This window comes from Calonectris borealis, chromosome 2 (genome assembly GCF_964195595.1).
Source record: "Calonectris borealis chromosome 2, bCalBor7.hap1.2, whole genome shotgun sequence".
Lineage (NCBI taxonomy): Eukaryota > Metazoa > Chordata > Aves > Procellariiformes > Procellariidae > Calonectris > Calonectris borealis.
Genome location: NC_134313.1, coordinates 155,255,409 through 155,543,766, shown reverse-complemented (window position 1 = coordinate 155,543,766; position 288,358 = coordinate 155,255,409). Strand labels below are relative to the sequence as shown.

General features: G+C 40.4%; 2 protein-coding genes across 6 annotated transcripts; both read left to right on the top strand.

The window, feature by feature from the left end:
• The first annotated feature begins 64,345 nt into the window (after positions 1–64,345).
• On the top strand, positions 64,346–179,097 carry NRP1 (neuropilin 1). 3 transcript variants are annotated; one of them, XM_075144050.1, is made up of 18 exons: positions 64,346–64,522; positions 64,772–65,238; positions 68,535–68,709; positions 111,907–112,088; positions 116,790–117,017; positions 124,671–124,826; positions 127,360–127,526; positions 144,968–145,123; positions 147,946–148,090; positions 149,694–150,025; positions 154,624–154,768; positions 157,725–157,808; positions 160,872–160,931; positions 168,115–168,252; positions 171,598–171,869; positions 172,371–172,464; positions 173,985–174,044; positions 175,318–179,097. In XM_075144050.1, exons 2-18 carry the CDS (start codon positions 65,172–65,174, stop codon positions 175,605–175,607), a joined length of 2,751 nt encoding a protein of 916 aa, XP_075000151.1. In that variant the 5' UTR covers positions 64,346–64,522; positions 64,772–65,171; the 3' UTR covers positions 175,608–179,097. The 3 variants fall into 3 exon arrangements, with proteins under 3 accessions (XP_075000151.1, XP_075000149.1, XP_075000152.1); XM_075144048.1 differs by having other exon boundaries at positions 157,725–157,829; XM_075144051.1 differs by having other exon boundaries at positions 171,595–171,869; positions 175,318–179,090.
• A 55,531-nt stretch (positions 179,098–234,628) lies between these two features.
• Positions 234,629–283,015, top strand: ITGB1 (integrin subunit beta 1). Of its 3 annotated transcripts, none has more exons than XM_075144047.1 (16): positions 234,629–234,820; positions 253,848–253,917; positions 254,167–254,252; positions 255,809–256,031; positions 258,022–258,192; positions 258,502–258,740; positions 260,072–260,227; positions 261,204–261,299; positions 262,240–262,329; positions 263,071–263,211; positions 263,341–263,543; positions 265,560–265,798; positions 267,314–267,536; positions 268,785–269,017; positions 271,144–271,310; positions 277,513–278,712. In XM_075144047.1, the coding sequence occupies exons 1-16, from the start codon at positions 234,812–234,814 to the stop codon at positions 277,576–277,578; spliced, it is 2,412 nt and encodes an 803-aa protein (XP_075000148.1). In that variant the 5' UTR covers positions 234,629–234,811; the 3' UTR covers positions 277,579–278,712. The 3 variants fall into 3 exon arrangements, with proteins under 3 accessions (XP_075000148.1, XP_075000147.1, XP_075000146.1); XM_075144046.1 differs by lacking the exons at positions 234,629–234,820; positions 277,513–278,712 and adding exons at positions 238,938–239,767; positions 282,599–283,015; XM_075144045.1 differs by lacking the exon at positions 234,629–234,820 and adding an exon at positions 238,953–239,767.
• The last annotated feature ends 5,343 nt before the right edge of the window (positions 283,016–288,358 follow it).

Genomic DNA, 288,358 nt, shown 5'->3' with positions numbered 1-288,358 from the left:
AAAACAACCAACTTTTATTTGGGGGAATAAAAATAGTAATGCAACTTTTCAAATAGGGAAAACAAAGTAACCAAGGACAAATGAATAGGATTGGGTTTTGTACACAACCTCTTTTCTCATCCACTACATCCTTGCTTCCAGGCAACTCCTTTACTATGGAGTAGCAACAAACTCTTCCCTGTATCCTTTGGGTCCTAGGAAATTTATTTTCATCACCTTTAAGGCCTGGCTGGCTTCTCTCAGCACCATGCCACAAGCCTCCAGCTCCCGGTTCCTTTGCCAGGTTCATCCTCCACTTTCTCCATTACATTGTGTCCAAATGTACTCATGGGCCTGATGTGGAGGAACCATCTCCCCTTTCCCCAAGCCCAACATGACCCAGCCACTCTCTTTAGGGAAGGTATGTATAATTGTGAAGATACCAGTAAAGCAAATGCCATCCAAAACAAGCCTCAATTAACTTTCATATATCAATGTGGCAATACCAACCAGACCCAGGAACAAGGATTTAACCGTGCCGTCTGGAGCAGAGAAGAGAAAAGATAAAGCTAACGTGTGTCTGCACACTGACGGCAAGTTAACCAGGTGTTCCTACCAGCACCTTCAATAGCTTGTTTTCAAGCTGAGCAAGAGAAACAGAGCAGGATAAACTCTTGCAAAAAAGTAGTTCTCAGAGGAGGGAAACCAACAGCCTGACATGACTCACTAGGGCTTTCTCTGGGTAAAGAATAAGATCAGGCCAGTGCACACCACTTAGGTTTATAAGTATTTTAACAGTATCGCATGAACAGCCAAAGGAATATTCATAACTGCTCTGACTTCATCCATCAGTAGAGGAAAAGTCATCTGCCAGCTAAACAAAGTCAGTCTTTACATAATGCCCTGACAGGGAGCTTTAATTATGTATATATATTTGTATTATATATCTATATGTGAGTGTATACACAGATAAAACGTGTAATTTCTGTCTCACTGTGACCTTGTCAATAAGCTTCATAAAAAATTAGAGGGCTAACAAAAACCAAAGCTGGCCAACCCGCCCACCCGTGTCTCATTAACACAAGCCATATCACTGCTGTTTTAAGCAAAGCTGCTGGCCTGGGCTTTTGAAGTAACTATTCCATTTACACAGGACCTAGTGCCTCCTGCTAGGATTTAATAGCTGTGAAACTCTTGTTTTCAGTCTCCAAGTCATGGCCCAAATGTCACCAATCTCTTCACTACTACACAGAGCATGACAAGGACAAAAACGAAGCAGAAATATTGTAACATTTCTGCTGGGAAAATATTGCACTAGCTCCATAGAGACGATGTCCATCTGAAAGCAGTCTGATTTTTCTCACAAGTATCTCACATCAGTAATAGAGTAGAGCCAGGTAGGATTTTCCTCCTAGATATCTATAACTTAAAGCAACCAGGGGATGTGGTAAATCCTATGGGCAAGAAATCTCTTCTTTGCTTCCAATGTTGTGGTGAATTAGAGTTTTTACCACATTTTTGCTGCAATCAGGTAGCTTTTGCTTGACAATCCCCCAGTGAGGGCTCTGCCTGCTTTCTGGGCCTCTGGAACTGCTCTGGATCATCCCAATCAATGTGATCTCCAAGGGCAAAGTCATGGAGAGGGATATCTTGGAGTCAACTGCAGGTCTAAATTCATCAATAGAGTGCCCATGGGAGGATAAATTAACTTTCTCAGGGTCCAAACACTAGTTTCATCTGTCTTTTAGAACAAGCCATCAAAACAGGAGTTCAGTGCTGACAGTAGAGCCGTGACCAAATTTCTGATTACCAGCCCAAAGGGAAAAATACACCAATGTCCAAACCTGATCTTAGGCCAAACAACTCAAAGACTCTTCAGACTCCAAACAACAGCTACCTCGCACCATTGGCTGCCGGAAAGCCGTACACCATAGCGAAGCAATGAATCAGAAAGCTTCCCAACTCATACCCCCCTTTCTCCTGTGGCTCCTCTTCTGCAGAGACTGAATGAGTCTCTAGCCACCTGTCAAGCTGTGCCTTACCTCCTGTACTCTTGGCATCTTGCTTTTTTCTTCCTTCATGTCACTCGTGTGCCAGCAGAGCTGGCCACCCAACAACTTCTGCTGTGAGTCATCCCTCTGAAAAATACTGCAGAAGATCCCCAATTCTTCCAATCATTTTAAAGAATCCTTCAATAGTTTTTACAATTGGTGGTATTTTTTTAGAAGTCATGAATTTTTTTGTCTGTTGCTAATCTTCAAGGAAGGTTAAAAACTCTGTGAATATATACACTGCTGAAATTTCTATTGCTGGTGTATGCTTAAGTTATCACAAAGGCCTGTGAGAGGGGAAAGTGTCTCAACTTCTAATTGCAAACGCAAAAATCTTCAGAAGGGGAGCAACAGAGAAGATCAAGGAATTTGATCTTCAGTGTATATATTCTGGAAACAAGTGATTTTCATTTCTTTCAAGGGTGAGTAAAAAAGAAATATTAAAGGGGAGAGAAAAAAAAACTTTTACAATAACTTTAGAGGTTATACCTTATCCTGATGTTTCAGTAATCAAATACGTTATCAAGCAAAAAGAGATTTTAATTTGCTATTTTAAAAGATCCCCACCTGGAAATAGTCTAATCTCTAAAGGAAGGAGTACCAGATGCATAGGACAAGAACAGTAGAAGCTCTAACCCAGCAGTCTTCCTCTTATCTTCACTCGTAAGAGGAAATTAATGAGTCAGCAGATCAGAGAGGGAGGAATGGAGTGCGTCGCTCCAGTAGTTCTAAAACATATGAAAAGTGTCTGAGTTATCAGGCAAACTTTTAACATTAATAAAGAATTTCATTGGAAGTCAATGGAAGGATTTTAAGTTTGACAGTGTAATAAGCCGGAGTTTCTTTGTACCAGTCATTATTTTGGATCTTGGTTTAGTAATAACACCTAGTTCTCACATAGCATTTTTCATCATTTGATCAGAAACTGCTTTACCAAGGGGTTCAGTATTTTTACTGCTATTAAATTGAAGTAAAAAAAAAAAACTAAAAAAAGAAGTGAATCTTGTTTGGCAAGACATTTCAAGAGTTACAGGACAGTGTCATGTGATGTAGACTAAAAGAAAGAACACAAATGAGTTTCCATATTTGCCTTTGATTGATTAGATTGCTCTGTTCTTGCAAGGATAAGCATGTTAACTGAGATTGTAATGTGTTTCTTAAATGGCAGTAAACTGTCAAATACGATAAGATTAATTTAGCATTGAAAAAATGTTTAAAAAGAAAAGCATTCAAGGAAAGAAATAACCAAACCCTGTTCAAAGTAAAATTCCAAATGTTTCAGAAAATTTTAGATAAATATTCCATACATTAAAGGGTCGATTCCGTTTCTTTTAACCATCAGTCTGATTATAAAGGTGCAAATCTCACAAATTCTCACAAGATTTCAAATATTAGTTGCTTTCACACAATCTGGAATGTTCTCAAAATACAAGTCTCCTTCAAAGTACTTTGGTATTTTCACTTGTGGTTATAGATATATGTGTTAATTAAAAAAATTTGTCCACTCTGGATTAAAGATATTGGCTAAACCACGTCAAGCTTGTTAGGAGAGTTAAATTTTTAAACCCCCTTCTATTTATTTTACTTCGCATGGGTAGAACCTATGTAATGTATTTCTGATGACCTGTATATCATAGGTACCTAGAATGAACCCAGATAAGGACTTTTACCATTTTCCCCTTTCCCCACAGTAAATATCTTGGGAGACTCTTACTAGTTGACCAACTACAACAATCTAAACATCATAGGAGGTTCTTTCCATTCTTAATTTCATATTTTAAATGGTACTCTCTACAAGAAAAAAAAAATTACAGAAGATAAAAAGAGAATAGTCCAAATTTAAAAGGTGGCTTCGTGAGGCATGCAGAATTTTTAGCTTTCTTTGGTAGCCTGTGAGAAGCTGTAATGAGACACCAATTGTTTTCATTTTGCTGTGGACTGGTTAGAGAAGTGTGGCCCTAGTATTTAGAGCATGTGAATTGCTTTTTCTGAGGAGCTCTGACATACTGCACACACGAGAGGAGACATCCCACACCCTGTTGTTATACAACCAGGCCTCAGAGATGTAGGGTGATATTCTCCTGCTCTGCAAAGGTCTATCAGGCTTTTCCAGGACAATTTTTTCAAGTGCATGTAGTGGAATCTGTTACCTACAAAAATAAGAGCATTTATATCTCAGCTTGTTTCAACCTTTTGCCCAAGATCTCGTAGCGATCACAGTAGTATGCACTGTGATTGCATTGACATTGTGCTCTCTGAGCATGGATTCCTGTCTAGTTTCACTGGAATCACACTGAGCAGATACGTTTCCTTTTCATAATGAAAATATATAGGCCCACCGCCTCCATGGTGCTCACCAGGCAGTAAAGGGTGGCTGTCACGGAGAGAGGATGCTGCCTCCCCACACGCCCTGCTCCTTTCTTTGCTGCATTTGCTTGACTTTCACTCTCACTGGCAAAGTCAAACGTGGAAAGCGTGGACCCATTAAGACATTATTCCCCAATTCTTAGACTGAGAGTCATCAATAAGCACGCTTGGAGAACCATTTTAAAATAGCAGTTCCTGGACATGCCATTGCCAGTAGCTAATTCTCATTCAAAGGAAACAATATGAATGAGAATCTCGGCTGCTTTATTAGGAGTAGAATCACTCAGGCGTGGCGTTCAGCTTTGGTCCAAAATGAGCTTTCTCTAACCGAATGGCTTGCTTTAGCAGGGTAAACAGTGACCACCTGCTATTCTTTGAGCTGCAACCAAAGCACAAGGAGCACTTTTTTATTTTAACTAGCTTACAGCCTAAGTTGCATATCCCCATGGATATTAATCAGCAAATTTAGAGCTGTAGTGCTACCAAAAAATGTAACATTCTAAATTTATTTTCAAAAAGTACAAGGTCAAAGTGAATATTAATCTTTAACGTGATGAAAATATGTCATTTCCTTGTGGGAATTAAAAAGTAGACATAATCTATAACTGACTTATAAAGTAGACAATAAGGCAGGCAGGCAGCTTTACCCAGGAATAAGATAGTTGGCATTTTAGAAGAGTATTTTCTATGAATTATTTGAAACACAGATAGAACTATGCCTCGGCTGTGAAATTATTTCCTGGCATTCGTCAAAGCTCTTTTCCACTAATTAACTAAATATCTTCAGTCAGTGATTTCTGTGTTTATTTATTAAATAGGCCACAATACACTGTAAGCCACATTGCCAAGTAGTCTTTTATTTTAAAGAAATAGTATTTAGCAACCAAATCCAGAATTAGAATACATGCCTCTGAACTTCAGGGTGCCATTCAGGTATTAGTAGAAATTACTTATCTCAGTATTTATATCTTACTCTTCTGCTACCTGTGGTGTGATTCCCACTCTGGAATTCAGTATATTCTCTCTTAGAGAGATCTCTCTATTTACAAATTTCTTTTTATGAAATTTATTCACAAAACATGACATTTAAGTGCCTTACACAATTATTTGATTGGTAAGTGCTTTTCTATAGTTTGGTCTTCTTAAAGTGAAATAGGCAGGAAAGGTTAAAAGTATCTGTATTTCCTGTAAAGAAAGAGAACATCAGTCCTGACATGTACTAGGGCAATTCTTTTTAACTTTAATTGTATTATGCAAATATAAAACTGGAGTGGTAGCGCCAGTTACTTTTCCTCATTTTAATTATGATTTAGGTGGAATGATTGATTCAGGATTTGCTAACGAGATGAAATGTTTATGAGTTGTTATTAAGATAATACTTCAAAAGTTCAGAATGCTGCACAAAAATATACGCTCCTGCACAGAAATCACTATGTCCTTTTCGACAAATAATAGCCACTTTTTGGGTAAAGACAAACCTACTGTTCAACAAGGCACAATGCTGTTACACAGTAGAATAAGAAAAATGGGGGGCCCAACTCTCACTCCTATGAACAAAAACCTGCTTTTATGCCCCTTTTGTGCTGCCTATGTGCCTTCAGCTAAATAAGGTTCATGTCCAGATGTTCACAGCTCACCGCTGCTGTGGGACTTCTGGTGGGACTTAGGCTGAAGAATGTGATTTTTTCTTAGGGTAGTAACATTAACCACATTTTCTCTGACTCTCTTTGTTTCATATACATGGTTGAGAAAGTAACTGTAGGTGTCAGGGAGCTGTAGAGGGGCCAGGAGCTGCAGGGGTTCCCCGGGGCAGGCAGGGAAGGACCTGGCAGCTGGGGCCCATCACACCAGCCCAGCCAGGGAGCAGGACAGCCTCCCTGGGGATGGGGACGGCCAAGGCTGGGCAGGACATCAGCCTGTGAGGGGTTCCCGGTTGGGGAGGCCAGGCAGGGCATAGCTGTGGCAGGGCTTGAAATGGTATCTCATGGCTGGGGCATGGACTGATGGCCCTGGGCTGGGCTGAGGTGGGGCCGGAGGAGAAGACACTAAGACCCGTGGGTGCCCTCAGGGCCCTGATTGTATGGAAGATTGCTTGTTACAGAAAAAAAGGGGATTTAAAATTATAATTGTGTTGTCAGTTGTCTTTAGAACAAATATTTCTATGATGTGGAGCATCAGCAGAAAGGGAACGTGGGGGTGAAAGTCTTGACTACCCAAGGGCCACCGCTCTGCTTTGTGCTGGCTGTAAGACAGTGAGGGGTGTTTCCAGGCATCCCATTCCAGAGGTGGGAGTCACAGACTAGAGACACTCTCATGTGCTGACCGTCTTCAACCAGAATTTGGAGAAACACTTTGGAAAACAGATAAAGAACCTTAGTGCACATTAGAAAGTACACATCTTCAAGCTGAGAAATGACTGGATGGGCAGACATTTTTCAAAAGCAAGGGCATACCTATCTCAATTCAATACGTACATTTCCGTCATTATGGAATTATGTACATATGTAATTATATTATTAACTAATGATCAGCTTCTGTTTCCTTATACCTTATTTCTTTAAATAAGCAGGATACTTTTCCGGCTTTTGGGTAGGTGACCTGAAGTGTTCTTGACAGCTTTACTCCTTTTTAAAAAATTGTGTAAATTACTCAACTTAAAGAGAGAAACTTTCTTCCACAATCTTGTTTTGCTCAATCTTCTATCTACCTTTTTCACTATCATTGAGTATTAGGTTGATGCATTCAGAAAATTACCCACAATTATTATATGTCATAAAAGTATGTTTATAACCCATGCCTGTGTACCTGGACCAAAACTTACTTTTTTGAGCACACTTCCCTGCTCTCACTGACATTGAATTTTATATTGAGATGTTAAGTTATTCTCTAGTTGTTCATGACTGTAAGATAATTTTGTAGCTCTTCAGTGTCAACTTCAAAACAGACTATGCCAAAAATGTCTATACAATATAGAGACTTAACAGTGACTGACAACACATTCATCCTCATTTTCAGATTCAGACTATGCTGAACTTATATATGTCTCAGTACTGATCTTAAGAAGATTTTGCAAATTTTTGGGTACCTAGCCCTTCTCCATTTCTCCACTGTATAAACATGTCATTTGGTTCTAACCTTCTTTGATCACCCATTAATCCATAAGAAAAATTCCTCTGTTATCCCATGAGTGCTTATATTCTTTAAAAGAGATTTTGTCAAATGCTTTTTGAAAATCTGCACGCATTATATCCTTTGGATCAGCCATATCCACATGTTCATTTATCCTTTTCTCAACTATAATAAAACTATGGCTTTCATCAAAAGCCTATTCCCAAATATGTTATATTCCTCACTGCATTACTAAATTTATACATTATTAAGTTTTTTCATTCGTACTGTTTTGTGGAAATCAGATTTACTATTTCATATTTCCCAGGATCATGAGCGGAGCTTTTCTTCAAAGTCTGATGCCATGTTGCCCATCTGCTTTCCTCTGACAATAAGACGGATGTAAACAATAATCACAAATGTCAATTAGCAGTTCAACAATTTTATATTTACCTTTTTTTAGAATTTTAGAGACAATGCTACTAAGTTCTAGTGATTTGTTATTCTTAAGTGTATTAACTTATTTTAAAACCCTTTCGTTGACGCATCAGTCTGAAACATTTCCTCAGGCTCATTCCCTTTAAAGAATGACTGTGATATGGGAATGATTCAGTCAGCCTTTCTGCAATCACTATATATTACACAAATATGCCTATTATTTCTTAACCATATATTGAAACTAGACTAGATTTCTTATTCTGATAGGTTTGAATAAGAAGCAGCTTCTGTATCTAACTAAAGATTAGTATCTGAAACTAAGGATTAGTTTCTCCAAATCTTTTTGGCATGTTTTTTGTGATTTTGGTTTTAACTTGTCAAGGATTATGGTCCTTTCTAGCCTTCTTTCCTGGACATCATTTTCGCTTTTTAGTTCTGAGACACGTTCCAGCCTTTACCCATACACTTGTACTTTCCTTTTCCTTTACTCTAGCTTTCTCCTTTATTTTTAAATTAATTCCCCTTTAAAACATTCCCTTTAGTTGCCTTTTTTAAAACTTCCACATTACTTAGAAATTTAGAAGGTGGGGTGGAACTCTTTCTCTCTCACATGTGGAATTTGAACACATACAATTTCTCCAAGAGAAAGGAGATCCTTTAGGGTTTTTACCTGAGCAGAGAATACATCAGCAACAGGTTTATTCTTTATGTCTTCAGGTACGAATGGAGTACCTTTAAACAAGACTTTAATACATTTATGGAAATGAATTAACGGTAGGTGGCCTTAAAATCTCATTAAAAAAACTCAAATCTTTGAGCTGGAACTTAAGAGTCAAGCCACTTCTAATGTCACATGATTGTTAGCTTTAAGAGAGTGGGACCTTACTCATCCCTAATTTTCCCATTCACCTAAGCCTACTTAAATAGTCAGGTTTTTATAATATTCTGTATAATTTATAGCCTGATAGTTCACATGTGATAAAACTGTAGAATTAATATAACTAACATATATAATGGATTCTCTGATTAATAGATTCCCTATATCTCTGGCAATATTTAGCAGGCAGCAAATAATATACTGCTTTTTAATTAGCGCCTACTGAGAGAGAATTTTTTCCATTTCAGATTATTATGGTTATTATTCATATCATTTTTAGGGACGAAAACTTCAAAAGGTTGAGCAACCTTGTTTTGCAGGAACCATAAGATTACCTGAGAGTGTCCCAGTTTTTTTCCAGTTCTTCTACTACTTCTTCTCCTCTGTCATGCACTTCTCTCAAGGGAGATTGTCCTCCAATCCACCAAGATTCTCTACTCTGCCTTTGAGCACTAATCTATGTCCTTTTGTCATATCTTTGATTTCATCTTTGACCTTGCAACCAGCTGTGTCTATTAGTGGAATTCTAAATTCAGTAAGCGTTTTGGCTAACTCATGTAGGTTCTTCCAGTCCCTTACTACCCTCTTTTGAAGTTCTCCTTTACCCTTAACCTCACACACCTTCAGATAAACCCCACTGAGCTTCTTATTTTTGTCCCACCAAACTGTCTGTGCAACAGTAACACATGCTGCAAAGTCTGCATAATAAAATTGAACCTGTATATATTTTGGCCTAGATCACCCAGTGCATATGACATTGGACATCAGCAGCCAGCCAAGAGCTGATTCCCCTTTTGGCCAAGGCCCTTCAACTGAAGGGTGAAATATCAAGAGAAATGTCTGGGGCGGAGGGTAAGTCAATTGTGGGAGGTAGAGTCAGAAAATTATTCTTACTGAGGCAGTTATAGAAGCTGGAGGTTAAAATTTCTACTTCAACTTACGCCTGTGATTTTTCCAAACTAATTTGTCCCTCCCTAATTAATACCAAGAAATAGTCATGAGCAACATTAGAGTGCCACCACTTAAGATAATGCCAGTATCCCCTCAATACAGATTTATAAAAATTCACTCTCGGCCAGAGGTGCTTAGCCTTTTGTGCTGCAAAATACAACATTTGCAACTCTGACAGCCTAAGGGTTGAGTTTAATTTGCATAAAGATTTAAATACATTTACATACACTTGTCCTGCAAATAAACAGTAAAACCCAATACTTGTTATTAAGCCTTAACTGAAAATAGTAGGCGAAGGTTGTATTTAATGACAAAAGAAAGAAGACAAGACAGAGAGAAAGTTATGCTACCTATAAACCTTATGAAATGTTCTTTCACTGAATATTTTATTTAGAAATGAATTCTGGCTAACCTGAGGATGAATCCATAAGGAATATCCATTATTCAATTCCAGATCAAATCATTTATGGCTTAAAATGGACTAAAATGTACCTATGTTACTAGAGGTATGTTACTAGAGGTTGATGGATTTTCAATACTATTCACCAATTCTATACCAAGTTCTTCTTTAAGTGACCATTCCTTCCAGAAAAATACAACAACCAACCAAACAAAAAAAAGCAAAGGCATGAAAAAAGAAATGTTGTCTTTTTAATTTTATTATTCTCTCTTTCCTTTTTTCCCTCCCTTACCTTCTTCCTCCTGTTTCATTTTCACTCTTTTGTTTGAAACAACTCTCACACAGTTGTTGCAATTTCAGCATGAGAACATATTGACATTCCTGGGTAACCACAAGAACAGTAAGAAGAGAAAACAGCATCTCAGAAAAGCAAAGCTCATTATAACAACCCATAGTGAGAGTTGGCAAGACCATGCCCTAAGAGCTGCATGTGAATGGCTCTTCTGAACATGGCTTTCTTCCTCCTACAGGGAAAGGCCACTTTCCAGAAAGACGCCTACAAAACAGATTTGGACTGGAGCTTAGTCTGCAAACAACAGGTCCAAAGGAATGTGCACTGGTGGCTTATGAGTTTTGTGGTGGAAATGTAATACAGATGGATAATGTAATACACTGTCCCCATAACCCACTGCTTTACACATTTGATGATCCCTTAACAGAGGTGGAGGTATTGACGTCCTGAGGGAAGCCTGGAGTTGTTTTGAAGAAGGTTGGTTATGCTTGATGGTCAGTGATTGGTGCTTGCTATAGCATAGATATCCCTGTCAGATGAGTTTGTTTCCGAAAGATGTGGGGTAGATCACTCAGACTGTTCCCCAAAAATAGGGATGTGTCCTGCTTTCCCAGTGGAACAGTTTTTCTTATCCTATTCCACAGATTTCCTCATGGGAAAAGGCAGTCAAAAAAAGTGCCATGTCTTCAAGCTTCATGTTCTTAATACCCCTTTGTTTTGCTTTAAATGTAATTTTAAGATATAGGTGTATATTTACTTCTATGTAGGTAAATATATCTGTAGAGTGTCAGCACAATATATCTGTACAGTGCTGCCAAGATGCTCATAATAACAGTACTGTTTTATCTGTCTCGGATAGCCTATGAATTTAGTTGTGGCCTTTATTGTCTTTAACTGATAAATGGCCTCTTCCATAAATATTGCTTTCATTATATCAAGAATCCAAGGCTTAACCCATAACACTGACATTGTCATACAATGGAGGAGAGCTATTTCACTTTTAGCAAGCAACAAAGTTTGTAATTTTGTTGGTGGGACCAATTAATTTTTTTTTATATTTATGTTGCGACTGAGGTATCATGATCTGGAGATAATTGCTGAAGCCAGTCAGTTTTATTTAATGTTCTTTAAAGACAGTCAAGGGCATCCAGAGCTCGAGACTGGCATTTATTTTGTTTTGTGTGGGTAGAAATCTAAGTAAGGTAAATTCTCTTCTTCTATCAGTGTAAATTTGGAGTAATTCCACTGAAACCAGCAAAGTGAGTCAGATTTGTACAAGAACAGTAAAGGCAAATTCAGACCTCATAATTTCTTCATTTCTATTCCCAATGCCATGCTATGAACTTGAAAAAGATAGATGGGTCTCTGTTTTTCTTAGTGGTAGCTGACAGCATCTTCAACAAGCATGTGCATCTCCATGAACATTTCCATACTTCAGGTAAGAAGATGTCCGTATTAGCACTGGAACTTGAAATTGCCACAGTGTGCTAAGTTATCTTTCCAAAATATTTCACCATTTCAATAGTCACAAAGGTTTTGCAAGGAAAATGTTACAATTCTTCAAAAATTTTGTTAGCGTTTTTTGAGGTTTTTTAATATACATTTTGGCAGATACAGGAACTATTCAAACCCACATATATCCTTCCTTTCCAGCTGGAAATTTTGCTCAAGTGGAATTTGAGGACTGTGCACACAATCGGATTAGAAACAAGATTTCCCATTGTCCGACAATTAATCAAGTCAGAGCAGCAGCAGAGCAGTATGGAAATCCTGGCTATGTCCACAGCACGTATGGAGATCAAGACGGCGGCACATGCATAGTAAGAACGGCCCATCCAGATAGCACTGCACCTCTTGCAAATGTACAGACTAGTTGTGGGAGCACACAAGCATAAATCACATAGATCAGCTGCTGCCAGGACCCACTGGGCTTGTGTACTTCATCCTGTCTGAGAAAACCTGGAAAAGGGTATGCCAGCCAGTCCTTATCTGCATTCCCATTGCCAAGGAGCAAAGCAATGGACTCTCACCGGGAACTGATCATCTCTTTCTCTCTAATACAAAGCACAGGCAGTTCCCACCAGGGATACAACCTTTTGCATCCAAATTCTCAGAGACTGGAGCACAGGATGTAGGAGAGACTGTTCAGTGCCTTTCTCAGATGGAGATTATTCAGACATCTATTTCTCACCTCCCAGAAGGGTGTCCTAACCATAGAACTAGAAACGAAGACCCTCTGAGTCCTTAATTCAACAGCCATGCTGGAGCTGTATTAAAGCAAGCCCACATCTGTCTCCATGAACAGCAACAATTGCGATCAGACTGTTTAGCACAGTTTGACAAGGTGCCCAGATTTTAAGATTTAGATTTACAAATGCCTCCTCAGGCTTTCTATGCTTCCCAGGGACCTAGGGGACTGTGTCCCCTAGGTCCCTGGATATCACTAGGCATCCAGTTCCCTGCTCCAGCTGATGTGGCTGCTTGTGTGCGTGTGTCAGTCTTGTATGTCTGCAAAACTTACCCTGTTCTGGAGAGTGAGATGGGGTCTGGTATTGAATATGCATCAGGGACACATGGATCTGAGCCCATGGCAACCTTCACAGGAGTCCTGTGGAGCAGACAGAGAGGCTGTCAGGCTGACACAGCCGAGTGCCTTGCATATTATAATCTGTTTCTTCCAGTCTCCAGCTGCCTCTGTTACTGATGGTGTTTGCCATTGGGGTTTAGATTTGTGACCAACTCTCCCTACCCCACCCCACTTTAGTCTTTAAATCTGGATTTATGCAGCCAGTTTAGTAAAACTGTATTAAATAGCACCATCACACCTCACACTTTCACCATTCCTTTATGTCTGTAATAGTTTAACCAGGGTCAATAACATTTTTTAAATGACATGCAGCAAATGTGGTAAGTACTTAAACAATAGACTCCATCAGTTCCAGAGAAGCTGTTTTATTCTACTAAGTCAATTATCAGTGGTTTCAAAAGTCCCTAAATAAGTAGTTGTCTGACAGATCATAATGGCTCCTTCTGTTACTCTATGCCAACTCATATACTGCTGCAGAATAATTTGTCTTACTCTTTTGTTTAGGATTTGAAAAACAATCATGTTGAAAGGAAACAGAAGAAAAATTATAAGAATAATGGAATAAGAAAACAAAAGCAATTCTGGGAAAAATAAACTTCCTATTCTAAATATTGCTGGGATCTTTTAGCAGTGTATTTTACCATATGAGCAATGGATTTACCAACGCTCTCAGTTCTCTGGCACTCACATTAGTGTGCCACAGTTGCATTGGCTGAAATCATCTGCCCCTTATCCCCATCAGATTCAGTATTCACTGCCAGCCCCTTTCACAACTGGTGCTGAGCCTTGGGGAAACCACCTGGTTGCCTGTGCTGTAAGGGAAAAACCTCACTTCTTGGATCTCTTTTACGCCAAAAGCATCGAGACTGGAGGTAACATTGCCAAAAAAAAAAAAAAAAAAAATTCAGTTTTATTAATGGGCTCCCTTCAGGTATCCTTTCACTTTCCATAATTGCTTTAGGGACCGAGCTTTGCTGAGTGTTCACAGAGGCCGGACTTCAGGTCAGATGTGCAAATGGCTATGGTGCTTGATTGTCTAAGGTTAGCTTGTAGGCTGTCCAGCCAAGGAAAGAAAATAATACTACAAGATCAGTTGTGACTATCCAAACTAGGCAGCATACACATTAAGAAAACCCTGTATGATCACTTGCCAGACATTCCTTGGATGATGTCTGCAAAGCTACAGGATCCCCTTGGATGTCATGGACTATGGACAGGCAGACAGTCTCTGAGATAGCAGCGACCAGAGTTGTCAGCAGCTTCAGGGATCGGGGCCAAGGGAGGGAAACGCTGAGCAGTGCTGAGGCTGCAGCAATGTGCTCTTCGTAGCCTATGGCAGCAATAAACTGAACAAAGTCTTTGAAGTGTTTTCATGCGCTGTCCTAGATACAGGAAATTTCACCAACAATGGATGGAGATGCTGATTACATGCATAGCCAGGGCTAAATTTTAAGCTGGGAAGAAGCCACTGATTCCCACCTGTAGCAAGAAAAGATAGAAGAGGTGAGGTGGTTCCCTTCCATTATTCAAAAGTGTCTGGGACTAATGTGTAAGAGAAACTCAGTCATTTAATGAATTGAGGTACATACTCTCTTTTGGCTCCTTATCCAAATCATCCGCCCCTTTCAGCCAGCATTATTTCAGTCCTGCATGTATCCAGTTTGAGCCACTGCATCTACAGTCAGTATCTGCAGGCAGTGTGAAAATGTGGTAGGACTAGTGCACAACATGACATCCATTTGGGTGAGGATCACCTCGCTTCCAAATACTGTTTGTATGGACTTCTACTATCTGCCTTTTAGTCTGCAAGCACCTGCTAATTCCATAAACTTACAGGTGATATAGTAACTACTATAAAGGAAATTATAAAATAAACTGAGATGGACAAGTGGAGACCCCTTTCCAAGCAGAAATCCCTTTCCAGTGGAATAAGAAAAGAAAAAATCAGCGCAAAATATAACCATAAATCTTCAAAGAATAATTTAAGTTGGCTTTACCTGTGCTTTTTGCTGAGCAGATAAAAGCAGCCCAAAATTGGGCCTAGTGTTATTGTTTAGTTTATACTTCATATCTAGTTCACTATTTGCCTTCATACCATAAAAACATTTTCAGAAAAGCCTTTCCCTCTCTGTGCATGACATATATTACTACTATCCCATGCTTGGCTGATTTCCATACACAAATCCAAACATTTTTAGCAATTCCTGGGTCAATTTGTGGAGAAGTTCTTGAAAAACCATGCATTTACAGGTTTGCTTTCTTTGTCCTCAGAAATTTTCCCTCTTTCTGTGTGTATTGTGATAGGGGGAAACTGGAGGAAATAATCTGTCCTCTTCATTAGAATTCGAAAACAAAGTTTCTTTGATGCTTTGCTCATTATTTTTATAAATAGCCATAAAATAGTGCATTCTTTATCCATAATTTAACAGATCACTATGTTTATTTCCCTCTACATTTTTTTTCCTGCAAACTGCAGATAAGGAGTCACTCATATGTGGCATAAAGCTCTTTTTTAAAAAAATTAGTCATGGTGAGTAATAGTTGGAATCTTTCAAACTTCTGGCTATTCAGCTACTAGCTGATTGAGATGCAGAATCAAAATTTATAAGAAATATCAAAAACCTTTTGTCAGACTGAGAAAACCAAAGGAGTATGAAGTTGTACTACCTCAGGCTCAGCAAGATGAGAAACAGTGGTATCCCCCAAATGAGAGGTTTTAAAAGGTTTATCACACAGTACTCAATGAACATTGCTTTTTCTTAAGACAAAATTAACTGAAATAGTTCGGGAACACTGCCTAAGTTTACCTTTTAGGGCAAAAAAAGAGGGGATATTATGTATTATTACTGTTGTTTTAAATACATTTGACCACAGGCCATTGAAGCAGATGATAATGGGTTTTTTTAGCATGAACATGTTTTCCATGAATAATAAGTAATGATCAAAAATGCATAAAAAAGGAGTAGTCCAGTGATAGGAGACTATTTGTGGGTTTTCTCCTGTAATGGGAAATGGACTTTTATTACTTCTCTGAATTTATATTAAGGAAGACTATTTTTATCTACTTGGATGTTGCAGTCCAAGTAACCTCTATGTGAGAGGCTGTGCTAATGATGTCCACATAGATCTCAAAACATCACTCTCTGGAAGAATAAGTCAAATTTACCTTGGAGATATCTGAGACACCTCTCTCCTAATTTTTTTTTAATGGACTTGCCAGCCACACTGAGTTGCACGTAGTCTATGAGAACTGTTGTCCATTGGTAACTAAACAGGCTAACACCTTAGATGCCCTCCTACCTTTTTGACAAGACTCAAAACATAGCTTTTATTCTAAGATGAAAAATGCTTCCTGGGAGAACATTTGAACCACTATCAGGAGACTATTTCTACATTTTCTGAAAGCTTTTTCTTTCAGTCACTGGGATGCCTTTCGTGGAAAGGTGTTGAAATCCTCAGAGTTATGTCTCATGAAACTAATCCTGTGTCAGAGGAAAAAAACAAAGAAACAAAAAAAAACATCAGAAGAAACTGCAGATTTATATCTTCTGTGCCTTACAGGAAGCCGCCCAAGATATGGTGCTCCCTGGGTTTCCCTGTCTGGAACCTCTTTGTACCTCCCTTAGCAGCTTCTCTCTGCATTGTGCACAGCCTTTCTCAGTCCAGCTCACTTTCAATCTTCTGTTCACTGCTTCTCCTATTGGTTCCTCCATAATATCACTATTTCTAAATCTGCTTTCAGGATTTTACCTCTCCATCACATTCTTCCCCCCACCCATCCTCTTCCTTTGTTTCAAGGCACTTGTATGACTCTTATTTTTCAGGACTCTCACCCATCCAAATCTCCCCTACTATTTGCATGGCTCTTTCTTCTTAGGCCTACAGCCATCTTCCAGCTCCTCATTAGGTCCAATATTTTAAAAGCATGAACGCTCTTCTCTCTGTATCATCATTTACCTCTCGTGTTTGTCTCTCCTTCCTTGTGCTGCTCTGCATACATTCACTGAGCAGCTGCAGAAAAGATGAAATGGCCATTCACTTCCTTGCCTAGGGGCAGAATTTATTAGATGCTGAACCTCAGAAGGCTTGATTCTCTCAAGATAGTTCAAGACGCAGGGCCAGATTCTCAAGAAATGGGTTTTATGGGCCAGACTACACAAGAGCAGTGTTCAGGCAGGCAGCGTGGGAGGAACGCAGAAGCAGCATCTCTCACCTCCTGCAGCTGGGTGCTTGCAGTGCGAAGCAGAGGGATTGCACTCTCTTGCCTCCTATCTCAACTAGCCCTGTAGCAGGGCAGGTGCAGGTTTCTCTGCTTTAACTGTTAAAACTGTTTATGAAGCTGTATTGTACCCCTCCAGAAAGTGTAATACCAAAAGCCTTGGCTTTTCTTTCTAGGACAGTGCAACTTTCTGCATTCCCCTGGCAGGCAGTGCTGTAAATACCCCTGACTAACCCAGTCAAAGCATGATATTTCTGTATGCAAACCAATGTTTTAGAGTTCCTGTGGCTAAAAGTCTGTTATCTGAAGTCTATTATCTGTATGGGCACATCATCTGCTTGCAAATATACTAGGCAGGATGGAGAAAAATATGACCCTAAACTAATGTTCAAATTTAGATTAATATTTCCCCAAGCACTATTTCCATTAGTGCTAATACAGGAATGCGTAGATCGTAAATTGTCCTTTCAGGCTGTGACAATTCTAAATTTAGTGCCAGTGTTAATTAAGCAAGAAAAAATTAGGCAATGCAACAGATTTGGGAAGCAGGCAGTGGAAGGGGAGAGCTGGGTCATCAGTTTGAGGACTTTGGGTGGTAATAATTCAGTGCACAAACAATCATGAGGATAGACCTGGATATTTCAGTGCTTTTAGTAATTTGTAGCATTTAAGGACAGCAGATTATCTTTGAATTATTTAGATTCCACATGAGTAGAGAATAATCTTGATTCACCCTTCTCCCAGCCTTTTCTGCGTTGACAGAAAGAGTTCATTTGTTACTCTGTCATACGTGCTAATTACTATACCCATATGTACATACTGCACATTTTATTGACTACTGTATGAGAGAGATTTCAGCGGGGTTAATAAATGTCAAAAATCTTACGTAAACATTTTCTTCTCTTTTCTTTCATATAATAGAGGAATCTGTTTAATAAACCCAAAATCAGTATAAGGTCACAATGTGTTTGGCTTTAAAACTGAAGTTAGGGTAAGTAATTACAAAGGTCCACTGTGTTCCTTATTTAGTTGCATGTAACACAGAACTGAATGGGATGATTAATAATCATGTTCAACACTGAAAGAATGTAATTTATAATAGTTTATGTAAATACAGCAGCAGTATTAGTTGTTCATTTACCATTGCCATGTTAGCACGTATGGGAATTCTAGCATTTCTAGAAAGCAACAAAGCCAAGATCCTCACAGGAGTTCTGTGCTTAAATACCTTTGAGAATGTGGGCCCAAGGTACTAAAATAGCTTAGCATTATTGAATGTTTAGTTAAAATTAGACAGAATACTGGCACGTGTAGCAATGTTTGCGAAGAAGTCTGGGTTATACTGAGCTATGTTGGCAGTAGAGGAAGACGGGAGAGAATTAAAAGCTTTTACAAGATCACTGAACTAAAAAAGAGCAAAATAAATAAAAATTAATCATCGACATAGCATAAATTACATTTTAAAAATGAAAATAACTCAGAATCCAGTACAGGATGTTCTTTTAATTAATTAATTAATGTCAAAATTTCAATATAAATTATGATTTTTTTTTTATGAGCATGATCTATGAGAAGCCTGGGAAAAAATGAGTTCTCTCCAGCTTTGTCCGTAGCCCATGGTGCACTCTCATGACAGTAGTGAATTGGTACTTACCTGCAGCCTTTGACCAGCAGTGAAATCAACAGTAATGTTGCTCTATCACGTTTCTAATAGTAAGCTAGGTCATGAATTTAGAGCACACCAGATACATCTCCCTCACCTTCTGCATGGATGCTTTTATTACACACAGGTTCACTGAGGCTAGAAAGATTTTGGCTCCTAAGTATCTTAGTGAATCCAGCAGTTAGTGAGCACTACATGCAAGGTAGCTATTATCTTTTGAGAGAGGAGTAAAACTTGCTTCATCATGTCCTTATGAAGACCTGGTGCTAAATAGAAAGTATTCTATAATTTTCACTTTGGAATACAGCATGGTTAGTCTTTTATGAAGATGATCAGGTCCTGGGTTGTACTATGCTTTAAATTCATTATACTTTTTACTGCTATTCACAGAGGTTCATGTTCAGGAAAAATAGCAGGTTTAAATCTATTTGTGTTTGAGATCATATTAAACTCTTAAACATGGTGCATAAATGGTGTGCTAAACAGGGTTACTTTCTTGTAAAGTGAAAAGCCCTGGGTAACTAATTGACCAGGTAATTAATGAAAAGTGCTCATATTCCATACTGCAAAGGTTGGATCATGCACCGCCACGGCCGGTGGGAGTTCTGCCATTGACTTCAGTAGGAGTGCAAAACGAGGCTGTTTTGTTCCTCATTCAGTTTGGTTAATAAGGTTTGTGCTGCAGGCCCTTTTCACCAAAACGCTGGCAGGCTTCTTATAGCATTACTGGAAACTGGACTCTATACAAATTACTAAGGCCTTTTGTATTTTAATGTCTTTTTTGTAATGATATTCAGTCCTTCGGGGCAGCTGCCTAAGAGAGACATTTGTCAACTTCACTTTGTTTTTAGGACAGATGAGCCAGAGCCAAAACCATAGACCTGAATAACTTGAAACTCCAGAGGAGTTTGGATCCAGATTTGAGCCCCGCGATTTGAGGCCCTCACTAATTAGCGGGCGCAAATTTCAGCCTCTCACGGTGTGCTGTGCATTAACCACAAACTGCGCTTGTGCTTACAAAGGGGCTCAACATTTGCTTCTGGCATCATCAGTGCAGTAACCCAGCGGTAAGAATACCAAAACCAACTGAGCAGAGTCAAAACGAAAGGCTCCCTAGCACAGCGTCCTGGCTCTGACACTGTCCTATAGCCATTGCGTATAAAAGAGTACAGAAACAGGGCAAGCACGTAGTGATACTTCCCCGGCACAGCCTCCCCATCTTCAGCAGCACACCGGGGTGGAGTCTTTGCGTTGGCAGAGAGAATGTTCTTTGTTAGCACCAGCCACTCCTTTCTGAATTATCTATCACTGTTCCTGCTCCTCTTGCTCCCGAGGCAGAGTTAGAAGGGAGAGCTTGTGAAATCCCAGTGCCGCTATATATGCACGTGAGAGAGCTGAGAAGGTCTGAAATATGGGTCATGGGGAAGAACGTAGAGAGGCAGAGGAATGGCTGCAGAAAGTCTGTGGTTGGAAAGATTCAGATCCTGGGCTCTAGCATATCCATGACAGTTTTTTGCAAAAGTGTAACTATATCCAGTTAGAAAATGGCTGGAGTTAAATCAGTACAGCATTCTTGCCTAGATAAAGCCATAATTTATAATGCAATTCTGCATTTTTAGGATAAATTACATGCACACAGACCAAAAAGTAGTGATAGTAAGGGCAAAGTGTTTGAAATGTTGTCTGTGAAAGGCATGTGCAAAACTAATTAACTTATAGATGGCATTGTCCATATCCCCCATGTGATGCACTGAGAATCTCTCTGGTATTGTAGAATGCAAATGCTTTGAAAAGAAATTGCCGAAGGGATTGAATGTCTTTCTCTTACATTGTTTTTAAAAGGAAGAGTTTCTCGCACTGTGTTTATTTGCTGCTAAGATACTGTTACACTAGCACCATCGCAGCCTGTTTCTCACTGCAGTATCCCATAAATTAGATTGTTGCAGGGAGGATTAAGAATGTGCATACACTGCCTGACTAGAGCAATTTTATCTGAATAATGTTTCGTGACCTTTCTTGCAACAAGGTCCTGACTAGAAAAGCACAGATTTACCAGGCATCCTGGCTGTACTGAAAGATTGTAATTACCATTCTATTTTATCGGTATTAGTAGAGAGAGTTCCTGCCCTGACATCTCCTCTCCAAACACAAATGAAAAGTTGGGAAGCTCTATGACTCAAGTAATGAAGTACATTAAATCCAGGTACCTGTTTCAAATCCAACAATTGTGGAAATGATGGAAGAGCCATCGCCATCAAGATGACTTTCCAATAGGCTCAGTGAGATGGTTTTATGGCCTCAGTCCAATTCTTAATGGACAAGAGTCCACATTACAAAAAGCAACACACAACTGGCAGTAATTGATACTCTTTTGGCACTCAACAGAGAAGCGAAGTATTGAATGAGCATGAAGAATGGACTAACCTTTCACCTCCCCCTTATTCCAGGTCAGGGATGAGACATCTGATAGAGCCAAATAGGAAGCTTGGACTGCTGCTCTCTGTGCCACCCTGTGCCGTACCCGAACAAAGGACTTCTTTCTCAACAAGCATTGGGCTGACACTTTTCATGAACTCTAAATTTATGTGAAAAATTTGGAGGCTTTGAAAGTTAGTGTTTAACCTCAGGATTCTGCCTAGAGAGTACAAGCTACTGCTCCACATAAAGCCTGTCTTTCTGATTGCCAGCTGCATTAAAAACTATTACACTAATTCCCTGTTATACATATGCATATATAATGTGTATGTACATGTGTAGCAGGAGTAAACCTATTCGTTATCCATGTATGTGTATACATAATAGGAGAAGTAATGCCTTTAGCTAAGATTGGCTAATACTTATTTAAAAGAACTTACTTTCAATTACTTATACAGTTTGCCAAAATTTAAATGTTACAGCTTAAATTTTCCATGGTGGCTGTCTGTCTCTAACTGAATTGGTTTTGGAAAGTTTTCACTAAAATGGCTCAGATAATTCCAAGAACATAGTTAGTAAAAATACATCCATTTAGTCATGTTAAGAACTCTCACAACCATCACGTTGAGAGGCTCTATCATGTCTGAGCTTTGGAGCTAAAGTTTGAAACTCCGTAAGGAAATTGCTTTGATGTCAAGACTTATCTTCTGTCAATCCTGTGGAAATCTAATCCAGCTGTAATCTCCTAAAAAACTAAATTCTCACGCGCTCATGTTCTGTTAAAATGTAAATTCTCTAAATACTCTATTTGCAGTAAGCATGCTGTCTTTTCATACAACTATGACATCTTGGGCACAGTGTATATTTGCCTTCTCTGTGGAGAATACCCACACATATACATATATATAAAACAATATATAGTCCAAGGCCACTCACAATGTCATTCATACACATTGCATAAATCAGGCATGATAGCCCTATAGACCCATCTATCTGTAGTATTATAGTTCAGTTCTTCTCAAGGACAATGTAGATGATTTTAGTTACAGCAATGAGGACAGAAGCACTTGCAACAAGGATCAGGAAGCACCTGCATCATGGATCAGTGTGCTTAAGTCTATTCTCAAGACAGCTCTTCATCTCACAGAGAACCTATAAGATATTGAATGCCTAGGGTCTGAAAGAGAACATGCCCAAAGACAACTGGGGACTGCCCTGATTAGTCTGTATAACTACAGCAGCCAACTGCTTTGACCTGAACTTTGCTAAACCCTCTGGGTGGATTGGATATGGCTCACAGGGTCCTTTACAAACAAGTTTAAGGAACTGCATAGTAAAAAGGATGAGCAGTAAACATACAGAAGGGTCATTAACTTCTGAAGGATTCAAAAGTGAGGAAGTGCTTGAATTAACATTGTTCTTTCAAGAAGCCCAGTTTGAGGGAGCGAGGTAGAATTCTACACTTTTGTAAGCACTGAAAATGAGAACTAGAAGCCAAAGTATCTCAATGGGCTCTCACCCTCTGATCATGATATAAACACACAGGAGGAAGTGTAATGATTTTGTTGCTGATAAAGGTTTGAGTAGTGTGTATTAAAAACAAAAGGCTTAGAGACATCACAAAGGGAATTGAGTCAGCTTAAAAAACCATCAACATCTAATTCCTCTTCTGTGAGCTCTCTGAATCCAGTATATTAAATAATATGAGGGCCAAATGGAAAAAATAAGTTTAACACATGTATCAAAGCTCTGTTTAAATGCATACTCAGGGGAAGGACAAATTAAGGTTATATAGACTACTTGAAATGTAGTATTTCCTCACTTTCAAATCCTTGCTTTGGTTAAAAGAGTTGGAAAAGATGACCTTCAGAGGTCCCTTCCAACCTCAACCATTCTATAACCCTGACATTCTCTTTATATATTTTTTGGTATGATAGAGATATGTGTTTAATCTCTGGATGGCCCCCCAAAAAGGGTCATCTAGAGAGACTATATACAAAACTTAATGTTTTCTTCCCTTTCTGTGCCATATTTTGAATTTCTTTTGTTATGCAAGCTAACCCTCAGGTTGCAAGCACTTTCTCACTTTGCCAGCCAAATGAATATGATGAAAGGACACCTGTAGGCATATACGGAAGCCAAGAACATTCTGTACATCCATTATTTATTTAGTTCTCTTCTTTAGATCTTGTTTATCAAGAAAATAAAAAAACAACAGGTAGAAACAGGAAAAAAATTTCATCTGCTATATAGTTGCAGTAAGAAAAAGCATAGAAAAGAACTAATTTTGTTACCTTGGCAAATAAAATAAGAATGTTCTCCACTCCACAGTCTCTGCAAAAAGAGTCCCACAGGAATTATGCAAGCACATTCTCATTATGATAGTTATGATTTACGTTGCATTACAAAAGTAAAAACAATCATTCAGATAGGCTTGGGTGCAGTGATTTGGAGAGAAGCTGCCACTCTGCCAAACAGAAAAAGAGAGTGAAGGGGTGGGGTCAAGGGAAGGAATAAATCCTGCCAAAGTGAACTCATGCGAAGGTGAAGCCAAAATGCCCAGAGGTACAGATTAAACGCTCTTATGAATGCCCCAAATGTGTGTAAGCAGACTGCCCAAATAAGGTTTTGAACTGAAAGCTCAGGCTTCTGCTGGGAACACCCAGAAACACACAGATTAGATATTGTTTGAAGAAAAGGATTCTGGTTTGGTTGTCTTGAGCATTTGAAAATCACACGTCTTCTGACCAGAGCACACTTTAATGCAACAGAAATGTTTCCAGGCTTTTTCAGTAACTGAGAATCAGCCCTTTAGTAATTCCACAACACGAGAGGTAGAGTACCACAGAATTTGCTTCCTTTTAGTTCCAGTTGTTCTCCGTTTGGGTTTTTTTAGTTTGATGTCTGTAACGGCCATTTTAAAAAATTGAATCATTCAGATAATGCTTTATTGGCCCCTGACTTTAATGAAAAATTCACAGGAGAAAAAAGTTCTTATCTTAAACATAGCTGCTGACTTCCGATATCTCATTTTTCTCTCACAATAATCCCAGTGTTCAAAGTAGGTATTGTATTTATCATCTTTGTATGGAGCTGAATTTCACTTCACTTTTCTTTATGGTCTTATCACATCGTTTACAAACACTTTATCTCTGTAACTGAAAATAAATGAAATCCTGGGCTTTCGATGAAATGCCATGATGAAATGGATGGTCCAAAAATCTATATTTAGATGACTGACTCCTGTTTGTAGAAGACATGATAAATGTTTCATGCATATAAACTGAAAGATGATGGATTTAATGATCATAGTCTAACGGGGAAATGTTATTTTCGAATAATTAAGTGTTCTGTCATTTGCAAGTCTAAATAGTCCGTTGTTAGATTGTGCTTTTGTCTGTCAACAAACCATTCCATTTTGTAAGGGTTATTTATCATTAAAACAATTGATGCAATGGAAACACACCACCAATATGTGTTGTTAACAACACATTTTGTGAGACCTTGATTTGGATCCATATTTCAGGGATAGTTAATTGATGTATATTTCTGTCTTACAGAAGAAATATATGACAAGAACATTGAAGGATTGGAGGTAGCTTTCTCACTTGAAGTGTTACATGTGAATTGTATTTGTTGTCATTCCTAGAAATATTTTCAAAGTTAAAAATATCTTGGTTTTAAGGCTCACATGTGCAAGCAGTTTACACTGGGGTGTACTGCCCACTTTCCAGCTGTTTCTCCAAAAGGGTGTAAGTATCTGCAGATCATGATCTGTATCTGCTGGCTCTTATAGCTGTCCTGGACACCTCAGATGGTATCTCAAATGGGCATCTCTGTTTAGGTTAATCTTGCCATGAAAAATACCTTAATGGGAAGTACAGTGTGCCTATGCTATTTTATGATTTTAATATCTGTACCAACAACTGCACTCAAGACAGTTACAGTGGTCTGATTTCCCCTGTTGTGCACACACAATTGTTATTGACTCTGTGTACAGAACCGAATACAGTGCCTTTTTTCTTGACATTCAGTAGCAAAGAAAATAATAAGAAATGTAAGTGTTGGGAAGCAATATGAAAAAGGGAATTATTTTGACCAAAAAAATCAGTGGCTATACATTTGGTTGTGTGAGAATAGTGTCTGATATTTAATATCTGAATGATTGTCACAGCATGGGAAAGTATAAACAAAAGATTAATTTGTATTTTAATCACAAACACTGTTTCCTGGGCTGCATGATATTTATAAACATTAGATCACTTCATATATCTTCCTGTCTCCTGATTCTAATAGCCAGCTACTTTCTACCGCTCAATCCCAAATCAGTTTTAAAAGCATTTGGTATCTTTTCTTCGTGTTATAGATTAAGGACTGAAGCATATGAAGGCGAGGTGATTTGCTCAGCAACACTGATAAAATTTAACCAAGGGCCGCGATCTCCTGGTTCCCCACTCCAAGCTCCGGTCAGTGGTGGCTCTGTGAAATGTCCTTTTACACCAGTTTCTGTACTTTGCCACAACTTTTAACACAACTCTCAGAAGAAGTAACAGTTTCTCCTTTTAACTGGCCAGTAAGTACACAAGTCCCTGCTCTTTGCATTCATACAGCCGTAAGACTTGTGAGACCTGCTAGTGGAGTAGAAATCTCAGCATGCACAAGTGTGGAACAGATATATCCGATCATCGACGATTTGCCCTGGGCTGCGGGCAGAAGTACCGAAAGTATCCCCATAGGTCTGGAGCTGGGATCAATGGTTCAGATCTTCACAAAACTGGCTGATACGTTGTGGCATATATATTTAAGTCTCAAAACTCTTTAGAGATCCTTCTAGCACTTTTCCCCATGAGAGAGTCTTCTGCGTCACTGCTTTTCAGGTCATTTTCTTAATCCTGGGTGTAGACAGTAAAGAATGTCTTCAGTAGACCCTTGAGTAAAGGAAAAGGGGAGGCAAGGGGGAAGCACGCCTACTCCAAGAGAACTTTGAAGGTTTTTTTTTTTCTTTTTTAAGAATAAGCCTTTTTTGGAGTTTTTGTACTGAAGGACTTTTTCCTAGTCCTAAAATATAGCCTGATATTAATCATAAGTCTTGATTTAATAAATGGGTGGAATTTATCAGGCCTAGGTTACATATTGTTTCTTAAAAAGCATTTTGTCACGATATTGTTTTAATTTTTCTACAAATGTATGTAAAGTTAGCAATTATTTAGATGCATTGTACTGATGAGACAAATACCCTGGAGCTTCAACACTGCTTTCAGTACATAATTTCATTACAATATAATTCTCCATTTATCTTTTTTGCCATAATATCCATTCCTCATTAATATCAATTCTTTATTTATGGGAACAATCTATTCAATTCTATGCTCCATAGCCTAATTACCTAACAAAGATAAACTTTTGTTCCTTTTGAAGCAGACTTCCCTGAGAGCCTGGATTTCAATTCCATAAAACCAGCGCAGTTCTATAGAAACCAGACGTGCTTTGGGGGGTATCACCCTGAACTCAGAGCCATTACCTTGACATTAAAGCCAGTAAGGGAGGCTGCTCCAACTGTCAACAAGCAGAGTTCCTTAGTGACAATAGTGCAGGATAAAGAACTAATGAGGCAACGTCTGATCTGTCCCCTAAGCCCAGCCTGGTCGTGCTGAGGCTGTTCCTGGATACCCAGGGACCTGAGCAGAAGCCGACTGCTGCCAGGGCATTGCTCAGCTCCTTAATTGTCCCAGAATATGGGCCGTCATGCCCATCTTCCAGCCAATGAAAGAAAATGCCACTTGCAAGGGAAAAAAATTTCTAGTCTCTCAAGCAAAAAGTAGTGAAGTATTGCTATTGTTTCACTCATTGCTAGCACTCCAGCACCAATCACAATTTAGATAAAGTAGGCGAGGCCCAGAACAGCCCCGATGACCTCGGCCTATACAGATATGAGCCTGTAAATATCGAAGCAAACAAATAACCTTTGAGTTCCATTAGTCACAGAAATTAAGAGGCTGCAATGCTCAAGTGCTTGCAGAATCTGATGTTTTGCTGGTAGTGTCCTCTAAACATGGCATAAAGAGTAGGTCTGGAGGAGTGATTTCAGTAACAGTGAAAAGCTTACCAGCAAACCCATCAAAATTATTTTCATGGCACACAATGAATACTTTGAATATATCAAGTCAAGGTTTCAGTTAAATATGTTCATATGGTGTCAAGCTTAGCAATTTTGTAGAGAATCTTTACCTAATTTGATGTAATTGATGTTAAAGCCTTTTTTCCTTTGCCTAAATATGCTGTTCGTGTATTCCTTTTAAATGAGGATAGGAAGAAACGGATTCGTAGAGGATGTTTTTAATTGATTCCAAAGGGAATACCTACCATGGAATCTGCTGACGAGTTCTGTGGGGCTCTAGACTCCAATCATTCAGCATCCATATTTTTAATGACAAGATGCTGCAATGCTTAAAAAACTGAATTTAAATTATAAGCACAGATAATTAATGTCTACTCTCTCCTAATGTCTTATCAATAGGAGCAAATCTCCAGTTAGGGCAGGGACCTCTGCATTGTCTTAGAGACCCAAACTGCATAAAAAGCCAATGAGAGTAGAGCTACTATCAAGCTCCTTGAAAGCCTCAGTCAGACACTGTGTGTTAAATCCTTGATTTTCAGTTACAAGATGGTGAGATCAGCACAATATATACAACATGCTGTATCATTTGCCACCCCTGTTTATTTTGGCATTTGTTCTTCCTCAGTTTTCACATAGGTTGATATTCCTTCAAAATTAAATAGGGCTAATCCTTTGGCCAGCTTCATGGTAGTCATCCTCTTTGTGTGAAGAATCCCACTAACTCCTGGAGAACTAGTTGTATGACTGAAGGTTGCTCAAAATTAATAATGATCAGGCTTGGCATTTGTAGGGTGAATTAAGGCTAGCTTCGGGCAACAGGAAGCAAGACTCTCGCGATGCTGCTGGTATTGATTCACTGTGTGACAACTGGGCAAGATTTCTGTTTAACAACAGAACTTTACAACAAAAACAGCAATGATGTTAGCATCACATAGCTGTGGCATGATTTAGTGAACGCTCCATATTACATTCTGTAGATTCATCTGTACAAACTGTATGTATTTTATTAGGATATGAATGCGTAAGCAGGAATGTAGCCTATAGGATACATAAAGTAATCCGTCACTTCTCTTCAGCAATGACAGGGACTTAGAAGAAGTATTTCTTCTAGTTTTGGCTGCTACGCTCCAAAAAGAGGACTAATTGCAGAAAGCCCCGAGGAGAGCAAAAAAAACAATCAGAGGTGGAGAAAATATGATCTATCACGAAAGATTGACAGAAGAGGGGATGTACAGCCGAAAGCAGAGCAGACTGAGATGCAACACAATAACAAGCTTCAGGTGGAAGTGAAGAGGAGACTAAAGCTATACGTGAGTAAACAATGTTCTAGTGATATACAAAACAGGGAAATGCAACAGATTTCTGTGTTGTATCACTGGACTTCTTGAAGGAGACACCTGCCAGGAATGGCAAGTATAGTCAATGTGGTCTTTGGGCAGGGACAGAGTAAATGAAACTTCACACTGCTTCGTAGTGCTACAATTCTACAGCTCCGTGATTGAAAGATGTTACATAAATGTAAACTGCTTTTGTGTTATTACATTTTCACTGTCCCTTATCAGGTAGATAAAATTACTGGAGATATAGGCATCATCTGTACGTGGGATCTATAAAAATAGTCCTATGCACTCTTCAGTTGCTATGCCAGGGTCCCGCCTATCACAGCAAAGATATACTGTGGCTAGAGAGTCCCCCAGAAAAACACAGCAATTCTATGTCTGTAGCTTATAAAGTAGGGCAAAATATTCTGCTACTTCCACCTCGGCAAGGACAGATGGAGATGCACTCTATCCACACAGGCATGAGCAGAATAGAAGTGACCTGAAGCAGAAGGCCTGTTCAGACTGTCTGGCTGTGAGGTCCCAGTGAAATAACAGTTCACTTCTTATTTAACTCCTTATCTCCAAAACATTTCCAAGGCCTCAAGTATTAGTCAGGTAAAGATCAGACAGAGTATGCATTTAAAGGGTGAGCAGATGGGCGCATCTGTTTGTTTGACAGGAAAACGTATGTGTTGCTTGACCCGGCAAACATTTCTTGGTGCAGTGGAAGAATTGCACAAAGTATCTCAGACAGTAACTTAAAAGCATGCCCCAGAAATAGCTCGGTAATTGGGATATGATGGTACAAAGCCTACAAAAAAATGAGTTTGGTAGTTCTAGCTCAGATAAAGGAACATTGTTCAGCTTGATAACTCTGAAATTAGCTGTGCTACCTGTGCTAAATGACTCTGTCTTGCTGTGTTACTCATGAGAGCTGTTCCTCTGTTTTTTTTCTTTTCAGTGGAACAAGTTGTATGAGAATACACTACGACAGAAGCAAACCAGAGCCAGCATTTTCAGAAAGGTGTTCGACCCATCAGGGATTTTCTGTTTGTTCCTTCCTTCTGTCTCTGATGACGATTTTAGCAGGTAATTGGGCACCTTTCTTGCCAAAGTGATACTGCAGAAGTTAGCTCTTACTGACTCAGACCTAGCAACATGCCTCCAGTCTTAGCTTTCAGAATCATATCATGAAGTTAGTTTCAATCTAAACCTTCATTTAAAAAAAAAAAACCCTATTCCTAGCCATCATAGTTCCAAAAGAGAGATTTCTGTCCCGTGTCTAACACTTGCAGTGAGATCTGCTGATAGCCTTAGTATCAGTAGCATCATTGCTTGGCATCAGGCATTGGCACAGAAAAGGAAGGTATCTAGCCCTATATCCATCAGAAGAGACAATCTTTATCCTCTTTCACAATGAGATCCTTGAGCTAGTACTGGCCAATCTGGTATAACACAGCTCTGATTTCTGTTGGAAATATTAGCTCTAGTCCTAAAAGCTGTATAATTACATTAGCGTTGTTCCATGCCCGAGGTAATAAGCTCTGCCTCGCTGCTGCGTGACCAGCTGAAGCTCAGCGCGCTCCAACTGCTGCACCTAAAGTGGTACCCGGTGCTGGCTCAGCAACAAAAACCTCACCCAGAAGTGTTTCTACAGTTTTCTGTTGGTGACACATTTTGACCCACAAAAGAAACAGACTGGGTTTTTGGAAGTCCAGAGTACCCAACTCTCCTTGTAAAATCCGTAGAAGCTTTAATATTGCTGAAAACCAGATCCAGTGCCCATATCATGAGGGCATCTGGAATGCTAGTCACGCAACTCTTGCTTACTCACAGCACTGTCTCTGGATATTTTTACAAAATCTACATTCTCAGCAATAAAATATGTGTTGCTATGGGGCATCTGTTTATGTTTTTATGTGAACTGATAATTACACTGGAGTTCCTTCTGTCTGTAAAAATGGTAGAGTTTTTCAGTGAGCCTACAAACAATTATCACTTAAATGTAAGAATACTCTCAATTTCGTACAAGAAAAAATAATATATGGGATAAATCGGTACAAGGAGTTATCCGGGCAATTGCAATTACAATGACAATGACAAAATACAGCTTTGCCTCTTTATAACCTTGTAAGCTCAGCTCTCCTCTGAGCTCCGAAGCCATACCACTGTATTCACCTGTCAGGTCTCAGACCTCACAGCAAACTATATGAGGCTGGGTGGATCTCAGCCTGCATTTCTCTGAGCAACAAATGCCAGGCAAGTGTCAGAAATATGGCATCATTCAAAACAGATAGGTGGATAGGCAGATTTTATGTGTTTCAGACAATTCTCTTATGACATTCCCAAACCTCAAACACTGCAGAAATACAATACTTACTGTGAATAAAAGAGCAAAAGGAAAGTAAAATAAAACAAACCGTAGTTACACTTAGCTCACACACTGCAAACATTAACCTGTGAGGCAAAATCCAGAGGAACAGAGAGTCTCTTACAGTCCAGCTTCTTAATCTGTGTTTGATCTTTTTGCCCCAAAGACACCCTGGCACTACCATGGCCACTGGGACAGATGCTACTTGTTAACTGACCCCTCGCTTACATTCCTTTGGTGAACGCAGTCATACTTTTTCATATGAAACTTGTCTGCCTCCATTGGTTCTCCCCTCAAATACACTCACATAGAAGCTCTCTGAAAATGCTACCAATGGTCTCACAGTTATATGAGCAATTTGTGATCCTAGATTTTTGGCCCTGTGTCATGGAGAGTCCCTCTGAAACTGAACAAGGATAATGCCTTTTCTCCAGAGCTGGCTTCCACATTTTATTTCCATCTGCCCCAGGTTCCTGCCTTAAAAAAAATCATGGATTTACAACCTACTTACTCTGGTTAGAGGCGTCAATTTGTGTCCAGTTCATTTTTCCTTTAAAAAACGATAGGGTTCATGTTTTCTTACAGCTTCCCAACTTTGTTCTGTTCTGTGTCCGATGTAATTGCTGACAGATTAATGCCCATCTGTCACAGTTCCACACTGTTCATTTTTAGTGAAAATATTCTGTACTTACTCTTCTGGGTGTTACAACCTGAAAAGAACCAAATCCAAATCCATAATAATAACATTACCAGAATTAGATAGATATCAACAACAACTCAAGGAAGTATTACATATGCATATACATATGTGCTTTGAAACACCATGATTGGGCAGAGTAAATTACCAGTGGCTCTCGGATAAGGCTGTGTGTGACAGAAAGCAACCACAAAGCTGAGGAGCAGAGACCTCGGAAATATGGGAAGAGGAGGGGGCCAGAGACCCAGCAGGCAGACACGTAGATGGTCATTGATACAGACGTGTAACAGCCTAATGAAGCTGCCCATAATGGATCGCATAAGTGGAGTGTCTTTAAGGTCTATCTATAAGACAGCCACAAAAGCAACTGGTTGCCTTTATCCCGTCAGAACCAGATGTGCAGAACATATGGCTCAGATCCTATCCTAGTGCTATGGTAGTAGCATGGTAGTACTTAGTACTATGGTAATACTGTCTTACTACCATAAACATAACTGTGTTTTGGTACCTCATTGTGCTTGACTGATCTGGTTACCAGTTTTTGAGGACTGGGTGTTAATTCTGCATGCAACAATTGATGGAGGATGTAGGCAAGCTAAGAAATTGAGTACTACTGAAAATCTGCCACGAAGAAGGAAACATCCTCTGTCTTGCTCTCACGATATAGCTGCAACTCAGCCTCAACAGCCTAAGTACCTAACTGAAACATTTGTCTTTTCACCTTCATCATTTGGTGATAACAGTTTTAAGTATACAAATAGCCTATGTAATCTGGAATGAGTTAGCCAAGAGGTAGTAACCAGACATGCAACAGAAAAAATAGAGCTCTGGATTGAAAGGATCACAACTTTTTTCTCGTCATCTCTAGGACAGGGGAAAATGAATTCTCAACTAGAATCACAGATCTCACAATGGGGTCCAAATCCATGGACAGAGGATGTTTTGCATGGGTCATTAGAAAATGTGGAATGAATTCTTGATGTCTAAGTGTTAATATGAAGTGAGAAATTCAGTTACAAGAATCCAATTAGTTCAAAAGATGAGCCATTTGGGTATTGCAGTGTACAGGAGAAGAAACCAGAGGTAGGATAGAAGACACTGAAAATAAAACCAAAAAAGCCAAAGAAACAAAAAATGGGATAAAAGAATCCAAAAAAGTAGAATAAAAGAAGCTGAAGATTAACCAAAGAAGATAAAATTAGAACCAAAGCCCAGAAGACGAACTATGGGAGTTGAAACAGAATGTAGAAGAAAATGAACCCAGGTAATGTAACACAGAAATATTCTGAGCAGCAAAAATGCTGAGGTTTCTAGAAAAAGGAACATAATAGAGAAAAAAAGAGTAACCAATTCCCATAAGAGGAAGAAAGAGCTAAACCAAAAATTAAGTGAAGCCCAGGCTACTTTTCAAGTTGTACTGGAAGATAGAAAGAGGAATCAGAGGAGAAATCCGATCACATGCTGTGTTACCAGGAAATGCGACAGTTTAAAAACATTATTTAAAATACCAGCTTTAAAAAACAAGCAGCAAAAATAGGCATTGCAACAGCTGTACAAGTGGGGAATAATTTAACTTGAATGGAGTGTCTGGTATGACCCAAATTTTGTAGGACTTAAGAGAATTCACAAGAATATAATACTCTCTTCATTAAGAAGAGAATGCAAATTAGTAACATTAAAACAAGCACAAGAAATGGTAAAACTAGTGATCACTAAATTAATTTCCAAACCAGAAGGAGCAAAGGACAAGTGAACAAATCACTGTTGAAACAGAATTGGACAGCAATCATGTTAGAACAACCAAAAAAGGACTTAGGATTCTTAAACAGGAAAAACATATAAATTGGCTAGTAGCACTGCAGAATATCCAGGGTTAAAGAGTGAAGATCAAACTTGAAATGATCAAGCAGCCCCAACAAAGTTTGGCTGGGCTTTACCTACTAGAAAATGCCAAATAATTGAAAGGGTAAAAGGATATTAAGGAGGGGAACTTGACAGGTCTGACAGTTCATTTATGGTGCTGGTAAATTGTTGGTAAGTTGTTTCACACTGCAGAACAAAGAGCAAATTAAAATGGCCAAGGGATATACACAAGAAAAGAAATTATTGGGGACTGCAGCCAGGTTAATGACTGAGAACACTGGGGAATATTTCAATATTTCAAACTAGCCATATATGAAGGCCTAAACCAGACTGAGAAGATGACTAAGCCCAATAAATCCAGCAACCACAAAACTGGAGAATTTTGTAGATATTATTTGAAGAGCTGAAGAAATTTTACAAGAAGGGAGTGAGAGTTAAAAACCTACCAGGCTAATAAGGGGGGGGGGGGGGGGGAAACTGTTCAAGTGGTAACCTTCTCTAATCAATGACTAAAGGGTCAAAAAAAATCTCACAAGTAAACAGGATCATGGGTAAGACTGTAATAGAAACAACTATGTATTCAGAACCAGGGTGAAAATGTTAGCCTGGTCCTAAAGGACACTGCAGAAAAAAGCATGGGATGGCAAGAGAAACAGGAAAGGAATAGAGTGAGGAATCAAATGATTGATTGTTATTCTTGAAGGGGTGTGAAATCAGTGGACAGAAGCCTACATATTTGAAGCCACCACGGAAAGCTGAAAGGTTTTTCAAGTTTAGAGTAAGGAGTTACGTACCGCACAAATCAACTTAAATATTCCTTTGAACACGAATTTTTGAATTGTCAACTGGAACATATCTTGGGCTAAACCCATGCAGGCAATGGATTAAAAAATATATGAGTAGAATAGAAAGATAGAGACCTAAGTGCTTTATTGAGAAGTGTGGGGGTAGTGAGTGGAACATTAAATAGTATAGATCTCAGATCCATATCTAATGTGTTTGCATCTATCACTGATGGGCAATCACACGATGAAAGCATTCCTACAGGGAAATGTAAGTTTACACATTTTAGAACATAACCAAGGAGACCCATGTTCTTTCTAACATCCACTTCTTCATTAGTTTCAAGTGTTATAAAAACAGCAGAAGAATCCATCTGGATTATTACCTGGCTTGTGTGATATGGTGGTATGCAAAGTTTGTTACAAAATATAATTTTCCAAGGCTTAAAAGAAGTGAAAATTCAGAAATGTCTGCTTTGGTAAGTTTTATTTCAGAAGGTTGCACACCCTTACATGCAGCTTTACAGCATTACAATTGGGAAAGAGGACAGTTTCTGTAGTGTTATATTGGGAATATTTTAAAATAAGTATGTGCAAGTTAATGGCCTCACTTTTGTCTGAAGAAAATACTAAGAAATGGTAGAGGCCATAAATTCCCTAACTGTGGAGATATACTGATAATCAAAACACTACAAATCTGTATGATATGCAAGCATGTACCAATTTAGTAGAAGGATACTTTTGTTTTCAAGGAGCTAATACAGTAGCTTTAGAGACGTCCAACAATTGTTCTCCTGCTTCAGGAAAACAGCAGCAAATATCAATCACCATGAAGAATCAATGCAAAAGTTATCTTTTTTGGTCTGGAAAAAGCACACACTTTATGTACTTTGTCATGTGGTATCTTGGCAGTTAGACCACACTTTGTAATTGAAAACCAAACTTTATCCAAAGATGTTTGGTGCTCTGTGCACTCAATCAGATGGATTCAAGTGCATAATCAAACACACAATTCTGCCATTACAGTAATTGAAAATAACACACAGCCTTTACGCTGATTTAAAACTTTACTTCAACAGGGCCAATGGATAGAAGAAATTATGGAAAAAATACCTATGTCTACAGTGAATTCCAGCAAAATTAAAAGAAGATTGAACAAATCCAGCAAAATGTCACAACATGGGCATCACTTGATCACTTGAAACAATATATGGTGATTTTTTATGGGATTATGTATTTTACAGTTCCACAGCATCTAAACTATCACATGTATTATTTCATCCACTTATTTTATTGTTAATAATACAGGCTGGGATCCTGCTATGTATCATTATAATATTTAAGTGTTTATTGAAAACATTTGCATATTACAGCAATGTTATTTGCAAATAATTATCAAAAAGTCAATATCTGATGAGGCAAGGCCAAAGCACTCAAAATACACTGTCCAGTCAGCAGGTACATAGCAATAACCAGCCAATGCAGGTCAGGGAGTGCACGGTTTAGCCAACTGAATCATAAGACCACAGTTACCTGAACATGTCCCTGTAAAGGAAGAGATGGTTGTAACCTGGACAGAACCAAATTCAAACCCCTTGACATTGCAATAATGAGATAAATAACTATAAATAAATGAAAATAATATGTTGTATATGTAAATGCTTCGAAACACTGTGGTTGGCAGAACAAATTACTGGTGGCTCTAGGATAAGGACATATGTAGCAGAAAGCAATCAACAGGCTGCGGCAGAGACCCCCGAGAAGACCAGGGAGCAAAGACCTTGGAAGTACAGGAAGCGGAGGGGGCCAGAGACCCAGCAGACAGACAACACGGCTGCTGGTTAATACGGACGTGTAACAGTGTAATGAAGCTGCTTATAACAGGTAGCATACGTGGAGTGTTTTTAAGGTGTATTTATTATAAGACATAAAAGCAACTAGTTGTCCTTACCCTGTACTTCGGAGTCACGCATGCCCGCTACATGGGTAAGTATTGTCTGCGTAGTACCTTTCAAGGGACCTGTGTTTTGGTGTTTGGTCTAATGTTTTTTTAATTGTATTTGGCTCATTTGATTGTATGCTTTTGAGGACTGTCTGTTAAATTTAGATGCATGGGAGATAACTGGCTAGGAGAGAGATTAAAACTCTGCTTTTTTGTCCTTTGTCTTTGACATTTGCAGTTTTTGAGGCTGTGTAGATTAAGAAATTCAGAGTTTTAAGTGTGAATGTTAACCTCAGAAGGCTGGTCATATCAAGACAAGGACGGATTTGAAGGGTTCAGAGGGCAATGCAAATGAAAACATGCTGTTTTAGTTGTGGTGAGGCCATTGGCTTTGGCACTATTCATTTAAGAGTAATTTGTCATCTGTGTTAGGAACACTGTGTTGCTGGAGTATTTAATGTGATTGCAGGGATGTTTTAAAACAACTCCCAATATGAAATGGAATCAAAGAAGCTTGTGGAGCTCTTCAGCAGAGAGAAATCCCTACTGAGTTGTATAGAAGTGTGTTCTAAATGAATATGGGGTGTCTGAGCTGTGACCAAATGTCCATTGCTAGCCAACTTTATTTTGTGGTGGATTGATCTTTCTTCTTCCAAAGCTCAGCATTCATAAATTGTTCTGGAAAACATCAAAGTTATTTGAAAAGGTCTACAGCAATATAAATTTCTCTATGCAAAATGGCTGTTTAACAAGATTGCCTCCTTGAACTTTTCACATGATTGTGACAGCCACTTTCATTTACTAATGGAAGTTTTATAGCGGATTTTCCCACTACTCCCACATCTCTGTTTACTATTATTTTATGGAGAATACTTTACACATTGGGTCTCTGACACAAAGGAAGAGACGTTTGGTGACATTCCCAGACTGCTATGTGGCTTGTTAGCAGGGCTGCCCAAGAGACAGTATGCAGGAGAACCCCAACTCACATGGGCCGCAACGTTGGGCTGCACATTGGGGAAGAGTGGCTGGAAAGCTGCCCGGAGGAAAAGGACCTGGGGGTGCTGATTGACAGCCGGCTGAACATGAGTCGGCAGTGTGCTCAGGTGGCCAAGAAGGCCAACGGCATCCTGGCCTGTATAAGGAATAGTGTGGCCAGCAGGAGTAGGGAGGTGATCGTGCCCCTGTACTCGGCACTGGTGAGGCCGCACCTCGAATCCTGTGTTCAGTTTTGGGCCCCTCACTACAAGAAGGACATGGAGGTGCTGGAGCGTGTCCAGAGAAGGGCAACGAAGCTGGTGAAGGGCCTGGAGCACAAGCCTTATGAGGAGCGGCTGAGGGAACTGGGGTTGTTTAGCCTGGAGAAGAGGAGGCTGAGGGGAGACCTCATCACGCTCTACAACTACCTGAAAGGAGGTTGTAGCGAGGTGGGTGTTGGTCTCTCTGCCAAGTAACTTGATATAGGACAAGAGGAAATGGCCTCAAGTTGCGCCAAGGGAGGTTTAGATTGGACATTAGGAAAAATTTCTTTACTGAAAGAGTGGTCAGGCCTTGGAACAGGCTGCCCAGGGAAGTGGTGGAGTCACCATCCCTGGAAGTATTTAAAAGACGTGTAGATGAGGCCCTTAGGGACATGGTTTAGTGGACATGGTGTGTTGGGTTGATGGTTGGACATGATGATCTTAGAGGTCTTTTCCAACCTGTATGATTCTATGATTCTATGATAATGGGCCCATCTACATGGGGGTTAATTCAACAGTCATTACGGTCATTGCTGAGAAGCTCCTTTTGATTTAGCCCTGTTTAGATTCAAATTAGGAAGAACAGAAGGTTCATGAGGAATTGTTCCTCATTATTCATGGTGCAGACAGCAAAAAGATGGTGTGTGTGTAGTTAGGTTTTACATTGATAGTGATCATTTAAGTGAAAAAGGAAGAGAGAGGATTAAGGAGTAAGTGGTTAGGAAAGCATCTGAGGCTTCATGTACCCAACATCCATCATATTGTAGCTGGATGAGTTTTGGAACTGATCAGGAACTATTTTCTCAGCTCACCATGCATAGAAAGCATTCACTTGGTATTTTAGGAAATGTCTCATGTATTCCATCTGGAGAATCCCTGGGTAATTTTACGTTAAATAGTTGAATTCCTTCAGGGCAAGAAGTAAAGATGTTTTCAATTGCTTGATGAGAAAGAAGAGAGTAGAAAGGAAGAAAAAATATCTGGAGAAAAGAAGAGACAGCTAAGTGTAGAGTAGCATTTAGAGAAGCAGAAAAGAAGTGTGAGTAACAGAACTGAAGGAATGATTTATTTATCTTTTATTTTTCCAAGTTATATGTCTTAGTGAAGCCTCTGTTGCAAAAGACAAACCTCGAGTTTGCCTGATTTGCCATTTTTCATTTTGTGAAGGTTCTTTTTTTTTCAGAGAAAGACAGTAATATTTCTCCTAGCAACTAAAGACTTTTTTCTCCAATAAGTTATAAATGTGAATTAAAACAAAATTGTGAAGTGCTCTGACTTCACACTTTGGTGAAAAGTCTCATTTTTACAGGCAAGTATCTTCTTTCAGAGCAGTAAAAATAAAAAGATATTTAGAAATATCTTTTTTATTTTTTTACCAGAAAAAGTAGCTTTTGTTCTCAGTGAAGTTCCAATACTTCACAGAAGCTTTAATTTTTTTTTTATCAGTCCAAAAGAATATTTTGCACATTCCTAAATGTGACATGATGAACACTTCTCAACTTTTGAAGCTGGGTCATCCTTCTGAACCAGGGTCATCCAAGGTCAATGCGCTATCCTCAGCAGTGACAGTGTGAAGCCTATGATGAATCATTTCTCCACATGGCATGAAGGCATTAGACTGCATTTTTCTTCCAGATCCACTCATTGAATCACACAAAAATTAGTGGGAAAAAATCAGTCCTGAGACACACAGAATGTCATGGCTCTAATTGAGATGGCTTGTGCTTACTTCAAGATGGAATTTGATATAATGGTTGTACATTGTTGACTGAAAACTGTTTTGATTCTGGCTGTGTGGTTTCACAGAAGCAACCTTCACTTTAATGCATACTGGCATCACTGTAATTAAATTGAATTCATAAAAGAAAGCTAATTTTAAAAACTTCTACTTTCTTTTTGTTTCTATATAAATGCTAACATTGAAAATTTGAAGCACATAGTAGGAACAGCAGGAGCCAAGCAACTAAATATGCAGTTCTACCTCCAGATCCTTTAAATTGCTTACTGTTGAGGCACATCATCTACATCAAAAGGACAGAATTCCGGCAGAGTATGTCCTCATTTATTACTGTGGCAAGTGAGGAGATGCACAATCAGATTACAATTACACTATGTAAATGCAAAGGATCAGAATAGGACCTCAAAGACATATACTCTGGGCTTCTCAAGTAAAAGAGTTCCTAAATGTTATGCAAAATAATATGTGGCATTTAATCTTCCAAGAGATGTAAAGAAAATGTCTTCTACTTTATACATTTAAAGGGAAAAGTCCTTTGTTCATCACATTGGACAGAACTTTTATCCTTAAACTGTCAAGATGATAAAGGCATCAGCATACATTTAAATTCCTTGCCTCGAAAGATGGTAAATGATGTATGCAAAAGAAAACCAGAGTGCATGAGAAATTTCTTTACACGGGGTTTGTACCATGGAAGAAAGTTAATGTAAAAAAATAGATGTGTTTTTTTAAGCTACTGTTAATGCATGATGAGGTCAAGTGGCAAGCAAATCCAGCCAACTACAGGCTTTTTTTTTTTTAATAAGAAAAAGCCTTTTTTTTTGAGATAGAAGATTATTTTTTCTTTGCTTTTTTTTTCCTTTGCTTTTGCTTATATTGATGGACTGTGAAGGTCAAGAAGAGATTGATCCACCAAGAAGAGAGACCAGTAAAAGTTAGAAGTAATTTAATTAGAGTTGTCCAAATCTGAAATATCTTCTAATCCGATTATATACTTATTTCTTGAGGGACAGTGTGTGGGTATCTATATTTGCTATAGAAAGATACTTTTTTGTAATCTAAAAGGATTCAGTTATCAACTCTTTTTTAAGAAGCAGAATGTGTCAAGAAAAAAATTCCCTGAGTATTTTTCCATAGTTAAAAAATAGAGTAAGTTTATATTAGTTTATATTTCAAATTAACTGTATGTATGTGTGCGTGTGTGTGTATTTTTGTATATTATATCTACATTACATAAAATAGTCTTGTTGAGTCCGAGTAAGCGGAGGCACTGTTGGTTAGATGTGTCATGTGAGGATCCGTTTTAGTGCTGTGCTACCTGCCTTATGTAGCTGGTGTGATTCATCATAATGAAGGACATGCTCTGGGACATTTAAAGAGATGTGATTTTGTCTAACCGTCCTAATATTAAATAGACAAAATGCTTTTTGTGAAGAGGAAGACTGTCATCCATCAAAGATTTTTAATCCCTGCTTTGCCATGGTCATCCTTTTAGGGTTTTAAGGGTACAAAATGTACATTAACTGTAAGTACAAAACCTGAGGTGACTCATAACAACTGTGAAAGCAAATGAGGCATCATGTGAAGGTGAATACACTGCAAATGAGAGCAGAGAGGCTGGGAAGCAAATTGTAGTATCTGTTGAAGGGCAGCACAGTCTGCCTCACAGAGCCCTGAGCTGCAGAGAAAGGTCTTCTTCCCACCGCCCCAAAACAGTGATGCTACAGAGAGGTTTCTAAGGATGCATCTCATCCTCAGTTAAGTAGGTATTGCAGCCTTTCCTAGAATAGTAGAACAGGATTTGCCTGAAAAGTGTTCAGTAGAAATCTTGAGGTAAAGTAGGTTTGGATGTACAGAAAGCACAGGAGTGTAGGTGAATTCCTTCCTCTCCCTGTGTCTATTTGTAGCACCAAAACAGAAACAAAGGGGGTTTTTTAAGACATTGGGTTATATCTTTTAAAATGTCCCTCCCTTTCATTCTTGAATCCAGAGCCAGAAATAGCAGTGCTGAAATTCTGTGAGAAAGACCATTCTTGCACTTCTGGGAAATACCATCGTTATCTCTATAAAGTCTGTTGCTGTGAGATTTGGAGATGTTTAACCGACTGCCGAGATCTGGATGTTCTTCAGATAAAGAATTGAAAGTTTGTCTCATTACCAGATGCAAATCTCCACTTTAAGGTCCACCCATTAACAAGTTATATTGTTGAAGTATAGACTGAAGTATAACTATCATACAAATCCGGTAGAGTCTCCTTGACATGAATGTTTGCAACACTGCTTTCAAAAGATTTACAAATATGGATGGACTGGTGATGTTAGCCAACATGATTAAGATGCTCCCTAAATCAACGCTACCACCGAGTTGCCCACAAATGGCACAGAAATTGTTTTATTTTGATAAATAAAATATCAGAGAGAAAAAGCCCTGTGCACTGAGTGCTTACCTCCTCAGCTTTTACTTTTTTACCTTAGATTGAGCAACTGACACAAACAGCAGTTAAGGGCTTACTTTAAGCAAAAACTTAAGTTCCATGTGCTCAAGTGCTTTGCCAAGCAGGAATGAGGTTACTCGTATACTTAAAGATTTGTCTTGCTATTAGACAAATAATTCAAAATTTGAAATTTATATCCATGCAAATCCCATCTGCATATAACAGTTTTGCAAATCAAGAAATGAGCTGTGCTTTTCGGAGCTTGCTGCATCCTGGAAAACAGAGAATATATTATTCTGTCTCACTGGTTGTTTCACTGGGCAATCGAATTTCTTGAAGAGTATTGGACAGACCATGCATTCCTAATGATAAATATGCCGGCGTGATGACAACTGGTTTTACCTTGAATGTTTCCCTGGGTAGTGAATTTTTTCTAAGCTGCTAATAATATGGCTCAGTCTCCCAGAGGGGGAAAAAATACTTTCCTAGGAGCTGTGTTAGTCCATGCTGAATGAGGGCTCTAAGAACAACCCCAGTGAGAAGTCACACGAAAGCTTTTTTAGTTAAAAAAAAAAAAAAAAAAAGCTGGCCTAAAAGAGTTTACACAGCTGTGAGTGATAAAATATAGCAGCCATGGCAACCCACTCTCCAGTATTCTGATAATGCATCAGAAATGAGGCTATTAGAATTATTAATTCACATTAGTGGCTATTAAAATTACTACCTGCAGATTCACAGCCTGAAAATCCTTTTCTATTTCTAAGAGAAGGTTCAATTGCAGAAGGAACCTTTTTGCTAAATAGGTGCACTGTATTGTATGCTAGACATTATGGGAAGTCCAACAGATAATAAAGCTCACATTGAGCTTTATGTAGCTGCTTTATAATGCAAGGGTAGCAGATGTAATACTTTATTCTTTTAATGATGGCAAAGAACCAATACAGCCCCAATAGCAGTAACAATAACTGGACTCTTACTGGTTCCTTGGAAGCTGATACTAGAAATCCAACTTACTGTAGGGTATTTCATTAAATAGCAAGTGACATACAAAATATTCTATTTTGGTAGGTAATAAACAAAGCCAACAGAAATCAGCAGAAAAACTGAGCCAGACCCATAGAAAGGTTTTGTAGAGATGCTGCGGTGAGACTCAGGGAGTCCTGTAGAGATTTGGCTACATCCTTTCCATCCCCCATTAACTTAACTCAAAATGCAATTGCATGCTGTTTTAAGTAAAAGAAGAAACACTATTACACCAAGGCCACAGCGGGAAATAATCAGGGGGAACAGCAACATGGCAGAGAAAGAACATTTTATTTATGGAAATGAGCAGAAAAAGTAACACATGAGCTAGAAGCAGCCAAATAGGTACCAGTAAAAATAACAAACAAGTAAAGAACATGAGCTTGGATCACAACCAGTTTTTAGGAATTCACATCACAGTCTATCTCCTTTAAGATCCCATGTACCAAAAATGGATATGACATCCAGTGTTCTTTCTAAAAATTATCATTCTCAGAAAGAGAAAAGAAAAACAAGGGTGACTGCAAAATGAAATTTAGCACGTCTCCACAGACTAGACACAGCAAATGACGTAGGAATATACAATGGGGCTTGAGCAGCCTTTACACTAAATGCTATTCTGAATTCTCTTCCCCTGGTTGCCACCTAACTCAAGACCAGCCTGAATTCCTTAGAGACTTTATTTTTTTACAAAGTTCCCTCTGTGCCTACAGATATTTCTTTCTATGTGTCCATTTTTTATTTCCTGCAAAAATCTATCAGTAATGCCAACAGGTACCTGGAAGTAGACATTTATCCACCTAAGCTTCCTTTGAAGCGTGGAGTCAGGCTCTCAACCAAAAGAGACACTGTTCTTTTCAAACATGGAGGCAATTACTTTCCTACCAAATAAAAAGGTGGTAATAGAATTAGAAGACCTGGGTCTGATTTCTTCCTGGGGATGTTTAAACTGATAAACATTGGATGTCCGGATGGCAGTCTCCCTAACACTCTTGAGGCTTGCCTAGAAAAGTTTGTTCAGTTTAGCTATGCCACCAAAAAAATACCTACCGTGGGTGCACTTAAAATGTTAAGAAGGTGAATGTAGAAATCTGTTTTAGTCCAGTTTGGTCAGCAAAATCAAAGAAATATTAGCTTATTGGGCATGCCAGAAGATGTTACCGATAGTCCTCACAAGAGATGACCAAGTAACAAAAATATTTGTCAGTGACCTTATTTGTAAAATTTCCAAGGACTACAATTCTGTGGTATCAGTACCCTGCCCTTTTCCCATTTTTCCTCAGGCATTCAGACAAACGTTGGTGGATATGGTATTATTCGTACAGATAACAGTATCCCTGCACAACCAAAGGGCTTCATGCATGAACAAAAGTATTTGTTGTTTCTTTTTCACTATCTGCTGTTCATCAGCTCAAGTTCATGTCAGCAGGATGACTCATGTGCTTCTGTTTAGCACGTGCTTAATGCTCAGCTGAGTGAAGCAGAGCCCGCCGTGGCCTGCAGAGCCCAGCTTGCCAACGGGAGAGGAGAACGGCTTGTGCCCATGGACAGCTGCTACGCGAGCAACTAGCTGAACTGCCACAGAGGAGGTCCAACACCGCTCCACGTGATGGGGAGCGCTCTCCCAAGTACCCTCAGATACAGCCACACTTTCTTAGGTCACAACAGTGTCAGAGAAATATTTTTGCCTAAGAACTTGCTGTCTCACAAAAACCTAAAGGTCTGGCAGAAGTAGTTTGGTTTTGACAATGTTGTGACAGAGCCCTGAGCAGGTCTCATAGACCTACCTGCCCGCCCAGTCTCTGCTGACAATCTCCTTGGTTTCCTGCCATTGCAGCTGCTCAGCTTCTCCGTAGCCACTGCAGGGCATGGAGAGCCTCAGCATGACCCCGGAGGAGCAGGGCCCATCACCAAACATCTTTTCTTTCCTCCTTTTGAAAAATCTGATTTTTTTTTTGCTTTTTCCAAGTTACAGCTGGAAAAAAAAAAAAAATTAAAATCTTCTACAAGGCAAAATCACCTTTCTCTGTACAGTTTGTGTGTAATGGACTAATGAGCAGGCATTTTTCTCTGCATCGGAAAGGAGATTTTTAGGAAACATTTGAAGTGAGAGACAAAAGAAACTTTGCAGGGACTGGCTGGGGAGATCACGTGAATCAGAACAGGCAGTAGAAAATGATACAGAGTCAAGAGTAGGCCAAAAACACAGGTGGAGACCCCAAAAAGCAGACTGAAGGGGGCAGAGGAAATAGTGGAGGTTATAAAGCATTTCCTTTTTTCTTCTCACACACCATGAGTACATTTGCAGAGATCATCAGTGTGACATAATGAGCCCCCTAAAAATACACTGGAGTACCTATCCCAGAAAGCAGCCCTGTACTGGAAGAGGAGGAACAGCTGAAGTATTCAAATACATTATTATTCCTTACAAAGGGGTCCACGGTTTAAAGAACGAATCCAGTTTTATAGTAAAATTTAGGTGGACAAATGCTGAAGGATACATTATGAAATTCTTCAGTGGGTCAAGACAGACCAGCTCAATGAACGCACGGGTCGTTCCAGCCATGACTCCTGGGAGATGCTCCCCATGCCCCGCACGTTGCTGCTCCAGAGCAGTTCTGCGGAGGGAGCAGACACTTCCACAGCAAAACAGGCTTTCCCCAGGAAACTATTTCTACTAACAGTATCATCTGACAAAACCAGTTAAAAATCATTTGCTTCTTTCTATTTTAGTATTTTCTGTGTGTTTTCCTTCAGATCAGCCTCTTCTAAGCCACCACAAAGGCTCAGCTTCCATACATTGCCCATTGACTAAATGACTGCTGCTACTTTTAGTCATTTTGATTTTAACTTAATCTCATATTAAAATCTAAATGAGGGATGATTTCAATTTCTTTTTGGAGGCTGGAAGGAACAGCAATGTGGGACTGTACCAGCTGCAGCTTTAGAGCTTTATTTGGAAGGCTACAAGGACACACTTTATTTCCTTATGGATCTCAAAGGCCTGGACTAATTAGTACTTATTAGAAAACAAATTAGAAATGCATTTTATTTCTCCATATGGTGAAAGCAGGAGCTACAGTAAAGAGATAGGATATCAAAAGAGCTGAGATAGTGATTTGCAATGCATAATTTATTTGACTAATTTTACCTTTTCTTTTATGCCTATGCATTGTCTGAACAGGTAACAACTTCCTTGAATGTATCCATTGTTCAAAACAATTTGTCAAACAATTTTTGCTACGTAGCTCATCTGTGAACAATACATTGCATGTATTTGATCACTAAAATTCAAAACTGTAGTGCCAAAATATAGATATGCGGGTGACCTGATAATTTTTTTATTTGATAATGTGAATACCAGTATGACCTTTTGTATGTGAATGTGCTTGATTTGAATTTTGAATTTTCTGTTAGCATAAATTCTTCAAAATTAACTTAAAACTGTTGGATTTCCAGTAAAACTGCTAGTGAAGAGAAAACAGGCACTACCAGGATTAAGTAGAATTCACAGGAGCTTAGAACTTACCCTCACTGTTTTGTGAATGTTTCTCCCATTATGTGCTTTATGCATATAGAAGGTGATCCTGGCAAGTGGGTAAACACAGTTAAAGCAATTTAAATTTTAAAAGTTAATGAATACCCAGAGAAAAAAGAGAGAAAAGTGATCCCAGTAGCTACTGTCAGAGACATATCAAGTCTGTCATAACTGATACACTATTTTTATGTTTGTAAAAGAAAGGGGCTTTAAGTATTTTGAGACTGGAATAAAGAACTAACTGTTCATTACCCCTTGAGTACATTAGAAACAGGAACACCGATCACTTTGGTGATCTCCTCCAGATACTGTTCAGCAACAGGTCACTCCAGCACTAACTCCTGAAGAACAACACCACACAGGTGGCTATGTCCTGGTGATGGTGGTGGTCAGAGCATCTCAAAACCACAGCTCTTACCTCCCTTTCTGGAATAGGACATAGTGGCCACCAAGCTAAAGCCATGCTTCTCAGACCAAATCTTGACCTCTAACCTAGTTAAGGTATTGAAAGATGTTCCTTTCCACATGCCCAAAGTTCAGGTCTTTAGTTTCTGAGTAGACTACTATTCAGTAGGCTTTTACATGAACTGTTTCTAGTAACTTCCCAACCACATTTGTTGTGAAAGTCATGTTGTGTGGAAGTCGGTATTGCCAATGTGCTAGATGAGCTTTCATCATGCCCGCCTACAAAACAGGGTGCCTTAGGGGAGAAAGGGTAGAAACGCCAGATTTGTTCATCCCAAACAATTTCTCCCATTTGTCTGCTCTGGGCAATTTAAAACAGAGAAAATTATGCACAGATAGAAGTGAGCAGAAGTAATTATGTCTATATGCATGCTGACCATGCAATTGCATGAACAATTGATTCCAGATATTCTTTTTATAGCCCCTACACCTGGCTGAATCTAAACTGTCATCTTTAGACCCCTGTACATGGAGAGCACGTGCAGCCTAGTCCCATTAGTAAGACATCTAAACCCTTTGGAAACAACCAAGTACCATTCACACGACTAAATACTCCAAGAAAAGGCATTCTATACATCTACTGGTAGAAAGAAATGTAAAAAGAATCTACATAAGCTTGACAATTTGGGGGAATTGATTTTATCCCTGGATTAAATGTTTTTGTTCACTATTTGTAGATTCCAGTCAGACATAATCTATTTTATTCCACTGAGAGGAAAAGGATAGGAGATCTGTTATCTTCCTTAAAATGTTTTTTGGCTAGAAAATGCTTCTAATTTGTATGATACATTACTCCATCGATGTTATAGAACTACATGCTTAATTTATACAAACGGTAAGTATGCATGGATCATATATAGTTTTTCAAATTGTGAAAGACTTCTTGACTTCTTGTTTTTCTCTGTTGATTTCCTTTACTGACAGGACAGATCTCACCTTTCAACCACCTCTTTTAACAGCACTTTGCTAATCTATAGGTAGTTTATAAACTCTTTTCTCTCTTTGAAAATGTTTTCTCCAATATGTTCCACATTCAGAGCTGTATTTCAAAGTGCCACTTTAATCCTTTTTATCTTTCTGATAACTTAGAGTGTTGGTCATTACTTGGTTATTCTGGTCACATTTCACTGTTCTTCACTGAAATCTCAGTAGAGAAAGAATGCTTTAGGCAAAATGAACTCTGAACTTTTGTGTCATCAAAATCTTAATGTAAGTATATTGAATACAGCCTGCACAGCTTAACCTAAAATCATAAGAAACACATTCATATTATAAAGTTTGCACCAGCACACAAATGGAAGTTTTTGTGAAGGAGAAATTTCATTTCTCAGTGTTATTTCTTACGACACTGGGTACTCACTAAATCTAATAATAAAAAAAGTTTGAAAATATTTATATAAAATCCAAGAATGGCAATGTAAAGAAGATAACAATAAGAATTTCCTGCTCCCTCCTACACAAACCATAATGCTTTTTACTGTCCATAAACTATTAAATGGTTTGGCTTTCTACAATTACAAAGCTAGGATATTGTCTTCATGTGCCACATTTGAATACTTAAGGGTCATGATGACACCATAAAAGTTAATGGGCATACTCTTTTTTAAATACCATTACTACTCCAAGGAAGTAGTGCCTATCATAAAATTGTGTTTAAATTAAAAAGAGATATTAGCATGAATTAAAGTGTCCTTTTCTCTTTCATTCTTTTAATACTTCATCCCTCAGGGTTTATCAGAAAACTACTTGTTTTCAAAAATAGCCATTTCTGACATAGATTCTTCGGCTCACACTTTTCACATATATCCCCACATCGTTGTTACATTAAATCACCATTTCTGTAGAGGATTTTGTCTTCTCCACTTCACCTTCTGCATTAGTTATCAAACATGCTGCTCCCTTCTGGTACAGACCAATTTCTCACAGCTTAATACTCAAATTATTATCTTAAAATTCCTAAAATGCTGCCTCACCATGGCTTAGCCACTTTTGCCACTTTTAAAATCGCTACTTATTAATGTTAATCATGTTAGAATGCTGGATTTTCTTAACTAGTATAAGAGCTTAAGTTTTTAATCTGAGTCTTTTTTTCCCTCACAAATTTCCAGAAAATTGCTAGGATTAAAATACCATAAAGATTTTCTTTCAACTCATGTAAGCCTGTAGCCCAGATTGCTTAGAAGAGACTCTTTTATCCAATTCAAAGGACATATGTGCAGACTGATGTAAAACACGATCTGTAGTACATGTGTGTCCACTCCATCAGGACATTTGCACGTCTTGCACACTGCAGTTAATAAAAATGTAAGAACTGAGGGAACTGTGTTACAAGCAACTATTTCTTCCCTTCAACTTCATCTTGTATCTGTGTCATCACCCATCTTTTATACACCTTTTGAGTGTCACCCTAGGTGAAATATATAAAGCTTTTAAGCTGTTCAGACCCCAAAGGGTAGTGAAAGCTGGGTCTCCATTCAGAAGAATAAAGGTGACCCTACAGGGGAAGCCAAGCCAACCTACTTCATTGCAATTAATTTCCTAGAGGAAAGGAGGTGAACAAATGAACTCTTCAACCTCAGAGCTCTCCAAGATAAGCAGTGTCTGGTCACACAGCTGGGACTGGAAGAGATAAATATGACCTCTTCTCTGGTAATATGTCAGCCAGTTTAAGCAGCAGCAATTTTGAAGTTTGAAGAAGGACTTCATTTTGCAACCTGGATTTTGGAACCAAGTTGAGCACAAATGCATTAAATCAGATATTTCTGATTCCTCATGAGAACTAAAGATAGCATCTTTGCAAAACTATATGGCCATTGGTTGTCTTAAAAAATGCATGTCTCGGTACTTGCAATTCTGTTGTTATACATTGCTCTACAATCTCTTTTCTAAGGGTCTTCAAGACCCAAGAAGGAAGATGAGTCTAGATGAACCAGTCTGGAACCTTAACCTGTCCTTCATCCTTTTTTTTCAGGATAATTTGAGTTAAGAGAATAGCACAGAGACTATTCTAGTCTCACTGACTCCCTAAAATGGTCAAAACCTCAGATGTCTCTTAATTTCTTAGATCAGTCAGCAGGCTTTGATACCCATGGTCCTTGGTTGTGATAAACAGCATAGCTTTTATGCTATCACTCACTTGAGTGATTTTGTTCTTTCCTCTCCAAATGTCAACTCCAGTTCCCACTGAACTCAACTGCAAAACTGCTTTAGGCTTCAACTAAAACAGGTTTGGGCCCCAGGAGATGAAAGAAAGTGATTTTGATCAATTGCTCATCTGCCCAAAGAACACTTTCACACAGGTTCTGCCAGGCTATATTTTAGTGCCCCTCCTCTATGTGATGCTGAGAGAGATAATAACACAATTTGGGCTGTTGTGCTATCAAGATGCAGATGACACGCAGCTCTATGCCTCATTTTCATCAAACCCAGATGGTGCGGCATCTTTGCTTTGCCTGTGCCTGGCAGAGATTAATACTTAGATAAGGGCAAGCCGACAGAAGCTTAATTTGGACAAGATGGAGGAGGTGCTATTGTGTAAGGGAAAACAGGGGCAATCTTACTTCTTTTCCACTTCCCATTTGGGAGGGTTTCAACCTGCAGTGAGTTTGGATTCCTATTGCTATTTGAAATCAGAAGTGGCTTTGAAGGCTCAAGACAGCATTTCATATCTGCTTCGGTTAGACATCTATCACATTTCTTCTTGGCTTCGGACAGTGCCACCTCCAATCCATGCCTTTGTAAATTCTAGACTTAATTATTGTGATGTGCTCTATATGGGGCTACAGATGAGGACCAACTGGAAACAATAGTGCGTGTTGAAACCAGCTGCTTGCCTGGCTGCCAAGGGGAGCCACTGAGCACATACTAGATAGCTTCTCTGGCAAAAATTCTGTCTCCCTCCCCACCAAAGGGATGGTTCCCTCCCTATTGAATCTGGCTCCTACACTGCATTAGTGTTAAATGACCTGGGTCCGATCTTCTTGAGAAAACATTTCCTGCCAAGTGAACTCTCAAAGCAATTTCTGACAATATAATGTTAGAGCTCTAGAATTAAACAAATAGGAGGCAGTAGCAATGCTTTTAAAACAAACAGCTCTCAGCTTCAAAATTGGCTTCCCCAACTACTCCAACAGAGCCCAAATGTGTTAAGCTTGGCACAGTAAATGACCCTTCAGTTTTCCCTGGCTTTGGATTATCACCTTGCTTATCACAAAGGACTGGTTTGGGAATCTCATAGTAATTGCATCTGTATTCATGAGCTTTTTAACAGCATCATTAATATTGCACTAGAGTTATGGGCTCCCCATGAAAGTACACTAAACTGACACCAAGAACTCGATCTAAACAGCCTTGAACTTTGGATTCTTATTTTAAAGATTCCATCCGTGACCTATTGCTCCTCAAAATGTGTGGTTCAGATAAGCACTCACAGGATTCAATATTTTTCTGACCTGCCTCTTGGGTCAGCAAAAGTGGTTTGGAAAGCTTAAGAGAGTAGCCTTATTTATTACATTTCAGCACTTCGTTTTCTAGTTCTAGCTAAAACCAGGACCTACAGAGAGGAATTCTTAGGACATTAAAAAACTCCTTCAAATTCCAGAAGGACTTTATGTTTAGTTCTAAGATGAGAAAAGCCTGTCACTTCTTATTGCAGCCAAATCATCCATTACAGCGGAAAGCTTAAGTAGAATACCGCAGTCAGAAGTTATGCGGCTATGTATTTAATGCAGAATACTGAAAAATCTTTTCTTTCAGACAAATTTTGTTATCTGTATCTATGTCAGATAATGCTATTCTCCATCAGTAGTGAAACTGTCAAAATGGTGTAAGTTACCGAAGACTAAGCTACAACTTTATGAGAGTAACAGTGGCAGAATCTGTTTTTTATGGCTTAATAGACCAAGAATCAAATTTGTTCCTCCGTTGCTCCAGCTGACCACTTCAGACCTTGTCATCTGAATATGATATCTCTGTCTCAAATATTCTGAGTAAATGGGATTTAGATGTAATTTATATTTCTTGGAAAGGAAAATACTTAATTATTTCCTATATAGACTACATATACCAATAATAATTTAAATTCCTAAAGATATGCAGGTGCTTGGATGGAAAAAGGAGATGTTTCAATTCCTTGGTCTCTACTTTGCTTAATTGGATTTTACTGAGCATTTTAAGTCAGCTGAGACTTTTGATCAACTGCACATCCACCGTCACTTCCAAGAGCTTTCACAACATTACAGACCTGAATATCTATCTGACAGACATATTTCTGAATCTACTAACAGTTCCTTACTAAGATATTTTCATCAAAAATGTAAAACCTTATAAAAAATTCAAATGTTTTGGTTCAGTTGGGGCCCTCAGCTAGAATAATGTCATCTCATGTCTATATGGCATGGTGTTGTTTTTATTTGGGGGCTTTTAACGCTACAGTGATAGTGATTTCAAAGGTTCTAGCTCCTTTTTAAGAGATAACTGCACTATTCTTGATTTTGATCTGTCACCACCTTGCCACAGTATGATATTCCAGGTTTCTTGTTTTGAGTAAATGTATTTTTTTTATCATTGCAGCTTGATAAAACAGAAGCCCATTTTGAACAATAAAGCATAAGTAATGTATTTCTATTTTTATATGTTTTCTTGGATATGATTGCAATTTATGAGAAAAACCACTATAATTATGAATGCAAATCATTTCACAGTTACTGCAACAGATTTTGTTTATATATGTTAAACTATGCTGAGAAAGAGCCGGCTTTGATCTGGGAAACTCATTAATGTCTTTGCAAAACAGCAATCAGAACATGAGGTACAGCAGCGATAGTGACCATGGTTCACCAGGATGTGGCTCAAACCATGCCAGCTTTGAAATTCAGATACCTTCTTGTGTCAGCACACAGAGGTGGATCATAGGGAAGCTGGTAAGGCTTTTTTAATTAAATGGTTTAAAAATTGTGTTTCTAGCCTGATACTAATAACACTGTAATTTATTAAAGCAATAGAACCATGGTTTCTACCAAGGAAAGGCAGAAGTTCCAGTGAAGACTGACGGTGCATACCCACACCCTGTGAAATTAAAAAGGGCGAGTGCGCAAGCTCGAGCATTTGGCCCTTGACGTCCGCACTACATTCTCCTTTGTAGTGGGTTGCACTATTCCCCCTACATCTCTTCAAGATGAAGCTTGGGTTCATCCTGGGGTTAGCTTCCAGCAAGGAGCAGTATGGATGAGGCCATACCGTGTTTAGCTATCTCCATCTGTCACCATCCTCCAACATTAACCCAGAAGACCTCGTACTCTCACATGCAACCCAAAATATTCACACAACACTCCAGGGCATGTGTATACTCTCCACATCACACTTCTTAAAATCCCACTCTTGAGGCTGTAAGGCAGTCTCCTCATTAGCAGCCTGGCCTATGGACCCAGTCCTGACGACAAGTCTTGTTAACACCACGTCAACAAATGTCTGAGGAGCACTGTGGAGCCAGCCTGGGCCTCACAGAGAGAGGAACCCTCCTTTCAGCATGCAAAAAGAAAGCCCAAGAGGGGAGGGCCGGCCAGATGCCCCAAAAGAAACATCAGGATATTGCACTATCCACAGGCCATACTGATAGCATCACACAAGTTCAAAAAACAACAGTTATCCTGAAAATACCCCAAAGGCAACATCTAAAAGACATTCCTTGCCTTCACCTTGCCCAGTTTCCTGATATCTATCCACATTCCAGTGTTTAACTCATTCATTGGCCCAGGTGAGCTTAGAAGGATCTAGCTATGCCTTACACAAGGCATAAAGTATATCTGTGGGTACAGGGGATATACAAGTATATACAAGTATATCCAGCGTACAGGGGCAAGATGGAAGAGGAAGGCAGGAGGTATGGCGTGAGAAGGGTCATCTCCCACTGCCTTCAGTGTTTTCTCAGAACTCACCATCACACAGATGGGCTTCTACTGTGTGATGAGAACATATGCATGCCCCTCTTACAGCAAATGTGAGATCCACTCCTGGATGTGGTGGGGGAGCAGACTGGCACAGCAACATGGGGTGGTGCCCCTCTGTCCCTCTCAAAGGCACCCTCCTCCCTTCAGTAGGGCATTTGAAACTGTAACAGACACTGGACCCACTCCCCATTGCCAAAGAGCAGCTCACAGGGCTGAATGTTGAAACACTTCCTAGACCTTCTGCTAGCCAGAGCAGTTGGAAGCCCTGTGCACCCTGGCCTGGTGACACAGAGAAATCTGGGCTATCACCTAGTAGCTGAATAATAGGAATTTGGATGGGGGAAGGATGATGAATCCTTTGCATGTCCTCATCTCAACACCCTCCCAGAAACCCTGTTTCTGGAGCATCTGCAGGGTGTCATCCCTAGGTATCAGCACAGGGACTGCTCTCCACACTGGGGAGCTGAGCAACAGGTTGTAGTACCTAGGGTCACCCTTCACTTTGATTGCTTCCTCTCCACAGCAAAAACATGTTCCCCAAAAAAGTAGCCCTTCATTTTGATTAACTCTTACTTTGATAGTTTTCCATTTGCTGGACAGCACCAGTTTTTGCAAAGATGTAGTAATTGTCTGTGCAGCTGCTAAAACTACGTCTATGCTAGTTGATGAAATGGGTCAAGGACTGTGCTCTGGCCTGATGGCAACTAACCCAGTCTCGTTTACGCAGGACAGCTTCGTCCAGACTCTTTATGGGGAATGATCCCTGGCCCATGCTAACTCCCAAACCTCACCCAGGCATTGCCTGCAAGCACCAGCTCACATTGACCAAAAACATACTGAAATTATGCTGGCAATTATCAGCAGTAGTGCTCAAGTCCACACCGCACTCTCATTAGTTTATCAGTCTAACTATGGCCTGTTTAGTTAACTAAAATATGAAGCTAATTCCAGTTGCTGTAAGTTACAGAGCAACACTCTTTCCTAGTTCTATCCTTTAGAAAAGTAAACTTTTCTTTGGACTCAAAAATAGGTTGACAACTGAACAAAATTATCCTAATCTGTTTTAATATATATGTTTAATATGTTGAACTTCATTGTCGTGGTTTAACCCCAGCCAGCAAAAAATAAACTCCACGCAGCCGCTCGATCACCCCCCCCCGGTGGGATGGGGGAGAGAATCGGGAGGGCACAAGTAGGAAAGCTCCCGGGTTGAGATAAAAACAGTTTAATAATTGAAATAAAACTAAGTAGAACAGTAATAATAACAATGAGAACAACAACAATAACAGAATACACAAAGCAGGCGATGCACAACGCAACCGCTCACCGACCGCCGACCGCGTGTCACGAACGGGGGGCGAGCCCCCCCCACACACCTGGTTTTTATACTGAGCATGATGTCACATGGTATAGAATACCCCATTGGCCAGCTGGGTCCACCACCCCGGCTGTGCTCCCCCCTCCCGGTGCGAGCACCACCCAGCAACAGCCAAAGCATCAATGGGCCATCAACGCTGCTTTCACACCGAACCCAAAACACAGCGCACCCCCCAAGCTACTGGGAAGAAAGTTAATTCTGTCCCAGCCAGAACCAGGACATTCATGAAGACAAAATTTTCCATAGGGCATAGGCAAGCAGCAGAGCCTCCCAGCAAAATTGACTTATTTCAATGAGTATTTCTGAGGTAAATCTTCTGATTAGTTGCCAAGGAATTGTTTCTTTTCAATGTTTGTAATACCTTACTCTTCAATGAGAGCTGATCATGGCTTGCAGCGTTCTCATTCTGGGGCAGTAGGTCAATAGGTTAATATCTTGGCTAAAGGACCTGAGTGTGCTTCACTTGGCAACGCCGCAGCGTGCTGCCAGGATGCAGCAGCAGACGATAATAGTGAGCTTAACTTCCCCAGTAATGTTCCTTTTCACCAAGGGAAGCATTACACACACATATCCCCAGGCTGCTTTAAATACCTGCTACTGTCCTTCTGCTGGGTTTTAGCATCTACATGCAGTCTTGCCACCATGTCTAGAGATACTAAACTTTTAAGCTACGTTTTTTATTTTTGAAAGCAGCCAGTGTATAAAATGTTCACATTTCATCTGCAGAAGTGTGGGCCTTTGGAAGGATAAGCACCAGCTCGTCTTTGGTCTTCTTTACCCATAAAAAAGATAACATTTAAAAGCAAAAATTGTTTGTCAATACTGTCTCATCACAAACTTCATATTTTTTTCCCCAAGTACCACATTTACATAATTAAGAACCATTCATACCCTTTGTTTTTAAATTTTAGTTCACCTTAAACTCTCTAAAATAGAGTGTCTATACTTTACTTGAATGGAGAGTTGGGGAGATTCTGAATATACTGATGAATGCAAAATGTATTACATTTATACTGATTGCATCAGGATCATAAATGTATGCCACAAAATTATCTTGTAAGACAAAAATCAAGGCAGTAAATATAAAAGAGGCATTTTCAATAAATCCAGTAAGTTCAGATCATTCTCAAAAATGATATTTTAATTATATTCAGGGAGTGATACTGCACATGTCAAAAAATCAATTTCATTAATTTTCTAATGTTTCACCCAGATACTGTATCACAAAGGTCTGGCAGCCCTTTTCTAATTATGGGTAATTGGGTGAAAGAACATTTGAATTTATATTAACATGTGAACTTTCTGCATGAAGGATACAGAGCTTTCCAGCAAGGTGCTCAGTGTTTTACTAAGGAGCTGAAAAAACATCCGCTCCTATTCCATGTTGTATGGCAGCTGAAGTTACTCAGTCTTTTATAAGATTGCTTGGTATCTTGCAGGATTAATTTGAAGTGGGGTTCTTGGCCATTGGTCACAGCATGGTATTTTCTGACTAGCTGAAATCATCTTCATTCCAGTCAATAAAAACCAAGCACCTTTTGGATTCGCTACATGCAGTTGCCAAGCCGTTAAAGTGGGCTTTGACCTTTTTCCAGTCTATATGTGGTACCTGGTTTTTGTCTGTTTATTACTCATTAAGATCTTTGTGATGGAAGAATTTGCCCCAAAGGAGGAGAAAATAATTGAAGGTTTTATGATATGCTATGGCATGATGAACAAGCCATGAAGGAAATCTCAAAAACAACATAACATATAAATGTCAGGGAGTTTCCATTCAAACACATATCTGACCAGAATAAATCAATGACTTTTACCAATCAGAGTCTGAAATAATCTTAAAGAACAAAGGTGTGTGTAAAGTTATAACTACAGGGGTGAAAAAGGAGACAATGTCATGTTTGTAAATTCTGCAATGGTGACAAAGAAGCTTCAACACAGGAAAGCCAACAGAGCAGTTGAGAACAAAAAAGCAATGTCTCTGGATAGATTTAGAAACAACATTGAATTTAATTTTTTTTTCACAGCAAACAAGATGTTCTCTGGCAAATGATATGAATCCTTTGTCAAGGCTGTCCAGATGGCCTTTGCGAATAAAATACTGCACACAGCAGTGACATACTTGTTGGACAGATAACTTACAGATTTGGAAACAGCCTGTTGGAGAGCTTCTTCATTAAACTAATAATGTTTCTGGTTATTTGGTTACAAGAAGCCAAGGGCCTGGTGATAATTTCACAAAAAGGAAAGTTTTAGCTGCTATGACAACCTGGACAACCGTGTTTCTCCTCATGACAACCTGTCTGAATTATATAAAATCATGAACCCACAATGAAAACTAGATTCCAGAAAGGTCTCTAAGAAATGTAAAACCATACCTGGGAGATTACAAGAAATCTAACACAATGATTCTGTTACCCTTTTCATGAAATAAGATTGAGAAGATTGTGAGATGTGTTGAAAACGGATTTGGTTATTGCTTAGAAGCTTCTTTAGAAAACATTTTATTTTTCCACAAAGTAGGTAAAAACGATTAAGTCAACTTTCCTCAAAATAGGAGTTCTTCACTTGACTTTATTGGCAACTAAATGTACCCAATACAGGTAAAAATGCAGTAGAAAAGACAAGAGGGACAAAAAAAGACAAACACAACAAATTTCCAAGAAAGGTAAGGCCTTTTAAAACATAGTTTCCTATTCAGTCAGTCCTTGTTCAGGCTCTCTTTTACTTTTTCTAGTTATATACCAGGGAGTCTGCCAGTCCAATTTTCTATCACCCCCATTATGTTTCTCTGACATCCCTCTACTGCACCCTACAAATTCAGTTTTTAAAAAACTGCCCACCCATATTCCATAGTCAAAATGTCTTTCTGTTTTAACTGATAAAGTAACAAAACCAAATATTACTCTGTGGGTTTTTTTCAAAGCAATTTTACAAGATACAACATTTCAGAGCAATTTTTCTACAGACGTAGCAATAAGGAGAAAATAATGAAAGAAACCAACATTCTGAAAATGAACTCATTAGATCAGACCAGTTATATTTCTTGCTTTCCACTTTCAAGCCCTGGTACGAAACAAAATTTACCCACGTAGAGCCTAAGAGCTCCTTCCAGATCTCAGTCCATATTCTTAAGGTGCAAGACCAACAACAGCAGACATATAAGCTAATTTATTAGGGGTTTTATTTATTTATTTAATTGATTTGAATAATACTTCTATCATTACATGTAATCACCTGAATAAAGATCTGTGTGTTCGGGGTTGCTTCCATCTCCTCCAATGAAGCTAACCGACTGGAGGTAATCCATTGCCTAAGAGTTAATCCCTTTGAATACGATTCCCTGAATTTCTAGTTAATCCACTACAGCCTACAAAAGGGTTCTCCATTTCATGTACAACATCAAAGTATGCCAATGTAAATGTTCTCTAGTTAATAAATAACCCAAACAAGCATTTAGCTGAAAAGCCATTTAACATCAGCTGTAATAAGTGACAAAGAAAATTATGGTAGAGAACATCTCTTGAAGAAGATGAGAGATGACTGAGAAAGGGAATCTGATCTGTACTGAATGCGGTACGACTGCTTGTTTACAGTGATTGCTGCATTGTAGCTAAAGGGGGTGCATGACAACCATGCAGTGTCGCTGTGACAGCTTCCATTTCCCTAATAACATCGCACCCTCCCTAGTATTATTCTATCAGATGTAACACGTATAGAGTAGTGCATATAATTTTCAATAATATGATATAATCCTATGGGCCTTTACAGATGAATAGATTACATGAGCAGGACACTAATTTTCCAGCCAAAAATAGAGCAAGACAAGAAATACAAAGATACATCTAACACTATTTTCACCTACTTCTTAATGATTATAGACCTTCAGTCTGGCAAAGCCTTACTTTGAAAGGAACTGCTCTTTTGGCTTTTTGGCAGTTATCTTAGTGTAAACACAGACATTGATACACTCATTGTACAACCAAATGGAAACAACTGAAGTTGATAAAAACAAGTTTATAATCTAAGGGTCCATTATCATTATACAGGGCCTGCTTTTCTCCTTTGAAGTCAGTGGGATTTTGTCATTGCCATCAATGGAAATATCATCATTCTTAGTCCATATGGGTGGATTTGCTATGTATTACTGCCTTCATCACAGAAACAGCTACTTCAGAACCTCTTGAATTGATCAGGCATTATTATTAAGGACACTACCATAAATCATATGCTGTGTATGTCCCCCACTTCCTATTTCAGATAAAAAGCAGATTACACTGAGAATATACAAATACTACTGAAGAGAAGAAAAGAAAAGGAGTGGGGCAATCTGGAAGAACATGGTGACCATGCTTAGATTTTGGCAGCTGTAGCAATGCAAGCAGAAGAGGAATTAGGCCTAGGAGAGACCTGATGAGCTTGTTGTCAAATTGGAAATAGGAGTAGAATGATAGGTGTGATGATTTGCCTTTGACACAGATGAAAACTTTTGACTTTTGATAATCAGATAATCAGCTAATAAAGCCTTGGGCTGTGCTAATTTGTTGGAGTGGAATGCGTTTAGACAGGATGATGAACATGTTTTGATAAGGCATTTGTGAGATGGCACAGTTGTGATTCCAAGGAGTTTGGTAAGATATTTGTGAAGTCACTCTAACCCTAACAATGTAGTCAGTGTGGAGATGATGTAAATGCAAATGAATCTGATCTCTAACCAATGGAGTATAGGATCTGAGTGTATTTTGCAATATATGGCCATATGTAAATTTAAATAATGTATAAATCAGATGGCATCGTTTATAAAAATACATGTATTTGCAGTGATTCTTTGGAGAAGGATAAGATGTGCAGTGAAGGAAGAAGGATCATTTAGATGCATGTGGCTGTGTGTGGAAAAGAGGTGTAACGTGAGAGGACAGCGTAAAAAAGCATTGGGTGTGAGAGACTGAGTGGGAGGATAAAAGATGTAGGAGATAAAAGGGTTGAGAGAGGAGAGATATAGACAAGGGAAAACGTATGTCTGATCTTAAAGATAAGGGTTTGGTTCAGTGCAGTAAATAACAGGAAGCCAAGCAGTGATTCATATGGCCAAAGCAACAGGAGAGGAGATGACACAGAAGCCTAATTTTGGAGAGATTATTGGGAAGATAGTGAAAGAAAAGGAAAACATTAGAGAGAAGGTTATAAATGAGCACCAGACTATATATGAAGATATTAGTAGGTACTAGTCATAAAGCAAATATATTTCTATTCTCCATTAAATATTGGTAGGAAGTCTCCATTTTCAGGCATTTAATATTATGGATGGGTTTAATTTGTTGTGTTTCTTTTTCAAAATAATACTAAATAAAGGTGTCTTCAGCCATGGATTAATCATTTGCCAAACTTAGTTTTTAATTAAATGCATTACTGTGCTCTATGAGAGCATAAAGGAGTAAACATCAAAGTTGCTCTGTTCTGCTATTGTTAAAATGGGAAAAGTGTTTTTTCCTTTGGAATTTTAAGTTTTATATTACATGATTTAGCCCAAGGCAAATATTTTTTATGGCTGAATTATAAAGTTCTTGAGAAACAGGTTTATAACAGAAGTGCAGACAATCTTCAAAAAAGCATTATAAGCATCAAGTCAAACTATGAAGCAAAGATGGGCCTGAACCCAAACCCCAAAGCTAGCCACTCCATTAACTTTTACATACACAGGATTCAGATTCAGCCTTTGTTACACTAACGCATCCTTGCCATAAAATCCCATTACTGATGTGAAAATGGAGAGCTGAACAAATGTGTAAGCAGTTGCAGGATCAGGACCTAAAATGCCGTGACTAAAATGTGAGAAGTGGATTATAAAAAGAGACTTCTGAATGTTTCATTTGATGCCAGTTTATATTCAAGATGATTAAAGATTAAACATTTTCAGATAAATATGTGTAAACCAAGGATAGAATGTCTTTACTCATCATTTCAGGGCAATTCATACATGGAAGAAACCTGCACCTGTATCTGTGGACTAGAGAGAAAAAGATGGGTAGAAAAACTAGACTAATGCCATTCACGTTATGATAGGAAAGGACGTTAATGTACCAGACTCTGCTATATTTCCTAGGCTTTGAGCATTCAACAGCAAAAAAAGTCCTAGTGTGAAATCCAAAATGCCCACAGAGTGCTGATGAAGGGCAGAAATCCTCTTCCATGGGCCATGTTAGCCACAGCAGAGGCCATTCCTGTTGCAGCCTGGTGCACATCCCTCTCTGTGCAAGAGGAAGCGCTGATATTTGAGCCATGAGCATGTTGAAATAAACCTTGGTATATGGATTAGTGGTTACAAGGTAGGCTGAGGTGATAAAAGCAACCTTCATCATTAGTCTTGCAATTTATCACATTGTACCATCTTCACTAATGTACATGTTCTGTCTGCATTTAAGTGTTTAATTTTTCTTTCAGAGAATGGAATTTCTTTAGAATACACTAGCTGCTAACACACTGTGCCTGCATCTGCGGAAAGTGACTTTTTAATCTGATAGGAAAACAAATGGAAAAAAACACCACGGTTGGTTGGTTGGTTGGTTGGTTCGTTCGTTTGGAGCATCTTTACAGCATACAGCTGGGAATGAGTATTTCCTCTCTGCAGATTCACAGAAATTACCTGACGAACAATGCAAATCCCAAAGCAAGAGAGCCATCATTGTCATGCACTAAGGTGTAATTTTTGATATATGTGCTCTCTGGGTATCTGCTTACTACTTTTCACTTACAGAATTAATCTTGGATTCTGAGACTGAGTTTTTAAAACAAACATGTATATGTATACACTTCTGCAACCCCCCCCAGTAAGCTACCATCAGCAGGTAATTTCTGTTTTCAAAAACAGATGTACTTTATTTTAAAACCTATAATGTCTCTCAGTCAGTCGCAGACTACGATGTGCTTCAGGACAGAACCAATTTATCTCAAGGACTGTCCAGCAGCATGAGAGTTTTAATAATCAGAAAGCATTGTTAACTCTCCCCTTCCCCCTTGTTCTGGGAACTTCTCTAAAAGAAAAAAAATAAAGGGGGCTTAATGTGCTACCCATAAAATATACATCCCAATCAATCAAGGAAATGCATAAGTATTGCATATGATGATCCAGAGACTGCCTAAAGACAGGGAAATGAGACTGAACCCAATAACTCAGTCTGACTAGTTCCAGCCTGCGCGGTTTCCAGCCTGCCTGCAGACACGGGCATGGGCAGGAGCAGGGGCAAGGGCAGGGGCAGGGGCAGAGACAGAAGCTAAGGAAGGAAAGAATGAAGTGTACAGAGTATAACAGGATCAAACTGCACTTTAGTACATGGTATTACAGAACTGCAATCATGGAAGAGAAGGGGAGTGTCTGGCAAAAACTTGGAAAGTAGTGATGAGAGAGTGTGCAGTATGAAACCGGCAGACAGATTTCCTATGGACTTAATCTCCAGACTTCAGCTGACCTTAAAGTCAGGGCTTCAAAAGGGCAGCAAGGGAGAGCGAGAGTAGAAGGCTCAGACTCGGGGCTGGCGACAAAGGGATGGAGGAGGCTGAATCTGTGTATGATTTCTGAACACAGATGTAATACATTTGTAGTTAATCTGTGTGGCTGCAGACTTACAACTATGTTTGAAAACTATTTCAAACATAGTTACATCTTCAGAGTGGACAGGGATTTACTGCTGCGGCTGCACTCGGAGGATGACTCTGCCCCCAGCAAAACCCAACTCTTTTCCCTGGGCATCCTTCAGAAAGACTCCTTGTGGAGTAGGTCTTCTAACAGGCCTTTTTCCCAATGAAGCGTTAACAGAGTTTGCCTCGACTGTGCACCAGTAACAAATTGTTTTCAAACTCTGCTCTGGGAGATGAGAGTGGCTGACATCCACCGTTGGCCACAGGTCATTTTCCTAGCGCAGCCCCATCTTTGGGGACTATTTAACACTGTGTTTCAGCTTTGAGCCTTAGAGCTCTTCCTCTAACCCCTACCCCAGCGACTGCATTGCCTTCACACAGAGGGAGCTCAAAGCGCTCCACATAAAAGAAGCACTCGGGTTCAGCTAGGTAATCACCCCCCAGGCGCAGGGACAGCCTGTAAGGCAGGGCAATGGGGCAAGGAAGGGACAGGCCCCATAGCTGGTGAGCAGCAGACCGTGCAGTCAAAGCAGCAGGATTCAGAGCCCGCTATGTCCCCGCTTTGTGCCTGTCCCCTGGTGCCAGCGGGGGCGGATTGCTCAGAATGAGACACACAGTCCCCAGTGGGGATTTCATGCCGCATAGCCTCCATGGGGAACGGAGCTGGCCCTGGGGGATGCCAGCAGCTCCTCAGCCCCCCAAGAGGCTTCATGAGAGATGGACAGACTGGGGGGCCAAGCAGCAAGAGAAGCTGAGAGAAGTGGGAATTACAGCCAGGGTGGGTGAGAAGGGGCATGGGAAGAGGGTCAAGAGGGAGAGGGTACAGGAAGGCCGCCCAGAGATGCAGAAATGCAAAGGTGGCAAAGGCGGTGGGTCTGGGTGAGCCTGCTACCTGGGGTTCCCCTCACGGGGGGTTCCCACAGCTCAGCCCACACCAGCGTGGCCAGCAGCCCCTAGGATCACAGGGGATGGTGGTGTCCCACTGGGGGACCGCAGGGACCCCGAGGGACACGCGTGGGGCCGGGTGCTTGGCTGCATGCTCGCACGAAACAAAGAGTGGTTGGGGGGGTGAGGGGAGGCGGCAGAGGGGGCGGCCCGGGAGGGGACGGGGCAGGGTGCCCGCGGGGCGCCGGGCACCGCGGAGGGAGCGGGCCGGGAGGTGGGCAGGAGTGCCTATGTGTGCGTGTCTGCGTGTGGGGCCGGGGCGACGGGGGCGGCAGGGCCGGGCAGGGCACGGCAGGGCAGGGCCGGGCTGCGCGGGGCCGCGCAGGAGCCCGCGGGGGCGGCGGGCTGCAGGTGGGTGCCTCTGCCTGGATCGGCTCTACCTGCCGTGGCGGGGGAGGCGGCCTCTCGTCCCCCCGCTCCCCCTCCGCGTCCCCCCGAGCCAGCCCCCGCCTCGGCTGGGTGTCAGGGCTGGGGCTTGCCGTGTTTGTTTGTTGGTTCTTCCGCGCTGCCGATGTCTTGGGGGGCTGAGGAGGAGGAGGAGGAGGAGGAGGAGGAGGGCGGGGAGGGGGAGGGGACTGGGGCTTGGGAGACGGCGGCTCCTCGGCCTCTCTTATTGCCGCTGAGTTGCGCTCCTCTTCCTCAGGCTGCGAGCAGGAGCCGCCCGGGCGCTTCCCCCTTCCCCGGCCGGCCGAGAGTCCCTGCGGCGGCAGCGCGCTAGCTCGCCTCCCGCCGGGGCAGGTGAGTGCGGGGCGCCGGGCACCGCCGGGCATCGTCGCCTCGGCCGGGCACCTCCGGGAATCGCCGGGCACCGCCGGGCATCGCCGCCCCGGCTGGGCATCGCCGCCCCGGGGCTGCCGGCCCCGCGGGAGCCGCGGCCGCGCCGCAGCGGGAGAGCGGGGCAGGCGGGGGGGACGCAGTTTGCCAAACTCCAGCGCCCGGCTGGTCCCCGCTCACGGCCGCTTTCCCTTCCTTCTCTCCTCTCCGCAGAGCACCCCCGCCCCGTCTCCCGGAGCCCGCCCCGGCAGAGCGCTCCCGAGGTGCCAGCAGCCGCGAGGATTTTTGTCTGTCTTGTTTGTGTGTTTGTTGTTTTGGTTTTTTTTTTCCCCCCTCGTTTTCCTTTGGCTTTCTAGTCTCGCTGGGAATGGCAGGGGCAGCGGCGCCTGGAGAAGGAACAAGTGTGGGGAAAGGGAGAGGGAGCCGGAGCTAAATGACAGGATGCGGGCGACTTAAGGCACAGAAAGAAGCCAGCCTCCCTCTGCCCCCGGGACTGTCCGTGCGGACCGTGCTTTCTGCTCCTGACTCCGGCTGGAGGATTTAAGACCTAGGAAGAGTTGTGCGTGGAGGACATTGGGTTTTTTTCCTCCTTTCCCTGCTGTCGGAAGGGAAAATGGATTGGGGACTTCTCCTGCACTGTGCAGCCCTCACCTTCACCCTCGCCAGGGCTCTGCGAAGCGGTGAGTGTCACGGGGGACGTCGGGTCTCAGCCTGGGCAGGCAGCTGCGGGGCTGGGCTCCGGGGCTGCCAGAGCGCGGGGCGGACAACGGGGCACGGCGGACGATGGGGCGGGCACCGACCTGAGCACGGCTGGGGGGAACTTTCTGCCGGAGGAGGGAGGCGGCGCGGTGCTCGCCCGAGGATCGCCGCCCTGGCATGGCCCTCCGACTTTATTTTCCGCTCTTTTGGGTTGTGGTATGAAGCAGGCTGCTCGTTCTCACTAGATCAGGACAGCCAATTATCTTAATAATGTTTCCTCCCATAGGCAATTAAATAAGTCTCGCCTTCGATTTCTGAAAGATAATGAACACTTTAAAGGGAAAGCTTTCTCTCCCCCTCTTTCTTTTTCCAAAGCGTAAGATTTCATATTATCGTGCCTTTTACTAGCTGTGTGTCTACCTGCGGGTAGTCTTCAAACGGAGAGCTCTCTAGACTACCCCTTTCCCAAGTCTGCAGTTTACATGCAACTTGCACAGTGCCAAGAGAGAAGCTGAGCTTCTCTGTGAAGGCTCAAGACTCCCTTCCAAGAGAGAAATCCCGTAAAAAATGATTGATGTAGCTAGTGTACTATCAGGCAGCCCTTGAAAACACAACTAATTAAAAGCAGCGTGCTCCTCCTTCCCCGAACAATGCCAGGGCACCGTGAATATTTCACTGCATGATGCATTTTTAAAGACGGTCTAATTGTGGGACTGCTTGACGTTTAGCTCTCGCACATAAAACAGCTTGTGCGAGTTTTCCTTTCCCAACAAATCCTGAGCAATTATTATTAACTAATTATCAAATTTTTACTTTTGCCTGACTGGGTTTTCAATCAAAGTAATTAAAAGAAGAGAGCACCCTCCATTTGCGCTGGTATATTGTTTTAATAAGGGACCGCAAGTGGAGTGTCGTGGAAGAGAGAGTATTAAAATCGCGTGGTTTATGATGGAAGTTAATCTCTTTCCCAATATGTTTTGAGGAGGCTGCTTAATTTAATCAGGACGAGTTGCCTCCTCCAGCGCCGTGGTGCAGGAGCAAAGGCGCTAGAGGCATGCGCCAAGCCCGGCTTGGGGATGCTCCATGAGGTGCACTTTGCTCACCCCCCCAGCCCAGGTGAGGACTGTGGGCAGCCGCCTCCCTGGCTCCCACATAAACCAGGACTGCTCCTAGTCGTGTACCCTCTGAGGGATGGGAGGGGGGCACCCGGTGCTCTTGGTGATCATTTCTCCCCATTAAAAGGAGGGGAGTAGGGCGGGTTGCTGGGCAGAAGCCTCCACCATGAGTGGTTAATGTGGTGGCCCTGCTGGAGTCACCAAGGCCATTAACCTCCTCTGTAACCTACCAGACCTACTAATGCCACCTTCACCTACGAGCAGCACTAGTGTCTGCTAAATTAATTCATTAACCTTATTTAGAACTAATGGTCCAAAGTCATTAGAAACTGCTCTTCTTAATCAAGTGTGAGAGAGATTGCACAGAGCCAGGGAGTCTAGCAGACCGCATTATCTTATTACACTGTCACTTTCCCAGAAGTCGCAGATTAAGGAGCGCTGGTGGTAGTGAGTCCACCTCAGCGTCCTCTGAAGTGACTCTGTCAAGTGACTAGAAGCAGCACTGCTTTATTTCAGGCATTTAACAGATGCCAGACTCTGCCATGTTGTTTGCAGGGCTGGAGTGGGCTTAATGAGACAGGATCACTTTCCGAGTATGCTTACACAGGGAGGAAAAGGCAAGATTCCCTGAGAGCCCCAGACAGCGGATTAGCAGGATCACCAGTGACAGCTTTTGAGCTTTGAGCTGCAACGCCTTTTGTTCTGGTCAGAGGAAAACAGCCTGTTTTGCAAAGGCAAAGCGGAAATAAATAATAAGATAGCCTTTCCCAGCAACACGTTTAGCAATATCTGGGTTTTGACCATACAGCTGAGTACATATCATCCCCTTTCTCCTAATTTATGGCAAATAATTTCTATAAAGAGTGTAGCTTTATGCATTTTTGATGTGCACTTCCTCATTCATTTCCATTTGACCTGTTTTTCCTACAATAAAATCCCGTACATTTATAAATTCATGCTGAGAGCAAGGAATGCCATTTTGCTTTCACAGGGAATGTATTAGATACAACACTGCAGCCTGTATATACTGTTATTGGGATGTAGTGATATATAGTCTTGCTTTTTAGTGTGGACACTCTTCCTGTCTCTAGTTTACTGTCATATTTTATTGCTCAAAATTAAACCATCAATGTGTGGGGAAAGTTTTTCCTCCCTGAAGATCTATAGAACGAAATCCATAGTAGTAAAAAAGTGATAACACAAACCTGCACTGGACAGTGAAGTGAGTGACCGTGTAGGTTGGGTTTCTTGTCCCTTTTTATTTTTCCTATAAACCTTAAAATGCAACCCTGACAATGCTGGCCAAAGGAGCAAGATGCAGCATACCACATTTCACAGTCACACTTGGTAATTCTGGAAACTTTTGCAACTATTTTGCTTTTAGAAATAAATCTTTGTTGCTGTTGGGGGGGAGGAAGGGACAGAAGGAAGAGGAAAGGATGTTGTTCTGCTCCGTTACTTTGATGCAGTCTCCAAGCACGAACAAACTTCCTTGAAGGAATAAATAGTGGATGATTTCTGCTTCACTAAAACCACTTTGTTCTCTGCTAGCCTGGGTTTGAAGAGCACAGATAGTTTCAACCTGCCTAGATTTATGGACTGATAAAACAAAGGGAGGGTCTGCTGCGAATGAGCTTGGATCTACCAAGACAATCCCAGTGGTCGGTGACACAGACCAGGCTTATCCCATAGCTGGACAGGGGTCAAATGGCATCTTTTTAGCTCTCCTCCCAGCTTTCCTTAAAACTTCATACTTACAAAGATTATACTTTTTGGAGATAATTGAGTCTCAGACACCCTTCTGAGCCAACATTAACGCTGTTGTGAGGATGCAAGGTTCTAACACTGTAAGGGGCACTGTTTGCTTGGAGTGGGGGGCTTTTTAAAAGGGTAGTGTTTAGAAATAGAGTATCTTCTACTACCTGCTGCCCGTCCAGCTGCTGGACTTAAGGATAGGCACGGAGAGGCAGGCCTCTTTCCTTCGCTAAAATGTAGCAGAGATGCCTTTGCGTTAAAGGCATAAGGGTGCAGCAGAAGGATTGCTTGAAGGCTGCAACCCCCCCAGCATTCCCACGGCGGACGCCTGGTTCGCTGCTGTGGGCTGAAACCGAGTGCTTGCCAGGGGGAACTGGAAAAAGCCGATCTGTTTGCTTCCCCTGCAGATAAGTGTGGCGACACGATCAAAATTTTAAACCCCGGGTACCTCACCTCTCCCGGCTACCCCCAGTCCTACCACCCCAGCCAAAAATGCGAGTGGCTGATCCAGGCTCCGGAGCCCTACCAGAGGATCATGATCAACTTCAACCCCCACTTCGACCTGGAGGACCGCGACTGCAAGTAAGTGCGGGCGCCGCGCTCCGGAGCGCCACGGCGCCACCTGCCGGCCCGCTGCCGCCGCCGCCCCGCGCCCGCGGATCCCCCGCCGCGCTGGGCTCCGCGGGGCTCCGCGCCCCGCCCCGCCCCCCGGGCCGGTCCCCGTCGCTGCCAAGGGGCTGCGGCCGGTGTTTGCTGTGGCAAGACGCAGGAGGCGCTCAGCGGAGCATCCTTTGGGGCCGGGGGGGGGGAGCGTGTTAAAAAGATCTTTGCAACTTTTTTTTGAGCTTTATAAAGTGTATTGGATTCTATCTGCCTGATGGGAGAGGCAAGTGGATGATGGTGATGATGCGCGTTATTGCCATTAGGCTGAGGCACTGTTGCGTGTTTGTTGTCCTGCTTGCTTTTTTGAGTAAGTCTCTAGAGTTTTAAAAATTAGTTCCCTTTCATTTTGTATCCCCACAGCTACAAACAGCTTACGGCAGAAACAGGCCATTTATAAATTGCCAAATCCTCTTAACGCAGAGTTAGTCTGGCATTTACTCTCACCCATTAAGGGGCAGTGGACTGCAGGACTGATGGTCATATTTCGCCCTTTCTCCCTTTGCTGCTGATTTATTGCCAGTAGCTCTTCTTCCCCCTCCTCCTGCTCTACTTTAGTGCCCTGAGAGAAGGAAGGGGATAGCTGAGGCTCCCTTTGCTCCCCTGTGCTTGCATTCCCTTTGACCATCTATTTCCAAAAGTTAGAAGGGGAGTCGGCTCCTCCCAGAAGCTGTTGCCCAGTTTTCCCCAAATCTGTAAACCACATAGCTTGCACAAGGCAACACATGGTCAGATCATTCCCCTCTTCAACATGCCTTCTAAATTCAGCCTACTTGTTTCATGAAGAAAATATTTTAGTGATTCATTATTTAAAAATTTCTTGAGTATCACGTTTTTTTCATCCCCTTCTGACAACTGCAAGAGAGAGTTAGTGTTCATTAATGCTACCAGTCAAGGTTTTCTCTGCGTGTCAGAAAGAGATTAAACTCAATAGCCATTGGTGTTTGGCATTTCATGGGAATATTCAAGATTTTACAGGATTTGGTCCTGTAAAATGATGCTCAGCATTGTCAGGAGTGGTTGTAACAGACCATGAGGCTAGAGTATTGGACTTAGAGAAAGAGAGCAACTGTACTCGAGCACTTAATTTTTACCATGCATGTCTTTGTTCCTATCGTTTAATAAATTGATTACTTACATCACAATTATTGATTTCCCTTAAAATGAAGTTCCTTAATGATGCAGTGTCATGCTTAGTTGCTTTTTTGTTGTTTTTTATAATCTCTCATACATCAGCATTTCCGCACCATATTTGAGTGATAATGCAGGAAAACCCTACACTCATAAAACTAAACTGAGTCTTCGTTAAAATGAGTTTTTACTGTGGTGTTGGAGCTGCAGCTCATATTCACGCCATATGTTCACACGCTGACTTCCTATTCTTTAATTTTAGTTTGTTGTATTCAGGCAATGATTCACTTCCCTGTGTCTTCTTGATACAGGTTTTGCTTTCGTTCTGTGGGACAGTGCTAATGCTTTAAAATGTTTGTCTGTCTCTCTTTGTCTCTTAGAGAGATTAGGAAATTAAATCAAGCATATTTCAGTGTCAAATCCTTTTTGTTCTGTGCTAGAATACATGTTTTTCCAACGCTGTAAAACCAACATGGTCTTTGGCAGCAGTAAAGTGGTGTACAGCATACAATTATTTGAAGAACAAGTAATCTTTGTGGCATAGTGTTGTACTAAACAGTGCTAGACTGAGCTGAACTGGGTCCAGGGAAGGGATTGACTCCCTCCCTCCGTTGCTCCCTTCTCAATGTTCATTGTCCACTCTCCCCCCTGCATTATTTCTTCCTTTGAAAGGGGGCTCAGTGCAGTAATGAGATGGTGGTGGGTGGAAGGAAGTCTCTAAACAGGGTTGTTTGCATTGTCTTTGCAGTGTGCGATGGTGATGACTTTACCGTTATCTGGTCTATGCTGAAATGCTAATCTTCTAGACTATGCTAAATTACTCAGCTGCTATTTCACTTATATTTAAAATTGCTCTTTTTAACTTGACAGGTATTGTATTTGTGCCAAAAAATGTAGGACCAGAATAATAGAAAATGATTTCAGCAACAGGAATTTGTCAACAATCTCTGTGGTTTGAAATTTCAGTGTATACTTACAAAATTCACATTCCTTGTCCCAAATATTGGATACAACAGGAGATTAATGCAATAAAACATATCACAAGATTTTTTGGTTTTGCAGCTAAGTACATTTTGATTTCCTAATATACTTAGTTTATTAGCAACTCAGTCTGCAATCTAGAAATGTGCAATTTAGGTTACACTCTAGTTTATTGAAAGGTTTAGCACTGGAAATTAATAAGCACTTAAATATGAAATGCAGATAGAAAATGAGAGATAGGGGAATTCATGTCTGGGAACAAAAAATGCCCCATACAATTAAAGTAGACTAGAGGAGAAGATTAGCTTGCTGGCCTAGCTCCCAAAATCCTCTTTATAATGCTGTTCATTGCATCTTAAACCTTAGTTAGCGTTAAAAACAACTTTAATAACAAGGACCCCCTGAGCCCAGAGAGGGAAACAATTTGACTTTGGAAAGGTTACCTTCTTGTTCTGTAGTGTCAATAAGAAAATCAAGAGACCTTATCTAACTTTTTTTAAATATTACTCTGTATAGAGGGCTAGATATTGAAATGTAAAACTGGTGAAAGGTTGATTCTCTGAGGAGAATCAAAAGCAGCAAATCTAAGTATTAGCTGTGCTGAAGCTGTTCCCAGTTAGTCTCTTTGTATGTTAGGGTTTGGAATTAATTTTAAAAATATGCCCTTGATTTACCTACTTATTATGCTATGCTTTAATGAATAAGTATTTCTCAAATGACTCCTAATAAAATTCATATATGTATGATTTTCTGATGATCAGAACCATTTGAGTTGTTCTAAATTTCAAGCAAACATGGTGAAAATTCCTGTTTCTCTGGAGGCATTCCAAAGGACTCAACTTTCACAGTTTTGAAGAATAAAGATACGCAAATAATTAAAAATATGTTCACACAAGCTAGGTTCAGCTCATAAAAAATCTTCTAGCCAGAACTACTGAACCAGCATAATGGAAATACTGGGTCTCGACGGGGAGTATACAATCATGTCAACCACAGATTGTTATCAAGGACATACATAATGAAAAAACACACAGTCTCTTTTTAACTTTTAACTTTAATGAGTGTTATGCCTCCTCTTCAGGAGGCCAAGAAACAGAAATTATGGTTGTACTTTAAGAGAAAAGTTTCTGTTTGCCGTTTTGCCTTTTCTCAAGCAAGCCCCAATAATAGCCATGCATTTTTGGAGTCAGGAACACAGTTAAAATGAATAGGAGAGACAAAACATATGGCTACATATTAGTTAAAATGCTCCAGTGTTTGTTGCATGTGGTAAATGCTTTTCAGCACTTAGTGCAAGCTGTACAAGTCTCGTGTTGCTGAAGTACCCTACTGTGTAAATGTAGCCATCTTGAATCTAGTAAAACTTTATACCTAGATAATAAACAAGAATGTCACTGATACAGTATTTTGAATTTATGGAACTTTTCCGGTTTCCCAGCAATGCACACTATCAGCATGATAATTTATAATGGTTTGTGACAAATGTTGCTGAGCAAAGAGGTGTGTGGTTACATTCAGATCAGATGTCATTATCTAGGGAGCAATAAAAATTTCACAGACACTAGGTTAAAAACATTAAGAAAATGAATGTGAAGCTTCAGAAGAAAAGGGCTTAAGAAAGGTGGAGGGTTGGGTAGAGAAAGCCCAATAGTGGTTTCCTTACTGACAAATTATTGACTTTGTTGCCAGACTTGACTGCATTGTTTTACAAGGTTTTCATAGATACACCACACAGCACAATTGCTTATTGGCCATCATTTATAGACGTAAAGAGTAAATATAATCCTTGGTTGACAACTATAGAGTGTATATACAATGCTGTCAAATCACTTGGAATGGAAAAATTGCCCATTTTGGAAACATTCGAGTTGTAGAAGGAGAGATGTCATAGATAATTATTCTTTACATTGCTTTTACCAGGGATTAGTTACACTGATGAGATTAGAGCTGTATAGAAATTGCAGTCAGTTACAGAATACAAAGAAAAAATACCTCTGTTTGTTTATTTAGAAGAAAACAGCTCCTCCAGATCCTTGAAGGAAGAAAGCATAGCTATCCAGACCTACAGAGTGTAGGTAGCCCCATGGAACTCCTATAGACCTTAATGACATTAGAAATTCATCCATCCATTTTATTTCTAAATAATGTCAATGGATTTATGCTGTAGGTATAACAAACCGAGGCTGGTAAAATAAACAGGAGCAAGGCAAGCCATGGCTCAGCCTTTCTTTAGTTTCTGCAAAGTTTAAGCTTTCATTTACTTCTGTCTAAATCCTGGTTCCTATTCTTCCATGCAGCGAGGCCTGCTTTGTGCAGACTTTGTGCCCCGTGTTTCCCTCGTGCAGAGGCTGTTTGAGCCCTTTGGGTTGAGCCGATGGGAGTAAGAGGAGCCCCGGATGGCACTGAGCTGCCATGGCAATGCAGCGGTGCACATGTCCTAGCTGCCCATCTAGAGGAGAACAGCCTGTAAAGGACATCGCTGGGCTGTCCGTCAAGCCTTGCCTGTCAGAAGGGTCTTGTGAATGGCTGCAGACACAATAGGTGCTTTCTGACTGCCCAGAAGTGCGGCGAGAGCCTGACTCTGGCCTCACCAGCATTGAACTGCTCCCGCAAACTGCACCAAGGACATCTCAGGTGTAATGGGGGGTCTGGGCCCAATCCAGCCCCGTTATCGTTGGAGGCAGTGGGAATTTTGCCGTCTGCTTCCACAGAGCTGTCTCCTGTTATTCTTTAAGGCTGTGAGGAAGGGTGCAGCACAGGCCCTGTAGGACTGGTTTATGACTCTATCAGTCATTTTGATGGCAAATGTCAGCCAGAGCTTCCTAATTCCCTCTCCCTCCACTGCTGTTGAGCGCGGCAGGCAGTGAGGTGACTGCAGCTGACAGCGCGAGGTAAGCAGCAGAGCTAGCAAAGCAGCAGATTCATTCAGGCCTGTGAGAGGCAGGGACCATATTTGCCCACGGCTGAGCAGAGAAGTCTGAAGGAGCCAAGGCCTCTGAGCTTTCAAACAGAAATATGGTTTAAATGGCCCGGCCCCGCTCCTCTGGGCATCAGCGTCGGGCTTCTAGCGTTTGCCTCAGGACGAGATACCCAAGCCAGGCGGGAATGCCCCTTCCTCGCCTGCTGAGGGCAGCCGGAGGAACGCCCGCGCTCCCGTGTTTGCTCTGATTTGAATTAAGTCAGTCACCCAGCCCACACGCCTTCAGCCACCCCAGTGCCTATGTCACTGCAGGAGGTTGGCAAGGGCCTGAAAGTCTCTCTGCCAAAGCCAGGCTGGATACAGCCTGAGCGGGACATGGGGCCCAGCACTGACCCGCTGGGAAGGCCGTACCCGGGCCAAAGGGGGGCTTCTCCACCCCCCTTTGTCTCTCTCAGAAATCTGTCTCTGAAGAACTGTTTGGGGTTACTGAGAGATTATTTGGGAGTACTAAAGGGATGAAGGGGCCCATCCTTCTGCCCCCAAAACAAGAAGCAAGTATTTTTGGCATAGTTTAGGATGAGTCGTTGCAGTGGATTTGGGGGACATGCGGTATCTCATGTTTCTGGGCGCACTTCAAGGGCATTTCTCTACTTCATCTAAAGCACACGAAAGGCTTTCTCGGGGAGCGTGCTGCTAGACTCCGGACAGCCCTGCTGGTGACCACTGCTATTTGATACCCTCTGGAAGGCTGCAGTAAACCGTGCCAAGGAAAGGAGTCAGCTCAGAGCCTGCGCAGGATCAGGGAAGCAGGAAACACTTGTTGCAGTAGACATGGAGCGTGTTACCCCCCCTACACACACACACAAATAATACTTTTCCTTAACTTAAAGGTTCTGGATTGTGAAAATATATACAAGTATGTGCTCTTTGCCGCAGGACTCTATGTATTTGCACACAAGTATCAGATGCAAGTATCTAAAGCTAATGCTGTTATTTTATTGTACTTTAGAGACTAAATAAGAGTTGAAAGAAGTTGGAAATTATATTGTTTTTCTGATTACACAGTGTAATAAACTGACTCTTTTGTTGTTTATCCAAGCAGTTAACTCTTGTGAAAGTGTCTATTGTCAAACTGTTCAACAATTCTTTCTTTTAGAATAGCAGTTTGGGTTTGAGTTTTCTCAGTAAAAGGTAGTAGGGAAACCGTGACCAAACTGCCTGGTTGTAGCTAGGGAGTCTGTGCTTGCCTGTGTTTGGGGCGGAGGTGCTGGATGCAGAGCCTGGTTTTGCACTCTAGGTGTATGGGTGCATTCCCTGGCACAGTAGAGTCTTGACGAGTCTCTGTACAGTAGCGCATTAAAATTATAATAACAGTCATACGCAGGTGTTTCTATTAATACAAACAGTTAAGTGAACTGTGGGGAGAATTCTGTCTTGATGTGCTACAACCAGATACCCTTCAGTCAGGAAGATACTTGAGGGTCAAATATGGATTCCCATGAGCCTAATCCTTCATCCGTTCTGTGGACAGAGATAGACAAACTCAGAACAGAGGCCTGTTAGTCCTTTCTAAATTGAGACCCAGAGTCGTTGGCATTAGCCCCATGAAACACTCAATATGTTTTCAGTCAACCCCACCCTGCTCTCCTCTCCACTCCCCTCTCCTGTGCTAATGTAATTAAAACAAAAACCTATGTGTTGCTGAAAATTAGTTTCTTAATTATAGCTTATTGCAAGCTATAACATTGGATCATAATTTGATAATTATGATACAGAGATTTTTATACAGCTGATGTAAAACCAAATTCAATTATTTTCTTTTGTAGTATTTCCAAATAATGAAATTATGTCTGAAAACAGGATATACATGCACTCACATGTATATGTCTAGACTTATATATCACACAGAACTACTTGGATATAGGCATATATGTTACATGCACCTCTTTAAGACTGTGCGTATATACACACATTTATGCATATAGTATAGATTTCTTCGTTTATGTAGAAGTTCCTAAAGTAAATCTACTAATTAAAGCGCTAATACCCATCTTAAGGCTGATAATTAGGTATAAAGAGAAAAAGAGACAGGATTAGTGTTCAGATCATGTTCCAAATGCCTCTTAATTGGGTGTTTGTAATCAATCCTGATTGCAAGAGGCAGTGGTTTGGCAGAATAAAGAATGAAAAAGGCTTAGCCCTACTATTTCCCTGTTAGTTGACTTGGCCGTAGTATTTAGGTCAGGATCCAGAGTCAAACAAGGTAATTTTGTCAGCCTTAACGATCCTCATAAAACATATAAAAATCTTTCCTAATGATATTTTTTCAAGCTAAAAACTCTCTCAAGCTAGAGAGTTATTTTTACCCAGAATCTTAAAAAGTGTTTTCAAGTGAACCACAGAAAAGACTTTGTTCTCCTGGCCTCCATCCACCACTGACTTCTGAAATCAGGTCTGAGTTCACTGTGGGTCTTTCATTGCATTGACCTTGGCACTTTTCTCACCAAGCCACAGTTTTCCATCACAAAACCACACAGTTTGGTATAATGATTATTTCTTTATCCCAAGTAACCAAACAATTTTTTAAACAGGGTGACAGATTTCCCTCTTGCACTGTGGGAAGCAAGCACCTGGCCATTTCCAAATAGAGTTTTAATGAACTTCCTGAAGGAGATTTGAGAGAAGTTTAATAAGTCACCTGCCAACTTTTTGGGAGCATAGGTCATTTGCTTTTCTGTAGGAATTCACAAAAATGTGAGAATAACCCCCTTCCCAAGTCCTAAACTTCCATGGAGGAAATTGATTTTCATGGGCAATATCAAAGGTTTTTAAAAACATAACCTCAAAAAATCAAATTTCTGATTGTTGTGAAACTCTGTGATCCACAAAGCTGGTTGTGAACTGTGTGAGCTTTATAATAGTTCATTTAAACAGCCAAGGATTGTGCATATTTAGACTCATCTTGCATGTTAATAGCATTACAAGTATTTTACGTAATGCTATAAAATGAAGAATTTAGATGGCTCAAAAGGACCATTGAGAAAGTATCTCCATATGTGGAAGAGACACCCATTTGACGTGGTGATTTCTTCCAGAAGAAACTATGCACATCCCAGAAGCACAATAACCAGCTGTTGTACAGGAGAAACTGGGTGGTTGTCTGCTGCCTTCCACGCTGATGTGGAGCTGCAGTGGCCACATGCCCCATGCCTCCCCTAAATAGAGATGGGCCGAGCCTCACACTGAATGAGAGCCTGGATTAATCCCTTCCTTACGCTCCCAGCAGCTCGGGCTCCATTGCACGTTTGCACTCCATGCCCCCATGTGAAGACACAGCCCATCAGGGATGCGGGGTGGAAGGGGGGCTGCAGCACCCCACTGCAGTGGGGGGGCACGCACTGCTTCACAGCTCAGCCCTGTGCTGGGGCCAAGCCCCAGTGCTTTTCATGTTGGAAAACAAGACACAGATAGTCCTTAGTCTTTTTTTTTTTTTTTACAACACTCCTTAAATTGGAAGTTGGTAACCTAGAGAAAAATAGAGAGGTCTGTTCACACCCGTGTGATTATTCTGCCTCAAGCTTTGAGAAATGCTCCCTCACAGCCAAAGTTTTGCTCATCTTATTCACATAAACAGTCCTGCTGAAGTCAATTAAAACAACAGACTCACTTGTGCAGGGCTAATAGCTAGGACATACATTTATGGCACTACACAAATGAATAATTACTTTTTATAACAATGGATTTCAGATGCTTACAGAGTAATTTACAATACAGTAGAAAATCAGCTTTGTTCTTTTTTGTCCCCTCAATTCATAAATCACCATAAATAAGTTATCATTTCTTCTCCAGAATCTTAGCTCATAATAGTGAAGGTTTGGGACAAGTTGCTAAGTGCATGGGTAAGAACCAAAGTTCGCCTTGTTGTAGGATCTTATGCCAATCTGTCATTAAGCCAGAAAACTTCTACTGACTTTCCTCTGATGTATTCATCTGTAACAAGGGAAGCAGACCAGCAGTTTAGAAAAGCTTGATCACCATGCAGAAACATAGGCTATGCTGCCTATTTCCATAGCGATCACTCCACTTTGCCAGATGCAAAATGGGAGGCTTACACCCCTCATGCTAAAAACCCTGCGTAGAGGAAATCCTAGGCTGTCACTCCATTTGAGTAGCTTTAGTTAAGTCTGGAAAAATATGCAAAGGTAGCTCTTAAATAAAAGCTCTTTTTTTCTGTTTCACAACCATCTCCATAATCTGTTTTGGAGACAGAGGCATAAGATGTATTAACATATGTTCTGATTGCTGAGTGTTTTTTGACATTCCCACAAAACCCCTGAGACTTTGTGTCACAATTCTATAAACTTTATCTATTTGTATATTCATATCTGGGCTTAAATCCAAAACTTCTTTACATGCATTTACAGCAGACAATTTAGGTTCATCTCTTTGTGTTTCAGATGGCAAGCAGTTAAAGTAGGTACGCATTTTAACTACTCTCTATAGTCTAACGTTCTAATGCATTTCAAAAGTTTTCTGTTGTGTTTCAATAGCACATACACTATATAATGTAGGTATATAAAATAGATACAGGACCACACTGAGCTGCAAAGCAAGTGAAGACAGCTCCACTGATGCCAGTAGCATTGCACCTGCTAATTGCTCAAACACCAAATACCATAAGCACATCGTATTATGTTCCTTACCAGTTTCCATTTTAATTTATCTATCCTCCACAGCTATACTAGATGATGGCCTTCAAACAGTATAATAGTCGTCTTTATCTCATTTCTCTAACATCATTTTCAAGTTCCTTATTACTCTTGCACAGTGTAGCTAATAGTGCCCAAATTGCTTCTTATTCTTCCCATCATACCATGTCATTATTCAAGAAACCAGTGCTGTTCAGCCTTTCCCACACAAATAGCTCTCCCCCAAACTAAACTTAAAACTTACTACAAGAGCCAGCTTCACATTTCCCAGGCAATTAGGCTCCTTCTACTGGCTATTACATTTTTACTTTGCACAATTTTACACTTTTTAATTAACCGTACCTGTGTACTCCTTGAGGCTTGAATCTTTGTCTTCTAAAGCCTAGTCTTCATACACTGATTTTTGTACTAATTTAATGATTTCAGTTAAGGTTTTGTGTATAGTTAAAACAGTTCAGCACACCCTGGGGGATACATGTATTCTAGTACAAAGATGTCTTATGTCAGTACTTTTGCAGAAATAAACCTTGCTAGCGTCAGCGGTTTGTAGCAGGGACTGTATTGCTTTATCTATGATGTTTTCTAAACTGGTATAGCTAGTGGCTGTAAAAACAATGTATAGACCTACTTCTGTGTTACATAACTAGTCACAAATGCTAGTAGAGGGGTTTGGATACTGTATTAGCTAAATTTGTTAGCAAAAATTAATTAGTTTGCCTTACTGATTGCAAGTTGCAAATTGCATACTGGGGGACTGACTTACTGACACATCCATTTTCTCCCAGCTTTTACTCTTGGAATAAAAGCTTAGGCAAAGTGTCTAAGCTAAGCAGTTCCTCTGCCTACTATAACTTATGCTTTCCAGGAAGGTTTTTTTTTGAACTTGCCTCACTAGGCAGCCAGATAAATTACTGTGGTGTGACCTTCAAGCACCTCGCTTACTCCATGGAAATTGTCCATATGCACGCTGTCACCCCGTGATATTCCATATGACACGCAAGGCAGTTTATCCCTTTTCTTAGTTATTCCGCCCCCCACCCACGACATTACAACATAAAAACATGCTCATAGGTGTAACCACAGCTCAGCTGATGCTCTGAAATCAAACTCTGAGTGCTCTGAAAATAAACATCTGATCACTGGGTAACTTTTGCCTGTCCCCATATGCTCAGCGTAGGATGGAAAATATATCCTTCCTTGCCACATCCCAGCTTCAGCTCTTTCTCATCTGAAAGATATCAGATAATTTTGATTTAAATATGTAAAGAAAGGAAGCTGTTTTTCATGGGCCATATTCTTAATTTGTCTACAGATCATTCTACTGAAGTTAGTGGAGCACCAGTGATATATATCAGCTGAGCGAGTAGCTGACTCTACATTTCTGCAGTTCCCTAGAAATTCTCAGAAGAAAGGCCAGTATTGTAGCTGAAATGGCATTAACTCAGAGTGAAGTCAGTTAAAGTTTTGCCATTCAGCAGGATCAGACTTTAACACTCATGCAGAATGGGTAGGAGCTTCTTAAAAGTAGGTGGAATAAAGACCAAAGTCCTTCTGCCAGGTGTACAAACCTTTCTTTCCAGTAACAGCTTTAAAGAAGTACACAGGCTTAGGTGCTAGGGCACGGTGGCTGTTTACAGTGCTAACGCTCTCTTACTGCTTGATCTTGGGCCAGTTAATCCTCATCTTTCTGCCTCAGTTTCCTTAGAGAGGGTAATATTTCTCTGGTTTGCAAATATCTGAGGATGTGCTTATTAGTGTTTGTGAAGTCCTTAGAGACTGCTGGGTGGAAATGTAATGCAGTATAATAGTTATTTGCCATTGTTTTGTATTTGTTCATCTTCTAGCTGTTAATTTTTTTTTAACAATATACTGCTGTGTAAAAATGCATGTGGCAATCTTTTGACTTTCAGAGAGAAGTGTTATCCAAACAAAAATAAAGAATAGGACTCATGCTCACAAGAGACACATTATCCATGATGAGAAGAATCTATAACAGACACGGCACTAACTCAAAACTGAGCACCAAACAGCATCCAAATGCAAGCAATTTCAAATGTGTGCGTATTGCCAGTACAAAACCAGGCCATTCTGCAAACGCAGCGTCCCCCGAGGAGTAGTGAACCTAGCAGCAGCAACGCTAATGGCTGTCTTCTCATGTGCAGCGAGGGAAGGCAGCACTTTAGAGCCGCCTTGGGCAGCTCTTAAGTTATTCATTCTTAACTTACTTCTATAAAGCTGTTGTTAGGTGGAAGCAGATGACAGAAAGATTTGGGGCCTGCTCTGTCTGCTACAGGGAGAGCGTTCCCCATCCTTGCACATAGGGTGGAATTCTGTCTTCCTTCAAGTCAATGGCAAAATTTCTCCCCCGTCTCACTTGGACTGAAAAAAAAATATTTTAAGCTCCAGAAAAACCTTTTTTGAAGAGCACTTTTCTGGTACCAGTGTATCTCATAGAATTTTTGTCAGTTGGACATCACTTTCCTTCCAGTGCACACAGTGCATGTAGGGGAGCAAAGAGGCCCATGAGTTTTCAAATGCATTTGTACTGCTAGAACAATGATGAAATAAAAAAAAAAACAACCCATTTTTCTGTTGTTAGAGTACACGTAATGCATGAAGTACTGTGCTAGGTCATCTACCTTGTTTCTTAACCTCCTTTCAGAATATTTCAGTCTGTTTTGTGGTTTGCTTGTTCCACCTGATGCCTCGTCCTTCCCTATCTCTTCTCTATAGGTAATGTGAAAGCTCACACTCTCCTGAGTAAAACACAGTAGTGGACATCGTAAGTCAGGCCTCAAAAATTTGTGAAACTTTATAAAAATCCTTGTATCTCAAAAAGTACTGTTGATTTCATTTTCATTTTCCGTCTAGTACATTTTGGGGGATTTCCTCTGTGATAATAATAGCCAGAAAATTCCTCTGCCTTAAATGAGAAGTTTGGCAATACCATGATATCAGCAGCTGATGCTTTAAAACCTGCAACCAAATTTCATGATACTCATGATAAAAATCATGAGAGCTGGCAATGTTGGATTCTTGCTAAAGTCCCAACTTCCTGATGCTGTTTCTGTTCTCAGTCACAGCCCTGAAACTCCCACTCAAGTGACAGACTTATAGAAGAAAAATAGAATCAAAAGGAAATGGAAGTATTCATTTATATGGCTATGTTTCTTTACCTCTCACTGCATGATCAAAACTTTCAGAAAGCAAAATTCATCCCAGCAAAAAAAAACCTCTGGGTTTACCACTCTTTTCTTTGAGTACACATAAAATAGCAGTAGGAGTCCTATTGTTATGGAGGCTAAATGTTTGCTTGGCTTCAAAGCCCACTTTTACACCAATGAGAAGAAAATTGATTGAAAGCCATTAAACACAAGGACATGACTTTTGGCTCAGGAAGACCCTGATCTGCAAATTGCTGGCATATTTGGGACAAAGATCACACTGGCTGCTTCAGGATCTTTACACTGTCCCGCTGCTGTCCCCTGGCAGGCATGCTGGACATAAACGAGGTGGACTGACACAGAAAAAACTTCCTTATGCCATGTTCTTTTACGTGTTGTGCAGGTTTATGTTTTCAGGGGATTGTTCTCTTTCAAATATTACACAAAAATGTGTAAAAATAGCTAAAATAGCTGTGCAAAATAGCTAACATTGTTGACATTAAGGGTCCCGTCCTCCACCTAACTAGACCATTTTTATGTCTGCGTATTTCTAGTGAAGTCAATGGAGTTGTGACTGACTGCTTCGTATTTCCTTCACAGTTTGGATCCTTCCCTGTTGCAGTTACAATAACTGCAGTGGGTCTAATCTGATGTGCACAAGCTGAGAAGTGGCTGTATACCTCTAAACTCAGGGGCTGTTCTGAGGACAAAACTAATCTTCAAAACATTTTTATAAACTCAAGGAAATCTTAATGTCTTTATTCTGTTATTACTTTAAAATAATAATCCCAAAATTACCTTGGAGCTATTACTCAGTGAGCACTGGCCCCTTGGAAGGTTTCAACTTGTCAAGTTTAGCCATTTTTTGAACACACAGAGGAAATCATTAAGGCACATCAGGCTGCTGATTGCTATTAAATTCTGCAGAGAGTTCCACGTAAAAATCAATGCCATAACAGGGCTACAAGAATCTAAGAGGCAGGAAAAGCATTTCTTTACCCTCTGGTAACTCAAAAATGGATTAATAGGTTTTGTGAAACCTCAAAAAAATATCGCCTATGAGCTAGGGGCCAAATGTAAACCTCTGTGACAAAATAATACAGCTCAGAAAGCTCCGAGCACGTGAAAATGGGATTATAATGGAACTGTCACTCCTGTAACCTCAACTGTATGTTTCTATGCTGGAGAAATCTCACACATCTGCACATATATGCATGCACGTGCTTATTTATTGTATCCCAAGGAACACCTTTTTTGCTGATCATCACTAAGGAACCTGGAAAGAAAATGCGTTTTTAGTAAAGTATGATCTTATATATCTTTTGCCAGAAAAGTACTACAAGAATTTTCCAGATGAGTTCAGTCTCAGCATCAGCGAAAGTGTTACTTAGATGGCTGGTGGGTTTTGCTTGTGTGGGAACTGCACGGAAAAATGCAACACAGTTTGCTACTAGTTGAAGACTTTTGTAGAATTTTAATGGGAAAAACTAGTTTAAATCCTATTAGGAAGTTTTATTGTAAACATGTAGTATATAAAACAGGCAAAGTCCATTGTCTGGCTCGGAGGCCAATTGCCATGGAATGGCTTAAATTCAAATCGTCCAGTTCTCTTCCCCCAGAAAGCAGAGTGGTGGCATTCAATTCAATTTTTGGCATGAATTTTGTTCGATTTTTGATGATAAAATGTTGAAACATCTTTTTAATTTTATTATTTTTCTTTGAGTCTTATAAGAAAATAAAATTTTACTAAGCTGTATTAAATTTGCTTCATTCTATCGTAGGATCATTTGGGTTGGAAGGGACCTCGGGAAATCATCTTGTTCAACTTACTGCTCAAAGGAATTGCATTTTATATAATACAAAAGCTAAAATGAAGCAATCCACGTAAAACCAAATGCTTCCATAAAACCAAAGAAGACCTAGCTACGATGTTTCCGAACCTTTATTTCACGGCCTATCCCAGGCTTTCTGCTCAAGTAAATACTAGTTTCTCACCAGCTCTCCTTATTAATTTTAAAATTTTAGATTTCATGCTTTTATTGAAAAGAAGGTTCCCTTCTTTTTTTCCATTTTAAAATACATGGAAATATCATGTAGGGCTGACCCACCCTAGGAGGAGGGCTGAGGGGTAGGGCCACAAGCATGTCCCTACATGGTGGCTGCAGGGCCCCGCTGGGTCGTGGTATGCCGTCTCAGCTAAGCCCAGAAAAGACCTTTTTAAAGAAGGAGCATGAGGGTGAGCCATCTCAGCATCAGGGCTCAGGGCAGGCAGGACTTAGGACCAAAATAGCCAGCTTTGGTGCAGGTGGAGGTAAGTTTTGCCCAAAGCTCACCAAGGCTGCAGGTATCTGATAGTTTCCACCCTGTCCTGGGGAGCCACCACTGTGCATCCCCCTGAGTCCATGGTGAGAGCATGCAGTTGTGGCCACAGCCAGCATGGCAAACCCTCCCAGAGTGTCTGGGCCCAAGACTGAGAACTGGAGAAAAGGATCAAAAATAGGCTTTCTGTTAAGGACCGTATCAAGTGCATGCAATGAAAAAGCTCTTAACGAGCGAGTTGTTAAAGCCTGTTTTAGTGCGTATGGTCTGGATCGGCTGCAGCGAGGGGGCAGATTGCAGACCGTTTCCCCAGCACGGCGCTGAGGATGGAGTCTCCTACACTCTCATTGTAGCAGGGGAAAATCCACTCTTCTTGCATGGATAATTTGGAAGTTATGAATCAGCCTGTTGTTTTTATTTCTGTGGAGTACAGACAAGAGTTGTGTAAAATGAGGCTGCTGCCTGTCTGTCAGGCAGCTGTAGTTTTTTACCCTGCAGCCTCTTTTAATGTGCATTCTTGGCGAATTCTGAAGAGAAGCAGTCACAACTGTGCGCTCAGACGTTAGAGCAGATCTCATACCCTAGTCATTGAGCCGAGGACTTCACTCGTGCATCACCCTGTGTTTGACGCAGCCATTAAGCATCCTGACCCAGAGAACTGAATTGGTGTCTAAGTTAAAAGGCACTGTAAAAATACGCTTTTGAATCATCTGTTTTTGAACAGAGATTAATATTTTCTTGCAGTGTATCTACTTTTCCCAGGTGTTAAATAGACCATTTGCTGTCTGCTGGTTTTTAGGGTTTTTTAAAATAGGTGTTAAAGGCTATTGCAGCCTAACTCTACAGGGTTTTAAGGCATGAGAGACAGTTATCTGCAGAAAAATGCCCCTCTCTCTCAAATAATTAGCAATTATCTGTCAAAAAAGCTTCTGAACCGACTACAGTAAAAAAAACACTTTTCATCTTCGGCTTTTTTTGTCTCCCTCTTTCCCCCTCCTCTTCACCTCCCTCCCCCCCTTTCCCTTAGCATTTTCTGAGCAGTCTTTGCCAAAGGAAACACTGATGAAAGTAACTTTCAGTGGCTGAGCAGTTCCCTCCGTCACCTCCTCCCTGTCCGCCCCCTAGATTGCAACAGACATCTGCCTTTGTACACACCATGTCAGAGTCCAGCAGAGACATTTTATGTTCATTGTTTCTCCAAAATAAATAAAAGCAGCACAGACGATGCGAACTGGCTGTAGACATCCCATTGCTAATAATGGTGCTATGTTGGTAATTGCTAATAATGATGCAGTGTTTCAGCATGGGAACACTGTTCTAGCTGTATTGTGGCTCTGGCCTGAATAAAGTGACACAGATGGTAACATTATTGCATATTTCTTTGTAGTGGAAGTTGAATTTTACTGTGGGAAAAAAACCCATTCCTACATTTCCTTCCAGTTATTTCTTTAATATTAGCAGCACTGGTATGCTTGATCTGTGAACTGCGTCAGTGCCACCTAAGGAACTTGAAGAGGAGTCTGCGAAGTGAGGAGATGCAATTGTTCCCACTTAGCAAAGGAAGCATTTAGATGCTGTTTGACAGAATTACATTTGCCTCCCTTGGCAAGGATGACCTATTTTGATCACACGCAACAGCCAAACAACAAACAGCCAATTTGCAGTAAATCAGACTTTAAACATCTCTGTAGCTGCTATCTGAAAGACTGATGGGTTCTGGAGTCCTCTCTCATGAACCAGAGCTCCCACATCTGTACCTCAGTCACCCAGAGTGCTTCGTTGCCATTTTGCAGGCTGCAAACAGCGTGAACGAATGCTTTGTGGGCCAGCTCCTGGGTTTCAGCTTCCTTTGATGAGCACAAAGTACGTGCTCCTCTGGGAGTGCCCGGCATCCTCCGTGCTTACGTGCACAACCACTTCAGCACCCTGGTGAGCCAAAACCAGTGGAAGCACACACTGCTATTTTGGCCTCACTGCAACATGTTTCCTTTGAAAGGTGTTTGTGAAGCTGTGGCAGCATGTCAAAGATAAGAGAGGCAGGAATTGGTTGTATTTGCCAAGCGCCTGCCTTTGTTGGCTCCGTCCGCAAGAGCAGCTACCCTCACTTTTGAACTCTCCGAACATGCTGCATGTTCATCCACAAAAATCGCTAGCTCACCCAGACCTAGAGTGTCAGGGCCAGGGTTGTTCTTCCTGCAAGATTAGGTCACAGCATTAGATCAAAGTCTTACTATGCCATTTTATACCACGTGGATGCAACAACCGGCCAAGTTTCAAGTCCCAAGCACAGGTGTCTAGTAACTGTACGATGCACACATGAAAATTAGAGCCAGAAGCCAAACTTAGAAGCTAAATTTCATCTTTTCCCCATTACACCTTTCTCATCCTTATAACTGCATTCCCAATTTAAATTTCAGAAGATTGCTGCTAATGTCTAAAACCTTCCTGCCGTCTTTCCTTTGCAATTTTCTCTCTTCATCCGGCAATTCAAAACTGAGCTTAATAATGCCCTTTTAAACAGTTGAGAAAGAGCGGTCCACCAAAGAGGCTTCTTCCTGGCAAAAGAAGTGCTGCACAGTATTAATTACCACGTGGAGGGAAAATGTAGCAGAAAGCAGTGTTGGCATGTGTGTAGGAAATAAACACAGTGTATTATTTGCTGCAGAGTTGCTATGTAGCTGGAAGTGCAAGGCATGAGCAGGAGTGATAAGCAAGTGTGAGAAAAATAGTGAGAAAGTGCAGAAAGGGCACCTAATTTCATCTAATTCATCCTTCCAAAAGCTGGATGTCTCCTCTAAACCAGATATCTGGGCTTCTGTGGCTTATGGGGAGGGAGATACCTCCAGCAAAAATACATCCCACCTTAAGACTGATCACCAGGATAAATCATTCTTTCAAGTTGCCTTTACCTCTCTCCCCAGACTACTAAGTGATAACTATCTCTTAGTTTTAGACAATTACTGTAAGGTGAAATAAATTCCACCCAAAGTCCTGAGAAATGGCTGCCTAAAGTGGACAGGAAAGCTAGTAGACTTAGATAGCTGCAGAAGGTCATTTCTCTCATGGTGGACACACAGCTGATTGCCAGACTTGGTACAGTATTGCCCATGTCAATGAGGTAAAAAAAATCTTGCAACTGTTTGGACGTTATTTGCCTTGTCACAGGCTTAATGCACAACAAGCGGTATAATTGGTTTACAAGTGAAAATGAAAACAGAAAATGAGCACAACACCTTTATGTTCTGTTCATATAGAAGTAAACATCTTCTTCAAGAACAGAAACTGTTGTCTTAGAATATATCACATGTTGATGTACTTACAGTGTACAATTGTGTTTGCTTGGGCAGTGTTGCCTGCAGGTTCTGTGGCTTGGCTCAAAGCCTTTTTGAATCTCGGTGGGGCAGGCTGACAGACCTGTGCTCGCTGGTCTGTGGCATTCAAAGTCACTCCTGCAGAGCGCATGCACCGCAGCAGCACACTGGCCAGCAGTTAGAGATCTTCTGTAGCAAAGACGATACTTGATAGGACATAAGGATACGAGCAACATCCCTGAAGTGGAAGGGTATGGAAAGGAAAATACCAGAGTGTAAGTGCACACAACATAGACTGCCTAATTCAGCAAGTGCAATTCATTCACTTGAGCTTCCTCATTCTTCTCTTAGCACACACTCAGCCCTGTTTAACATATGCTTGAACCCTGCTAAATTTAATGTAGCCAACAGGTGCTTACAATTAGGCACATGCTTAGTAACGTGACTGAATTAAGCCCAAATATTCCTGCTTCAACACTTGAACAAGACTGTTTCTATTAAGATGGAGCATTGCACGCTAGGATTTGTAATCACTGCAGACCACACTGCGTGGACGATGAGGCACTATGAAATGCTTCTGTTCAGAAGACTGTTCACATGCATCCACTTAAGTCTGAGCTCAAAACTTTTTCTTAATCGGGGTCAAAGCAATGACCGTGTCTTAGACCAAGTTATGAAGCCCAAATCCTGAAGTTCCTGTTGCTGCAAAACTCCCACAGACTTGAAACATGCAAATCGGATGCAGTTCGTAGACTCCTGGCAGATTGTCAGGGCAGTGTCCTTAAGTTTTTGACGTTTTGCTAAATTGTAGTAAGTAGTTCTGTAGTTCTGTAGTTTAAAATTCAGGAAAAATAGAGGACACTGCATTTTCACTTACCATCTGATTTGTTGTCTCTACCTTATGTAACTAAAATAGGGTGGACTTAAGCAGCAATAGGTTAAACAGTAATGACGCCAGCATTTTCTTTTGCTGAGGCTTTAGCCAAGCTAAGGACGCAATGCTAATTTAGAGTTGTTTCTCTTTTTCCTTAAATAATATTTTTATTGAGCAAGAAGCGGATGCCAGAATGGCCTTTTGATCAGCTAAAAACAACAGTGTCTCTAAGGGAATCTTTCCTGTTTATTGTATGCTGCTGCATTTGAAAAATGCTAGCCTACAGTAGAGCTAGACTCCTTAACACACAAGAAGCAGGGCAAAACAGGATGAGGCCAAAATGGGAACTGTATATCACAGGAACTCGGAAAGGCAGGAAGTAACAAAAGAAGTAGAAATTCTTGATTAAAAGTATAATTGTACCCGCTTGTGCAAGAGGATAATGACTTTCAAATGTCAGCCTTTGTGCCTGTTCATAATGATAAAGCTATTAAACCATATGCGCTGTTCTTAATTCCATTTCTCATGGCAAGTCAGTTAGGATCCACAACTATGCTGTCCACTAAAATCTAAAGTATTTCTTCAGCAGTGTATTCAAACAGTAGATTAAAAGGAGTGCTAACTAGAGCAGTGCCAGCCAGGGCTGCTGCACAGTAGTTTAAAATGTGTCGGAGATTCTGTTATAAGCCCCTACTTTCAAGGATTTAAATACCAGCCATAAAAATTCACTCCTGGGATAAAAGTCAGCCAAGGAGTGAATATTCAAACCTAATTTGTTAAAATAAAAAGACATAATTTTTGTAGTTTAGAAGTTTTATGTGTGAAAAGGAATAAGGTCTTAAAACATTTTTTGCAGATCTGTAACTGAAAAGTAAATCTATTTCAAAAATTAACTCAATAAGAAATTAACTCTTAAAGCAGTCAATGACTTTGTTGTTTCAGGAAATTAGTTATAGCAGAGATAGTCGCAAACAAGTTCCCAAGTTTTAAAACCACAGCTGAGCTTGGTCCAGCTCTGTGTTGCTAGTGGAAAAAACCCATTTGCTTCAGTGGTAATTAGATCAAATGCTAACTTCCTCATCAGGAAGTTAGATTCTGGAAGAAAAAGTAAGAGCTCAGTTTTGCAGTCACAACGCTTGGTAAAATGTTCACCTATAAAGTCAGTAAAGTTGCCTCCAAAGTCAGGAAGACAAACGTTGTGCTGGTGTCACCGTGGGTGCTTTAGCCTTCCCCAGCATTTCGGTCAGAGTGTCAGTGCTTCTGATCCCAGCCGGTGGGATGGTGTTGCTTCCAGACTGAAGCTGGTAATAACATGTTTTATAATTATAGGCGCATGCCAACAGAAAAGCTATAGAATAAATTGTCATTACCAGATGGTTCAATGTTTCGGGGGGAAGATGTTAGCAGAGAATTCTTCCGCAAGTCCTACCCAGCAGGTGATATTTATGGACTGTTTACAAGATTTTCACATATGGCATTCTAAAGAGGTTTGTAACTTTTAGACTCTGTTTATTTATTTTACAAAAATCCCACTCCAAAGGTCAGCTATGTTCTGTCTGCCTCAGCAACTCCAGGCCTAGGGAAAAATACTGAATGTAATCTCAGCATGGAGTAGTTAAACAAATGTGCTTTTAAACATGGTAGAGATGGTTTTGTGTCTTGTTCTCATATATCTTAGACCCTGTGTCTCTTGGCTTTAGGCATCATTTAAATGAGAGCACTGTTTAGCACCTCTTTCACATTCAAATGATATATTTGTGTTCTTTTGTGTGGAAATGTCTGTATATTTTCAACACTGTTCAATTCATGTGAAAGCAGACAGGAACAAACCAAGGAGACAAAAGATTATGTCAAAATGGGTGAATAATACTGAAGTGATCATGATGCATCTATTCTTCTTTTCAAAATCTTCAGAAGAAACTCTCCTTTCCTTTTCCAGCTTCCAAGCAGTGCAAGGAAGCTCCTTTCAAACCCTTCCAGCCTGCACTCTGCTTTTGGTGTTGGGTTTCCATCTCTGAGTCTTCTCCTCTGCTCCATCTGATTCAGGCATGGAGGCCAAACCCAGTACTGACTTCCCTCCTTACCTGACAGCAAAACAGAATACCTTCTCTTTTTCTTGCCACATCTTATCTGTATACCTGAATAGGCCCCATGCTAAGTAATGAATTGCAGGTGAAATTCAAGTAATGCAAATGCTGCTACTCTTGTCTGGTCAATTCCTTTTGCGGGTGCAAAACGTGCTTGCACACAGGGAAGCTGCAGATCAGCTTTTTGATTTGTATCCTAAACGTCACTGTAGCTGGGAGGTATTAGTACCTCAAAGTTATATTTACTGAAGAAGACTGGTGATAAAATTTCAACAATTGATTGAATAGTTGAATCTCTGATTCACAAAAGCAATATGATTACAGGGCAACTATTATTTATACAATGTCTGATTTGTGATGTATGTGTGTAATCAATTGCAAATTATGTGCTTTTCAAACATCTGCTGTAGTTTACTGTGAGTCTATTAGAGGATATCTAATATCCAGTAAGAAATGATGTGTAAGAAATCCATCACCTCTTTTCTGGCAGGAGGGCCTTGTAATTCAAACAGAGGCTGTCTATCTTCTTTGTTATATCGACCCTCTGGATTTGAGGATCTGAGGCTTTCTGCTGAACCATCATGAAAATACCTTCGTGATATTTTCATGTCTGCCATAATAAGCCTCTTTTCTGACCGAGAGGACAAAGCAGCTATACAGTATGCAAAAATGGGCACAGCTGTAAAACAGGCATTAGTTCAAAGTCATGCAATAGTTAGAAAAATAACGAAATCTCTGGTTTTAAGTCAAAATCACCAAATTGTTATTTTCATCAGCTGGTAATATCACAAGCACTATTCCTTTTAGGAATACTACCCGAGAGTACTACCCTTTGCTCTTAGGAATCCGATGTACAAACTTTGGAAGCAGGATGTGCGGTTGCTCCTAGGATGCATAGGGAGGTTTGCGATTTCTGGTCTTATGCAAGTTTTCTCAAACCACCACAATTTACAAATTCCACATTCTTCACTGGAGGAAGAACACTTGAAACCACATCTCAGCTGCAAGGTATAAAAGCAGCTATTAAATATACCTACTGGTACATGTTTATAGGTGTACTAAGGAGGACTTGCCTTGGGCTAGGCCTCAGCGGGTTAAATTGCATCCACTTAAATTAATAGACCCGTGTCAGTTTTCAGCTTTGGCGGAGCTGGAGCAGCAGGACAGGACACCATGCAGGTCCTGCAAGCAGGACCAGAAAAGCTCTGTGAGAAGGACTTGAACATATTTTCAAATTGCAGATTTCAAATTGCTCTTTAAGAGCCGAGTTCTTCAATTGGTAACACCTTTTCTCCTCCTGAGAGTATTTGGCTGCACCAGCAGAACCTGCATGCTGCCATGCCCTCTGCTACCAAAGTCTGCAGTTTCACAAAAGGCAGGAGAGGAGAGTGCGACTGCAGAGTGCGGGCTTTTTGGGTTCCCTGTTGGTAAGGTGTCTGCCACGGTCCCGTTCACGGGACGGCTGCGGCACGGCTCCCTTGGAGCCCCTGGTCTCAGCCGCATGGCAGACTGTCATAGGCACGTTTTTCCCTTTTCTTTTCTTCTCAGCTTGGAAAAAGTTCTATTATCTCTGTGAGAATTTAACTTATGCAGAGACCGTGGGATCAGGACCGTGGCTTACTCTGTTACACCTAATTAACCCTGGGAATTCATTTCCACAACACAGAACTAGGCCAAGAACATAGGTAGCTTTACGAAAGAAAATGAAGGATTTGCAATGAAGATGTGGAATATCCACAATTACATTTCATATGATACAAAATAATTAAGGGATATAAGCCATAATGGTTCATGGCACAATCCAAGTTCTAACAGATGGGTATACGATGAAATTTCCCCATGGGAAAGTCATTTTGTAATTGTAGAGGTGGGTGTATTCCATCTACTTCTGTATGTATTTATTTTAGCTGTGTATTTATATTTGTATAAACATTAAGGAAAAGCATCAATCTATAACCTCTGGGTATTTCTACCATTTCTTTAAAATACAGAAGTAATTGCTGCATACTTCTTAAAGAATAAAAGGAAAAAAAAAATTAAAATCCTCGTTTTTCCCCACCCACACATTTCTCTTCACTTCATATATCCCGACTCTCAGATTGCCCCTCCCTCTGCAAAAGCCTGGGAAAAGATTCACAAGCACATGTGAAAAATGATAGTTTCACATGGCTGTAGTAGGTTCACATCCTTATTATGTAAATGAGTGGTTTTGGTTTGGGCGTCTCTTTTGTGGTTTTTGTGCAGATGGTTAAATACTTAAACACAGTGGGCCAAATTGTTCCTACTGGAATTTCACTGGCTTTGGCTAAACTACACCAGGAATTGAAATAGGCCGTGGAACCAAGATCTACTTTTGCATATAATGAAATAGCCAAATGGGTAATGGGATTGCTGCACAGTAGCAGAAAGGAAGAAGCAGCCGTGAATAGATTTCCCTTTGTCTGTTCAGTAATTAATGAAGTACCTGGTGAACGACAGATCTGAGAAACCTCGCTCTGCTCCTGTGATCTGCGCTTCCTCCAGACAGGTAAGCGCAGAGCCGTGTGTGCTGGAGGCTGATTAATTAGCCCAAGCCAGTTGTAAAACCTTTAGGAAACAAGTGGTGTCTGTTTTCTTTTGCACAGGATGCCAAGAGATGTATTTAAAGTGTGAGAGTCAAAGGTCAGTTTGACATCACGTACTCTAAGAAAGAGCCCTCGCTTGGATCCCTGTTCCGTGTTAGAAATACTGTCTGAGCCGTGAACCTATTGTGCTTGATAAGAGAAGGAGTGGGATTAATCTGCAGCAAGGAAAATTTAGGTTAAATATTATGAAAAATGTTGTAACTGTGAGATCACTTAAGCAAAGTAGCAGGCTGTCAAGGGAGACAGTCAAGGCTAAAAGTGACACTTTTCTATCAGAGCTGGTTTGGAGAATAATTAATAAGCATTTCCCTTCGAAGGGGGGGCGGGGCGCCAGGCTCCGCTAGAGGTCTCTGCCAAACCGAGTGAGCCCACGAATCTCAGACACGCTCTGAGCTAATGCCTGTGTGCAGCTAAAATGGAGCTCTCTGAAAGGACTTTTCCAGCCTCTTCTCAGCTTGTGTTACATATTCTAAATGTAAATTGAATGCAAATACTTTGAGCTGTTCGCCACAAAGCAGTTTACAATCTCCTACACTAAATCTGACCCGCTGGAAATTTAAGGGGCCATAGTAATGGTTCATAGAATTCCTTCAAAACTAATTGGGTTGCAACAGTGAAAAAGTCTGCTCCAATGTCTATGATTGCTTATACCTGTTTCATGTTTATTTTCACAAATTTCTTGCTGTAGTTTAATATTTCTAAGTTTTTAACCGATCTCTTCCTCTATCAATGAACGTGTTAACGTTGCATTCAGTGAGAAAATGCATAAGCTAGATGTGCGGCTGAAGTTCTAAATATTCTGCTAAGGTTTTTATCTTCAGATTATTCAGGCTTATCCGCTTGCACTGAACCAGCGATAATAATGTATCTTTCTTTCTGTCTTTGCTCTGGAAAGATAAAATTTGTCATTTCCTAGCATTATATCCAAGTGCAGCAAACTGCAAAACAAATGCATTACCTCTACATTATTTTGGGGGTGCAATGAGTGTTAAATTCATTTTCATAATCAGATTACAGGAGGTTAAATCTCAGTCCCTAATTTGTGCCAACAAAATTGATAAATCATCTTAAAAAGGGCCAAATAATTATTGCCTTGATAATAACAAAAAATCTTAACTTGGCAGTTTTATACATTGGCCCATGTCTGAAAAGCTTTAGTAAAGGTTGTTCTCCACCATCTCCAGAGGAGTGGTGCTTCATAAAAGCAAACATCCATTTTGCCCACTAACAGGCGTTTTGGCAAAGTAAAGGGGGGCATAGGCAACAAGAAATTTAATCCATAGATTTTCCATCTACTGCACCCAACAGAGCCACAACCCAGGGAACCAGAAGAAAGAGATCAAAAGGCTTTAAAAATGTCAGGCAACAGGATCTTATTTAAATTATTAGGTGAGATGCTCTCTTGTTTTTAACAATAGCAAAACATATCACGCAGCCTGTTTTCTTCTCTCCCTTTTATGCTGTTTTTGACAGGCTGGTGCAAATTGCATATAGAAATTGTATTTCAGCTTTCCAGCATCACTTTGGACAACATTTGAAAACATGTTTTTGTAAAACAATGTAATATTCAAAGGTATTTGAATCATGTAAAAGCTGGAGGATTTGTAACAGGTTCTTAACCAGAATTGACTGAAATAAAACTAATTTGATGAAAAAACATAAACCTGCCTTAGGTGAGGCTGATAAGCACTTAGGGAATATAAGAAGGCTTATCTGTAACTCTGTTAAGTGATTCAACTTTAAGAATTGCACATTTCTAATTCACATACATATGCTAAAAGGTTTTTTTGCATTTCCAACAATTGAAATCACTAAAACCATATAAGAAGGGATTTTTTCGTGTTATTTATGTTGGCTTTCTTGCAGAAAGATAGATACTGTCCCAACCTGATGTCATGCTATAAAACAGTAAAACCTTTCTCCCAAGCTCTATTTGCAACCTCTATGCTGCTAAATCCTTGTGCACATGAGTGGTCTCACTGACATCAGCAAAAGCAGGGCTGTACAGTCTAATTCTTAAAATATGTCATGCACATATCAATTCTTGATGCTGTTGTTTTTATCTCAGATTTTTTAAGGTGAAGCATATGGCCTGAATACAAGACTGGCTGAATATTAAACTGCTCTAGATTCTAGTAATCCATGTTTCTAAATCATATGAGTAGTGGATGGTAGTGATTTAATAAAGCACCAATTAGCCAAGACTGATGTGCTTAAAATGAAAGAAATACAAATAATAGGTCATCAATATATACATGATTAATGATCACACTTAAAAGTGGTTTTTGCCATGCCTCCTAATCATGGATTTGCATGTCTGTGTGTCTGTGTGTATGAAGGGTAGGCTGAAATGAGGGAAAAGAAGATCTCTGCACCATTGTCTCCTCCTTACTTATGTTAATGCCTTTGGGATTCTTTTACAGAATAACACAGATATTGCAGATTAAGGAAAACAGGATGGACTATTTTTAGGATTCATAGAATCATAGAATGAATCATAGAATCATAGAATGCATCATAGAATCATAGAATGCATCATAGAATCATAGAATGGTTTGGGTTGGAAGGGACCTTAAAGATCATCTAGCTCCAACCCCGCTGCCGTGGGCAGGGACACGTTCCACTAGACCAGGCTGCTCAAAGCCCCATCCAACCTGGCCTTGAACACTTCCAGGGGTGGGGCATCCACAACTTCTTTGGACAACCTGTTCCAGTGTCTCACCACCCTCACAGTAAAGAATTTCTTCCTAATACCTAATCTAAATCTACCCCCTTTCAGCTTAAAGCCATTACCCCTTGTCCTATCACTACATGCGTTTGTAAAAAGTCCCTCTCCAGCTTTCTTGCAGGCCCCCTTCAGGTACTGGAAGGCTACTATAAGGTCTCGTGGAGCCTTCTCCTCTCCAGGCTGAACAAGCCCCAACTCTCTCAGCCTGTCTTCATAGGAGAGGTGCTCCAGCCCCCTGATCATCTTTGTAGCCCTCCTCTGGACTCGCTCCAACAGGTCCGTGTCCTTCTTATGGTGGGGGCCCCAGAGCAGAACGCAGTACTCCAGGTGGGGTCTCACGAGAGTGCAGTAGAGGGGCCAATCACCTCCCTCAGCCTGCTGGCCATGCTTCTTTTGATGCAGCCCAGGATACGGTTGGCTTTCTGGGCTGCAAGTGCACATTGCAAGGTCACGTTGAGCTTCTCATCCACCAACACCCCCAAGTCCTTCTCCTCAGGGCTGCTCTCAATCCATTCTCTGCCCAGCTGATATTTGTGCTTGGGATTGCCCTGACCCATGTGCAGGACCTTCAATTCATATTATCTTATAGCAACTCCCTGATTTTCTTCTCACAAAATCTGAGAGGTGGCTTAAGGTAGATGGGCAGGGGACTGCAAAGTTGAAGTGAGCGGGACTTGCATCCTTAAGGATTAAAAGCATCAGGAGACAAAATGCATTTTGGAGAGGAGCAAGCTTAAGTTCTGGGTGTAAAGGGCACTGGCCATACTGGATGAAAGGCAGTTCACATTCAGAATGACTTGCCATAGTGTTTGCTAATATGTTCGCTTCCTCTCGTGTTGCCCCAGGTATTTTAGACAGGTCCTACACAGCAAACAGAGGGAGAGTCATTTATAATGTGACAGACTCATGCTAAGGCTGGCAGGGAATATCGTTAACCTCACAAGTCTTGATGCGACTGAAGAGGCTCGAGATCTGTATGGGAGACAAGTCTGAAAATTAACAGCCTCATTAATCAAATCACAATGTTTTGACAACTTCATGGCGTGTATGTAATCTATCCTGTATACAATTTGGCTAAGGCTTTTATGCAACGAGATGTTTTTTGCAATAACTTTATGTGAAAAGACTCCACCCCACAGTACAATTACCGGATTGTATGCTGATTATCAAAGGGTGAAAAAGCATGATCAGCTGAGATTCAAATAGAAAATACTGCCAGGATTATGAAGGAGGTAGCACATCTCCTTGGTTCCTATTCTGTTTTACTGACTGAAGTATAATCACCATCATCACTTATTTAGAAAGTCTGGGGAAGAGGTGGCCAACCTCTCACAACTGAGCTCAGGTACAGAAAATATTCCTCTTCTAAGAAGAAATCGTTTGAATCCATTTGCCCAATGTGTTTAGTCAAGAGTGAAACAAGTGTGGATAACCTGCTGGGGCACCCTACCACAACACACCAGAGCATCTCCCTCAGATAACCAGTTCTCCAGAGCAGCAGGATGCTCAGCACAGGGTAATTTGGACTGATTCTGGGTCCCTCAGATGTCAGACAATCATTTTCTGGTTAAAAACAGTCTCCCCCAAATCCTTTGTTCTTCAGGCTCCTTGTAAGTACCTGTCTTAAGGAGCTTAAGGATACATGGTAGTCTCTTGCCACACCTAGGGATTTATGCAGAAGGCTTATTAATATTTTTGAGTATTAATTGTGTAAATCCCTGCACATCTAGACAAGACTACGTCCATGAGTATTTCTGGGTTATAAAGAAATGTTATTGCTTGTTATAATGTGCTTAGTAGAGCTAGGTTTGATGTAGTGGCAAGAGTAGCAAAATGCTGTGTTTCACTATGAACGTTTTGAAATGGAGGCTCACAGCATTTTAAGTCTCTCTGTCCTTCTTGTTCATTGTCCATCTGCACAGGTAAAAATTTTAAATCAAAGCTAAAAAGGGTTAGGAGCAAGAATGCAGAGCTGTCAACTAAATATATCTATTTGCAAAGGACGTATTACATCACAAAATTAATGATGGTGTCACTAGTATTGTAGTTCATCCAGTACCTTCAAACTCTTTCAGGGAAGTATCAATATCTGATTTTCCAGACTGGGAAACTGAGGCACAGGGAAGTTATCTGACACTTGGCTTCACTGAATAGTGATGACACAGGAACAGAGCCTGTGCTTTCAGCCTTCCAGTCCAGTCTCTGCCCTCTTTCTCCCATCATCTCCCATCTCCCTAAATGACCTAAGCCCCATCGTACTGAGGGCCATCTAGGTTCACATTTGCTTGCATATGAATAACGAAATGCCAACTCTCTCTTTAATCTCCTGACTTTATGGCCCTGTTAGCTACTGTGTGAGCAGTACAGAGCTGTGACAACACAGAAAGTTTTACAGGTGACTAAACAGGCAACCCCTGGGCAGCCCAATTCCCTTCCAACGCTCCTGCCTTCTCAGCCAGTGGCTCTCACGAAAGCAGAATGAGTCCCAGCTCCCAACCTGCCGCATGTTGGACATCTGCACCTGCGCTGCTGTTAAAGACGTGACTGCGGCATCCATAATGGTGCCAAATCCTTACCCATTTAGTGGCAAAGGCATGGTGGCATAGGTTTTATTGTCCTCAGTGGGAACATTCAGCGCTGAACAGAGTCTATGACATTATTAGTACCTCAGCCAGTTAAATAAAAATAGTTCAGACATGTGCCCCTGTGTTGTAATCACATCTCCAAATGGAAGAAAAGCAATTTTTGGTAGAGTTCATCACTGCTCTGAGCAGCACCATTAATGAGCAATACTGTGATTTTCCTAGAGCATAATAGTGCATAGAAACCTTACTCAGGTTCTTTCCAGCTGATATAGCCTTTTGTTGCTGGCCTGAGAGGCTCCTCCATGATCCTTATCCCTATGGGAAAAAAGAGACAATCCTTCATAAGTTCCTCTCTTATCCCTCTGCTAGTTCTGATTTTTGCAAATTCCCATGTGGAATTTTCACGGGGGAAGGGACAAAGGTTTGAAATATTTATGAAAGTAGTCTGGCTGGTGTGGTTCCTACACTAGACATGTGGCAATCATGCAAGGGCAGAGGACACTTCATGGTATCTGTTTGAGGAGAAATGTGCAGTAATTGAGGAAAAGCTGAAATACGGGCTGTTATATGCCAAGTACGTGAAAATTCAATTCACTGGAGCTGTTTCAGGAATCTGTTCATCTCAACATGTGTTGGTACTGTGAGTCAGGCAGGATTTTGCCTCAGCAATAGTCTGTTAGTCTCTTAACATCCCTTTGTTCACAGAGAGAGAAAGGACTGGCTTTACAGTGCCCGCGAGACTAAATTCAGGTTAAAGCTAATGAGGAATGTGTACGTTTAATTTGTTAAAGGGGTTTTCTGCATGTTTCAGGAAAGAGGGGGGATTATTACCATTTCACCCCTGTAATAAAAAACAGGATCCTGTATCTTGGAAATGTTTACAATGTAACAAAATGAGGTTATGTTACGTTGTAAAATTTTAAAGGGGACTACACGCTGACACCTAGGCTCAATGGCATGAAACACGTGAGCTGTTCAGACAGGAAGGGCTTGTATTTAAAAATTATGAAAATAATGTTTCAGTTTGAGAAAAACAAGTGCTTTTGACAAAATGTTTGAGATTCCCCCAACTACAGATCCTCTCCTTGCCAGGTGCCAACTGTTTTATTGAGAGCAGGGGATGAACACAGTGCATGTTTCATCTGGCTCAAAGCTGGGTGTGATGTTGGCTATTTGGGTATCTTAGCACTGAGAGAGCAAAACTGCAGGTTTCCCTTTCATTAACGTGCTACAAGTGACCGTGTTTGGCTGTACTGCTGGCGGAGGGAGGATGGCTCCAGAAGTGCATCTTGCGACCTGCCGTGCACCCCGGGAGCTGCAGCACCTCAGGCACAGCACGGGGAGGACTTGCAATGAGAGGATGGAGGCTACGCTGCCAAAAGGAGTACCTGATTCCTTCTGTGCAAGCCAGACGTCTCTGTGAGCCAGCTCAGGGGGCTCGAAGTGAGGAAAAGGATGGGGCATTATCTCATTTCCTTCCCAGACTTCCTACTACTGTTTTGGGCAATTTATACCTTTAAGAATGCATAAGGCAAACAAGCCTTGTTCTCCCCAGTGTGCGAAAGCCTGTCTTTTGCATTATTAAACCGCAAAGGAAAGCATGGCGTTATCTCGCTCAGATTCTCTGCACGTACAAGAGAATCCGGCCCAAATATATTTCACGGCTTGTCTGTCTGGGTTAGTGTGCTGCTTGCCGTGAGTGATACAGGATAGGAAAGAATCAATGCTTAATACCACAAAGTCTTACACATATTGTTCTTGTATGCTTACCACTACTAAGTAGACAAACAAAAGTAAAAGCATTAGTAGATACCTCACTAGAAGTGTAAAAGAAACAAAAGCCATCAAATCAGGATTTTATCCATTTAATTGCAGAGTAGGAGTTTTCATCAGCTGTGTAATGGTTTATTGCCTTTCCAGGCTTATTTATTGTAATTGATTAGTGAAGACTTAGAGCACCACTCTCTTATGGGTAACAAAAGGAAAGAAGTTGCAACACCATTTGTAATTCATTGAGTTACTACAGGTTCCCTTGGTATTTCAGGTAATACATTATTATAGCTCCATGTCACACTGTCCATTTCCCTGAGTAGAAAGCAAGGACAGAAGCCTGATCCATGAAATGCAGAAGACAAATCATTATCCCATGCTTTCTTGGACCCAGTAACAGCCCTTTCCTGAAGACTGTGTGTTTTTCTGGATGACGGCTGTCGAAGCAGCCAGGACAAGGATGGGAGAGAGTGTTCTAGGAGAACATTACTGCTGACCTCAAAAGCAGCAATTTCTGTGTGAGGGTGTTAGTCCTGACTTAGGTTTTGCACTGCCCTGATTCCAAAGGCAGGGGTCATCTCACAGCCATGCAGCTCCGAACAAGATTTAGTCTTCACTGAGTATAGGTCCAAATGCCCAGCAGATTTAAAAGAGTATATCTCAAGAAGTTGCACTGATGAGGGAGGAAAAGGAAGTGCAAAGAAGACAAACTCGGTCCCATCTAATGAATACTTCCTTGACATTTGTGCAGCTCCCGCTGGGGTTTTGAGCTGGCGCTCATGTATGCAGTATGGTCCTAATTACAGAAGCCGACGAGCTGTGCATGTGTCTGTGTTGTGTGTATGGTCATTACTCTGCTTGCTTTCACAAGTAAGTATTTAGTACCAGAAGAAAACTATGCAAAATTCTTCAGCAGACACTTTTGAATTCTGGCGGGTTTTCAACTTAGTTTTCCATTTTAAAATAGCGTAGGCCGATGCACCTCTGATGCAACCCCACTAAACTCTGTAAATTCATACCAGGGATGATGCTGATCTGCTGTGCACGTTTTCCTTCCTGAGGTCATTATCACATGCCTCTCTTTCCAAGAAAGACATTTTTATGAGAGGTGGATCACTGGGGTGGGTTTTTTTTGCATGGCTGGTTTGCCCCATGCTCCAGCTATAACAATGCAGTTTCACTAGGCACTGGGTCATATGGCTGACCTCAGCTAACAAGCTGTTCCTGTTTTTAGGCTACTGGGAATGTTTATTGGCCACTGTTTTCCTCCATCCTAAACACATAGTTATTTCTCAAGACCCATATAAATCATAAGGTCACAAAACTCATAAAAACTGTGACATTCACTGTGATACAGGATACAAATGAACTAACTTCAGGCTTAGCAGCTTTAAACATCTATGGTATGTTTTATCATAATATAAATACATTCATTGAAGTTATATATACTTTTTAGTTCAATGATAGACACAATAAAATGGTAATAAAATTGCTCAATGGGACAAACTTTTATATACTGATGTTTCAAATTGGTACAGTTTAACTGTGAGCACTATTACAAAAACAATGTACTGTAACTCTGTACGAAACTGAGTTTAAAAGAAATAGCGATCTGTTTGCAATAAATTTTAAGTATTCACGTCCTTTATAAGAAAATAATGCTGAGGATGCTATTGAATTTCCTAATGTAGATTTCAAGAGCAGAAACTCATGGGGAGGTCTGTACTAACAGGATTGACACACTGGTGTGTACAAAACCCAACTACACCTATAAGGATACACATTAAGTTATCAAGAGGAGTTTTATTCATAAAGTCTGTACTAAAATTACACAACAAATTAATAGAAAAGGATTGGTAGCAATTACTACAGTTAAATTTGCGTAGAGATTTCCGCTATGCTTCCCTGTTTTCATTTGCTTTAGTTGTTTCGAAACGCACATCTCCCAGGCTGAAAGTTTCCCAGGCTGCTCCTCTGCTTGAGAGTGAACTTTGGAAAGAGAGAGCTAAAATGATTCAGGTCTTTTTTTGTACAAATGATATAAGAATATACACACAGAGACATGCACACATACATGCATACACATGTCCCCATTGCAAAACAGAAGAAGAAGAACCGTGGGACTTTTTCAGGCAGCTCTTCAACCACACTTACTAAGATCAGAAGGCTGAAATTTGAAAGCACCGTCCATGAGTAAATGTTCCTTGCACTGCTCTTGTGAAATATTGTTTAGATTTCACAAAGCCAAGGCTTCTTTAAAGTTACCGTCTGTGCATATTACTCATGCTGCTTAAGGGTTGTTTGTTAAAGTGGCAATGTACACAACCAAATGATTTTGTGCTGAGATAACGGCCCACCAGGAAACATGCAGACATTGTAAGTGGGTTGATCTCTGAACTACAAATGCTTCTTATTCAGCTTTGTGTGCCTTCTGTGCCAGAGAGCGCTTCTAGATGCTATGGCCAGGCACTTTGTCTTTCCAAGTTTGTATTATGTGAAAGAAGTAAGGAGAGATGGTTTTCATCTTTAAGTGTTACAACAGAGTACCAAAGGTCTTCTCAGCATTATGAGGATATTTAGCTAATAATGCCACACATTTCACACACTTTTGGACTCCGTTTTCAATCCAAAAAAGCCTTGAAAGTTTTGATCTCCTTTACGTAACTCACAGTCTTTTTTCTTTGGTGGTAACTTAAGAAAATCTGTCCCCCTTCCTCACCCTAAATACCACAGGAAAAGCTCTAATACATGTGTACATGGTTAAACACTGACAAGCCAGAAGTTTCAACAACGAAGCTGTATTTTTTCCGATAACTCCACTTGTTTGTACGTATACCTAGTTGTATGTCTATACACGGGTTTTAGATACAGTCTCCACAAAAATCAATCTACTCATTTACATGTGTCACACTTTCAAGCAAGGAAGACCCATAGCAATCGTTTATATCAATACAGACTAGGTATGTGAAGACACTAATCCCACAGTGGATTTTTCACTTGGCCAACGGTCTGCCCAAAGGGAATGTGGCACAGAAATCAGCACAAGGGGAACAACATTGAGAAATACTGAGTTCCAAGTGCCTAACGCTGCATCCTTAATACTCCTTAACATAGTTCCTAACTAGAAATAAATGAAAATACCCATCATTTTACTGCATTTACAGAGCTTCAGGACATGGTTGCTATGGAAGAAAATTGCCATAACTTGTGTTCTAAAGCTAATATGTATGTCTGCAATTTCCTTTCTCCTTTAGCCTCTTTCAGTTTCATTAATTATGGGTGTTGCTCAGAGAGGTTGTAGACAGCCCACAAGGGACAAATATTTGAGTTTCAAAAGCGTGGAACTTATTTTATGTTCTGAGCTTTCACAGTTTCTGTGAAAAGCTAACATCTACCTAATACTTTTAAAAGTCAAGTTCCTAAGGTTATGATTAATATACCACATAGATCCCAACAGGATAATTACAAATTAATCAGCAGTTCAAAACTCCCAAATGGAGTACTATAAGGTTGCCATCACTTTAAAGCATTCCTTTTCTACTTTCATGGAAAGAAAAAGAAATCACAAACGATTCTGATCTTCATTTGATACAACCCTTTCTCTGTTCTTTAGGCATTTGAGGAAGCAAACCTGAAGCTTCTATAACTTAGCAATTAAGCAGGCTTTTTAGTGAATTCAGTAGTACATGCTAACAGCACTAATCCAACCACAAATCATTAAACTGGTTAGGCACATGAAAACAATGTTTAATGGATATAGAGGCGTACAGATAGTGTTTGACTCCTTGCAGCAGTGTGAGTGTGTATATATGCATGAGTCTCTGTATGCAAATAATTTAGTCTAATTCTTCTACAGAAATCACACAAATGTATTTGTGAGACTGTGTGAGACTTTGCAGCTCCTTCTTCCAGTTGTTCTATGGCTTAAGAAAACTTCAAGTTTCCAGCCTCTGTTAAGAAGCTTTGTTTGAAACCCACAGAAGCCGTTAGAAATCTTTCCATTATTTCAGCAGGAGCTAGACTGGGCTTTTATATTTAAAACACGGTATCTGGCTATCTAGGCTTTGTTCCTTGCTGTTTGCAAAATTTCTGGGAGACTGTTGGCACTCAGTCTCTCTCTTCTGTCTCTACATATGTAAAATGAGAATGACAACTTTACCTCAGAGGAATGTTGCAAAGCTTCACTTATAAACAGATTGGCATACTTGGATGAAGTTGCTCAACTAACGAGAAGTTTTCTGATTGATGAGCGTCTCTTGGGAGGTCATAAAAACAAAAACAAAACTGTATAATTGAGTTTTTGGAAATAATTTTTTTTGGCTTACAAGAGCCTACTCTTATGCAAGATGACTGCTTGTGCCATCTTTTTTCTCTCTCTTATCACCAAGAATATCTTTCCAAATCTAACCATGTCAAATTAGTGGCTAAATATCAAACTAAGCTAAGGCATAACCCTCACACCTGAAATGTCCATATGAAAGGATATAAAGCTTGAGCTATAGTGAGTAATAAGAAAATTACTTTTTAAAAAAAAATTTTTTTTCCAGTCTGTTAAGCCCTTAGCTGGCTCAATGTAGATACAACCAGTAAAAATTAGACTGCATTTTATTTTGTGAAGAACACTGGAAAGTTGGCAAGAGGTAAGATTTTGCAGTGAAATAGGGAAGTGAACAAGTTGTAAATGACTCTAATATCTTCCAGATGGCATATTTTACTTGGGAACTGAGTTTAGAGTAATTAGAGGCATGTGAATTTCCTATAAATACTAAACTTCACTAGTTTGACACTAGAAAGCTCCTTCGTCTCTGAAGTCTTTAAACTGCTAAGTGTTTCTTTTCCCCCCACTTAAAGTGGAAGTCATGGATTTGTAAATTTGTCTTATTTGACAGACAGAAACCTTTTTCCATGAAAAGATAGCATTTTTCTATGCCAGAAAGTTATGAACTGAAGTTCCTCACTGAAGAGGTTTAAAATTGAATGTTTCTTCCCAGAAGAGGTTTTCACTTTTATACACTGGGATCATTATATTATAATTTATTACAGTATGTGGCAAGCAGTGAAATCAGTGGAGTTTGCCCTAACTTCAAGATCAAATCTTTTCATTGGTAAAATGCTTTTTGCAGACAGATATGCTGAAGACCTTAGCAGATGAATTTTGCTTTTACTTCCCCTAGGACATTGGTATACTAAAATGGCAAAACCTGGTCCACAACCTCTGATTCTTCTTCATTTTCTGCATGACATTGTTACATTCATTCCCGGAGTGAATCCTGGTGTTCACATTTCTGTTGAAGAATTTTCCAGGTTTTATTTGGTGTAAATAGAATAGAACTAAGTAAATACAAGGTAAAATATTCTGTCACCACTTGCACCCTCTTTAGCCGTGTATCAGTGTAAACTGGCTTAGATCCACTGACATAAGGGGGCTAATCTCATTTGCAGCAGTTGAAGATCTGTCTACTGTTCTCAGCGGAGCTGTATAGATAAAAGTGCAGATATAATCTTGCTTATTTAGTTCAGATCTTCAGTTCTGCCAGTCCCAGGTATTCAAAAGGCATGAGCCAAACAACCAGAAGCATGTGATAAGATGGAGGATAATCAGATTTTAAAATAGTAGTGATTATTTTTATTACTTCTGGGTTTTGAACTTTTATTGGTTAAGGTATGTTGTATTTCAGATTCCTCTGTTCAGCAGAGAATTAAAAGCTTAATTTTAAAATGAAAGGGCAAATCCCAAAGCATTAGATGATTCCAGAAACCAGTGTAATAACAAAACTGTTGCTAACATTAGTCGCAATCAAACTGTTACAGTGGGTAACTGTAGATCTTCATCAATGTCTCTGTTACATCTTTTCTCTTTTTCACTACAACATTGTCTTGTACTAAAATAGACCCTCACTAGTTCATTCTTAATGGAGACCCACTGTCAGTTAATGGCATTAGTAAATTACTGAACAGTAGCCAAATCCCAATGGCCTTATTCCCAGAAATCTCTTAGGTTGACAGGACCTTTGTATGAGTAACTTCAGTGAATTTTGGCCCTGGGTGAAGACCATAAAAACACCAGCTCACAAAAGACCAATGGAAACAAAGGCCCCCCAAACTGACAGGGATTTCAGTAAATTACAAATCGTTAATCGATTGTAAATTGCATATTTAAATATCCAGCACTTTAGAGAACTGTGGGATTCAGATGATATGTTGTCTCCCTTAGGGGGCTTCATCCGCACCATGAATCCAGCACAAGGAAAACAGTTTAAAAGCCTCCTGCCATGGGCACTCACTTCCGCCTCCCCCTTTCTCACTGAGTTTGCACTGTCTGGCTGGTGCTAATTCTCTCTCAACTCGGAGAAATGATCTGTGGGGCTTTTTAATAGATTTAAGAAAGAGAGAGACACAGAGAGAGAGAAAGAACGAGAGAACAAGAGAAAGAAAGAAAGAAAGAAAGAAAGAAAGAAAGAAGGAAAGAAAGAAAGAAAGAAAGAAAGAAAGAAAGAAAGAAAGAAAGAAAGAAAAAGAAAGAATTAAAAAAAAGGTCATTTCACTCATCCTGTCAAAGACACGTCCACACCAACTGTTGACTTGGCAGGATGGAGAAAGACTTCTCCGTTGAGAAGACTGCGGTGTGTGATGGGAGCGAGCAGCCAGGCAGGAATGCACCACACAGGACCCCTGGCACCAAGCACACTGGGAAGGGACTAAAAAAGCAAAAAAACCCCGCAGCTCCCGCCAGTTCCCATGCCTCCTGGTGCTCAGGAGTACCCGTGTCCTGCTTAGGCCTGGTGGCTGGCTGCAGACACGGCAGTCACCCAGGGTCCTCCGAGGGCCACGTGCTGCTTTCACCTCCATCAAGGTGTGTTTTGAGGCCCATGCGTGAGGAGTTGTATCCCCTCCGTGTGGATACCTGCATTGAGCTGCCAGGGAAGGCTGACGTGTCTCCACCGGAGGGGGCTGCCCCTCCAACACCCATTAGACAGGTCACCTTGCCAGGGTGGGGCAGAGAGCCGTCAGGCTGCACGTGGCGCGGATGGAGAGCAACCTGACAGACCCTGAGGTTACAGGCAGAAAAACAGCCCATTTGGGGCTGTGCTTAATTTTTTATTTTTAACAGCGTGTACTTCTTTTTCTTGTTGCTAATAAACTGGGATTAAGGTTGGTGTCCCTCAAGTGCCTGCATTTCTTAAGCTTTTTGCTCTGGGATACAGATTGCCTTGTGCCACAAGCACTGCAGTAAATCCCACACTGCTAACCCTCAGTCACTAATGGGGCACAAATCCATGGTGCAGAACAATTAGAAACTCTTTATTTAGATTTCCTCTTGCAATGCCGTCTGTTCAGCTAAAATGGAGCCTTGCGAGGAATAAAAAAAAGAAAATCTGTATAAAATAAAGGCAAAAGAAAGGTACATGCTAAGAAGCAAATTCTCAGAACTAAAGAAAGTCTGACCAGGGTAGATAATTCCTGTCAGGGAGAGATTTAGCAGCTTGGTGGAAGTGGAATCAGAGTGGTAAAAGAAACAGAGAGGTGGAAAATCTTTTCATTCTAACAGGTGAATAACCTAAATACTCATAACCACTTATAAATGCATATCAACGTAGGCTGCAGAAAAATATGGCGTATTCAGATGTAAATTATAGTTGTGTATGCTTCACTGATTGTTTCATAAGGTAAAATGGCAGATATTTAGGTTTCAGCTGAGTTCTGCATATGTCTTGGGAAGGAATTTTTTTAGGCAAAAGACGTAAGATCTCTCTGCCCTAATAATAGGAAAAATGTGTAGAAGCAGAGCGTAGCTTGGCAGAGTGGCTGCCTTCAGCAGCAGGCAGGGCTTTCCAGCTTCACTTCACTTTCTGCAGTACAAGGTGCTATGGTGCATTTCAGGGGTCGCCAGCATGTTCAGAACTGAAACCAGACATAAGCACTGTTATCACCTACTAGAAACTGGAAATAGAAAATTCACCAAAATCTGTATTCTGCAGCTGTTTATGTTTTTCATTGCCCAGTGCTCATTTTATAGGTATTGCTTGGCCTTTTCCTCGAACGCATAACTAACTTACACTTTTCAAAAAAACAGCAAGTTTTTTGCAATTCCTTCAAGAATTTGTAGAGGAATTCTAGATTCCCTCACCTTTCCAATGGGAATCTGTCCCACATGTTGTTTTACTGAACCATAAAATTAGGACTGTCTAGTAATGGCATGTTCAGGAACGGGCTGGGAGGAACAGGGGGAGTGTGCGAGTTCTGCAGTGCGTTTCAGCAGGCTCCCACCCGAGAGCCACGTGCTGTCCTTGCATACCACAGAGGGTAAAAACAGAAAGCAAACAAAAATGGGATATCCAGAAGGACCCAGACAAGAAAAAAAGGAATGCTTTTTGCATTGTGGCATAGTGGCTCCATGAACATATCTGCTGATTAATCCCTCTTCTGGGCAGGCATCTCCTATTTTCGCACATGAACTTGTGCTCTAGTCTTTCACCTGAAACTACACTCAATGGTTAGCACCATGTTTATATTTACATCTCTGTGCCATAAACCCTAAAGGACTATAACATTACAAGAAATATTTGCCACGCCATTGGCAGCAGTAACTGCGCGAAGAATTGCCAAGTGGGAAATCCAAATTTGCAAACTCAGTATTCTGGGCTGCACGCCAAGACTGTCTGGGCGCTGCGGAGGTGACACATTCAGGCTCCTCACAGGGATGCCAATGTGCCAACTGCATCCCTGGCACAGCATCTTCTCCTGACAAACTTATGGAGAAGAACTGCTACCAAGTCCAGAGGGAGATGCAAGCTGCTTTCTGAGCTTCCTTGGCAGCAACTCCATTTTCAAGTTGTGACTGTACTTTCTCCTATTTACAAGAACAATTGTTTATGATACACTATGGTTTCTGGTAGGATTTTGAAAAGTGCAAAAATGACAGCAGGACGTTGGTTTCCAAGTGTAAATTAGTAAAATCCAGAGTCATTTCATTTCCCTGAGAAAAAAAAAATACTCACTTACAGCAGCCCAGATATCAGATGTTGCCGCCAGTGTGGGAGAATCCAAATCCATTTGTTAGCTGCCAAGTGAAAGACATGATCCTTAGAATACGAAGGTTATAGGGCTGATGTCTAAAGTTTCCTCCTTTCAAATTGTACTTTGTACCTATTGTCCTACAGCTAAACTTCTTTTCTGTCTGTCAGTAATTTTTCAAAGCAAAATAAAAAAACTGAAAAATCTTCCAGTCTTCCACAGGGCTGCATGACCTATAACTTGCAAAATCCATTAGAAGACAGCCTTTTACTCACCAAATTGTGTCATTTACAATTGCATAACAGCCAGAAAAAGCACCATAAATTACAATTCTGTCACTATAAGGGACAATGGAAAGGTGTGGGCAGGCTATTGCTATAAAGGAGGTAACCTAGGAGAGTGATAGAATCTAATTTGAATATTTTTTGCCAAATTTACTTCATATAATAGCAAAATTGGTACTTACAGGTTAATTATTTTTTTGGTTGTATATGAAAGACTTAATAAGATTATAGAAGATTGTTTATTCAAGGTGTAGCAGAATAAAAATACTGAATTCAAACCTTTTGGGTTTTTTTTATTCTTTATACATGAAGTAAAAAAGCATGTAAAAATTTGCTTAATATTTTTAGTTAAAATTTTTCATATCGTTTAATAATTCAGAAATAGGGTTCTTGATATCCATTTGAAAAATTATGTACTGTTGAGGCTTGAGTAATGAATGGTGCCCGGGAAACTGGTGAAATAATGTCATCATGGAGAGAAGAGCAAAGACTGTCACTTAGATGCTGAGTTTTACGTGGTTACTCTTTCTCTTCAACAAGCAGTTAATTATTCGGAGAAAGGTTGTCTTGTTAAAAATTCTTAACATTCATTTTTTCCCTAAAGTATAAAAACTGGCAGCTTGCATTCCTGAGTACTTCCAATAGGTTTTGCAGGGACTCTAGAGCTGGTATTCTTAAGGATATTTCTAAAGGGGAAAAAAAAAAAAAACCAAAGAAAAACAATTCTGAGGTCTTTTTACAACTCTCCTCCCAGCTTTCAAATCCTGTTATACATATATCATAAAGAAATTATAGAAAGAACAGAAGTTTAATTTTTAAAAAATGCAGACTACCTAAAGTATCTATAAAATGATCTCAGAAATGAACATTCCTGCTTTGTATTTCCACCAGTCTGAAATGGGACAGTGAAGCTAACTAGCTGAGCAATTGCTACTAGAAAATTCAAATACATAAGAGGAAATGCAGTTAACACAATATTTCACATATGTTAATGCTTACAGTTCCATCAGTGTCAGCTTTATTTTCTACTTGATATACACCAAAGCTGGCACACAAATTTAACTGATGAGGTAATGTCATTTTCAATTTAAGGAGCCCTAAGCCGTCCACTTTAACTAGTGATATCATCTTTGCAGTTGTCTCACGGGGCTTCATGTAAACATAAGTAATGTGCCCTGGACGATTTGGAGCAGAGTTGTTAAAAATGACATTGGTCATCATGAAGACATTTTTTTTCCTTTGATCTCTTTAAAAATGTCAGACACGCTTTATTGTCCTGTCATTTTTAGCTCTTCCTTGTGTATTAATATGCTGGGAACACTTCCGTGAACATAACAGTAGAATAAAGGTCTACACAAATTAATGGCAACATTTTAATGTCAGTCGTAGTAGGATAATGAAAAGTAAATGAGATTGTCTGGCTAACAGCAACTTGTTAAGTGAAACGGCAGCAGGGCTGAGGCACAAAGGCGCAGGGGCAGAGACAAGCCTCTCGCCGCAGTCCGAAGAGGCCCAGAGCACGACCCCGGCTCCGAATGCCGCCATCTTTTAGGAAGAGATTAAACTGATTCTACAAATGGTGTCTGCTCCTCCTTCCCGTCTGGGGCCGAGTGAAATCGTCGGCTAGTAAAACTTAAAACCAGACCTGTCTCTGCATCTGCAGCCTCTGCCTCTCCGTGACTTTTGTGCTCATGTGCATTCTCTCGGCTGGCTCAGCGCGCCAGGCCAGGCCCAGGCCGAGCCCCTCAGACCAGGCCCCGCGTGCTGGCGCCTCCCGTGACGGGGCTGAGGAGCCCTCCATGACACTTGCTCCAGGGCAAACTTCTACCACCGGTCATGGTTGCCACCTTTTCCTACCAAGTCCTTAGGAATCGAGCAAGTAACCAGGGGAGGATCAGTAACCACATGCTGTACAAGTACGACTATCACAATGTGCGCTTCTTGATTCAAATACCTAAGCAAAGATGATTCATAATGAAAGGAGTTTTGTCTGAGAAAAACCAAGCGCTGTGTCTGACATGTGGATTTTGTGATTTGCTCCAAACTATTTGTCCAGCTAACAAGGAAAATAACAGATTTTTCTACCACTGATCTGAAACATGGTGGAGTTTTGAACAAAATCTCATGTTTAGGGATTTATTTATTATTCTGTGGACATATGTTTGGAGGACAGCATATGGAAATCAAAGTATTGTTCATAAAGAGCTCCAGCCAAAAAGATGTTTTTGAATTCATAACAGAACTTCACAGTTTGAAAAGAATGCTATGCATTATGTATTGATAACAACACTACACAGACAAAGGAACACAATTTAATAATACAGAATTGTGCTCAAGAGATTTCCTTTTTTTTTGTTAATTGGTTACTTTAGCTGACATTGTCTGCAAGCATAATGGACACCATTCTTCCTAATAGTTCCATGTTGCCAGATGATGTCTACAGACATAATGTAGTCCATTTTAATTATTTCATTTTGCTTACATCTTTCAGCATAATGCATTTTCCAAGCAAGCTAGCATTTTTCTTGATTATCTATGTTGTGTTATGGTTTCTAAATTAATTAGGTCTCCTTCTTTCCTGGAAGTTAAAAGTTTCTTCCTTCCATTTATCTACCAGGTATGATTATGTTGAAGTGATTGATGGAGATAATGCTGAAGGACGCTTATGGGGAAAGTACTGTGGAAAAATTGCTCCCCCTCCTTTAGTGTCTTCGGGACCATATCTTTTTATTAAATTTGTTTCCGACTATGAGACACATGGAGCAGGATTTTCTATCCGTTACGAAGTTTTCAAAAGAGGTGAGAAACAATTCATTGTTATATAGCCCATAACCTGTGATTTTTGCTTTCATCAAAAAGTTCACCATAATTCTTTGGGATGTGGGGAATACATGAAAATGCTTGAAAGAGAAAATTGTATTACCCTTGTCATTCCAAGGTGGGGCATGTATTCAATGGTTGTAAATCATTATGAATCCAACAGGTCAGCTGCATCTGAGGATCAACTCCTCTGGGTGTAATGTGATAGTCTTCATCAGCTGTTTGTTTCGACCTTCTTAAAACCATTAGATTTCTTCCTTTTTTTTTTTCTTTTTTTTTTGGGGGGGGGTGATTATAATTGCTGTATGATTTACAATGTTACTGCCTTAACAGCACTGTAACCTTCTGAGTCCCTGATTTATTTTGGTTAGTGTTTTGCTCTGCATTCTCAAGAGATGGCTGTGGGCTTGGAAAGGACCAGAGTACACATGGGCAGCAGATGATGTTGCTGTTGCTTTCACAAATCGTGTTTGGGAGGTAAAGGAGAGGAGAAGCTCACACTGTTCACAGGCATGTCCTGCTGGATGCTTGTGCCAGGAGTTCAGTGCCAGTGAGCACAGATAGCTGTATGGGGCACAGAGAAAGCCCAGAGAAACAAACAGTCCAGGATTAACCAGACCTATAGACAGTCCCTCTTTGATAACTCTCTTTCTGAGATAATAGCTAGAAGGGGAGTAAGATCTTTTTTTTTTTGGCATACACCTTCCCTATAGCTGGATGGATATGAATAATTCATATATTCCATGCCTGGAGAATAGAGGACCAAAACTCATAATACACAGAAAGACAATAGGCTTAACTTTATAGAAAAAAATATTGACTTCAGCATCAATGTTTAGGGTCATATTCACAAAAGCAGCTCAAAACTCCAAATTTCCAATACCACCACTCCAGACAGTGCCCCATTTTCAGAACCAGTTCAAGTCCCTTTTACGCACCTAAACCAGAGCCAGATTTTCAGCTGTGTTCAGCACACATGCTTGGTGGCAGCTGTACTGTTAATGAGAAGAAGCACAGTAGTGAAGTCTCTTTTCTATTGCATGCTATCACTGCTCTGCACAGTGCTAATTGGGGCCACAGACCTCTTGTTCACCATCTTCCCTGTCTGTAAATCCACTCTTGGCTCCCAGAAATTCTTTCGGTGACCTTCAGGGTCACATTTTTTGAAAGAACTCAGCATCCAAATGACACCAAGCTTTCCTGAAAAAAAATCTCTATTTATTTTGGTGTCTTATGAGGCTAAACTCTTGAAACTGAGTCCTGAAGTTTCTCAGTGCTTATATGTACAGTACCATCTTTCGTAAAGAACAAGGCTGAAACACAAGAACAAGGGAAAGAATGACCCGTGAAACAATCTATTTTAGCAACTGAGCGTTTTCAAGAAAAAAGCTTTTATTTATTTCCTAATAGTTTAGTGCCAACTCAGAGCTCTGACAGGAATGTTGTGTTTATTTCCTTGTGTGGTCATTTACATCTCTCAGTGATACACATTAACCATGTTAAGATGGCATTATGAATGTGATTTTACACACACAGAAGTCAGGAAACTCAAAATTATGGCTCCCAGAGCAACTTTAACTCTAGTTCATTCCACATAAACTGTATATTAAGGCAGGAAAGTTATCACCAGGTACACTGTTAGAAATGCTGTGTGTACACAAAGGATGCAAGTTATAGTTGCTGTGGGAACACAGCCCTTTTTAACTTTTGAGTTAATGCATATATGCTATTCTGAATTTACATTTTAATTTCTGTATCAAATAAAGCTGACCAGTTTACCCTGTTAGGCAGGTGAAGCTCAGTTGCTCACACCTGACTAATATGCTTCATTTTAGCATATTCACAACATAGCTTATCGTTTCCCAGGTATGAGAAGTATTAAAATGATCCTAAACCCCAGGTCCTGTGGTGCTGAGCTGAAGGCTGAGCTGTATTCCAGCACACAGTATATTTTTGCGCATTATTCCTGTGAGAGCATCCTTAGTTTTTGAAAAGAAAAACTGCATTACGTTACCTGTGTCCTAAGCTGAATTCTAAACTTGAGGCTTAAAATGCCACCCGCATGGAAATCGTAAGGAGAGACCAGCGCACATAATAACTGTGATAAATGTAGTATGGTCTTTGAGAGTAAGAGCTGCTTTTACTTCTCATCCAGCTCCTTAGCCAGAAAGACACTGAAGAAGTTGAATTCCAGACTAAAACATGAAACCCATATTGCCCAACATTTAGCCCATCTGAGGTGTTCATCATTTTGGCTCCGTCAGCCAGCCTATCTTAGGATGGATGAGTAACCTATTCACTAGAAGAGGATCTACATGGTTCACATTCAACGTTCCTAACTTTAGTCAACTAAATTTATGGTGTAAACTGAAAGAAAAGACAGTATCAACCAGGAAGGCAAATTATTTTCTGGCTCAGTGACACCTACAGAAAGCCAGTGAAATTATCTCCAGTGTAATCTCTTTTTCTTTGCTCTCTCTTTTACCTCCTCCCTCTCTTTCCTTCAGCTCATCTCTCTCCCTTTATTTCATACACAAGCACACATGTAGTTTCTCCACCTCAGAAGTATCTGTTCTGTCCGGTCTCTGCTAGAACCTTTTCTGCCAGTTCCGTGAACATCGCCCCATGGAGTTCCTCGTAGCCTCAGTGTTGATTTAATTCCTGGAGTTCCTTCACAGTGTCAATAAAGGGTCAAAATCTGTGGAGGGCATTTTAGTGAGGCAGCTCTTCTGAAAACAGTTTTTGTTTCTTGCACCAGATTGACTTGAACATGTTTAAAATAAAGCAAGCTGCTATTGAGATACCGTGTGTGAGTGTGAGGAGCCTGATGATTGTGCACTCACAGAGCCAGGATATGGCTGTATTTAATAAAGCAATAATGATTCTGGCTTACATTTTATATTGCATCTTTTATTGGATTCCAGGAGGAGTACAGAGCACTTTATGCTATGAGTGGCATAGCAAAGCTATTTTATCCTGGAACAGCAGCTACTGGTGGGAGTGAGGAACAACAACCAGAATATAACCCTCCCATACATGACAAGGAGACAAGGGAATGACAGGGAGAGAAGAGAAATATCCGACTAATGTGTAAGGGGGCGATTTATTATAGGCAAAATGTAATTTCCCAAATTGGAATGGGTCAGGTTACGTGAGCATTAATATCTACATCTTCCAAAATATGCCATGAAGTGTTCTGAATATTGATGTGATAGCTCAAGCATTTCCTATCAGTGTCTGTTGAAGGACAAAAATACCTGAACCGATTAAATTCATTCAGACCTGTCTCTTGCATGCTGAATTTAGCTGGGAGGTGGCCAAATCTGTGGGGGGTAATATGGTTGGCACATTCACAAGGAAAACATTTTCTATGGTGAAATAAGAGTATTCATATATGCAACAAGCCAGACTGTTTTCCTTTAATGATCTGTGTTAAGCATTGGAAATCCTCTAAGGCTCCTAACTACAGTCTCTAAGGATGCTGGGCATCCTCATCCAAATCGAAACCTCACACACACTCATCCTCCAGCACAACCTGTTGCAATCAAACTCTGTCGCCTGTGTCCTGCCTATACTCCACGTCCGAAGACCTTCAACTGAGTCATCCTACCCAAACTCCCCAGGTCAGCTGCTATCCACCGATGCGCCAAATCCTGTAAATCGTTTTCCATTAAATTGAGAGTGTCAAAAGTCAGAGAGAGAGGGGTACCGATGCTGACCCTGTGGGAGGATGTGTCGGCAGTGCCTGCGGCTGGCTCTGAGCCCACCTGCAGATGTGGGATCCACGGAGAGGATTCCTGAGGGACCTACATAAAAGAGAAATGCGATCTGTCAACAAGAGAGGGACTCCAGTTTTAGCCTCCTGTATTCACAAAGACAAATCCAGTGGTCTGGCCTTTTGTACCCTTACATCTTTACTACCGCTTTCCTGCTCCACCAAGAGCAGTGTTTGGAGCATCCCATTATGCCATGGTGGGGACATTGGGGAAAGCTGATGTGTCAACATTGACATTAGGTGACTTCTAGCAACACTGCCTGTAATCACACAGTTTATCATGCCTGCACTAACAGCAACATTTTACTGGTGCACCTGTGTCAACACCACTCAGAATGAGTCACTCACCCTTGGTACATGTACGAATTACCTTTCACATTTAGTTTGTCAAGGAGGCATAGGTCACATCTGGCAGAGTTACTGAGTCAGTGCTCCAGGAATCTGAAACCACTACTCCCTCTGCTGAATTCACTCACCCACTTTTGTAAAAAATTCTATTTCACCAATAAAAGCCTGTCAGCCGTAAGATTTAAAGATTTGAGCTTGAAGGGGCTGTAATTATTTCTCTAGGGCTCTGTCGAGATTTCTGCAGCTTACACTTTCATTGTTCCCACATGACTTTGTATTTGTCATAATTTTTTCTAGAGCTGGTACAAGTTTTCATATTGTTCCATACAAATTGAAAATTGGAGATCAGACAGTATATGCGAATTGTGCTTTAAAACCTGACTATCAATAATAGAAACAAGCTGGCTGAATGATTAATACAGTCATTAAAATGAGGTGTTTCATTGAAAAGCCACCTTTGCTGCTGGAGAGACAATACGACCTAATTTGTTTTCCAGCTAACTACTTTGCTTAGTAGCATAGTGTTAACCCAGGTGATTTTTCTCTTTCTCTTACAGGACCTGAATGTTCCAGAAACTTTACTTCGTCAAGTGGAGTGATAAAGTCCCCTGGATTCCCTGAAAAATATCCCAATAGCCTTGAATGTACTTATATTATCTTTGCACCAAAGATGTCAGAGATTATACTGGAATTTGAAAGCTTTGAGCTAGAACCTGATTCAAACACTCCAGGGGGAGCCTTCTGTCGCTATGACCGATTGGAAATCTGGGATGGATTCCCTGATGGTAAGAGAAAAATGGACTGTGATATGCATAACCATTACTCCAAAGTGGGCTGCAGAAGGCATATTCTCATTTTTTTGAATGTCGTATTAGAGACGTCCTTGCTTGATTTATGTGAAACGAGTTGAATTAAAGAGAAATGGGGAAAATGCTCTGTAAATTTATTCAGTAAAGCATATCACAGTGTGAATGATTTTTTTTAATGAAATATGTTTAATTTTGAACTGTTGGCTTGGGGGAAACCTCTGTTTTTAGAGGGAATATGTGATGGACCTCCTACGCTAAAAATAAATTAAATATGAAGCCTTATAATGGGTCCCCAAACTTTCACAGCTAACACATGAATATTGTCCAGAAATTTCCAACAACTTGCACAAACTGGACTTCAGGTACTAACCCTCCGGCTTGAGGAGGAACCGCGTTACAGATCAGCTGTCAAAGCAGAGAATTTCTTTGCCAGAGAAAACGTGGTGTCCATACAGTTGAAATCATAGTGACTAAATGATTACCCAGGTCAGTAAACAGTCATTGAGTTATTCATTCAGGTGGCTTCGGTGATCGGGCACTGCAGGGTTCCTCGCCTATAGTTCTCTCTCTTCCAGCGGTATAAGCAAATCCAAAGGTTTTATCTTAACTTGTTAATTTATAATCTCTGATTAGCTGGGCACATGTGTGAGGGTAGGTGTGTTGGGTACCCTTCTGGAACTTACTTCTCTGCCATCTCAGTAATTTTCCACTTAGTTGTTGACCACACTTGACCTTCTGCAAATTCACTAAGTGCATAGCTAGATATTAGCTAAGCCTATAGAGCCAGTGAGACCCCATTTCACCCTCCACCCAGTCTCATATCCCTGTTTTACACTGAGACTGATGAACAAAATAGCTGCATGATTTCTCTATTTTTTTCATATATGGCAATGGGTCCGCAAGATCCAAGTCCCCTCTAGGTAGGGCAGCCATGTACCAGTTCTCCAAGGACCCCAGCTTGATAGGCTGCGGCTCCAGCCTAAAAGGGACTGTTGAAGCTGAACGCCTAACCTTTAGGGTGCCCAAATGCCTATATGAATTGTGCAAACAGCTATGTAAAACTGATTGTGATGCCCTTTTCACTGTTCTATGTATGGCATAAGCTGATAAAGAGAAGCATCTTGAAGCTGTCCTTTTTCTTCTTACTTTTGTAACTTGTAGCAAAATTCAACAACTGAGGATTTATGTTGTTTGTGTTGGGCACTAATTACAGCTGTTTCAGTTTTCCACTGGTGTGATAACCCATATTAATAGATATTTTCTTTGCTTTTATGAACAGCAGTGGCAGTTTCTACAAACTGCTAATCCTACATTAATATTTCATTTAAATGAAAACATATAACTTAAAGAACATATTTTAATAAGACATTTAAACTTGCCTGTTTTCCTAGATAAATCCCCAATATGATTTTAATTAAAGCTTTTATTGATGCTGCAGTAAATAGGTATGTGCTTTTTAACATATATTTGTTTTTCCTTTTTGTTTTATGCTTAATGGGTTTATCATGGCTCTTTTCAATCCACTCCAATAAATAGTGAAGAAAGAGCCATAACAGTAGCTGAAAGACTATTTAGTATTTAATGCGTCAGTTAGGAAAACAGTATTCTAACACTACAATAATGATGTCTGGAACATTTAATAATAGGTTTATTTGTATATAGGCCAAATCTTTCCAAGCTGAACTCCTGTAGAACTTGCATTTAAACTGACATGTGGAAAGATGATCCAATCAATCAATTTATGTGTAATATTACCAAAAAGAAATGCATTATTGTTAGTGTCAGAGGGCTTCAAAGCGTTAATTTCCTGGTTCAAGAAAGTCACTGAGCCATACTGAAGAGCAATTAACAACAGGCATTATCAGCCTTCCAATTCCCTCACAAACTGTCTAAACCCAAAATGATCCTGACATCCAATAAGGGTGTTTACATGTTTGTAAATATTCAACTGAATTTGTAGACTAGAAAGAAATGTTTCCTTAGATATAAACTATTGGAGCTTGCGGCGGTTGTAGGGAAATGTTTGCTGCATCATTTCACTGTTGGACGATCCTTAGCCAGCAGTCAATCTCTCTTAATTTAACACAACAAAGGCAGAGAGGATATGATTGCTTCTCTATAAATGCATCACAGGATGAATCCCTGAGAGGGGGAAGAACTATTTCAACTGAAGAGCAAAGCTGACACAGGAAGCTACTGGTATGACCTGGTCATAAACTGAAGATAGAAATTAAAAGTTTCTAGATATCAAAAAGATAATCCTGGAATCTATTTCCAGGTAATCTTGGGAAAAAAAAAGGAGAAAGGAAGGTAAAATAAATCTAATTCGCATCTACATAGATGTAGTAAATTTCTGAAAAATATTAGATAGTATGGTTGCCTTTGATGAAGGGAGGCTCACCCAGAGTGAGTCCTTCAGCCATTTGTCCATTTCCCTTTAGTCCATGAAAAAACATTCTGAAGCTACTTCTACACTATTAACTAAAACGGGACCAAGGCATAGTTGTGTGTACTTCTTAATCGCTGGCATATTCCCTTGCACAATTTTAGCCCATGTCAGTTTGCACTTCTCCAAGCAATTCCTAAGCACAATTTGGAGACAGCGAAAGCCGGGGTCATTCCCAACAGGACATGGCCATCCTGCTTCAGAGGGAAGAGCCCTATGGGAGCAAGCTGTGTCACACTGTTAGTCTGGTCCCAGGAACAGTCCCTGGCCACTGGCTGCAGGTCCGGCAGGTGGGCCCTAGCCTGCTTTATTTAGTGATATAGACATAGCCATAAAAAAGGAAGCTATTTTGCTTTGTTGTACTGCATTGCTGCTCACATGCCCAGTTGTGTTAGAGGTTAAAGCCTCCATTGCACTACACTGATATAAACATGAAGTAGAAGGATTTTTTAAATGTTTGGAAAAAATTATGTCGTTCAGTTCAAACTCCCTGCTCCACAGCAACACAGCTGTAGTTTGCCAGGATGATGGCAGTTTTTAATAGGACACAGAGAACAGTTTGATGGAAAATAGTTGTGGCTGCAACCAGGGCAGAATTAGATGGACAGCACCCTGAACGTGCTGCTCTCACCCAACTGGAAACCAGGCGCTAGTGTTTGAGCCAGGCACTGTCAGTCCCCCCATTCTCAGCAGAGAAGAGCATCCCACTCTGACATCTACTTTAGGGCAGTTAATGGAGCTCTGGAGGAGCTTATCTCATGGACTGTACTGGGAGCTATGGATCACTAACTCAGACGTAAACTTTAGATACCTTAGTTAGAGCAGATGAAACCCACCATAAGTGGAAAACGTTTTCACTGTAGAGTTTGATCAGCTACAGTCACTGGAGATCAGCAGGAAATGAATTTGCTGTTGCTGCAGTTGTGATTTTTTTCCTTCCTCCCCCCAAAAAAAAACAAAAAAAAAGATAAATGTTCTCTTAAACAAATTTTCACAATGATGTTTGAAAGGATATGTCAAAATCAGTATGCTTCCATTTACATTTTGCTTCTACGTAATTGCCATTTTTCTCATGGAAAACAATTTTCTCTTAGACAATTTGCCAGCAACTATAACAGTCATTCACAAAGACATTAATCCTGAAATGCTCTGTCACAATCATGGAGTCCTCAGCCTACCTGGTTGTCCTTTTAGTGGATTGAATCTGGCAAGTGCTGAGTACTTGCGTCTTGATTCTGCAAAACATGTGCTTATCTTTGAAGCATGTGAACAGTTAGATTGAATTCAAAAGGAATTCACTGAGGACACTTATGGGTCTGAAGTTAAACAATGGTGTAAGTGTTTTGCTGGTTTAGGAGAGGAATGGTAGGCATTCAGGAAAGCCTCAAACCTGGCATTTTGTTTCTGCATAACTGCATGCCAAGGGCACCCTTTGGTCTCTTCTTTAAAACAAAGCAATAAGTGAAACAAACTCTGTTGGAGAATGTTTGATAACTACAGGTGCATGTTGCAAATATTGTGCAGAAAAGGAACCATGGTTTGAAGGAGATAACAGGTGGAGTTGGAGCAGGAGAGTCAGTAGATCACAGAATAGAAATATGTGATTTTGCATGAATAAACTAGACAGCAAAAATGTCTTTGCCTAAGGCACAAATATACCTCAGCCAGCCTCAACTGAGAACAGTCCATTGATGACTTTGAAGAAAAATAGCCCACTCAAAACCAGGACTAGCTTAAGTGATGAATTGCACATATTCATCATGCAACCCTCTTTGAAGCTCTATAGACTGTCTACTAGGGGCTCAAAAGTAATTTAAAGAAGTTTACATATGGTTTGAGAACCACAGGCTAAGCATTACTGCTTCGGTCAATACCACAAGAGCTTCCACTAAATTACAGAGCAAAACAGAACGCTTTACTTCAGTCATTAACATCAGTGCAAATGAAGGTTGCTATTAATCTAGGTGTGTTTCTCCTCTGTTGCAGTTGCTTACTACACTCTTGTGAGAAGCTGTTAAGATATAAGAGTACACACAAGCTCAGTGTAGGTGACTACTGGACTGTGAAGATGGGATTCATTTTTCAGTTATTTTCTTTTTAGCATCCTAAATTGCGTGCAAATGTTTTGTCAATAACAACCATATTGCTGTGAAAATACTGCCCACAGCACACTAGCACACTTTTAAAGACCAGCTTTAAAATTCAGTAAAATGGCTAGTTAACATAACATTTCTTTAAATATTTTAGAAGTCTGATATACCATTTTTCCTTGCTTGTGTTTTGTTGGGGTTTTTTTAACTGATTTTGAAAAGCTAAGATTTCAACTGGATGGGCAAATGTGTATTTCAGTAAGTCTCAAAATTTCGTGATACTGATACTCTGTCCAGAAGGACAAACAGTAGAAAAGAAAAGAAGAATTAGTAAGGGTAAGGCTTCTGTTTAGTCTTAAACCACCATATTCTATATGTTCCACACTCAGATCCGGTAAACCTTCAAACATACGTATTAAGAATAATCAAGGATTTATTCAAGTTCTAGAATTAGACCCTGCATGTTGAGAAAAGCTTGCAAAACAGGTGTCTTAGTTGCCCCTCCATCTTTTAACCTGAAAGTTACTCAGTTTTCCACTGTATCATACGATGCTGGTGGAAAGAGGAGCTAAGGTCCCAGAAATAGCTACAGCATGAGCAGTCAGATGAAATAGCTGGCTCACCGAAATGCCTCTGTTCTGCGGGTAATGTAGAAGTGTCCTTGAGTGAGGACATTTCCAAGTGACTCATATTTGGAGTAGGGGATGCTGACAGAGTGACATGATGGTCTACAGGTAGAGGCTGCAAAGAACTTTCTGGGCCTAAGGACTTTTCAGCACCTGCCACCCTAAAATTCCCATTTGGAACTATATATGGTCTATTATGAAAGCCCATCTCGGTTCGTAAGGAAGGGTCAGGAAGATGGTTAAAAAAAAGCAGTGTCATAGTCTACCTAAGCAGACAGCAGTATCATCCCCTTGATGACTGCTCAGACAGCGTTCCCCACACAGCATATATTTGATGTGGTGACACCTGAAACATTTGATATAATTTATTGTCATTTAAAAGTTTTCTAGACTTGAAAGGAAAAAAGAAGAACTTTGTGTTAGCTATTTATGTAAGAAGAATAAGAATCTCTATTTATCCAGTTCTGCTCAGATCAATACTGTATTAGCTCAGTAGGCTATGGTTTACATGTTGTGCAAAAAAATTCAATATAATCCTTTTCCTTAATTAAGCTACTCAATTCACAACCAACTTGTGTCATATTCCACAAGTTTTTACTCTTACATCTACACAGCTAGCAAAGGAAATAGTACTGTGATAGCAAGGCCAATCTGTAGAAGACTGAAATGCAGAATCACTAAATATGTCTTAAAAATTATATACCAGTGAGTCATGGGGAATCTTAAAGCCTGTCTGCTTTAAACAAAGTTCTCTTCTGTTTGTCATTTCAAAGATGCTTCGCTACAGGAAATGGGAGGAGGGAGGCTCAGAGTGCCGTAACATGGTGGCCTTATCCTCCTTATTTTCTTGCAGTTCAGAGCAAGATCAGCAGCTATAATGTTGAAAGGCCATCATGGGAAAGAGCAGGATCAGAGCTGTTTGCAAATAGAAAATGCAAAGGAAAAAAAAAACCTGCAGCAACTGGAGTGCGGGCATTATTTTGTGTTTTTAAAAAGTCACTAATGGTAACAGTCTAAAACAACTTGCTCACTCCAAATAATAAAACTGTAAAGCTTTAATGATTTCTAGGATGAGGAAGAATTCAACTCATATCCTCTATAGGGTGTTTCATTCTATCAATACTGCATTGAACAACCCTGGTGGAAAAGGGCTGAACTGGCAGGTATTTTAAATGCCATGGGATTGCCAAGGCAACTGAAGACGAACTATGGCCAGAATATGGATAGAAAAGCACATGCTGGCAGCAAGAGCTATAACACCTGAGCTCTCTCTTTCTGGCAACTCTAGGGCCTTGCAGAAATGTGTAGCTTACTAATAAAGTTATTCCAAGCTGGAACTGTTTTATTTGTTGGAAAATGCCAGTAAATTACTACAAAATTATGTTAGCTGAGGATTTTCTTTGAACTGTGAATAATTAGGATATGTAAACATTTTCTATTTTAAACTGAAAGTGAAATGGACTTCCTAGAGAAATGACAAGGTGTTAGTTTAAGCCTGGAAAGCCAGTGTGTAAGCATTAGAATGACGTCTTATGATTATTTTCACGATTGACTCCATGGATGGGTTTTAGCATTATCTTTTCTTATTGTTTGTAAGCACAGATGTACCACTATTCAATAGTCTAGGGACCTATCTGTAGGGAATGCTTAAGTGCTAGAAGGCCACATATGTTGGTTGTGAACTGAGTAGCTTAATTAAGGAAAAAGATTATCTCACTGCACAGGAAATCCAAAAAAATATCAGGAATTGGTTTATACACTATTAACACTGAGAGAGATCGTGTATGGGTTTATGTGTGTGTATTTTGTGACATGGAGATACACTTAAGAAATCCTTGCTCTTTTGAAAGGATTAAATTTTCCTCTTGAATTCTTTTACAGTATTCTTTAATATTGAGCATATGGGCAAAAGATCCATGAAGGTGTGCTGAAAGCCTAAATAGGAGGGGATAAAGAGTTATTGGTCACAGCCTAAATATGAGTGCAAAAATGTTTTTCTAAGTTCACTAGAAAATTAACAGATTATCTGCAGTATTGAGCATAAAACCTGGAAGGTGCTGTTTGAACTCTTATTCCCAGAGCATCTTGTAGACTGGGTGGGCAAATCAGGCCATTCAGATGTCCTTGTCATAAATGGGTGCTTCAATCACACTTTGGAAAATACTTTTGGTATTTTGTACATGTAATTTTGTGCATCGTTGCCCTCTCTGCACACTTCAAAGGACACTTTCTGAAATCCTGGTTCTTTACATTTTCAGAGTGCTATCTGGAACATTTTAGAAGTAAGATTACTAGGGTAGGTAAGCAATCTGTTGTTCACCGCTAAGTTATTGATGAGAATGTGATTTTGAACTGTTGTAGAGGGTCACTATTTCCTGCTGAGGGACTCTCTTTAGGAGACTGTTGTAGTGGCATCTATTGTTGTAGCAGAACTGGTCGTTTACTATTATATCCTGTCTCTTTGCAGTTGGCCCGCACATAGGGCGTTATTGTGGGCAGAACAACCCAGGACGTGTTCGGTCTTCAACAGGCATTCTTTCAATGGTATTTTACACCGACAGTGCAATAGCAAAAGAGGGATTCTCAGCAAACTACAGCGTGTCGCAGAGCAGTGTATCAGAAGGTCAGTATTTATCTATCCTGCAGAGCTTCTTGGAAAATATTTTCTGTTATGTCTTCTTGCACACCAGGTGTTGCCTGAAACTTTAAAGAAACCTTAAATAAATAAGATGGTGGGGAAGGGTTGGTTCTGTTTTGCTTTTTTCTTTTTTTTTTTTTTTTTAAGTAACAGCTGCCCTTTGAAAAACAGTGCAAGAAGCAGAATTCTCTTTACAGTTTTATTCTGCAGTATTGCCAGGAAGTTGGGATAATTATTGTGAAAAACTGTGCTGACCAAGGAAACGCAGGAATGCAGAGCAATTGAACACTTGCATTAAAACAATGAAACATGAACAATGAATGCACTATCCAAAGCCTTCTTTTATTACATGGAATAAGCTTTGATGATCGATTTCTTGAATAAAAAGAACCCATTTAATATATGTGCTCTTGTTAAACCATTTCATAAGCTATCTAAGCTTTGTTCTCTGTCTCGTATTTTTTTCCCAGTTGCCTCATTTTCCTCCTTACCCTTTGGACAGAGAATGAAACAAAGTGAGGGAGATGCAGGAAAATAACGGGCTGTGTTATACCATGTCCTTGCAGATTTCCTTGCTTTGCTCGATGATAAAACACACACTTTAAATCAAATTCTCTCTTCTTTCTGTGACTTACTGAATTTTGAGCAGATTCACCCAGATTTGATTGTTTAGTCAAAAAAGGAACAAAAGAAAAATGAGTAAACTGAAATTATCCCTGTTACTCCCCATCTCTCCTCTGCCCCTCGCCTCTTTGATAGCTTTCTTGTACATAGCCGGGAAGAGGGAATGGGATATACCCCAGCCTCTGTGGATGGGAAGCATCTTCCTCCATCTCTCTCAGATTGTACCTCCAGCTAGTTCGGCTTCTCCTTATGTAGGTGCTGCTCCTACCCCTTCATTAGCTAGCACAGCCAGCTTGGGTCCCCATGTCCACCTCCCCACAGTCATCCTCCTGTTGTCACTACAGAGAGGGTCACCTCCAGAGGACAACTCAGCCTATTTATCTCAGACACATGAGATGTCCCCAGGAGGTACTTGTCCCTCTCGGTAGACTACCGGGAAAGCCCTCATGTCTAGATCAAACTAGACATCTACCTTTTAGATATTTTAATATGACTCCCACCTGCCATGTCTTGAGTTCTTTGTAGTGGCTTATGACTTCTGATTCCAAGCAGAAGTTAATTTACTTTGAGTCTTACCCTAAAGCAGTTCAGTTTCAGTACTTCACCCAAGGCCCCTACTACGTTGAAGCAGCACGGAAATGGGGGAAAGGGTGGTACGCCACGGGAAATGCAGTTTGGCAACAAGCTTGATAATTCAGTTATGGGGCACCCTAACTACAACTCCTATAATGTACCCTGATAGCATTTCTGAATATAAGTTTTTGGATCCCAGATACAAGTTTTTAAACATTCTTTTTTTCAGAATATTTTAGTTTTCATTGAAAAATCAGAACTTTGCTTATTAAAAGCTCATTTTTCCAACTCATAGATATTGAAACCTTCAGCTCAGCACCTAACCCTTCATTAGAATTATGTCAGCTGCAGAGAAGGTGTGATAAAAAGGAGTGCATACCCAAATGTCAGGGCCTCCTCTTCACACACTGGTATTTTACCTTAAACTGTTAATGAAGGAATGAATTATATTAATATACTGTGACATAGGGACATATTATTTTCTCCTGCCCTTGCAATGGGTTTGGTAAACCTCTGACAGAGGGGTGCATGAGCAGCTGGGTGTGAAGATCCATCTAAAGCCACCTGCCTCTCTTGCTTCAGTGGAGGTTGGAGCCTTTATTTTTGAAGAGTGAGAGAAGAATTTAGTCTCCATGCCCTATCAGCCTTTGAACTCACTATAGTGACTGGGTTGTCAATTGATTCTAAATTATCTTGGTAATTTTTGTGTCAACAAAAAGAGATTGGATGGAGAAGATCAACTCATTAAAATACAGCACATTATAGAAGAGGTGGTAATTCCCTTAGGTCAATACTCTTCTGGCCTGGATTCAAATTTTGTTGATCTGGTTTTTTTCAGTGTCCAGGATCAAAAGAGAATGGCTACAATTTTAATAATATTTTTAAAACATTTTATACTTTTTTACTGGAGTAAATAGTTTCAACATAAAATTATTTTACACAGTCATTTGGTTTGTCTTTCCTGGCTTTGTGCATAATTATGAGTTGAACATACGTTGTTATATATTATGAATCCACAGAAGTGCCTGTGCTACCCTAGAAAAGAGAATTCTATTGTCCTATATTGAAATGGCTACAATGCTGGGCTAAAAATATTTGTATAGCATTATTATTGCAGGAATTGCCATGGCAACTCAAATGACAGTATTAAGAATGACACCATAAGCCCAATACTGCCTCACTTAAAGTTGCTAAAGAATTCAAAGTCACATAAAAATAAATTCTTTAGATATTCATATTCAAAGCAGGAAAACATTCTCATTATTCAAAGTCTAAATCAAAAAGCTGACCATAATAATGATGGTAATTTATTTTTCTTCAGATTTCCAGTGCATGGAACCACTAGGTATGGAGTCAGGAGAAATTCACTCTGATCAAATCACTGTCTCCTCCCAGTACAGTGCTATCTGGTCTTCAGAAAGGTCCCGGCTAAATTACCCTGAGAATGGATGGACCCCAGGGGAAGATTCTATCAGAGAATGGATACAGGTAAAAAAGATAATGTTTTAAAGATATTACTAATAATACTCCGTGGAGTTTATTGAATGTGGAGAATGCAAAAGAAAAAAAAAAAAAAACCACAGTAAAGTACTTCTACATAATCTAAGAATCATTGCAACTGAATAGCTCACATTCCCTATTAGATACACAAAAAAAAAGACTGACTCCCAAAGGTATAAAAAAAGAAAAGGTCAGGAAGATTAATTCTTCTGCTTCCCACGTCTATTGTTTTTTCAGTCTTCTGGGCACAAATAACAGATTTTGGTTTAGTGGAAAAGTCAATATTAGTTTAACATGCACTTAAAGTGGAATGTCCCAGTAAACTGAGCATGTGCTATGTCTCTAGCTGATTACAGTTAAGCATTAATACGGCATGGTGTTTTCCTGCACTCAGATTTCACCTCAGAAGACCTGTGTCCCTTCTAGAATATGTTACATACAAAATGAGTTTAGTGATCTCTGTCTAGTGGCTATTCTTCCATGTCCTTAAACACAACGTTCATTAGCAAGATTGGACGCCTTGGCTTTGCTCTGTTAATACAGGAGAAATCCTGCAAACATTTGACCCCACGAAGGGACTCCTTGAGTTCAGTTAGTCTACTTAGACTTGTTGTTTGCTATTTCTCATCAGGTCCATAGCTTAATGGCCCATGATTCCTGAACAGGTTAGAATTATTCATATGAATTACTGTATACAAATAAGATATACTAGCAGGCAAGTATTAATATCACTAGGTGAAAAAAATACTGATTTGTCTCAATTGTAGGTTGACTTACACTTCTTAGTTATGATCTAGATTCTGTTTCTGTTGGCAAAAGCTAAGAGAAAAGCTTGAGCATATCAAATCAATATTACTAATATTGAAAACTTGTTCATATATTTGAAACATTCCTCCTGCTTCTGTTGTTTTCTATAGGAAATTACTAGCTGACATATAAAAACAATGCCTTATTAGCCGTCCATATGAATGCTCACATTGATGTTTCCTGTGAGGTTTGCTGTCTGCAAGAAAGCTTAAAAACGTGTTGAGTAGTAGTTAGTAAAGGGAAGAAAGAGGGGGAAATCTTTCATTTCTGATCCTTTGCACACAATGGGACTCTCAGGTGTCCTGCTTAGGGGCCCCTACACATCCTGAGCTCTTGGCAAATTGGTAATTGTGTATGATGGACCTAATCAGACTTCAGAGTGGCAAAAAAAAATCTGTTGATCCTTTTTCTTTACTTAGGAATAAATGTTAAAATCTACCCAGCCTTATCTAAGTGCAAGTTATTAATCATTGCCACTTGCAATCCATGGAATGCACATGGAAAAAGGGTGGAATGCATCAGAATCAAATTCCATGTGTTTCATCTGGTCAGAGGGCCGCTACTTTTTCTTTATTTCCTTCTTTTCTGCTGTCACTTACGTATTTATGACTGGATAATCAAAACAAGAGAGCTAGTCAAATCTCATTCATGTGTTCTGTGTGCTTATTAACTTTATTAAGTTATGATGACTACATACATACATATATAGCTTAATCCTTTCACTTAGAACTAGATCTTTCTGAGAAAAAGTTTCAAAGGGCTTTTTTTAACCATTAACTTTTTTAATAACAAACACGTAACAAAATCCAAGCTACTCTGGGGTTTATGCTTAAAACAGCTCAGGGTACCTCAGGCCTTCTGCCCTTGAATTTCTCAACTTCCTTTGCCTTCTGCCATAAACCAGGGTGCTCAGGGGCTGAAACAACCACTGAGCATAATTTTTAGCAGCTTTACACTGCGTCCAGCTACTACATAAGCCAAGAAGTTGGCGGTTATTTGTATGCTGGACTGCTCATGCCACAGCTCTCACCTACTTCACCCAGCCCCTGGTTTGGAAAAGGCAGCATGAACCATTTCCCTGAGCAGTCTAGCCCTAGGGCATCTCCTCCACTGCCCCGTGCCCATGTGGGGGGACCAGCACCCCCAAGGCAGACTTCATGACAGAGCAACTGGGCTGTAGCAGCCTTCACTGCAGAGCTGGGTCTTGTTTGCAAGACTGAGCCTACAAAGTCTTGCCTGAAGATTCATTACATTGAATAGACATGCTTAACATGTGTTGCAGAACTGTTAATCGTTTCTACCACTCTACCACTATGTAGCAGAAGCAACCGAGCTAGTTTGGAGATTGAGTATGCCGTCCCCTGGCTTTTCACAATGACAGTTTAACTCATCTTTGGTTCCATTTGTGTCAGGAGGATATTAATTCTTATACTTATTTATTATGGTTTAATTCAATACTAACATTGCTAATTCAAACTTCCAAATGTGTTCTAAATGCTTTCTTGTTAAACTTAATTGTCAGTCTTGGGACAGGTTGTAAGTGCTTCAGACCACCAGGCACCTCAATAACAGGGTCCTTGCCCATGTGAACCGCCATCTTCTACAAAGGCTTGATGCCATTGGCAGTAAGCACATGTTGCGAGTTTGTATCTGGATAAAATATTGAAATCCCATGTTTCCTTTGTACAAATATCCCCAGGAACAGATGTTCATCTCCGTAAGAGCTTACAGACAACCAACCAAGGACATGCAACTAATAAAATACTCTGAAATTACCCGTTGAAAAAAATCATAATATTTTATAAAAGGAGGAAGACACTTGTATATGAAGGACTGAGGTCACTTTGTTCTGTTTTGTTCTGTGTGCTATTGTAAACTAGTCATTTATTTGAAGTATTTGTTTTGTGCAATACAGCATGAATGGATTTTTGTTGTATAGTGCAAGAACTCTAGAAAATATTCAACAGCAAAAAACAGGCTGAAGGATACAGTAATGCTGAACTTGGAACTTTTAAAGTGAAAATTTATGCCTATATGCCCTTGTATGAGAGACAAAGATTTTGTGTGTATCAGTATTCATTAATTTTTTCACGACTGCAGGTTTCCATACCTGCACACACACTGCAGCTGGTTAAGTAGTGATGTCTGCCTTCAAACTGCTATATGCATATGCAACTAGGGCATATATATGAGATATATACAATCATACATGGGCGAACCAGCTTGAAAATTCAGCTCCAAATACTAATTTCCTTAGTGTATCATTTTTTTTGTATGAGGGAAATATTATAGTTCTCCTTTCCCTTCCTTTTACCCCTCCCTTCAAGGTTAATGTTTTTGCTAAGACAAAAGAAACAGAAAACCTCAGTTAAGTATCAGCAAAGGGAGATTGGTATCTATAGAGGACGTCTAGAGGGCATGCGATATGATTGTCTCCTTTGAGGTGTTGACGTCTTTCGGACCATTTGGCTGAAAAGAATTAGGAAAATAGTTTTCGCTTGTTGTTAGTAATGGATTTGCATGAATTCCATCTGTGGATGTGGAACTCATTCTTTGGTGGAAAAACTAGATTGCTCCTTTGTGGCTGACAAGGTACTAACTCCCAAGTTCATCTGAATGCTGCCTGCTTACCCGGCTCTGCTAAGTGAAAGCTGTCCTTTCCTTAGTTGTTTTGAAATAAATGTCAAAGCTTAGATTCAAAAATATCCATAGCACAGTCACATCATAAGTCCGCACAGTACTTTCTCCATTTTATTTTTACCCTCAAACACACTTTTTACAATTGCTCGACTAACTTAAGATTTGGAGTGACTCCATAATCAGAAACAGAGTCACTCCAGATTGAATTTCTTCTTTAAAAACACATTAATAAAATCTGTGGATTTTCTAATATGAATGGAATAAAGATACGCATGAGGCAAGGGCTGCTAAAAATAAGCATGAAGTTAGTTTATTGTCATATGGGATGTTATTAGCTCCTCAACCTTAAGCTCAGTCTACTTGTTTATTACACTTACGTTTCACACGCTTGACTGCCCTTCAGTGTGAAATAGCATAATTTAAAATAAAAAATAAAAAATTTAATCAAGAGCAGGGAACTGCCATTGCGAGGTAAGTCATTGTCCCTCATTAACGTATCCTTTCACAGGAAAAATAGTATAGTGTTTCCATTTCTGTAATCTGAACAACAAACATGTTAATAGGTATCAATTACCAGCCAGTTTCAGTACTTAGAACCAGTAAGGCAGCCAGTACGAGGGTTTCACATCTGGTTTTAGTGAAACTGTTCCTGTCTGTGGTATTTAAAATTTAAAGAACTCCTGTTATTGTGCAATTGGGAATCCTAGGGGAGTACAATGTTAATGAAATCCATAACGTGCAGGGATTTTATGATTGCATTTTCAAGGCATTCCTTCAAAAGGGACGACTGATTTCTGCCATGGCAGCAGTAATTGTGTTTTTACAGAGTAGATTTAATGTTTGCATTTAAGAACAGCAGTTACGTTTACACTCTTCTGAAAAAGTAACATGCGAAATCTTTATATTTAGGGAACTTTTTTGATTTTATTTTTGAAGCCTTTGAGCAGGAGCCACGGGCCGCTGCGCACGGCAAGCCCTTGCACCTCAGGGATGCCCCAATGGGTTGTGGCCAGCAGCCTCCCAGGGCAGCGCAGGAGCGGGGGAGCTACAGGAGCAGTGCCTGGCCCCATAGGTGCCGTCAGCTGAAGACACTTGAGACCCACGTATGTGTGGTTTTGAAGGGAGACTGATTGCCTATTACCAGGGTCACTGGGAACCTGTGCTATCATCAATCCTCATAATGGTGTGGGTTTTCAAACCCGCAAGGAGCAACACCTTCTGGGTACTTTTACTGCAGAATCTGTATGTTTTCTATCAAAATGTTTCTTCTAATGCATATAACACAAATCTTTACACTCCCACCAAGCTGGATGATAGTTTCTGGGTGGCACAATTTTTCTCTCATCCTGTAACACTGAGCGAGACCTCCAGCTTGCCCAGAAAGCAAAGCATGGTTGTTAATAACACAAGATCTTTGGTTCATATTATGGCTGGGGTTGGACAAAACCATAAATCCAGCTTTAAGAATCCTAGTATCAAATCAAAACTTTGCAGCCATAAAACAAAAAGCACTACTCTGGTATAAACACACTCTGCCAGTTCAAATTTGTTCAAAAAAGGTTAACAGGGGGTTAACATAAATAGACATTATACTCTGGATTGGGTATTATCTGTCATTCTGCAGCTGACATAAGGCCATACGCTAAGATGAACACACTTATTGTGTGTTCTGGCTAATATGACATAAATGGCTAATCCAGCCCAAATTTGTACTGCTGGGTTTTTCAGCAGGTTACAGATCTGGTATCACGTGGAAACGGCTGGAGTCAGAGGTGGGCACCGGGAGCCGCTCTGCTTGCTCCCTCTGGCCTCTGCCTGCCCTCTCCACCTTGTCCCTCACCCATCCCTTTGGCACCTACGACTCTTGCAGAGTATTTTTCTAGACCCCTAGATCGGTCAGCCCTAGGAATATCAGCTGATGTGGTGCAAAATTCTCCCTCTGCATCTTGCAGCATTTAGGGATCTGGAGAAAGGCCAGAGAGATGTAAGAATAGGCCTCCTCAAAAAGCAACCTGGGAGATCCCCCGCACCTCCACTGATTGAAATATCGGTTGTTTATTTAACACTAACTCTCCCGTGCAAGGAAAATGCACTTCCGTTGATTTAAAACACTTCTATGTATACACTACTTTACCAGAATGAGAGGGACCTCTGAGGAGGAATTTTCCTTCCACATTTGTCTTCATTCCTTTACATTTGCGTTCCTTATTATTTGCTCCTTTGTAAGCGAAACCCAGAAGCATGCATCGCTGATGTGAACCGGTATACAGATTAGTACAGATTTATTCCTGTAGCACTTCTGAAAATAGTTGCAGTTCATCATTTGGTGTCTTGACCTTTCATCTGTGTCATAGCTTATTTCCTTATCAGGTATTCACTTAAAAATATAGTCAGTATTTACATATGCTGCTGCACAGCATATATAACATTTGTTTCATTAACAGGTTTATTCTTTCATCAGGCAGCTGTTTAGGTTGACTTTACCAAGCAAGCTTATCTAAACATTTCACATGAAAGCTCAAGGAAGTGCAAGTCGACAATGCCTGTTATTTTTATTCTTACTATTTCTGTTTATTTTGGAGTTTGATATTGCAGTGAAGTGCATCATATTACTGCATAGAATAACATGAAACCTGGGAAACCTCAGCCTCCCAGTTCTAGCCTTTGAAGGACTGCCTGAGAGCTGAAGTTCAGAGGCTTTGTGGCGGGGCTTGCCCATCATTAGGGAGCACACTGACATGAAAGCACAAAAACTGTCAGTCCTTTGTCTTCTCTACCACTTTAGAATACAAGTCATGTATTTGGTCCATGTCATTTTACAGTTCATAACTGCACTCCAGAAATTACAAAAAGCAGAGTTAGCTTTGTGTGGAGAAGTGTTACAGTTATCTTACGGTCTTAACATACTTCACACATGGGCAAAGAATGACAAAAGAATATTCCTTTCTGGAAATCACAGCCAGTACAGACTGTGACACAGCGCAGAACCGGGGTTAATTGACCCAGCAGGATACATTCGTACCTTTATTTACTGTGACATGGGAATAAATGGTAGAGTTTCACAAAGGCAAGTACTGAAATTAGACAAGAGGGAGAGGGAGAAATAAAAGGGCCCTACAAAGTATGAAGGTTTTTTTGATTATTCAAAGTGCTTTAAGAGCCATTTTAGTACCAGAAAGTTCCCAGCCATAGATTTATCAATCTGGGGAGGCTGAAGGGATGCTCAGAGAACTGTGCAAAACCATTGGCAGCCTTATTGCTCCAGAAGTGCAGGTGCAAAATGCAGTTTAGAAGAAAATCCTCTCTACCTCCCTCTGACATGTTTCAGCATCAGCCCTAATACAGAGGGGAGTCCTGCGCGGCTTCGAGCAATCCTGCGTGCAACATATGGAGGAGCAGCAGAAGCAGAGCCCCTCCGAGCCTCCACTACCAGCCTAATCATTATAATGGTTTCAGTTCTTTCAGGGGATCCATTATGCAGAGATCTGAGTAGTTTGTACATAACTCTGTAATTACCTATGCATCCACTTCCCAGTCCAGCCCTACATTCCCGCAACGGCTGCAAGACAGATGGCCCTTTAGAGCTGAGATAGCGAACTAAAAATGTGTCCAGCAAAAGCACTGATTCAGCAACTACTAAAATAATTTGTAAATTTGTCTCACTTTCACTAGTTGGTTCCAGGAGGGAAAGAAATTAAAACCTTTAAATATGGTTTTAAACTAAACACCATGTTGGCTTTTTTTTTTTTTAAATCACATCATCTTTTTCTTCTACTTTCTTTCACAGAAACTAAAGCCACTTAAAAAACCTCTGTACAAAATGATTCTTCTCTCTCTTTTTTTTTCCGTTTACCAGGTTCACATGTTTGGCTTGACTCAAAACATTTGTTATTGTTTGCTGGTTTTTAAACTGCCATCAAGCCAAAAAATCAGTTGTTTGTGCCATTCTGCTTGGTAGGGGAGCTCTCTCCCAGGTGGCTTGCAGACCCCATGGGGGCTGAGGCAGCCTTGCCCACCCAGCTACCAGGCACTGCAACACATCTGCTCCACCACAGCCAGGACTTTCTGCAGATGTGAAGGAAGGTATCTCAGAAGGAGATTTTTCTGAGTCCAGCAGAAATAAATTAATCTACAAGACTAGGCAGGTGTCAAACTGCGGGTGAGGTAGAGCTCAAGGCTAGCAGTTAAGTGACTAAGGGTAGTGGCTAGAAACACAGCCTTGGGTAGGAACGCACAGCTGGGGCATGTTACAATAAGCAGAGTTGTTACTCAGCTAAAGGTCTCTGTTCTCATGGGGCCGACCCTGGGTTGGAGATGATAGGTGTACTGCTGAGTGCTTTACAGAGACGACTGTGCATTTTTATTCACTCTTTCCACACCTGCACTGTAGTATGAAGCTGAAGAGTTCATGAGTCCTATGGGTCCTTCCCCATCCCAGCATCCATGCTCCATATTTTCTGTGGCTGAGCTATTATTTGCCTCCCTCGTCCTTCTGTCATCCTGCTCTTCTGTCCCAGTTTAATTCTGTTCTGCCCATTAGGTGACATTTTCACAGCAGTAGCAAGATAGGTATAGTGGAAGGATAAATGAGATTTCTTCCAAGTGGTAAATATCTGCCCTTCAGAAAGCAATTTGTCTTCTTCCCATGAAAAAAGAAAAAAGAAAGAAAAAAAAAGCAGCATATCTCAACAGGGAAATACTTCAATTTTTGCTTTACCTCTAATGTTTTCATTCAAAGTTTTAAAAAACTCTTTAAAAAGGCATCAGAGTAAACTTCATAGCTGTCTGATAAACAAAACCTACTAGCAGAGAAAACACAGTTGACCAAACATTAAGCTGAGGTTCGGTTCTTCTGTTTTCAGGAACAACTGGCTTCTCATCAGAGAAGCACTGTTTACACATAACTTCCACCAACCAGCTGTCCCTATGTAGTCTGGTCTTTCTCTTCGTTGCAGCCTCCTCTGTTGAACACTTTGGGCCGAATTCATTTCTGGTGTGAACCCTCTGAAGCTGCTCGAAAGATCCATTTGTCCCACCATATATAAAACCCGGGCGTATTTTAGCAGGTCATATTTAGGTTATAGATTATTGTACTATAGACCAAGGTGGCTTTCAGCCTTAACACAGACAGGAGCAGACTCTTCCATTGCAAATCCTACTAAATTGAAGCTCTGTGCTGAAAGGCTGACATAGCACAGAATAATTTTTAAATGCTCTTATCAGTCCATAAAAATTAACTGTCTATGGGAGTGTTCCCCCCTTTCATGACATGCTTAACTAAGAAAATACATCCTGTGTTTATTTTAAAAAGCCACGGCACTTAAAAATCGATAGCTTTGCTCTTTACATAGCTGGAGATAGAGCAACTTTTAGAGAGGCCGGGTGGGGGTACACAAACCAGGCACCATTCTTTGGCCAAAGAAACCCTGGAAATGAAATCCCTGCGGCTGGAGTTTGAACAGGCTTTGTTGAAAGAAGGGCAGAGCTGGGGGTAGCCAGTTTCCCTGGTTTGCTTTAGCACCAGAGGGGAAGCTGTCTGGGTAGTCACCGGTTTTCGCCTTCCCTTCTGCTGTCCCCTTCCTCCTCCGGCATGGGATGAGAGCACTGCTTTCAGCAGCAGGTCTTCCAGATCACAGCCTCAGAAGTATTTCATCTACATGCGTGCATTTCCTCGGAGCTATGAGGGACACACCAAGGAAAAAGCAAAATGATCTTTGCATGTATGGTCTTTGTCTCTCATTTTCCCCCTTACATTTACAGTACCCTCCCACGCCATCTAACTGCAGCTACCTGACATTTTTCTAGAAGGTAGCAGAAACTCATATTTTAAAAAACAGTGACTTGCTTGGTGACCCAGTAGTAAATTAAAATCATCATACACAATATGTATGAAATAGAAAATCGAATTTTGGTGCAACAAAACTGACAGTTCCATTTAACAAAGAATAAATGAATGCAGACTCCTGTGGATGACTGACTGATTTAAAGAGACTGTGCCGATTTTCCAATATGAGAAAGCTGATCACAAGAAAATACATATATTTCGATGTGACACAGGTTATACACCTATTCCAATTGCCAGTGAAATTAGGCTTAAAAAGTATTAAATCCTAGGCATTGGCAGTTTTTCCCCATTTTGTTGCTATTTTTTGTAGAAAACCCAAAGCCTGAACTTTCAAAAATATCCAAGTGTAGCAAATTCCAGTGGTTTCAGTGGAACTCCCTCTGACCACAGTGATTGCACAGTCAGATCTACCTACACTATCAAGGTGTGCTGTCTGAGACAGTAGAGGCTTAATCCTGCATATTATGTCATCCCCTCACTTACCAGCTTCCTACCCAATTAGCATAGGTATGCTGCGAAACAGGAAGAAGCAGAGGTTATTTCTGTGTGTTTACGCATGTATAATATTGTACTTATATTCAAAATACCAAAATGGATTATAAATCAAGCCCTGCTGCCTGTACGCTCTGATTTTAACAGGACAGCAGCTGGCAAGAAAATGCTACAGAAGAACTTTATAGGCAAAATTCAGCGTTTTCCACCCAAAGCCCAGTTATTCCCATGTGAAGCAGTCTGATAGAGAAGCTTTGGATTACTTGTTTCCCATTTGTGCATTAGCTGCTCAGTACACTTGGGGGAAAGAAAGTCCTACAATTATGTCCTTCTCTCAGAAAAGAGTGGTTCTGCAAGTATTGCTATAGAGTTTCCCTTTTCTATAGTTTCTAACACAAACTAGGGAAGGTTACATTCAAACTGCACTAAATAGTTGTCTTCATTCCAGATCAGAGGATTAAGCTCAGGTTTAAAATTAAATGTAAATTACAAATAAGTATTCAGAAAACGTTAATTAAAAGTATTACGTTCCTGACTCATTTATTGCTCAGCAAGGGTTCCTAAGTATCTTAGCTGGAGAAAGGGGCCATTCACATTCCTCCCTTTTTGACCAAGTCATTGTACATGTCTTAGGTTATCCATTTGCAAGTTAATGTAGCACTGAAGCAAAGGTTTTCATTTTAAAGAAGTAATATTTCACAGCAAGATATGCTCCTGCAAGATGTAAAACAATCTTTTTCTAAAGCACTGGGAGTTAATCAGCCTTTCTCTTCATTGCTACAGAGAGGGTTCGAATGGCATAAGATGCTGATTACTTAGATCCCAGAGTCTATAGAAATCCCAATACGATTACATTTTCCTCCCTTTGTTACCAGAGTTTATTGTATCTTGGTGTTCAGGTTTTAAGTAGTTTTCAAGTGAAAAAATAAATTAAGAACAAGGTATTTTCTTCTGAGTCTTCTGAATAACGATCGTGTTACATCAGAGCACCACATGAATGCATAAGGTGGAGCTTGCAAATGAATAGCAGAAGGATCGTTCCCTATCACTGCATGTGCACTGGATGCATTTCATACAATACAGTGAGCCCATTTCAGGGGAGCACTGCATTGCCCTTGCTTTTAAACCAAACTCCTTCAAAGACTCACACTAAAAATATCACACAGAGCTAATGTGTACCAGCGGCAGTGCTTCTCCCGGCCCACTCGCAGCATTTCTCTTTCACATTTGATCTTTATAGTTTCCATACTGGAGCGATTTGGTTTGCTGAATTCTGGAAATGTCTCAAGTTGAAATGCTAGTGTATTAACCTGCTGTACTGAGTCTCTTTTGTTTCTCTTTACCAGAGTGCTGCTTGCCAATTTTTACAACCACAGCAGATTTTACTATTCAAACAGAACCAGATGGAACACCAGTTCAAAGAACATGTCAGAATTAAATATTTCTTTTTTAATTAGTTGCTTCTGATTTATGCAAAAAAAAATTAACATAAGAGTGGGAGAATGTGCCATGAATCCAGATGCAACACAGCCCACACAAGGATTATCTTTTCTCTGTCAGAGACACAGAGGCCTTTTCTTTCATTTTTTCTTGTCTTTTCTTTCTTCCTTTTTGTTTCTGGATTTCATTTTTCTTACACTTTCTGCATATTTTCCTTCTTGAACGAGCCCCATAGTGATGACTAAGGTTCTCTTATGTTCATCAGTCATACTTTTTCTTCATTATCTTAAATTTTCTCTTGTAGAAACTGGCTGATCTGCCTCTAAAAAAAATTACTGCAATCCCAGCATCAGTATCTCAATGTGATAGCATCCTTTGAGTCCACTCTTTGTTTTCAGTTGGGGGAATCTTCACACTTACGTTCTTCTGCTGCAGAAAAGGATTTGGGCAGAAGGTGAAGATTGTGAGGAATATTTCAACTGCTAAAGGAATTTCATTTCCTTTTTGCTGCCAAGCATTCCTATTTCTTTGGCATGAATGTTTGCTCATCTTCTCTTTCATGCTTCCCCGTTTTTGCCAAGTCACATAAGCATCAGTTCAGTAAAGCATACTGACTGAGGACAGTTGTTAGGCACAGACTAGAAGTTGAGCGTGTGACTAGCTGCTTTCTCTTCTGGGGCTTTCAGGATGTTGCTGTCAAGGTCAATGAGAAAGACTTCAGTGACTCAGGAGGGATCTTACTAACAGCAATATTTTCTTTTCACTTTCTTTATGGAGCTGCCACAAATATCACTGAGAATTTTGCACAAAGATCTGAGATGGTTTACAGCCTTAACTATTTTTACTTAAACCCAGGATGAATATTTACACCCTGTCATTAATCAAGGAGTTGTGCTCTTGTAATGGCTACTCATTTCAAGGACGAAGACTTTTGGAAGTAGTGTTCCAACCAAATTAATGAAATTATTTTCAGAATTTCTACTAGACCCTGTGCCATTTTTACTTAGCATTATATTCTTCTTTACTTAAAGCTCAATAAATAAAGGAATTAAGTGGTAGTTGTATACACATCACAGGAGAGCATGGTTCGTCAAATCAACAGCAACACCTAATAAAAAAGATCAACTCTTGCTTAATTAAATATTTGACAGAAGAACGGTGAAGCGTCACAACAGTTAATCTGACTCAGAGCACTGTATGCTATCTAGGGAAATGACACAGTTCTCTAAAAATATTTACTTTGGTATGTTGTGTCAAGTGATGGATTATACAGCTTTTCAAGCCACAAGAGATGCCCACAACAAAAAGCTTCCTGTTGTTAATCAAACTCCAGCACTTTATCCTTTATTTTCTCAGGCTGTTGAACAGACCTACAGTAGGAGTGTTAAAAGCTGGTAAAACTGCTCCCTTGATACAGCTCCCTCAATGACTGTATTTTATTTAGCTAGGCAGATTTTCATTCTGAAAATAAGGTCTTCCATACTATGACATGGTTATGTATGGTGACAGGAAGCAGCAATATTCATTTCAAGTTGTGCATGTTGTGTATTGTTCTTTATCCAGCAGTTTGCTAAGATTTGCTACATGATATATTGTGCAGAGCTAAATGTTACTCTTTTTCCTTCTCCTTAACTGGTCTCTAATAAAATGTGTATGCCACCCCTTGCATATCTATGTCTTAAAAATGTGTCACCCACCCACATTTTTTGGAGACAGTAAGATAGCAATGAAAATATTTTTCCTGGATGCTAAAAGATATTGCAGAATAAATAGAGAGGAAGTAATTCATATGTAGAAACAGCTAGCGTCTTCCAATACGCTTTTGCAGGAAAGAAATTGATTTTAGAAGTAGGAACAACTGGTGCTTTTTTTACATGAGCATTTCTCGCCTGGAAAAAAATACACACTCGAGATGTTCCTCATTTCTTGTAAGTTAGGGGCCCATTCCTATAGGCAAGTCTGCTCCTAGTCTTATACTTACCAATAAAGGCAGTCACATTGCAGCATAGGCAATTATCAAAGGCTGTGTTTGTTGGATGAGGCCCTAAGGCAGCATTTTCCAGAAGAGAGATGCTTTTTAATCGGAATGAAAGTGAGCAAAATTTGAAAAAAGAACTAACAACATACTGCAGTTAGTCAAAGCTAAAACTCTGGCCATGGAAATGAAATGTCATGATTTCAGGTTTAGAGACAGCTGCCTGTCTCAGATCACAGCCATACAGCATGCAATAACTTACAAAATCGCTTGCATCCTCTAAAATAAATACCAGATGTTTGTTTATCATATGTGCAGAAAGTTAAATGTCAAATAATTGCAGGGAAATGCATTTGATGTTCATCTTCAAAAGTACTGTATTTCATCACCACCTCTGTCCACAGTTCATTTTAACGTGAAACACAAGTTCTTGAAACAAAAAAGGACAAGAAGCCCAAAACAAAAAGCTAGTTGTTAAAAGATTTGTATTACTATCTCAGCTGGAGGAGACTGGATCTGAGAAAAATGGGTTGCCTCTGGTCTTGTTAACACTTGGAGACCTCTGTGGAAAGGACATCCTAAGCTGACTGGAAATTACACAGACAGTTGGACTCTCTAGGCATAAGCCTCCAAAAAGCATGAGAACTCCTGTTTGGTGTACTAGAGCTGCTGCCCTCTGCAATGATTCCCCTGGATAACACGGTACAGAAGATCTGTGTCTTACCACAGCTACATTTTGGTACTTTCAGGTTCCAGTTGTTAATAGCAGTTGATATGGTTGAACTTCAACTCTGAGCAGTCCCTGTGACATTTAGAATGTGTATTTTATGCATAATTTTGCATTTTACAGAAAGCAAAGTTTCAAAAGACATTGGAAAGAAAACAAAATACATCACAAAGTGATTAATGAAGGTGAGCTTAACAGCCCCTTAAGATGTGTCATGCAGTTTCCAAGGTAGTTTTCTACATTATTTATTCCTACCACCTTACTTGGAGAAGATTGGTACATTTAGAGCTTGATTTACAAACATACTTAGGCACCACAGAGGGGTGCTCAGTGCTGCAATTCTGTTTGTATGCACCTGGAGAGGAGCAGTTCCTCCGAGGCCACTGCAGAGAACTGTCAAAGGGAGGAAATTGCCTTAAGCTCTACCTCTCTCCTGGACCACTGCACTGAGTCAGAGTTAGTACTTTAAATCTCTAACCCTTCTGCTTCTCTGCTGCTTAGCCCCACCTTTCTTGTTTGCACTGCTCCTTTCTCACAAAACACTGATGGAGAAAGTTTATTCTTTTTTCCTCTATCAGCTTCTGAGCAAACACCCTCTGGCATGTGGCAGGTCTGGGGTTACAGCTTGCTTTTGCAAGGGGTTTAAAGCTGTGGCACGCAGCTGAACACTCGAGCCATCAGCCTCCAGGCGCTCCAGGAGAGGACTGCTGTTGACATAGTTCCAGTTTTCAAGAAGCACGTAAAGATTTGCTCATCCGGAGAGAGCACATCTATGTGAGGAGATGTTCTCCCTAATGACAAGAGGTGCCCCCCTCCTCCTGTATGTATTACACAGTTACTGGAGCCAGGAGTGCTAATGGGGTTGCCTCTTCCCTACCTACAGGCAATAAATTAGAGGTCTTTTCAGAGTCTCATTCTCTCCCAGTGAGCTGTTAACTTCTGGCAGGAGAATTTCTGCCTACCTTTTGAATTCTGCCAGGTTTTAGCCATGAAAGTAGACGTCTAAATCCTTTGCATGTTTAGGACTCAGTCCTGGGCAGTGGGCTAGGTGCTGGAGGATATTCAGTGCCCCAAGAGTTAAGGGGGTATATTGAATACCAGCATTTGGGACTGAGCAAAATTTGGGCACCTGAAGCTCTCTGATGGGACAAGCCTGAGTCGCCTGAGCGGTCAGTGACTGGTAGATGTAATTGTTAGCTCAGGCATTAACTAATCAAACCTTCCCATAAACCCCCAATGTTAAATTTTAACTTCGCTTCAAATGCCTAGAACTCTTGTAATAGGCCATTGCTTGACTTCATTCACAATGAAGTACTTACTGTATATTAAAAAGCCCCTACTAGAATCATTTCAAATCAGTTGGAACAGTACAGGCTTGGGACCCTAATCATTTCAAAACTGAAGAGCTGTTTCAAATTGTAAGAGAAGCAGATCATTTAAATAACTTAGCTCTGCACTCCCTCAGACTTCCAGATTTTCAAGTGCACTTCAGCCTGGAAGTGAATGTGGTATTGGACATAACTCAGTGCAGCACACTTTACAATCAGCAGAGTACAGTTTGGAGAGCATTTGAAGTTAAGCTGAGATTGCTCAGCGCAATGATGCCCAGATTCCCCCATTAACTTTCAGATTGCAACAATCTAACATCTGAGACTCTCCAGTTACTTTAAATCACTTGATTGTTTTAGTAAGGTGGTGCTGGGTTTTTTTTTTTTTTTAAGACTGAATTTTTTTATCACGACAAAACAAAATGTTGCAGTATTTCACCCCTAAAGACAATGTTACATACAGACTTTACCAGCCTTAAAAACTGGGGCAGGGGCCCGGGCTTTGCCCTGAAAGCTGGTTCTATCTGTCATACACAAGGCTGCTATTCTTGTGTTGGAAGACTTCAAAATGCCTCGCATATGACATGGGCATTGAGAGAGCAGCCAGTCTGTCCTCAATAGCACTTTCTTCAGCCTTTTGAGAGAGAACGCAGGGCATGTTGATTTATCTGCTCCAGCGCCTTTGGATATATGACATACATCCAGGAAAAAGGATGCCTCTGGGACACAGGGGACGTATATTCTGCATCCTGCGTACTTTGGAAATAATGAAAAAGCCTGAGACATTTGTGGGACATTTGCTTAAGAAGGGTTAATTCAACCTATTATTATCCTACTAAAGTCTGGACAACGGAAGTTTCAAGGAATAAATTACTGTAATATTTTTTGAATAGTGTCATTTTATATTGAAATTAAATGGTTTGCTTTAGGAAACAAAGAGGAGGTTCTAGCTGCAGAGAAAGAGGGTGATGAATTTGATTTTAATTGGTTTGTCATTATGGCTAAAGAAAGGCTCTAAGGAAATGGCAGGTGTTTCAAAGCTGTGGTCATCAACCTGGCTGCGAGAGAGTTTTGTGCCTAGTTTCAGCCATTTGGCAGCTGGACTTGTGCACTGGGACAAAGGTTTCTTTTGCCAGCAGAACTGACTTGGGTAGCCGCACTCCTGCACCCCACATCATCCTCTCAACTCTGCTGATACAACTTCTGTGATGCCACATGATGAACGAGATCAGGAAACAGATCTGGATGACAGATAAATAACTGGGGGAGGGGAAGGTTAACCTAAATCACTTGTCCATTTGGTTGCAATGTAACTTCATGAGCAAAGGAGAAAGAGAATGAGTGAAGAAGAGAGAAGGCCTCTAACACACATTCATGTGCACACCATAGCGTTCATTTCTCCAGCAAGTTCAAAATGCCATTATTTTCTAATGATTAAAGTTCACTACATTTGACAGTTGGATTGCACTTGTATTAATGCTTCTTTCTGTTTTCTTCAAATACATCATACAGTACAAGCAACTCATGTGCCTTTTTTCCCAACAAAATCACACAGTGATTCTTAATCATCTTGTGACTAACTAATACACCATGGGATTCTTTTCTCCTCTTCTGTTTGCAAGTGATGAGCTCCTGCGTTTTAGCAGAATTCTTGTTATTCCCTAAGTGCATGACTTTGATACTGTAGTATTAAATTTCATCCCATTTGTAAGGGGTCCGCAGGGTCATTCAGTTCTCTCTGTTTTGACAATGCCTTGCAGCTTTGTGTCCTCAGTGAATTTCATTAGCATCTATGCAAGGTAGTTAATGAAAGTGTTAAGTAAGATCGTTCACCAGACTGGTCCTTGAGGAACTTCTCTAGTAACTTCTCTGCAGTCCGGTGGTTCCCACTCGCACTCATGGGGTCTCTGGTTCCTCCCCCATAGAGGAAAGATAATTCTCTGGCATGTGAATAGCCCTCCTGGCTAATTAGGCAAATGTTGCCATCTCCTGTAATGACACTGTTTACAAAAGAGGAGATTATGGCTATGTTATTATCAACAATATGCTGCAATTTCCTTCATATAAAATCCTTATTATCTCTGTAAAACATGGGGTGGGGGGGGGGGGCACTTCTGCATTACTGTTATGCTCTGAACGCGTTGTCCTCACATCCCCATTCATTCCTTACCACAGGTAGATCTAGGCCTTCTCCGATTTGTTTCTGGAATTGGGACCCAAGGAGCCATCTCGAAAGAAACAAAGAAAGAATATTATCTGAAAACATACCGCGTAGATGTCAGCTCCAATGGAGAGGACTGGATTACACTGAAGGAGGGAAACAAGCCTGTTGTAAGTCTTTTTTCTTTTACCTCACTTTGGCCAAGAGATAGGCTATTGAACTGTTTAGTTACTATGAGTTGTTAAAAAAAGAGGAATAAGGTATCACAGGTTTAATCAGTATGATCAGGGTTAACAATATCCCAAATCCAAAAGATAGCTATTGTCTCAGTAGTAATGGGCCACAGAAATTGTTTAACCAAAGCCTAGAGCAGGTGAGAAGGGTGCAAGGTGCTGCCCCATCTGTTGTACGCACCAGAATTTGAGTGGTTTGCCGGAGATTATCTATGTGACCTTGAGCGAAACATTATGGGGAACCTTTTAAAAAATATGTAGATCCCTTATCTGCAGTGAAGCTCTGGGTATGCAATGTGTCAGTGCCTCAGCTACCTGTGTACAGCCATGCTGTCTTGCAGGAGGGCTAGCAAGTCATTAGTAGTTAGACTTCCAAGCATCTCAGTGATGGGGGTCATGCAGACAGATAATTAGGCACATCTTTCCATCCTTATAGATTTTTATCACCTTTCCATTTATCAGCGGATTTGCTCTCTGTGACCTCCCAATGAAACAGCTTTAGACACTCATAAGAAAAATCTTCATTATCCGCTACCATGAGCATAAAGCTCATTACTGAGAAGTCAATTCTGCTCCAACTCTCACATGAATAGTCCCAGTGAGGCTGTGCCTCCCTTCCCACCTCGCTCAGGATGTGCCCGGGAGCAGCATCCCCAGAGGCTGCCAGGGGCTGATGCAACTGGAAAGGTTTTGTGGTGCCTCCCTTCAAAATAGCTTTTTTGTGACCCTTCTGTGGAGACCCAGAAGAGCTGTGTAATATTAAACTCTACCAGGGTAACCATATCTAGCTCTAAATACTGGTTTGTCCCTGATTCATCTGTAAGTGCTATGCCAAGTCGACTACATTTACCTAATCAAAATGGTAGCAGTGTTTAACACATACACATTTCTTCTTTGAAGCACTTTGTACAACAATAAAAAATGAATCCTGAAAGCTTCTCTTTGACAGGTATTATCCTGGTTTTACAGAGAAGGACTTTAGAAGGTCAAATGCTACAATGTGGGCACTGTGTAATGATGTATAAAGGTACAATAACTGACTTGCCCAAAGTCACAAGAGGAGCCAACGCTGCGGCTGGTATGAGGCACAGGGTTTCCTGGTTCTGGTTCCCATAATCTGAACAAATGTCTCTTTCAAAATCAGACCATGCCTGATTTTCATTACCAGCTTCAATTTGTAAACTCTCGAAGAGTGTATTTTACATGAGTTTCTATTGTACATGCTGTCCTTAATTAGTAAGAACACCTCCTAAACCTGTGTTACTTGTTCAAAGGGTTTATAAAAAAAAAAGGTTTCTAAAATGGCAATATTTTGCTGTTGATCAGGACAAGAAAAAACTACAGTCTTCCTCTGATATTTTTATTCAAATGAAAAGTTAAGGAGACTTGGCTACTGAAGGAACAACAAAAGCAGGCAGCTGCAGATCTCTTCAAGGAAGCCTTACACGAGTGTTGCACTAACCACATATAAGGAGTTGTGTACTTTTGAGAAAAGACTCATTTCCTCTGTCAGATGCAGACCTTGAGAAAACTACAGCAGGTCCTCCCAGAGAAAAAAAGTTGCTGAAAAGAAACGTAGCTCCATTTAAAATCTCTTGCTAGATATGAAACTCCTATATTAAATTATTTGAGATATAACTGAGCCTGATGAGTTGACAGCTGTGCGCTGATGGCTTCCACTCCAAATTAGTGCAGTTATTGCAAGTAACAAACAGGAAAGTAGACAGTATGTGTAAGAAATGGGAGAATCTCCCATAAAAGGAGAGGGGTTTGTATCCATGGAAAACAACAGGAAATTGGACCTCTCTACATGAGGAAGAAGCAGGAAACTGAATCACCTTCTTTGGACTAGAACGTTGCAAGGTTTCGGCTCTGCTAGGAAGGAGCGCGTCTGCAGGATCCTCAACATGAAAGCACAGCACAATCCTGTCCCTTCTTGTGGAAGTCTCATTGTTTCACCTAATTTGACTGTTAGCCTCAGGGGACACAGAGAAAATCTTAGAGCCTGCTATATATATTTTAAATAGATTTCCATCTCAGTATGCAAAGAGAAAGAAAGTTTGAGTACTTGTTTAAAAGGATTTAAAAACAGAAGGTTAACAAAGCAAGGTTTGCATGATACACTCTGCGAAACTCTGAAGCCCAAGGACAGCAAATTAATATGTTTTTATCCTAACTCCGTATAGGATTTTTATGTGGTCTAATTGAAATCCAAACCTTTAATTTGGGCCTGAGGTTCTGTAGCTTTTTACATCATTCTACGAGTGTACGAGGAGTAAAACTGCCCTGATGGGGCATTGAGGGATTCTTCCAGGACACGGCAGGCCTTGGGTGACAAAGACCAGTGTATGACATTCCTGCATATAGATCTGGGCATTAGGAACACCTCAAAATAGGCAGGGAGTGGACAGACCCTTGTTGCACTCAGGTGAGCTCCTCCTCTCAAGATGACCCTGAGCTCTCCTGGTCTGCTCTGCAGTGTTATGGTGTGTTATGGGACTCTGCAGGTGGCAAGTATTTTTTAGTGTCATTGAACACCTTACGTCTTCTTTTTTCCTCCCCGAGGAAAGTTTATCTGTCTGCAAAAATTGTGTTATGAGTTTAATGAAATAGTTGCCCATGAAAGTGTTCTGTCTCATCCCCCCCCGCCAAAATAACCCTGGTTAGACCTTTTATCATAACTACCTCTAAAACACAGAATTATAAACACCATGTAAGAGAAAGCCTAACAAATATATACTTTTTCTTTCCCCACAAAGGTGTTTCAAGGGAATAGCAATCCCACTGAGGTTGTTTACAGACCTTTTGCCAAACCAGTTTTAACACGGTTTGTGCGAATTAGACCTGTGTCTTGGGAAAATGGAGTATCACTGAGATTTGAAGTTTATGGCTGCAAGATAACAGGTAGGTCTTGGGAAGGATGTTAAAACCAAGGGAATTTATTTTGCCTATGCTGTGGGTTTTATTTTTATGAGTGAAATGCATCTTCACTATTTCCACTGTGGTCTACAGCGGTCTACGTTCACTGAATGTAGAAATGTAAAAAAAAAACATAAAGAAAATAAAACACGACAATCCAAGCATCCAGTGTTATCTGAACGTTGTTCTGTCATTATCTTTCAGATGTTTAGCTTTAAGAAGTGAAAAAAAAAAGGTTAAACTACTTTTTTTGCAATTATTTTACAGGTCCATGCAAAATACCTGAGATACAGAAATATTTTGCAAATTCCCATCTTGTTTTTCCTTCCTAGCCCTTCAGTCCCTCTCTCTCATGCCTCCTATTTGTAGGTAGTTCTCAGCAGGTTTCCCAAGGAATAAATATACATAACTAGGTTTAAAAGCATTGCAAGATACAAACACTTAGATCTGAAGCCTATTCAAGCAACTAGACATATATAGTCAGGTTCCCGCTAGTGATCAGTATTGGAATGTAACTCCTTTATATCACACAGTTAACTACCAAAATAATTGTCCAAAGTGCTTTCTGAAATAACAGCAAAAGGCATTCATTATCATCAAAATACTATCTTGAAAAAAAAAAAAACCAAGCACAAGCAGGAATTTTTTAAAGTCCTTTTTTTCTAGACTTAGGATTTCTATAACTCCTACAAAATGGAGGCATTTTTATATGTAAAGTAAAAATACAACAAGTTATAGATTAAAGAAAATGTTTATGATTTAATATTTTTTACAAAGCTGATTTTTCTGAAAAATATCTAGTGTCATTTTATAGCACTTAATACAGTTCATTGGCACTAATTTTTAATAGTTCTAGGGATATTTTTTTTTCCCTTAAGGTGTTTCTTTAGTCTTGAAAATTTTTCTTAGGACTGGTTTCCATACAGCAGGAAAATAAGATCACTGATTATTATGTTATAGAATTCCAGGTCATTCTATGAAATCTTTTCAAATTAGATAAAAGTAATATCAGCGGAACTGCTGTTACATTCTATATTGGAAATCTTCATTCCTTGTTAGCAGCTTTTCCTACTTTTAATTTATATTTACCTGGGACCATAAAAGAAGCAACTATTTAACTTCTGTGTCATTCGAAAAAGCCTGAAAGACCAGGAATAGGAAAATCTCAAGTACAGCAATAAATTATATTTTACAGAATGTATAAAAGGTTTCCATTTCCAATGTTACCAAAATTAAGTAATCTGCAACCAGGTTTCGGCTGATTTTGGAAGTTTTCTCTAGAGAAATATTCACAAATTCGGATGTGACCCTGCACTCTTTGCCTTAGCAAGAAGAATAGAAAACAAGAATAGAATAGGATTTTCTGATCCTTTTGGTTCCCATCAAGCCAGAAATACTTGTGGTATTTTGGTACTTCCTGCCAAAACTAGGATGTGCAAGTCTGAACAAATGAAAATTATATACAAATCCAAAAAGATTTTGGATATAAGAAAGAAATAAGTAATTGCTTATGATAGTTGACTGACTGATATGTCCTGTTTCTGTTTTGGTGCTTGTTCAGATTAACTCTTTGGTTTTTCTTCTGTAGATTATCCTTGCTCTGGGATGCTGGGTATGGTGTCAGGGCTCATTCCTGACTCTCAGATTACTGCATCTACTCAAGTTGATCGAAACTGGATCCCGGAAAATGCTCGCCTCATAACAAGCCGGTCAGGTTGGGCGCTGCCACCAACTACTCATCCATATACAAACGAATGGCTTCAAATTGACCTTGGTGAAGAAAAAAAAGTGAGGGGCATAATTGTCCAAGGAGGCAAGCACCGAGAAAACAAAGTATTCATGAAAAAATTTAAAATTGGCTACAGCAACAATGGATCAGATTGGAAAATGATCATGGATTCCAGCAAGAAAAAGATAAAGGTAAGGAGGAAAGAGCTGCACTAAAAACAAAAGTTGCATTAAAAAAAATCTTGCATTAATTTCTTACACATCTATCTCTGACCTTAGAAAAGGCACACAGTTGGGATGAAGCCAAGCAGGAGGACTGCTAGGGTAGCAACCCTGAAGGGGTGGTGTGGGAACGGTACCATGCCTGAGGGCAGGAGCTGGCCTTAGCATATTCGCCTCTGTGGCAAAAGTTTTGTTATCCAACAGCTAGTTCAGACCTGATTTCTGACAAGGGTGGTGTGCCTCTGTGGCCCCCAGGTTACTGCAAAATCCCATGCAATGGTAATATGCAACACTGCCAAAAAGTAGAGGTCTCTGCAGTTTTTCTGCTGACACTGAATGAACTTATTTGAGACACTGAATTACTTTTCCTTTGCTTCTTTTTTGTCTGAGCTGTAGAATGAGAATGCTGTTATTTAACTCCATGGGGTACCTGTTGGATTCCTCAACTGCCTGTAGACTGCTTTGAGAGCTTCACGGGCTGTCTGTAATGGTCTGATCCAAGTCCCTCCGAAAGAAAGTAATGGAGTTTTCGATGTGTTATCCCATCCCAAGTGAAAAGTACTATCATACTGTCACAAGTGAAGCATCTTGGGAGGTTGCTTGGGAATAAAGGGCAGCTGGTTCATAGGTTCAAGGAGAAACTGCAGGACATTTACAGAGGAGGGCCAAATGAATTGCTGGGTTAGATGCTAAGGAAAAGAAAATGAGCATGGCCCAGAAAAGTTTCTGGGAATGTACCTATTTTGTCTTCGAATGTATGCTTTTCAGGACATAATTGCACTGAGCGTTTAGCTTATTTACCCCAAATCCCATTCGTTAAGTCTTCCATCCCATTTTGCTATCGTTGCTCACAAAGTGCATTTTTGCCTCAAAAGACACAACTGTTTTTTAGTCCTCCTACCCTATTTACTTGCAGAAACCAGTGGGCACACAGTCCTGTTTGCAAACTGGTGCTGCAGTATTAGGATGACCAGGGAATCATATACCAAAATGTGTCCTCAAAAGGCAAATTGGTGTGGTGCTCAGCAGATGGGAATCCTGAGAATTGCTCTGTATCTCATCTGTGTTAGTCTGAAAATTAGATGTAAAAGCTGTTTTGCTATATAGACTCATCCATTGGACAAACCTGTGTTTCCTTAAAGGAAAAGCTGAGTGGGCCCATGGATGTAGCTTTTCCAGGCACATTTGGTAAATATTGGACTTCATTCTCTCCTGTTTTAATCTCACTGAATATGTCTGCATTTTCTCACTTCTCATCACTTTTCATCATTTGTTTTGGGGATTAAAACTAAATGAATTCAGCCTTTGCAGTCAGCTCCTTTATCTTGATACCATGAGTTTTGACTTCATCATAAAGTGTGAAGAGAGTGTAAATCAACAATGGGATCTAACCATTTTCTTTCTAAAATAGATGTTGTTTTGACATGTACTTCTACACTATGGCTCAATGAGGGAAAAAAATAATGCCATATGCTTTCAAAGCAGTGCGCCGTCTGCTGCATGGCTTTCTGTTTTCTAATGCAAGCGCTTGCCATCATTGTCAGAAGTTAGCAGTTTGACAAGAAAACTAGTGTGCTAACTAACGCACCAAGCCCATCCTCAGCTTTCATCACTACCAGAAATTAACTTTCAAGATTAATGGAATGGGGAGGGCCGGAATTCAAATCTCTTATGGCAAATTATAATCCTTTTCAAAAATTCAAGACATTTAATAAACTTTCTTCTGAAGCACAAGTTTTCTTTAAAGAAAATCAGATAAATCCTATGATTTGGGAGTCTGAGAGATTTAAAATGTTAATACTGGAATGTAGTATTTTTAAATGTAAGTGGAGCTGGATGGGACAGAATGCTATAATGAGTCACAGCAGGAATGTGGATTAGAAACAGCCCTGTTATATGAAATGAAACACATCGTTTCACTTGGTTAAAGTCTTGACTTTAAATAAACAAACAATTGCATTTTAGGAAAAGAAAGAGTAATGACAAGCTAAACATAACAACAGAATATGTCCAAAGGATGAAACATCACCTTGTTTCTCAACATAATCTTGTCATCCATGCCTGGAGCTCCTTTCACTAAGACTACCATAACTCTTTCCTCTGTGGCTGACCCAATTTCTGCTATTTTTGAATGTGCAGAAAGTTTCCCCCTTTAGCCTAGCTCAAGCACTCAAAGAAGTGAACAGCACTCAAATCCTCCAACAGCCATGCAGGACCCCATTTTCATTTCAAGATACTATTTGTATTTCTTCTCCATAGCCTTACTCAAGCTTACTCCATAAAGTCATCTTCCTCTTTCATACTTCTTTCCTCCTTCCACTTACCTACTGATGACTTTTTTGGGTTTTTTTTTACACCTCCTCTCATCATTTCTGGTACAAGAAACTTCTGACTATCCTTCTGACTATCCTTCTGGCCATTTGGAATAACCTTTTTAAATTTTTCTGCCATGTTTATTTTGATTTTAAAAGTTATTAGCAAGAATTCTTTTCCTCTCACCAGTTTAGCTTCTTTTTTGTTTAGGTTTTATTTATTATAACATATCTTTGTAATGAAGTAAAGCAATTTGTGACAGAGACTGTATAAAAGACACTCACAAAGTGAAGTTTTATTGTCTACTCCTCTCTCCTCCCCCACAAAGAATATCAGTACGTGTTTTAAATGAACAGTCAAAATTGAATCACAGGCAGCTCTGCACTACAAAGGACAATGATTCAATATAATTATGATTCAATATAATTCTAGATGCCTATTGAATTCTAATGCCTATGTGTCAGTACTTCAGTACTGATGTCTTTTATAAAACAGTTTTCATTATTATATGTTGCTATTAAGACTACTATTAAAAAGGAAACAAGGATTCCTCAGATACATGTGTCTGTCTACTTTTTACACATAAAATGGCATTCATTCTTTCTTATATGGTAGGTAGCTTTTCTGATCATTTGCACTATATTGCTATTCAAATATAATAATATGTAATTGCATGTTAATTAGATCTGACAGGCTATCTACATGTGAATTCTTGACAAGTGTCTTCTAAGCACTGGCAGAACACCAGGTCAACCAGTGCCCCTTGAAGCCACCTCGGAGGTACAGTCTCCCCCAGGAAATAGGAGCAGAAGCATTAATGTTGAAATTATTTTTTTAATTTAGTTGGTCATAGTGTCCCATCATTATCGGCTTTTGTGACTGGCACGCCAACCAACAGCCACAAGGGGTTGTGGACCATTGATTCAGAATACGCAGGTGTACAGTAAAAACAAGCAAGGCTTTTAGCACTGCACTGAAAATACAAGCAACAATCCGTTTTACCTATGCTGGTTTTGTGCTTTGGGAAATACAGCCAGTTTTTCCCGTGGCGTCTGTTTTATCTGCCCCCAGATCAATAGGAGGAGTTCATTGCAGGTTGGGTTTTTTTCTTATCCAAAATGAAGGACATCTGGTGGTTTCTTCCTGAAGAAGGCTTCAGGCTTCACAGCTATGAGTTGGAAGTATCTTATAAATAGCACTTCTAATCCCAAATTTGAACTCCAGTTCAAAGAAGATGTTTTTTAATGTTTTGCCATTCAACTAATTCATAGAAAAGAAAAGTTGAAAATACTTTACTTTTATTTCATTGTTATATACGTTTTCATATTTTGTACATTTGAGTATTCTCTACATGATATTCTGAAGTCATGTTTTACCATAAAATAGGGTAAAAATAACTCCTTTTGCCTATCTTGGGTTATAAACTCTTCATGGCAAGGACTGCTTCTTTGTACAGTTAATTCATTTTAAGGACCAATCATCTCCATGGAGGCACCCGAGGTGTTGCTATAAGTATAAATTATAGCTTGTTCTATATGCAAAAGATCACTGACGAGAAGCTGAAGATATCAAACAAATGCCATTGAGAGCTGCATTATGGCTGAAGAACCCAGAGTGCAACTCAGAGAAGACATTTTTGTCTGAAATGTATAGTTGCTGACCTGCCTTGCCCCTTAGATTATATTGCAGTTTTGTCAGGAAGCAGCTTTCTTCTTTTTTTCTTTCTTTTTATTCTTATTCAATAGCAGGCTCACTGGAAGAACTCTTCCAGCTACTGTTCCTGGAGTTTAATTTATGCCTTTTGAAATAACTACAACTTGTGAAACTCTGTCACTGGGGGAAATCAGATTGAAATTTTCTCTTGAATAGTTGGATTATTATTGTAACCACTTAAAAGGTGACAGGATCTTCACCTCAGCCATTTTTTTTCCCTGAGAAGTGTTGAAAATGTCACCCAGTTAAACCCCAGATCAGAGCATCATTTAAAAACATGTCTCATTAAACACTCAGCTCTTGTTATGACCCTGATGGATTGGTTGCTACTGAGTTTATGAAAAATGAAATGCATTACTTTTCTGAGAAGCTTTAACTATGTATTTTCCATTCTCATTTAGGACAGGAATGCCTGACACTTATTAAGCGGTTAGAATCTTGCCCACTGCTCACCTAATTCAAAGACTAGAGAACGAAGGGAAAAAGATGAGTGTTGAAAATAGCTTTTTTTTTTAACAAGTAGCATTTGTCATGCTTTGCAGACTTTTGAAGGCAACACCAACTATGACACGCCTGAACTGCGGACTTTTGAACCTGTATCGACAAGATTCATCCGCGTCTACCCTGAGAGAGCCACACACGGAGGACTGGGGCTGCGAATGGAGCTACTGGGCTGTGAACTTGAAGGTAATTGCTCTGCTAGAGATGAATGCATTTTATTATTTTCATAAATACATTCTCCACTCGGACTACGGCTGAACACTGCTGTGTCTGTACAGGCAGCACGTCGGACTCTCGCTTCCGTGACTGCCATTAGTGCTGTTTCTTGGCCTAATCAGTTCCTTCTCTGCAGATATTTGAATATGCCCAAGGCACAAACATTATTCTTTCTCCCATTCCTTTGTTGAATCACAGTGATATTCTCCACATGGTTTTCTGTTCCCTTAAGCAGCCTTATGATTATACTTTCGAGAAGCATAGAGCTATTAGAAGAGAATAAAGACAGGAACTTATATTTTATGTTACCATGATACAACCCTGGAAGAGATGTTTGCTGAGAATGCAGAGGGAGCTTTGCACTAAATATAACAATTATGTCCCTTGCTCTTTCAAAGGAACGTGAAAGTCACACCAGACACTATGGTGGGCAATGATTACTTGGCTGGACAGGCTCTGTGCTGTTGCTTTTGGGGGGCACAGGAGGCCTCTTTGTTCCATACCAAGCTTTAATTTTGCAAGGGTATGTAGGAGATGAAAGACCAGGAAAAGCAAAGTTTAGACATTTATCCTTGGACTGTGACAAGAAGTCAAGCTTTGATTCTTGTTACATAAACAATAATTATTTAACTTCATAGATAACTACAGATAACACTACGTGAATTTCACAATTTTATATCTGATGGATGATGGTATAGTGGCATGACTTATAAACCACACAGCTTAACAATACACAGAATAACAAACCATGTTATTCAGGGTTTCATATGATACCTCATATGGAAGTAGCTGAACAGGCTCCCAAGATGAATGGAACTGGCTGCTCTGCCTCCATTTCTTTCTCACCATTTCTCCCCCAAGGCGGAAGAGTGGGAGGCATTTGCTGTGAGAACTGATGAGTTCTGTGTTGTTTTCTGGTGAAGGCCAGATTGAATAAGTGTGTTTTTTACTTGGCCCGGAAAGTGGGGAGGTTGGAAATACTTCTTAGTTCCTGCAGGAAGTCCTCGTTTCCTGTGGGAATACTTAGTTCCTGCAGACTATTGTGCTACTTGGTCAGAAAAAAAAAAAACCAGCACCTGCCTCATGTAAACTCACAACCTGTGGGCAAAGTCCTTCAGCCACAGGGCTTCTGTAGCGACCTAGACATCAAGAAGTGAGTCCGTGGACCACCTTACAAGAACACGTGGCTCAGTGAGATGGAGGAGTGAAAGAGGAGACTGAGCAGGCAAAACACCTTTGCTTTTAGGCAAACTGCAGCAGCAAGTACAATTTTTCCCCGGGACACATCCACTTGCATTTGTCTTTCTGCTATGTGTACTTTTGAAGGGTGCTCACCTTTAGGTCACCCATTGATAGGTGAGGTCAATTCCCATTTACCCATGGGAGAAGAATTATAAGAAAACTTTGCTGTATAACTGTATCTTAAGGAGGGAGTTGAATGAAGAGAAGTCACTTGAGATTTACTGAGAAGGCAAGGAGTTGAGATGAGAAAAGAAGCATGGAGGTAGGCACAGACAGGAGTAGAAATCAGCTCTCCAGCAGTAATGAGCAAGGGGAAGCTTTGTGTGCTCAAAGCATCCCAGGGGGCCTTATATGAAATGATGGCAGAGATGTAGGCAAGCTTGAGGCTCTACAGGGGCATGAAGATCAAGATAAGAAACTTAACTCAATGTAGAAAGGTAGAGGGAGCTCCCAGAGGGGTTTTTAAAGAGATTTGGGGAACAGATGCTCTGCATAATTCATAATAGGTACAGAACTGTTTCTTTAACTAGGGCTAGATTTTACCTGTAAAGCACAGGTGAGGGTCCTAAAGAGCCGTGTTTCATCCCAGAATATAGCTACTTCAGAAACTACCATCCCTCCTGACATTTTCAGGCCAAGAAGTCAGTGCATAAGATCTTATGTTGCCAGCAGGCTTTCGAGGCAGTAGAAGGGCAAAGAAGAATCCGAGAAATGGATGCATTATTGCGTAGCTTATAATGGGAGTAAAACATTGTTAATGAAAATAACAGTAGGTGAGAACAGACAAAAGCCTGGATCACATTCCCAGTCTGGTTATCTTAAGCCAGGAAACTATACTTGCAGCATAAAACATAAATGTAAACGTAACACCAAGTATCTGCGTTCTGATTTTCCAGATGTGGTATGTTTTGCAGATACTGGGGTATAGATATGTTTTCTGGCATCTTGCACAAATCTCAAGCTTTTAACTGTAGTAACAAAGGTCAGACTTTTACTGGTTATGCAGCAGCTACTGGAAAGTCATCACCAATGAGAAGCAAGCAGGTGGCCAGGAGGGGTGACTAACATCACTGATGTCTTATTTATAACTTCAACAAAAACAAAAGAAACTCCCTCCAGATCTCCTTATTGAGCACAAAATGATTCTACATCACACTGCCTTCCTGCCACTGTTACCAGGACTCTGCTCAGACATTTCCTCTCTTACATGGGCTCTGCAGAGAGGTTTCTTCAGCAATGATGTGGTGAATGCTGGAGAATTACCACCTTGAGCATGCACCCCTCCTCCTCCTCTGTACATGCCCACTCACACAGGCACTTTGGCCTGCAATAAAATGATGGGTTTTCTACCCCTCCCCAAGCCTCCCGTTCTGCCTTGCCAGGCTTTCAGTTTTTGTTCATAGGAACAACCAACACTCATCACCCAGTGAATACACAGTCCGAGGCTTTGCTGCCCAACTCTGCTCAGCCCTTGAGCTCAGCTATAGCAGAGTGCCTTGGTGCAAGGCAGCAGAACAGATATGTCCCATTGCAAAGAAATATTAACTAACCTGCAAAGTAGAGTCGCTCCTTTCCTCAGATACAACATATGAAGTCAGCATATGGTGCTCATCAAAATGTTACTGCCAATTGCATGCTGATTCTCCAGCACATGTTTTAACTGAACGACTGGATTTTGTTTCAGCTCCTACGGCTGTCCCTACCGTTTCCGAAGGCAAACCTGTGGATGAGTGTGATGATGACCAGGCAAACTGTCACAGTGGCACAGGTGATGACTACCAACTGACAGGTGCAGAAACCATCCTCATTCCATTGCAGCTTCATTGTAGCTCATATCCATCACCAGTTACCAGCTAAACGTTTGCACTGATTTAATCACTCAACATAAATGGACATTGGTATGCAGTTCGTATTGTCAGTGCTGTCAAAACATAGGCATCTGCCTTTTACATATAACAATACTTTTGATTGTTTTCTCAGCTATGTAATTTTTGAAGCAAATAATAGTGGCTAGCTGGAAGAGAGGGCAATTTTTTTGAGCAGGAATTGTGTCTAATCAAACATCCTAATCAAACTTTCTCTTATTAAGAAAAAAGCTGGACAAACCTTTTGAGGTTTATTGTCTGAGATTGAAGAACTCAAAATGAAATATTGTTTAGGTTCAAGATACATATACGATTCCATACCTTAAACTTAGTATAGGACTCAAATTTCAGCCCCAAATCTTTCCCAGACAGAAACAAAGCAGATTTGTTTCGTCAAAGCATACTCACACATGTACTGCCAGAAATATTTCCATGAGCTTCCCCATCAACACTGCATTACAGCCACAGAGGGGCTGATGTTCTCCAAGGTGCCATCACTAGCAGAAAAATAGGAGGGAGAGACATAACGTAGTCTGCATCTGGAACGGAGGAAGCTTGCTAGTTTTCATATTCTCCACTTTGCACAGAACCATTGTCCTTCTGCTGACACTGCACCACTACGTTTTTGATCTCTTCTTGGAGGTCACTTGCTCCACAAAGCTCTGGGCCTGTTTGATGATATTCCTGTAGCAGATCTATACATCTACAGTAATTGAGCTTATTTTTGGACACAGCGACCCAAGTTATTTCATCACTGCTCCCTGGTGTGCTTATCTAATAAATGTTTATTGCTTCTCATATCCATGATATAAAAGAGCATTAAAAATCTGGCAATAGCTGTCCAAAAGGACATTGGGAAACCTTAGGTAAGAGATTGGCTTTTTGGAAGCAGCCAAGTAGAACATCTGACAGCAGATAGAAATGAAAGTGCAGTTTCAGCATCAAACCCTTTCTGAGCTTTGCCAATGTCTCCTGTAAATGCATGTTGCAAATCATAAATTGAAAAACAATTCTTGAGTGGAAAAGACACTGCATGGTCACTGTCACTGCTTTTCAAATCAATGTCCCAGATGAATCTTATTCTTTTTGAAAACAGCCAGGCAGGGAGTCTGATAAAATAGTCTGTACTGTGCTAAGGTAGCTCAGAAAGCTTTCAATGTTACTGAACATTGTAATTTATTTATTTTCCTGAAAGGAAAGAGCCAGGTCAGGAAATGCTGGGGCTTCCTGCAAAGCCCTACACTGAGAGCTGGCTTGCAAAGCCCAATAGGTAGAGACATGTTTACATAGATGGAGGCTATGTGAGGGGAAGGAGACAGATCTATGCAAGCACCTTCCCTGTTCACTCATAGTCTCTGCACTTCAGGGAGCTCAGGACTACATCCTGCATGTCCCTTAGGGAAAGCTTATTGAGCAGAAGAAACTCCCTCTGGCAATTTTTGCAGGTTGTGCTTAGGGAGCAGTTTACAATCTCTAAGACAAGGGAACAGCCACCAGCCTTCCTGAGCACCAGCTCTTTTGGGGAACTGAACCTATTCCAGTACTAAAATTGAAAATTACTACATTGCCCTTCTACAAAAGTGCAGACACTTTAGTATAATTTATTACTATACCACCTAGAAGCCCTGAGCAGTGCATGCCCAATTGTTCTGGACACTGTAGAAACACTGCATTGTACGTATGATGGTACGTATAACACTAAAATGCACAGGAGTGATTTTACCAATAATTTCATTGTAAACGTTCTTTTCTTCCTCCAAAATGCATAGAAGGGAAGTATGTAAATCTCGTGGCACATTAAGGATAGCAGGGCAGTGCAGAGGGGATGTCATCAGTGCCTTACCCTCTTTTATCCACTCCCGATGTGAGTGTGGCACCCGCATTCTCATGGGTACGACAGTTAGAGTCACTTCCCTGATGGCACTTGCACATATGTGAGTATCACAATGAAGCCTCCCTTGCAATTAACTGTAATTGTGCTGTAGGCCAGATTCCTTCCTGCTCTATTTGGACCCCATACAGAGCTACTCTATTTGCGTGGCTTATAGCATTTCCCATCAGATCATTCTCACAAACATAAAGCTGATATAGCTTGGGCTTTCGTTCTCATTGGAAGTCATCATAGTCATCCTTTCTATAATGCTTTAAGCACTTGCTTGCTGGAGAAAAGAAAAGCCATTGACTGGTAATCAGCACCCCACTGTGCATTTATAATTGTGCTAATTTACTTTTTGTTTCCTTTATCAATATGAGGCTTGCTTTAAAAAGTCAAGTATTTTGAAAATATCAATTAGCGAGCTTAGGAGAGGGCCATGACCCCACTCACCTCTTGTTCATCTGCTTGAAGAAGACAAAGCGGAAGTCCTTAGTTCCTCCTGCTCTTTGAGACAGAAGGCAAACCTGCCTTAGCCTATAGCCTAAAGTTGGGCACCTCTCTTGTGAGCTGATCTCACAATGCAGCTATGCAACAACGCACAGGGACGACGCAGCTTGGCAATAACTAGCAGCTTTTAAAATCCTTAGTTTGCTGCTTCCACAGCTTTCATGCCTTTTTTTAATATCCTGGAGGATTTCATGTCCCTGATATGTGAAACAACATGCCATGTTGTTTCCCGTGACTGTTAGGAGACACCACAGAGATCAGTCACTGACTTCCCATGTGATTTGGAGCAAATCGCTGTCTATAAAACAAGGATGGCCACAGGGACATGGTGAGGATTGATTAGTTGGTGTTGCAAGGACTCTGAACATATACAGCTTTATATAATGATGAGTTCTTGTTTTCTTTTTTGATAAAGGAAACCAGATCTTTAATGTCATATTTTCATGCTTAAGCTCACATACTCAGTTACCTACATGTCTAATAAAGATGGTAATACTTCAGATTTATGTATAGGATATTCCTAATGACTGCTGTGTCCTTTGTTGTGTCCCATGTATCATGATATGCATAATTTCTTTTCCAGGTGGTACTACAGTGCTGAATACAGAAAAGCCAACAGTAATAGACAATACATTACAACCAGGTAAAAAAAAAGATTTTTCTTATTGAAAACATAATAAATTCCATACCCAAATTTCATACCAGAGACAAAATAATGAATTGCAGCACTTCCTGACTTCCCATTCCCTAAAAGTCTCTGAAGTAAAGAAGCATCTGGTCTCTCAGCTCTGTACAGTAAATATTTTATTCCTTTCATCCACATGTAGACACAGCAGAGAACAAGATTTCCTTCTGCATCAGCAAATGCCAAATGCTGACAAAATTAAACTAACTTAATCACACAGTGCACTCTGTTTAAATGTGGCATGTCAGTGACACAAAGTGTGTTTGCAAACTCCGGGAAAACAAAAACAGAGCCACACAGGCCCACTCACTATTTATATCCCTGGTTTTACAAAACTAAGACAAGTCAAGTTTGCCAGTTTTCTCCACCAGGGAGCTGGCAGTTTTACAATATTGTTTTCTAGCAAGTTTTCTCAAAATGGGGTTACATAAACTGCTACCATGAACTTGAAAAGGGAAAAACAAGTTGTCACTGGAAGCGGGTCCTTTTTACTTAATCACTACAATAACTAGCAGCTTTTAAAATCCTTAGTTTGCTGCTTCCACAAGTTTCATACCATTTTTTAATATCCTGTACAATTTACTGGAAGTGGGGGAGAGGATAGATTTGGGCAGAAAACCCAAACTCCAAAACTATGAGCATCAGTTTAAAATGCTTTGCATTAGTAATTGTGGAGCGGTAAAGAGGTCAGTTTTCAGTTACTCCCATTTCCTCCATTAAAGTACAGTCAGGCACAGTCTTCCAAGTGATTTATTAACAGGGTGGGTAAGTGTTTATCGTTGTTTCCTCAACCATGTGACACAATCCGCTTTTGCTTCAAGTAAAAAAAAGGAACTAATAATGCAAAAGTTTCCTAAGGGACACTGATGGTGTCGACCTGATTAAGAGAGAGAGCTGACTTATCTCAGACGTTGTTCCCACTCTCAGCCTCTGCCTTCTGATACTGCAGAGGCGAATGCTTTTACTCCCCTCAGAATTTGTCTCCAGGGTCATCCATTTGGCTTAGTCAGCATACGCTATTTCTAGCACTGCCCTGCTTTAGGAGCAGAGGGAGATTGTGGAGTACCAGTGCAATGAGAAACATGACGGCAGGCTGGCCCGCCTTCACGGGACGCATGTAGACACAGCAGAGAACAAGATTTCCTTCTGCATCAGCAAATGCCAAATGCTGACAAAATTAAACTAGGAAGTTTAATTCTTCTTAGGAAGAAAGGATGCTGCGCAGTAGTTTAAGAGTAAAACATTTTAATTTTTATGTCTGAAATGATCTTTTAGCTTTCTATTTTGCTGAAATGAAGGATTTTTTTAGTTTCTTAAACTATTTTCTTGCATTTAAACAAATTGCAAATTCATAAAGTGCCCCTGTGCAATGCAATTTTCCTCCCTCCTCCCCAGTGCCAGTTGCATTGGCAGGTTGTGTTTAATCCCTTTGGCTTGGGTGGGACTCTCCAGTAATAGACTGACTGTTTCTGCCAGAGATAAAGATATCCTCATTTTCTCTCCCTACTTCCCTCCTGCACCACCTTCGCTTACTCCGTGATGAGCCAAGTTTTTTCTCTACTAAAGGAGTTTCTGAGGTTCCCTTCAGAGCATGCCAATGTTACTTCCCTGCATTGTGCTGGTAGGAACTGTTTCCTTCCGGGGAATAAGGGACAAGTTCACATCCCAAACTCCAGGCTCCCACATGGCAGCACATTACAAAGATCATAGATAGAGATCAGTCAGATGCTAATAAATAAGAATAAGGTTTCCAGAATCTCCAGTTTAAGACATAAAGGTTTCCAGCTGCTTCATAATCCCTCACTGAAAACCAGCCAGAAAACTCCCAAAAAGGGGCAGACAGAAATTCCCCTCAACATGGGGAAACCCCTCCTGGCATGAAGGCAGTGTAAGCATTTCCTTCTGCTGAAGGGGCACGGGTGGACCTAGCTGGCACGATGAAGCACATCAGAGCAAGAGGCCATGCATCAGGGAGCGAGAGTCTGCTACGGCAGCCATGAATAACATAGTCTAAACTGGCCTTGAAGTTACAGAGCTGCTATGGGGCCTCCCTGGCCCTCAGCTGGCTGGGGATCAGGGGGTCAGTGCACTCCAACTCTTTCAGCTATTCTCAAGCTGAACAAGGTATGAATTTAACACACCAAGGACCAAGCCTTCAGCTTCAGCTTCAGCCTTAGTTCCCTCTAAGGACTGGTTTATCTTAAGGTGCTAATACACCTTGAAGTAAATGATGAACTCCAAGCCAAAGAGCTATTCAAGATTTGTTGCAGGGTGCAGGCTCCAGCGGGTAACCCTGCATGAGCTACACTGTGCCAGTGCTGGCCACAGCAGCTTGTGCCACAGTGATTCAGGACAGAGATTTACCAGCCCTCTCAGTAGCAGCACCTGCCGTGGCGCAGGTACTTCTGCAATAGGTGCTAACTCCATCTATTGCTGTCCTCCTGCCTGCATTCAAGCCTGCAAACACCCCTAATCTTGTTATCCCAGACTAACATGCTTGTGTATGTCAAAACCTGAGATTATCCTGTTCCAACCAGCCTTCATACACTATGGAAACACTTAAGAGCAAATAGCTGGAAAGCCTCCATGTATAAACAAGCTTTCCATCAAGACGACTTTTACAGTTCATTTCAAGGGGACTGAATTGTAAAAAAATAAAAAAGAATCATGATTTCAAACTGCTAAAAATGTTTAAAGGTTGGGGTTTTTTTAAGAGAGGATTTACCGTCCTCCTCAAACTTAAAAAGATGCCTTTAAAAAATCTGTCTGTCAAGGTAAATACCTTTCAGGCCTCAGTCCTAAGACTCACCGACATCTAGTCTTTTTGAACACATCTTTTTCAATTCCAAAGGACTATTTGAAATGCTTGACTCTTAGCTATTTACATACAAAGCAAGCTGTTCATTTACATTATGTGCTCTCAGCGTGTAAGCTCAGTCCTTTGTAGAGCAGACTGTTCAAGAAGTGAAGTATCTTGTTTTTCACACATGTAATAGCTATTTCAGAAAAATGTAACTAAGAAATCCTGAGGTTACAATCTATGCTAAGAAATCATTTAAAGGTAGAATAGGTCTGATTCTCATTTACGGTGGGACAACTTTGCATCAATAAAGGGATATTAAAGCAGTTAAATTATCATTTACTATCATTTAAGGTAATTCTGTGCTGCCAGCATAAGTGATATAAAAAGGTGAAATGCAAATAAGAATCAGACCCAATATACTACTTTGAAGTGGTCCAAATTATGTTTATAATTTCCCATTTTAATGTTGATTTACCCTTTGGCAAAAGCATCCTGTAGAGAATTTTCATAGCATCTTTAACGCCATCATGCTCCTTCTTGCCTTTTGTTGGAGGAATTATAAAAATATGTCAAAGTCTGTGGGCCACAAAAGATTGATGGACTTGCAAGAAACTCACTCAACTAGATTTTCAAATGACTTTCTTGTTCATGTGCAGTAATGGTTCCAGCTGTGAGCAAGATGTGGTCAAGAAGTACAGCTGTTGATTGCTTTTTGAGAGGATAAATCTGTTTTAATTCAGTATCACGTACCCTACGTTTTGAAAAAGGCATATGGAATTTCGTCACACCTCCCTCTCAGATTCTCATCTGAACTGCTGCTATTTGGTTACATAATAGCTGGTTTTCTTCATCCTCGCAATACACACAAACCCGGAGATCAATCACCCATTGGCAGGAGAATTATCCTAGCAGGGGAATGGCCCAGCGCTGCAGAGGGAGCCCACCAAATGCTACTCGTCCCTACTTTCCTTCCTTTTACCAGAGCTGCCAAGCTATAGTTCAAGGACAAAGAAGCGGACAGATTGCCTGTAGCTTACTGTGAGCTACTGTATCAGCCCCCTGGGACCTTTAATAGAAGTGTTGAACTATTCTGTCTTTTGCTGGGGCAGATCCATTGTCCGTAGAACTAATGAACCTATCCTGATGCTACAAGTGTCTATTATTAATTGGCTAGCAGGTCTATTTTTTCTTTTTATGGGTCCCTGGGAGAAGCATTGGAAGAGACATAAGAATAGACAGTAAGACATGGCATGTTTAAGGAGCCCATAAAATAAGAGCACTCTGAAATGCCTTGCCTTTGACCTTCAATCCCGTTGCTGTGATTGCCTAAGGAATATATTAACACAATCACTTTTAAGAAAACAATAGGAACCTAGCAAGAAATAGCTAACTGAGAGCAGGTTACTGGTCAAATCCTGCTCAAATTCAGGGGATTCTCATTAACTTCTGCATGGAAAAGAAGTTCATTTTTATGCTACACCATGCTGTCTGTGAGACCAAAGCCAAGGAACACAGGCATGGCCAAAGCATATCAGACTTAGGCTCTTTGTCAATTTCCTGGACTATATATTTCAAATGAAAGTGTAAGAAATTCTTTATTAGATGGTGTTGTGAAATTTAGCTCTGCTTTGAAACTCTCCTTCTAATCCCAGTGTTCAGAGCTGGCTTCAGACCATGAAGCAAAAGGCTTTTGTCTGCACTTTAGAATTAACAATTAAATTCTGGATATTTTCCTTATCCATTTCAGTGTCCAGTTCTCTTTGAATTGTGTTCAGCCTTAGCAGCATTCGAGGGAAGCAAGTGTCGCTCATATCATATGAGAAATGTCTTCCTTTGATCTGCATTGCACTTCACTGGATATCTCATAGGCTATGAAATGGAGAAAACAGAATATTGTAATCTTCCTTCTCTGGATTCTTCACCCGTTCACATACTTCTCCTGTGTCTTCTGCTATTTATTTTTATTCAGAGTTGAACAATACCAGTCTTTTCAATCTCTTTGTGCTATGTGCTCATTTATGCTGTGTGATATCTTCGGATTGATGTGATCTATCTACCACTGCCCTCCTTTCTTGTGGTTTGAATACCACACAGGCTATCACAAGCTTTACATGATATAATCCTTCGGGATTAATAAGATTAATTTTGGTTTACGTTTTCTAAGACCTTTTCTAAAGTTCTGTTTCATGGCTGTGATGTCAAAGCCATGCAATATAGCTCTCCCTAGGCCTCCTTGACAATGAAAGGCTATTTTTCACGAACTTAAAACCCTTTAATTCATTTCAATGTCACTCTGTTTCTTTAAAAACTCCCCTTGATTTTCAGATGTCCCCTTTTGGGCAAGATGTCTTTGATCATGGCCCCATTGTCTAGAAGAAAAACCCCATATACTGAAGAAAGAAACATAATGGATTGCCTTTCTGCACTCACGTGCACACAGGCTGAGTTCTGCTTCTTCAACATTTTGAGCCCAAAGAGAGATTATTCACCATGACCTGCCCCTTTCCTAGAAAGGGCTAGAGTCCTCCAGGAAACATGTTGTCTCCACATTGAATTCCTGTGCCAGACATTATCTGTTTAATTCATTTGTTCCCAGCTAGGATGCCGTATTCGTGACAATGTGGAGTAGACCCCTCTGGAGGCCAGCGGGAGGGAGGGGGGTGGTAGGCGGAATGGGGCAGATGAAAGGAAGGAGGGAAGAATGAGGGCTCAGTGCAGAGAGATGTCGCAGCACAGCCGAGGTACTGACAGGCGGAGGAGAGGGGCAGGACCTGCCATACGCTCAGACCTCTCTGCTGACAGAAAGAAATTTTCCAGGGGCCAGAGGGGAGAGGGCACAGCGGCTGCAATGCAGGAATCCAGTGAGTTGAGTTAAAACTGTGTCTGGGAGCAAGGACCCACGAAACAAGGACACAGCAGGCAAAGAGAGAATGATAGATGAACCCTTTTTATATCCATTCTGTCTCAACCTACTCACCTGAGGCTTTCTCTGTGTTGATAAAATGATTATTCTAGTTTACTTTCCATTAAAATCTGGGCTGTGAGTTCAAAAGCCTTTCCAGTCTTCCCTGGGCAGCTCACTACGTGGAGGAGGTCGTTGCCTCTTCAACCTGGAAGAGCTCCACCTTAAAGGTCTGGCCAGCCACAGGTCCCAACACACTTCCCATATTTCTTCATATTTTCCCACAATAGACAAAACACACTCTAGGAGCTGCATTATCTTTCTTGGATTTTTTTTTATAATGGGCAGGAAAGCAAAAGAACACAATTCTTCCCCCAGAGCTGATATTGGTGGGAGCACAAAGTCCTTTGTTCTTAGTTCATACTTGCACAAAGCATCTCATTAAAGTAAATCTAAGTTATTCCTTTAATAAGGCGTGAGTCATGCCTGAGAAAAGACTTCAGGATTTGGTCACATTGCTGTGGGAAGGGTATTGCTCTACCGGGAGTTGTCATTGCTCAAGGTGAGGTAAAGTTTCATACCAATGGGGTAGGAACCAAAAGCCCAAAAGATTTCAAGCTGCTTCTGAAAATAAGAAATGCAAGGGATTTATATGCTATCTTTGTATAATCTTTCCATTCACATTCCAAGTTCTATTGAAGAAAATAAGCTACTATGTATTAAACCTCTGGGCAGAATTGAAGAAAAGCTGAAAACAAGATATGATCTCATCCTGACCATAATACCAGACTTCCCTTGTTTTACATGGAGCTTGTTTTGAAGCTTATTTTGAGTTCATTTGGCAATCAGCCACATTTGTCCCTTTTCCGTCTCAATTTGTCCATTTCAATGCTGCCATCTTGTGGGCCTACTTAACTGTCTTGAAGATGCTGAAATAAGTTCCTTACTGAAGCCACGTACTATACATTTCACCAGAAATCCTTTCCTGCCAAGGACATTCTATTAGTTTTTCTGCCCTTTCTTATTTTTGTCCAAATCTTATTGTGAATTGTTGCAAAACGTTGCACAGTTATGGTACAAATAGTTATTATCAACCAGCAAATATGTCTGATAAGTAAGTCAGAGCTTTCTTTTTGAGTCATATATTTTACAGTACAGTTACCAGCTAATGTGGGCAAATCAGAAGAATTAATCTAACCACAAAAAAATCCCAAAATACGGGTCATAAAAAGACAAGAAACAACCACATCATTTACTAGAAATAGTCATTCTTCATCTGTTTCCCAGCAGGGCTGCTCTTGCTATAGCTTCGCAGAGTTTCAAGTAGGAACGGCTCTGTTAATGGTCAAATGCATGCATTTGGTTTTGAAGTACAAAATCTGAATTATGCAATTAATAATCACATTTTGTCCCTCCTTTTCCCTCTTTCCTTGCAGAGCTGCCACTGTACAACTTCAACTGTGCCTTTGGCTGGGGATCCCAAAAGACTTTGTGCCACTGGGAGCACGACAACCAGGTGGATTTAAAGTGGGCAATCCTGACCAGCAAAACTGGGCCGATTCAAGACCACACAGGTAATCATGAGTTCATGATATAGCCATTTTACATGGGAAGAGGCTGTTCTGTTTAATACCAACATGCCTTCCAAAACCAGAGGAGAATGAATTATACCTAAAATATGTAGAGTCCCAAAGATGATTCTCTAGGCAACCTAACCCGTTATATGTAGTCACAACTGACCATAATTTTCCTTTCTGTTGGGGAATAAAGATCATTTATTGTCAGGAATTGAAGATATTCCCTTCTCCTGACTCACCTTTGGATAACCACCATCTAGGCTACAAAAAAATCTGAATGACCAAATATTCTGCAAATATCACTTACCAAGTGATACAGTCATAAACAAACCTCACATTGTTCTTGTTTGTAGTTATGGGGGCTGCCCACCACAGAAAGGTGTTGTAAGTGAAACTTCCCAGATGGATGTATTTCCATGCCCTCCTCCTCTCCCACAGGAGTTGGAGCCATCCCTTCGCTCACACACATTTTTTCCAGAAATATCTCCCTGGGAAATTGACTGGTTGGTTTTGTAGTATCTAACTCATGGCTCTGCATAATTAGGCAATAAATATGCTGCTGGCTAGTGGTGAAGGGAGGGCACTGCGTGACCTGCACAGCCTCTAGTTTTAGTGTTCTCTCTTGCACATGTGCAGATTAATCAAACGTGTTGAGATGAATCCCCCTTCCCACTTTTGCAACCCCTTTGCCTAATGAGAATGACAAGGAAATTAGACAAAATTGGACTTTTTACATTCTGAGACACTTTCAATTGAATCTTAAGACAAGTACAGTAGTTTCAGGGAAAAAAAAAACTTATAATACTTTGACTATAAATGGCATTGTACAAATAAATGGCATCAAATTAACTAAATGCAGTTAGCTGAAGTGAAGGCTGTAATGGTGGAAAAATTGATGTAGAGTAAAGTGAAATGGCTCAGTAGGATCTGACATTGAAGGGAGGTTAAAAGCTATGTTAGCCAGAGACTGACAAAATCTAAAAGGCATGCATAAGTAAAGCTCTAATTAAGACAATGAAGACAGAGTTCCTGACCCAGCACTGCAATAATATTCTGGAAATGAGAGCTATCTGCACTTTGCCACCAAGGATTATAGAGAGACTGAACCTGTCTTCAATCAAGAGATGAAAAAATGATATTCTTCAAATGAGATTTTGTTGTTTCGGCTAGGCCCTGCTAGTGGAGAAGACTTATTTGTTCCATTAGCTGTAGCTTCAGTATTAGCTCCTTATTGCACTAACTTTCAATATTTTCCAAAATTTTCCTTCAACTCTAAGGGCACCTTCACCTGCCATTCGCCTGCCAGCAGGTACGTAATGAGTGGGATGGGTGTGAGCAGAGACCACAAGCAGTCTGAATGGCACTGCCATCCCAAACAAGCCCCTCAGAGTCACCACTGCGCAGCAAGGCCACCCTATATATTGGGAGAACCACAATGAGCAATTCCCAGGCATATCTTGCTCTCAGCTGCACTTGTATAAAGCTGAAGAAACTCCACAGAAGCGATCTTCAACAGCAATTGCTTTAAGACAGCAGGATATGCCGTATGTCACTTCAAATTATACATGTTATGATTAAATCTGGCCAGAGCTAGGTCTTCCAACTGAGACAACCATCCTAATGCTGTGATTATTTTTCTTTTTTCCTCCCTTTGGATTTCCCTATCACCATTCTTTGATGAGATTTGCACGTGTTGTGCTGCCCTCTGCACAGAAGCAAAGTTGGAAAGAACATATAGGCACAAGCACTGCTGCTGAAGAAGCTGGACAAGATGTTACTGCAGTAAGATAGAAAAAAGGAAAAAAAAAAGCTTAAATTTTTTTGGCAATTTAATATCATCTTCCCGTATAAAATTCTTTCAAATACCAGATACTTCCACATGCATATTGGCCAGGATACCTCTGACTGCCCACAGAAAAATCCAAGTAAAAGAAAACATCCTTGTCTCCTGTTAGAAGAAATATTTCCCTTTCTCATTTATTAGGCCCACTCCTTCCAATCACTGGGTTTAACCCACTCGTCTTTGTCCCTGGTTCACCATTTACTACCCTGTCCTTCTTATACTTCCCAGAGTGGCAATGCTCATCTTCCCTTCTTCATTGGTGCAGGACTATACCATTACAATCCAGAAGTCTCAGTTATACATTATTTCAAATGAAATTCAAGAATATCATGTATAAGCAAAGACCAATGTTGAGAAAACATCACCCTTCCAAAACATCTTATTTCCCTTCTTTTTACTTTTCTTTTGTTTAAGCATTGGTATAAACAGAGATATATATACGTGTTTCAGCATTCCATTCGAGAAATAGTTTCTTATTATCACTTTTCTCCTTCCTACTTTCAAAATAACTTTATACCAATGCCAGTAAATGCTGTCTCCATCCTTTTGTGTGAGTGCATTACACATGCCACCTAATCTTACACACACCAGAATGAACTTCATATTTTTCCACCATAATTCTCTGCAAAGAAGCTGTTCAAAAGCTGACTGGAATGGATGCCTGACTGGTGTAAATCAGAAGCACTTCTTTGTAGTCAGTATCTTACTTAGCAATTTTCTGTCACCAAACTAATCACACTCCCACGTGGTTCTCTCCCAGTGTGATTAAGCAAGTAATTTTCCAAGTTAAGGGTATTAGGTATTCAGATTTCAACGTGTATAAATCCATTACGCTCTTCAGAAAATACCAGCCATAATCTTACTCTTTCAGGAAGTGGCTCACAAATATACAGACCCTAATATATTCTTGCCAAAATCAAGGGAATAACTCTGGCACCGTTTGCAACAACGCTCAGACTCTATTTAGGAGCACTGTTAAGATCCCAGTTCCTGATCTCTGACCATGGCTGTTCAAAGCTAGTTTATCCTCCAGTGTTCTTCTTTTTAAACTTCTCTTTAAACAGAGATTAAAAATAGCTCTTTGCACAATTAGTGTAGAGTAGGCCCTGAGGGATTTCTGTCTAGCCTGCCTTCTCCCGAAGGTGCACGCTGACTAATGGAGCATACACTGTCACACCAAACATGCTTTTGCCTCCTTCCCTGAGCAAAAGAAAATGCCTTGTATGTGCCATGTAGTGAAAATCTTGTTACAGTTCACTCTCAGCACAAAGCATCCCAATGAACAGCAAAGGAGACTGCTGGAAGAAATAAACTCTCCTTAGAGCACATCAACTTTCCTAGAGCTCCCAAACCGATGCCCTCTGACTCTCTTGATTGTGAGGGTTGACCTGTCAGCATGGAAAGAAGGCAAAATGATTGGGGGTGGTTGGGGCTTCTCAGGTAAGCAAAGAATATGAAAGCTGGTGGCTATTCCTAACGCAGTCCTTCTGTCACAGTAGGAGATGGCAATTTCATTTACTCACAAGCTGACGAAAGCCAGAAAGGGAAAGTCGCCCGACTGCTGAGCCCTGTGATTTACTCACAGAACTCTGCCCACTGCATGACTTTCTGGTACCACATGTCCGGCGCACACGTCGGCACCCTGAAGATCAAACTGCGATACCAAAAGCCAGATGAATACGATCAGGTGCTGTGGACCTTGAGCGGGCACCAGGCAAACTGCTGGAAGGAAGGACGCGTTCTTCTTCACAAGTCTGTGAAACACTATCAGGTGAGCTTGGCTGCTCCTCACTGGACTAAGAGAGCCGAGGCCAGTAAGACCTTGCTGGTCATGTTTTATACACCGTAGCAGAAAATGTCACTGCAGGATTTATGTAGACAGTCTTATACCTACAGATGAGGTGCTGTTGCTGTGACAGTAATAATAATGGCTTATTTTGTGGTATCTCAGATGACAGCGATACAAGCAATTTGTTATCCAAGGCCAAATAAATAGTTTAGAAATCATTTCTCATGTCATAAAATTGCATCCTTGCCACAGTTTTGCTGCTGGTGTAAAACTCTTTAATGAAGTTAAGACATTCTATGAATTCACATTTCCATAAATAAGTTCATAAAGGCATGCAGTGTAGATTGGCAGGCCACAATCAAAGTACATGTAGATGTGGCACCATGGCAAGTGAAGATGTGTGTTAACAACTAATTAAGATATCCTGAATGCTGCAATTGTGTGTTAACAGGAAAAAATGTGAACATTATCCTATTTTGCCAGGTGGTTATTGAGGGAGAAATTGGAAAAGGAACTGGAGGAATTGCTGTGGATGATATTAAAATTGACAATCACGTAGCACAAGAGGATTGCCGAAGTAAGTATGAATAGCAAGAACATACAGAAATTTCATCCAAAACATTTTTTTTTTTGATAGCTGTTTTTTTCTGTGAGAAGGGGATAGATAATTATTGACTCTATAGGAAGTTCTGCACTGAAAATATCCTGATCTAGCCCATAGCTTTATTCATAGTAAGTGCCACTGTCATCACCTCAGTACCGCAACTGCAGTCTTTTGGATCAGAACTGGCATCCTACTGACATGGGTCACAGCATATTCACATCCTCACATCTCTCCCTATATTTCATATTGCTGTCCTCTTTAAATTTCTCTGTTTTTCCTAATACTCTTCCCTGTTTTAACTAATGCTCAAAATCCAATTTTATTTCTTCACCCTAGGGTGAAATGGCCCCTGCTCTGTCCTCTGCTGTTCTGTAATTCTGAGTTTGCTGTGACTTGTTTGCTGTAGTCACCAGCTCCCAGACACGTGGGACATGAAGTAATGTTAGAACATGGCCTTTTCCACATCTGACCCAGGCTATTCCTGAGATGCTATTTGAGTCCTTTTATTTCTGGCCAGTCTTGGGTTATTCCAGTCACTGCTGATCATATGCGCATTGCATACTACACGTAATTTGGCAGCAGCAACCCCAGATAAACACAAGCAACTGAACCCTGACCTTCATGGTGGAGATGAAGCAATGACTTTTATGTAGGAGAGGGAATAGAACTGAGAACCCTCAGCATTAGAAATATAAACTTATGCCATGCGAGTTGGCAACACAACTGAGAGCAATAATAGAGGATGTTCTTCACCTTTTGTAGCTAGTAGCCTTTTGAGAGTAACACGACAGACTTCAGCTACATGGTAATTTCACTGCAGGATGAGAAAACTTTACAATTTCTTTTCATCACACAGTCCATCTCCTGGAGTTCATCATATGCCACCAGACTGGCAGTTACCAGGAAAGAGAGGCAGGATGCACTGCCTGGTCCTCCTGCAGTGTCCTCAGTGCCAAGAAGGGTGCTGGGACCACAGTGATGGTATTTACCTGACTCCAAATGAGAGAGGAAAGTAGCTTCTTTCCTACCTCCGCATGTTTCGATTGTTCAAACCGAATGCTGAGCAAAGATTTTGGCCTGTGGGAGCTAAAGCCAAAAGCTTAGTCTGAAGCCCAAAACACAAATGGTCTCGCTGCAGCCAGTGAAACTATTCTTGTGATTAACTATGCCTATGCTGATGAAGTGTTATAGGATTGGTCTCCAAAATTGTAGTACAATGAATGAGATGCTAATTCATCACACTGATTTTTCTTTCCCAGACATGGAAAACCCCTGCTGATAACTAAAACTGTGCCAAGACTGGGCAAAGAGGAGTTTTTAAACCTTTCTTTTTTCTCCATTAATTTTCAGAGCCCATCATAATGAACAGTTCTGTCAAGCTGACATAATGATGCTCTGACACAGGAAAATCTGCTATACCATTATCGCCAGCATGATAGTCAATCAGTGTTTGTAACCCTAATAATCAATGTCAATTCTCTTTGCTTCATTAGAATCAACTGATGTGGAGAATGAAATAGATGAAGAAGAAGACCCAGAAAGTAATCAAACAGGTAAAAATCATGTTATTGTTAAAAAGGAATGAATTTTAAAGTGTACTTTCATGTGAATTTGTGTATTCTATTTATTTATTTATAGATTAGTTCTCTAATGCATATTGTATTAAGGTTTTTTGATTTATCTACATCAGATTCTAAGAAGGCTTACATTTATTTGAAGGATTTAATAGTTTTATTCTTCTATGTCATATAATCTTATGGACTTTGTATTAACCTGTCCTTTGTATTGACCTGTCTCAAACCTTTCAAACTTTATATACATGATTTGTTACATTGTATACATATATGTGTAGACATATATATGCATGCGCACTATAGCCCCTTAATATGTTGTTATCTAGAAGGCTTGTCCACAGCTGAAGAAACAGCTATCATTATATCTTACAATTTATGACTCACGCAGTGTCTAGGTAATTAGGCTCAAAACTCTTCAGGCTAATTGTTTCTCAGACCTGGCTGAAAATGTCATTTTGTGACCAGTCTACCAAAGCATTATCATATTCAATGATGATAGCTGTAAATGGATCATTAAATGGATCATAATTGTCATATTGTCCCAATAATAAAATATACTTGCATTTTTCAGGCAATGAGCTTAATTTTTTTCTGTTACAATCAAATGGGATTGCTATCATTGATTTCAGTGAAAGCAGGGTTTGTCCAAAAAGACTTTTTGGCTTTTCCTGCAACAATTAGCAGGGTTTGCAGGCTTATTGGATCTCTCTGATAAACTGAAAGGGTTGAGGGAAAACATTATGATACCCAGTGAATGTTTTACACAAGGGGGCTCTTCTGTGTCAGTGCTGTCACTATTGCCATTTCAAGGTCCAATCCTGAAGTCAGTGAAGTGGAGATGGACGCAAAACAGCTGGAGATTCCCAACCAATGTCTAAGGTTACAAACATTCACACTGAGCTGAACAAGATTTAATTAACATTTTTGAGCTAAATACTGCAAGCTGGCAAAATGTAATCAAAAGGTCTGGTTATTCATTCCCAAGACTCCCGCTTAATCCAAGACAGAATCAGACCCCTACTTACATGCAGCAGATTGAGGGATTGGAGAACAGTATGAAAAAAATCAGCAACTATTTGGGCTTCATTATAGTTTTCAGTGATTTATGACTACCTCCAAGAAGCTAGGTTTTCAAATTGTGTAGCAATTTATGTCAAAAACTTGATGTCCTTTCTCCAAATTTCTAACTCATGAACCAAAGTTCTACCTAGAATCAGTTCTGAAAATTTTGCAATTCTTTACTCCCTTTCAGGGTTTACGCCTCCATACCATACAGGCGAGGACTACGATGACAACATCTCCAGGAAACCAGGCAACGTCCTGAAGACCCTAGATCCAATCCTTATTACCATCATAGCCATGAGTGCACTCGGGGTGCTTTTAGGAGCCATCTGTGGAGTTGTCCTGTACTGTGCCTGTTGGCACAATGGGATGTCAGAGAGGAACTTGTCTGCACTGGAGAACTACAATTTTGAACTGGTCGATGGTGTAAAACTGAAAAAAGATAAACTAAACACACAGAATTCATACTCGGAAGCATGAAGGTATAAAGCGACTGGAGAAGTTTCAGAGAATCGGGATGGAAGGACATAGCTCGGTTGTGCTGGGGAACTGTTGATCTTCTTTTACTGTACAGGCTGAAAAGTGCATTGATGACACTGAGCCAAGCTTTTCTCAGGAGCTTCAATGAGTGTGTAACTGATAAACATGGACAACAATCTGTGTTAACAATCTGAATCATGTACAGTCTGCTTTTTCTGTTGGTTTTATTTGAAATAATCAAATGCTGGTGTTGAGACCAAGTATGATTGACTTATAGTTCATTTTGTCTTTCTTTCTCTCCCTCTCTTTTGTTTTCCGTTAATGGATAATTTTGTTTTTACTGTGCAAAATCCGAGATGCTGTCACAAAATGTATTTGGTGGGGTCCTTTGGATGGACATGCTGTCTGTAGCTCAGTGCCCAGAAAATATTGGCGTAACAGCAATTTAGTGGACTCCTGCACCTGTATTTGTGTATAATTGCTCGTGTTGTGCATAGGCAAAGAAGGGTTAGGATGTTTTTGAAAGTACTGCTGCATCAGTACTGATATAGTGTGTCAGCTCTGTTTACGAAGCAATACAGTCAAATTTTATTGATGTTTTTCAGTGTTGTACTAAATTTTGTGCTTGTGAACTCCATGAAAGAGTATGTGCCATCATCAGACACAACTGGTAACCGAGTGTACTGCCTAAAAACTAAACAAAAAAGTCCTTGGCACTGGCTAGTGTATGTCCTCTCAAGTGCCTTTTTGTTTGTACTGCTTCTCATTGTGTTAACATTAACTACAGCTCTGCTTCTCTGCAATTATGCCCTTGTCTTTAATCATATTCTGATGGCTCACTGACTAAAAGAAAAGTATATTTTAGGGTAAGAAAGTAGCCTCAGCAAGGCAAGGGCTAATCAGATTTGACAACCTGGCTCGATTGTTCTGCTTTCTGTATTTCAACTTCATGTCTCTTGACCCTTTTGTATAAAGCTGCAATATCCCCTTTTATTGTTCTTTCATATAGAATGTATTTTCAAATGTAAAATCTCTCTCCCTTTTCTCTTCTCTTCCTCTCTCTCTTTCTCTCTCTGAGTAGATTGCATAAGCATTTGCCATTGCCAAGGAAAGAAAACTGCAGCTTTAACTTGCTGGTAATGGCAAAGGATTTTATTAGAGTTTGTGTTAAAAAATAAGGGAAAATTCTTAACTTTACCCTCCAAAGTCGAACTTTGGGTTTCTTCTTAACAGCATAAAGTGACAGTATCTTTTTTCCTGAAGTCATGAAACACGTCTTTTATTCTGAACAGCTTGCCTGTTAATTACACTAGGGAAAATGATTCGCTTACTGAAAAGATTGCCTTTAAAATAAGAAACTTTCCTCCTCCTGCCCCTACCTGAACCCAGAGTTCTGTTCTCTTGGTAAACGTGTATTTTCATGCTAATCAATGCTAATTGGGCTTACGCATGGGTACTGAGGGCAGAATAAAATCCCACAGTGTATGTAAGGTATGTTCTTACCATCCTGTTATATCCAATTGGCATTTCATACCGGGAGGTTTCTGTTTGACCAGAAGTGCAGATAGTGACAGATTCAGTGAGCTGAGTAGTGTAAGCTGTTGGAAAAATGTGTTTGACAACTATGTGGCAATTTTGTAATATTTTAGGACAAATATTATTGGGCAAATAATATTCAACAGCCTATGCAGCTGGTTCAACAGGGTAAAAAGAAACAAGATTTTGTTGCCCTCAGGGGTCCGTAGGAGGAGACAAGGGAACAGAGGGATCATTCCCCTCCTGCAGGTGCGAGGGGAGCCCCTGGGTTTTCTGCGGTGACCTGCACACAGCACAGCCATAACTGGGGAGGCAGTGGAAGAAGGCAGCTTTAACCTTCCCCTGGGTATCTACCAACCAGCAGGTAAAACCAGTGCAAACATGGGGAAAGGAACATCCTGCAAAGTGCTGAATTCCTGTTTTTCCTCACTGAATTCCCCAAGCAGAGTCAGGGAAGTGATTGTGACTTTCTGAGTTAGTCTTTTCCAAAATTGCTTTTGTAGTAGAGCAATGAAGTATCCTGTCCTGGATTAGGACTAAAGAAGGGCTAATTCAGCCTTGAATTACTACAGCAACTGAATCCATCCCTATTTATCAATTAAATGTTTTGAAGCACATCATTTCACCAATACAAAGCATAAAACACAAAAACCTGCAGAAAATCCACCAGAAACCCAGAAATTGAAGAAAAGGGAGGGAGACTGGAGGTAAAAATATGAGTTTGGAAACTGAAAATATTTTAAAGGAAGACCCAATAGAAAAAACAGTGGACAGCTGCTACTTCAAAGGAGTCCTATAGGCAGAGACTATATGAATATTCAAACTCCCATTTAGATGCCTAAATTGGAAGAGTTAACTTCTCAGGCTCTAGACCCTGGGTCCTTCAGAAGGTAAGACAGAGCACCTAAGGCCTGAAAGTTAGGCATAAAAGTTAGTCCAGGAAATGTCCCAAGTGACAAACTCACTTTGGCAGAGGCAGAATTTTCATTTGTGTCCAGCAGTGTAATTTGACCATTATAGTATTGCAGCAGCTAGTTAATTAACCCAAAGAAAAAATGGATTTTTCAAAACTATTTTCAGCACACTACCACCTTGTGATTCAGGTGTTAGGGTCTGTTCTCCTTAGCTGAAAAAACTTCTAGTCCACTAACCTGACTGAGAGTTACATGCATATATTGCCTTGAAGAGAAAATCCCATTGGGGAGCCCAAGCCCAAAACCCTTTGAAATATTCCCGTGGTTTTCAATAGATTCTGGACCAGCTCTTGGTCTTGATCTATTTGAACAGTAAAGCTGATGGTTCGTGGCTTTTTTCTTCTTTTAACATACTGAGAATAGTGAACGTAAAAAGAAATATATCTCCTTTGTGGACTTCAGACCTTACTATGATAATGAGGATCTAGCACTGAAGGTTTGATTTCTCTGAAGGTAATAGAATGAAAGTTGCCCTTCAATAAAGGAAAAATGATACTGCAACTTTACATTGAAAAGTATCTTGCACTGATAAATATATTTAAAAAAATTATATGTTTATAAAGTTATTAATTTGTAAAGGCAGTGTTACAAAATGTTCAGTTTATATTGTTTTAGATTGTTTCATAATTTTTAAAGTGTAAAATAACATATTTTTTTCTTTATTGAAAAACTATAAAAATCTTCTGTAGTAAAATGATTTCATTTTACTGGTATATTATTGCTTCATGTTTTGTACCACCATAAAACTTTGTGCAAATTTTTTTTACAGAAATTTTTATTTTCTATGACAATATGACACTTGTAAATTGTTGTTTCAAAATGAACAGCGAAGCCTTAACTTTAAATGACATTTGTATTCTCAGACACTGAGTAGCATATAAAAAAAATCACATAGAACTGAACTGTAACTTAAATTTCCAAACTATGACTACTACATTCCAAAGAAACAGTTGAATTAAACATTTTCATAAAATATCCCATACCTGATGTATTTTATTATACTAAAATGGATTGGTTTTATTAAATGGCTGGTTTTATTTAGCATCTTGCAACAAGCACAATGTTTTAATCATGGTTACATTTGTTGGTAGGCACCTCCAACAAGCAGACACCTTGGTGGGACCGTTCATGGTTTAGGATGGAGGGATTCACCCTCTGCCTGCCCAATTCTCTCTCCCTGCTGGAAGACACTCCCACTACATGCCTAACGTTTAGCCAAACAGCAGTGATTTAAGAGGACAAATCTGCGACCGTTGCTCGCAGGTTGCAATTCACCTCGCTGCCATGGGAAGCCCAAGCTGCACACCCTACGTAAGTCATACGCACCCCTCTTGCTCTTAGGGGGGTGAGTTTTACCAGGGAGTCATGTCCATTTTTGACAAGTTGCTCCGCTAAGTCTCTGCTCCAGTAGTAAGGTTTGTACTGATGAGCTCCCTGCAAATTTCCACTGAAGTTATCAGGACTTACCCAACCATGGCCGAATCTCCCAATGCAGAGCAGAAGTTGCTGATGGGAGCAAATGCTGCAAGAGCGACCCATGGATCCTGATTCGGCATTCAGCTGGGTACTGAACTCATCTATGGAACATACGAGCATAGGTAGGGAGACCTTCAAGAAATTTGCGTCCAGACCAGAAGTTTTAGATTGCACGTTTCCTGTTTTATGCAATGTTTACCTATTTGTTTCTTTTTAATACTGAGCAGTCTGCACATTAAAGTTTGTCAAATTCTTTCTTTACATTGCACATATGAACAATGCACATACTGTCAGTATGTCACTAGGTTGAGTGCTCACGAACAAATATTTTACTTCAGCTACTTTACTACTACTGGGAAAAATATTGTACTTATTACCACATATTTGATGATTGTTACACTTGAAGAGAAAGTATCACATCTTTCCTCTTCAAGAGAGCGGTGTTGCGAGTACCTGTTTAAAACATGAGATGGAACTGTAGGAATGCGCCTGAGCAAAACTTGGCTTTGTGGTCAGAATAGGGACTGCTGTCAAAAGACAGTTGTGAAGGCTGTTGTCCATATAATCACTAAATCCAAATTCCTTAGAAATGTACTTCATTGCACTCTGTTTGCTTCTGTGATAACCAGCCATGGGGCACTTTGACGGAAAATAAAAGGCAATGGAATGCATTAGTGAAAAAAAGAAATCTATGAAGTGAATACATTGAGGATGAAATTCAGAAAAGAGAGACAAGTATTTTAAGTTAAGAAAATTCTCTTTCTTTCATTTAGGGGAAATTAATTAGCCAAGAAGCTAACAACTACTTAGCACTAAACCTTCAGTTTTCCACACTAAATAGGCTGCATAAAGGAAAGACAAAAATGGTGCAGTGGCCTCTGAATTAAATTTCAGAATATAACTTGTAAATTGAAAGAACTCTTTTCTTGTGTACAATTAGTCCATTTCTAAGTCAATCCTCCTAACCCACTTTCCCAAAGTCAAATGTCAAAGTTGGTTTTGATTTTCAGATCATGGCACCTGGACGTTACATCCCAGAAGTAATTCCCTTCCCATTCCTTAATTGTCCTGTCCTTTGCAATGCATTATGCCTAACAGCATATTGGTTCAAGCAACATTAATTTATTAGAGCTTTAATTTCTTCTTTTATACCATTTTATGCCTCAAGTCACCCATAACCACAATTTTATCTACAAGTGTTTGTTAAATTATAACTGGGTGTATCTAATTTTTTTTGCCATGGGATAGTTTGTATAGCTGTTTTATTTGCCGATTAGTCCCTCTGTAGACCCTAATTGCTTTTCTACAGTAGGTCAGTTCTCTATATACACTTCTATTCTCATAGCTACACACAATCAAACTCTAATCTTATCACCCCAGGACTGATGGTGTCTCAATGTTTATAACTGAAAATCTCATTAAAAAATCTTCTGGCATTTTTCACAGATGGATGGAGTCTTATCATGTGTCCAAACCTAATTCCACCTTCAATAATCATATTCTCCTATTTAAATTTACATTGTTTTTGTTCATCTCTCAGACATTTGATTCATGTCCCTGTCATTGTACAGCATGACTGTGCACTGTGTTTTATTGCACAGTTGTGTTTCCATAATGGGGGAGGTGGGTCGGATTGAAAAAGGAATTAGTCTTACTGGAGCACCGTTGGTACCTGAGAGGTCAGGCGGGAGAAGGGGCTCTCCAGGGGAGAAGGTAGGGAGGCGGTTTGGCAGGGTTTGGCAGGTGTTGCCATGACAAAGACTGAGGGGTTGAACGATCAGAGGCTGGAGGATGAAGGGCTTGCCTGAGGAAACAAGTATTTCAGGTGACATGAGCTGCAAAGGGAATTATCAGAAAACTCCCATATTCAGTTCCTTCATTTTTCCCTCGCAAAAAAACCTTCACAATTCTCAGAAAACGTCTGCATCATAGACATGTCTCTGGCAGCTGTCATGCACTTTTTCATCCTCAGGCATGGAAGAAGGGAGTGGGGGTACCAAGCCATCTGTTAGCTGAACCTAAATGGTGGATTTCTACACTCAAAGAGGCAGCAGGTGTGGATGTGTCTTTGAAGACCCAGGCAGCATCTCAGGACTAAGACTGGCATTCTTCACGCATCATTTTCATCTTGAGCGCCTTTATTCCCTTTCCTCTGTAACATGTTGTTTTATGTCATTTGTTTCAGAAGTAAATTGCCTGGGCTGAACTACTGGTTTTTATGATTTCCTATTGTTAATATATTTTTCCATAGTGCAATTTATGCTTCCTTCACTGCTCAAATACTTTTATAAACATCTCCCTATGCATTACTAAGGCATGCATAGCATGAAATAGCCCCACTCGGTGCCACACATAACCCGTGTCAGGAGAGAGAAGAGCTCACCTCATCCAACATCTTCTCTTCCACATCCCTGCCAGGGCTGTGTTCTCCATGTTAGGGACCCAGACACTATGCCTTTAATAAATAATCTACCTTTCAGGGAGCCTCAATGTTTTCTACATTAGGCATGATATCTTTGCATTAATTCATTAACTAAATATTGATACCAATCTTCCTACTAAATATTTACTTACCAGCTTCATAACTGTTAGCATACTAGAGTGGGTCACTCTCATTTTGCCTTTTGAGACTACTAATTAGACCCCAGTGTTTTCTCTTTCTCTCCTTTTAACCTTCTAATCTGACGCTGTTTCCCATAGCTCTATCAGCAAGAAAAAAAAAATGAGAAGACCTAAAATGAAGGCATAGCTGTGTCCACTTTCTATCCATGTGACTGAAAGAACCCATTGAATAATTAAAAAAAATTCTTTTTATTTTGAAATGTGTTTTTGCAGAGTGAAGACGAAAGCCACCAGACTGGTTGGAGGTGGTATTTGAGATGTCTGGGAAGCAGTAAGGAGACAGCCACTGGAGCCTTCTGAAAACTATGCTGTAACATCTGGAAAGGCTTAATAACTCTGCAAAGTGATGGGAGCACAGGATTATAAAAGTAGGCAGGCTGTGAAGGTATTGATTTACCCCAAGCATGATTGGCAAAATGGAAGAAAAGCAGGAAAATACTTAGTGTTAAGAGTAGAACAGGAAGGACCTCCTTATTCTAGGTTCTACTAGTTTCTCTTTTAATCAGTCCTCAGAAGATGGGAGGCAAAGCAAGGAGTGAACTCAACTACAACTCAGTCCCACCAACAGCTCATGTTGACTAATTCATGTCCTACAGTTATCATGCAGCCCTGAGTCTGAGGCAAGGAGAGGTTGGTTGCCACCACCCTTTGTGTGAAAGATCTCTGACCCTCAACACCAACTCCTTCGCGTGTCCTCCGAATGGTTACATGCAGGAAGCGATACCACTTTATACCCATTGCCCACATATTCAAATGTGTTTTTTCTTGCTGTAGGCCATGCATTTCTTTGGCCTTCCTTCTTCTTAAGACAAGGCCTGCCAAATAAGCCACGTTTCCCCAGACTCTCTGTCTTGCAATATTGTGGGGCACCCCAGTTCCCATTTATCAGCTTAGGAAGGCCAGTGTGGGACCAGACCTCCCATTTGCTCAGCTAATCCTGCTCTGCTGCCCCAGCCCCTCGTGGCCTGCTGGTTGTTTTGCATCACCATCTTGTTTGCAATAGGAGGTCATTGAAAGTTCACTTGAAATCTAGACTCTTATTTAAATGCCATAATCTGTAGGCGACTAAGGATCATCTTTGCTACTTTTAACAAGGCTTTTCACAATCTACTCCCTTTTCTTCATGCATACTGAGGTCTTAAAGTGGTCAGCTTAAATCCATATATCTTGATAAAGTGGCTGAATTACTGCTGCTGAATGGTAGGCCATTATCTACAATTAGTTTATCACTCTTAACAGCTATTATTGCAAAAGATGGATTTCTCTATAGCATAAGAGTCTTACCAAAGATCCTGTTAGTACTCTTGCTTATGAAAAGTTAAGTGGTAGCTGCTTTCTGAAAAAGATCAGGTTACTCTCCAAGCTGAAATAAACCGGTACCAGCTTATTACTACAGGTAATAAATAGGTTATATGCATTATGAGGAGTATTTGGTTCTTCTTTGCTATGTACTATATGTAATAATGTAAATGTGCACAGCACTATATAGACAAACAGACTGAAGAAATGCTGTGAGGATGTCACCATCTAGTTTAAGGGAAAAAAGTCAAACATCTGTCAGTCGTAAGCAGAGGATGTAGTAACTTGCCTCAGAGTAACAGCTTTTCCTTTTCTGTTTATAGAAGTATGGTGGTTAGAACAGCTAGAATAAGTGTGTGCCAATTCATTGGAGAAAACTATGGATTTATGAGTCTCCTTGAGGAAGTGCCTTCTGATGAAGGACATGAAGGAGCAGAGAGTAGAGGCAGAGTAGATGGGGTCATGAACTTCATTTTACTTCTCATCATGAGTAATAGTGCTAAACTGATAGTCAGTCAGATCTCTCATTTTCTTTAATTTAACGCTATTCTTCTTGCTGCTTGCATTACTGACCCCACATTATAACTGAACCATGTGTTTTATTACAATGCTAAGCACTGCTTTAAATGCACATGAGAAGATTTCAGTGCTTTTTATACTGCACAGTTATGTGTGGTGAGTTTTGTTCTTTTCACATAAAGAACCATCTCCGAGCTAACAACTTGTATTATTTTAATCAAGTCTCGTTTCACACAGGTTGTGAACTTTAATACAGATTACCATTTCTTCTGGGCTTCAAATATAATGCACAGCTCAGCACAAGTCTGACCTTTGTGGTTTCATATCAGCACATACTTGCTGAAGGCACTTCATTAGACACCAATGGCAATAGAGCTTTCAGCCTTTTTACTAGCTTTTTTTGGAGCTGTTGATAATTACCAATATATATTTTAACCAGTAACACATTGTGTGTTACTTAAATATAGTAAGCACACATATATACATATCTCCTGAGATGCAACCATGATTCTATAGCAGAAGGTGAAGAAGCACTGGAAGTACTAGAATAGAGGGTTTGCTTAAAGGTGAAGATCTGTGTGGTTATTAAACATCTGAAGGTTTTAGTCAGGTTTGGGGATTCCTTGTGACAGTGTAATGCACTTAGAAATGCAAAGAGCATCTCTACAGGCAAAAGCTTTTTCAGGCTGCTCTCATGCTGCTCTTCTAGCTCAATTCCTAGCTCAGATTTTGCAGGCTAAAGAGAGAGTCTTTAATATTTGGCAAATATTTTCCCCTACTACTTTATGCATATAATATTTTTTGAGCTAAAGGAATTTGTATTTAATGTTTATATTGTGATAGTGCCTACAGGATAACAAATTGTGGTCCCACAGTGCAAAACAACATTCCTACTCAGAGACAGGAGCTGTAATGTGGCTACTGTGGCTACTGTGAGCGTAGATGGTTTTGAATCCAGTGTCTTCGTCAAATGCCTTTACTGCCAGCTCTGCCTCTTGTATTTTGCAGAGCTGTTGCTGGTTTTTATGATCAATACATCAAAAGCATGGGATGCTACTACAAATGTGGTCAATCAGCTTTCAAGGGTAGCATTCTGATTATCTTCCACTGGCTATGCTGGACATCATCTCCAAAGTGCGAGTTATATCCACTGTTTCAAACACCCACCTGAGGATGGGGTGAATTTTCCTCTTACAGTATCAGTTTCTCTTGTCTATAGAATACTTTAAATTAACAGTTCAGATCTAAAGGCCTACATTTTAAATGGGTAAAATGAAACGAATAAATTTCCTATTTCTAATTATGAACAAACTAGTGGTGGTTTTGTTTGGCTTTCCCAGGGACAAAGATCTGAACTGCTTTGACTGATTTTTATCATAGTTGGTTTTGACATCTGAAAGCATTTGTCCACCTGCTAACCAGCTAGCAAAAGCAAAACTTAACCATTTAGGTTATAGTTGGACTCTCAAAATCTACTGGTTTGATTTCAGTAGTGGAAGCAAATATGTAGTGTGAAAGTAGGTAGAACATAGGCTCCTTTATCACTGTGTCATCCACTGCTACCTACGGAATGATGATATGCCTTGAAGAAGTCTTATCCAACCCTCATACTTAGGCAGACTTGGGTCTGGTCGTGTCTTTAGTCAAGTCTAGAACTAAGAATTAAACTTGGATTTTTATAGGCTTGTTAAATTTCCTTCTTGAATTTGTTTTGCTCTGGCTGCTACAAGCTAATTATACTGTATTCCTACAGTGCTGCAGTTTAAACTGATCATTGCCTACCTCATAGAATCATAGAATTATTGAGGTTGGAAAAGACCTCTAAGATCATCGAGTCCAACCGTCAACCCAACACCACCCATGCCCACTAAACTATGTCCCTAAGTGCCACATCTACGCATCTTTTAAATACTTCACATCACAGGATGGTGACCCAACCACTTCCCTGGGCAGCCTGTTCCAAGGCCCGACCACTCTTTCAGTAAAGAAATTTCTCCTAATGTCCAATCTAAACCTCTCTTGGCGCAACTTGAGGCCATTTCCTCTCGTCCTATCGCTTGTTACTTGGCAGAAGAGACCCAACACCCACCTCACTACAACCTCCTTTCAGGTAGTTGTAGAGCGCAATGAGGTCTCCCCTCAGCCTCCTCTTCTCCAGACTAAACAACCCCAGTTCCCTCAGCCGCTCCTCACAAGACCTGTGCTCCAGGCCCTTCACCAGCTTCGTTGCCCTTCTCTGGACACGGTCCAGCACCTCCATGTCCTTCTTGTAGTGAGGGGCCCAAAACTGAACACAGGATTCGAGGTGCGGCCTCACCAGTGCCGAGTACAGGGGCACGATCACCTCCCTGCTCCTGCTGGCCACACTATTCCTAATACAGGCCAGGATGCCGTTGGCCTTCTTGGCCACCTGGGCACACTGCCAGCTCATGTTCAGCCGCTGTCAACCAGCACCCCCAGGTCCTTTTCCTCCGGGCAGCTTTCCAGCCACTCTTCCCCAAGCCTGTAGCGTTGCATGGGGTTGTTGTGGCCAAAGTGCAGGACCCGGCACTTGGCCTTGTTGAACCTCATACAGTTGGCCTCGGCCCATCGATCCAGCCTGTCCAGGTCCCTCTGCAGAGCCTTCCCACCCTCCAGCAGATCAACACTCCCGCCCAACTTGGTGTCATCTGCAAACTTACTGAGGGATCACTCGATCCCCTCGTCCAGATCATTGATAAAGATATTGAACAGGACCGGCCCCAAAACTGAGCCCTGGGGAACACCGCTCGTGACCGGCCGCCAACTGGATTTAACTCCGTTCACCTCACAGTCATCTATTCATTTTCTCACTTCCTCATCTTGTGGTTTTGTTTCATTCTGATCTACATGTATACCTTCACACAAAGCTGGGGGTTTTTTTCTTAGAGATTTGATATATCTACAATTTTATTCTCTGGTACTCCTTCTGACTCCATGAATAAAAACTATGTATTTCAGAAGTGCAGCTCTTTGTTCTCTCTCAGAAGTCTCAAACTTCTGCAACTTATAGCTGTATTTCATAACTTCTCATGCATTTCAAACCATTGTTAAATATTTTTCTCAGCAAGAAATACACTTATGTCCATGACGGGCAGCTGGAAGGATGACCCAAAATCACTGTATGGTTTTGATACAGAAGGAGTCCTAGTGAACATATTAATGAAACCTGACAGAACCTTGAAATGACCTGGAAGAAACTATCAGAAGTCTTATTAAGCATTATTATAGATATTGTTATTGGCACCACTGTGCTTGCAGTGAACCTCGAGATGTTTTCTGATTACCTTTTATTAGGAAAACTCATATTTCTTACCTGAATATGCATTTCAACAAAAGGGTCATGACATGTCTTCCTTCCTTTTGCATTTATGTGGGCAAACAGGACAGGCCCCAGTATATGCCATGTAAATCACCATCTTGGTGAAGTTGGTTCTGATTTTTTAGTGCTTGCTACACCAAAGAGACAGAGGCATCCATATTATCTCCATGTTACTCTTCAATATATTTGGGAATCTCCATGTTTCAGAGGGCTTTGATTTTCATTTCTTCCAAACCCATTTTCTGTTTCTCCATCTTCACTGTGCAGAATGAAGATAAAGATTTGCTGACTCTCTCTTCAATCATTCTAAAAAACCACTTTTTTTTCTTTTATGATTATTGCCTCGGGTCAGTGCAAGTTCTAAAACAAATATAAATGCATACAAGAGACAGCTGTCATCCCTTAGGTGCATATGTTATCAAATGGCTGGAAGATACTGTACAAACGAAATGTGCAAATGATAGAGAAATGGGAAATGGCTCATCATTTCCAAGTCCTTTAAATAGAAGTAATCAGACATCCCAAGCTGAAGCTGGGGAAAGCACTGAGCAATCAATATGTCCCTGATCTTCCTGCTAAAGGTGCTGCCAGACCCAATTCTATGGGCCTTACTCAAGTAAAACAGCCCAGAAAATCAGATGGAGCTTTGCATGAGGGAGAAATGTTCAGGGCCACTGTCCACTGTTGCCAGCTGAAAAACAATGCCAGTGTCTTAGAGGACTATTAGCAGACAATTAATAAGTGCCATAGCAAAAGAAGACTGTAGAAAAACTTGAAAAATGCAAAGTAAATGTTAACCAATTGGAGAAGCAGAGAAAACTGGTCATTAGTAATTCACACAGACTTTCAAATACGAAATAATCATTACCATCTTTTGCACATAACACAATTTTAGCTTTTATCATTACAGCTTAGATATAGCTCCCAGCACTGAAACTATTTTTTACATTAAATGCAGTATAGTAGTTGATGCCACCATATGAAAACCAGGACCTGTAAGTTCATAATGTACATTCAGAATGTAAGAAACCCCCAGATGGCAAGTTTCAAAAACTACTGTTACTAACAAATATATAAAGCCACTTCTTATATAATTTCCTAAAGTTAGTAGTCCCTCATTCCTCAAGCAGTTGAAATAACTTCTGATCCCTAGACATGTTGCTTGGTGCATAACTGCATGAAGATACTGGACTACTTTAGGCACCTAACTCACAGAACTCATTAAATATCCAATTTAGCTGTTCTGAATTACTGTCTGTGAGAGCTTATTTCTCTCAATACAAAAGAGACATTAGAAGACAAGTCTCCTCTTCTCCTCTCCCCCAAATCAGTTCCAATGCTCAACTCCTGCTGTAAATTACTATTCAGTGTAAGCCAAAGTCTCAAGAACTTGCTGGCTTGTTTGCTATTGGCAAACATGTTGTGATCATTCAGCAGTTTTTCAGTTTTTTTGAAACTCTTCTGTTCTTAATTTCACTGGAAAGAATGAAAACAGAGGCAAACGATTAACATGCACATAAGATCTGTCCAAGATTTTTGACCCAAGAACCTGGTGGCCATCATGTGCAGCAGCATAAATAATACTTTAAAATACATCTGTAAGATTTGGCATGATCTCAATATTCCACAAACAACAACTGTAAAATGTGTTTGATGGCCATTGGTAGTGACAGGACTTGTCTTTTTAAATTCCAGCTCATCTCTAGAGTAATTGAACTCTGGTGCAGCTGCTGGAAGCTCAAGTTCCACTTTCCAATACATCATTATCATTTGATTGTAAAGACTTCACTCTTTTCAAAACACTGAAGAGCAACGCAGGACCAACTCTGAGAATGAATATTCCAAAGATCATGGATATTTTTAGACCTTTAAAACAAGCTACCCCTGCGGACTGAATAAAAACATATCTTGTCAGCCAATCAAGATGAAATGATCCCCTGAAGCAGGGGTTTGGCATTGTGAGAACATTTTTAAAGCTTGATTTGAAACCTGCTTGAACACAAATTCAAGTATATTGAAAGAGTTACTGAAGAGCACTTAAAATAGTATATATTTTATATGTGACCCTAGATTCTACATGGACAGACTGATTAAACAAAAGTGAAGTAGTTCATTAAGCAAAGAGTGTGACTGCAGTTTCCTAGCGTATGTCTTCATCTCTGTACGGACGATGGTTTCTATTATTTTCTTTAGCCTGTGAAATAGAACCAGTTGTCACCAATGCTGTTGCCTTTTCAGTGAAACAGAGCTTTTGGCTACGGCAAATTGTCCAGTTTTTCTAACTATTCAATGTACAGGTTCAGCTGTCTCTCTTCTGAAGACTTTGCACTGAAGGCCTAACAAGAAGATACACAGCTTAGTCATATTACTGCCTTCAGCACTTAATTAAAGAGGGTGCTACTAGAAAAGTGGATTTAATCCCAGTGTTTTAATTAAATTCTAGCTTGGCACAAGTCCACCTGTCTGGATTCAATTGGATATAATTCTCTTTCCTTCTTGCTCCAGACATTGCCGTTGCCTGCTCCCATTAAACTGCTGCAGTGATTCTCCCATTGCATTTCAGCGCAAGTAAATGCAGTCCTCAAATACAGAAAGCCTCTTGCATAAAAGGGATGTAACATCAAAGCTACTATTTAAGACTAAAGTGTCACACCATTTACATGTTCAAATTGTCTGAGGCAGGCCGTTGCGTTCACACTCTGATCCCACACTGAGTGCGATGGTGTAGCCATGCACAGAGCTCAGCGCAGACTACTAAAATTAGTTTGGAAAGGCATCATCTGTACTGCGAGCAAGAGCCAAGTTATCACTTCAAAATTGTACTGGACAGGTTTATACAAGCTGCAGCGACTTCGTTATGAATTACAGAGGGAACAGAGATTTCCCACTCAGAGTGGCAGAGAGGGTGAAGTCAAAATTCTGAATGTATTGAAGGCAGGCAGTATTTTGCAGCTTCATTTTACTCATCTTTGAAAATCCTAACTAGTTAAACACAAAAGCTTTCAGAGAAGTAGATTTCTTGGGGGCAGGGTTGTAAGAAGGAAGTTACAAAACTTCTACTATTAAAACTCCTATGTCAGTAGTCTGTCGGTGGTAAACCTCCCAGTAGTGCAGAGGAACTGAGTATGACCCAAAGTCATCGTTTGGTTGATCTTATGGTGGAAAGGGCTCTGAATCTTGTGGGTGACTGTAGTCACCAGGCTATCATTCTTTCACCAAAAAGAAAACAAAGCAACACAAAATGGAGGTCTCATTTTGTTCCCCTGCATACAATGAATTTTAAACCCTGACATTATTCTTGAAACAAAAACTTTGGTCAGTTGCTGTCTCTTGCCAAAGAGTTGCTCAGGCATATCATGGGGAAGAGGAGAGGACGAGGGTGGAAGGAAGCAAGGGAAGAGGCTTGGAAGCAGGAAACTTGAAAGGAGTGAGTTAACATCCTCCTGCTAAACACCAGAGAAAGAGATCAAGCACTGAGTCACAGCAGTGGGATTCATCTTCATCCTCTCCAGTCATCCAAAAGTGAGGTCTAAGCCAGCCGTCCAGTTTCCTTCTGTGAGTAGAGATGGGCACCTCCAGATGGCAATTCAGCTCCCAGTTCTTGGATGTCTATCTCAGGAAAAGACAAATCCCCAGTGTGCTCCAGCAGCCATGTAGCTACATGCCACCACTGACTTAAGGCTTCTTCGTTAATTAGAGATGAAATGTCAAAATATGCATCGCTCACCACTCCCAGCCTTAATCCTCTCTCACATCTAACTGTTACCGCTCATATTTTTACTCCCTTCTTCAGGCATAGGAAAGAACTGCTGAAAGATATTTGAATTTCTAGAGACAATACTGCTGCTAAGGAGAAAGCACAGAGCATGTGATTCATTATATTTTAGAACTACTGAAAAACAGACTAGTCTCAGCACGGATACCGGTCTGTACCAGTACAATGGCTCTGTTTCCCCTTAGGTGACATATGTGAAATATTGAGACTACACCCCCTCCCCACATGAAAGCAAATACTAAGAAGTGCACATGTTTACCAGCCTGAAAGCTGTGCCACATAATACCGTTACGACCTGTCAGGCACTTGCCAGTTTCACTCTCTGAAAAGAGCATTTTGCCACCCTCGGTTTGCCTACCCATTCTGCCGTTAAAAAGAAGACTTTTTGCCAGACAAAGAACATTAGTGCCCAAGAAGGAGATTTTAAGGGGAAAAAAAAGAAAAGACATTTCTTACTGAAAATAACTGCATAATTAAGGAGCAAACCACAATGTGCATTGTTAGGCTTGAACTTACATGACTGCGGCACATTATGAAACTAAATGCGTTCAGTTACCCGGCAGGAGGCAAATGTCTAACTCAAAGTTGCATGTGCCCAGATTCATCTTTACAGCAAACTATAAAATCGCCAGAGGTGAGGTTTATTTTGTTGTTTTCATTTAGGGTTCGCAAAAGCTGATAGATCCACAAGGCTTCATACTGAGCAAATTCTGGAGATCAGAAAGCGCGTTCTAAACTCATCTAAGCCTCAAGTGCCCAATAGCCCCATGCTGTAGGAAACACCCCGATCTCAGTATTCAAGCAGGTGGTCCAGGGAATGGTTACCTTGCTGCTCCCTTCTGCACGGAGCCATCAAAGGCATCTTCTCAAAGGTGAAGCAATGATCCATATCTATGTTTTTGCCATAATTCTCTCTTTCATGACTTCTAATTTTAAGAAATAGCAATGCCACTGGCAGGCAATTTTCTTTTCCTCAGTGAGGCAGCTCCCTTCTCTATATCATGTCGTAGACATCTTGTTACTTTGTGAGTTACTTTATTGTTGTGATTAGTCTTCAGCCTCTTGGAAGGCTGGAAGAGGGGCTGACTGCCCTTAGAGATAAATGATTTAGAAGTATTTTTATGCTCCTTTGACATTAGTTAGACTTTTAGTTGGGTTACACCGATATAGGGAGATGTCACAAAAGAGAAACTGATAGCCCTAATCAAATGAGGACCTAAGAAGTCTCTGTGATCTTTCACCCATCGAGACCAAGGAACAAGTTACAGACACTAAACATGAGTCCTGTCAAGCTTTCATCGGTCTTTCTTCCCTTGCTCTTGGAATAACTATGCTGTTTTTCCACTCCTTTCCTGTCTAGCAGTCCCATCATGTCTGCAGGAGACTCAGGTTTGGTCCCACACCTTCTGTGGCATTACTAATGCCGCAAGAGGATCTGAGAATGAGAGAAGCGCCGACAGCCAGATTCCCTGCCTGTGCCTAACACACAGATCGTGCTAGCTGCGCGCGAAGATGAAAGCACTTCTCAAAGTGCAAATAGCCTCCACTCCATCAGAGCTAACCTCCCACAGTGGCACCTTCGCTTTGCAGCCCCAGCACTTCGGGACCACAATACAGGGTGGCCAAACAACTCTTTGTGATCCACACACAGCTTGCCGGCACCCCCAGCCTGCGCTCATTTTCTTACACCAGATGTGCCAGAGCCAGGGGGAGAACAGCAGGTCAAACCACGGGACGGGGAAGGCTGCAGCCGGTAAGGAGGCCCCTTTGCTCATGGAGGCCTGCAGGAGAGGTGATTCACACGTTTGCCTCTCTCCAGCTCGGGGAGCTCCATGATACGTGCAAGGAGACAGCAGATTGCAAAACATGCCTATGCCATGCGGCGCCCGGAGGCAGGCAGCATGTGGCACTGGGGGTGCTGGGGAGAGGTGCTGCTGCTGCCTGCTGCCTGGACCAAGCAGGCATCAGCAGGGATCTACAGCAGAGGTGGTGGGCTGGCAGCTGCGAGGTGTGATTGCCCGGGCTGTTTGGAGAGGTGGGAGTTTGGGAGAGACAGTGAGGGGTTCAGGTTGTCTGGAGGATTCGGGGAGACAGAGGGGGATGGTGGCAGGGTCTGGGGGGATGTCTGAGTTAGGGCAGTGGGACTCACAGGGTGGCTGAGGGAGACACTGGGGAGGGAGAGGCTTTCAGCCAGATGAAAATGTTGGATTGTGGCTTGTAGGACCTGGCAATCTGGGCACCCCTGTCAGAAGCATTTAGAGGCTTTGGGTTCTGTCTTTCCCAAATGAGTACTTGTAAGTCGCCTTGATGTTAATGAGAATTACATGCACACATCAGGGGAAGAATAGTCCCTCTACAATGGGCATGTGACAGCTAAAGTGCATCAGTCAGCAGGGAAACAAAAGAGGTCATAATTTATGTAAAAGGTTCATTTTTAATGTAAATTCTGCCCCCAAATGCTCTGCTTACCAGCCTGAATCTGTGGTATTTGGCAGTGGAAAATGAAAGGGGTGAGAAACTCACTGCTGGCAGGTAAATGCATAATGTGATAGATTGATTTAAAATCCTTGTCATCTTTCTTTTTACCTGCATACATAACGATCCTCTGTTAGTCATTAGGGCTCCTTGTACCTTCAGCACTCTAAAAAAATATTGGCTTTGAAATGATACTTCATTGTTAAGGAATTTTTGTCAGCTAGCTCCATTTATCGATGTATCAAAGCCATTTTACAAGAGATAGGCTCCACTTTGGCACCGATAGCGCATACATTACGTGCCTTGTGAGGACTTGCATCTCATTCCAGCACTGAGTGGAAGTGCCAAGTGCCACCGCGGTACACGAGACATGTCACCCGGCATTGGGGACAGCAAGGAGACGTGAATGAATCGGCCCCCGATGTTTTCTCCTGGCCAGAGACGAGAGGAGCGGGGACATGAGGGGTCACAGCAGACACATGCTTAGGGAGCGACTCTGCACGGAGTAGCTGAGGACTCTGCTGTCAGAGACCCGGGGTGGGGGTAACATATGCCACCAAGCTGCATTTTTCTGTTGATCTATTTACACCTCCTCCCCAGACAGCAAGAGCCAAGCCAGGAAACAGTCTTTTCTGTAGCCATATGTGTGTCTGCAACAAGGGTTTTTTTCAGCATACCGGTGATAACTGGGGGTGTCACGCTGTTTTGTGAGCAACATTTTGTAGCAGAAGCCAAACCACAGAAAGAGTACTACCAAGTAACTACCTCCAAAGCTGTTCAGGCTGTCTTGTGAATTAAATAATTTTTCTTTGTCCTTTTGTTTAGATCTTTACCTTCTGTTGCCAAGCAACTGCACAGGCAAAGTTAATGGCAAAGCTCCCCTTTTAGACCAGGCAGGTAGGAGGTCTTTGAACTGAGGCGATCTGGTGTGGAAAAGACAAGGACGGAGAGAGGAGAAAAAGCCCATGGTTGTTTGGATCTTTTTGTATTTTCCATGCATCCTAGAAACAGAGGATGATGCAGCAGAGATAGCCAAAGACAAGGCTTTCCTGTGCATAGTTTAGTACCCTGTCAGTTCAAGAAACTGAACCCAAGTGCAGGCTATGCACTGAGAGATGTCAAAAAGAAAATAGCATCACGCCAGTGATTTCTACTCCGAATTATCCCACCAACAGGATTTCTCCTTCAAAAGGAAAATCTCGACCCAATCTGCTGCTACTCAAACACTCACAGCCTAAGCCTCTGCAGCCCAAGAAGTAATCTCTGCCTCCATTAAATCATACTGAAGCTATAAAGGATGCCACAGCTTCCCGTCAGCAACACCTACTGCACCTTCCAGATGAGAAACTCAAAGCTACAGGCTCCCTGTGAACTGGGACATGTATTTTTCAGGCTGAAGGTTCATAGCTTAAATAGTAAAAGAGGGGCCCAAGACACAAGGAAACTGCCACCTTATACTGGCTCCCACACTCAACTTGCACAACTCGCTGAACACAGCCACAGGACTCCAGGAGTCCTGACCATTAGGCACTTCTACCCACTGCCATCCAAGACCGTGAGCCTGGTCCTTTCCCTTCATTGCCTTGCCTTTTTATTTATGAATATTATTAAAGATCCCAGTCCCGTTTTCTAGTTATACCACATGATATCCACGCCTCTCAAGGCCAGGATTTCAAAGGACTGGTGTTATTTCTAATGACATTCATTTTGTAAGCTCTTGGGTTTCGAAGGTATTAATTAGATTGGCCTAGTTAGTAGTATTTTCAATTCATGATTTTACCATGCCTTGTACATTTGGCATTTCTCCCAGGAGCTCAGCTGCTGGACTCAGGACACTGCACGGGGACACTTCCAGCTCTCTTGGCAGAGAAGAAACCCTGGGAAAGTCGAAGCTTTTGTACCTGAAGACTCAGAAGAGCACCAAAAAAGTATTAGTTATAAACAAGCCTCTTTTTAAACCAATCAAGTGAGTTCAGTGACATTAGAGGTCCTGTTTGACTTTTTTTATACCTGTGACCAGTAATACTAAGCTGATTCAGTGTGAGCTTAAACCCTGGTCTAGACAGAGCCAAGATACAGGAATTCATCTCCAAAAGCTAGATGTGCTACTTGTGCCTCATTTAATCTGAAGGTCAAAGACTGCATCAGTAGGAACGTGCAAGAGTTGGGCATGGAAGCCAGACTCAATAAGAAGATGGTTTAGCATCTGCTGGATATTTATGGGAACCAGCAGGAGCATGGAAAAAGACATGGGAAAGGCAGAGAACTGCTGAGGGCTCATGGGGTGAACTTAGCAGTCCCAAATGGAGCATGAGAGAAGTCGTGCTTCACAAGGGTGCAGACCTGGAAACAACCTCTCTCTCTCTAACTGGCAAATCTATTTTGAAGTGAACATTTTCTATGTTCATCATTCTCCATGTTTGCAAAAAATTACTATTGCAGATGAAAAACTGTATCACGATAAATAGAAACTGCAATCAAGCCTAATTTTTGTCACACAGTATTATAGGTGCAGTTGTGAGAGTTGTGCTGAGGCTTGGCTAAAAATATTCCTATTTTGCAAAGTTTATAGGCTGATCTGACCTGGCAGTTCCTCTGTTTCTATCCTGTCTCTGAGAAATGCTAACACCAGCAGCTTCAGAGGACAAGAGATGAAAGCTCTCACAGTCAGGTGGCACAGTCTACCCTATAAAACTATTACCCAGAGCCATAACAGCAAAAGATTGATTACTGAAGACAAACTAGTTCAGCTCTGTAATAAATGCCCAATATGCAATAATAGCATATTATTGCAGCTATTTACAGCTCAAATGCATTAAAAATCAAGAAATCTTTGCTTTATCACTTACAGCACTATGGATTTTTAGCAGCCATAGAACTGTACAGAGAGACAACCATCTTACCCACAAGCTGTCAACTCTCTCGCAACCTTTTTCTGAACACAGTAAAGGTTAAGTTATTTAAACTAGCAAGGCAAATTCAGTTGTGAGCTATAAGAAACAGGTTTAAAACCAAGGAGATCCAAATTTAAGATCTCAGCTAAAATTAGAGAAAGCCATCAATGTGCCAACATTATAATGTAATTGTACACAGCCCAACTCACATTACTAATATAGTCTAATATTTCTGGAAATTTTGTCTGAAATTATCGAACATTTTACTCTGATAATGTTTGTTTGGGGTTTTTTTTTGTAATTTAAAGTATTTGTGTGCATATATATCATATATGACTGACAGCCCCTTAGTTCTCTTACTTCTAAACAGGAATTACACTGTAGATTTTTCTTCTAAGATCTCTGATAAGGTTCACACATATGTGTACATATGCATACACATACATATGCATGCGTATATAGTTGTTGTTAAAGCCTGTGGTTTTGACACTTGTATTTCTGTGTGACAAGATGGGTTCACACCTCACAAGCCCCTTTAGCAGGAAAGACAATAATAAATTTCTCTTTGCAAGCATTCTGCTTCTTCAGTCACCTAACACCATTAAAACCTTCCTGGTTCTTTGCTAACCTACCGTAATTAATATTAATTATACATTAATAAGAATATTCTGTGGCAGACAGAGTGATTCTAGACAGACCATAGACAGATCAAATTGGATCTTTAATTGCATTTTAAAACATGAAAAGTATAAATTCTATATAATGCTATTGAAGCTAAGAGGGCTAGGAGTATGTTGCGCTGGTCTTTGTCCTCCCTAAGAGACATGAGATAACATACTGGTAGGAAACCACCAAGTAAATATATACACAGAGCTCAAGGAAATTGCCTCATGAGTTTCAGGTTAATTATTGTCCCTCCTCCCACACACTGGTTCTTAATGGACAAACAGACCAATGTGGATGACCACGTTTCAGGTACACGTAAGTTGTTTGCCTAGAAGCACCAAAGATCTCCTCTGAAGACATCACACTCAGCCTGAGAGAGAGGCCTCTGCACTGGGGCCAGCTGCCACAGTGTAGAGAAGACAACAGGCCACCTCCAAAGAAACTTGTGGAATAAAACAGAAAGAAGTCCTTGCAAAGGCTGCCATGCTCCTGCTTTGCTCCCCAGCTGGCCAGCAGCAACTGGCAGCCCATGTTGCTGGAAGTCTGAGCTGCAGAGCCTTCTGGGGCTTAGGAGATAAGGACAGCTACTGAGCTTGTGGTAAAAACAAGATGCACGTTCTAAGGATTTATACTGAGCAACCACGTGCATACATCAATGACTGTATTTACTATCCATGGCCAAGCATATTGCCAGACAGTACCGGAAACTCATGGTCTCCTCTGATGAGTAAGATACCTTCTTCATGTAGTATTCAGAGATGAGACTTCAGGGTGTGAAGATCTATTGAGAGCACAGGGATGAGCTATGGAAGAGTGTCTGTAGCCATGTGGGCCACCTTTGTGTGCCTGCAAAGAAGGATTTTATCCACCTTCGAGAAATGCTGTGCAAACAGCTGAGCACTCAGTCCCCCCGACATTTCTCCCACCAGCTTATCATGCTAATAATTTTAAATCTACCATAGTGATTTGATTTTGCTATTTGAACCTCCCAGTTATCTTTGTGTCTTTTTTTTTTTTCCCAGGAAAGGTAGTTGGTTAGTACAAAACACCATAGTCAGGAAATCAAGAGCTTTTCTTGCCATTCCCAGTTCTGGCACTGCCTCCCTCCATGCCATCAGCATCGTCTCAGGGCTCTCACCCTCCCTGTACATACAGAAGATTGTAATGCTTGCACAATTGGAGGAACTTGCTGGTTACATTTGACCAGCTCCATATAAAGACCAGGAATTTTAAGAGCAAGGAACTCTCTACCATATGGCATTGATATTAATACAGCAATAAATTCCTCCCTAACTGCAACAGATGCTCAAGTCAGTAGTTTCACCATACAATACAATGCACTGTTGTGTCCTTTTCTGTGAGCAAGAATAAGCCAGATGCTTTTCCACAACATATTGGCAGAAATACGGTGCTATACAGCCAGAGAAAGCAAACTTCACCTCCACTACAGATGAGCCTTCATAGAAATGCTTTTTAAATCTTGCTTTCTTAAAGCTGATTAATTTTGACAAAGGATTTGCCTACTGATAGCTATCCAGATGATCAAGTACTGCTGGAACTGAGATTGATGTATCATCAAGGAATATGAAACTCCCCTAATGTCACAATTATATTTTTCTTATTTCTTTTTATAATACCATTAGACAAAGGAAACAAATTAGTGATATTCATTTTTCCTCCATTAACTATTTTTTTGCTTTTTCATCTTCTCTACTCACTCTCATTTATCTTCCTTCTCATTTCCTCAGAGAGCAAACAGCGCTAACCTGCTTTCCTGCTTTCCTCATTAAATATAATTTTAATTATTTTTACTTCACCCTTACCCATTAGTTCTCTAAGGTTCTCTTCCAGCTGCATATATTAACACCTCACTATTCTAATCATTCTCTGTTGCAAGTATCATCACCTAACTTTGGCACTTGAATCTTTGCTCTTTGATCCTTTAAATGGCATCTACTGTTGAATTCCTGTGGGGCCATGCTCTTTCACGGCTCACCTCATCAACTTCTAAGTCTCCCTACCTGACTATATTTCAGGGTGTGTTTTCACAAATGGTTTAAGCCACCTGAAGACTATGTGGCCACCAAGAAGGAGTTATCCTGCCATCTCAACGTCCCTGGGTGCATATTCCCACCACATTGCTGGCACTGGCATTACCACTTGTGCAACCACACCATCAGACCACAACTGTTCTTTCAGTTCTTTGTGCTTTTTTTGGTAGGGTACATTTTCTGGCAGATTGGTTAATGCCTGCCCAAGGGAGACAGCAGGACCACGAGCAGAAAGAAAAAGGCAGGACTGCCTCTTTCGGCCTCAGGGCACATGGATGGGTTTACCGCATGCATGAAACTGCTGCCTGGTAAGTGCAAAAACCACACAGTGACAGGGAGAAATGTGCATTTAGATTCTTTCCAGCTACCACTTTTCTGTTTTAATCACAATCACAATTTTATGCAGGCAGTGCATTATCCTTTTGGGGAGGGGGTTGCTATTTGCTTCACTGAACTGTTGAACTTCGCCAGGCCTTCAGTTCAGCCAAAAGCAAAACACACGACAGGTTTTGCAACCCTTAGTCATCGACTTCAACGGGAGTTTGTCTGGAGGGGAGGAGGGAAAACCGTTAACGAATAGGTCTAAAAATAAATGCAAGGGTTTCCTGACATTGTTTTCTGGTCTTCTGTATTCCACTTATGAGGGAAAAAGAACAGTAGGATTCAAACTGCATTTTAGCTCGTTGTTAAAATTCAGAACCCAAGAAAATATGTAAGTAATAGCAGGACTCAGAAATAAGAGCAGGTCTTGATTGCAGCCACGATGACCTTCACTTCTATTGTTCCTGGGGTTTGTTAGAGAGGAAATAAATCATTCACCATTACCAATATCCCTTCAAATTATTTATTACAAGTTTAGGTATCCAAAGACTTAACACTTAAAGGATTATTTTTCCTCCAAAAGCTAGACCACTTTTATAAAAGAAACCAGTATGCTACATTTATAGGTAACATCTTAAACTCCTACATGTCAGAGAATATAATGAAAGCTCTAATTGTTTCTTTCAGTATCTTCAGGGAACCTGTCAGAAATTCTCCCACATCTGCAGCAGCCAAATACACAACTTTTCTAGCGATGTATCTATCTATGTCATAGGACAGGCTTAAAAAAGAAGCAGCAGTATTGATCTTTCAGAAATCTATACAAAAACTATTTAGGTTCATCTATCTTGGATACCATAATTACAGGGCACAGCTCTGGCTGTTAGATTCCTTGATAGTAGTTTGAGTACTTATTTTCTCCTTCAGAGTATCTCATTGCAAACTGCCCTAAAGATGTTTAGAGAAATCCACAAGTTTTCCTAATGGTTTACAAAACTGAAAAAGCCCAGTTCTTAGGGATTTTTTCTGTTCCACAAGATGTATATAACAGGGAAGCTCTATTGGGGTCTGGAGGTATCTGGGGGCTGTTGTACTGATGTAGCAATCACTTGGGAAGTACTACGGTGAAATGAATAAAGGAGATACAGAAGGTGCTGGGCCAGTTGATGCTGATAGCTCCCAAACTTGGGATGACACAGCTACAACAACTGCCTATGTGCTAATTTCTGCAGCAAACATGGCCTGCTTTGTTAGAGTCATTAGAGTAGCAGGACATTCACTTCTGCTGCATCATCTCCGAAAAGAAAATATCTACAACTAAAAACAAAACCAAAGTGAATGCAATAGAACCAGCAGGATGCACTTATGTACTGGGTTTGGCTGGGACGGAGTTAATTTTTTTCATAGCAGCCCATGTGGTGCTATGTTTTGGATCTCTGACCAAAACAGTCTTGATAACTGACTGATGTTTTAGCTATTGCTGAGCAGTGCTTACACAGCATCAAGGCTTTCTGTTTCTTACCCTGCCCCGCCAGCGAGCAGGCTGGGGGTGCACGAGAAGTTGGGAGGGGACACAGCTGGGACAGCTGACCCCAACTGACCAAAGGGATATCCCATACCATACGATGGGGGAAAGAAGGAGGAAATAGGGGACATTTGAAGTTACGGCCTGTGTCTTCCCAAGTAATTGTTACAAGGGATGGAGCCCTGCTTTCCTGGAGATGGCTGAACACCTACTGGCCGGTGGGAAGTAGTGAATTAATTCCTTATTTTGCTTCACTTGTGTGTGCAGCTTTACTTTACCTATTAAACTGTCTTTATCCCAACCCATGAGTTTTCTCACTTTTGCCCTTCTGATGCTGCTGCAGGGGAGTGAGCGAGTGCTTGTGTGGGGCTTAGCTGCCTACCAGGGTTAACCTATAACAACTGATTTCATTTTTTTTGCTGTCCCAGTCAGCCTTGACTTCATTTCACGGAGTTTAAGGTCCCAAAGGATCATTGGTTCACCTTGTATGACCTTCACTACACAGAAAGAAAGTGTAATTCACTCACAACCTTAGGTCAAAGATATTTGTTTGATGAAAGGTTTCCAGTGTGAGGGCCAGTTTAACTGGTGTAATTTGCTGCAGGGATTGCTCCTCACCTGGCTCGCTGCTTGCCGGGTGCTCGTCCTAGTCCTCTGCCCCTGCAACACCCACAGCTGCTCCGGCTGTTCCCCACAGCGCTCTCAGGCATTTCGCTACACCTTGCAAACCTGCTGGGATCCTGCATCCTTTTGGCCTGGGTGAGCAGCTATCCATCACCACCCTGACTTCTGCCAGGCAGGAATTACAGAGGCCCAGGGCCACAGTCCTGGGTTACCTGCTACTCTTCTATCCTTTAATTCCTACCCATCGAGTCACATTGCTCTTGTTTGTTAGGGGGCAGAGTGCCTTGAACACAAGCTGAAGATGCTATCAGCATTATATCTGTGTATGTATACTGGTTTGGTCCCTTTTTCTTTTAGGTTCTGCCCTCCCTGTGACTTCTCCATGACCTTACCACTTGCTCTGTGTGAGTGCCTCTCGTTATTGTGCATCTATGCTCAGATGCTTTCCTGTTATTGCTTTACCTTGATCTGCTGTGTGTGTTCCCGGCAGACAAAAAAACAAGTGGGAGAAGGCTGAAGCTGTATTCAAAATGCATTGATTTGGAAGAATAGTATATCTATATCTGAGGGATGGGGGAATGAAAAAGACCTCAAAACCAAAGAAGTGTACTAGAGATAAGAGAGTATGTCCACAGGTTCCCATTTTCCTTCTGATGTAGTCTAATGTGACCGTTCAGCTTACAGAGAAGATCTGGGTGCTTCACCACTCTGTTCAGTGAGCATTAGCTCAGGAAAGTGGCTAAATATTAGAGACAACTTTGGAAAATATTCATCCACAGACCTAGGGCTGCCACCATTTGTTTGAATTTTCACTCTCCATCTCACCAGCTCAAAGCCTTTGTTTTGCTGGAGGGCAGTGTGTACCTGGATGGCTGGTGAAGCCAGAGCATCCTCCACGGGAGGCAGAACACAACGAGAGGAGCCGGCCAGGCCAGGAGGCAGCTGTCTCCTCTGCAGAGATCCAGACACCAGTCACCAGCTCAAATCCCTTCTCCAGCTCCTGCTCATCTCCTGATGATATGATTACTTGATCAAGCCCCAACTACATCAAAGACAAACTCTCTGAACCATGACGTGATCTAGGGACAGTGAAATTTTTACAGTCAGGAGGAAGCACACAACAGGAGCTTTTACAGTCAGGATGGAGCTGGGAACAGAACATTTTTGGATGCTGAGCATTGGCTACAGACATTCTTCTTCATCAGAAAAGACCAGTTGGAAGTCTGATTCATTGTATAAAAATAAAAATTATACACGAATATACAACTGAGGGGGTATTTGCTATAAAGCTATGAATGTAGTCAAGCTGGAATGGATCACTGTGATCATCTAATTTGATCTCCTACAGGGCATTAACTATTGGAATTCCCTGGATTCTTGATTTAAAAAAATAGTTTGACAAAATTTATTACAAGCCTGTGACTAATTATCCTCCTTACTAATAAATTGTACTTTTATCAGTGAAAACTGGGATAAAATGTTGTAGTTCCATATTGAACGTAACACAGTAAAACATCGGTTCCTTTTCTCATAAAACATTGAATTTACAGGTTAAAATTCATATCAAATTGTAAATATGTAAATAGAGATTTGCATTGTTGTGACAGCCTTTAAAAATAATCAAATACATATAGTGTTGGCATTATTGAAAGCCTGTGTAGAAAGCTGGTTTGTATCCAAAGTAAGTTAATCTCTTTCCAAAACACATTATAAATAAGAATTGATTTGGTAACATTTTAAAATTGTATTATCAAGAAAGCCAGGTCTAAACGTACCATTTTAACTTGATTTGCCATTTCTCATTATCATTTTACTATTTATTTTGTCCCATTTTTCAATTGAATGACTTAAGTATTGCCCTTGAGATGCTCCTATTTATAGCATATCTTAGAATTTATTAGGTTCACAAAAATTCAGTCAATGATGTTGACCTTTACAAGAAAGAATCACTCAGACTCCTTAATTCCATTTCACTGCATTGCAGTGGTAGCTATCTTTCTCCATTTTATCTAAATGTTGCTCATTAATTTCACTGTCCTAAGGCTGTCTCAAACTGGAGGACATTTTCATAGCTTCTTTATTAAATGCAAATTTTCTCCTTTTGTAGTTTTTCTTTTCATTGAAAACTTAGGATAACAGACAAATAAACTATCTAAGAAAAAACATGCTCGTTAGTGAGCTCCCGTTGTAAGGTATATATCTTAAGAGAGAGAAGCCTTACCTTCCACAAAAACATGGCCAAGTCCAGACTGGGGCTAAGAATCAAACCTAAAGAATGACCATCCAGGTCACTTTACAGTAATGTGGGTTATCTACTTCAAAATTAATAGAAAGACCAGGAGCACTAGAAATATCAGCATACAAGAAAAAAAATCATGCAAAACTGAATTAACTTAGTAGATTACGAAGAGGTTAAATAAAATGTCAGCACAGGGAGGAACATACATCACTGAAAAACTTCAGCACACTGAGTAGATAGTGTGACTACTGATTCACAGAAAAGAAGGTGATGGCAGGTTAATTAACCACATTTCATGTAGCTGTAGAAAGATCACAAAAGGAGCAGAGACTCAAAAAAGGTAGTAAAAGCTGCTATATTTTAAATTTCAAAGCAGGAGTGGCATGGATTTTGTTTGTAATTGCTGTCACTAACTGCTGACTGTTTCATTCTGGTGTTCAGGAGTATGTGCCCAGTGAACAATGCCTTAACACAGAGGTTCAGTTAAAAACTCAAGAGAAGCAAGAAGGACTGCGAGCCCAGACAGAATCACAATATTTACTCAACCAGAGCCAAATTCAAAAGCAAAAGCTCCAATGCAATGACATAACGCACAGATGGGGCAGGTATTTACCATGGTCATGAGGTGATTTTGCCACACAGAAGGGTCAGGAGAGCTCAAAGTTCCAACTTTTCTTCTCACAAAAAAGCAGCAAAATAGCTTCCTCTGCAAACATAACATCCTTTCTATCTCACAGGGCATCTCTGCTACCCAGAGTCCCCCATAATCTTGGCTGCTAGGAGAGCCACTGGAGCAGGCGAGCATCCCAGCCCCGCTGAGGCATCACAATGCAAATGAAGTGATGTCCAGATCCAGACCCTGGAAAACTCTCCTCTCCAGTTTAGACAGTCAAATCTACCAGTTTACAGCTGCATTTGCAGACAAATGGACACTACCTTACACTCTGGGGGAACTTGTAACCATGTCTACACTGTGTGGTACTCTGGGAGAAATCCAGCAATTTTAATAATAGAAATTACAGTACCCAGTGTCTACCTGGTAATAGTGAATCAGTTTATTTCTATATAACATAGGGATAAAAGATAAAGACCATTTCATTTTGTAATACACAGGCTTAAACAGATCTGCAATAATAAAATTGCAGTAGAAAAATACAAGGCTGGAATATATCCTTCTAAGCTATACCTCCCAATCAAGATTTCCCCAGTTCCCTGTGCACAGGAGCTAGCTTGTGAGGCTGGGCTATTCACCTCCTCACCCCGAGGGCAGGGGTTTTCCAGAAAGGACACCACCTTCTCAGTTGTTATGGTTAGAGATGGCTGTCCCTGCCTGTCACCTTTGCCATGGTGGAAAATCTCCTTCTTTTCTATCAGGGTTTGCCACTTCATTTTCTGTGACAAGTCACACGGCAATGTGAAAAACTAGGTTATTATCCTTTCCATTCTTCCATGATGTTTCCATGAGTCACATATCCATTGGATCCCTCTGTTACTTTTCCCATGAGGGGTATTTTTAGGGGGGGGTGAGGGTGAAAAGGAAAGGAGGATGAAATTTCCCATTTCATAGACAAAAGCCTCTGGAGTGCTCTATTTATGGGACACATCTACCTTCTCACTGACCTTGCCTCCTTTGCACATTTATGTCTCCATTAGAATTTATTAACTATGAATACATTAGGCTCCAGGTGCATAACAAAGTGTCTAGAAAACGTATTTTAATAAAATATCCAAACAGCATGTCCAGATAATGCCTGCAATGTCCCCATATGTCTCACTATACAGATCACACAACTTAGTATGTCCTGGTAATATGACCTGCAATAGGTATCATCAGCTATATTCATTACCATTTAAGATAGGACAAAAAGGCAAGCTACTATTAAGTGTTTTCAGTTTTCTAACTGTTCTATTTGCAACTTAAGAGCATAATATTTTAATTAAGGGGTTTGCTTTTTTTCCCATTATGGAAATAATTTTGAAGCAACTTTCCTCCTGGTTGCTTATGCAGGTTCATTACAATGCAATGCAATTTACCCAGCTGGACAGGTCTGCAGGTGGCCAGAAACCCATTAGAGAGGTATCTACCTACTACAGGGGAAACTAATATTCAGGAGACAGGAAATCTCACAGGGACTTCGATTTTGCCAGGCATTAACACAGTTGACTGGGTAGCAGGTGGCTGCAAGCATAAATTTCCCTGTAACTTATTTATTAGGGCTCCCTTGCCTCCTTTCTTCTAGAATTATAACATGCTCTTGGCATTGATAAACCCCAGCAAGGGCACACTGTAAAGACACAAGTAGCAAAGCCTTGATAAATATTTTTTATCTATTTGACCTAAACTATTTGAGCCAAACTGGAGTCTTATGTGGATTTTTTTTCTTTTCTGAGGAGAAAATAAAGTATTCCTGTGATGCAAAGCTCCTCATTTAGAAATAATATATAACTGCCTGTCTTCCTGAACAGAACAAGAGTCAAAGAGGAATTACATTCTTCTGTCACAGCTCCAAACCTCCTTTCAGCCAACTCTCTGCTTGGAAAGCTCTCCATCAACTTTTTTTCCTACACCATAATCTGTTTTTCCTCTGTGGCTTTTTTTCCTCTCCATGTTTCCATGATATTTTCTCTCCCACTAAAGCCCTAGCCCCCGTGCTCATTCCTGTGAAAATTATTTGAGCCACGAAGTTTGGTTTTCACTCAACATATGCCTGTGTACTGTTTATATGCTTCAGCTATCTAGTGCCCCAGAGGAGCTCACCTGTAGTTTACGCTTCTCTGGAAGGAAAGCTCATCGCCACACTCACCAGCTCTAAAGAGGTTTACTTCTGTGTATAACGAGAACATAGGAAAGAAGAACATTTTGTATTCATTCTGAGAGGAAAAGCGTAGAAAACTCTCTCATGAGTGCTTTGGGGCTAGTTATTCAAATTCCCTAGAATATTCTGAAAATTTCAGCATTAATTCACAAATACCAAGGTCTGTATGATTGCACTGCATAACATATACAGCAGCTTCTGAACCAGCACTCACGACATCCTCAGTTTCACAGCACATTCACCTGTTCTGCTAGAGCAATGCAGAATCGTTACATTTAGACATTTTTTTCACGGTTCGTTCAGGACAATCTCATATTCCCTCTCCAGCCTCGTGACCACACGTGCCATATGTGGCTGGCTGTGGACTTGTGTAGGACGTGATGGGCTGATCAGGAGAGCCCCACGCTGCAAGGATCCTTGCTGGCTGACGCAGAGCTGCCTTAGTCCTCCCTGCTCCCTGTGCCACACGCGTCCCGTGTCGCACGGTCTGACACACCACTACCTCCATACTGCAGAAAGAGGTCCTGGAGAGGCCCAGGAGTATATGGAGAGCTGCGGTACCCATCTTTCAAGCCCAAAACATTTTGGAAAATGCATTGCCTTATGCAAATTAAAGAAATACATCTCCCTGCCCACTCCCTGCTAACACCCACACATCTTTTCCTGGAACTCATAGACCCCAAGTAAGCAACAGACCCAGAAAGTTGATATAGTTACTGTAAGTGGCTTGAAGAATGGAAGTAGGTCTTATGTCTGCTTCTAAGAAATTTCATTAATAAGTAAACATATCCATAAATATTCTGAATAAAACAGGGGCAAGAAAGGCATGCATTTCAGCCACTTAGAAGCAGGAAAAGCAAGAAAGGATTTCTTTTTGCAGACTCTTCCTGTAAATTATATGGGAGAGCTGCATAAATCTTCTTTGACCTGGTTTAGCCATACACTGTGTTTTCCTGTCAAAATATTCACATACAATTAAGTATCCACAGGCAGACAGACAGAAGCAGAGATCGTGGAAAGGAAGGAGGAGCCTGACACAGAAACAGACTCCTTCTCTTCACAATACAAATTACAAAAATGTCTAAAACCGTCAATGTAAATTTAATCTGTTGAAAACAGACTTTAACTTATTGTCATTTCCTTTATCCTTTCTCCCAAATCATTCCAACTTTTCTCCATTAAAGTTGGCACACAGAAAACAAATCGTTACAGTTGTTTTTCTTTTTCTCAGCGCTTTAGTACCACAGACCATTACTAGACAAATCCTGCAGACTTTATTCACACACATCTCATCTTAATGACAGTCTAAAGCCTTTTAAAATGAGCCGTTAAATAATAAACTCAACCACAAACATACAACCATTGCAATAAATTCACATTAGACATTCAGACACTATGGCAGTAAGAGGTTAGACAACTAGAAAGACACTCTTAAAGCCACTTAAAACACAATTACAAAGGAAATGCTATCATCAGCTGTGTTTTCCCTTTTTAAAAAAAAAAACCAATGCCCTGTTTCTTCAGCACCTTCAGATCTTTGCCTTCCTTCCATGTGGAAGAGAAACGGGCTGTTTTGCAACCTCTTGACCCCAAAGAAAATGTTTCCATCGACCCCAGGGACTCCTGGGTTTGGCCCCAAAATATTTTCTTCATAGCTGTGTTGTGTAAATGAGCCCCATTTCTCCTTTGGAGTACATGGGGCAAACAAGTGTCTCCAACATCTGTGGAGACCTGCCCTGACCCTGCGTAACAGGGTTCAGCCGTAAGAAGGCATGACTACAGGCAGCCCTGGGATGGTGTTTCTCAGCATGTTGGAACTGCCTAGACCAGAAGTTCCTTCTGCTCAAAACACACCTGGGGGAGAACAACTTCTTTGGACCATGTTGTGTTCAGAGCCAGAGACCATTTGTGTTTTCCCCCAAAAGTCACTGGGCTGGGGGCAGGTCCCAAAGCCTTTCTTTTCCTCTTTCTCCCATGTCTTGTGTTTCCCACTCTACGGTGGCACTGCGTAGGTAGGAGGGAGGTAGAGCGCTGCCTCACTCAGACCATCCTGGGGGTTGGTGGTGAAGGCACTAGCCTGGGAAGTAGTAGATGTTTCTGAGCAAATGCCCTGCTTCTGAGCAGTGTCCTGAGCAGCTCCAAGGTAGGCAGACGCCATCGCATCCTCAGCAATTGGGCACCTACCCTCAAAGAAAAACCAATGTACTTAATTCCAGATCATCAAGACACCAACTCCAAATGGAGCCAAGGGTCAAGCTCCTCTTCACCATTAGATACATCCTAAAACTTAGTGGTTGATGTTGCCTGGTCTCAGAGCACTTTGTTCCACATGCAGGAGCCTTACATCAACCTACATAAGCTATTAAGCTCTCTATTTAAACAATGGAAAAAGCATTTCATTCACATGCTCTACATAGGTCTTCAGGGGTAGTCTGTCTCTGCAGTGATTGCAGAAGCCTATGCACCTAATTTCAGCAGTCTGAATTCCCCCTGCCAAGACTAAATATTCATAAGGCTTTTCACTGCCTAAATAATGACAGAAGGTGATCAGAATCTGGCCTAATACCGCATAAAAACCCCTGTAGCTGAATCATCACCAAAAATGTATTCAGCTTAATTATCTGGTAGGAGAAAAAACTTTGCTCATCATGTTGATCCTTTGTGGAGTGAAGTTGATGCAAGCTATACATTTTACTTGTTTCTTCTCCAGTATGTTTTGTCTTAATTTTCTTTTCTGCAGTCTTTCTATTGCTTTTTCCCTCTTTGCATTTAGGCAAAAATATTGTTTACTATCTCATTAAGCTTAACTGAGAACAATCGCAAGCTCCATTAGACCACACTGACAATATATGGCTTTAATTATTTTTTCATAGAAAACTCTTAGACTGGAGCAGAGTAACAGAGTGGTTGTGACATCTTGCTACAAATTCTTACGTGGGAGTGTGTGTGGTGGGAACAAGGCCTGGGGAGGGCTGATGGAGGCGGGAGAAGGCGGACACGTTCTTTGGGGTTTTTTTTAAGGAGAAGAATCTTGGTGAAATATTTCTATAAGCCACATATGCTAAAAGCACTTCCATCTTTAATGTCATCTGGTCAGAATTATACATTCAGCACGCACTAAAATCTAAATCAGGTCATTAGTTACTTCTTGAGATGATAATCATACTTTTATTAAAACTTTTAAGCAGTTTTTAGCTGATAGATTTCCATAACACTTAATTTGTAAACCATATTCTGCTATTCCTGTATTTGCTGTTTAGTCTATCTTACAGGAAAAAGTCCTGCCATCTGGCAGAACAATCACAACCTTCCAAACTAGAACATAATTCTATACTTTCTTGGTTTGTTTCCTTGGCAAAGCTTTTGTCCCAAAATATGAATTCTCCTTACAAGCTAGAAAATATTTCCTAAGATATTTAGAGCCAGAAAAACTTTGGTACAAAGTGTCTCTTTTTACCAACTCATGCTGCTTCTAAAAGCAGGGAAAAATAGGCCTCAGCATCCTGAATGCTCTTGGCTTTCACTTCAAGGCTTTTCTGTTGAAACATTCAATACTGTTGATATAAGAATTCTTGTGCTGGCAAGACAGTTTTCCTCTTTCGAGGGATCATAAAATAGTGTTATGCATTAAGAGGATCTTTATTCATATCCTACATAGTAGAGCTTATTCCACTGGCAAGCTTGCTGAGGTCTAAATCTTGACCTCCCTTTTCCATCTTCAAGATATTTGCCATTACTTCATCTCCAAAGAACTATATTTTTTTCCTCCAATCTCCCCTAAACATACGTAAAGAAAAGGCTTGAATCCTCCAGTAAGTCAGTTTAAGGGCATACGTGCAACCTGTGTACTCCCCCCAGAGAAGCCACCAGAGTCTGCATGAAGCCTCCAGGTGGGACGAGGACAGCTGCACTCAGTTTTCCTACAGGCAAGAGGCTGCTGCCTGTGGATGTGGAGGGCAGCTTTGCAGGGGTCCGTGAAAGGCCAGGTGGAAAGCTCTTTACTCCTTCAGCTTCCTCGCAGTTTCCTGATATTTCTCAAACTACCTGGCTTTCTCCTGTGAATTGGCATGACACCATTGACTTTCTGGCAATTTAGTGAGGACTTCAGACCCATTGTTTCCATTTCAGACTCCACTTCCTTAAAACAAATAGTTGGTGAATGTAAGCAGCGAGGTATAAATATGCACAGAACTCCAGAAATTTCCAAAATTACAATTCAATTGTTCTACTGCGATCTCTGGTCCTCAGGCACCCTTAGCCCTTGCCAGTGAAATCCTGATGGTGAGGTACAGATAACTTACTACCTTGAAATTAAAGTTTCAGCCTCAGTGTTACCTAGCAATATGTGCATCAAAAGCATTATGTTTTAAAAGCCATTTGAAAGCATGGGAAGATTGCCAGCTATTCAAATATTGTCATAGTTCTGATTTTTCTCCAGCTCCCCTGATAGGCACACAGAAATGAGACCAGCCTTCCAAGGAGGAAAGGCAGCTGGAATCAAGACATCTCCATTTATACATGCTGAAAACTTTCAAAGCAAAGAGATGTACCTGGCTTTGGTTTGGGCACCTGAGTGCCCTCACTTCACACCGGGGAGTAAGCGCCTCCCTCCACTCTCTGCTGCCTGGAGGAGGCAGGTTCCTATTGAATCAGGTGGACGGGAGCCTTGTAAACCCAGCTCTTGTAACAAGGAGGTTTGTCAGGGTTTCTCTGGTAAGTCTGCAAGATTGCCATAGCAATTATACTGTGTTTACTGTGGATTTCTGTCTCCTGGTCCTCACTGTGAAGGTTTGATCTCAGGGAAGATGGAAGCCCAGGAAACGGTGATAATCCTTGAAGGATTCCCCTGCGAGCTCCAATTAATCTATTACGCCATGACTTCGTAGATCTACCTGTCTGCTCCAGGCCTGTTATCTCTCTCCAAACTAAATCCTTTCTTTCAAACACCTCTTTGCTGCCAACTCCATGCTCCCAGCAGAATACTGCTGATGAGCAAAGGGCATCTCGGCTGACGTGCTCTACTCACTGGTTGGTTGTATATCCCCTTGCTGTGTCCACCACTGCTTCTGCAGTCCGATTCTGCAGACTTTGGGGCAGGGCCTGTCATTCCGTACTGGGGCTGCTATGATGAGGTCTTGCTCCAAGACAGCAGCTGCTAAGCTCTAACATAATAAAAATAAATAAATGAGACTCTAGGAAGCCTTTGTCCTGCTTCGTATTACAGAGCTCAGAAGATCTTGATCATATGGTTTCTTCTATGTATGTTTGTCCCCAAGAGAAACTTACTTCTCACGTGAATGTGACTGGCCATGATAACTCATCCTGAGAGGTTTAGTGCTCTTTTCCTTGGAAATGCTCTCCATTTTAACATCCTGCATTCTCTTCTGTAGAAGCATCTTCAGAGCTGGACAGAATAAAATAGGAAACGAAGGATTGCTGAGACCAAACAATGTGGAAGGTCAGAGGAAAGGGTAAATAACCCTCCCCGTCGTGTCCCAAGATGGAGCAGCCCCTCTCTTCAAAGTGACGACAAAACTCTGCACAACCCTCTCAGCATTCTCCCTTCCACCACTGCTAACAATCCCCTAGACGCCGCCTTAAAGAACCTGCTCATCTGAGCTAAAACCCCATGTTTGTACTGAAACACAGAAGTAGCTCATTAAACTTTTCTTAAATAAATTGTTTAGACTAAGTAATTCTCTCCTTTCCTCCCCTTGTGTTGCCAGCCTATTGTTTATAGCCAGCATTCCAGGCTGCGTGTGATGAGAATGCTGATGTGTTTCCTGAGTTACAGACCCAAGCTTTATCTCATCTTTCATTTAGGAAACTGGCTGCTTTATCATTTTATGCTGCTGTGTGCAATGTTTATTTTTTCCCCATTATTAACATTGTATAGGAGGATGTGCCCAGCCCCATCAGCTGTTAGTTGTATTGTGCACACCACACACACACACACACACACACAAAGGAATACAGAGTGTAATAGTTTGGGGAAATCTACACACAGAGTTCACAAATTCCCTTTGATACTGGGGACAGCCTCTGGGTAACAGTGCTAATGTATACCTATGTCCTTCACACACACTATCTTGTCTGTGGAGTTTGCTGGTATTCTCTGCTGTCTTTTACTTCCATATTTCAACCAAAATCCACAGGATGTGACAAGGAAAACTCCTGCCCTTTGCACAGAGTTAATGATGATCACCTATTTATCTGGAGTCCTCTCGGAAAGAAGTAACTCCTCCCCAAGTTTTGCTCTGTTTGAATTCCAGGGGAGAAATTACTAAGCAGTGACGCACCCGATGGATCATGAAGGCAGCAAAGGGGACCAGGGGTTACACATGAATCTTTGACTAGCTATCCTGGTCAATAACAAACTAATTGGAAAAGTCAGAGACATAGTCCATGATTTAGAGAAGCTATGTTTAAGAGAAAAAGAATCCTGAATTTCCGATAGGATTTTGATTTAAATCCAAAGAATGCACAAGTGGTTAGGAAAAAGAGGCAGATACTTATTCTTTTGTCTACAAGATATCTCCTGAGCTAGTTCAAGTGAATCAATTTTTTAATCAATTTTTGCAAAGCCTTTCTGCTTTAACTACTGCAAGAGGTAAGTACTGGGAGAAAAAGGTGCTACTAAATTAGAAAGACGAGCAGCAGAGGTTGTAAGGGCCAAAAGCAACTGAATTAAAAGATGTCATTGCTGTGATGGTGTAAAATTGCCTGTTTTGGGCTGTGTGCTGCCCGTGAGGATAGCTTCTAAATCTGAAGCATTCTCACATGTAGTAGTCACCACAATTATTTTCAATTACTGCTTTCATCAAATATAACGGATTCATTACATGCGGATAGTGGATGGCCCTGGATTTCTGAGGGATCCCAAAAATAAAGTTATCATACACTCTTAATGTCAGGCAGTTCAATTACTTTTTAGTGATTGTATCAATTGCTGTTCTTGAACCACTTCTCTTTTAATAATAATAAGCATTTTAATAATAATAAGCATTCTAATAACGAGCATTTTTCATCCTGAACTTTACCTATAACCACAGAATACCCACAAAACGAGTTACTAGTTCAGTCTTCTTTCTACATTGTTTTTCTACATTTGCTTATGCTGACCTTCCTTTGGAAAGAATATCTCTCCAAATAATTTACATTTACCTAAACTGGAACAAAGGGACCTGATAAAAACTTGGCCTGTCAAAACCCAACTTGAACTTAGACTTGCTGCTCAGGTCTGCTTCCTTCCCTCCCTACACCCAGTAGTATTTTTCTTTCTCTAATTCAAATATTTTCAGTTCCATTTAATGTTCCCATTCTCAACACCTCACTTCCTCATTAATGCACAGAACAATGTATGGTTTCAAATGTTTGCCCTGTGGTCATCCACAAAACTCACTTAAGCAATGCCAGAGCTAAATGATGATCTCCAAGGCTTAGTTGTCTGAGATTTGGGCCATGTGGATTCAATTTTCTGAATTTTCACAGACTTTTCTTTATAACCTTAGTGAAGTTCAAGCCACCGTGGTGTTACTGCATTCCCTGCAAGTTTCTCAGCTCTCCAGCCACATTTTGTTTACACCATTTAAAATTAGCCTATTACTAACTGTGACACCCATCTCAAGGTATTCAGTTTAGTTATTTTTGGATCAATAAAAACAGACATACTGGAAGTGAGACATACTAAACCAGAATAGTTTAGAAAGATGAAGTATGCTTCTCGTTGTGAGGACGGTATCTCCTGCAGGGCCCCTGGACACAGGGCCATGCAGGGGCGAAACAGGATCTGAACTACCCTGACTCTATATTCAGACTTACACTATATCCCGTTGTAGCGCAGGAACATTCAGATCAATTGCTTTAAGCCAAATTTCTGTTCCTCAAGTTCGGGGACTGTCACAGCATTGATGTGATCCTTGTTATGTTCTAGTGCAACCCACAGGTGATATTTAAACCGTGATACCGATCTGTAATCCGAAAGAACTGGTTTAGCGCTCTGCCCTCCCTCTGTTCCCTGTCTTCCTTCCCTTTCCCAGCCCTGGTGCCAGCAGCACGGAGAGGGCACCCAGGCTTCGCCGCCTCACGCCTTGCAAGCGTTTGGCACAGGAGGCAAGTCGTGCGATGGTCTTATAAGCGCGGGATGTGGGACATCCCTCCCGTGGGAACTTAGGCAATCCTCCTCAGAAAGTCTGCTTCGTCTGAGGAACACTAGATGGCACACAACAACCGCTGTATTGTTTCTTTTTTGGTTCAGAAACTAAAAATTGGTTTCAAAGCATCAGCCTGGAATGCGACTAAAGGACTGAGCGCAAAACATGAGTCTGAGTACGCTATAAAAACCCACTGGGAAGATAACCCTTCCAATAAAACCTCACCCTGCTTCCTCCATCAGAATTATTATTTTTCTATTTATAACTGCCTAACTTGGCAGCTTCAAAAAGTAAACACAGATTTTATTTAGTGGCTTGTTGAGAAGCAAGGGAATACTGTCATTTCAGTACAATATAAAATAATAGAGCAGCACGCAAAGTAAAGCTTGGCTCAGCAACCTCTGCAATTCAAAAGAATTGGAACTGCTGGAACAAGATCCAAGCGATATAATAACCTATCACATGGATTCTGTTAAAGGATCTGTGTTTCAGTTTGTAAGTAAAATCAAGTACTCACTTCCACTCTATATACCAATAAGTATTTTTTCCTTGTCCTAAGAGATCTAAAAGCCCAGGGAAACAGATAAATTTTGCTATTCCAACTTCATACGCTTTATTGTATCAGTGCTTAGCATGGGTCTGTTTTAATTCTGGGGGGAAAAAACACCCAATAAACATTCTTTAGGTCGAAAGAATCTTCTACATTCTGTTATTCTTAAAAACACAGCATATAACAAGGAAAAGCATTTACAGGACTCTTCACACTTAACTTCCAAAACGTTGAAGCAATTGGTTCCTGGTGCCACTTTTCAGATTCATCCCATCAGCATAAAGTGGTGCAACTTCTGTGCATGGGTGAGGTTATGATTTAACAGAAAAGATGTGAACTTTCAACTTCCTGCAAACTGCTAATGATTGGCAAGGCTTCTTTGGAAAACGGAGCCATGTCCATGATTACCTGACAGAGGCCCAATTCTAAACTCACATAAGCAGGAAGCTGTAAACGCCAATTTACTGGCAGAAAGGTGTAAAACCTTCCTTGCTTGTATTAATAAAAACTAGCTGATGGAGGGGTGGGGAAGAGACGCTTCCCTTTGACTCTGAATGATTCCCCTCCTCCTCAGAAGTGGGCTAGAAAGAGACCTAGTGGCCCCGTGGGAGGGGACTCTTCCACGAAAGCAACCTCAAGCTGTAGAGTCAAGACCAATATAAAGCACCTGCCTGGTTGAGAGATGACTCATCCAGGGAGAAAGGACCTTCAGTGCTAACCAGAGTCCCTGGCAGAGATGAGTGTTGGGTTTTTTTTTTTACTTTCATTTCCGTTTGTGTATTTTTGCATATTTTGCATTTCGTGTTACCTGTTTTCAACTGTGTAAATAAGTAGTTTTATTTGGTTTTAACTTTGGTTTGTGTCAAGAATAACTTTTGAGTAACTGGCTGAATCTTACGGTATTCCAGTCTTCCAGGATGGCAATCCTAAAAAAACAGGGTCCTGGACATCTCTCCTGGACGTCTTTCCACATAGTTGCAGGGACCAGTCTGAGATGGAAAAGTAGATGCCTTGGGAGAAGAATTTATGCCTGCAAGTATCATTAACCTAGAAAGTTCTCTGGCATTTGAGGGGGAGGGACCACAGATAAATTAATGGGATTTTTAAGGGACATGTAATAGTAATTATTGATATCTTATTTTTCAGTTCTAAATTAAACTCCTTTCCTACCAAACATTCCTACCAGTCTGAGTTAAGTAATATCTGTTTCAAGGATGCCATGGTAAGAAAACTGACGAAAAATTTTGAGTATTATGTAAATCCATATTCTGGCTTACAGGAAATATACTTCCAAAAATACTATCGCAAAGTTGTGAGTGTGTGTTGACAATTTGCTGTAACAGCTGCATATAATTAAGGGATGGAAAGGAGCTAAGTATATGTAAACAGCTCTCCCATCTTTTGTAGAGAGTCATAAATTTTTATGTTACTTGGAACTGTAGTTGTTAATTCTATGTTTGTTGCTTGAAATGAATGGCATTTTTATTGGATTTATTATTTATCCAAAAGATTTCAAGCAAGATACTAGCTAAATTAAGCCATCTACATATCCACTTCTGTATTTCTTTCACCTCCATACCATGCTACAAATTTGTCTCATAAAATCCTCAGTTCTTCAGAAACAGATTTTTAACGGCATCACATGGGAACTTAATATCAGCAAATTAATGAAGAGTGATTGCAAGCTTCCTAACGGTATGGGAATGATTGAACACACCCGTCCCAAGCACAGGGACAGAGAGTGAGAAGCAACTTCAGGGGACAGCATCCTGTGCTTGGGACCAGCTGAATGCCAATCCTGCTCTACCACTTTCAGAGCTACACTAGCACCTCCACGTGATGTTGACCCATTCCAATTGTACTGGACTGATGGGAAATAAGTGAAATAACAAAGAGCCATTCCTTTACAAAGGCATTGAGGTCTCAGTCAGATGCCTACCAGCCTGTCTGAAAATCCCCTTGGGGTCTACCTGCATCTTTAACATATACACACCTAAATACTTTTCACTAACATTCTATGGTAATTCTTGAAAATTGGTCTTAGGACCTTAGTAACATATATTTCAATAAAACTACACAGAAATTAAATGTTAATATTTTTACTAACATTTTCTCTAAACACATCCTATTATTCTACTCCATATTTTGTTTATCTACTGTACAAGAAAAAGTAAAAAACGTGACTTGGGCACAGTCCAGAGGAAACAAGAGCAGATTGGAAACAGGAGCGGTGTGATCTAGGCTGTAAACTGGCAACAGGCTTCAGGCTGTAAATTGCAAACACTGAAAGAACATGCAAGGGCTGTGGTGAATTCCCCATCAGTTAAGGCTTTCAAGCAAAGAGTGAAAAGCTCTCTGAAAGATATGCTTTATTCAAACAGGCATTTATGCAAGGCTTGTGTTATGCAGAAGATAAACTAGATGATCTCAAGGATCCCTTATGGCGTTACAGTCAATGAATAAAGAGCATCTTTCACTGTAACAGACTCAGTATTTCAGCTACTTGGGACCCAATGTGGTGTTAGCAGGACTGCTACAAAGCAGGAATTGTGTCAGATATTTCTAATGCTGCAAAGGCCCTTGCAGAACACAATGGGGGGCAAGCGTGTGAAAGAAGTTCTTTCAGTGCCCCATCAGGTCAGTTGTTTGAGCACAAAGCAGTGCTGAGCAAAGAATTACAGTATCTTTGTTCTATCCTCACGTTATGAATCCCTTTCATTGACGTACCAGTGGACCCATTAAAGATGATATTATGGCTGCACAAACATGAAGTCTTCCAAGATTGGTGAGAGCTATATAGGTCTTCTGTTTTGCAATTTCAGGTAATCATTACTGTTTGGGGGGAAAAGGGGGAATTCAGAACAGAGCCGAACTTGCTTTAGGAGAGAATCTCTCAGATTCAAAAGTTGAGCAGAAAAGTGATTTGTTTTTTAAAGGATAAAAGAGAAATACTGACAGGTTGTCCACTCTGAATTCCGAATTAGAGAAAAATTGCTCTGCTAATACAAGCTAAGAGGTATTAGTGTCTAGACAATAGAAGAGCTGGGTTATAAAAGAAGATCACATCTGACAAACAAAACCACTTTGCTTCTTGTTATAAAAATGAAAACAATTCATAGATGTAATCTGCAACAATTTGATTTTAGGACGTGCTTGTATCAGTAACTATGATATCTTAAATGGTGAATGCAAGTTGGCTTGAAGAACCCCCAGGTATGTCTTGACTGTAGCTTCTGCAGTATTTTTGGCTAACATGCAGATATGCGTAAATTAGCTCTTCCCCATCTACTTCAGATATTACAAGGAACATAACCATGACACCACAGAGCTCAACTCCAGTTAACCACAGAGCCTTCCTAGGCATGTACAGCAAACCATTCTAGGTTTCATTTGGCCATTTCTATAGAGCTATCAGTAACCAAGCTAATTTCCATTTGAAGCCAGCTCAGATCATTTTTCATGTAACACTAGTTACAGCAGTCACTGAAACACAGGCACACTCACAGTGGCTGGGGATGAAATACAAAATAATTTTGAACAAAATAATTCTGAGCTGGAAGAGAGAAGTATACATGTCCAACAGGAAAACTGTTATATGTCTTATTTAAAATATTTATTAAAGATTTAGAAGAGGGATAAACAGTACATTTTGAAATGAAAATTATACTAATTTAGAATGGATTGCATATCTACAGCTCACATAAATCACCAGTTATTTCTGGAATGTAAAAAATATCTCAAGCAGAAATATTTGCTCTCACAATCCATTCTCAAACCCAAATTCTTGTGTTGTTTACTGGAGTAAACTTCAGTTCAAAGGTTACTTCTTGATGTCCTTCAAAAATAAGCATATTAGATATGTCCTTCTTGGTGTAGCTTAGCTTTATGAGTGTTTATATTTCTCCTGTTCATTAACATTAGGGATAAAGGCCAAAGTCCTCAGCTCAGCAAGACAAAAGCTAGGGAGAAGTAGAAGAGGAATGGTCCCAGTTCTGGCTGGATTTTAAGCATGCACATTCTTTCCCTCTTCAAATTTTTCCCCCTCTTGCTGACAGTGCCACACCATTTCATGAGTAAGAGCTTCCTCTTTGTTTCTGCACCCTCATTTCCTGCTGCTTCCATCCTGTAAGCCTCCTTCAGGATTTGCAAAGTATTTTTCCACTCAGACTGGGAGAATGCATTGAACTGAACAGATGGTGGGGGAGATGACGTGGGAGAAGAAATAGAAAAGGAAGCAAGAGAGAAAGAGATGAGAAGGTATGGAAACAGAAGGGTCAGGTATAAATGAAACTTAGAAAATGGGAAGAAAGGACATGAACGAATGAAAGAATAAGCAGTGGTGAACAGCAAAGTAGAAACAAAAGCGAGGCTCTACTGCTTCCCATCATTTTTGAATACTGGTCCATGGAACGAAAAAAATAAAACACTCTAATATCCATTATTAGTAAGAAAATTAAAACAGGTAATTTATCCAAACTCTAGCTGAGGTGGTAGTGTCATATGATGCAGACAAATCTGCCAAACCCTGATGCCTGGCAGCTAAACAGAAGAAAAACAGTCCCTCTGCAGAGGTTCTAAGGTGGATTTAATGAGTAACTAAGGAGTACAGCTGTGAGCGCAGGCCTTAAGAAAGCCTCATACTATACAGTTTCACATCTTAAAAATACATAACTTTATGGTGTGGCTGCATCTCCAACACTGTGTGCGTTTCTGATCCCGCAACGAAAAAACAGAATGGTTACTTGTACCACAATTCACGTAAGACTGTCTTAGAAAGCAGGACAGAGATCGTTACTGATCTCTCCATCTCAACAGTGCAGACTTCATATAGCTTCAAATATGTTCCCTGAGTAAGTTATGGGGTTGAGATATTCCAGTTACATTTTTTAATAATAGAAAACCCAGACTTTCTGTACATGAGAAAGTAAATGTCCAAAACTAAAATAATGTGCCCCCAAGCAGTTTTCTGTACAGCTTCTGTACGTAACTCCCATAACAAGACAGCAAACGTGGGTTTGGGGCTTGTTTTGCCCTGTCCTGTAATCATCCAGTTTGAGAAGGCTTCTCTTTTTCCTAGAAAGGGACTAGGAGGCCAAGCCACAAACATTTCCAAGAGTCAACCCGTTTCAGGCAAGTTAATAAAAAAAATTAAGGGGAAGGGTATTTTCTCCTCTGCTCACAGATCGGGTTAGTCAGGCGGACAAGTCCATTCTAGCAGCACGTCAGCATGTCTGAACACGCACCAGCAACCTGCGTACCAATCCTGGGCTGGTAAGCACTCTTCGAAACTGCGCCGTGCCTCTCTCGTTCACCAGTATTTAAAGAAAAGTGCAAGGTAGTATCTCTGCCACTTTTTAGAAGAGGACAAAGGCATCGACTGGGACAGTTGAAGCTGATGGGTGTTTTCCGTCAGCAATTAAGTCTCCCAGAGCTCCAGATAAACCGTCTGAACACGCAGGGCTGTGCTACCTACACGCTCGCTCAGTGGATACAAGCTGAAGCTGGCTCTCTTCTCGCAGGCCTTATTCTGCAGCCAGATCTGCAGCTCTGCAGAGCCCTCCAGGCTCTGGATTTCCATCACACTGTGCCTCCAGGGTCCATCCCTACAGATACAGCTGCAGGATCAGGGCCTTAGGCTGTAATTCTCTCAGGGCATGGATGGTACCTTCCTTTTAGTCTTATTTTCTGTCTGTAGACAGCCATCACCTAAATGACACCAATAACAAATTTGTTTCTTCCTAGAGAATTTCAGTCATGACTCTTGGGTCATCTTTTCCATCCTTCTACTGCATGCTTCCATCCGGACTATTCCGGAGGACTCTGTAAATGATGAGGTATAAGGGTTTTATTTCTAGAGTCTCTTCTACAAAGCAGTAAACCTCAGAAATTTTTCCTTGTACTTGTCCAAAAATACATTTTTGCTCTATTTTAGTTATTCTTGATTCTAGTATAAGCTCTTGGGTACTCCTAGAAAATTCCTTTCCCTCCTTGATGTCAGTGCTCTCTCAATACTTGTAAGAATTAATCCTCCTCCTTCCATTTTCTAGCCAAATTCTGCATATTTAGATTGTTTTATTTTCTTACATAGATTGTAACACAAACTCAGCGGAGGGACAGAAATCTCTTCAGAAAATTAAGTGCCTACAAATTTTACAAAAACAAGCAAAGAGAAATCTGTCAAATCTCCTCACAGAGGCAAGGGCTGCAAGATCAGCTGATCCTGGTAGGCAGCAGAAAATGTATTTGGAAGCAAATCTACAGGAACAGGGAATGTATTATTGCTCAACAGCAGAAGAGGTTTCAACAAGGGTTTGTCCTTGTACACCAAAAAATGTAAGAATGATTATGCCACAGCACTTAATCTATTGCGGTGTCTCCAGCGATGATCAATACCCTCGGGAAGAACCAGAGCAAGCAGACACTGCCGCTTCCCCAGCAGTCTCGCTCCGGAGCCGTGTGGCCCAGGGTCACAGTTCTTGTTCTTACTGCCGCCAGGGAAAGGATGCTGGAAGCTCCAGCGAGCCAATACCTGCACCACAATTCTTATGAAGGGACAGAAAAGCAAAACTCTGCTTACAAGCTCTATTAAAATTGTTATCTAAGCTAAAATCAGCCCAAGGTCACACTAAAAGATAGTATTTCCTACCTCTCTGGTGCCATAGCAAAAGCAAAGGAATTTAAGCTAAAGCTAATTAGAAGATTACTTCTGCAACCGAGTTTTGTCCAAAAAAAAAATCTGCATTGTTGAATGTGAAATGGTCTATCTGGAATAGCTTTTATTTGGCAGGCCTTTGCCAAAGCCAGGGTTTCTGAGGAAGCCTGGCAGATGTGGGCTGGATGACACTGGGGGCAGCAGAGCTTTACAGCCCTGTCGTCAGGTACGGCTCTGAGCTGGGAGACAGGCAAGTCCAGCAACTTCTGGCTCACCAAAATGTTTTCAGACTAAGCTGAAAAAAAAAATGTTTTTTTTTTTAAATAAATGCGCTGCAAATGGAAAGGCTTCTTTTTAATCAGTTGCAGTGAACTCAGTTGACGCTATCTCAGTACTGATGTACATCGCTACTGGACTCAATTTAGTGCAGTGATGAAGAATACTAGAGTTTCAGGTCTGTTGGCACTATTTCAATTTTCAGAAAACTATGGGAGGAACATTTTTCCTTTCTTCCTGCCCAAGAAAACAAGAGACAGGAGGAGAGCCTACTCCCAGCCCTACTCTCTTCCCTACTCTCCAGTAGAAGATTAGCGTCTCTGCATACTAAATGTAGGTATTTTTAATTCTCTTTAAAAAGTTGCTACCTCTTTTTTTCTAATTATTTGTGTGTGAAGGATTCTGACTTGTTTAATGAAATCCAATTTTAAAACTATTTTGGCAACATTTAGTGGAAAAAAAAAATCATAGCATAACCACTCACTTAACAGTGTTAAAATGAGACAATCCCACATGAAGCAATGTTGCCCTGCCTTGCAGAATTATTACCCAGAGGAAAAGCACACCACACCTATTGTACAGTTTCTATCTTCAGAAGCCTCTGCCAGGACCTTTAGGGTGCTGTTTTCTTTCACTGTCTATACAAGTGAGCAACATAAAAAATAAGAAACTCATTCTGTATTACGAAAATAGAAAATGAAAACAAAACATAATACAAAATAGTTATTTAAGATATTAGAAAAAAATCAGTTTTGTCATGTGAAATATAATTGTTCTATAGTCGCTGCATTTTCCATTTTTGTTCTTTATACCGCTATTACATTAAAAATATACACTGGCTAAGATACCAAACCTCACAGGGAACTCTAGATTTAGGAGCTCAGAAAAAAATGAGCCCAGCATTTGCAAAAACAGCCGCAAAACCAAATCCGTGCTTGATTTCGACTAATTTCCCTTTTCAGTATTGCAATTTAAGTCAATCTATGAGGCCAAAGGACTCCAGACTAAATGGGTTTAGCCAATTATTACAACCAAACTGGCAATTTCTGATAGTCATCCGTTCTGGTTAAAGTTCATGGACTTGTAAAGGACCTAAAAAAAGTCCTCTGCACAGTAGAAATGTGAAGGGAAAGACTTGGAAGACTGTCAGGGAGGAAACCGCTGGGTTTACACTTTAATAGATCCAGTGGTTACAATAGAGATGTGGATGAGGACAACAGCTGGAAACAGAGCTGACACCCCCCTGGTTTCCATGGAGTTTCCACCAAGCCCTATTATTTATCCAGAAGCTATTTTCCAGGAAAACAGCCAGCCAGCCTGCAAAAGTGTTTTCAAGAAAACAATTTTCAAAGGATGGTGGAACAACAGAATAAGCAGTCCACAGATATCAGATGGCTAGGGTTACCCAATTTGCATGTTTAAATAATTCCAAGCTGGTGGTAGTCCGTTAAAAAGTAGTATATATGCAATATTTCTTCTTTGTATGGCCAAAATATATTTCTACACTATTTGCTCAATTTTTAGCCCAGTTTAATACACAAACATGAAAGTTTTTTCATCCCATTACTAAATACAGGTGTATGTATCCGTGTCCCGTTGTGTTTGGACCCTTTAGCGGATTTCCAGCAAATGCGGAAAGAGACGAGACATGAATATTTTTGGTTGCCCGAGGAATACTTTTTACAGAAGAATGTATCTTGAACTACCAAATGGCATTTTTTTTGCTTTTTAAGGGATGCCTTTCTTCCTTCTCTGCCCCCAGATCTACTCAGATGGATTTTTAGTTACAACTGCTTCTGTCCGGTGCTGTAAAAGCCTCGTCCAAAGCCAGAGGTTGAACAGGGAAAGAGGCAGCATGAGAGGAAACATCCAGGAGACATGAGATTTGGCCAGCAGCACCAGTAGCCAAAAAGACGGCGGTAACCGAGTGGCCAGGAAAGCACTCAAGCAGAGGCATGATGCTTTGGGCAACCAGAGATGGACCGAGGCTGACGGCCAGCAGCCTGGGATGAAGGTTTATGTGGAAGCTGACCTGGGGAGGGGAGAGTTTTGGGCGTGGGGATATGGGGCACTAGGAATAGAAAAAGGGATGTGAAACAAAAAGCTTTAGCAGTCATCATGGGACATTTCCTTGCTGAGATAACTCAAACCCGGGGGGCTAATATGAGGAAAACGGCGTAAGCACAGGAGTGCTGCGCTATGCCAGCAGCACAGCATCATCCTTCATGCCATCAGAAATAGGGTGCTGCAGCCATAACTATAGCAGTCTGCATGCTTCCCAAACACTCCACGGGAGAAGGGAAGAACAATTTAGTTGTACAATATATGTTGATATCAAATTGAAATGTTACTATAGCTATTTAAAAAGCAAGGAAACCATAAGGATACAACCACTCAGCAGAACAGGCTTAACTAGTTTCTCACGAACTCACATGCTCACTATGGTTCATGTTTTCTCTAGAAAAATCATGAGTAGTGGTGGCACCCGAGAGCCATACGGTAGCATCCGTTAGAGCAATTACCTATCCAAAATCCAGTGTGACAAATCTTGCCTATTTCTAGAACTAATGGGAACACCAGGGGAGTATGAAACACAGGAACTTAAATGCTGATGTGAGACATGTCACTCTTCTCGGAGAATGTTGTAACAACACTGCTAAAGAAATCAAGGAGAACTATTCTTGTCCTGAATTTAGCCCATAAGGCTTAGCCTATAAAGTTTTAAGAAATCCTTAAATAGCTACTTCATTTAGATGAGTTATTTAAATGTTCTAAATCAATACTAAAACCAGAAAATATAGACAGTTACCACTCTGATACAGTTTAAAAAAGCTTTTTTAATGCAAAAGAGAAATTGGTTGCTTCCTAGAGGAGGATGAGAGGAGAAAACTTGAAAATCTTTATAAATCATATACATACACATATGTATATATGTTTCTATATGCATGTATGTATATGTACAGACATAAACAGATCAAGGTTTAGATTCCATTCACACACTAATTAATCCACCTCTTTTCCCTCACTTCAAGAAACGTAAAATCAGAAAATTTCTTCTTTTATTTACCAGTTCTGGAAAGAAAGGAAGCTGACAGGGGGTGACATGTAAAATTTAAGGAGCCAGACGCAAGAATTCACATTCCTTCCTCAGCCGGGAAAGCGCTCTGTGCCATTGGGGGAACACTCTATCACTGGATATAAGCTTGGGAAACTAAACTTTAAATACCACATGCTGTGAGAAGGCAGTCCATGGACTCCTACATGAAATTAATGGCATATTGTGTAGTGTGGTGGATGAGACCTCCTCCGTCATATAGCAGATCATTTAATACAACTGTCCTGGGATTTCCTTTTAGACATAAATTATGTCTAAATAGGTGCCTAAGCGCTATTTTGCTTCTTGCACCAGTCTATCCGTCATACTTCCTCCTCCAGTGATCAAAAGACTAAATCAAATTTCAGAGCACTGCAGAGTCAAACTGTAACAAATAACTATTTTTGCACGCCAAAAATACGCAATTATCTCACAATTGAGTATTTCTTTTACTAGGTGACTCAATAATTTCTGCGAAAAGATAAAGTGATAAAAATGATCTAGTGAAAAAAATTCTGTTAAATTAGCTCATTTTTCTGTATTCCAGGAAAAAACCTATTTCCAGAAATACCACAGTGCTCTTAAGGTAGTAGTCCAGTAAGAAAAAGAGAGTAAGGTGAGACAACAAGCTGAGTATATGTATATATCTGTGCTGTGTCATTTGGTTTTACCCCAACAACTGAATCAGAGCAAAGGACAAACCTGTTGCAGGTAAAGTGTCACAAGCAAGTCTGGACCTTTCCCCAGAGGTGAATCAAGTTCCTGTTTGCACTTGGAAGTCAAGGCTGTTCCTAAGAGTATGACTGAAATGAAAATGTCCAGATAACAAGAATGACAACCTTCATTTTCACTTCAGTCCTGTCCTTTCCCAACAAAAATTAAAAAGGCCTGCACACAAACAATACACTACTTGTATTCAGTTTACCTCCACTAAAAAGGACAAGGTGTAACAGATTAAATAGTTACAGAAACACCCAAGGGCTGCCTAGTATAAAATTAAATTTTAAATAAGGGAGAATAAACAAGTCACTTGAAAGCCTTAAACATTTTGTATAAATAACCTGTGATGCTATCCAGAATCAGCTGAGCTCTAGGCATCATCTGCCCCAACCATGAGTCAGCTTGAGTCAGTTCAGTGTACTTTTATGGTACTATCATAGTCAGAAAATACCACTCTTGGCAGCACAAAAGAAGTCTCTGAAATGTGGAACAAGTATTTGGTGAGAAGGCATTCTCTACTATAAGCTGGCAATGAAATTTATGGAATAAATAAAATGCCAGCATACTTAACATTTCTGTTTCTTTATTTTTAGCCCAAACAGGGGATTGAAATCAAGGCATAAAATGAAAGGCAAATCACGTGCTCTTAAGGCTAAACAATTTGAAACTCTTTGTGAACTGTTCCTTCTGCACAGCAATTCTCCAACTGTGCAAAGAAGCACTGTGGCAATATGGATTCAGTAAACAGGGAATGCTTCCAGCTGTTTGCGTCCCTCCCGCTCCCAGTATGCATAACATCCTGGCTGGTGGAAGTTATATTTGTGTTTGAACATGATAAGACTGATTTATATCAGAGGAATGTTTCTGGTCAATCATTCGTGCTGAATAGCCAGTGACTAACTGGAAATGCTTCACAGAGAGCGCTGCTGAATAAGAACCGAGTAAGAAGTTTATAAAACTTGGGGACGTGGCCAACAGTCTCTAATCTACTTAGTAGACAGCATGCAACTTCCTATAATCGCTCAAACGGGGCACACACGCATTTCTTCCAGGACTCAGAAGAGTCCCAGTATTCATAATTACGGAACATAAAAGGTAGGGAGGGTTCGTCACACTTAACTTTGGCAATGAAAAGTTAGCTGCCAAGTACAAACGGATTATTACAGTCAACAGAGAGAGATATGAGACTTTTCGGGCACTTATCTTCAGGCAGCATGAATCACTCTGCCCACTGACTATGCTATCAGCCTAGAAGCTAATTAGCTGTCTCTGGGTGAGACAGAACCCACTGAAAGTTTGGTGCTGTCTGCTTGTAGAACGGATCATCAGCTGATGTTCTTTGTCAAACTGTCGATAGCTATGGCTCCAGCGGAGCTATGGAAACCAGCAGCGGTGAAGATCTGCTCCTACGTCTTTGCCAAGTTTGCAATCCAGTGGCTTGAGTACAACAGCTCTGCTCTTGAGGACTCCTTGCGGAATAGGTTTATAGTGCACAAATAAATATTTACACCAGTAAAACATTTCTCCTTTGACATTTGAAAAATAATAAAAGAAAAGTGATTGAATTTAAAACAAAGTGTTCGTCTTTTAGGATGTTCTCATAAAGAAAAGCTTAAAAGGAGAGGTTTTTTGGACAAAAAGGCTACACTTTTTAAAAAGACCTGTGTTGCCAGTAATGTCAGAAGATGTTAAATTATCAAAATGGATATGTTTCAAAGCTAGTTTAATATTTACTATTAATCACGGCTTTTAAACTTACTATGTTGGATCTGCTTAGACAATGAAATGACACAGGCCAATTTTAATTTAGGGTTCACGTGTTATCTCAGTGCTACAGCATCTGAGAGAATTATTTAAATTGAATAGCATCTTCTTTTCATTTTACAGCTTCTTTACAATGTTAGCATTGCAGTACTTTAAGGTACTAGGAAATTTATTAATGTCACCTCAGCAACGTCCCTGTAAACCTACAAAACTGATGTCTATGTATTACTGCCTTCAGTCAAGGCCAAATTTCTGTTTATAACCCCCTTTTATCTATTATACAGCTTTGCTATGTTTATGCACCAGGCTGAAGGCACCTAAGAAAATCAGCTTCCTGAAGTTGTATGTTTTCCTTTGGAAAGCAAAAATGGGCCCACCATTTCCAAGAGTGTAAAACTAAGACACAAAAAAAGAAGGTAAAATAATTCCTGCAACCCCCCATCCTTGGGGAAAAGGCCTTTGAGCCATTAAAGGTATCCTTGGCCTTTCTTATGACAGCTCAGTAAATCAGGCTACTTTATGAGACTGGACTACCTCCGTTCACATATATTTGATAGAAACTTATTAGCATTTGACATTTTCCAAAGCTTTGTCGATAGCAAGCACACTCCAATCTGGAAAGGCAGCGGCTGGGCAGAGTTTTCTTGGAACCTGCAGGTCCATCTTCAGAGGACCTTGTGTGACTCAACTGCCCTTGAAATCCGTCTTTCCTGAAGGGGAATCGGGAACAGATCAGTGCAGCTAGAACGCGTAGGCATGAAGGCGTAGGTGCCACTGGTGACAGGGACAGCTCAGAGTCCACACCGCAGACCAGAACGAGGAGCGGACTATTCAAAGCAGATGAGGAAATCTGGAGGGTCACAGACGGAAATGGCAAGGAGGAAAAGGAAGGACAGGGTAAGATGGAAGATGGATCATACAGGGAACAAGTTCTTCTGTGATATAGGTACTAGTTGAGCAAAGAGAATTAAGATTCACATTTACTAGTTTGAAGACAGTCTGATTTTAGCCAAACCTCAGTTACAGCAGAAAGGCAATGCCACGTATTCAAGTATGTGGTTACAGAAAATACCACAGATCCTGAGTAAGCTGTGAGGCAAAAGGCTGAAAGCCAAACACCTTTCCACCACCTGAGCAATGGGACATCCAGCATGGCCTACCTGTGCATTATCCTCATAGTGACTTTAAAATACTTTTTAAACATGAGCTAGACTGATAAATTCACCTCTTGGCGATGTTCCACCTTGTTCTTTTTGAGCTTTTCTAAAAATTGCTTGTGAATCTTGCCATTATATATTAGTTCATTGACAACTATCTTTCCACTTTCATCCTTTGCTGGTTCATTACACTCAGCTGAAATCAGAATGGAATTTTGTGTTTGTAACAATTATAATCTCAGCTGTGGCCAGAATATCCTACTGCCAAGGATACTAGTGAAATACAATACTTCTTACTGTAGTTTCACACCTAGGATTTAATTAATGATGTACTTCATTTAAGAGCCTGCACCTGCAGTCGTCTTCTCTTGATGAGTCCTGTGAGTTACAGTTTACTGTTGCAAAATACTGCAACTGCTGGCAGAGTCATAAATAAGGGAAGAAAAGCTGGGTGAATAGCAAAACAGAAAATCAGAATTGCTTTGTATTAGCCTCTGCTAAGATGACAAGTTAGTGGGATAAATCAATACTCAAGCCAAACTGCTATTAACATCCAGACATAACTTCTTACGAATAAGAAAATTTATGACACTTGTGCTAGAAAGAGGACAACATATGGGGATTGTTGAGAGTGCGCAAGCGAGAGATTTCGGCTGTAAATCACTGGCATCTTCATCCAAACATCATTACTGCCAAAGCGTTTTAGCTACAAGAAAGGAAATAAAAAAAAGTCAGTGAAACAAATTATTTGAAGAAACACAATCATGAGAATGAGTCCAGGTGTGTAGGAATGGGGAGGATAAATTGGGGGTTTCAGAACAATCTCAGTATAGGACTCTCTTCTACTTGACAGAAATAGTATTATAAAAATATTATGTTCTGCCTTTTTTGACATTGTTTTCTATCGTAACAGCCAATCACGTTATACAATAGTGATTCTATTTGCCCAAATCTCCTTTCCCAGAGGTACCATTTCTATTTATTTCCTTCAGACTTTATTTGTCCTGTTTCTTGCCTTCTAGTCTTGCTTAAAATCTGCTGTTTTCCACATAGTTCCTCTTTGCCCTATATACCAATGAACATAAAACCTGTCCTTACTCCTGCTCTCACGACACGAAGACTCTCACTGCTAGTAGGTTGTTCCCCTCTCCTACTTTTTCTGCAGCAGATGATATCAAAATCCTCCTCATTCCTATCCCTCCTCTCCTCTAAAAAAGTCTAAATTTCAGTAATTTCATGCAGTAATAACTACTGCATTGAGCTTAAAATGTTGCAGCATGTCCCTCACAGCAAAATTGGGGCAGAAGAATTCTGCAAAGGAAAGCTCTCACAACCCGCCTTGCACACTTCTTTGGGGGAAGAATTCATTTTTCCCCAAATGAGCATGAGCTGCATGTCTAAGCAGTGGGAATCCCCTGAGAAAGAGGGAATGGAATATGTAGGCACATGATCTCAGAGCCTCACAGAATAAAAGCAGCACATGGTAAGAATTAACTAACTGCTGAATCTCAGAAAGTTATTGTACATTCAGAATTATCATCCTTTGGGAATATTTCTAGTCTCCCACAGGCATCTTTTCTTGGGTAATGAAACACTAAAATATCTTCAAGCCTCAAGTTTTTAAATCAAGTTCTCTAGAAAACATGCTTTAGTTCAAGCAACATAAGGAGCTGGTGCAGAAGTTCTCTGCCCTGTGTTATCATGATTATAAGTGTTTCATTTGAACATAAATCTCAAAGACTTTATTCTCCTCATTTTGGAAACTTTGGAACACAGGAGGAACCTATGCTCCGTGCCTAAGGATAATAAAGGATTCCTGCCTTGCTTACTGAGAGTCAAAATATCTTACAGAATTTCTGCATAAAACAAATGATCTTCACAATGACATAGGAGTCCCACAAAACAGGTTTGGACGAAATACATCCATGTGACAAACAAGAAGGAATGTGTATGCTAACGGCAGCAGGGAAAATATGGGACTGTAACAGCAACATCTTAGCTTATCCAAACATAGGCACAGAGAACAGCTTTGTAGGTGAAGTAAATGCAGAAAAAGAGTCAGAGGAAGACAGAAGGACCACAAGGCACAGTGCAGCTGTAAGGAAAGCTGCCCTTCAGCCCCTCCATCCTGACAGCCTGCTCCGTGCCCATGCAATGGATGGCATGGGACAGTCCCACCAGAAGGCCCACATGCTCTGGGTGACCTCTCCTTTCTCCTTGCCTGACAACCAAAAGGGGAAAAGTTGCTTTTTAAACACTGGTGAGATGAAGGAATGGCTTGGTGGACTCTGACCTTTTTAGGCTCATGCTAGACACAGGACTGTTGATTTAACAAAGCAGAGATCTAACCGTTGATCATAAACCAGATGTTAATGTGTCAGGCTGATTGTGGCTAAGTGCTGAACATTGCTCCCGTGAGCAGGAGGCAAGTCCAGCAGGTCATTCAGTCTCTTACAGGTAGACAATCTTGGAGAGCAAACCTTTGCCCACAGGCTACAACCTACCGCAATCTTCCAGCCGGACGCATCTGTGACTCACTTCACTCCATCCCTTGTGTGGGGCAGGAGAACCTGGCTCCAATGTAAACGTACCACTCCATCTAATGGGTATGTTGTACGTGGCTGACAAGCTGCCAGGTTTGCTCACTGCCTGCCTCCAGAGAAGTGTTCCTCATTGTTTGTGAGACGAGGAGACAAATAGAGGCTGTTATCGAAAGCAGTTACCACAACCTTTTAGCACCATCACTTCCTGTACTGAGTGACCCTATCTTTTAATAATACTTTCTGTATTAATCTTGTGTCCACGTCTAACATCTCCTTCATCCTCTACGCTGGAAGGCATAGCCCAGTGCTGACAAGCTGCCAGCGAGGCCTCAGCGCTCGCTGTGCCCCTCGGCGACTGCACAGACGCTGCTGGAATAAAGCAGCGGCAGCAGCTGCTGCTGCGCTGCTCCAAGGCCGGGCCAGGAAAACCCGGTGCTCCCGCAGCCGGCGCAGCCCAGGTGGCCGCAGCCTGGTGCGGTCCCAGGAGACCTGCCTTCTGCTTCTGGCTCCATTGCTAAACCTTGGGAAAATGACTTCGGCTTTCTGTTTTCTCTCCCGCCCTTTATCTGTCTTTTGTATTTAGACTATGGGTTTTCAACTCAGGTTTATGATTTGCTTTTCTTTAGTTTGGATAAGATATATCAGATAAAAATTCTGATATTTTCCAATTACTATATGGATTTGACACATGCAAGTACTTGGAGAAGGAAGAGTTGAAAACTTATATCCAAATCCTACTAACAAAGAACCGCAATCTCTCAAAATCACAGAAAAAACCAATAGCGAACACAACAGTAAATCTAGCAGCATCAAACAAATCACTATACATATTAAGTGAATATGCATCATTCATACTCCTGTCTCCAGTGTGACATTTTCTCACCCATCTTCTGTAAGATGCAAGGATGTGGATCCCCAGAAATGGCCAAGCCTAACAGTGACCCACACACTTCCTAGCTGCCCGCTCAAGCCATGAAAACCTGTCTTTTCTTGAGCCCTTCCATGCAGAAATGTTCACTCACTCTCCCAGATGTCATGTATACCACAGTATGGAGACGCTACATGAAACATTTTGACATCATCTGCAATTGTGTCTGCTGGCTCAGACACCTCCAGCACTTTTTTCTGACATCTTTAGTATTTCAGAAGTGTTGGAAAATAACAACTGGCGTTCATACGCATCTGTACTCTCCAAAGGAGTCCAGAAAGCAGCCAAATCATTCAGTGATTTTTTTCAGCCGTTTGGGAATTTTTTTCCTGCCAGTTTCCTATTGCATAGCACAGCCAGCCACTGGCCACTTGACACACGAATGTCTGAGCTGAGCGTTGGGTAGTACTTGAAGCACCAGTTTGTTAAGCAGTTTTATTTAATCCTCATAGCCCCAGCAATCTGAGGCACATTTTTGCCACCGCTTTGCAGTACACCATAGTGGACTTCTGCTCGCCATTTGCATATTCTGGCAAAATGTGCTTTTTTCCCTGCAATAAGGAAGCAAAGAAGAGTATCTTGGCTAAAAGTCATTTTTCTCCCCCAGCACTTAAATTTCTTACATTTTTGGCAGATCACTATCCTTCTAGCATTTGCTTTTGTTTTGCATGGCATACATTTCTACCGTTTTAAAACTTTGGTTTTATGGCAGCTTCTTTCCCTGTTCCTGGCAGTATTAATATTATATACTAATTTACCTGTTGAAACATATGGTCTCTGGCTTCCTTATCTCTGATTGTCAAAGTCATTTCTCTTCCACTTCATTTGTCCAGCGCTTGCTTTTGGTAAAGCTGCTTGGAGCAGCAGTCTATCATTTCAGTCTCATTTTCTAACACCTCTAAAACAGTTTTACAATTATAGTTGTACCAGCATTAAAGGTTCTGGTAATGCAGCTATGTTAATAGACTACATTCTAAACCACCACACTGCCCAAATGGAACATAGGGTTGAATCACAGGCTGCACCTGAGTAAGGCAGAAACATCATTAATTTTTCATTTTAAAGTGCAGCTAGAAACAAAGCAGGGGAAAAGCGATAAAACTTATTATCAATTTGCAGCACCACTCGTTGAGTTAATCATACCAAAATACGAACTGACACCAGCTCCAGTGGCCACACATAAAGGCACAGCTTTTATGACTGTCAGCTCTGAGTCCATAGCTTGTGTTTCCCATCACTCCTTACCTCCAAAAAAGTGTCGAATGCCACATTTTTATATTTTTTTAATCAGCAGATCCTCCAAGAACCTACTTTAAGGGGCACTTCAACACGCTAAGGGCACGCACCAAACAGCAGCAGGCTCTGGCCAAGGGCCATGGGGAGTGCCACTTTTTAGCTTGGACAGTGTACCAGCGTCATGCCAAGCTCACCCATCACTTACTGACTTCCACGGCTGTTGGAAGTTGCGAGCAAGAGGGACGGGCGGACCCCCCTCCCCTAGCCACCCTTCCCCTAGCCACCCCTCCGGCCTCCACGCGTGTGCCGGCCCCGCGTGTCCCGGCGCCGCGGGCACCGCCGGCCAAAGCCAGGCAGCGAAGGGAGCGGGGGCCGGAGAAGCCGTGAAAAAGAAGCGCTGGGGTCGAGCAGCCTTTCGACCCCGGAACGCCGAGGGGAACGCCGCCAGCCGCGGGCAGCCCTGTCCCCGCTGCCCGTCCCCTGGCTGCGCACGGGGCTGCGGCGCGGGGGGACAGGCACCCGGGGCGCTAATAAAACCCCACCAAATAAGGCGCTGGCGGTCGCCACGAAGGGAGGTGGGGGACAGGCAGGGGACGAGCCCCTCCTCGGGCAGGGAGAGCCCTTCCCTCCTTCTTCCCTCCTTCTTCCCTCCTTCCTTGCCCCGCCGCGGCTCAAAGCGCCTCCCCCGCCCGGGCTTGACGGCAGCGGGGAGGAATGTGTTTCCGGGGCGGGGAAAGCGCAGCCGAGCGCGGACCTTCCCCTCCCCTCCCCCGCCGCGCCGGGCCCCCCCTCAGCAGCTCGGAGGCGAGGCGGCGGCGGCGGGCAGCTGGACGGGGAGCGAGGAGCGAGGCCGGGCGTCCCGCCGCGCTGTGCCGCGCCCAGCCCAGGCCGCTCCCGGGACGCCGGGGCAGAGGGGGAGCTTCAGTCAGTCAGGCGGGCCGGAGCGCGCCCCCTGCCAGGAGCCAGCCGCGCCGCGGCCATGGCCGAGGTAGCGGGAGGACGGGGCGAGGGTTGGAGCTGGCCGGGAGCGGACTGAGCGGTGCCCGCCCGGCCCGGGGCGCCTCGTCTCGGGCGCGTCCGCCGGTATCCGTGTGGGCTCCGGCGGGTGGTGCGGGGCAGAGGGCGGCGAGCGCGGCTTCCCGCCGCCCGCCCGCGCGGGAAGCCGCCGGCAGCACCCGGGAGCCGCCGCCGCCCCGGGGCGCGGGTCCCTGAGCGCCCGTCCTGGGCGGAGGAGGGGGCGCCTCGCCTCCCGTCGCGCCAGCCCCTGCCCCGGGGCGGTGTGTTCGACCCGGGCCGGCGCGGCGGGCGGGCGGGAAGGTGTCGGGCCCAGCCTGCGGCTTCCTGTGGCGGCGGGACGGCGGCCTCGGGCCTCCCGTGCCGGTGGGGGCCAGCCAGGCCTTTGTCCGCCCGGGGCCCGGCCCTTCCCTCTCTGCGAAGGTGGGAGCCTGTACCGGTGGCCCGCTCAGAGCTGCCGTGTGCCGTCCGCGGCCCCCGCCCGGAGGTGCCCGGGGAAGGGGCAGCGCTAGGCTGGGTGAAGTTTCGGGCGGCTTCCCCGGGACTGCGTGGGAGGGCGGGCGTCCCCCTCAGCGCCCGGTCCGGCGGCGGCAGAGCCTTCTGCGGCAAGCAGGCGCTGGGGAGAAGCGAGTTACGGGAATGAGATCGTAAGGAGTGAGGCAGTGTAGGAACTTGAATATCTAGATTTTTGACCTGCACATATCTGCTAAAAGTAACTATTAAGAGCGCGGTATGTGCACTGTTTGAATGACGGCGTGATCGTGGTGCAGCGTTTTGACTGCTCGATGCGTTCAAATTTGTGCGTTTTTTGCTCTAAGCTGGCTCTGAGCCTTTATAGCTTGCAATAAGCTTGTTTCGGGGTGGAAGTGGGAATGTGAGGCCGCTGTATGTGATCTGTTTCACGTGGAGATTTCTGAAATAACTTACAGCAATAGGAGTGCAATGTTTTGTCTCATACTATTACCTTCCTATACTGATGGTTGGAAGGAATCATGAAGTGATTTTTTTCTGACTCACTGTTTAGCCCATGTCAGATGTCTTTATCTTATGGAATAAGTGTCTGACTGCCTGTTAGACTCATCAGGTAGTCTTTGTGACTATTTTTCTTTATGAAAAAAAGTTGAACAGTGTTCTTCTGCATTTGTCCTTGGTATAATACAACAATCTCTTCATGCCAACACATGTGCACGTACCCGTTGGGTGAAAATGTTGATTTTTCCGATAGATTTGCCACCGGTGCTACAGTCCTGTTCATGCCAAGACACACAAACCTTCAGGAGTAAGGATTGTCTCCATTCAGATTAGTGGAAGCACTCATGGCTAATGCTGCGTGCGTGCTTAAGTATTGAAATAGAGCAGGACGTTATGTATTTGAAAACAGATTTAGATAATCTGTACTCCTGGCACATTAATCGTTCGGTAGGTGATGGTTGTAGGGTGAGAAAAATCAGTTTTCTATTATGAAATGAGATTACTTGGTAGCAGCTTTGTTTTTTTTTTAAAAAGAAGTATTGTACTACAAAAAAGATGTAAAAAGACTAGATTAAACAAGACTTTAAAAGTAGTGAAGACATTGATTGTCCACATCCATCCTGGTGATGAAACTGATGATTCATTCCCCTGTCACAAAAAATACTACTTGCCTCTGGCAAATGATTAAGTAGCATTTTGCAAGCCTGCCTAAGGCTATATTTATAAGGGTTGCAAAAACAGTGAGCCATTGGCAATAGGTAGGCAAGACGAGGCAAGTTTAGGATGTGAACACCTTCAACTTTTGTCCTTTTCTAAGATGTTTCAGCTGAAAGGTGCAAACCTGCCAGGCATGCAGAATGAAATCTTACCTTAATCAAAGTTGGAGCTGGTAAGCGCTGTGTCTGTTTGCCAGCCACGTAATAAATGAACCAGACTTACTTCAAAATGAAATGTCAGCAGTTAAAGATCTGGTGTTCTTTCTGTGTGAGCCAGGGAGCTCATTCTGCTCTGTATGTTTGGTCATCCGATCTGTATCATGCTCCTAGTTATGCCCACTCTTGTAAAGGACTGATTCGGAGGGATGTGAGTTTCTCATCAATTTCTAATGTGAGTGCAGAATTTTAGTGTTTTGTTTTGAGTGACTCAAGTGGTTGATCTTCTACCACTTCCTTTGGGAAGTGATTCCCACAGCTGAAAACAAACTGTCCGGAAACTTTTCCTGCTGTTCTTTCTTCCTGATTCATGATTTCATTCCTCTGCTCTTAACCATCCTCCCTATACCTCTCTTGGGGTAGCTCTGCTATGGTGCAGTTTTGAAAGAGCTTGTTTGCTATAGCAAGCAGCTCAGGAAGTAGGTAAATTGGGTAGCAGAAAGGCAAGCTCAGGGAGAGCGATGCAAACATGGGGCGGAGATGTGCTATGTTCTCTGTTGCCCTAATATAATTCCCTCACTGCCACTGGTATGAACGCTCTTCATTTGTTCGTAAATAGTTGTCATGCCTACCTTTACACCCAGTCTTGATTTAGTCGAGTGATGTGATGCACACTTAGCTTGTGGTTCTCCCAGCCCTCTGATCAACCTGCTACGCGCTTCCTGGCTGTCCATGGCTCTTGGTAACGTGGCCTTCAGAAACGGTTCTGATTGCGATTGCAGCAGGACTGCTATTAAACAGGCTGTTGAAGTATCTCCTCTTGGTGGGACCCTTTTTGTAAGCCATCATCAAAGGCTTTAGCTCCGGAACAGGTTCCATCCCTGCTCCCTTTCCTTCTAGCGGACAGACATGCAGAGTCCCTGCTGTTCCTCTCCTGCCTGTGGGTCAGGGGGCCTGGGCTTCTTCAGTGCAGACCTGCTTGTGATGCCTGGTGCAGCCTTCGCTCGTGTCACCATGGCACGCAGGGAGGGGATGCCTGAGCTGCGCTACCTTCTGTTTTCTGTTAGTTCGCGCACCGCATGTGTGGGGATTGGGTTTTTGGGGGGAAAGAGTAGAAGCTGGATGAAGCTTTTTTGGCAATTGGTATACCTGACCCCCTCTTCCTCCCTGCTCCTTTCCAAATACATTTTGTACCCCTTCCATGTGAGAGAGACTATTGTAATAAGTGAGATGTTGCAAAGCTGAAGTTAAAGCAGGCAGGGATTTTCCTAATCGGTATTAACTGTGGCAAGCTAGCTAGCATTAAGATTGCTCATGCCTCCTCACGTGGCACTTGGAAGAGATATTGGTTAGACAGATCCAGAAAAGAGGGAATCCAGGCTTGGCAGTAGCGGAGCCTATTCTGCTCTCATTTGCTTTTCTAGAGCTTCAAGTGATTTATTTTTTCCAACTTTTTTTTTAGGATGGCCAATCCCCTTGGCATCCTTTTAATTCTTAGGAGCTGCAGTCAGCCCTCTGAGAGGGAATCCTTGTTGAAACTTTTCTTTTTTTTTGTTTTAAGCTTCTCGGGATCTATTGGGAGAGCTCATAAAGCAATTACATAAATTAAATAATTCTTAAAAATGTAATTAATGTAATATGTAGTGAGATTTATTTTAGAAGTGTCATTAAAAAGTACTTGCCAGTATGTGCAGGATTCCCCTATGACTAGATTTTTTAAGTCATATGCTACATTCTGTGTGCCCTGTAGAAAATTTCCTGTCTCCCAGCAGCAGAAAACTCGGAGTTAAGTCTGTGTTTTCCTATCTCTCATCTCCTGTCTGTCTTTATGTTGTTGATTCTGCAGATTGTTCCCACTTGCTCTACTTGCCTTGCTTTGAAGGCACTTACTAGTAGTAGTGTTCTCATTAGCAGTTTTAACATTGCTGGTTAGACGACTGGAGATTTTTCAGGCTTCTGCTCTGGTGTGTGTGTGCATGGGTGTTTTTTATACAAACACGTGCATCTCAAGGCTTTACAGGAAAATGAGTTTTTGGTGTAGGGGAGAGTTAGCTGTTGTTTCTGAGGAGGATGTTTGTTTTTCAAGAGGGAGTGTCACAGAATCATGAACAAATGAACAGATGAACAAATTCTGTGGCTCGGTCTCCTGGACAGACATTGGCAGTATCTCTGGTCTGATTTACTCCTTTTGTGTGAAAAAATTGAAATTTGTTGGTTAGTTCTAATGCTGAATAATGTTGTCATTTATGGTGGCCGATACCATCTCCTTTTTTCTGTGTATTTCCTCCTCGCTCTGTGTTGCTCTGTTCTGTTATGTATTCTGTTGCTGACTTTCTGAAAAGGATGATGTTACTTGCCATGCAGTAACCTCGGTGGACCACAATATTGACCAGTATCTCTCAATTGTCGTGGTTATGGAGTTTCTCAGGTGGTCTGCAAAGTCATTTTTGTGTTTAACCGCAGCTGGGAAGACAAATTCTACTTTTTTTTTCTTTCTTATTTTTTCTTTTTTTTTTTATTTTTTTCCTTTTTTTTTTCTTTTTTTTCCTAATTTTTTTCTTTTTTTTTTCCCCCTAATTTTTTTCTAATTTTCTAATAGGCATGGCCCAGTAACTTAAATTTTTGAAACTGTAAGTCATGGTAAATTTATGATGAGACCTTTCTCTAAACTTTCTTCTCTCCCACTATGAGGATTAGTAGTGTAAGTACCAGTACAAAGAACATGCAGCTTCATTGTAAGAAACTGTCATGTGCTTTAGCTTTCTAGCCCAATTTAAGACATGTATAGGCTTGCCGAATACCTTGTATTGAGAATGTCATGCAGAGAAAATGAAAATTCTGACTTCTGTGAATGAAAAATGAGACACTGGGCATCTTGTTATGTATCACTAAATAGTACAGTTGTCTTTTTCAGTAGTAAGGGTGCTCTTTTAGCAGAATGTTGTTATTAAACATCCTGTATTTTTATAATAACCACCTTCTTTTACTTTTCTATTCTTAGACTAATCAGAGTGGTTAGTGGACTTCCTAGGCTATCGTATTCTCCCATTAACAGATTGAAGATGTTCACAGAGATGGTAAAGTCACTAATTTAGTACAAAATTTGCACATTACCAAGCACATGGTAGGGAAAGTAGCCTGACGAGACTATAATTAATGTTTTCTTTTGAGAAAGGTAATAGGATTCCTACCTGACCTGTAATTCTCTTTGGGGTGTCACTGAGTAAAGGCTCGTTAATATATTAGTGTGATATTTTTGTCTATATCTTTCTCAATTTCTCTTTACAATCAGCTGCAAAAAGGGTTATGAAATACACTTTCTGTCTTAAAAGCAGTTTCATGTGCTTTCTTTTCCAACAGCAGCAGCAAAATATCATTAGTATTCTTGTGGTTTTTATTAAAGGAGGAAGTTTTGAGTAACAAAATTGAGGCTGGAATCTTAACTTTGTTATTGCGTATCTTTGATAAATTAATGCAGTTTTCACGTTTAAGTGCAGATTCTTCTTAAAATGTTCATGGACTATAATGTATACAATATCTAGTGCCAGTATTTTCTTCCCCAAAAAGATTAACATAATATTTGCAGTTCATTTATTTCTGATTCGTGTTTTGTACAAGATCACTTATGCTTAACTTAGTCTTAGTTCTGATTTAGCTTAGTTTTAACTTTTGCTCTTGGTACATTCTAGTGTATAAGCAGGAAGGAGAGCCATTGTTTATATGGATTCTTATTGTATTAAACTATAAATTTCTGTGTAGTATATATACTACCTACAAGTACTCACATGTAGTTAATTTTCCATTACGGCTATTAACAAATAATTTTTTTACCTTTAGAGCTGTGCAAGTAAAGACACTTTTGATGTGGAAGCTGAACAGAAAAAGTGAAAGCTTTCTTCTTCTTTTCTTGTCCTTTGTGGTAGAATGAAAAACAATAATTATACATTGGGCTGAACTGAAACACCAAACTTACCCTCATGCAAAGATGACTGATTTGTGGTTATTTAAAAGAGAAGAAAAATAATTGTATTAGATTAATTTAGAAAGAGTCAGTATTTCACTTAGGAAATGGTGATATTGTGAGTCAAAGATGGTATCTTGGATGTTAATACATACTTCGTCCCTGAAGTTGTGGTTTTGAAAAAAAAAAACTGAGACCGGGATGTCTGGTTTGGCATAACCTTGACCTTACTATTGAGATAAGGATGCGCGGGCCGTTCCTTTTTGCAAAGGAAAAAGGAGGATAAGCTGTCATTATAGGGTTTGTTAATTTTCTCTGGTGGAATTGTAGTTTAGTGTGTCTTAACACGCGGCTAACCTCGGGCATTGGCACTGACAGTCGTGTCTGCCTCCTGTGCAGCTAGCTACGCTACGAAGCCGTTTGATCTGTCCTCGTCTGCTCTGTGCCTTTGTAGGCTGGCAGGACCCGCGGGGACTGATCTGTGGCCTTGTGCTGCCATGAACCAGATCGCAGGATGCTCTCCCAGTGAGTTGTGGGATAATGTGAGTGTCAGGAGCCTATCGGGGACCGTAGGAGGTTATTTGAAGGACCTGGCATTCTAGTAGCTTGGCTGGCATCCTCTGCAGATTCAGTTGTTCAGGTATTAAATTGGGCAACATACAAGCTCTGCCTGGACCCTCAGCTGTCTGGTTTTCCAGGTCTTAGGTAAAAGGGTTTTGTGTGAAGATGAGTACAGCTAAAAGGAAAGGCTATTTCTGAAGCAGAGATAAATACAAAAGAACATAATTTTTTTGATGTTAAATAAAAAGCACTTGCCCAGGGATCAAAAGATGACACATTTAGTAGTTGGTTATGACTTCTCATTACCACGTCTTTGATAGTGTAGTGGCTGAAGACTTTGTGCTTGTCCAGTCACCAAGTGAAATGCTCCCTCTTCTGATAATAAAAAGGAGAAATGAGGAAATATTTGCTAGCATCATCCACAAGATTGACTAGGGCAAGCAAGGTTGATTATGTGCTGCATGTAACCTATGTGCATTTGCAAAATATCTGTAAGTGTAACATTTTAGGAGATAACATTTGTTCTTTGCTTTTACTGTACAGTTGAAAAATGGGGAATAATTTTTTACGCTGTTTTTGTCATTTCATGCAAATACAAATCTATGTGAGAAATCAGTGTTCAAGAATTTCAGTGTAATTTTTCCTGGGTGTGGACTTGAGCGTAAAAAAGGAAACAGCAAATTTCCTTTTTCGGAAGAACATACTATACGTATTGGCCATAGGTTGTTTAAAATGCATCATAAAATTGATGAATAGTGATAAACATTTTTTTCTGTGTGTTTGTTACCTCCCTCCATTACAGATGTTGTTTACATAACTTTTCAAAGGCTAGACTAAAATGTTACATAGCCATGTTGCTGATATCACCAGTTTCAGTGAAAAACTCAACTTTAGCATTAAAGGGTAACTATAGTGTGCAAGATTGCTGCCACATTTTTGTCACTGCCAGCTGACCAGTTTGGAGAGTGTTTAGATAGTAGTAAAAAAGCTTGCGCACATACTGGCTCTTTCTGGTGCATAATTCACAATGCAGTTACACTTTCTAAATGAATAATGCCTGTATTTAATATGATTAACATTTGCTTGTAGCTGGAAGTGATTTTGATACTATGTCTTTGCAGAGTTTAAAAAAAGAGCTCATTAGCAATAACTTAAAACTCTGCAGTAGCCAAGTGGTTTTCAAATTTACCTGAATTTCATATTTCGTAAACTGTGCCAGTGGCCCTTGAACCATGAATTCAACTAAAAAGGTGTTTTATTTTTGGCTCTGCAGCAATTTATGCCAGTGTAGGTCTTAACTGTCCCTTCTGCCTGTAGCTGTGCAGTTTTGCCAACCTCCTTGCATCAGCAGTGGAGGTCATAAGGCTGTACAGTAAGTCATTGAAGTAGCTGATCTGTTTGAAAAATAGCTTGGCAAAAAATTAATTTTCAGCTGTTTCAACTGGGTGACCACATGCATTATTAGTGACACACTTCAGACCAAGGGGAGGAATAGGAAAATGTGCAGCTCATAGCAAGAGGAGTGTGGGACTGTGGTAGTCCAGAGATAAGTTGGCATAAACTGCTGTGGAACCTTACAGCATCTGCTCGTGCATGCTTCAGTGCTCTTCTGACTTGAGTCATCCATCTTAGCTTGCTAGATCAGGTGAGAAATAACTCAGCAAGGAGTTATTGCTCAGCTTGTTCCACTGTCTCAGTTAAGAGGTGAAAGTATTGTTCACAGTTGGCACCAGACAGATGAAGCATGCAAAGTGGGGAATTTTAGGGCCCAGAGGAGACGAGCTGTCTCCGTTCAGTAGTGCAAACTGGCACATCTACTTGTCTACTTTGAGAAACCTCATCTTTTGTTATCTTTTGCAGTCCTCTTAGAAGCAACCTGTGGACTCCAGGCTTAAAATTCTGCTCTGGAAAGCAGGAGAAGTATATTAATAGGCAGGTTCTTCAGGAAAGTACTGCTTTTTATAAAGTCCTTTGTGACGGGTCTGTTGTTAAAAGACATCTTTTTTTTGTTTGGTTTTTTTGTTTGTTTTTTTAAAGTCATTTTTTTCCTGAGATTGGTGAGGTTTTTGCAAGTGCTTAAACTTCAGGATTAAAATCTGGATGAAGTCCACTGTTTGTTTCACTGCATGCTTGTACCTGCAGTTATCACTGCCGTTGAATTAATAATCATCATTATTTATATATATTAAATATATATATAACATACATATGTAAAATTAAAAATATATGGAATTAAATATATATTAAAAAATCTCATAGATAGATACAGATTTATAAGGCTGTACGTAGTTCAGTTTTTTATTATTTCTGCATGTTCATTTTCCTGACCACTTACCCAATGTTGAAAGTATGCTGAGGATGAGAGTTGTTTCAGTACAAGTCTCATTCTAAATTGTGTTAGAATAGTGAATCTTTTAAAAAACTTGCAATTAAATATTTGGATACTATCTGTAAGCATTATTCTATGTACTTGCCATTCAAATCCTGAATTAAAATTAAAAAAAAACACAAAACAAAACAAATCAACCCACACAGAACAAAAACAAAAGGGGGGAAAAAAAAAAGAAAAAAACAAAACCGCACCAAACCCAAAAGAACCCCAAAAACAACAACACAAAAAAGATCCAAAAAACCTTCAGGGTTTTGTTCTTTGCTTGTCTTAATTGTTTTTGGCCAACTAATTTATTCTAATAACCTTATCAGGAAAAAATAAAATCAGAATAGCTCCCCAAACTGGCTGGCTGTGTTACACAGCGTTCATAAGCAATTCACCCAAGGCCAGCAGAGAAGGAAGGTGGGCCTGTGACAGCCTCGATTTAGGCCAGTTTAGCAGCACTCAAAGAGCACGGCATAATTTCGGAGGTCAATCAGTCTGACAGCCACCTGCCACTTTGTAGAAGTTGTTTCTCAGCACTCCTCTGTCCATGTGGAGGTCTGGTGCAGTTCGCTGAGGCTTACAGAAAGCAGTTTTGATGTGGAGGGGAAAGGTATTGCTCTGCCAGCCCAGCAAGCGGAGCTGGCTCGGCATGGTGGAGGGGGAGGTCCACGAATGGGAGTGCAGGGGCAGAGGTTGCTTTTTTGGAGGTGAGGATGCTGTAGCACTGCTGTTCCTTTCAGCAGCAGTTAGCTTTCATCTTGGTTTTGGTTGCTGAAACTGTACCCTGAGCGTTAATGATAGCTACTGGTGGGTGAACACTGCCATGTAACGACAGAGTTTCCGCTGAGTTTGCCCTTTGCGGTGTGCCAGCTTCTGGCTTCCTGCAGTACCTGCAACAATAGCCAGCGAGACGTTTGCAACTGTTTTCTCTTAAAGAAATCGATGAGTGAGACAGTGTATTAACTGAAATTCTCTAGCTTTTTACTTAAGAATGTACATGTCTCTGTTCTGCTTTTCCTTTAAAAGAGCTTGGCTTAAAGTAAGTTTAGCCATACGTTGTTACAGTCGTGGATATTACTAAGGCAGTACAACCTCAAAAGCATCAGTTACAGTCAGTTGTGTAAAAGTTATATTTATATGTTTAACTAAACTTTTCATTTCCTCCTGTGTGGATGGATGCGAGGTTTAAGTTGCACAAAATTAAATAGTCTCTTTATGGGAGTAGTAAGTGGTGCAGAACGTGTGGGAATTTAATACTACCACAAGGAACAGACACCCGTGTTTTCTACTAGAATGGCTTAAATCGTTATGTGGCATTCCTAATTGCAATCTGTCTGAGATGGCAATGCTAAACTTAGCCAAGAAGTCTTGTAGACTAGCAAGACCTATGTAAACAAGCTAAATATTCAATTCACACTCTCCCCTGACAAAAAAAAAAGTGTCACATTTAAGCAAGAGGAGAAATTAAATTGTTATGGCAAAAATGACTGATGGGTCTAAAAGCATTTGAAAAGTGATGAAACGAGTGATTTTTTTTTTTTTTCCTTTTTTCTTTCTCTGTTTTAATCACAATTGTGTAAAGAGGTGCTTGTAATGAAAACCCTTAAATATTTGTTACGGAAAAATGCCTACTGATAACAGTGAGATTGGGTACAGTGAGAATTCTTACAAATTCGTGGACGAAATGTGCTTTGAGTCATTAAGGCTGCGATGGACTTGGAACTACTGGAAACTTCTGTTGGCAAGAGTATGGAAAATGGGTGGTTTTGACAGTGACAGTTTTAAGGGGGAAAAAAAATTAGATGTTTTGGTTCTTAACACTTACATGTCCTCATTATATATTTATCCTTAAAGAGGAAGCTTTCAAGGTGCGCATGTATAGAAGCTGCTGTAGATACAGAAAAAAGTAGTTTCAACCACAGTATCGGTACCCATGGGCTTGGTGTGTTAGCTGTTTAGCTTTAGAGAGGTGCTTTGTGGTGTGCTTGCATGCTAGCATAGGCAGCATATGAATAGGTTTTATTATTTTGTCCTTGGTTAAAATTCGAGGAACTTCATAATGTCCTTGTAGGAATCCCAGCTTTCTGTGGGCAGAATGCACTGACATGGGATTTCTTAGCGAAAGAGAGGAGTGCAGGTGTGTGGTGGTGGGGTGTTCTGCTTTTTTATTCCGTACTTTAGTAAGCACAATAGTTTGAGAGGTGTGGAGTAGAAAGAAGTAGTTACAAACTGGCTTTTCAGAAAAAGATGCAAATGTTTTAGTTGAAACTAGATATAAGCCATAGGTAATAAACAGTAAAAGCACATTGCTGGTGTTTTAATTAGATATAGCTGCAGGCCTCTCCCTGCTCCGCTTGAGAATATGCAGAGTTGATTTCTCTCCTTATTTAATGTTGAACATTAAGCACAATACACCTGTTTGTTAGTCTAGTTTTCCAAAATACAGTTGTCAGAGTTTACCCGATAAATTGCAGTCTGTGGATAATTGCCTGGTAAAAATATCTAAATAAAGCTATGTGGAAAAAACAATATTCTCATGAGAAAGAGCACCTCACTTGGCTCTTAAACGGTTTCCTGTATGTGGTGATCATATACAGGTTGGTTGTTCACATGAGCTGTGTCAAAGTACTACTTGCCTTTCAAGCATCGAGATGCTTTCCTCCTAAACTGTGGAATCTTGGCTTCAAATTATGATACAACAGGTCAAGAAAACATTATACAAATAGTCTCTTTGTCTGTGTTAGGGCCAAGCTAGGGACAAGGATGGTTAATACAGCAAAGTGGTGTTCTTAAGTTAATAATTATTGGTGGTATGGTAGTACTAAGGAGGTCTAGTCATGAATCACAAGCCTTCTGTGCATGGCGGTATGTACATATACTATTTGAAAAAAGGTCCCCACTTCAAAAGTGGTGCTGACTAACCGATGTTAGTCCTGCCCGCACTGCAGTGCTCTCCGAAAGGCATTAGAACAAAGGGAAGAGATCAAGGTTGCACTTGGGGTTTGCTGACTTGACAGGTGAAGGCTCTTTGCCAGTGGCAGCAGCTTCACGTTGTCGCTGAACATCTTTTCTCTTTCTTTTACTTTCTGTCGCTGTCATCAGCATGAGATCTGGACTTGTGTGACTTCTTAATTTGTCTTTTCATAACGTATTTCTATTTGAGTAGGCTTTAGCAGCACTAGTATTCTTTACAATTTACTACGCAACTTGTTTTTGCTTGTGATGAGTATTATTTAGGTTTGCAGCTGGATGCAGGAGTTTGTTTGTCATTAAGTGAAATTAGCAATGGATTTTGCTAATGAAAACATGTATAGAAATTCAGTGCTATGAATTAAAACATGGTGTGTAATCCAGCTTGCTTAAATAGGTTTGCTATGTTCCATAAAAGTCTAAATTCAGTAGGTCTCTCCTTGCTTACCAGAAGCTTCCTAGCTGCCTTTAGTTGCTTGTTGGAAGATAAGTATTCACTTTAACTTCTTTAAGTCCATAGAGAAGTCCATATAGTTCAAATTGGTCAGGTCTGCAATTAGAGATTTCAGCTCAATGTGCACTAGTCAGAGTAGTCATGCATGATACAGGAGGTTTGCAGTCCTGTGTCTGAGTGCGAACATACATCTGTTTCCCTTCACTTTCCTATATGCTAGGGCATTTGGTGAGAAAGAAACAAAGTTCATACTCCGAATCATGGTCCCAAGACTCTCTGTGCTTCTATCCATTGACAATATGCTGTAAAATCTGTATACATATTACAGGGAACATGACCTAGAACCCCCACTTACATCTTTCTTCTACCTCCCGCCATCTGAGTGCTTCAGTAGATAAACAAGGGTCAAAACTTTATCAGTTCACTTTCTGTCTCTGTGCCTTTCATTCTTGGTTGCATAGCAGCTTTGGTTTAATAAGAGCAGTGGCAAGTGCTCTTACTAGTATATCCTGTAGGCTGATAAAGCATTCCCAGGAAATGTGAATTCAAACCCTTTTGGGGCTGAGGAGGGACCGGAGCCCAGTTACCTTCTTGGGTATGCCTCCGTGCTGTGAAATATCGGGGAACCATTACCATCCTCTGTCATGCAAACTGTATCACAACTGGATCTACCATGTCCTCTTGGTTTTATGTTTCTCAAGGTGGAGAGATGTCAAAGATCAGAAAACTTTATCATCTGCAGTTGTTCTGAAATCGGTACCTCTTTTTTTCAGATTATAGAGGAAACTTATGCGTTCTATCAAGAAAAATGTCCATCCCCACCTCCCTCCCTGCAGCCAGGCATCTAACTTGGGTGGATTTGTTTCTACTCAGTAATTCAAATCAAGACCAAAAAATACTTTTCAGAAAAATACCTAATTGCTTTTTGTTCCACTATTTAGAACTGTCAGTAAGTTGAAGGCTCCTCTGAAATCCACAATCAACAAATTGAACAAATATTAATCAATTCTGTATAAAAGAAATAATATGGTCAAACTGTGTGAGTGCTTGTGAAGTTAGCTGTTCTGTCTTGAAGCAGCTGTGTCCTATATAAACTGACAAACACCCCATACTCTGGGGACACAAGCTGACACCAGGAACAGCCTTCCAGATCTGTTCTCATGAGCTGTAGCCTCAGCCTGCTGGTACTTGTACATGAACATTCTCATGTATTCAGCTGAAGAGGCGATGTGATGCAGGTGCCCATGCTGGGTTTTCAGTAGTGGTTTCAGACCTACAAGTCTATTTTAGAACCTAACGCTTATTGATGATTTTTTTTTTTTTTGTGTTGAATCCAGTTCTTTTTGGTGAATTTTAAGCAACTTGATCTCTTTGAGAAATTTTTTAGAGCTCTAAGTGTGAATAAACTATGGGTAGTAATGCAGTGTAACTGAGAGTCTTAGCATACCAGTTGTGTTTGTGTGTCTGCCTTACTAAGCATAGGAGGGGGGCACAGTAGTTTCCATGCAGAATCTGCAGAATTGTGATATGTTTCCCCATGGTTCTGGCATGCAAAATTGTGTATTCTCCTCTTTTTTTGGACTCCCAACCCTGCAGGGGGATCTTCTGAACCAGTGGCGTACACTAATTGTGGCAGATAACATCAGATAACCATACCAGAGGAGCTGGTCTCCCTAATCTAAGCAGAAAATTAGTTTCCTGTAGATTTTAACTCTTTGTAATTAAAATTTAAATTTTAATTAACCTGACTGGTTTATTATGTATTATTTTAACATATGATGCCCCACTAAAACAGAGTCGTTATGGAAGTGCTTATCATAAGTATTTGGTGACAATGCTTGTTTTATTTCATTAAGTTAAAGATAATAACTGACAGAGAGAAATGAAGTCCAATGTGAAATACTGCTGATTCTTTAATCCTGTAGCGTCACGGTAGCCAAAGTGGTTACGCCTTAAAGCTTTTTCAGGACACAATTTGAGTAAGCTGTCTTGATGTGATGAATTTTTTGTGTAAAAGCTGTTTCAGCCCTAAAGAATTTCTTATTTTGCACATTAAGTCCATGTAATTGCTGTCCCATGTCACTGGGGTTGTTTGGTTTCTCCAGTTAAGAAAATCGCTGTGTCTGTCTCCCCCCCCATTTTTTTCAGAAACCTGAATGGGATTCTTCTTGCCAGTCCATAAAATTCACACTGAAAAGCATGGCCCTCAGCTAAACCCAGTAAACCTTCTGGAGTGAGGGAAGAAGGAACTTTTTTAGCAGGGTAGCCATCAAGTCCTGAAACAGGCACCTCCAGAGACTATTTAATTCTGCTTATTTTAGAAACATGTCTCTTCCTGCTCTTTTTATAACCAAAGCCTTGATGAGGGAGCTGGCTGTGTGACCAGTGTAGTCCAGCATACAGCCACAGACTGTAGCTGAGAAGCAGTATCCTTTGCTTTTTTTTTCCCTGGTTCTCTTTTTCTCCATCCCCGTCTCATCACCTCCGCCATGCCAGGACAAGCATTTCTGTACCCACATGGCTGAAACTAGCTGCTTGCTTTGTTGGATTAGTGTTTCAGCCATATCTTTTCCTTGCTCCAGCACTCCTCGGTGGCTGCTCTAATGCTACCACTGGTCAGAAATGAAAGCAGTAAGAATAATCAACAGGAGGTGATTAACAAGGGTGAATAATCATCAAGGAGGATGGGGCAGCTCTCTTAAGTGATATTCCATCCTTACACTGGATGAAAGTGGCTGTAAACATAATCTCAGCTCTAGGAGGGATCAATTCCATACAGCATTTCTGAATCAAGCTTTAAACCTGTGAAAACGCAGCTGATGCAAAGAGGTGTCAGTCTGCGGGAAGCATGAACGCTAGTCCAAAAGTGTGAGTTGCTTATTCATTTCTAGGTTTATAAGTGTAATTAGAGTGGTGTGTGGGGATATGAATAAGTAGGCTGTCTGGTTATTGCCTCAAAAGGTGGCTTCTGCACAACAGAAGCTCTGCACAACAACTCAACTCTTACTGGATATTTAAATGTTTCCCCCATGGTCTGAAGCGTGGTTATGTATTTCAATAGAAAGCTTTGCAGCAAGGAACACTTCAGTACGCAATAAAGGCAGATGCCTTGTAGTGTTTTCCTTTGCTTGGCATTGGCTTGGTGGATGCCGGAGTACTGGCTCAGATGAGGAGGTGCTCGATTGAGTGGAACAATACTGCAGTGGCCTAACAGCTTGTTGCTAACGTTGCCTTAATATCGGTATAAACTGTGGCCTGCATCAGGTCGGGTGAAATGCTGAGCTGAAGAGTGGAGAGAGGAGAGCAGCATAGCCATCGATATTTCATTTCAAAGGAATTAGTGTTTCTGTAACTCCTACTCTTTTTTCTTGATCCCATTTGCCCAGTTAATTTTCTGCACAGATGCTATTGCTGTTCTAATAAATAAATTTTAAAAGCTGCAAAAGGCTTTAGTGCTGTGGAGTAGTAAACTTAATTTCTAAATATCATGATGATTAGCAGAATACAAAGGTGCTAAATATTTGATTTGCGAATTCAAAATTAGTTTCACTGTGAAGAAATGATCCTTCCTTTTTCCTGTTGTCACTTAATGAGTCTGTCATTTCAAATTAGAAGCTCCAGAGATTTCCGTCAAAGCTGGTTTTATAAAGAAAAAATTCTCTTCAAGCATCACTATTTGTAGAGATAGTTAGCAAAAAAACTTGGAAAGCAACGAGGTTATGTCCATGTTTGTCTTCCTGAAATATTTAACAAAAATAGAGTACAGTTCACAAATGTGCAGAAATAATTTTAAAATCACTTTTTCAACAGCACACCATTTGCAGCCTTTTAAAAAGGATCCAACTGGTGATATAGTTATTAGAGATTTCAGTTCTTGGCAAGCTTACCTTTTGTAAGCTTTCAGCTGCTTTTTTTCACGGGGAAAAAAAAAAATCACTTTTTCAAGGATTCTGGGATATTTTTCAAGGATTTAATTAGGGGAGAACAAGTATAATAGAAAATATGTAAATAATTTTCATTTATTTCTTGTAACAATGGGTTCTTTTCTGTTCCCGTCATCTGTGGTTGAATACTGACATGAGGTTTAGTTCCAGCTCCACCAACAGTTTCCAAAGTCTTCCTTTGGCTGCTAGTGTAGTTAGGCGTTATTTGTTTTGGTTTTTTCCCTTAACAGAAAAATCCGCAACGGGACAATCCACAGTACTAACCAGTGACTTGCAGGAAAATGTATTTGACACTGTTGTGACCAGGCTGCTGCAGTAGTTAGGAGGTTTGGAGGCTGAGGATGTGCATCGCTTTGCTTACATTAAAGAACAATCAGAATTGCATCCAGATTAGCAAATCTTCACTCGAGTTTTTCCAAAACTCAGCAGATGGAAAAGCTATCAAGCAGCGGAGGTTAAGGAAGCGAGCTAGCGTGTGTCGGGGGGCAGGCGCCTTGCTTTAGGAGAGGCATTGGCTTAGCCATATATGGAAGAGGACGTTTTCCTTGTTAACTTTATGGGGAGTCTGTGCCCAGAACTACATTCATCATGCGGATGCATTTCCACAGGAACGTTTCTCTTCCAAATGGTCTTAGTCATAGTTTTAGCACTGTGTCACATCTTTGCTGACTTATTTATATAGTCTGCATGGGCTTGCTGTGCATCCGCTGCTAGTCTGCCCTAAAAAGGTGAACTGTTTATAATTTTCTCATTTTGGCTAACAGAAAAGACAGTACTAAACTGATGCCAGCAGCTTAGTTTTTTTCTTACTGAAAAGCCCACCCCGTTCTGGGCTGTACTTAAAGCAAAACTGCTTCTTGAGTAACAAAATATCCTTTTATTTGAGGAAAGTAAGGTTTGCTAAACACAGAACATACCTATAAAACCAGAAAAGGAGGAACCTAGAAGTTGACCAGCCTGGTAAGGCTTTGCACTCCAGACTCCTAGTCCAATAGATGTGCCCCTACACCATGTAACCATTCTCTTTCTCTAATCTTACTCAGTCCCTTCGTCTGTCTTCCACCCACTCGCATTTGTTGGGTCATGGTTCTCCTCTGATCAAGGTTCGTGGTTGCGAAGGTTCGATTTAGGTGATTGCTTATAGAGGGGACTTAGTAAGAGTGTTCATGAAAGAGAGTTTTTTGCAAATGAAGGACTGATCACCTCCGCAGTGATGGGCAGAGGGGAAAATTGGAGTTAGATATGAGCAATAAGTAATGCTCAAAAGTTAAGTAAGGTATAATTCACAGTTCAATTTTTTCTTTGTTTTTTTAATCAGTAATTTCTTACGTGCATATGCATGACATCTAGCAAAGTCATTCCGCAGCAAATTCTCTTCATTCTCCTATGTCTAAAATCCCCCCCCGCCCCTGCCCTCTGGCTGCAGCATGCACTGAAGAGAAGAGTGAGCCAAAACAATTTATCAGAAAAATATGAACCATATAATACTGTTGTTGGATACAATTTGTTAGCAAAGGGTTGGCTTCTGTCTGAAACCTTCTCCACCAGATTTTAGAGCAGCTATCCCTTCTCTGTTAGGTCTGTCTGGATGTGCAAAGTAACAATTATGAATGACCCTAAATCAGTGTGGGAAAAGCAAAGCTCAACTGCTGTGCTTATTTAGGCATTGCTCACTTTGCTGCTAATTTATATGAATAATAGTACATCTTCTAGAAAATGACAGGTTCATTTTAAAAGACTCTGCCAGATTCACTTTTCCTTGGCTGTATTGCAAGATATTTTTTAGAACATAAAGGTATTAAGAATATTGATGTTTCCAGGATGACTGGAAAGGCTTTAATTAGCAATAACATTTTAGTATGACCAAGGAAATTGGCAGCCAGGGTCCAAGTTCTCAGAATTCTTATAATGAATAAAAGAGAAAAGGAATTTAAAATAGTACCAAAATTTGAAAGAAGTAACGACTGACCCTGGCTGACTACCTGCTATTAGAGTAGAAGAAAATTTAGAAAAAAATGGCCTATTTGAAACCTATTTATAAAATGTAATTTTAACTCTGGAGTGCTAAGTGAAGTCTCACCGATAATTAGGGAAAATGACAAGTCAGTAATCTTAAATTGTGGTTTATAAGCATTCAAATCTTGTCTCATAAAGCATATAGATCGTATGTATTTATTTTTTCTGCCAGCTTTCATTAAGATTTATAGCACTAAACAAAGGGTAGAGTGTTTTTTCTTGAATAAGGATGGTACCCATTAATTCTCCGTTGCCTGAAGAAGAAAAAAGGGGCTGAGTTTCTATCAAGGATGATTTATGTTACATATTGTGAGAAGAAATTTCTAGTTTGGTGCAAAGGTGCAAAGTTACACTGTAAAATGCCCTTTGAGGATTCTGAGGGAAATATTTTGGAAAGGGCCTTGAAGTTTATCTTAAGACAGAGACTTGAATAGAGAAGCTCTATTTCTATCTTGTATTTCCGTGGTATCTTTATTTAGAAGTCTCTCTCTGATAACATTCAGACCATAACTATTTTTTTTATAAGATGTTGATAGATTGGTTTGGGTTCTTCCTCCCCTCACCCGTGACTGAACAGCATTTCCAGATTTCTCATAGCTTGCTGGTTTACCTAACATAAGAGTATTTCAAAATAATTTAAGAAGAACCTACCCTGTTCCATGTCTTCTAAATACAAAGTTTAGCCCACAAACATGGTTGTATTAGAGCAAAACTGTCCGTCTGGTACAACTAAGATCATTTGATTTGCATCTGCTCCATGTTCCTTGTCTCCTGTGAAATACAGTTATGTGTCTGTAGTTTCATGCAACTTTTTTTTTTTTGCTTACTCATTATGATAAATCATACAATTTGGTCTTCTGATTATGTATTTCAGACTAATTTAAAATTGCTCACGTGGGCTGGCATCCTCTGTTGCTTGATATGGAATGGATTTGCTCAGCAAAGTAAGTCACTTGATTTCATTGCAGTAGTTTAATGTTGCTTTAAAACTATATATATATTTAGCAGTTATTTATGTAGACAAATATATCATTGTTAGATGAGTACTAATGGCAATATGTCAGTTGTATCTCATATTAATAACCTGTTTGTAGTTAGAACTTAGTTTACAAAGCCAGAATGAAACAAACTAAAATTCTATTGTTGTTAGCATCTTTTTATAAATAAAGTAACTGGTTTGTACTCTTTGCTAGGTGGAAGCGATTGCATAAAAGCTAATGCAAAATCATGTGGTGAATGTATACAAGCAGGACCAAACTGTGGTTGGTGTAAAAAAACAGTAAGTGTTGCAAAATTCCTTTTATGATTTGTTTTTTTTTCCCCTTGGTTTAAAATTTTAGTAAATACTTTAAACGTATAGAAATATCTACTTTCATTAATAAGTTTCCTGTAGCTCTTCAATTCGATACTTGTTTGTACTTAAAAATTCAGATATTATGGTTTTCATGGTTTGAGTAAAATTGGTTTTCACGATATGTTTACTTCTACTTTTCTAAATCTTAAGTTATACAGACCCTACAGGCTGTGTCATAGTTATTTAAAATCATTCCAGCATGGAATCTGTCTGGGTGTGCTTAATTATATTCTTCAGTGACATTAGAGTAAGAGGTAATTTTAGACAGACATAGGTGGAATAGGGGAAGAGATCGAAGGTTTTCTTTTGTAAAAGAAAGATGTTCAAATTTTAGTTTTCTGTTTCTGGTAGACTGGGGGGGGTAGGAGATTGGTTTGCGTGGGTGGGTTGTTTGTTTCAGTATGAAACATAAAAAGAGTGCTTTCGTATGTAATTAAAAAGTAAATTCAGGAAATGCAAAATGTACGATAATCTTAAACTGTGTGACTTAACCAGTATATACTTCAGTGTCTTCTTCAGGTTAGAAACAGAAACAAATGTTTTCTACGGATCTTCTTGAGTTTGTTAATGAAAACCGGGAAATTTTCCTGTTTCTTGCTAGAAGATGATAATGTATATTTATTTCCATACAGTACCTACTTACTATCCCCTAAACCAGCTTATAAACTTTAAACATTTAATTAAACTGACTAACTTTAAAATTTGGCCTTGAGCTGTCAGATTTGTTGTAGGTCCTAGTCATCAAGAACTGACAAGTTTTAAGATGTATTTATTTATATGGGTTTTTTTTGGGGGGGAAAATCAGAATGGACAAATTTCTCAATTAGAAGCCTTATTTATTCTTATTTGAGGTTAAAGCTTTTTTTTTAGGTTTGAGGTAATGGTAATTTGTTGTTCAGAACAAAGTTACATATTGGTATTGCTTATGTATCTTACTGTGGGATTGAATTTCCCCAAAATAAAAGAGGAGTTGTCTGTCTTTCCCCTGCTCTGTCAGTATATTGCCATTATTTTGTTGTGGAGTACCAAGGTACACTTACATAATCTTTAATTAAAGCCTTCCAAAAAAAAAAGAACGGTTAAAAAGGGAGGGTAGTTGCCAAGTAGGCTGTACAAATAGGTTCACGTTATTGACGACTACATGAAGATGAGAGCTTTTTCCACCTGCTGTCACTTTTAGAATAGCCGATTTAAAAGGATGTCCTGCTTCTGTCAGAGGTGACATTGGGCATTTTTTTTATTTCATCTTTCTTACATCTTATACACAGGTAAGTACGATGCAAGCTCCTAGACTAAATAGTAGTCACTGGGTATTTAGTGTAATTTAACATATTTCAGGACTGTGTGGTTTATTACTGAACTTTAAAAAAAATTAAAAAAAAAGAAAAAGATGGAGTCATTGTAAAAAGTGTTATTGTGGATAGAGTATAAAAAATTGCAGATAGCTGTACACTTGATACTCTTTTGCCTGTGTTTTCTAGGACTTTTTGCAAGAAGGAGAACCAACATCTGCGCGATGTGATGACTTGGCAGCACTAAAGAGTAAAGGCTGTCCTATGGAAGATATAGAAAATCCCAGAGGTAGCAAACAGGTGCTTGAAGATAGAGAAGTAACGAATCGTAAGATAGGTGCTGCAGAGAAGCTGAAGCCAGAGGCCATTACACAGATCCAGCCACAAAAATTAGTACTGAAACTCAGAGTCGGTAAGTACAGTTTCATTCTAGTCTTCCGATGATTTTTCTGTCACCACCACATCTGGATTTTTTGTTTTGAATGTGTAACCATTTTGTTACAGAAACGGCTATTGTTCAGATAACCTGAATGATAGTAGAGCCATTCAGGTCAGACCCAGGTGTTTAGATACCCCAAATACTGTTTTATTTTTATGACAGGTTAGATATTATCACTTGTTCCCAATAGAACTTATGAGAAAATAGATACAGCATGGATTGATAAATATATCAGGAAAGTAAAATTGTTTTGTTCTCAGTATTTTGTAGTTGATTTTCTGCAGTGTGGCTTCTTAGAATGAAAGTAGAGGAGTGTGCAGAAACTTAGAGAAGTTATGAGAGCATTTCCTTTTCCTTGAAGTACTGCTGTCGCCTAAAGTCTGCTTGTCTGAACTGAATGGTTTTGTAGTTATGCAGCAAGATTTTTGAATTGCTAGTAAAATACTTTCCAGAGGCTAAAGATGTGGATGCAGGACTACAGTAATGAGAACAAAGTAGTTGTTTCCATTTCCAGCCCTTAAAGAGAACTTTATTTCATTCAAATGAAAGGGAAAAAAAAAACAGGGCTAGTGGCTCATACAGTATTTGAACATAGTGGAGATTGTCCTTAAGCAGAGTTCCTAGGTACTGCAGACGCATTCAACAGCTACCTTGTATTTACCTGGAATAAGAGCCTGTACTCGGGGTCAGCTGCTTCGTGGTGATTGCCTTAATAAATGCAAGATAATCTGAAGAAGCTTAGCATGATGAGGAGAGGAAAGGAATGAAAGTTATTTTGCAATTTTGGTATTGCCCCTGTTTATTTCTAATGTGACTGTTTCAGCTTCAAACCAAATTATTGTCCCTCTGTTGACGCAGAAGTTTCTCTGTCAGAACATATGAGGGACTCGAGCAACCAGAACCTAATTACCCAAAAGATTATTACTTTGTTTATAAGCACTTCTCTTAGTCATAAGTTCTGTGATGAGGGACCGTGTGCTTGCAGAGGGGGATACTTGCTTTCTGTGCAGGCTTTTTTAAACAGTAGCTAAGGAAAATCTAAAGCTTCTAGTTTTTGGGTTTGGTGGGTGGTTGGTTTTTTTTCTTTTTTTTTTCTGTGAAAACCATACTGCATAGCTGCATGGTCCATATGCTATTCACTTTGCCCATCTAATGGTTTCCCCAGTTTGCTAATTTTGCTCATATTAAGCAAATGTTTGCTAATTATTAAGCAGTCTTATACACCAGCAATATCGCCATTTAACTTCAGTGACTGAGGGGGGGATGGGGGAAAAAACTTCTAATTCTATTCCTTGTTTCATATATGACGGGCAAAAGAATACTTTTCCATTTTCGGGCAGTGAGGGTGTAATTCTTCTGCAGTGTCTTTCAACATCAGAGACAACATGCTTCCATTGGCAAAACACAGGATCTGGGCTTACATTTGCAACACATAGTAACTTGCCATTATCTCACTGCCATTTCTGTGCTCTCAGCCTGTATTTGATGCAAAGTAACATGAAATACTCTATCCAGAGCTGATTTTTCTTTTCTAAACCTATTTAAACAATGTGTGTGTTTTAAACTAAAGCCTGAGAATGTTTGGAGTCATCTTGGATGCAAATAGACACTGAAAATTTGTGCTATTAGATCTTATAGGAACCTTGTTAAAATTATTGCAAGTATGAAGATTTGAGATTGCAGCAACTAAGAGAGGCTTGATTTTTGGCAGGCTAATATTTTTTATGGGGGGATAAAATACCTTGGAAATATGAACTTGGACATATGAAAGAAATACTTCTTGACATTTTTTTCATCATAATTTGATGTTAAGCATTTCAATTAAGAGAAGAAAAAAACCACTCACCTCTAGTTCAAAACCTCCATCAATATTTCAAAGACTTTCCTTAAAAAGGCATTTTTCTTGCCAGTGCAGTTGTGGAATTTTTAATGGTTTCTATTTGTTGTTTAATCTCTGAAACAGGGGAACCCCAAACATTTTCATTAAAATTTAAGAGAGCTGAAGATTACCCTATTGACCTTTATTATCTTATGGACCTCTCCTATTCTATGAAAGATGATTTAGAGAATGTGAAAAGTCTCGGAACGGCTCTGATGTTAGAAATGGAAAAAATAACTTCAGACTTTCGAATTGGTAAGAAAGATTTGCCTATTCTTAAAAAAAAAAAAAAATATCAAGTTTCCTTCCTGATGTTTTTCACATGATTACGTATGAAGAGTAATTTTTTTAAAATTAGCAGTATTATGGCAGATATTCTAATACATAGAACCTGTTGAGGAACATAAGAGTACTTGGTGTTGATGGAGAAAGTGGAACGTAAACAAGTATGAGAGCTATTTCTGAGATCAGTTCAGCTATAATGCATTTGCATTCTATTGTGTCATACTATAAATGAGAGACTTCCATTCTTCAACTTATGGGGTTTTTATTGTTCTGTCTTAGGCTTCGGCTCTTTTGTGGAGAAAACTGTGATGCCATATATAAGTACAACACCAGCCAAACTCAGAAATCCTTGTACAGGTGACCAGAACTGTACAAGTCCATTTAGCTATAAAAATGTGCTCAGCCTTACCAGTGAAGGAAATAAATTCAATGAACTTGTAGGTAAACAGCACATTTCTGGGAATTTAGATTCTCCTGAAGGTGGATTTGATGCAATAATGCAGGTTGCAGTTTGTGGGGTAAGTGTGTGTTAGTTTTCTTCACTGCTCTATTAAATGAAGTTGTCTGAGTACAGCTGTAGTGTTTGATGGTGGCTGACGTTTGAACATGTCATCTCATGCTAGCAAGACAAGATAGACTAGGCAGACTGCATGGATACATGCATTTGTCTTTTGTAGAGAACTCTAGTGAGCGAGTGAAACTGGGAAATGTGAAAGCATCATGTTCACAGCAGGTAGATGTGTTCCAAAGACAAAGTTTTTAAAGTTTGCTGTAATAGAAGAGCCAAATTCTGCTCAAAAGTGTATGAAATCCTGAGTAAGCAACTATTCTCAAATTATTTCAACATTTTATATATGCCTCTTGTAGTTGTTGTTTCAGAATAGTTTGGTGAATTGTAACTTCTGCTACCTTCTCAAAGAGAAGTAGATGGAAACCTAATTTTTGTTTATTTCTGAAGAACTGATGTAGATCACTGCATTCTTCTTTGATGTTTCTGTAGTCTGACAGACCATTCTATGCACCTGTACAACATGGACTCCCAAAAAAGTGATATCCAAATTTATTGCTTTGTTACTGTATTATTTTTGCTGTTGATCAATGGAATCAGGACTTTCTGAAACAATCTGGAGTCCTATTTTAAAAGTGCAGTGTTAATCATAAGCCTTCTGTGTTTTTCTGTTGCTTTTCATTTTCGGTGGTAACTGGTATTTATGTGACACTTCTATTTGGTCTTCTCTCCTTAAATTAACTGGGGCTTCAACTTGATGGAAGAATTTAAAAAAATAGGAAGGGGCAAGTTACAGAATTAGGCCCTGCAGTTGTGGGCCAGGATGCTCGTGGGTCAGTGAAAAAGGGCAGTCCTCTGGCAAGCACTATGCTGGGTACAAATCTGGACTAGATTGCCCCCTAACGCCGGGCAAGCTGTAATCTTCCAATTCAAGATTGCAGCAGTGCTCCACACGCTAACATTGTCCTCTGTGCTCGGGCTGCGTGGTAGTGACACAGAAGCGGACTTGGCTTTAAAACGCTGGAGTGACGTGCCCGATTTCTAAAACCCTATCACTCTTCAGATACTCTAGTGAGAACTGAACAGACCAAAGTACATCTCAAAGAATGTTTCTTGCCTTGGTGAAAAACTTGCAGCAGATGTTTTGGAGCAGACATTTAATTAAATGCAAGTGCTTTTAAGGTTTGAGTGAATGATGTGATTTCCAGGGTGACACTTCTGCAGTATGGCGTCTCCTAAGTCTGTCTACTTTTTCATGCATTTATCTCTCAAGTGTTGGTCCCCGATACTATAAAATAAATTGGTACAAAATACCAAAAATCCATTTGTTTGTTTCCCAAGGAACAAATTGGCTGGAGAAATGTTACAAGACTACTAGTGTTTTCCACGGATGCTGGATTTCACTTTGCAGGAGATGGTAAACTTGGTGGAATTGTTTTACCAAATGATGGGAAATGTCATCTGGAAAATAATATGTACACAATGAGCCACTATTATGTAAGTCTTTACATCATCTTCTAGGCAAATTAATATTTTGTGATGCTTAAGCTCAAAAAATTTCATTAGGTCATCTGGTATAGTTTCAGGCTGCTATATCTTTTGAACTTTACCCATTTACCTCTGTATTACATCAAGTGACTTTAGCTTAACTAAAGCAAATGTGCAAGAATTAATCCAGTCTTAATTGGAAAACTTCAAGAAATGGCAACTTTGACACCATGATTTGTGTTGTTAGATTTTAACCTTTTTAATAATTAATAGTCCCACATGTCCACTGGCAAACGGTGGTGGCTCTGTCCCATTATTTTATCATTTTGCTAGTCTTTGTGTTTAGAAGTATTTTACTACTGTAAAAAATACTGTAAAATAGAGAGGTCGTTGGCCAGTTTTTTTAAGACTGCTTGAAATCTTATGATACAAAGTTTATGGTAAAAGTATGCTTAACAACAGTGCCTTCATGGTTTATTGATAGGTAGATCAGACAAAAGGTGAAAAGAAAAACATTTACTGGATGGGGTAAAGCTTTACAACTTTGTGTGTTCATATATTCCTAAAGTTAAGTGAGTATTGTTCAATGAAAACCTAAAATTAATTCAGTTTTATTTCATCTTTTTTATATGAAACAGTGCAAAAGGTAGTGGTTTTCATTGAGATAAGTCATATGGAAAACTATTGAAGGTAATTTTCTGAGAACATTGAGATTAGGGATTTAACCTGGAGACTTTAAGTGGCAGGGAATACGGTAGCGGTATTGTGAAAAAACACCTATCTTCATGGGGCATACACGGAATCTTTTCAGTGCATGTTTGTTTTCAGAGGTTGTTTTGCTTTCAAACTGTGACATAAACTGGCTAGTTAGAAGTCTCACGTATGTTTCTAAAGGTGAATTGTATTTATGATGTCAAAGTCTTTCTGATTGTTTTCTGGCAATGTGTCCCAAATTTGAATTGCATTTTGTGCTTGATTTTTATAGGATTATCCCTCTATTGCTCATCTGGTACAGAAGCTTAGTGAGAACAATATTCAGACAATCTTTGCCGTTACTGAAGAGTTTCAGGCAGTTTATAAGGTAAAGATAAATAACACACATTTCTGGTCTCTGTATTTTTTTTTCCCTCAGGCACTAAGACTGACTCAGATTTGCTCTGAAGTCATTAAAATTGCTTGATTTGAAATTAAAATAATTATGGAAGTAAGTGATTGTGGAAGCAATATTTTGCTACTCACATTTTTATTATTAAGCCTTTTTTACTTGTTCAAATTGATACTGAGTGGGTGTGTAATTTCCAGGGAGAAGGTGCTCCTCCTCCTTGCCCCTCTTTAGGGGGAGTGAAGAAAGTATTTGCAGTGCTAATTTTTATGGACATGTTTACAGCAAAATAGCTGAGGGGCGTGTGGACACTGAATCAAGAGACACGCTTATGAAAGAACATATTTTGTCCTTTGTGGACTGTTTATATTCCTGATCCTTAAAATTAACTAAACTGCTGGATGTGATTGTGAAATAGGAAATGACTGTGTAAAGGAGATGCATATTTTTCCTCGTTTTAACCTAACAAGGTGGTTTTTGGGTTTTGGTGTGTGTTTGGTTGGTTTTTTAAACTATATTCAAATTGTAAGCTTTTTCTTTTTCATTGGAAATCATCTTTTATTTGCCTATCTTTAACGCACTAGAAGTGTGGTTCTTCTTTAAGATCTTGAAGATATATTATATGTGGTCAACTTGTACAGGAGAAGGTCTTAGTATTCTACTACCAAATTTAACATGAAAATGCAAAGGAGAAGAAAAGGCTGGATATTTGTTTATATTAGTAGTGCTATGCATAACCTCAAAAATCGTGAAGATCACTGGCAACACTGTAGCCTTGTCTTTTGAAGTACTTGATCTTGACTAGTTAATCCACTAAAGCATTATATCACGGTATAAATATATACTATATATTTATAGTACAAATTATACTTTGTTAGTAAGACTGTAATTTTCCTTTTACTCTTGTAAATATTGAAAGGAATTGAAAAATCTGATACCAAAATCAGCGGTGGGAACGTTGTCTTCAAACTCCAGCAATGTGATTCAGCTGATCATTGATGCATACAATGTAAGTTCAGATTTTATTTGGGTTGTATTAATTTTTCTTGCTTCTAAGTTGTTATGAGTTTTTCAGGCAGATATTCCAAGGTCGATTTTATTTTTTTCTACAAAATAGGATGTGAGTATACAAAACTATATCACCATTGCAGTAAAACCACATTAGACATTCAGACACTATGGCAATAAGAGGTTAGATGACTAGAAATATACATTCTTAAAGCCACTTAAAACAACATTACTAAGGAAAAGTTATCATCCATGTTTTCCGTTTTAAAAAATAAAATCCACAACCAAAAACCACACTCTTTCTTCAGCATTTTCAGTTCTTGCCTTCCTTCCATGTGGGAGCGAAAAGGGCCATTTTGCAACCTCTTGACCCCAAAGAAAATGTCTCCATCAACCTCGGGGACTCCTGGGTTTGACCCCAAAATATTTTCTTCATAGCTGTGTTGTATAAGTGAGCCCCATTTCTCCTTTGGAGTACATGGGGCAAACAAGTGTCTCCAACGTCTGTAGAGATCTGCCTGACCCTGCGTAACAGGGTTCAGCCGTGAGAAGGGGTCACCACGGCATGACTGTGGGCAGCCCTGGGCTGGTGTTTCTCAGCCCGTTGGAATTTACATAATTCCAGTGTGCCCATGGGATTGGTGCTTAGACTGTGCATAGTTGTATAACGTCTTTTTTTTTTTTTTTTTAGAAAAATGCTTATGTGACTCAATTCAAAGTTAGCTAATAACTATTGGTTTAGTCCCTTTCTTCAGAGGTTATCCTGGAAAACAGTAAGCTACCAAAAGGAGTGACAATCAGTTACAAGTCTTTCTGCAAGAATGGAGTGAATGACACACAAGAAGATGGAAGGAAATGTTCTAACATTTCAATCGGAGATGAGGTAACTTGCAGTACATGTGTTGCTACTCAAATATAAAATTCATTTAAAATGTCCAGCACTTAGGGGGTTTTTAATAGTACAGACAAAACTCCTTTTAGTAATGCACACTCCATTTATTTTTCTTTGCAGGTTAAATTTGAGATTAATGTAACAGCTAATGAATGTCCAAAGAAAGGACAAAATGAAACAATTAAAATTAAACCGCTGGGATTCACTGAAGAAGTGGAAATTAATCTCCAGTTCATCTGTGAATGCCAGTGTCAAAGTGAAGGAGAACCTAATAGTCCAGCCTGCCACGAAGGAAATGGAACATTTGAATGTGGTGCATGCAGGTAAATAAATAGACATTTTATTTATTTTTGCAAAAGCGAAATATGAGCAAGACCTTTGTTTCCTTAATTAGGGTTTATTTGGTTTTACTAATTACTGTTACAGACCTATTTCTTTTAGGACATTTTGACATGCTGTCTTATCTCTGCAAATAGTCCATATACTGGAATTCATGGTATTGATCATTAGATTGGCACTATTGTACAAGTCAGAATTCAAACTTGACCTTGAGCCAGTCCTTTAAATGGTATAGGTCTTACTGCTTTTTTTGTTTCTTCATTTAATTTCAAGGTCCATGTAATATGGCAAAATTATGGATTTATGGAACAAAATGAATGGGATTAATCTGTGATATTTTTGCAACTATTCATACTGATCTACTTATATCCTTCTAATGAGACGTCTGCTGATTTTGAGAAATTCGAAGGCTTCCTAGTTTTTAGGTAGGAGCTCCTACCCAGATTGGCACCAATTGTTTCATAGCAGGAAAGCTATAGGAAGAGTAAAAAGTCATTAAAAAAACCATCTTTTATTTTGGATGACATCTCCAATCTCTTCTCCTTACTTTATTTTGAACCTTTTGGGGTCTTATTACAATGTTTCTTCTAATTGCATAGATCTATAAATCTTTCAGACTATATATAACTTTTTTTGTGTACATATGCCTTTGAAATGTCCATTATTGCCCATCACAGGGATTAGATTAGACATGTATTCCTTATTACATATTTAAAAATTAAGTAAAATGATACTGGATTTTCTGGAATTACACACAATGAATGACACACAATGAAAGCAGAGCAAAAGCTTAAGAGTTTCAGTGGAGACTGGTTGAAGATCAACCTAGGAAGTCAAGGTTTGAGCCTTTTTTTTTTTTCCCCCCTCCAAGAAATCTACAGCAAAAATGAAAACTTTTTCTTCTTGGAAACACTTGAGATGAGAACGGTAAGAGCAGAATGAATTTAAGTACTTCTCTAGGAAAACAAGATCCAGGACTTTGGAAAACAATATTGGTTCCTGCTCAATGAATTGTAACTGAAATAAAATTTGTAAGTCTCGTTCCTCATGGTTTAATATGTGACCATTATTAAAAATAAAGCAAAAGATACTGAGTTCAGTCTTAGAGAACTTCTGGCATAGAACTGACTAACATCTGTCTGGTGAATTTGTTGGTGGTAGTTAACAGGGTGTTAGAAAGACTGAGGTCTGGCCCCCTAACTGCTTAGTATTCTGTAAGTTGAGGAATAAGCCACTTTGGGCCATAAATGCTGGATACATTGCTCCATTTTGCAGTCAATTTTTGATGTTCCCTGTAAATAAGGAAAGCAGGTTTTTCACATCTTTGTGTAGAAAGACTTACTAAACTTGGTATCGCTGTCACTGGTGTCCACATGATCTCACACAGCGGGGAACAGAACCTTGGGTAAGAACAGCCTTTTGCTTTTGCAACAGTAGCAGTTTCCTGATGGAAGCATTGTTTCTGATTGACGCCCCACAACAGTTCGTCAGTCACTGCTGGGAACAAGAACAACCTCCATTTGTTCATCGATATTTTAACCTTGACAATGAGAAGTGCTGATCCCCGAAGATCTTGGCTCAGCAGCTCTGAAGATCATCTACTCTCCTGCCTAATTACTGTTCATGGGAAATCTTTTCATTGAAAGATGACAGCAGCTACAGTGAACAGTCACTGTCACTTAAAAATAATTATTGTTCTGTCACATGAGAGAGGGATTAATAGTGGTTATGTGTCAATTTAGTTAGAGGTGGTGACACATAGTTTCTCACCTGGAACGAGTAATCAGCATAGGAGCAGCTTAGTCCAGTTTGCTCCAGTGGCTTCAAGAATGGCTACATATATGTCTGCTGGAAATCTCATTTGAAGTTTAACTCGGAATATCCCTTGAGATATTAGAGAATAGTCACTTTTACTCCTGTTCTTTGTGCTATTTTTGCAGTCTTTTTATTGTATGACTTTTAATTAAGTTTATATTTTCAGTCATGTTTTTACCTTGCAGATGTAATGAAGGACGTATTGGAAGACTATGTGAATGTAGTACAGACGAAGTAAATAGTGAGGATATGGATGCTTACTGCAGGAGGGAGAACAGTACAGAAATATGCAGTAATAATGGAGAATGCATTTGTGGACAATGTGTATGCAAGAAAAGAGAAAACACCAACGAAGTGTATTCTGGCAAATATTGTGAATGTGATAACTTCAACTGTGATCGATCAAATGGTTTGATTTGTGGAGGTGAGAAACTACTTCAGAGTTTTCTGCAGGCAAAACTGGCCAGCAGTTTACAAGTCTGTCAACTCTACCCTATAGAGTACTGATACTTAGCTTATAGATCATAGCCATTTGATAACAGAGATGAGAATATCCACAGATCTAGTGATTGAAAATGTCTATTAGTAGAACAGCTATCTGTGATTGTGAACATATAGTGTGTTAATACACATTTCACCTTCCTTGAATCACAGCTCCGAGAAGGGTGTAAAGTGAGCTTGACTTCTGCTGTTTATTACAGAATTACGCTCAGGTATTATAGTAAAGAATGCTGAGACAGCTGGCCTGAGATTATAATGTTATACTGGCTCAGTGTAACCACTGTGTCAATAAAAAAAGATAATGACCTCAGCTTACTTGTAATAGTGAGTGTTTGACTCGGTGTTTGACGAGATACCGATGAGATGCTCTCTTAAGACTATTCTGAAAGGTAAGTGAAGATTAGAATGTGCAAGATCCAGAAAAACACCTTAAGTGCTTGAAACAGACTCTGATGGCAGTCAATTCCCAAAATCAAAAGCAATTTAGAAAATCCTCTAGCAGCCAGTGTCTAAATTACTTTGCTGCATGTATTTTTGTCCTATAACTTCCCTAGGCTGCTTTGCACTTGGAAGTACCTGGTAGGAGTGTAACTACTGCCCCAATTTTGACCGTGATACAAAAATAAAGCAGAGAAGGCATTAAGCTTTAACTGAATTATGAGAATACCTCATCTGTCTGATTTGCTCAGAATACACCTATTGCTCACCAGCTCCACAAAGGATAGGAGCAATGGTGGTGGTGTTCCAAAATGTATGGTGACGGATAAGTATTGACCTAAACACCTTATTATCAATGGAGAAGGAGGGGTGTAACCAAAGATCTTTCCATTCCATTCCATTTCATCCACATCACCCTTCCGGAGATACAGGTATCTTGTTTCCTGTGTAGGGAGTGTAAGGAGCATAAAGTTTGGTTGGGTGGATGAGGTCAGAAGTACAGCAGCTGAATGGTGGTGTTCTAGGGAGCCAAAGGTGTTTCACTTTCCTGTGTTGTGAAGTCTAAGTTGGTGCATTCCTCATCTTTTTAGGTGTTGCTTTATAAATTTATATAATGATAGATACAAAGACAGTAGTGATCAATGCATCTATATACATATAAAATCATGAACTGAAGCAGTGCTGTAATGTTCTTCACCCAGGAGATACGGCCATTACATTATACTGTTCTTGATCAGCTTTCCCTAGTTTTGTTACTTTGTTCATGAAAGGAAATCCAAATGTAGGAGAATGGGAAAATGGGAGAAACTCCTGTAAGTAGTTTTTCAAGGAGCTAAAGTTTATTTTGTAGCTTTTAATTCATTAGTGTCTTCATTACCTCTACACCAGGGTTTTCTTTTCCTGTATCTATCCTGAGATGGTGAACATTTATTTCTTACTGTCACAAATTTTATGTTTTATGTTAGACTTCATTTCACTGAAATATCTTTTCAATGCACAGGAAATGGTATCTGCAAATGCAGAGTGTGTGAGTGTTTCCCCAACTTCACTGGCAGCGCATGCGATTGTTCTTTGGATACTCTTCCATGTATGGCAACTAATGGACAGGTTTGCAATGGAAGAGGAACCTGCGAATGTGGGACCTGTAATTGTACAGATCCCAAATTCCAAGGCCCCACATGTGAAATGTGTCAGACTTGCCTCGGTGTCTGTGCAGAGCACAAGTAAGTACCTAGAAAACCAAGTCCAAGCTTCTATGCATTTCAGTTTGTGATATTTACATGTGCAGAATTTTTAAAATGAGGTGTTTGATACTGTGCTTTATTCTACCGTGAAATGTAGGGACACCGTATCATATCATCTCTTTAGACAGTAAAAGTTGTTGGGTGAGAATCAATAATTACGAATAAAATATTATTAATACGGTATTTTGATTGCTTCCAGGTAGGTTAATTATTTCTTAAATTCTTTCCCTGCCATTTTTTGTTAGGCACAGAAACGTGTGCATTATGTTAAATCAGTTTAACCATTCAGATTGACTTGGGCAAGTTACAGCTTTCCCCTATTTTGTGTATGATTATCGATAGCCAACCTTCTGCAGAGCTGGAGAGAACATAGGTCTGTAATGTGACAGGCTGTAAAGTCCCATCATCTCGACCTTTTGAAATTAATGTGACAAAAGTATACATATACTGTGCAATTTCCAGAATAGTCAAAATTTTAGTTAAGCTTTTTGCTTAAAACTTTTATTCTGAAACACTATAGAAGTCGTCAAACTATCCTGACAGTCGAAAACTAAACCTAGCTTTGTGTGGGCCAATGAAATTTGCATCCCTGCCTTCGGAAATCCAGGTTTTTGGAAACCAAGCACTTTCTGCATGGAAAGTTTGAAATAAGTTTATGATTAGTGGCTGGGCAGATTTCTGGCTTTGTGCAGCTGACTTTAAGGTTTTCTCTCAGTGCAGTCTTTCTAGTATAAAAATCCTGCTCAGTCTGCTTTTATCAGTGAGTTATTCAGAATGATATCCTACTGTAAAGCTTGTCACTCAGTTTGTTCTTTTTAACCTGTCTGTCTCTCAGATACTGTTTCACTGTAAATATTCTGTTCCTACACTGCCTTCTCTGAGAGTATTCGTTTTCCATGGAGGTGTTAAAAAAGTTTTAGCCTTATTTCAATTTAGAGATTTAGGTAATGTTTTTTTTTTTTCTTCCCTCCCTGTCCTTGAAGCTTGTGGGTCATCCAGAGAAAGAGGAATTTATTAAAGGGGGCTTTTGTTAATCACAAGGTACATAAATGTTCTGGCTGGTAGAAAGCTATGTCTTGCTTTATTTTTTCCTGGCCTTTATGGCAAAAAGGTTGGTTTTGTTGGGGTTTTTTTCCACATTTTTTCCTTCACATTTCTTTAGATTAAAAGCTAGAAATCTTTCATGAACGTACTAAAAAGCATTGCTTCTGATTTGTACTTCCACAGGGACTGTGTTCAGTGTAGAGCTTTTGATAAGGGAGAAAAGAAAGAAACATGTTCTCAGGAATGTATGCATTTCAACATGACACGGGTAGAAAGTCGAGACAAATTGCCGCAGCCCGGACAGCCCGATCCATTGTCTCATTGCAAAGAGAAGGATGTTGATGACTGCTGGTTCTACTTCACATATTCTGTCAATTCAAATGGTGAAGCCAATGTCCACGTGGTAGAGACCCCAGGTATGAACATGATGTTACCTACTCTCCCTTCATCTTTGTTGTTGATTCATGCAGTTGTTGTATACTACAAAGTAGCTCTGGTTGATTTGTGTGAGTTAGGTGCCTTCGGAAATAGGTACCTATTCCCCGAGTGAGAGTTGTGGATGTCTGGAACTTGAGTGGCTTTAGAAAAATGTAAGTCTCTCTAGATCTAGTTTTTTCAAACCTTTAGGCTGACAGAAACAGGTTTTGTTTTTTTAAAAGCAAAAAGTCAATCAGATATGTATATTTGTTAAAGCATTTCATGTTTCCATTTGACATACTTTGCAGGCTGGTTTTACCTGTCCTATAGCAAGTCCTACATATCTAAATTTTGATAGGTTTTTTTTGACCGGGCTTTTGCTACACGTTAGAAACAATAGTGTCTGTGGGATTTTGTTTTCTTTTCCTTTTCTTAATAACATGGCACCAGTCTTACACAAAAAAACAACAACACGAAATTGTTTACTGAGCTGCAAACTGCTTAGATTATTTCATGCTGGGAGCCTTTGCTTTTACTTAACTGAGGTACCTTAAAGAATAGATCTGAAAAGCCTTTTGCTTAGTTAATCCTAAGTAGTCAACCATTCTCGATTTTGTTCAATCTTCTGATACAAAAAAAGGGAGAACAATTCTATAGCTAGATCAGTAATTTACCATTTATTTACCAAAGGTATTTTTAGTTTGAATCACTGGATGTTACATCTAACAGTGCAAAAATTCTGGTTTTGCGCATTAGCAGTGTGTAGTCCCCTGATTTTTATAAGCCTGATACAAAATACATGCCTTACTTGTGTGTTGAAAGATGTAGTGCTGTATTCTACTCAAGGAATTTTCAGAATTGATCATTTGGGTAATCATCACTTAATACAGATCAGTGGTTAGTGGCTCTTAGAAATAAATACCACTTTTATTCAGATGTTTTAAATTCTCTAAAAATGTAGTCCAAAGTATAGAGGAGGACCTTGAGCCCTGTCTTCTTTTAGGACAAGTCAACACATGCCCTACTCTTTTGGATTCTGACCTTTTCTTAATGGATAAACTTCTGTTGCCTTAGTTAAGAGCTGAATCAAGCCTTCATGCACCGGGAGGCATCTTAATTTTGTGCCATAGGAGTGCTGAAGGAACAAGCTCTGTTCAGTAGAGCTGTATTTGGTGGAGCAGACACTTGTTCCTTACTGGTTCCCAAGGAATTCTCGCCGTGTCCCTTCCCACTTCCCTCACTCCTGCAGAGGCAGCTACCAAGATGAGGAGTCTGCTGTTTGGGGGGGAAGCAGTGCTCCTCTTGACAGCACAGGAGTTGCATTTATTTGCTTCTGACTCCTTCAGCCCGTGCACTGAGCTCTGCAAAAGCCCTTGTTCAGTTTGTGATTATTGAGACTCTTCTATTAATAGAAGAGTTGAGTTTTATTTTGGAGGATTATTATTTCTATGTCAGTCACCTCAGATCATTTTGCATTACTCTTTTCAAACACATAATTCACTTATTTTGAAAGTACGTGATACTTTTATCCAAAGATGGTGTGCCTTTTTTTAAAAATTTTATTTTAGCAGAGATCAGTTCCCAAGATGAGGAAATATCCTAAAAAAAAAAAAATCTGTCTCGGAAGCAAAATTATTACTTATCTCTATATATTAGCTACTAACAGTAGTAGCCATCTGAGATAAAATGAACACCCTTTTTCTGTAATGCTGTTGATAGAATACGTGGGGACTGTTTTGCTAATCTGCATTTGTACTCTAGCTGGTTTATCCCTCCAGCACCACCTTGACTTGGAGCTCTTGCATGTTTAAAATACAATTGCTAGCTATTTTACTCTAACACTTTAGATGAACAGCTTAAGGGGTTAGCGGTGTGTAGACTTTATCATCAGAACATGAATTCTTCTATTGCCAAAATTAAACACAAATTAGAAGGATAAAAATAAGCTGGAATGTTACAGGATGTACACATTCCAAAACTTCGATTATTTGAAAGGAACATAGTGTTGGCATATCTCTGATATTCAAAATCCTGGCTTCAGTACAAAATGAAATTTTAAAAGCATCTGGACATGCATTACCTTTACCATTTTGTAAGATTATGCTTGCCTTGCTTTGTTCCCTAGAATGCCCCAGCGGCCCTGACATCATTCCCATTGTAGCTGGTGTGGTTGCTGGAATTGTTCTTATTGGACTTGCATTATTATTGATTTGGAAACTACTAATGATCATTCATGACAGAAGAGAATTTGCTAAATTTGAAAAGGAGAAGATGAATGCCAAGTGGGATACGGTAAGTCAAGAGGCTTTTAACTGTATAAAAGCCACAGTAGTTGAGGAAGAACAGAAGGTTTTTGTTCACATGCCTTAAATGTTTCAGATTGTATTCCTGCCGTTTGGCCTATGAAGGAACAGAAATATCCTTATTTTAAGCTGACTTTAAAACATGTTACGTGTTACCACTAGTGTAAAAAAAAAAAAAAAAAAAGTACCTCTTGAGTTAGCAAAGTGAGTAGTAACTTCAGTTGAAATAAAATTTCAGAGAGAAAACATGATGGTGACAGAATAGTTCAGCTTTGCAGTTCTACCACACTTTGCAACATATTATTAAAGTGTTTATTAGAAGATGAGAGTCACTTTTGTATAAAATGAAGAAGAAAATTTTACGTGTATGAAAAAGATCTTGTAAATACTCATGCAGGTTTAGTTGGGAGATTTCAATAACTGGTCACAAAATCATGGTTTGTTGAAAACTTCTAACCAATTGTCAACGGACAATTATGCAAGAAAACCAAGCCTATGGTCTAGGCTTACGTAGGCTACAGAGTTGCTGCCTCTGGGAAATTTTAGGAATCTGCTAATCAAAAACCGTTTGCTACATTTCTGTAGAAGTCAACACCGACCTATGCTTGATGAGAGAATAATTTTTAAAAATCTCCTACCAAGTCTTTTGTTTTTACTTAAGAAAATTAATTCTATGCTGGAAAAATATTACTAACACTTTTCTTTACATATGATCTTCTCAGTGATAGTTGAGAATGTTACTTTTCTTTTTTTCCTGTTGAATTATTCGACATTGACCATTTCTTTTACTTCAGCAAGAAAATCCAATATACAAGAGCCCTATTAACAATTTCAAGAATCCAAACTATGGACGTAAAGCTGGTCTCTAAGTCTCAGTTTGTATCTTCTTTCATTTTCTTGCTTTTTTTTTCCTGTGCATGTCACTTCAAACTCACTGTGTGTCACAGTCAGTTAATCACAGTTTGTGTCTTGCTCAGTTTATCTACTGCTGCTTTGATTCTGGGGTTTTAAAGAATGCAGCTTGAAAAATTTTAACTTGTTTTGACAGCAAGATTGCTTACTTACTAATACCACCAGTACTGGCTTAAACTATTTTACAAGTGATTTTTTTTTCTGGGGTGGGGGGGGATAGGGAGCATAAATATGTGGATATACAATAGAACAGCTGTTAGAATTGAAGAAGCTCTTTGGATTGTGGAGAGACACAGTGTTCAGGGGAGCGTTTGTCTTCTGTTTCCTCAAATCGGCAGTCAGTTTGCTTAAAGTTGATATGTTTGCAAAGCTAGTTTAGGTATTCCTCAGATATCCTAGCCTATAAATATCACTGTTTTTATTAGAATAACTCTGGGAACATTCAGAGTACCCTTAGAGATTTTTTCCCCTCCCCCCCTCCACTGTTTTGGCTTATTAACCTAGTATAGAACTAGGATTTAAAGTGGGAAATGCATATACTCTACTGACTTGATAATTAAATATGCATCTTATTTTTTCCATCCCTGTTTCAATAGAAACTGTCAATATCACAGACCTTGTAGCCCAGCCAGCTTGGCGGTCTCCATAGAAAAAAACATTAATAAGAGAGAAGGAAATGTTCTTGTCCCCTCCAGATGCATTTTCCCCCGTTTTCTTAGTCCCTCCTAAACTCTGCCTGAATACCTCATTTCTGTTTGGAAATGCTGACTTCAGAAACAGCAGAATCCAGAAGAGCAAGTCAGTAAACCAGAAGTGATGGATATCTTCTGTAGACTTTGAGGTTGCACTTTTTTGAATGCTTTAGGTGTTCTCCTTCCCTGGGATCCCCAGCTCTGGTGAAGGAGTGAGAAAGAGAGGAGGAGATGGGGAATGGATGTCAGAAGAGCGTTGAGAGATAAGAAGTATAGAGATCAGATTAGAGGGAGGGGAATGAAGAAGTTGGGAAGGCAGCACATCCCTTGAAATATCCATGGGCTTTTTTCAGGAGCCGGTGGAAGGATCTGTATGTCTGATTTTATTGTCTGCTGTCTCCCTTTCAGTGTTGCGCTCAAAAGCTTTTGTAAAGGAAAAATGACAGGAGAAAGCAGAAATTAAGAGTATTTAAGCTCTTATCTGTCCTCACTGTGACAACAATTTCAAATACTTTGTCTAGCATTCTGAGCCCTTCCTTGATGAAATACACTTTCCTTTTGTCTTTGCAATCATTTCACTTTGCAGTGTGTCCAAAATTGATTGTAAAACTGTTCATTTTGCCTGTCACACCGCCCATATTCACTTCCATTTTTCTTCTCAGAGGTGATTATTCTGGGGAGGAAATGGAGTTCTTGTTCCTTTCTAACACTTCACATAATCCATCTGGTTAAGCCTCTGTTACCTTCTCTTCTGCTATTCACTTAATTGTGTACTTTCTGTTGCATGCAGGACAAGCATCTAACAAACCATACGGTGTGTAACTTCCATTCTGTGCTCTTGTTCTCTACCCCATGACTCTTTCAGGATGTAATGTCCTCAGTGCTGCCATTTCTCCTCAAAACATACTTCTTGCAGAAAGCTTTCCTCTTGTGTAAATGGAGGGATTGACTTCTGGCCTTTTGTTTCACTCACTGCGAAGATTAGAAGTATGAGTGTGGTTTTTTTAAACATGACTTTATCCTTTTTGATGTTCATAGAAATATCAGAACTTTGGGGAGAGAGGGAGGTAGGTTTAGCTTTATTGGCCACCGAAAAGGAGGTCAGTATTGGCAGAATAGGTGACCCAAAGAAAGTAAAAGAAGAAAACCCTCCTTTCCCCTATAACTAAGATTTTCTGGTGGTTTTAGTTTGTTGAAGTAACCTTTCGTTTAGGTGAAGAAAGAGTTGCCTTGGCAAGGCAAGAAAGTAATCTGAAATCCCATTACAAGAAAATTACACTGCAGTAGGTTCCCTCCAGGTGTATACGTATACAATAAAATAAGCTGCGTGTAGTTTGTGCGACCCTTTCCCCTCTTCCCCAGCGGTCATACGCACACGTGGCTTGGTTACTGCGGTGAGTGAACAGCACCACGAAGCTTGTCACGGCCCCGGTGCCCGAGTACTTCACCAGTCCTGGTCCGTGATGTTGTGAATGACTTGTTGCCACAGGATCCTTGCAGTTGATGCTCAAGCCAGCTAGGCTGGACCGAGTTCAATTTGTCCTTGGCCTGCAGCATAGCTACTGTGTCAGTGTCCTTTCACCGCTGTCGGGCCTTACTGTCTTCACTGCCTGTCTGGTTTAGATTTGTGCCATTAAGAGAGTATTTACTTAACAGCAGGCTAGCTGCTTTCCTCTAGTCTTCCAGTCATGGTAGATGACGCCCTCTGTCATCTGGTTTGCCCTTAACCTTGGCCTTTGCTTCATCCTCTGATGCGATTGCTGTATTTACAGGTTGACAGATGCCTTTATTTTACTGTACGGTTTATATTACTGTAAAATGGTGATGGATATTAATGAGAGCTGAAAATAGTAAGAACCGGCTCTTGAACAATGTATGTGGATGAGTTTAAATATTCTAGAGTGCAGTTTCTTGCAGAGACTTAGGACTTAAACCCACTATAAAGGTAATTTAAGTGACTGTTGAAACAGTTAAGTCCATGGAGAAAAAAGGAGTAAGAAGGTTAATCAAATGTCCTATATAATAGGTTCATCTTTAAGCAACACTAGACTGAACTGTTATCCTCTGAACAGCCCAGTCTAGCTGAAAATGAATACTGTGGCAAGAGCATAGCTCTTTATTCTCTGCTGAAGGTACTTTTTAAAAATACCTCCATCTTTATTTTAATGTATTTCATTCGCTCTTGTATATAGTTATTGTTTGTTCATTTTTATTTTGGTTGAAGTGTGCATGGTGTTTTCATTTATAGGGGCATGTGGCAAAAGTGTTTTCCCCAACTTTGTGTGCTTAAACCAGTGTATTCTCTGCAGTGACATAAAGAAAATGGGTTTATTTAAAAACAGTGGTATTTGTCCAAGACAGCAAGTTTGGAATACCATGTTGTAGTGGCCAGTTAAAAATCTGGAATGCTGCTAATCTCTGAAAGTCCATACCATGCGCCAGTTGTGAGGGGCCCTAAGCGCAGTGAGAGTCGTGTTGGACTAGTGGACATCTATTTGCTACTTCCATGTTAGTTTTAATGATAAGCTATCTGTAGAAGACCTCGCCAAGCCAGGGCTGGGACATGGTGGTAGAGTATGGCTGGGAAGGCCAGGGCTGTGGCTGCCTGTCTAACAGCAGATACCAGGGAAGGACTTGCAAATCCATCGGGCGCCTATGTTGCAGTTGTAGGCAGTAGAGCCTCAAGAGCCATTTAGCTGATCAAATGTAAGTTGGGTTAAGCTGAGTAGTTCTCTGTGTGTTGACTAAATCTCCATTATTTGTAATGGGAATTGAGACACTCAACTGACATGACACTCACCTAGTTAAGTGCCTCATTCAGTGACCTAATTCCCACTGTGTGCTTCTGAGAGTTCTTGGGATCTTAAAATGCAAGTACAAGGGAAGACAGTACAGCGTTTCAATTTATTTGTAAATAGGGCTTATGCTAAATAAAGAGCATGTAAATTTCAAATTCTGATTTCTCTCGAAAAAGCATTATAGTAAAAAATTTACAATCTTATTATGCAAATTGCATTTTAAACCTGATTCCAAATTCAAATTAATTGTGTGAGCAGCACCCTGCAAATTCCCAAGTTTTAGTCCTAACCTTTAGACTGATTCCTACACTATCTGATAGTAGTTTATCTCTTTTACAAACAAGAAAATGTAAACATATACCTTCCTGTACGTGCTGAGGGTAGTCTGTTTTGTAAAATATTGAAGGTTACAAACACAGTATAACAAGTATTATGTAATGCCTTGCTGTTGAAAAGCTGTACAATACCTTCTGGTCTGTATATGATAGAGCCTATTAAGCTTACAGACTTTCTCTGCATTATAAACTTTACTGCTTGCTTTGTCACCTTTTGGCACATCCTGTGGTATTCCCGGTTGATTTTCCAGGATTATGACCCTGAAAAAACAGACACACCTGGTGTTTGTGTGTCTAGGGGGAGGATTTCCTTTAACTGACTGTAGGAAAAACTGTTTTAACCTGAAATGTTTTAAACTCTGTGTAATTTGGTAGCATAGAATTGAATTAATATGGTTATATAGGCCATCTCAGATTGAGGGGAACTTCAAAGGGAGAGAGATTCCCTTACTTCTGATGAAGGCCAGATATGGTTCTGGCCAGAACTGCACTCAGGCTGTCATCTGCACTGTACTGAATTTCCTCGGGAATTATTTGTATATGCACAGAAGAGCTGAATACTGGTAAACAGCATTTATTTAGGTTGAAGTTCAGGTTGTGGTAAGAGCACAGCACTGCAGATCCAGGCTGTATCAGTAGAGTCCCAGCCCTTTCTTCTACTAAGATTTATCTATTAATATTGAGTTCAAGCTGTTCATCTTAGTGTGCAAATGGAGTAAGATTTACTGAGATAAAAGGAAACCTGGGAACAAAGGAAGCTTAAAATAAGCTTAATTTAGAGGTTTTCAAATCTCAGCAAGAGAGATGTAAGCGGTTGTTCTGTAGGCATTTCTCATATCAGTAGAAATAATGTTTTTATTACAGCATTTGCACCAGTACAGAAGTTTCTTAGTTTTAAGTGTGCATTTTGCGCATATGGGGGTTGGGGGGACCTGCAGGAATAAAATGAGTGTGACAAGTACTAAATGGTCAATATATATATTGAATGTGTATTATCAAAATAGTACAAGCCTTTCCACCTTGTTTCTAGAATTAAATTATAATACAAGATAAGCTATTTAAATGTTTATTATAGCACAGTGTGGTCTGTGGTCAGTCATGGTTTCAAACAATGTTGTTTACAATTCTGTTCTTTAAAAAACATCACGGGCTGCAGGCCCCTGAGTTGATGGCTCAGCCCTGAGATGACCATACGAGGTTCAGCAGCTTTGAAGGAAATCTGTGGTGTAAACTGAACAGGACCGTGCCCTAACCCTTTGCTTTACTAGCTGAGCATGCCTTTGTTCAAGTTGCTAGAGGGAAAACTAGTTTGACTTAAGCTGTTTGTGTGTACAAACAAAACATTAATGGGTAATTTCTTAAGCTAATTTCTTAGGCTAATTTTTACATTTCTCGCAAACACAGTGCTTTTTTCATCTCTTTAAATGTTAATTTAAATATTTTTCTTTTTCTAGGGTGAAAATCCTATTTACAAGAGTGCAGTGACAACTGTGGTCAATCCTAAATATGAGGGAAAATGAACACTGCTTGTATAACTTCACGACACTGTATGCAGCATAGCAATTTTTGTAGTCACAATAAGATAGATTTAGGGCAAACTGCAGTGATTTTACTAATTCATTACATATAGGTTTGTTTTCCTGTGCAGGTTTTGAAAATGTACCATATGTAATTTTTTTTTTTTTTTTTTTGCAAATAAAAGTAATCAGTGCCAGGGGTCTGACAAAAAAACTTGAGACTGTAGCCTAGTCAGCTAAGGTCACATGGTGCCTTTTTGACCTTTTCCACTCCTGTGCTGTGAATCCAGGTCTTCTGCAGGGTGCGATACTGCTATGGCATGACTGGGAGGGAAATGGTTAAAGCAATCAGCACGAGGGCTCTGCCTAGCCATTTAGTATTAAACTTTTTAGCTTTACAGGGAAATCAGGGCTTGAGTTTGCAGATATAATTAAACTCATGTAGCATGGAGCTGGTGGTTAATTGGTCTTCTACTTGCTAGACATGATTAAGTATATGGTAAGTTGAGTAAGTTGGAAGTGAGCAGTGTAAAAGACTGAAAAGTGTGGGCATACTTATTTTTAATTTTTAAGTTGCTTATTGCCAGGTTATGGTTAAAATGAAAGGGTTTGAGAAGAATGTTAAGAAGGAAAAAATAGCTTTAAAACACGTGCCATTAATGAAAAAGCTGCTGACTGGTAACTTGCTTAGTTTTTCTTTGTAAATTCAAGCCCTGGGTGGCAGTATCATGAAGTACCTTACCAAGACATCCTCAAAACACATAAGGGCCTTACGTCATACTGTGTCTTTATTCTGTAATGTTTCCTTGGTTTAAAGCCTGGTGCTTTGTCACCCTTCTAATCTTTTTAACGTATTTCGTTGCCATTCTTTTTGTAATATTTTTGTATCAACACAAGCTTTTTTTTTCGGCAGTCTTAGCTGTAAATTTGCCTTTACCCTGTAGCTAAGATTGCGTAGTTTGTCATGTGACGTGAGTCACACATCATTCTTGACATGTGCCATGTATATTTGCCTTTGACCATTCAAACTGCATCATAGTCATATTCTTGTTTTAAGTGCCTTTTTATTTTAACAGATGTTCACTTTTTACAGTGCTATTACTGAAGTTATTTATTAAATAAAAGTACCTTAAAATACTTAAATCTTGTCTCTTTATCTTGTAGAAGTTGATACTGTTCAGAAAACCTGAGAACTGTGTCTATTTGGGCAAGAGGTAATAGACATTGTAATAATACCAGCTATGTCCTTTAGATCAAACCTGAGACAAGTTAAGCAGAAGTGATCTTGGGTAACAAAGGTTAGCTGTGGTATAAAATGCACAAAGGCCAGGGTGCAGCACAGTGCTTCACGTTACATACAGTGGCCGTTGATGTGAAGCCCCAGGCTTTCATTTGCGTGTGTGCTGAAGAAGTTCTGTAGTTTAATGACTGTTCCAGCAAATGGACTATTTGGTTAATATTGCTTCACAGCGCACAACAAATGAGAAAAATTACTGCATTTTCTAGGAAGGGAAAGTCTTCCGAATTTTTTTAAGGGCATAATGTTCTAGATAGATTATCAAAACCGCTTTGTAATTAAATACATTCCTGAAGTATGTTCATGGAATCTGTATGATTCTTTTCTTTTTTTTTTTTTTTTTTTCCCCCAAACTGTTGGTACTTCAGAAGCCCTGAGAAGCTATGGGGATCTGTTCTAAAAGTCCCTTTTAACCTCCATCCGAGGGCAGAAGGAGCCTGGTTTCCATGAAGTGGGAGGGAGGCGTCGACAGAGAGGTTGGGCTGTGTGTGGGTCTTTGTCCATCTCTCTATGAGGGAAGCAGCTGGAGACAAGAGGATCCAAGGGCCAGTTACGAGGTGGACTTGGTTGTCTAAGGCCAGTTACTGGAGGGATCCATAGCGTGGTGGGGTGGGCAGGTGGGTGTGTGCAAGGGCGGGGGGCTTGCAGCAACTGCTGGAGCAGGGCTGGGCAGGTGGCAGCAGCAGGGAGAGCGGAGGTCCCGGGGCAGCTGCTGGACAGGCCGAGTCTCCAAGCCCAGCCACGGGAGGGATGGGCGTTGTGGGAATGCTGTATTTCCCACTGATGGGCCTTCATTCTGATCAGCTGGGAAGGCGAAGGGGAGGAGGCCATTGGTCCTGTTCTTATTTCCGTGAGTGCTGCTTTCTGTCTGTGATGCTCTGTGTGTGTGTATCTATGTACTGTATACACGTCTTGCGTGCATGCACGTGCTTACTGGGAATACATGCGTAGGTGCGCTATGGGTTGGACCTGGGGACATGGAGCTGCAGCAGCCTTGCTTCTCTTGGGCTACCGGATTTGGCAACAGGTACATTTTCTGCTGGTTGGTGCAAACAAGAGCAAACTCAGAGATGGGAGGAAGCTGTGCAATAATTTAGCCTGCTATCCTTCATAACAAAGTCCACAGTACTGCTCTGGATTGGTCCTTACATCGTGAATGCTCTTTCTTGTATTGCCCTTCCAACTAAGGGAACCAAAACAGCCTGCGAATGCCATCTAACCTGACCACAAGAAACAAAACGAGTGGGAGCTGCACCTGTATGTACAGCTCATGTTACCTGTTCCTCTTGATACCAGCTTGACAGAATTGCCACTTGACTGCGGCCATGATAGATGAGATTTTATTTTGGACATTTGAGTATTTACCTCCCTTCCTGCTGCTTTGGTCACTTTGTCAACAATACTGAGGATTTTCAATAGCTCCGTAAGAAAAGATGCAGAAACTTCGAAACACATTCTGTATTACTTGTCCATGAAAACTGTCGTCATTGAGACAAGGCAGCTTAAACAGACACGATGATCTTAGAGGTCTTTCCAACCTTAATGATTCTATGATTCTATGATAATTTCTGACCTTTATGGCTGTTGGGTTTTCAATGTTCTGGAAAGATTAATCTTAAATTTCTGTTTCAGACTGTATCAAAGTCCCTTTCAGATCTCTCTTTTTACCTCTGTCTTTCCCAGACTGCACAGAACACTGGAATCCTGAACTGAGCAGAATTCGTGTCACACGGAGAGCGCAATGCTGACTTTTAGTAACTGATCCCTAGACAGCATTACCAGTCCTCTGAAATCAAGCAAATTTTTAATTATGTGTGCTTGAACCTGGTTCTGTCCACTCATCTATGTTACATGTTCTAGAGTTTCCTTAACAAGTCTGGTTTCAAAATGCTTTTGTGGATTGGTAGATGACTTTTTCACAGATGCTCCTGATGCTCCTGAAGGCTTGGAATTCAAGTGGCCTTTTATGGACAGCTTTTTTTAAATCCTTATTTAAACTGGGTTTCTAGTGGCCAATTCCAGCCAGATGGAAGCTGCTTAGTATCTCCAAGTGAACAGTTGCTTAAATGAGAGAGAACAGCTGCCATCCTACAGTATCAGATTCAAGATACTGTAAGTGTCACAGAACGTATGATTTGCTTTAAAGCAGGATTGGATGCTCTAGCTAAGAGAGAGGGTGTAGTTCAAGTATGATAAAATTTAAGTGCTGGAAAACAGAAGTAGTTGTGAATCCTTCCTGGCTTACAAGTACTGACCTTAGCTGTTTATCCTGAATTCTGCAAGTTGGTGAAGCAGTGAACTCTTACTAAAATACCAACAGATGCATAGACTCAAAAGTCTGTGATCCCACACAAGCCAGATATAAGATCCCAGCAGTATATCTGTTTTAAATACTATAGCCATAGTCTAGCTATCATTAATCCGTCAATTCCCCGATTCCTGTCCAGTAACTAAAGAGCTAAGCTAGAATTGCTTTATGGCAGTTTTTAATTAAACAACATTTTTTATCCTGGATTGAAACTATAACAGCAAAAATACAAGTCAGCTAAAGAAAATAATACTCTGTAATCATGTAGTTTATTAAGTAATAACTGTGAAATAACTTTGCCACAGTATGTTGAGCCTCTTGCCTTAAACTGCCTCTAGGTTGATTGAAGACTAGCCTAGAGCACAAACTGAAACAGCCTTGGCAGTCTTGAGCACCTATATATGAGGAAGTCTAGACTGATAAATATATATGTCCTTTGATGTTTTTCTTTCCTTTTCTGCACAATTGCACTGCTCTACAGTATGACCATTTTTTCTTTTCCATAACAAATACAAATTCATTCTCAGAGGAGCACAGAATGTGAATAGGAAAAAAAAACCACAAACAACTTTTGACAAGTAAATAAAACTCTTTCATTTACTAAAGCTTTGGTCTTGATCAAGTAGAAGTGGTGAAAGAGTATGCTGTAGTTTTGAAGTCCTACTATTTAGAGGGTGTTTTCCAAGCACTTCTGTATTTCTTTCTGAAAAATCAGAATTGCTGCCAAAGCAGTTATCTAGCAGAAAGGAAATATTTATAAGCAACTGTGAATGCAAGTACCAGAACACAGAGTGCTGCGAAGTAATTCAAGTGAATGTTCATTAATTGATAATAAATACATTAACCCCCATCTCATTAAAATGGATAAATTGCAGCTAGAAAAAAAACACTGTAGGGCATGATTTTAAATAAATTTAGAATATTTGGGTTAAATATTAATTTTAAACAAATTTTACAGGCAAGTTTTTTGAAAAGAATATATTAATAGTAAACTGAAGAGTTCAATATAAGAAATAGCTTCTAAAATACACAGAAATTAAAAAATAAGTCTCATACTCTGTCAATGGAAAATTATCAGAAATACTGTATTTGGTTATTCTTCATACGATGACTATATGAACTGTCTCACCTTGCTTTAATACTGCATCACACAAAACATAAAACAAGTATTTTTATCCATGAGAGATTTAAAAGTATGATATTGTAGATTCTCTGCTATGTGAAATTTCAAACTCTTCGTTCCATGCCTAGTTTTACATACACAATTAGGATTGCCAAAGCAGATAATTAATACACACTTAAAATCTAATCTCACTTTTAAATGATTTAAAGAGCAAGACTTCTGTTATCAATGTCTTGCACTGCAAACTATTGAATATTGTTTTACATATGTGATATTTTTTCTTGCTATTTGAAAGTTCCAAGCTGCATCTTCTTACAAAGGTATTCATGACCAGCTAAAGATACCTCACTGCGAAGAATGAGCCAACGCTGCAGATGAGAGTGTAGATTATTCTCCATACGTACTGGGTGTGGTGGATCAGCCTCTGATACATCCGTTGATCACAGCCTGCTCTTTCCCGTTGCTCTCTGCTTCCTGAGGACGTGACGTACCAAAGGAGAGGATGGAGCTAGCACGTGGCACTGCTGGCAGCAAGATGTGTTGGCCAGTGTTTCTGATGGGGTGAACATTCAGAAGCAAAGTTTCAGAGCGAGGAATGAACGCAAGTAGTCAGAATGCCTGAAGCAGCACGCAGAGGAACGTAGGCAGAGGAAGGAGGAGCCAGAGCACGTGTGAAAGAAAGGGAAATCCACCTGTTTTCCTTAAGTGACCCAAACTCCTTTGTTTGCTTTCATATCCTTTTACTAAATTATTTACTTTGCAATTACCAATGAATTTGTCTGTGATTAAACAGCTTGTTATCACGTTCTCAGATTTTTGCAAAACTCTTCAGTTTTTCTTCTATTTCAGCAACGAAAATTTCTCCTTTCCTGATGAGTTCATCAGGAGTTCCCCTGTAGAAAGTGGATGGTTTTGGTGTATGTCTCTCAGAAAAAATTTACAGCTCTATGAAATGAAAACTGAGATACAGAACATGGAAAAAAAGTGTTTGTATTTCCTCAACAACACTATCATGGCAATACAGAACAGTCAGTCAATATAGATTAATAAACCATTGCATTTCATTAGATAAAGTAATTATTTATGTGCTGTAAAAAAATACTGAGAATGAATGAACTATTTATTTAGAATCATAGAATCATTAAGGTTGGAAAAGACCTCTAAGATCATCGAGTCCAACTGTCAACCCAACACCACCATGCCCACTACACCATGTCCCTAAGGGCCTCATCTACATATCTTTTAAATACCTCCAGGGATGGGGACTCAACCACTTCCCTGGGCAGCCTGTTCCAAGGCCTAACCACTCTTTCAGTAAAGATATTTCTCCTAATGTCCAATCTAAACCTCTCTTGGCGCAACTTGAGGCCATTTCCTCTCGTCCTATCGCTTGTTACTTGGCAGAAGAGACCAACACCCACCTCGCTACAACCTCCTTTCCGGTAGTTGTAGAGCGCGATGAGGTCTCCCCTCAGCCTCCTCCAGGCTAAACAACCCCAGTTCCCTCAGCCGCTCCTCACAAGACTTGTGCTCCAGGCCCTTCACCAGCTTCGTTGCCCTCCTCTGGACACGCTCCATCACCTCCATGTCCTTCTTGTAGTGAGGGGCCCAAAACTGAACACAGTTCAGCCTCACCCGTGCCGAGTACAGGGGCACGATCACCTCCCTGCTCCTGCTGGCCACACTATTCCTTATACAGGCCAGGATGCCGTTGGCCTTCTTGGCCACCTGGGCACACTGCTGGCTCATGTTCAGCCGGCTGTCGACCAGCACCCCCAGGTCCTTTTCCTCTGGGCAGCTTTCCAGCCACTCTTCCCCAAGCCTGTAGCGTTGCATGGGGTTGTTGTGGCCGAAGTGCAGGACCCGGCACTTGGCCTTGTTGAACCTCATACAGTTGGCCTCGGCCCATCAATCCAGCCTGTCCAGGTCCCTCTGCAGAGCCTTCCTACCCTCCAGCAGATCAACACTCCCGCCCAACTTGGTGTCATCTGCAAACTTACTGAGGGAGCACTCGATCCCCTCGTCCGGATCGTTGATAAAGATATTGAACAGGACTGGCCCCAAACCTGAGCCCTGGGGAACACCGCTCGTGACCGGCCACCAACTGGATTTAACTCCATTCACCACAACTCTCTGGGCTCGGCCGTCCAGCCAGTTTTTTACCCAGCGAAGAGTACACCTGTCTAGGCCGTGAGCCGCCAGCTTCTCTAGGAGAATGCTGTGGGAGACAGTGTCAAAGGCTTTACTGAAGTCCAGGTAGACCACATCCACAGCCTTTCCCTCATCCACCAGGCGGGTCACCTGGTCATAGAAGGAGATCAGGTTGGTCAAGCAGGACCTGCCTTCCATGAACCCGTGCTGGCTGGGCCTGATCCCCTGGTTGTCCCAGACATGGCTTGTGAGCGCCCTCAACACGAACCGCTCCATAATCTTCCCCGGCACCGAGGTCAGGCTGACCTGCCTGTAGTTCCCTGGATCCTCCTTCTGGCCCTTCTTGTAGATGGGTGTCACACTGGCAAGCCTCCAGTCGTCCAGGACCTCCCCTTATCTATTATTTTATTTACCTTTTATGTTAGCACAGGGCAAAGGCAAGTAAAAAAATGAAAAATAAGTGTCATAGATTCTAGAGATATTTCCTAACCAAAGCACAGCCCTGAGAATACTCAGTCACACAATCATGGCTCTTTTCTGACTCAGGATCAAGGCCTACTTCAGAGTCCCATATAAAAAAAGGCATCAAAAACCAATAAGTCAGATCAAACGCATCCATTCTTCTATAGCGGTAGTCTAAGAAGTAAGATGGGGTAAGGGGTAGAATTCCTGGTTTTTTTGATAAGGATGCTGACATAGCATAATAGGCATATCAGAAACACTGAAAGGGTGATAATTGATAGGATATTTTAATTGCAGGACTGATAAAAGTCAAACCATGTACTAGTAATGCCTAATTTCAAAAAGGGAAAGTATAAAAAATAAACTCAAAGGGGTAGCTAAACATGTTTGGAGGGGGGCACCAAATTATCCTTGGGCACCACAGAACCTGTTCAAGAAAGATGTTAGAAAGATCACACAAACAGAAGAAGGACCGATTAAACAGCCAGTAGAAGAAGCTGATCAAAGTAAGAAGATGTCCTTGAAAAAGCTGAATTGCATTTAAATGAAGAGAATAAAAAAGAACGGAAAGTTAAACATTGAAAGTATGGTAAAGAGGATTTAGTGCCTCACGGAAGGCATAAAAACTAATAAATACACTGGAACAAGAAGCCTGACACTGAGCTATAAGAAGGACAGTTGGAATAGAGAAGTAACGACTATGTAAACTCATTCTTTGCTTCTATGTTTACTGTGGAGAAGTTTCATGAGATAGCCAACATAAAATTCCCCATCATGGGGCAAATACCAGAGAAATTATTCAAATTGAAGTGTCAACAAAATACTCTAGAGCTAAATCAACAAAAGGAATAGCAAGAGCCAAGAAACTGCCAAGAGCCAATGCTAATCATTTAAGAAGGCTTAAGAAACTCAAGGATGAGTGCCAGATCTCATTGCCATATGAATGGAAAATGGCTAACATACAGTCTCAACTTTTAAGAGGGTTTCTGGGAGTTAACAAATACAGAAGAGATATCCAGATGTTTCTACCACTAACTGCTAGAAATTATAAGAATAAGTGGACACATGGATAAGTATAACATATTGTGGAAGAATCGACATGGGCAGAGGGAAGTCATACCTCATAAATCTAGACTTCGAGGGAGTCAGTAACATCCAGGCAAAGAGAGATTATGTCATATAGATGGATTTCCAAAGACTTTCAACAATGCTTTTCATCAAAGACCCTTAAAGAAACTTCCAGGGGATGTGAAGAAAATCTTCAAATGAATAAACAGCTATGAAAGACATGAGATAGAAAACACAACAATTATCAGTTTTCTAATTTGAGGGATGTCATTGATGGAGTCCTCGCCTTGCTGGCAGCACTCCTCCTAATGCAGTCCAGGATACCACTAGCTGCCTTTGCCATGAGGCTGCATTGCTGGCTTGCCATCAGCTTGCTCTCTACCAGGATCACAAGGTCCTCCTCTGCAGAGCTGCTTTCCAGATGGTTGGCCCGCATTGTGTGTTGGTGCATGGGGTTATTCCTCCCCAGGTGCAGGTCTTGGTACTTCCCTTCACTGAACATCATGAGGTTCCTCTCTGCCCAATTCCCAGTCTGTCCAGGTCCCTCTGAATTGCAGCACAACCACACAGTGTACTAGCCACTCCTCCCAGTTTTGTTATCATCTGCAAATTTGTTGAGGGTGCACTCTGACCCACCATCCAGGTCATTATCGAAGATGTTAAACTGTATAGGGCCCAATATCAAACCCTGGGATACACCACTAGTGACTGGTCTCCAACTAGACTTCGTGCCACTGATCATAACCCTCTCACCCCGGCCATTCAGCCAGTTTTCAATACACCTCACTGTCCACTTATCTAACCTATACCTCATCACCTTGTCTACGATGGTGATGTGGGAAACAGTGTCAAAAGCCTTACTAAAGTCGAGATAACAACCATTGCTTTCCCCTCAGAAAATCATATTCATACATTTAAACCAAAGGAACTGGTAAAAATCAATCGTATCTGTACATATTCAGTGCCAGTTTCTGAATTGCCTACTCAGGAAATAAGGTACAGACCATCAGCTTAATGCTCAGCAACAGTCAATAAAACATATAGCATAACTAGGAATTACTAGAAAATGAGTAAAAAACAAAACAGAAAACATTGTCAAATTAAAAAAAAAAATGGTGTGACTAAATCTTGAATATCACTTTGGTCTCAGCCATCTCAGCAAAGATATAATAAAACTAGAAAAGACACTGAGGAGGACAAAGGTAACAGAAGTTGCATACCAGTTTCTGTACAGGGAATGATTAAATACAAAGGGATTTTCAGCCTGAAAAAGACAACTCAATGAGGATACCATATTGACCTGTCATGAGAGGCAGTGGAGAAGGTGAATAGGGGAAGATCAAAGAGTTATCAGTCAAAGATGGTTCTAGGCTCAAAATGAAGAGAAAATACTTCTTCCCATAACCCATAGTTAAGTTGTAAAACCCCTTTACATACTGTGGATACTATGGATTTAAAATGAATACATAAATTCACAAAAGAATTAATCATGAGATATTAGCTACAGAACATAGCAAATATGGCTTAGTTTGAAATTGGAGAATATTTTGAGAAGGAATATACTGTTCTTCTACACATCTGCTCTTGAACACAGATGGAGACAGGGCACTGGATTATATGAACCTTTAATCTGATCCAGGATGGTTAGAAACCTTTATGTTCTTTAGTATTTACCATTCATGCCACAAAATTGGCTAGCTGCAAGAGCCTGAGCTTGTTGCAGACCTTTTCAGTTTGATTCCAAGCTAGTAAGCAAAAGCTTTCGTCTCTCTGTTACCTCCTGCATTTTTTTCTCTATCGCAAGAGAAATACTTTGTAGCAATAATTAGAAGTAAATTACATTTACTATTTTAAAATCTGATTCAAAAGAAATAATAGACTTATTTCACTAAGGTTGTCTGGCCTGCTACTTTGTGTCACACTAATGGGCACATCAAAACCTCATCCTACCCAGAACAGGAAGCAACAAATTCTTTTTACTTCAAGATTCTCCACTGATGTAAAACTAGACCACTTTTCCATAAATCTCTCAAACAGCAATAGGAAAACAGTGTATGTCAAGAGTTCTGGGAGCTGATGCAGGAGAAGAGATGCTTGGCAGAAAGAGCTGAAAGAGACACTTCACTTTAATACATCAGAAAAAAATATGCTGGCACTTAGCAGTACATGACTAGGAAGATACCACCAGTCATCATCTCCTTTATATTCTGTTCTTTCACATGGTGCATGAATTCTATTACTAGAACAGAAAATCTAGCTATTTGGATTTAATTTATAGAGTCTGGGATTTTCAAAGCCACCTATAACTTGGAAGTATCCAAATCCATCTACATTTCTATGAGAAGTGCTGTTTTAGTGAAATGAAGCAAGTGCC

What these genes read in the sequence shown, in the direction of transcription:
- NRP1 (XM_075144048.1), top strand. Translation starts at nt 65,172, where the DNA reads ATGGATTGGGGACTTCTCCTGCACTGTGCAGCCCTCACCTTCACCCTC. An exon ending in GCCGATTCAAGACCACACAG is followed by an intron (nt 168,253 to 171,597) that starts GTAATCATGAGT and finishes CTGTCACAGTAG; the next exon opens with GAGATGGCAATTTCATTTAC. An exon ending in AGCACAAGAGGATTGCCGAA is followed by an intron (nt 172,465 to 173,984) that starts GTAAGTATGAAT and finishes TTGCTTCATTAG; the next exon opens with AATCAACTGATGTGGAGAAT.
- ITGB1 (XM_075144046.1), top strand. An exon ending in AGTACTGAAACTCAGAGTCG is followed by an intron (nt 256,032 to 258,021) that starts GTAAGTACAGTT and finishes TCTCTGAAACAG; the next exon opens with GGGAACCCCAAACATTTTCA. An exon ending in TGATCATTGATGCATACAAT is followed by an intron (nt 262,330 to 263,070) that starts GTAAGTTCAGAT and finishes CTATTGGTTTAG; the next exon opens with TCCCTTTCTTCAGAGGTTAT.